The 257,154-nt window shown below is 43.0% G+C and overlaps 1 protein-coding gene and 1 pseudogene across 2 annotated transcripts; both read right to left on the bottom strand.

Annotated features, from left to right (window-relative positions):
• Positions 1 to 33,846: 33,846 nt before the first annotated feature.
• Positions 33,847 to 248,702, bottom strand: LOC126175200 (cytochrome P450 4C1-like). 2 transcript variants are annotated; one of them, XM_049921800.1, is made up of 6 exons: positions 248,635 to 248,702; positions 182,339 to 182,540; positions 148,463 to 148,690; positions 113,904 to 114,131; positions 85,712 to 85,912; positions 33,847 to 34,362 (listed from the first exon to the last, which is right to left on the bottom strand). In XM_049921800.1, the coding sequence occupies exons 2-6, from the start codon at positions 182,462 to 182,464 to the stop codon at positions 33,904 to 33,906; spliced, it is 1,242 nt and encodes a 413-aa protein (XP_049777757.1). In that variant the 5' UTR covers positions 182,465 to 182,540; positions 248,635 to 248,702; the 3' UTR covers positions 33,847 to 33,903. The 2 variants fall into 2 exon arrangements, with proteins under 2 accessions (XP_049777757.1, XP_049777758.1); XM_049921801.1 differs by having other exon boundaries at positions 33,847 to 34,359.
• Positions 123,224 to 123,341, bottom strand: LOC126177282 (5S ribosomal RNA; annotated as a pseudogene).
• Positions 248,703 to 257,154: the final 8,452 nt, after the last annotated feature.

The following is a 257,154-nucleotide window of genomic DNA, read 5'->3' as shown; positions in this document are numbered from 1 at the left end:
GACTATGGAGACAACCTCATGAATACACATGCACCCTGCATGTCAGCAGGGGACTGTTCAAACTGGTAGAGGCTTTGTAATGGTGCGGAGTGCGTGCAGTTGGAGTGATACGGGAACCCTGATACGTCTAGATACGGTGAATGATGACACGTACGTAAGAATCCTGTCGGATCACCTGCATCCATTCATGTCCCTTTTGCATTTCTAATGACTTGGACAATTCCAGGAGGACAATGAGATATCTCATTCGACCAGAATTGCTACAGAGTGACTCAAGGAACACTTTTCTGAGTTTAAAAACTTCCGCTGGCTACCAAACTCCCCAAACTCGAACATTATTGAGAACATCTGGGATACCTCGCAAAGTGCTGTTCAGAAGAGGCCTCCACCCCATCGTACTCTTGCGGATTTATGGGCAGCCCTGCACTCATCGTGTTAGTTCATTCCAGCACCCTTCAGACGTTTGTCGAATCCATGCCATGTCGTGTTTCTGCACTTCCGCATGCTCACGTGGGCACAGACGATATTAGACAAGTATACCAGTTTCTTTGGCGCTTTAGTTTATGTAGTCTGAAATAACAGGAAAGATAATCAGATTTATAAAATGGCTCTGAGCACTATGGGACTTAACATCTATGGTCATCAGTCCCCTAGAACTTAGAACTACTTAAACCTAACTAACCTAAGGACAACACACAACACCCAGTCATCACGAGGCAGAGAAAATCAGATTTATATCAATAGAGGATTTACAAGAGTCGTAAATCGTATTAACGAGGTTGGTTGGTTGGTTGTTTCGGGGAAGGAGACCAGACAGCGAGGTCATCGGTCTCATCAGATTAGGGAAGGACGGGGAAGGAAGTCGGCCGTGCCCTTTTGAAAGGTACCATCCCGGCATTTGCCTGGAGCGATTTAGGGAAATCACGGAAAACCTAAATCAGGATGGCCGGACGCGGGATTGAACCGTCGTCCTCCCGAATGCGAGTCCATATTAACGAGGTGATGCCTCTTAAGTGTGGACAGATTAATATCTTAATGAAGAGAAGGGAGTGTAACACGAGTGTACAACAATAAAAACGAGCAATGCAGATTGGCACTGCTCCTTAACTGAACGAAGTCACAGGATTCTGGGTCATATTGTTTCCATCAGTACCTAATCACAAAAATAACGAGAGAATGTGCTGCGATTCTCAGTGGGTCAATGGCCACCCGTTTAACAAGGCTGATAGTGCTGCACCCGGAGTGGCGTGTGTTACGTATTATGCTCTTCAGCTCCACTACAAGGTCCCCATCCAACTGTTCTTGTCGTGCTGTTAAGCCGACCAGGTGTGATGTCGCTGCAACCATAGCGGTGAGCGTACATGAAACAATTCCGAGAAATTGTCCAGAGATCCGGGTAAGTGCAAAACTGTTCCGCAATTACTCCTCATCACCCGCTACTGAGTACTGCGCCCTAATCGGGCACACGCTTAACGCGAGTGTCTCATTTCTACTAAAATCTAGTGCGGCTAGCTGCCCCGCTGCTCCGGCTGTCCAACCGAAACATTGCAACAAGTTTTTAACGTATGAACGCTACTTTCGCTCAACGGTGAGTGCGCGGGGAACACTGCTTACGTCACATCGATCTGACCAATTGCGGTCGCCTGTGGGAGTCACTGCTTATCCGAAAACTTTCCAGAAGTCTCCTTGGTGCCAGCGTCTAAATGGACACATTCCGCATCTCTGTCCCGCGCCAAAAACATATTTAGTCGATAATTTGCGGAGGTACATCCCTTGCTGGAAATGTCACTTGCAACTTTTTTATGAGTGCAGGACGACACGGCAGAAGGGGAAACAGCGTCTCCCAGTGTTATTCATTTTGGGGAGATATTGTGCTTGTCTTGCTGTGGTCTGCCGCAAACCTCGCCTGCTGTTGGGCCGCATCAAAGCCCTGCCGCTGGGGACTGGCCTGGTGGGGCCAGCACCTCTTCGGGTGCTGCAGATTATAAAATTCGACCTTCGGGCTAACGCGCTGACTGCTTCGCGCCACCGGCTCCTAGAGCTACTTAAACATCGATAAACTATCGATTAAGCGATAGTATCTGCACTGTCGTCTCTATCGGTAGTCGGGTTCAACTATCGATAGTCCTATCGTTTATAATATAATTCTTTTGTAAATGGCACCCGTAAAATTGTCGGTTCCAATTACCTCCATGGCGTTTGGAGTGCAAAGGGAAAATAGATCGTATGGCGATATTTAATCAACAGAAATAAGGTGGCGTCTTAAACCAGTCTATGTTGTTTATAAGCTAAATTGTTAATAGAGTGGTCGCTGTGGGGAGGGAGGGCGTGAGAGACGGAATTTTCTTGTTTGTCTTCCAGTGATGACAACTCACGGTCGTGCGCATCTCGTGCCGATCGGATGCTTATCGTGAAAACTACACACGTAAATAACATGGATTCGTGAATGCATATTTTACAGATTGTCATCTTCAAATGTGTGAGCTAACTTACTCGTAACAAGGAGTGCAAATGTAAACATAAGGTTGTTGTAATACAACGCAGTTGTTGTTGTTGTTGTGGTCTTCAGTCCTGAGACTGGTTTGATGCAGCTCTCCATGCTACTCTATCCTGTGCAAGCTTCTTCATCTCCCAGTACCTACCGCAATCTATATCCTTTTGAATCTGCTTAGTATATTCATCTCTTAGTCTCCCTCTAATATTTTTACCCTCCACCCTGCCCTCAAATTGGTGAGCCCTTGATGCCTCAGAACATGTCCTACCAACCGAACCCTTCTTCTAGTCAAGTTGTGCCACAAACTTCTCTTCTCCCCAATCCTATTCAATACTTCCTCATTAGTTATGTGATCTACCCATCTAATCTTCAGCATTCTTCTGTAGCACCACATTTCGAAAGCTTCTATTCTCTTCTTGTCCAAATTATTTATCGTCCATGTTTCACTTCCATACATGGCTACACTCCATACAAATACTTTCAGAAATGACTTCCTGACACTTAAATCTATATTCGATGTTAACAAATTTCTCTTCTTCAGAAACGCTTTCCTTGCCGTTGCCAGTCTACATTTGATATCCTCTCTACTTCGACCGTCATCACTTATTTTGCTCGGGCGCTGATAACCACGCAGTTGAGCGCCCCACAAACCAAACATCATCATCATCACACTTATTTTGCTCCCCAAATAGCAAAACTCCTTTACTACTTTAAGTGTCTCATTTCCTAATCTAATTCCCTCAGCATCACCCGACTTAATTCGACTACATTCCATTACCCTAGTTTTGCTTTTATTGATGTTCATCTTATATCCTCCTTTCAAGACACTATCCATTCCGTTCAACTGCTCTTCAAAGTCCTTTGCTGTCTCTGACAGAATTACAATGTCATCGTCGAACCTCAAATTTTTATTTCTTCTCCAGGGATTTTAATACCTACTCCGAATTTTTCTTTTGTTTCCTTCACTGCTTGCTCATTATACAGATTGAATAGCATCGGAGAGAGACTACAACCCTGTCTCACTCCCTTCCCAACCACTGCTTCCCTTTCATGTCCCTCGACTATTATAACTGCCATCTGGTTTCTGTACAAATTGTAAATAGCCTTTCGCTCCCTGTATTTTACCCCTGCCACCTTCAGAATTTGAAAGAGATTATTCCAATCAACATTGTCAAATGCTTTCTCTAAGTCTACAAATGCTAGAAACGTAGGTTTGCCCTTCCTCAATCTAGCTTCTAAGGTAAGTCGCAGGGTCAGTATTGCCTCACGTGTTCCACCATTTCTACGGAATCCAAACTGATCTACCCCGAGGTCAGCTTCTACTAGTTTTTCCATTCGTCTGTAAAGAATTCGCGTAAGTATTTTACAGCTGTGACTTATTAAACTGATAGTTCGGTAATTTTCACATCTGTCGACACCTCCTTTCTTTGGGATTGGAATTATTATATTCTTCTTGAAGTCTGAGGGTATTTCGCTTGTTTCATACATCTTGCTCACCAGATGGTAGAGTTTTGTCAGGACTGGCTCTCCCCAGGCCATCAGTTCTAATGGAATGTTGTCTACTCCGGGGGCCTTGTTTCGACTCAGGTCTTTCAGTGCTCTGTCAAACTCTTCACGCAGTATCGTATCTCCCATTTCATCTTCATCTACATCCTCTTTCATTTCCATAATATTGTCCTCAAGTACATCACCCTTGTATAGAGCCTTTATATACTCCTTCCACCTTTATGCTTTCCCTTCTTTGCTTAGAACTGGGTTTCCATCTGAGCTCTTGATGTTCATGCAAGTGGTTCTCTTATCTCCAAAGGTCTCTTTAATTTTTCTGTAGTCAGTATCTATCTTACCCCTAATGAGATAAGCCTCTACATCCTTACATTTGTCCTCTAGCCATCCCTGCTTAGCCATTTTGCACTTCCTGCCGATCTTGTTTTTGAGATGTTTGTATTCCTTTTTGCCTACTTCATTTACTGCATTTTTATATTTTCTCCTTTCATCAATTAAATTCAATATCTCTTCTGTTACCCAAGGATTTCTATTAGCCCTCGTCTTTTTACCTACTTGATCCTCTGCTGCCTTCACTACTTCATCCCTCAAAGCTACCCATTCTTCTTCTACTGTATTTCTTTCCCCCATTCCTGTCAATTGTTCCCTTATGCTCTCCCTGAAACTCTGTACAACCTCTGGTTTAGTCAGTTTATCCAGGTCCCATATTCTTAAATTCCCACCTTTTTGCAGTTTCTTAAGTTTTAATCTACAGGTAATAACCAATAGATTGTGGTCAGAGTCCACATCTGCCCCTGGAAATGTCTTACAATTTAAAACCTGGTTCCGAAATCTGCGTCTTACCATTATATAATCTATCTGAAACGTGTCAGTATCTCTAGGCTTCTTCCATGTATACAGCCTTCTTTTATGATTCTTGAACCAAGTATTAGCTATGATTAAGTTGTGCTCTGTGCAAAATTCTACCAGGCGGCTTCCTCTTTCATTTCTTAGCCCCAATCCCTCTTCACCTACTACGTTCCCTTCTCTCCCTTTTCCTGCTACCGATTTCCAGTCACCCATGACTGTTAAATTTTCGTCACCCTTCACTATCTGAATAATTTCTTTTATTTCATCATACATTTCTTCAATTTCTTCGTCATCTGCAGAGCTAATTGGCATATAAACTTGTACTACTGTAGTAGGCGTGGGCTTCGTATCTATCTTGGCCACAATAATGCGTTCACTATGCTGTTTGTAGTAGCTTACCCGCATTCCTAATTTTCCTATTCATTATTAAACCTACTCCTGCATTACCCCTATTTGATTTTGTGTTTATAACCCTTTAGACACCTGACCAGAAGTCTTGTTCCTCCTGCCACCGAGCTTCACTAATTCCCACTATATCTAACTTTAACCTATCCATTTCCCTTTTTAAATTTTCTAACCTACCTGCCCGATTAAGGGATCTGACATTCCACGCTCCAATCCGTAGAACGCCAGTTTTCTTTCTCCTGATAAGACATCCTCTTGAGTAGTCCCCGCCCGGAGATCCGAATGGGGGACTATTTTACCTCCGGAATATTTTACCCAAGAGGATGCCATCATCATTTAACCATACAGTAAACCTGCATGCCCTCGGGAAAAATTACGGCCGTAGTTTCCCCTTGCTTTCAGCCGTTCGCAGTACCAGCACAGCAAGGCCGTTTTGGTTAGTGTTACAAGGCCAGATCAGTCAATCATCCAGACTGTTGCCCTTGCAACTACTGAAAAGGCTGCTGCCCCTCTTCAGGAACCACACGTTTGTCTGGCCTCTCAACAGATATCCCTCCGTTGTGGTTGCACCTACGGTACGGCTGTCTGTATCGCTGAGGCACGCAAGCCTCCCCACCAACGGCAAGGTCCATGGTTGGGAGTTACAACGCAGTTAGTAGAGGAAAAAAATGATATTTTAAAGACTTGTTAAGTGTTTGCGATTGTACTGTTTAAGACATTTTAAAATAAATACAATTACTGTCGTTATTAATTAAACACACCTGCTACTGTCCATTTCTGTTTCTGAGTCCTCATTGTACTTACAAGTGTTTTCACTTGTACGTGTTAATGTGTAAAGTGATTCGAAAACACAAGACATTGACGCACTCCTAATGCCCCTGCGTCACTTCTAGTTTTGTAGAAGCACAAATATCATTCATAGGTTGGTTGCCCTTGTTGTGTTCGATTAGCGGAGCTTGTTCCTTCAAGGACACACCAGTTCCCGCAAAACTGAGTACGGTAAAAGCACGAGCCGTCGAGTGCCAAATTTTTTTATTTGTATCGTGGCTAGACATAATAATAAAAAATACAGCTGTATTGAATGCTATCTGCTCTCACAGTACTGCAGTGCATTTTCATAAGTAATTCACGCAAAATGCGAATGTTTCAGTGGATAGGAGACAAAACTAATCTCTTCTTGCGAAGAGTTGACGGTCAGTGTCCGGGAATGTTTTTGCAAAACTCCAAATCCTGTGGATATTTCTTAAACTCTTGCCGTTTAATGCTGAAACCCCTTGTTTGAAACATGTGCAGTGGGTGAATTAGCTCACCATTACTTTTATTTTTTTTTTCGAGTTTACAGCATTCTGCAACCTCATTAATAATTTTTCGAGCGTCACGAGGGAGAACGCTGCCTCTAAAGCTGCTAACTTATTGGAGTATCGTAGGAAGTGGCCTCAATGTGCACACAGTAGCTTCTTCGTCACTCATTTCGTTATTTGAACGCCACACAACGACAGGATTATTCTTCGTCAAGCAACTGTAGTGCCACACCTGTTGAATCGCTGTCATTGGCAGTAGTGAGACAAAGAGCGCAGTCGCCATGAAAGTGTTCCGAATGGTGCTGACGTGGAACGATCAGTAGTTTCCGCACGTCACCGATAGTCTCTCAGGGCCGAGGAAATTCCGCGCTTCCAAGAGTATTTTGTTTTGGAAAGAGGTGAGTAAAAATGGTTCAAATGGCTCTGAGCACTATGGGACTTAACATCTGTGGTTATCAGTCCCCTAGAACTTAGAACTACTTAAACCTAACTAACCTAAGGACATCACACACATCCTTGCCCGAGGCAGGATTCGAACCTGCGACCGTAGCAGTCGCGAGGTTCCGAGAGGTGAGTAATTAGAGATTTTTGTTATTGTTATGAAAATGAACCGTAAAAATCAATCATCTGTATGGAATTTTTTCAAGGAAGTGGGGATCACAGTCAGTCTCTAAAGCGTACCATCTGCATTAAAGATTATAAACATGATCAGAGACAAGGACTAATTTAAGAGACCACGAAAAACATAGCATGGGAAAAACTGGAGGACCACGGATTATTAATAGAATTGAAAGTTGAGGGATCAATATATGAGCTAGATCGAGAGCAAGAAGTGCAACCAAAAGAAGCGTGAAGCTCCATAAAAAATTATTGTAGGAGAAGTCACTTGCATGAGACCAGTTCATAGTAAAAAAGGAACTCGCTTCTTTATTCACAAAAAATTGCTGTCGATATGCTGCCGTACAGAAGTTCCGACCATCAAGGTCTGAAAAAAATTGTTTATGCCTTAGATATCAGGTATGAATTTCCAGATGAAACCACACTTAAATGTTTACTGACCTCAGAAGTATAGGAATAGAGAAAATGGCGGTAACATTAATGCGCATGTTTGCCAAAAAAATTAAACATATCAAGTTGTAAATATAGGCCGTACTAACCGAATCGGAACTTAATGGAAAACTCTCATCTATTGTGTAATGGAAGCCATTGTGCCGCCATTACACTGAAGCCGACGAAACGCTGTCAATCAGCTTCTGTAAAGTGCAAAGTTTGAGCGACGAGCATATATTACAGGAATACATCGGCATGATGGGTGAAGATGCCAGCACTGCTGTCTCTCGCCGAATCTTTCCTTATCCTTCATTAATACCATATTGTGCTCTTTATACCGCTCTGTGCCCTTCCCCCGACGAAAGGCGAAACACCCAACAAAAATTCTGCAAGCTACACACTTTATGTCGACTGCACTAACATCACAAATGTTGCCGATCTCAGCGATGTAGCAGATGTAGCACTGCAGTAGAGTGACGGCCCTTTTGTTTTGTACTGAGTGTTAACCCAACTGAGAAAAAACGTAATAAGTGAAGAAGCCACTGTTAGTCTCTTCAACGCACTTGCAATCTTGTCGTTCCCGTGTGCTGTTTATCCCATATTTACAGCAGTTCATCAGTAAGCATGCACACCTAAGGTAGCAGCATTGCATGGCAGACCAGTAAACATTTATCCCCTTGCGTCTCTATTCCTTACGGTGAACTTCATCTTCTTCTTCTTCTTATTCTTCTTCCTCTTCCTGCTTTCCCCATGCTTCTAAGACGCTGAAGCTCAACGTAACATAGATAAGTAATATATTGGCCCATTTTTATGAGAATTATTTTTTGTATATATGAAAGTAATTTTTCACCTAACAAGACGTTGAAAAAAAGAAATTTTTTGACAATATTATGCAAAATTTCGACCACAGTGTCAGGGTACTTAAACATAACATTTTTTTCAGGTCATCAATCAAATCTTACTACAATAAAATATTCGTGATAACAATAGTAGTGGTTACAGACAACGCTGAAGTTATGGAAAAGCTGCCTAAATCTTAAGGGTTCGACGTTCATTCTGTTTTGCCTGCTTCATCAACTTGACAGTACAAGAATGTTTTAAAGGAGAAACATTTTCAGGAATTTTATTGAAAACAAAGGCTATTATGACTTTCTTTCATAACTCTACACTAGGCAGTGGTAAACTTCGTAATGTTAAAACAGAGAAAACAAAAAAGAACTGAGACTGCTACAAGAAGTGCCGACTCGATGGAACAGCTCATGCCACACGCTCAAAAGTATTTTGGAAGTACGAAGTGAGCTTGAGATTGTGACAATGAAAGTTCAAAAGCACTGCCTACGCTCACAGTAGAAAATAATAAATCTTCTTGAATCTTTTGAAGTAGCAACAACAACGGTGTCAGGGGAATCATACCTTACTGCTTCCTTAATTATATCTCTAATGCGAGGTATTGTTGGAAAGTTTTAGATTTGGAAGGCACCGTAACAACTAGTGAAGGACGAAGTGTTCTGAATTCCTTGATTAAGTCAGTCAATGAAAGAGTGAAACCATTTAACACATTGCCTGTTAATATGCTTGTGACATTATTAGATGCTAGGTTTAAAAAACTTCTTTCAGGACATTTCAAGAGGCAAAGAACGCTGCACGAGTGCTACAGAAAGAGTATGCTGCTATCATCGCATCTACTACAAGACTAATACCTGAAACAGAAGCATCTACGAGCAGTGCTAATGCGTCTATTGATACGTCTAAGAGTTTCAAATCGGATGACCTAATTTTGTTTTTTGTCCAATTAGCAACAGCGTTACGTCGATGTCGTTACACGAGTCAGTCATTCCATAAATAACCTTCATCAATATTTTGAAAAACTTATAATAGACAAACAGGCTTGTGTGTTAGAATATTATTCAAAATATAATAGTATGTTGCGTATAATGGCTACAAAATGTTTGTGGTGTCCAGCGATTTCAGTATCTGCAGAAAGCGTTTTCTCCAAGGCTGGCTAAATAATTACTGAAAAACGCAGCGGACTAAAGGAGAAGAATTTAAACACTTTATTTATATCTTTTAATGTTGTATTTTAAACAACAGACTAAAAGACAAGGATTTAAATACCTTACTTTTTATAAAACAAAATCTGCATGTCCTGTATTAAACAATAAAAATTCTTAGAAAGCTATTTTTCATTTGATATAACTGCACAAAACAATCTATAGTTAATCGATACATCTATAGTTTTTAAAAATACTATCGGATGTATAAACTATCGATGTTTAAGTAACGCTATCGGCTCTCTGAGTAAAAATCTGCATGAAACACTGTCGGCAAAAATTATTTGCACTTAATGCAATGCAGTGCATTCTCATTGCTTATCTATTAGCCACCTCTGTTAACATAGCGCGATGAATCGCAAATTTGTTCACATCAGTGAATCTGCTTGTCAGTTTTGCCTTAACTAAGTATTTAAAAATGCAAAGTGGCGATTGATGTGGGCCTTTTACTTCCAGTGCACGGCCAATATAGGCTGCACCCTCGCAAAATGACTGATTATGTTTATTACTATAGGATAACCTTATCAGTACCATTGTGGGACAGTTAGGTTTGGAAATGCAAAGAAGGTCTGCATTTAACGCTATTGATATATTGATTCATAGATCGACATGAACACAGTGCAAATGATTGAAAGTGAAAGAACATTAATTCTCGTAAAATGTACAGGAAAGTGTGGCACACTAGAAGCTCAAATGCATTGTGGATATACTGCTAACACTTCGGAGAACATCCCATAACTAATGGGAAGGGTACTTGGAAAATGCTGTATGTTCTACTAATCTGTGCAACTCGCAGTTGCCAAGTAAACAGATTCAAGGTAAATGAAACAATACAATCGATGAGGTAATTCAAGTGATGTAGCCGATGACGCAAATCTCGAGCTACTCAGAAATCGGATAGCGCAGATGCAAATAGTGAAACTTACTCGAAAATTCAGAAAGTGAAACTGGACAGAAACTGAACCCATCTGTCTTTCCTTGTCTGGGAATATGCTCTCAAATCTTCAGTCCTCTCCTCTCTCAAAAAGAGCAGAGAGAATTTCGCTAAATTTGCATTAATACAGGGAACTCTACCGAAATTTCCCACTCATAGCTTATACAACCTGACGTAAAATGCAGAAAGTGACTTAAAATGCAAGAGGTTGGTTATAACTGGTAGCAATATCCCACTCATTTCTCGTGACCTTCGCATCATTGTCTGGAATGAAAAAACACCTAATTCTCTAACTGTGCACGGGATAGCTGTGCGCCGGCCGGAGTGGCCGAGCGGTTCTAGGCGCTTCAGTCTGGAACCGCGCGACCGCTACGGTCGCAGGTTCGAATCCTGCCTCGGGCATGGATGTGTGTGATGTCCTTAGGTTAGTCAGGTTTAAGTAGTTCTAAGTTCTAGGGGACTGATGACCTCAGCTATTAAGTTCCATAGTGCTCAGACCCATTTTTTGATAGCTGTGCCAGCACTTTCTTGCATGTGGCTACAGGAATTGGCTTCGTTCATGCTCAGTGATTCTCTAGGGACCCGCGGTGGCTTAGTACACTCTATAAAAGCGAACGCAGACTGTGCTGACAAAAACACGCAGCTGGCCTGGCCTCGCCGACTTCCGCAAACCGCAGTCCCTTGAGAAGCTAGTTTCCATACAAAGAGACTCTGTAACTATCCGCCAAGAGCAGAAATGCATGCTTGCATTTGCTCTTCTCCATCAGTACTGTCTGGAGCTTTATTCCTGAGCTAATACGCCACAAACTCTCCTCCAGCATAATTAAGAAAAATAAGGAGACGGAAAATGATTAAACATCCCATAGCGGTATGTGACTGTAACGTCGCAGCATCCCCCATTCGCTTTCTTTTTGAAAAGAATAAAGCAATCTTCAGCAGTTATTGATAAAAAACTTCAAACAAGAACTAGAAATCGAAGAACGAACTTTCTAAGTGTCTTCCATCATACGAAACGGAAATAGCAAGGCGTCACAGACTGTAAGCTCTACTAATCTGTGCAGCTTGCAGTTACCAAGTGAACAGATTCAAGGTCAATGAAACAATACGATCAATGAGGTAACTCAAGTGTTGTAGCCAACGACGCAAATTGCGAGCTGCTCAGAAACCGGTTTGTCCAAATGGACGTAGTGAAACTCACTCGGAAATTCACAAAGTGAAACTGGACCAGATATCTGTCTTCCCTTGTATGGGACTCTACTATCAAATCTTCAGTCATCTCCTCTCTCCCGAGAGAATCCTTGAGCATGACTAAAGTCTCTACCTCGTAACCAGATGTAAGAAAGTGCTGCCACAGCTATCCCGTGCTCATAGAATTAGATGTCTTTCATTCTAGACTGTTTGATTTAAATGTTTGAGTAAAAGAAAAAAAGGCCGACATCTACTAGAGTGTTTGTAATTTTACGCAACACAAACAACTTGTATAGTATTTTAACCAAACTGCAAGTGCGAAATGCAAACAAATATTGAGTTATAAACTGCCATTCTTTCATAAAAATAGAATATTGCAATTATTGTCCCTCACTGGATATTACATATGATTAAACATTTACAATAATGTGTCAGATGTCCCCAACGATAAGGGAGCATGCGTATTTCTCCACAAAATATTAATTAATACCAGTGTCACTATGACTTGATAGTGTGCAAAAAATGAAATAAAGTAATTTAACAGAAGAAATTACAAAACAATACACTCTAAGCCAAAAAACGACGCAGAATGAAGGAATTATTCAAATGAGGTGGAAATCTGTAGATCTGGTCTACAGGTACAAACAACCAAATGATTACAGCGTCAAAAAAGCGGCTGATTTATTCAAGAGAAATAGCTTCACAAATTGAGCAAGTGAACAATGCGTTGTTCCACTTCGGCCCGTATACTCGCAGTTATATGGCTTGGCATTGATTGATAGAGTTGTTGGATGTCCTCCTGGGAGATATCACGCCATTTATGTCCAAATCGCACGTTACGCCGTCAAAGTCCGAGCTCCATTGGGGAAAAATCCGACGTCAACGCTGGCCACCATGTGCTCTTCATGACATGCGGAAGTACCCTTTCCACATCTGGAATGACTCTTCCCGATATACAGACAAAGTGCACACTGGATTTCTTACCCTTCTTGGCAACCACATCCTTAAACGCTCCATTACGCTCCTAACGTTGGAGCTACTAGCCTCCAGTAATCCCACCCTGTGCGAATGCCCAGACTTTGCTGGCCAAGGGGCTTCTTGTGGGACAGGACGAGTGGCTTCATCTGGCTCAGGGCCTTCCTCAGCGACAGATGGTGCCAGAAACCTGTTCGTCAAATGAACCCTGATGTCCTTGTGTTAGCCCCACTGGTAAGCCTTTTGCTGCTTGCCTCTCCTCAGAGTGACCTCCCACTCGACCACATGTGAGGGGTAAACTACACTGTGGCAGTCCCTGGGGGAGGGGGGGGGGCCTTCCTTGTGGCATCTCGTCCTTCAAATACCTCTTTTTCGGACTGCGTCAACGTTTTTTCGGATTTTGGCTCCGGCTGCTGTTACCACTTCCTGCTACATTTCCAATCGCACGTTCATGATTCAATGAGCTTCCGCGTTGTTTTCCTTCGAACACAACACCACAACCTCCTCTTCTCACTTTAATCCAGATCGATTAAAATTAATGGGACTGCCGTTAAGTCATTAATCTCAAAATAAATGAGGAATCTCTTACGCTCTGTCACCATAATATTGATGAACAACTGGAGGAGATCTCCTCTGTTCGGCTATATGGACAATCAAGGTGTTGACTGCGCTTCGGAATTTTATCGGAGTGCATCGCTTATGATTGAAATGGTATTGCTGCAAGTGACGGAGCCTTTATCGTGCCCAGGTGCACTCTGTTTCGCTCAGAAAGAGACCAATATAATTTCATGATATCGGATTTATAGCTTACGCAGTTTCTCATTATTGACAATAGCTCTGCAATAACTTCACCTCTCATGTGGCTACTAATTAGTTCTAAATTTCTTCCGATTGTTTATGAATTCGGTAGGCTATCTCTGTATTGGGCTATCCATTTTTCACGTTTATAGCCCCACTTACCGTACAAGTCAGGAATTTTCTCAGAGAGAAAAATTGGTTATCATCAAATGTTCTATCATTTCCGAACACAGACCCCAATCTTGCACTCGTTCTACTTTCAGATACTGGCAATAGCTGTTTGAGCGTGACGATCTCTTCAGTTTCTGCAGATTGTGCAGGTTCAGTCATATCGGATACTGGTCGTTCCTGCAGATTCTGTAACCTTGGAAAGAGTGATAGATTAATACCTGCAACTGTTTTCACATTTTTTGAAGAACAGGTACTAATTTCCTCGACCTTCTCCCATTTAGATCCCGTCTCTATCATTCAGATTTTCACACAGTTTTCAGGACTTCCTCTACTTTCTCGTCAGCTGACTTAATTTTCGAGTAAATTTTGCTTTCTAGCTCCGTCATTTAATTCCAGACTAGCTATTTCTTTCCTCCCACTTCTTTTCTACCTTCTGCTTTCGCATCTTTTTCCTGAGAGTCTCTCCCATCTTGTTCAACTTTTATTCTATCTGCTTCAGGTGTTTTGTCTCTTTCCTGTGCTTCCACAAACATTTGTTTGAGTCACAGTGGAACACCCCTCGTAAGTTGTAGACTTGAACAGCTCTGCATGTCATTTATTTCTCTTTCGCAAGCAATGCTATTTCCTCTCTGCTCGGTTATCTATGCATTTTCCTGTGTCTCACGCAAAGTAACTGCCGCCTTCGGAAATTTAGCAATGAACTTCTCTGAATCTACTGAATTATTGTTTCTAGTGACCTTTCTAGCTTCTCTAGAATGCGCTCAACTACCTCTCTCCATTTTAATCAATCCGAATCGAGAACCTACTGCTCAGCAAACATTTGCAAATAAAAAATAAATTCATACAAATAAATACCGTAAACTAACAAAAAAGTACACGGCAAATAGTGACATAAAAGACACTTGCGCTGGCATGGCTGCAGTTGCTGAACAATGCGCAAGCAAGCAATACTGGACCGCAAATGGTCGCTGCCACAGATTTTGCTGTATGTTGCAACTTATAGCTCACGATGTCGTTATAACTTCGGAATGTCAGACAAGTAACAATAAGTATCGTGGATAAGAGTGCCAGTGATATGTTTGTACTTTGTGTCATGCTGTGATTCGCCATTTATACGCTGTCTGCTTACTACACTAACGAAATCAACACTGTGATGCTATATGAGCAAGTGCAATGCTTGTTAGACACCAAATAAACAAATTAATAAGAACAACTACAGATAAATCTGTTAACGAACTCAACACTGAGGTGCTGCATGAGTGAGTGAAATGCTCTTTAGACATTAATCAAACAAATTAATTTTAATCTCTGTTAGTAAATCTTAATGTTCCGAAGCGTGGACACCTGGTTTGCAATGGAAACACCCTAACTGTAAGGCAGCAAATGAGGTGTGCAGATGACTGACTTTATTTATTACTTAAGGGTTACCTAATCAGAATGAATCGTTAGACAATTAGGTACAAAAATTAAAAGAAACTCTATGTTAAAGAACATTAATTTATTGGTTAAAAGATCGTCTTGAAGCATGATGAAGATGACTGATAACCAGTTATTATTGAAACGAACTGTGACTGGCAATAAGGGCGTGTACCACGTTAGAGGACAGTCAGTTCCTGGAGGAGGGGCTGGGGAAAACTACTGAACATCATCCGTCATTAAGTAGGCCTTCCAAAAATTTATTAACCAACAAGAAATGTAAAACGAGAGTTTGAGTATCATATAAAATATTCCACTTTTTCCGCTAAAGAGCAATATATACTACTGGATACAAGAACTAAGTCACTGCCATTGATTAAAAGGGGATCCTCTTTCTTAAGTTCAACACAGAGGCAAGATGAACCCTAAACTTAAAACTGAGCACAGGCTGCAAGGCCTTAAAATCAAAATCACAAGAAAACAACAGTTTGAACTTTTACTTAAATCGGGTGCACGAAATTTTTAAAACAAATATACTCTAAACAGATAACCCAATTTCTATATGGAGAGAGTTGAGCACATGCCAGCGGCCTCTTCAAATTATCACAAATTAAATCCAAAATACGGCAGGCAGCACAACTGAAGTTGAAAACCAGGGGGAGGCAAGTGCCAAGCTGCTTCAAAAAAAAAAAAAAAACCTGCAGGCAACGTAGACAAGTTTCTGGCGAACATTAGAAATGACGCTCACCCATAAGTAGGAGGAGGCAGGTCGTGGCTCTGCCCTAGAGCGGAAAACCCAAAAATGTGTTGACCAGGTGTTCGGAAAAATTTCACGATGAAGGCGTTCAGAGGGACTAATGTAGCCCGGAGCATGCTCTGTAAGTTTTTCAAAATCGCACTGACTCCTGTAGAAGGAAGCTTGAAACCACGTGAAGTACCACAGCCAGGGCAGGGGCAGCCTCGCCAAACACTTCACATCAAAACTGCACCGTCCCTTGCAGTGAACACCAGCTCACGACGCAACCACCAGAAAATACGTGCGCCAGCAATGCTGCTCACCAAGAAGTACGACTGCTCCGTCGGACACCACTACCATCCACTACTTGCATCGACGACCTCCTCCGAACTTGCGCTTTCACTCTTTTCTTCCTATGACAGAGAGAGAGAGAGAGACCAAAGACATTCGAACGGGAAGAGAAAGTGCTCAACCAGCCGGGATTGAGCTATCGACTTCACAGCACGGCTCACGAACATGAATTCTCGTGCAATTTACAGCGAAGTTGACTGTCACAAGCTTTAGAACAGACCTAGATGGTCAGAGAAACATCATTGTTGCCATCATTTACTTTGAGTAGCTAATACAGATACATATTACATCAAATGTTGCATTTTGTCTCAGTTCACCCCATCGTATCACTTCACCCCGGATTACGGCACTGTACAATGCTCTTTCTGCTGTTCCACATTTTCTACCACATAACTCACAAAACGCAGTCTTACACCACAACAAACTACGAATGAGGAGTGGCAGTGAGATGCAACACCAATTTAAGAACAACTTTATGCAGTTCTTTCTTCGTAACGAACAAACGCGCTGATTTCCGAGTGCGAGAGAGAAGCTATTCCCTTTTGGGGGCGCAAAGCTTCTCTCTGGATTTCGCTAATTAACAATTAACAAGCAATGTAAAGAGCACTGGTGCAAGAACTTCGGTCGAGTAGACAAATTACTGAGTTATTGTCTGAGGTAAAATTACCTCATTGCTACAGTCAGCCATATAGATAATCCTTGATTTCAGGAAGTTTAATACAAGAAGAACATACGAAAATACAGCATTCCTTAGTTGTGAGTGGCTAAATTTGGTTTCCATTCTATGTGGTACCGCATATAAGAATCCCAAGGTGTTGCTTAATGGAATAGACTTTCGAAGCCGGCCGCTGTAGTCGAGCGGTTCTAGGTGATTCAGCCTGGAACCGAGCTGCTGCTCCGGTCGCAGGTTCGAATCCTGCCTCGCGCATGGAGTGTGTGATGTCCTTAGATTAGTTACGTTTAAGTAGTTCTAATTCTAGGGGACTGATGACCTCAGATGTTAAGTCCCATAGTGCTTAGAGCCATATGAACGAAGAATTTCGTAAGGGTGGTATTTGGTAGCAACCCAAGAGCATGCTTATAACTTTTCCGGGAGAACTTCATTCACTGCGAAAGTGTTTTCCTCCTTTTTAAGTTTTTTCTAGGCCAGAAAGTCATTGCATGAACAAATTCTGTATGGTGTATCACGAGCTTTCTATACTTCTAAGGTGCAGTCTACGATGAACTGACTAGCGAGACGTCGGGCAGCAGAAGATTATTTTTGCCGAGCTGCAGGATTCTTGATAGCAACTTTGAACACCAGACAAGAGTGCCACTTCACAAGCGTTCTGCTTCATACAATAATTTAGCACAAATGCCTTCCTGATTGCTCAATGAGTAGTTAAAACATTATCAGAATAATTCACCACATATCTGATTCTTTAATAATTCAGCACATCAGTCACATTCAGGTTTCACAATAAAAAGTAAAGAATAAAGTACATTTCATTTTCAGTCAGAACTATTTACAAATACAGAGTCTGAGCTATTCACAATACAGAGAGATTACCTTTGATATTTCAAGATCAGCAGTTCATTTAACTTAGAAATCACGACAATTATTTTTGTACAAACTGTTCAACACGTCTGTATGTCCTCCACTGAATCCATCTGGAAAACTGAGTAAGCATCACCCCTGATGAGTGAGATAGTGAGATGTTCAGCCCAGAAGAACAACACATTACTGTGATGAACTGTAGATCTTAGCACTTTCACATTGTGATTGTGTACTATGTGACAAGGTACTGCAGTTGCTCCATTAAAGCCTAAGCTGCCTTTAGTTGTGTACTATGAATTACTTGTATGTTTCAGTTGCCTTTTCAAACACATACTCTTTCTTCTCCTTGGGCAATACGTTACACAATTTTTATTTTCTAACAGAAAATCTGTTTTGAATGTTTTGTTTGTTTTCGGTAAATGCAAGCTCAAACTGGCTCTTTCTTCTTGATTACATATGGAAGTATATACTCAAAATCCAAGTCATTTTCAGCAAAAAACTGATGCAAACATGCCAGGAATTAATAGAGAAGGTAAGAAAACAAACAAGTGGATTTGCGAACAGAAAGGAGGGAAAGGAGTGACAATGTATTTCATAAATGTTGAAGTTCATTTTTAAGAAATAGGAGAATATTCATAAAACCAATTAATGTGAGGTGGACAGATGGGATTATAAATCTGGCAGAAGCAACTTGGCTGCATATACCTATAGAGCAGTGGTTCACAACCTGGGGGTAATTGCCACCTGAGGGGTAAAATGAAATTTTCTGATGGGTAAAAAATATGCTGTTCGATTATTAACTATTTTCAAAAGATCATTCTATTATTACAATTATGTAAGACTCTAACAATGATTACATAAGTTATTAATAAGTACTTTTTGTCAGTTAGTAGCGTCAATAGAATAGAGGTTGCAGGTTCCTCACGTAGTCCAGCCACTACACACATATCTCGTGCTTTCTCCCATTTGTCATTCCTGATAAAAGTGAGACATATATGTATCAAATGCTAAATATCTGAGGAAAACGTCTTCTCCAAGTTGCAGATAGAACCTGCAGTAGTCAAGAAATTCCTTCATTGCTCGCTTCCAAACAGACAATGAATTAATCGAAACCACACCCCACCAGTAACTACATAAGGGCCAGTATTGTGTTGTATATAGTATTATTGTTAGAGTGTTTAGACACAAACCATTAACAGCGTGAAGTCGTCCAGTTTCTGCAAGTTCAGAACAGTGCACCAACCAAGTGATTTACAAACAGTTAGTATAGTGCACACAACTGAACTTGTTTGACTTTAAATGGGGTTACAGTGTGCACGTCAAGCAAGTGCCGACGTCAAGAGGAGTAGTAAAGAATAGGCATGTTTTGTAAAAAGTGTCTACCCTCATTGTGCATAACTGGCTTTCTTATCTGAGAAGCAATTGTGGGTAGCACTTGCGATGCACCACGAATTCTTTCATTCTAACATATATACAAACTAAATATCATTCTCCTCTTATCATTTTAAAAACAAAAGTGTTCGAATAAAAGTCTTTGATTCTGCAGTTTAGTTAGGTGCTAAAGCTTCTAATAACGTGTAGAAGGTGGGGCAACAGACGGTTGAGGAAGGATGCATGGGGCTACTAGCACTCAGGGGTAATGGTCTAAGAAAAGTTGGGAACCACTGCTGCATAGTGTAATCCATAGAAAAATCTAGAACACAATTATATCCAGATGTAAATGTTAAATGTGTGATGATGAGAATGTTATTGGTTATAGTGAACATATCACTTTACTGTACATGTGTAGGGGAGACTGTGGCAGGTTGGACCACTTGACTTTTGTAGTTTGTATTTTAAATATTTCCTTGGTCATATTATGTGGAAACATTGGTGCACTGCTTCGGCCATTTACAAGTAAGTAATTAAGATTCGTCACTGTATGTCTTTTCACAAAAAAAATATTTGCTACCGTAGTTCCATGTGGACCAACATATCTCACACATGGGGTGAGTTGGCCCAGCAGTTTTGGAAAGTTGGTCTGTATGATTTTATCATTTTATTTAGTTAGGACATGGGTATTTAATTGAAAATATATCGACTATAACATTCACAGTTTATTGCAATAGAAGTTCCTTTTACTTTATGACAGATACTACAATGTTCAATTTGATTATCATTATTGTAATAACAGTTTGACAGAAAAGCATGTTCAGGATTTCTATCAGTCTTCGTCTGAATGGCCGATAGTATCTTCACAATTCATCCATAAAAAGGTTCTTTCACGTCATTTTTAATACATAAGAGATTTGCCCACTGCGTACAACTTGTGTATTGAATCCATTCATCACCTGGTCACAGGAAATACCCATACTTATCATCTCCACAGTGGAGAGTCTTCTTCCAAATGTCTACTTTTCTTCTGCGCGTTATCTGAGGAGTTTTATTGTGTAATTTAGCGTGACCATGGACACTTCTCTTTAGGAAAAAAATGTTTTTCTGCAGATCATTAGCGTGACCATGGACACTTCTCTTTAGGAAAAAAATGTTTTTCTGCAGATCATTCACAGTTTTCTTTAAAATGTTTTTGTTCTCTGCCTGTGGAGGCTTCTTGTTCACATTATACCACTGCTGATCTCATAGTTGTTTCAGGAACGTTGCCTCATTCAGTTTTCTTGTTATAATTTCGAGCCATTTGCAAAAGATAAAAGGTAGAATGGTAGGTGTATGTAGGTTTTCCCGGTGTATACTACTGATGAAATCTTCTCGGGCTTCCATTTGGGTAGCTGCGTAAAAAATCCGCGATGTTTCGATGAGTTTCATTCTCTTTATCTTCGCCAGACAATGATGAGAATGACAATCATCGAAACGTCGCGGATTTTCGACGCAGCTGCCCGGATGGAAGCCCGAGAAGACCTCATCAGGTAGAATGGTGATTTGTAAAAATATGACTACATTCGAGGAGTTTAACGTCCCGCCAACAACGGAGTCATTACAGTATTACATTCAAAGATTCGCGTATATTTTATAACTGAAAATGTATTTCCTTCAGTGCCCCATCAGTAATGATTTCAAATCTATATTACAACCGTTTAAGTTGAATATGTGAACACAAGTTTCCGATTTTGGAAGAAAAAGGAAATAAAAATCACATAGATGTTACCATTTTAAAATCTATGTAGGGCACAACTTTCCTGTGTAAAAATTGCGTTGGATATGATCCAGACTTCAACTACATTCTACACATTAAAGTTAATGAGATTACATGATCACAAAAAGGCAGCGGGGCCGTTTGCCTATGTGGGCCAACGTTCCCCTATTTGTTTGGGTCATTGTACCATACCGCCATATTGGAAATATTGTAGTTCTTATACGAAAACGTTTCGAACATTCATCACCTTATGCAGTGTTAAAATATTCCGTAATCTACGGACTTCAACATTTGAACTTACTTGTTTAGTAAGAGTCTTGGAGTACACAACAAAATATCTTCAACAAACAAAATTTACTTTCATTAACAAAAAAACATGCAATGCTTGTACACTTCTGACGTCATCAACGTGAGAGTGACAGGTATTGTATTGAGTACTGAATAAATGTTCAAATGCCAAGATCGCAAAAATCATTTGTTCATATAGATGACCAGTTTCGGCAATTCTCTATGTTTACATTATTAAATAGATCCGCAGATGGCAACAAAGAATTGTCAAAACAGTGATCTTGCCACTGAAAATTTATTCAGTATTCACAAACATACAATGCGCGTCCCTCCTTATTCGACAATGTAGGTGCACTGAAGCGTTTGTGAAATTACGACGATATTGTTGCCACCAGCCTCCACGGTGAATGGTGTATTCTAATAGCAGTTTAACGAATTATTAATACCAGTCGGCCATCGTGCCCCTACGGCCATTGTGCCTCGGTTCCCCTAAATAACGCCACCGTATATGTATTAACCGATGATACGCTATCACGTTTCGTAAATTATGCAAACATCCTTCGAAACTATTCACGATATTCAAGTTAAATATGGGCAGAAAATGAGGAAAATGCCGTATTTCTTTTACTTCACTTGGTGACAGAAACGATAACGACGGAGACTGCAAAAATAAATAGTTGTCGAGCTCGAGATTGACCTTACGTGGTTACGCTTGTATCAGACTGCACATGCTTGTGCTGGCATTAAAGGAACAAACCTATAAATGATCAGCGCTCGAACACAGTGTTTGTGTGTTCCTGCAGCCACGTCGGCCCACATGGGCAATCTGCCCCGCTGCATTTTTGCGACCAAGTAACCTAATTAACTTTAATAGGTGCAACATAGTTAAAGTCTGTATCATATCCAGCCATATCCGCTTCATTCGGGCGACAGCTAAGTAGCTCTCCTTCGTGCATCTTGTTGACCCTCACATCGTAAGCAAGAAGTTGTACTAGGACTTTTACGTAATAGTGGGAGACACTGCTCACTAGAGTTCTATAGCCGTTGGCGGCCTTGCCTCGTCTGTTACTTTCTCTGCTGCACTTGTTTCGAAACCCGCTAACAGTACGAGTCTGATTTTCCCACCTAACAATTCTACCTGGTACGACACAGACTCTCGACAGCTGCTGTAATGAGCATGTATTACTCATCCGGAATATGAAACTGCCCCCTTTCATTCTTAAGCTGCTACTGCACCGCACTACTCAGTCACTGTAGAAGTATGAACAATACTAACGTTTTTGGAAACTGCAGTACGAAAAAGGATACGTGCGGCTGAGGTAGGATCGATAAACAGAATATACGTAAAGGAGGCAGGCACGTTTTGTCAAGAGTTCGTGCAATATGTGCGGAAGCATCAGGAAGGTATTCATCGAATTCCAAAGGGAGACGCTGTTAGTTTTCCGACAGTGCACGTTCCTAGAAGATAACAGTAACAAATTGCTACATTTTACATACATATCGCAAAAACACCAAGAAGGTACAGAATCAGAGAAATTTGACCTCATACGGAGGCTTACCAACAGTAGTCTTCCAGCGCATCATTCCCAGGTGCGATGGAGTTGTATGCGAACCAAGCTGCGGTACACACCTTGAAGTGACTTGCCAAATGCAGATATAGTTGTAAACTATGATGTCAAACTGCCAGTTTTAGAATGTTCACTGGTATTTAGCTGGGTGGCGTCGTCCTATTGTTGGGATATTTCGGAAAACTGACCTGTTGCCATCTTCAGGGCATCCTGATGGCTGTCTTTCTCTGAGCGTTGTCTTATAAATCCCCGTCGTTGGCGCATGGAATTGTCTTAATGGGACGGAAATCAGTAGATATGACTTACGTGCAGAGACAAACAAACGATTACAATTTCAAAAAACCGTTGGCGCTGCCTGAATGTGACCTCCTCAGTGCCAACCAGCATGGATTTCGGAAACATCGATCATGTGAAATCCAACTCGGATTTTTCCCACCTGACATACTGCAAGCTTTGCATCAAGGCAACCAGGTAGATGCAGTGTTTCTTGATTTCTGTAAAGCATTTGACTCAGTACCGCACCTAAAAGTACTATCATATAAGGTATCAAGTAAAATATGACTGAATTGAGGACTTTTTGATAGGGAGGACACAGCATGTTATCTTGGATGGAGAGTCATAGTCTGATGTAGAAGTAACATCGGCTGTGCCCCATGGAAGTGTGTTTGGACCTTTGGTGTTCATATTGTATGTCAATGACCTTGCAGACAATATTAATAGCAAAATCAGGCTATTCGCAGGTGATGCAGTTATCTATTAAGAAGTTTTATCTGAGAGAAGCTGCATAAATACTCAGTAAGATCTTGATAAGATTTCAACGTGGTGCAGAGGTTGGTAACTTCCTGTAAATGTTCAGAAGTGTAAAATTATACACTTCACAAAACGAAAAAACGTAGTATCCTATGACTATAATATAAAACAGTCATTGTTGGAATCTGCCATTTCGTACAGGCACCTGAGTATGACACTATGTAGGGATATGAAATGGAATGATCACATAGGTTCAGTCGTAAGTAAAGCAAGTGGCAGACTTCGGTTTATTGGTAGAATACTAGGGAAGTACAATCGGTCTACAAAAGAGATTATTTACAAATCACTCGTGCGACCCATCCTAAAATATTGCTCAAGTGTGTGGGACCTGTACCTCATAGGACTGACAGGGGATATTGAACGTATGCAGTGAAGCACGACACCAATGGTCACAGGTTTGTTTAATCCATGGGAGAGTGTCACAGAGATACAAAGGAACTGAACTGGAAGACTCTTGCAAGCCAGATGTAAACTACCCCGAGAAAGTTTATTAACAAAGTTTCAATAACCAGCTTTAAATGATTACTCTAGGGATAAAATACAACCCCACGCGTATCGCTCACTTAGGGATCGAAAGGATAAGACTGAGCCGTGTGTGGCTAGCGTTCTTGCCATTTGTTCTTTGGCATTTTGTCACATCGAGTGGCGTCTTGTTTCTTCCTTACTTACTGACGTAACGAAGTTGCTGGCTTGCCTCCTTGAGTTGCAGCATCAGTGCTTGTCATTACTAGTACTGTCGTACTATCTTTGATGTGACTGCTAGTTTTTCAGGGTGGTGGTGGTGTGTTTGGTAGTCGGTTGGGACAGAGCAGCGAGGAACTCTCCGCGACTCGAGGCCAGGATGGGACTGCTGGTGACGCTAGCTGCGAGAGCGACAAAGCTTGTTGCCCACTGAACCTGGACGCTCAAGGTGAGTGATCAGTTAACCTGTTACGAAGCCTCAACTACTGTGACATCTCTTCGTTCATTTGTGGGTTGTTGCTCCCTGGGCCGTTCGGGCTAGCAGCAGCATATGATGTGTTGGGGTCGGCGAAATCTTGCAGAAGTCTTCCTATATTGCGATTAATTATTAAATTGACTGTTACTTACCAGTGAAGTGCACCAGCGGTATTTTCTACCCTGTGCCCGTTAACGCCCCAGCTACCTGCCCTGGTCGTTAGCGTACTTTTCCGGCAGTGTGCCTTTTCTCGTCGTGTTGATGCTGTCCAGCAAGGCGTGTAGTTCGACAGCCTTTTAAGTTGTTTGGTTCATATTTGCTTAGAGTGGTTATTGTTCCCTTGGCTGTTTTTAAACGCCAATTTCTGAAGACGTATTGCTGTTCGTATCCTCGTCCTCTGCCGATATTTTCCATTGTTGTGCCGTTAGTCGGACGGAGAGGGATTGGTTAAATTGTTGGTCGGTCCTTGGGCCATCCCTAGTTTGGATTGCCATCCGATTATTTAACTTCAGCTCTTGGCTGCCGGTCTCACCGCACCTTACGTTTGAGCTACCTTCTCAGGTCGAACCTTGGAACCCTTGAGCACCACTTGTTCTGTTTGTTTTAGATTGTGATTTTCATTTTAGTTTGAAGTAGTGAGCGAGGCCTTTAGCCATGTATTAATTCAGTCCCTTTTAAATTTTACATAAAGGTCTTCAGCCGTGTTAAATTAAAATTTTGCAGATTGATCTGCTCTACGCTTACATACTTAAATAGGAAAGAGTGGATACTGTCTCTTAAAAAGATGTCAACTTTATTTTCATCGGCTGTTTTGAATAAATGTATTTTGCGTTTGTTTTTGGTGGGTTCGGATGTTACAGTATTCACTCTCGCTACAACAACCTTGTGGTCACTAATCCCTGTATCCGTCACGATGCTGCCTATCTGATCAGGATTATTTGCTCCTAAGAGATCAAGTATGTTTTCGCAACCATTTACACTTCCAGTCAGCTCCTGAACTAAATGTTCTAAGTATTTTTGTGGGAAAGCATTGAGCACTATTTCGGACGACGATTCATGCCTACTACATCTATTTTCACCACTATATCGAAGGCAGATTAAAATCAACAGCAAGTATAGTTGCATAAGTGGCGTGCCTATTTGAAATGAGACTCAAGTTTTCTTTAAACTATTCAGCCACCGTATCGTCTGAGTCCAGGTGTCGGTAAAAGGAACCAATTATTAATTTATTCTGGTTGTTAAGTATAATCTCTACTCATATTAATTCACAGTAACTATCTACTTCACTTTCACTACAAGGTAAACCACTTCTGACAGCAATAAACACTCCAATGCCAACTGTATGTACCCTATTTCTGAACACGGTTAGGTCCTTTGTAATCATTCCGGCCAAACTTATTTCCGGCCTTAGCCAACTTCCCGTACCTACAGGATTTGAGATTCAGTGTTCTCTAAGAGGGTAATCCCAAAAGTAAGGTCTCCTATTTCTTTAAAAGTATAGAACTCTGTTTGTGTGGCAGTTGGTCACACTGTTATGAAGAGTGCTTCACGCGCTGAGGCGCTCAGTCTTGGCTTGGCCGCCGTTGAGTATGGAGCTCCCATTGGATGTTACCGCCAAGTGCGAATTGCGCGCAGTTATTCGGTTTTTGAACGCAAAGGGCACTGCGCCGATTGAAATCCATCGCCAATTGAAGGAAGTTAAGGTGAGTCGTGCATGGATGTCAAAAATGTTCGTAAGTGGTGTAGAGAGTTTGCAGCTGATCGGACCGAAATTCACGACGAATTAAGGAGCGGGAGACGGTCAAGTTCTGAAGAGATAGTATTGAAGGTTGAGCAAAGCATGTGTGAAGATCGGCGGATCACACCGGATGATCTCTGCACGTTGGTTCCTGAGGTTTCCCGAAGCACCGCTCACAGAATTTTAACGGAAACATTGAACTATCGGAAGGGGTGCGCAAGATGGGTATCATCCATGCTGACTGAGGACCGCATGTGGCAACGAACTGATGCTTCCCGCGCATTTCTTCACCGCCTCGCAGCCGAACAGGACAACTTTCTGCACGAAACCTGGGTATACCACTTTACACCTGAGACCAAGCAACAATCACGCCAGTGGCGGCATCCTTATTCGCCAAAGCCGCGGAAATTCAAACAAACATAGTCTGGCGATAAAGCCATGACAACAGTTTTTTTTGATCGGAAAGGGGTATTGTTGGTCGACTTTATGTCCACTGTGACCACAATTAACGCTGACAGGTACTGCTGTGAGACTCTGAAAAAACTCAAATGGGCAATTCAGAACCGGAGAAGACGAATGTTGAGCAAGGGCATTCTCCATGACAACGCTCGCCCACACACTGCTCGGCAAACCGTTGCTCTCCTGCAACAGTTTCAGTGGAACATAGTCACCCACCCACCCTATAGTCCTGACTTGGCTCCCAGTGACTATCACCTGTTCCCTAGGTTAAAAGAACATTTGGCCGGAAAGCGATTCAGCTCCGATGACGAGGTGAAAGAAGAGGTTAATAACTTTCTGCACAACATGGCGGTGAGCTAGTAAGACATGGGCATACAAAAACTGTCACAGTGTCTCCAAAAACGTATCGACAGAAATGGTGATTATGTTGAAAAATAGCAAAATGTTCAAGCTGTGAACTGATATAAACCATTATAGAAATAAACAGGTCTATGTACTTATAAAAAATGGGAGACCTTACTTTTGGGATTACCTCGTATTAGCGCTTGAAGCTCTGGTTCTTTCCCAACACAGCTATGGCAGTTTACAATTACAATACTGATTGTTGCTATGCCTACTCTCTGCCTGTGTTAGTCCTGCAGTCCTTGAAACTGAAGGCCTTTCTGCAGGTCCCCGAGACCCTGTAACTAAAAAACCACCCAGTCCCCTCTATGCAGTCCCCGTTACCCATGTAGCTGCTTTCTGTTTATAGTTGACCCCTGACTTATTTAGTGGAACCTTGAAACCCATCACCCTTTGGCGTAAGTAAAGAAATTTGCAACCTATATTGCTGCAGAACCATCTGAGCCTTTGATTCAGATTCTCCACTCGACTCTTTCCCAAAGGATCACAGTCCGTTCCGTCGCCGATGCTACAGATGGTGAACTCCACCTTCACCTTCCAAGGAAGACTTGTAGTTTCTATCACTTCAGCTAGCTGCCTGAAACCAGAGAGAATCTCTTCAAATCCAAAGCAACACAAACTGATAATACCAACATGGGCCACCACCTGCAGCTGACTGTACCCTGCGCTCTTCAAGGCATCCAGAATCATCTGTTTCACACATGGAAATATTTCTTCCAGTACGCACATAGAGTACACACTGGTTTCGTTCCCATCCTTCGCAGCTACATCCATAAGGGGCCCCATTATGTGCCTGACATTCCAGCTCCAGACTACCTGTAATTCCACCTTCTGCGAATGCCCAGGCCTTGCAGGTCCAGAAGCTTCCTCTGGAACAAGGCGAGCAACATCATCTGGCTCAAGGCCTTGGTCAGCCATAGATAGAGCCTAAAACCCATACATCATACGAAGCACGGAGGCCATCCTATCAGCCCCCCCAGAAAGTCTTTCGCTGCCACCACAGGTGTGGAGACAACCTCAGTATGGGCACTACCCGTGGCAGCTACAGTGGTGGACCGATCAGGGGACATGTGGATCGTACCGGAGATCTCTCTGAACGCCCTGACCAGCCTCCCACAGTGACGCCCTTTGGAAAAAGCCTTAAACTGCATGACTGAAGCCTACACCAACTGGAGCTGTGACTGAAGGGTCAGCATCTGAACACAGCAATCACAGTTCCTATCCATACTAAAGACAAAGTGATAAATACACAGGCATGCACGAAATATAGGAGTTGAAGCTAAAGAATTCTGAGGAGATTTAGGAGAAGTCTCTTCTTATGAGCAGCTGTGTCAATTCTGCTGTTATAACGAGAGACACTACTTGACTGATAGCATAATTGTTAGGGGAGAGATCAAGCATGAAAGAATACACGTGGTCAGCAGTATGTTAACCTAGTGGAAGGCTGTCGTAGTGTTTTCGATTACTACTACAGGTTCCATGGATGTACAGGCAAATGTCCCCCAAAGCATAATTTAGTCTCCACTGACCTATGTCCATGGCGCGATGCATCTTTCGTGCTGTCTTTCTCCTGGATGACGGCGTTTCAGGAGACGACCATCAAACTCGTGAAAAAAGGAAAGTGATTCATCTGACCAGGTGACACGGTTACATTCATTTACTGTGCAGGCTCGGTGGTCTTCTGCGCACTGCAGTCTTTAATTGACGAAGCAATCTGGTCAACATGGGAATAAATCAGGCTCGGTGATCTAGTGCCCACTGCAGTCGTTAATTGACGATGTAGTCGGATCAACATGGGAATAAGTGGGGTTCGTCTCCCACGGAGTGCCAGTTTCAACAATGTCCGCTGAACAGTGGACTCCGAAACACTTATGCCTGCACCAGCATTGTTCTCTATCGTCAAATCTGCCACAGATAACCACCTATCCCGCTTTACACAGTGGACAAGCCTTCAACATCCACATCCTCTGAAGAGACTGACCGTCCAACTCGTTGTCGCATTCTCTGGTTTCACCGACCTTCAACCACTGTCGAGAGATACTCATGGCATTAACACCTGAACAGTCCATCAGTTTCGTCGTTTCCGAGATGCTCGTTCCGAGCTGCCGAGCCATAACAATAAGTCCTTCGTCAAACTCGTTTACGCTATCAGATGTTCCCTATTGTAACCCATGTTGTCGTTAGATTGTTTCCTCACGTGTCTCTGCTTCATTTATAAACTTTCCTTACCGCGACACATGCCCGGAACGCCACCACACATCATTTAATCTTGCGTTAGGTACTGGTCATAATGTTTTGGTTCGTAAGGTAAGTGGTAGGCTCGTGTTCCTATACTGCTCAGCCCTCAAATTGCTGTCTATAGGAATGAGAGGTATCTGAAATCTGTACTTGATACTGCCCCAAAGTATGAGTGATCCACCTCCTTCGTGAACAATGTGGACATCCTGGAATCTCGAATAACATGCGACTGTGTGGAAGACGAGCTAACCAAGAAATGTATATCTGTATAACACAATATCGAATACCGTCGGAGACGAAGGACTATGTTCTTCGGTCACATCCGTAAAATGTATGAAAGGAGATTGGCACGTCTGATACTGCAGTTTCTTCTAAGGAAAAAAAACCATTAATGCTAGGCCAGTGACTAACAAATTGATTTGGAAGAAAGAATCAACAGCAGACACATCCTTAGAACACGGAACCTTAACATTTAAAATCGAGGGTGTCCAAGGTTCCCAGAATAGCAATGCACAAATTACGAAATCGTCATGGACAAAGGACTGAAGAAGGCCGCAACGTGTGACAGTGAAAGGATAAACACCGAAAGGAAAAACGATGATCCGTACTAACTTTGTCCACAAATATCCAACGTGAATAGTCTTTAACAATGACCGTGGATGAACTTGATTTATTCATTGGTGGTTTGAAATATGCAGTTGTCCACTAAAAATAAAGATATTAAACATCCCTATAAGTTATCGGTGCCGCATCATCGACATTAAAATACAAAATTTATATCTCATGCGCCGTAATGTTGTATGACCACTATTGCTGGAGCTAATTGCTTTGTTTACATGACAGTATGTGATTTTAACATTTCAGGCATTGCATAAACAAACTAGTTATAAAATCTGATGTAAAAATCACTTTGCTTAGAAAACTTTACGATTGTTTCGTTAAACAGTCTTAGCCTCTAAATGCTATAAAACCTTACTCCTTTAGGACTGCGTGAGTGTGAGGGATGAAAAATTAAGTAATCTCAGTAAAGCGGTTTTGTTATCAGTATTTAATTCACCTTAAGAAGTAAAAAGAAAATATGAAAACAGATACATGTATTGAGGCAAGCTGTCTAACATGTACAATGAAACAAATGACAGGAAATCACGAGCGGTGATAATGTTTTGTTGGTTATTTTCAATAAAAGTATCATTAAGTGCTGTATAGTTTTCTCATTCACTTTACCGTCTTCCGGGAGTGACATTTGTAATTTATTAACTGAAGAAAATGAAGAGAGAATCACCTAAAACTAGCACCGTAAATATTGCGGAAATGGAAAGTCCTACTGACGGACATATTTCAGAGAATGGTTTGGGAGTAAGGGGCTTTTATTGTCACAAAATCAAGATACTGTAATAACACGTAGAAAGTCTATTTTTGTGCAAACATACACTTTTCTAAATTGAACAAACCCTTTTGACGTTGATAAACTAAAAGTAGGGTAAATGAGAATATCAGCGGTGTTTGTTGCAGAATTCTAGTGTCAATCATTTACGAGATATCATATTTTCAACAGTTTCCACATCAACACTCAGCTGCGCTAGCCACCTGTGTAGTTCCTAGGTACGATGTTATATTTGCTTACAGTGTACTTGTGCATTGCAGCTTGCTAATCAGTTAGTGTGTGATAGTCCAAGTAGAAGTCGTGAGTGGACGTTGGGATTTACCAACGCAAAAAACTCGACATGCTTATAGCGCACGGAGGGCGTAAGGAGAATGCAGTTCGTTCTTGTAAGTTGTAGGTGGCAAGATATTCCACTAGAAGTCACCCATCCCGGAATTATTTAGCAACTTCTTCAACCAGTTATGTGAAAGTGGCAATGTAACACCTAGACAACGTAATAGAAGGAAACAAGTGACAACAGAAGATGGAGAAATTAATGTTATTGCTGCTGCTGCAGTTGATTAAAAGCTGCATGGGAACAGTTATGATAATCGTGTTAACTTCCGTAAATGGGCATTAAGAGAGAATAGTCCAGATGTGCCACATATCTTGTTTAGTGATGAAGCCACATTTCCCAATCATAGTCATGTAAACGGCCGAAACATACATTATTGGTCTGTTGACAATACCCATTGCCTTCGTCAGATGGAACATCAGTGCCAACAGAGTGTAAACGCGTGTTGGGAAATAGTGGCACATTAGCTAATATGCCCATTTTTCATGGACGGAGCACAGAAAGCGCACAGCTATCGCAGCCTCCCAACAGGCCGTCTTCCACAGATGCTAGAAAATGGATATTTGTGGTAAGGTCTTATGGGACCAAACGGCTGAGGTCATCGGTCCCTAAGCTTACACGCTACTTAATTTAACTTAAACTAACTTACGCTAATGACGGCACACACACCCATGCCCGAGGAAGGATTGGAACCTCCGACGGGGGAAGCAGCGCGGAACGTGACAAGACGCCTTAGACCGCTCGGCTACCCAGCACGGCCTCGGATACTAGAACATGTTCCTTTGCGGACTAGGAGCTACTTCCGGTACCAACATTATGGCTGCCCATCCATTAGTGCACGTGGTACTATAGCATGTCTTCACGAATTACTTCCAAATCGTTGTATTAGACGCAGAGAACTAGTGCCTTAGCCAGCCCGATCTCGGGATCTGTGAAGAAAACTGAAAGTTGCAATGTACCAACCACACCCGATGATATGCAACGACGTATTACTGCAACCTGCTCGGATATCTCTGTTGAAATGCTCGTGCAGCAGTCGTTCCATACTAAAGGGGAATCGTGTGTTGACACTGCCGGTGCTCATTTGTCATGATCAATTGTCTCGTTACTGATCAGAATTTTAGTGTGTGCTACCACAGCTATTGCACCAGAGTCAATGTGGGAACCTTCGAAATACGACATCTCGCAAACGATCCTGCAACAGACACCACCGACAGTCTGATTTGCCCTACTTTTAGTTTGTTTACTTTAACAGGCATTGTTCCGTCTAAACAAAATGTATTTTTGCATATACATAGTTATTCTAAGTACTATTAAAATCTGTTGACTGCCTAAAAATAAGAGCCTCTAACTACCAATCCATTCTATGAAAACCGCACATCAATAATACTTTCAATTCCCGCAATATTTATGAAGCAAGTTCCTGAAAGTGACCTATGTATAGGAATTTTTCTTAACAAGACGTATTATATGTGCCCTGAATGTCAATACAGGCGTATATGCTGTGTACAATGTTCGAAGAAGAATGACTAATGAATCAATTATGAAGTAAAATAACTAAACATTTTCGAAACGATTTAAAGGTATAGTAGATACTATAGCCTTATTTAAATTAGGTAGCATCTGAAGCTGGCGGCAGGAAGTTAGAGCGCTATCGCGACAATTACTATCTGCCTACTGTCATCAGTGTTCTCCGCTCTTTGCGCTGATCGAAAACTACTTTAAAATCTCCTACAAAAAACGCGTCAAAAATTTTAAAATTCACGTATGGTTCTCCATAGTGCGTCTAACCATGTCATAAATTTGTGTTTAGTGTCGATTAGGAAAAGGGGTAAATTACTTTTTTCGAAACGAATGAAATTTTACCGACCGGGAGACAATTTGAAACTTTCCAGGACGTACATGTAAAACTATTGAACTCACTGACTTACTTTGTTTTGATTGATTACCAACCTACCTCGTTCACCAACAGATTTTACGAAGTTGCGTAGCGTTTTCCATTTGCTATTTATAAGATTCGTGAAACAGTATTTATTTTTTTGCTTCTGTCAACTCAGGTAGGAAGTCTAAGCCTCGATGTCTTACAAAACTTACGTAAAAAGTCGCATATGGTATAGATCGTTATAGTGCCTCCAGGTATGTCAAAATCTGTTCTTAAGTTACTTATGGCCGGAGCTATATTTTAAAAAAATTAGATGTTATTTTCGTTTCCCAAAACGTTTCCTGCTTCAGTACTAGAAGACACAAGTCTTTGCGCATTTGAAGTGGCTGTGTAGTAGGAGCCTACCGTACCAGCCTCGTATCGGTGTATTACTGGCGGTAATAAAATGGCTCTGAGCACTATGGGACTTAGCTTCTGAGGTCATCAGTCCCCTAGAAACCTAACTAACCTAAGGACATCACACACATCCATACCCGAGGCAGGATTCGAACCTGCGACCGTAGTAGTCGCGCGGTTCCAGACTGTAGCGCCTAGAACCGCTCGACCACCCTGGACGGCGCTGGCGGTAACAGTCCAGTCCACCAGCTGTCAGATGCCAACTACTTTAAATCGGATTCCTTAATGCAGTGTGACAGAATTAGCTCATATCCCCACATCATAACCATTGTTATTATGAAATCTTCTCCGGTGATCAGTCGAGCGGTGGCGTCGCCTTCTCGCAACTTTTCGATGTGTTTCGTACCTATCATCTTCAAGCAAAGACGATGGTTACGAAACTTAGCGAAACGTTGCGATAAGACGACTCCACCACTAGAATGATCACCCGAGAAGATTTCACTATTAGATTATGCCGAGAAAGCCAGATATCACTTGTAATTATTGTTACTGTACACAGCATTCTGTATGACACAATGTCATGTATTTACAGCGTGTGGAACAGAATTCGCTGGTTGGTCGCTCCGGGGGATGCAGATGATACGGAACCCAGTGACTGGCGACCCACTTACGGAGAGCTCCACCTGTTCCAGCTCCTCCCTGCTGGAACCGGGAAATACCCGGAACCGACGGAGGACGGCCGCGAGCACTGTCTTCATTTCCAGGAAGGCATAGCGGCCGCCAACGCACTTGCGGGAGCCGGCGCCGAACGGCAGGTAGCTGCCGGGTGGTAGCGAGCGAGCGCTGCCCCCTTCGAGGAAGCGGCCCGGATCGAACTTGTCAGGATCGGGGAAGTTGTCCGGCCGGCGGTGGAGCAGGATGAGGGACACGAGCACGAGGCTGTCACGTGGTATCACGTACCCAGTTCCTGCCAGCTGGATGTCTTCCTCGGTGCTCACCGGCGGATTTGGTATTGCAGGATACAGACGCAGCGTCTCCTGGAGCAAATATCACATTCCTTACTTTATTAAAAACTACTTGGGCTTCCCGCAGCGTCAGGTGGTTAAAATCGTACGAGCTTTAGACCGACCTCGCCTTGGCCATTGTATAGTGGTAAACGATTTTCGCGTCGCCGTAGCCTCGCCGATATACACTTGTCAAAATATTATGACCAACTGCTTAATAGCTTGTTTGTACGTCTTTGGAACAAAATACATCACTGATTCTACGTGTAGGGGTACGACAGTTTGTTGGTAGGTTTGTAGAGATATGTGGCATTAGATGTCTACTCACAGGTCATGCAATTCGCATAAATAAAGGGTCACTGATCTGCGTATGCTGTGATCGCGCCTGATAGCGCCCCAGAAGGGTTTCATAGTATTTACGTCAGGCGAGTTTGGTCATCAAAACAGCAACGGGAGTTCAGTTTAATGCTCCTCCATTCACTGTAGCACGTTTCCGAGACACGGACAATTATGCTGCTGAAAGATAACATCCCCCTCGAGGCAGAGTCAAGCATGAAAGGATGCAGATGGTTCGCAGCTGTCGGCATATCTTCGATTACTACTACAGGTCACATGCATGCTCATGAGAATGTCTCACACAGTATAATATTTCTCCCAACAGCCTGCGTCAGTGGCGCGCTGAACATTTCGGGTCGCCTCGATGACGGCGTTTGTGACGACGACCAACTACCTAGTGTAGGGAAAATGCAGTTCACCCGAAGAGACAACAAGTTTCCACTGATCAACGGTCTAATTCCGATGATTCCGTACCCAACACAATCGTGATCGACAAATTCGTTGGATCAACATGTGAATACGTGTGGGTGGTCGGCTGCAGCGCTACATGTACAACAATGTACGATGGACGGTGTGCTCTGAAACACTCATGCGTGTACGAGCATTGTGTTCTTTCGGCAGAGATGCCTCACATCACCATTTATCTTACTTCACAGAGCAGACAAGCCTCCGATACCACTTTCTTGGAGACCGTGGATGTCCAGCCATTTAGCACCTAATAGTAGGTCCACTGTCCTTCTACATCTATCCGTAGATGCTCATGACAGTAGCACGTGAACATTCGACCCGTTTTCGAGATACTCGTTCACAGGATCTACGTAATAGTAATCTTCTCTTTGTCAAAGTCGCTTATCTCAATGAATTTCCATATTTTCAGCCCATATCTACGCTAGGCTGATCCCCCGATCGTGTCTCCTCCGCTTCGTTATCGCATCACGTGCCCGCAGCGCAACAAGGCGTTGCGGTGGGCAGTGGTCATAATGTTTTGGCAGATCGGTGTATTGCCACGTTCGCTCACTGTAGCGTTACTGTTGATCGCTTCTTCGACAAATATGGTAATGTTTTAGTTCCGCTTTCATCGTTCCCGCAGCAGAAATGACAAAAGAGAGCTCGGTCTGAAGGTCGTGGAATTTTAATCGCTGGAAGTCCAAGGAGATTTTTTAATTCACATCGTTGCTCACATTTTACTATACATCTCGCTACTCATAACTACCAGGCTGCTTACATCATCAGTGTTCAATTTTAAATGAAAAATGTGGTCTTCTTGCTAGCGAAGTCTTATTTGTACAGATCGTAATAAACAGAATTATAGACGATTAGTTTCAGCAATTTAAATTGGCATCTTCAGATCATCTACGTACATCAACCACTGTGCCACTCCGTATAGTACTATCATCCAGTCATGAACATATGAGGCAGCCATTCATCGAAGAGGACGCACCAGTGTAACGTCATATACAATAAAATCAAACATTTGGTGAACAATAACAAAAGTTTCTGATAAAATACATTTCGAAACTTCCTGGCAGATTAAACCTATGTGCCTGACCGAGACTAGAACTCGGGACCTTTTGCCAGCAAGCGCTCTACCAACTGAGGCACCCAAGCACGACTCACTACCCGTCCTTACAGCATTAATTCTGCTAGTACGTCGTCTCCTACCTTCCAAACTTCACCGAAGCTCTTCTGATAACCTTCCAGAACAAGCACTTCTGGAAAAAAAGGATATTGCGGGGACATGGCTTAGCGTAGTGAAAATATCATTCTGGCTAAAATACATTTCGTTCTCAGCGTATGGATTCGTATTTCTGCACTGACAGCTGATGGCACACTCGGTGTGTGCGTCTGCGGCCTGCTTCATGCTTCTGTGAGGAGAGAGGGGGTCCAGTCTAGCAGAGGAAAGGCGATGAGGCGCCAACGCTGCCATCCCCTGAGGGTAACTGAGTGTCACAAAAAATGGTTCAAATGGCTCTAAGCACTGTAGGACTTAACATCTGAGGTCATCAGTCTCCTAGAACTTAGAACTACTTAAACCTAACTAACCAGAGGACATCACACACATCCATGCCCGAGGCAGGATTCTAAACTGCTACCATAGCAGCAGCGCGGTTCCGGACTGAAGCGCCTACAACCGCTCGGTCAGAGCGGCCGGCTGAGTGTCACATTTCTGCCTTTCATGAAGGAACACCAAAGATAAAGACGCTGTGACTCCGCCAGTTCAGTGTGAGACAGGTGGTTGCTTTTGCTCATTTTGGTCATCCAATTTAAATGTATCACCATCCTCTGTGCTTGGTGTGAAGAGGCCGATCAATCGCGCACACACTGATTTAGCATTGCGGTTACTAATGAAAGAGGATAACTAGATCCCCTTGTCTCATACGGTGAAGCTTCTGCACGAAAATCGCCCACCAAAGTCTATATGACAGTAATGACTTGTCATTCACCTGAGTTGTATTTCATTCGTCATGGCAGGAGAGGTCAGTTTCTCAGGTGGACTGAGGGGAGGTCATGAAGATGAGCAAAGCGAGTAGTGGCATGTTTATTGTCCTAGAATTAGTTTTCCAGATGAACTAGGGCCATATTTCCGAACAGATTAGAGACAGTTTTTCGAGCGGACTGGAGTAAGTGCAATGAGTACAACGGCAAGTTCGTGGTTTTGGAGTCACCAGCGGGAGTCCTTGACTTGTGAAGCAGTTAAGACTGAAACTGTGTTTATATCAAAAAAACATTAGAGTACAGAGGCAGTGCTGTTGTGAAGACACCGACCTCATATTCGAGAAGAGAGAGCTTACTCTGTCCTTTCATGCCGACTCAGGTTTTTCGTGATTTTTCTCAGTCACTTGAGGCAAATGCCGGCAATGTTGCCTCATGAAAGATATACCGAGCACATATCTATCATCTTAAAGCACACTTTTATGTTCTGTGTGTATTACATGTTTAGCTATTTATTTTCATTGTTTCACAATGTGAAATCCTATATCATTGTAAGATGATCACTGGGTGGATGAATATGTAAATGAATAAAGGCAGAGCCGTATCCCAAAGTGATAATCAAAAGATTTGAAGATAACAGTAATCTTGAAATACAAACATATAAACCACTCTCGAAGAGCTAACCTGGCAAGAAGTCTACAACACTGACGCCTTCAACGACAATACTAACGCATTTATTCAAATGTTTATACAGGAATCTATCCCGTGACAGATAATACACGACTGACTCTACCTAATTTATTTGCTGGTACATTATTAGTGGCCCTTTGCCATTACAAAACACAAGTACATATGCAGTACTATTAAGCATATGTTTTGTATGACTAATGGCATTAGAATACGATGTAGGAGGGAACAGAAGTTCCATGACAATATAAAGGACAGACAGAATTCTACTACAGATATTATTGTAAATAAAAGTAATGTGTCATCAGACATACTAAACCAATACTAAGAGAACAGAAATTTCTCATACTAAAATTAAAACCATATTGTAAGTTGTGAAAGGACTGTCAGAGCAGAAAATAAGTGCCCTACATATTTCAGCTCTGTTTTGTGAGAATGGGACTGTTAGTGGTCCACTAGAGTTGTGCAAAATATTTAAGTCTTAGTTCCTGTCAATTGCCGACATGTTAAATCTACAGAATGCTCATGTTATAGGATATCTACATCACATGCTGCTACAGAGCCGCAAAAATGAAACTGAATCAAGTATTACATCATTAAAAAGTAAAGAATATGATGAAATTTCAAATATGAGTATAATTTCAGTGCACCATACATTGGTCCCACACTTAATTACCTTTGCTATGAGTCTTTCACGTGTTTCATGACAGACTGGAATACTACCTGTCACCGAAACCACTTTTCGAAATGTGTGGAACACAGTGTCGACACACTGCAACAGACTGTGAGGTTGCAAAAACATTTTTTGGAAATTTAGGGGCTCTTTGCATATTTTCACCACCTGTATTCGAAAATAATACTGAAACACATCTTATGCAAATCGCATATCTGCATTCATTGCCTGGATATACTTATACCACAGCGTCCACAGACACTAAATGCAGACGACAGTGAAGACAGAGATTCTGTGCATTACACAGATGACACTGATTTTGAAGTATGCACAGATGAGAACCTTCTTCTGTTCACTCAGCCATACCTAAATGATTTAGTCTGTGATCCAGGACTGACGAAGAATAAAGGCGAGCTCCTAGTGTTAAGACTGCATGAAAGACATTTTTGAGCAGCTGGTACGTTCGATGAAAATTAACAGAAAAAGAGACTTGATATTCACACCATATTTTGCTCGAAACGACTCGTTAGTATAATCCAATGATGTACAACGTTTGATACGTGAGTTAAACATTCCGTATGTGCCACATGACAGGAGATTGTTTATAGAATCATCTAAGAGAATCCTGAAGGAAGATCTGCTGCACAGTGGTGACATGTATGCCTCAATAACTGCACATGAAGAAAACGTATGACAACATGAAGGTGCTTCTTACTGATGTTCATTATGAGGATTACAACTGGTTGGTGCATGGTAATTTGGAGATGCTGGGTCCGTTTCTGCGACGTCAGGATATACCAAATTTCCCTACTTCATCTCGGACATTCGGTCTCGTAAGATAGAGTGGGAATAAAATCAATGCTTCATGCAGTGTCGCGGAATAGTAAAGAGTTGGAAACGTGGAATATTGTCAAAGTTTCGTTGCCTATGCCGAGAGCCAGAGGCAGTAGGTTAGCCAAGAGGTAAGAGGGTTTTACATGTATCAGAATGTGCCGTCACGCAGGAGCAATGGCCTGATTACACACAACAGGCGAGAGAGAATTGCTTAGCACGCGGGTTTGTGTTAGAGGGAGACTTTTGTAGTGTGTAAGACAGAGGTATAGCGTCAGCTGTAGTGCAGTTCATAACTTCGCGTTAGTCTGCCGTAACAGCACGTAACTCTGTCACAAGAACACACGACAGATGAATCAGCAGTATAAGTGGAACGAATGCGTTCATTACAAACGAGCATGACATCAGGACGTAGCTCGTGCTTCCTTTAAATATGCCAGCTTTGATATCAACACGGCACTCGCAGTTAGACTTGCAGTTAGATGTGTACTGGGTCGCTGCGTAGCGCTCAGCTCGGTGATCGACTGTTAATCTTTATTAAGGAGATGTTGCAGTAAGGGCGGCCCATCCAGCAGCAGACGTGAGGGGACAGTACCAGCTCTGGTCCTCTCTGCTGCCGCTGTCAATCATCAACCCAGGATTAGCAGACATTGCGGCAGACTCACTCGCCGCCAATGCTGACCACATCAGTGACCCGTCGTCGAGATCGTGCGGGGCCTAGGCCTTGTGCACCCGCCGTCACAACTGGGTGAGCCGACGACGCTGAGGGATTGCAGCCCGTTCCGCCCGTCCACCGCAGACGAGCCACCAGGAAGAGCAGGGAAGAAGACGGGGTGGGATAGAGTACACTCCGCACTACGAGAAAGCCTTTCGTGCCGACAGCGCCGGGACTCCAACCCGGAGCCTCCACGCGCAGCGGCTTGCTGTACGCAGCCGATCCGGCCGGCCAGCCTGACGCCGCCAGCCACGCACGGCCGAAGTAAGGGCATTCCGCCGCTACATCATAGCACGCGGCGCTGTGCTAGCAAGGCTGGTGCCGCCCAGAGCTGGTGTCATCGCTACAAGTCAGCGAGGACTCGGAGAAGGTCGATGACATCACCAAGTTCAGCCAGCCTGTGTTACATGGGCCACATTGTACTCGGCAGGAATAAAGGTGTCATGAATTAATAATATTTCTTTGGCGTTGCTTACGCATCCACAGTCATTTCCTAGCATCCTGACAACTAGAGAGGTCACCACTCGGCTTCCAGTTCACCATAGGCGACCGGGACCACCAGGGCGCCTACAGATTTGGTGTCAAAAGTCCTCGCGCCCACCGCCTACGGATTTGGTATCAGTAGTGTTCGAACCGCCCACTTCAGCTCTGGCCTGCAGATCAGGTATCTGGAGTCGTCGACACCGCCACTGCAGGACTGGCACCACAGAGTTGTTGGGAGTGCACTTTGTGAGACCTGCGGAAACAGCAGATTTATCTGAGTTTAAGGGAAACAGTTGGGAAACGTACTTGGTACCAGTCGGATGTACTGTGTGTAATTTAACGGGAGAAGGGGAGCCATGCACAAAGGTTCTAACAGTAGAATGCTCAATTTGTAGACGGTTCGGTCATGCAGAGCACAGTTGTAGAGAGTGTCACTGGGCAATAACAAGGTGGAAGGATTAATTTTGTTTAGTTGTTCATTGTGAGTCTTGTTTGTCTTCTTGTATGTGGTGCTCAACTGTGATAAAAGGGTTGAGTAGCTAGTGTAGTTATTGTTCTGAAGAGTAAATTCAGTATAGAGTAATTTGTTGGTAATTTGCACAAATCATGCCGAAAACAAGATCCGTTAGTACTGAAGTGAGTATAGCTGCTCTTACGGATCAAGTCTCAAAATTGTTAGAAGAGAATGAGCAACATAAGTTACGTCATGTAGAATTAATGACGCAAATGGAGACCTTGCGTTCGGCGCAAGAGTCGCAAACGGGTTCATGTGAGTGCAAGTTAGTAGCAATGTCCAACCTTGCAATATATCCTTCAATAGCTAACCTGATCACGCCTTTCTCGGGTAAAACAATAGAGGATGTCACAGCGTTAATTAACGATGTTTTGGCAACAATTGCAATGAGCAATTGGTTGGACGTAACTACGTTACGTATGGCAAATTTGCGACTTCCAGGGGAAGCCAAGACGTTCATGATGTACCATGAGACGCTTAGTAAGGCGAGCACGTTTGAAGAATTGGTAGATGGATTACGACAAAGATATCGTAAGCAGAATAGTGGAAGATTTTTTAGCGAGATGTTAGCTAATTTGACACAGAATCTCAATGAGAAAGAGGAGTCTTTTTCAGATAGGATACGGAAAATTAATTCGCAGACGTATGAATTATCGGGTAATCGTGGTGCGGATCGTGTATTACTACGAGAGGCAGAAAACAGAGCCCTCGATGTATTCCTCAGGGGAATTCCTGCAGAATTTTCTCGTAGGGTTAGGATGGAGAATCTTGGGGATTTACATTTACATCTACATTTACATCTATACTGCACAAGCTACCTGACGGTGTGTGGCGGAGGGTACCTTGAGTACCTCTATCGGTTCTCCCTTCTATTCCAGTCTCGCATTGTTCGTGGAAAGAAGGATTGCCGGTATGCCTCTGTGTGGGCTCTAATCTCTCTGATTTTATCCTCATGGTCTCTTCGCGAGATATACGTAGGAGGCAGCAATATACTGCTTGACTCCTCGGTGAAGGTATGTTCTCGAAACTTCAACAAAAGCCCATACCGAGCTACTGAGCGTCTCTCCTGCAGAGTCTTCCACTGGAGTTTATCTATCATCTCCGTAACGCTTTCACCATTACTAAATCATCCTGTAACGAAGCGCGCTGCTCTCCGTTATATCCTCTCTATCTCTTCTATCAACCCTATCTGGTACGGATCCCACACTGCTGAGCAGTATTCAAGCAGTATGCGATCAAGCGTACTGTAACCTACTTCCTTTGTTTTCGGACTGCATTTCCTTAGGATTCTTCCAATGAATCTCAGTCTGGCATCTGCTTTACCGACGATCAACTTCATGTGATCATTCCATTTTAAATCACTCCTAATGCGTACTCCCAGATAATTTATGGAATTAACTGCTTCCAGTTGCTGACCTGCTATATTGTAGCTAAATGATAAGGGATCTTTTTTTCTGTGTATTCGCAGCACATTACACTTGTCTACATTGAGATTAAATTGCCATTCCCTGCACCATGCGTCAATTCGCTGCAGATCCTCCTGCATTTCAGTACAATTTTCCATTGTCACAACCTCTCGATATACCACAGCATCATCCGCAAAAAGCCTCAGTGAACTTCCGATGTCATCCACAAGGTCATTTATGTATATTGTGAATAGCAACGGTCCTACGACACTCCCCTGCGGCACACCTGAAACCACTCTTACTTCGGAAGACTGCTCTCCATTGAGAATGACATGCTGCGTTCTGTTATCTAGGAACTCTTCAATCCAATCACACAATTGGTCTGACAGTCCATATGCTCCTACTTTGTTCATTAAACGACTGTGGGAAACTGTATCGAACGCTTTGTGAAAGTCAAGAAACACGGCACCTACCTATCGTCTTTTTCGAAACCCATGCTGATTCCTACAGAGTAGATTTCTAGTCTCCAGAAAAGTCATTATACTCGAACATAATACGTGTTCCAAAATTCTACAACTGATCGACGTTAGAGATATAGGTCTATAGTTCTGCAAATCTGTTCGACGTCCCTTATTGAAAACGGGGATGTCCTGTGCCCTTTTTCAATCCTTTGGAACGCTAACTTCTACAAAGAAGCCATGGATTACTCGAGGAATAGGGGTATCTTGTAAAACAAAACAAAAAAAAACTGTATCTGTCAATCCGAAACATTTCCTATGTTGATGCTATAGCACATTATAAGAAATACTGCAAAATATTAAAGACTGTAATACGGATGTCAAAGCAAATATATTACAAGGAAAAGATAGTCATATCAGATAACAAAATAAAGACAATATGGGATATAGTGAAGGAGGAGACATGTAGAACCAGACATGAAGAGGAACAAATAGCATTAAGAGTAAATGATACATTGGTGACAGATGTGTATAGTGTTGCAGAACTTTTTAACAAACATTTTATAACTGTTACTAAAAAGATGGGGTTGTCAGGTTCGGTAGATGCTGCTATGGATTACCTTAGACCAGACATTTCAAGTAACTTCCATAATATAAATTTGACCCTCACTACCCCAACAGAAATAATGTCCATCATAAATTCTTTAAAATCAAAAACATCTAGTGGGTATGATGAAATATCAACAAAGTTAATTAAAGAATGTGATTGTGAGCTAAGTAACATATTAAGCTATCTGTGTAACCAGTCGTTTATCAGTGGAATATTTCCTGAGTGGCTGAAATATGCTGAAGTTAAGCCACTGTTTAAGAAGGGAGATAAAGGAATAGCATCAAATTTCCGTCCAATTTCACTGTTGCCAGCATTCTCAAAAATTTTCGAAAAAGTAATGTACAGTCGTCTTTATAACCATCTTATCTCAAATAACATACTGTCAAAGTCACAGTTTGGATTTCTGAAAGTTTCTGATATTGAGAAGACTATCTACACTTACAGTGAAAATGTGCTTAATTCATTAGACAAAAAATTGCAGGCAACTGGTATATTTTGTGATCTGTCAAAGGCATTTGACTGTGTAAATCACAATATCCTTTTAAGTAAACTAGAATATTATAGTGTAACGGAAATGCTGCAAAATGGTTCAAATCTTATATCTCTGGTAGGAAACAAAGGGTGTTATTAGGAAAGAGACATGTATCAAGCTATCAGGCGTCATCCAACTGGGAACTAATTACATGTGGGGTCCCACAAGGTTCCATTTTGGGGCCCTTACTTTTTCTTGTGTATATCAATGACATTTCATCAGTAACATTACCAGATGCCAAGTTTGTTTTGTTTGCTGATGATACAAACATTGCAATAAATAGCAAATCAAGTCTAGTCTTAGAAAGATCAGCCAATAAAATACTTGTGGACATTAATCACTGGTTCCTAGCCAATTCTTTGTCACTAAACTTTGAGAAAACACACTACATGCAGTTCAGAACTTGTAAGGGGTGTCCCAAGAGTATATGTCTAACATATGATGACAAGAAGATAGAAGAAGTGGACAGTGTTAAATTCTTGGGATTACAGCTTGATAATAAATTCAACTGGGAGGAGCACACCACAGAACTGCTGAAGCGTCTTAACAAATCTCTGTTTGCAATGCGAATTTTGTCAGACATTGGGGATATAAAAATGAAAAAGCTGGCATACTATGCTTACTTTCATTCCATAATGTCATATGGGATTATTTTTTGGGGTAATTCATCAAGCCAAGCTAAATTTTTCCGGGTACAAAAACGTGCAATAAGAGTTATATGTGGTGTGAACTCAAGAACATACTGCAGAAGCCTGTTTAGGGAACTAGGGATACTAACTACTGCTTCCCAATATATTTATTCCTTAATGAAATTTGTCATTAAAAATATATCACTTTTTCAAACCAACAGCTCAATTCATGGAATCAATACTAGAAATAAGAATAATCTTCACAAGGATTTGAAAGTCACTTAGTCTTGTACAAAAAGGTGTGCATTATTCAGGAACACACATTTTCAATAACTTGCCAGCAGCCATAAAAAGCTTAACAACCAATTAAATTCAGTTTAAGAGAAGCCTAAAGGATTTATTGGTGGCCAACTCCTTCTACTCCATTGATGAATTTCTTAGTAAAACCAACTGATTTGTATATAAGTACAACATAACTTCTGGACAATTTCAGTGCAGTAATGTGTTCATTGAAAATTTGTGTGTGTGTGTGTGTGTGTGTGTGTTTGTGTGTGTGTGTGTGTGTGTGTGTGTGTGTGTGTGTGTCTGTAAGTATAATCTAACTTCTGCACCATTTCATTGCAGTAATGTGTTCATTGTAAATAAGTATTACAGTAGTTGTATTACATGTTTATTACCTTATAAATAAATAAAAAAAATTATTTTAAATTCAGTGCATTAGTATTTGTAAAATGACTCTTAGTGTTCATTAAAATATGACGATCATTCCACTTGGGACCTGTGGAATGGTACATTAGCTTACTTGTTTTAGTTGTAAATATTTGTCGTGTATTGTTGTTTTTCTGACATGTTCCACATCCTGGAGGACCTCCTCACTACGGATAAATTGGAATGAAAGTAACTCTAATGTAATCTAATCTACTCTCTTCTAGAGAGCTACGGTACACCGCTGCAAGAAGGGGGGCAAGTTCCTTCGCGTGCTCTGTGTAAAATCGAACTGGTATCCCATCAGGTCCAGCGGCCTTTCCTCTTTTGAGCGATTTTAATTGTTTCTCTATCCCTCTGTCGTCTATTTCGATATCTACCATTTTGTCATCTGTGCGACAATCTAGAGAAGGAGCTACAGTGCAGTCTTCTTCTGTGAAACAGCTTTGGAAAAAGACATTTAGTATTTCGGCCTTTAGTCTGTCATCCTCTGTTTCAGTACCATTTTGGTCACAGAGTGTCTGGACATTTTGTTTTGATCCACCTACCGCTTTGACATAAGACCAAAATTTCATAGGATTTTCTGCCAAGTCAGTACATAGAACTTTACTTTCGAATTCATTGAACACCTCTCGCATAGCCCTCCTAACACTACATTTCGCTTCGCGTAATTTTTGTTTGTCTGCAAGGCTTTGGCTATGTTTATTTTTGCTGTGAAGTTCCCTTTGCTTCCGCAGCAGTTTTCTAACTCGGTTGTTGTACCACGGTGGCTCTTTTCCATCTCTTACGATCTTTCTTGGCACATACTCATTTAACACATATTGTACGATGGTTTTGAACTTTGTCCACTGATCCTCAACACTATCTGTACTTGAGACAAAACATTTGTGTTGGGCCATCACGTACTCTGAAATCTGCTTCTTGTCACTTTTGCTAAACAGAAAAATCTTCCTACTTTTTTTAATATTTCTATTTACGGCTGAAATCATTGATGCAGTAAACACTGCGTATTGCAACGCATATGCAGGAGATATACATTGCAACAATGGTTCGAAATGATAAACGCATCTTTGCGTCGGAGAGGAATTGTTACCATTGTGGGAGGAAAGGTCACGTGAAGGCTCAATGCAGACAGCTGCAGTGCTATGCTTGTAAACGCTACGGTCACAAGGCAAATGAGTGTCGTAGTAAGCAGAATGGTAACGGGAATAAACAGGAAAAAGCGTTAAACAGGAACGGGAGTGTTTCGTCCGTCGGAAGACATTCCCGGTAAGCAGAAGTACGGTGAAAACTAGTACGGAGACGGATTGTTGCTTGATGGGTGTTGTAAGGAATAACAGAAGTAAGTTTTTGATTGATACAGGGGCACATGTATCTGTTGCTTGTCTAGACCTCGTGGGTAGGAGAAGACTAGGTACTCCTAGGTATAGATTACGTGGAGTAGGGAATAATGAGTTGCAATCATTGCGTACAACGCAGCTCGTTTTTAAGATTGGAACTGTGGAGTTCGGAGAGCAAATGGAAGTATTGCCAACTGTGGGACAAGGGTATTCTGTGATTAACGGACTGGACTTCCTCGATAAACACCATGCCAAAATTAGTCTTTCACAGCGTACAGTTGAACTTAGTGGAAATTGTTTTCAATGGGTACAACAGCTGTAAATGTTTCTACGTCGCAAGGTGCATCCGTTGCTAAGATGTCACCAATTGAAGCGCGTACAAGGGCATTAAAGATGATTACGCATGTCAAAGTGCCTTCGGGTACAGGGAAGTTAGTTTGGTTGTCAGTAGGTACCGATGTACCACAGCAGACACTATGTGTGGTAGAGCCAGTGCAGAGCAATGAAGCATTGGATGAAATGCATTGTTTTATTAGGAGAAGCGTTGCGCACGTAACGGATATAAATGGGGAACTGATGATTCCGGTCAGTGTAGATAATTTTGGGACAGATGAAGTGGATCCCCCAAAGAGTTTAGTGGTAGTAAGTTTGGAAATACTCAACGATGAGTATATAGGTGAATCCCAAGGTGATTATAACGTCAAGCAAACCGTCAAGGCATCTGTACTACGTGATAAGATTCGTCATTTGGAGAATGGTGATCGGAAAGCTATGGAAGCTTTGTTATTATAGTATTTAGATTCGTTTGGTTTAGGAGGTCCATTACCAGCAACTCCTATTACACAGCACCGTATACCGACTGGCGACAGTCCGCTGGTCTATAGAAAACCATACAGGATAGCGAAACACCTACAACCACTAGTGGAAGAATTTATTAATCAACAGCTAAGGGACGGTATTATAGAGAACAGTGAAAGCCCGTGGTCTGCCAACATAGTGGTAGTTCCTAAAAAGTCATTCGACGGTACTAAAAAGTATAGGTTTTGTTGTGGCTATCGTTTTACGAACGCATGAACTGTAACAGATGAGTATCCAATACCGAACATCACGGAAACATTGGACAACCTAGGACGGTGTCAATATTTTTCGACACTAGATCTAAAGAGTGGGTACCATCAGATAGAAGTAAGTCCCGAGGATAGATCGAAGATGCCCTTTACAACAAGCCTTGGTCACTTTCAGTATCACAGAATGCCATTTGGGTTGAAAAACGCTCCTGCTACTTTCCAGCGTCTGTTAGATGGTGTGCTTCGGGGACTGAAACCGAAGATTGCTATGGTATACCTCGATGATATTGTTACTTTTTCGCGTAATATAGAAGAGCATGTGGAACGACTGAACGAAATATTTAGTAGGCTAAGAGCTGCAAATCTTACGCTTCATGTCGAGAAATGTCAGTTTGCTCAGACGCAAGTGACTTACCTTGGGCATATTATCAGTCAGGATGGGGTAAGAACGGATCCTCGTCTAACGTCGGCTGTGCGTGGTTTTCTAGTACCACAGACCACTAAACAAGTTCAGCAATATGTCGGTTTATGTAATTACTACAGACGATATGTAAAGGGGTTCGCGGAAATTGCACATCCATTAACGAGATTGTTAAAGAAAGGTGTTAAGTTTGAATGGACAGCACAGTGTCAGGAGGCATTCGAGAAGCTCAAACAGATACTAACATCAGACCCAGTGTTGATACTTCCTGATTTCGAACAAGAGTTCATACTATCTTGTGATGCTAGTAATATTGCTGTGGGTTGTATTCTTTCTCAGGGGGTTAATGGACGGGAACATCCAGTGGTTTATGCTTCCAGGCAACTTAATGAGGCAGAGAAGAATTATTCAGCTACAGAGAAAGAAATGTTAGCAGTGATTTACGGTATCTCGTATTTTCGCTGTTATTTATATAGGTGTAAGTTCAAGGTGATTACAGATCACGCAGCATTAAAGTGGTTGTTGGGGTTGAAAGATCCTTCGACTCGTTTAACGAGATGGGCACTGAAACTAAGTGAATTTGACTACGATGTGATTCACAAACCAGGGGTAAAACATATGAATGCAGATGCGCTTAGTAGAAAAATAGCAGCTGTATAAGTTGTGGGCATAAGTGAGAAGGAGTGGATAAAGGCGCAAGCCACTGACAGAGAGTGTCACTTGTTCCGAACGCAACCGCAGTTTGAAATGGAGGATGGGTTGCTTTGCAGGAAGACGATGTGCGGACTATCCGTCGTCGTACCGGAGTCGCTGAGGGAAGAAGTGTTGAAACAAGCGCACGGCCATGTATTGTCGGGTCATGGTGGTAAAAGAACGACTGATAGACGGGTAGCTGAAAGGTTTTGGTGGAAGACACGTCGCAATGATGTAGAGCAGTATGTGCAAAATTGTATACCGTGTGCGCAGAGAGCAGGTTTAAGTCATCATAAAATTCAGTTACAGAGACTACCTGAAGCGGATCGTCCATTCGCATTCATCGGATTAGACGTAATCAGAGCATTTAACAAGACCCAAGCGGGTAATCGATACGTATTAACAATATTAGATCATTTTTCCCGATACCTGGTAATGGAAGCTGTTCCAGATCAAAAGGCAAGCGCTGTTGCGCAAGCCTTAGTAAATAAGTGGTTGCTGAAGCATGGTGTGCCTGATACTATATGTACAGATCAGGGTAGTAACTTTATGTCTGAGCTGATGAAGCAGTTATGCCGTTTATTGAAAGTTAAGAAATTGCGGACAAGCCCATTTCATCTTCAGTCGAATGGACGAACAGAACGGGTTCATAGGACGTTAGTTAAGATGATTAGTCATTACGTAAATTCAGAACACACGGATTGGGACGTGTATTTAAATCTGTTGACAAGCGCACATAACACGAAAGTTCATACAGGAACGGGGCTCTCTCCGTATGAGGTAATTTATGGTCGGAAAATGCCATCACCATTTGATGTGCTCAAACCTCAGGTAGGTTCACAGGATGAGTCAGTGAAGAATTTCGCCAAGAAATTGAGAGAGATTTGGCAAAGGGTACGGCGTGCTAATACTAAAGCTTTGGAGGAACAAGAGAGTATTGGGCAAAGAACAGGTAAACTGCCACAATACAGAATTTGTCAGTGGGTATTGTTGGCTAATCCTAATGTTCTGAAGGGTAAAACGAAGAAGTTTTTGACGAAATATTCTGGACCGTATCAGGTAAATGAAATAGTGTTTGTCTCCAGTGAACGTAAAGTTGCAGTTACCAGCCAAGTCGTCAGTAGGTCATGTGAGTAGGATTAAGCCGTTTAAGGGCGCAGTGGATGCGTTATCGCAGATTCCTCCAGCAGTAACAAAGGGTGTGAGGGTACCAAAGCTAAAACAACAGCAGAGGAACGTTCCTTACGCACTTAGGTCTAGGGATAAGTAGATTAAGTGTCCTCGGGGAGGAACATGTCGTATTTATTGTTATTAGGTAATAGGGTATGTGTAGTTCTTACTTGTCATTTGTGTGATTTAGACATGGTAAGGAAGGGAGCGATTGACATGGCTTCCTTTTCCTTCAGGTGCCGTGCCAGGATGTGGCCCGGGAAACTTTTCGTCAGTCTGGTACTGCTACACTGTTGCAGAGGAGAGGTGGTGCAGGTGCAACCACTAGATAAGGCAATTTTGTTTGCAAGACAATTAGATGTGGTATTGTCAAGCCGTAGGTGGACAATTGTGTTCACGTATAATATATGGGGAGTGAGGAATGATGTACAGACACTACAGGATAGGTTTACGGCACTACAGGCAGCCACGGAGAAGGAGAAGTTGTTTCAAGACAAACAGTACGAGTATCAGGAATTGAAGCTCTCATACAAAAAGCTGAGAAGGCAGCTGCAACAAGTAACGGAAGTGGTCCCGCAAACGCTCGTTCGCAGGAAACGAGGGTGGTTGGATGCAGGGTGAAAATAGCTGAAAACAGTGTTTGGAACTGCGGACGAGGAAGATATAAGGAGCTTAAATAGTACGGTGCGGGAGGTGCAGGAGTTGGCGGAGGAGACAAAGTCGAAAGTGGATTGGCACACGACACGTATAGGTAACATGGAGCAAGGGATATTGAATGTCACTAGAACAGTGCGGGAGTTGACGTCAGACGTGGAACGGTATGCAGCATATACCAGGAAAGTGTTGAATGGGGATATAGAGGCTATACAGACGAGATTGAGCCGAACAGACTGGAAAATACAAGTAGCAGCTTTATTGAGGGCATTAGCAGACAGGGTGGATGATGCGCGTGTCGAATTGGAAGAGTTATATGAAGCTATGCATCACGCAGTGCATGGGCAATTGAGTACCACTTTGTTTGGTCCAGATCAGATGCTGAAGGCGTTGCTGAAAGCGCAGAAAGAATTCTCGGAAGGAGTGCGTCATGTCGTGCCTCGGGCGAAGCGGAATTTACCGTTATTCTATCGCATGTCTAAAGTGAGAGTAATTACGAATCAGGCGAGTATACACGTAGAAGTGCAAATACCAGTGATGGGTATCAATTCGCGGTACCAGTGTTATACAGTACACCCGTATCCAATTGGATGGGGTGCACTTGGGAAGTGGGTGCAAGTGCAAACTCGGGAAGTGTTGTTAGTGTCAAGGCGGAGGAGTGCTCATGTGGTAATGTCTACGGAAGATTTGACAGATTGATTCAGGGGAAGTGTTTTTATTTGTCCAGCAAAGGAGGTGGCAACCCACAATCATTAGTGTGAGATGCAGTTGTTCTTGGGGAATATGGGAACCTTAGAATGAAAAAAGAAGGTGTTACTTCCGAGACCGAAATTTCAGAAAGTTGGGGAACATTGGATTTACTCTCTGTTCGAACTAGAGACTGTAGTAGCCACTTGTTACGGAAATGTTAGGTCGACAGATATATCAAAGCTTGAATTGCAGGGCAGTGGGTTATTGATTAATGGCACTGGATGTGAAATAGTGGGGAAGCATTTTCACCTACCAGCTACTTTCACGGGTACAACAATGATTAACGTGACACAGCCTATCTTGTATTATCCAGAGGAACCGCCACACATATTGCCTCTCCAGAAGCTAACATTTGTTAACGAGTCCTTGGATCCCACATTGCTACAATCTTTAGATAGCCTGATTATCTCAGAAAAGGAACAGATCTCAGTTAATCAACTACTGCAGCACGAGCAGCAATATCGGGAGAAACGTAGGCAAAACACAATTATATTTGGTGTGTCAACGACTAGCATAATCTTAATTCTAGTGTTTATTTGTGCAACTTACATTTGTATATGGAAAAAGATATCCCGTTCAGAAATAACAACCGTTCATCAAATACCTATGGGATGCATCGCGAATAGTGGAACGTAATATAAATAGATAATCAATGATAAGATTGGAATCAGTATTAAGTGTAAACAGGTTATTAGCAGGTAAGTAAACTTTGACAGTGTTGAAGGAGTAGTTGTAAGATACCTGTAGAGTATAAGGAAGTATGGCATGCACAACCAGTAAGTCCAGAATTGTAAAATTCGGGACGAATTTTCTTAAAGGAGGGGGATGCGTAGTGTCGCGGAAAACTAAAGAGTTGGAAATGTGGAATATTGTCAAAGTTTCGTTGCCTATGGCGAAGCCAGAGGCAGTAGGTTAGCCAAGAGGTAAGAGGATTTTACATGTATCGGAATGTGCAGTCACGCAGGGGCAATGGCCTGATTACACACAACAGGCGAGAGAGAATTATAGCAAGCGGGTTTGTGTTAGAGGGAGACTTTTGTAGAGTGTAAGACAGAGGTATAGCGTCAGCTGTAGTGCAGTTCATAACTTCGCGTTAGTCTGCCGTAACAGCACGTAACTCTGTCACAAGAACACCTAAGGGGCGAGTACGACAGATGAATCAGCAGTATAAGTGGAACGAATGCGTTCATTACAAACGAGCATGACATCAGGACGTAGCTCGTGCTTCCTTTAAATATGCCAGCTTTGATATCAACAAGGCACTCGCAGTTAGACTTGCAGTTAGATGTGTACTGCGTCGCTGCGAAGCGCTCACTTCTGTGATCGACATGTTAATCTTCATTAAGGAGATGTTGCAGTAAGGGCGGCCCATCCAGCAGCAGACGTGAGGAGACATTACCAGCTCTGGCCCTCTCTGCTGCCGCTGTCAATCATCAACCCAGGATTAGCAGACATCGCGGCAGACTCGCTCGCCGCCAATGCTGACCACATCAGTGACCCGTCGTCGAGATCGTGCGGGACCTAGGCCTTGTGCACCCGCCATCACAACTGGGTGAGCCGACGACGCTGAGGGATTGCAGCCCGTTGCGCCCGTCCACCGCAGACGAGCCACCAGGAGGAGCAGGGAAGAAGACGGGGTTGGATAGAGTACACTCCGCACTATGAGAACGCCTTTCGTGCCGACAGCGCCGGGACTCCAACCCGGAGCCTCCACGCGCAGCGGCTTGCTGTACGCAGCCGAGCCGGCCGGCCAGTCGGACGCCGCCAGCCACGCACGGCCGAAGTAAGGGCATTCCGCCGCTACATCACAGCACGCGGCGCTGCGCTAGCAAGACTGGTGCGGCCCGGAGCTGGTGTCATCGCTACAAGTCAGCGAGGACTCGGGGAAGGTCGTTGATATCTCCAAGTTCAGCCAGCCTGTGTTACATGGGCCACATTGTACTCGGCAGGAATAAAGATGTCATGAATTAATAATATTTCTTTGGCGTTGCTGACGCATCCACAGTCATTTCCTAGCATCCTGACAATTGGAGAGGTCACCACTTGGCTTCCAGTCCACCATAGGCGACCGGGACCGCCGGGGCGCCTACACTCCGAAGACTGGATTTGGTTCCAGAGAAAAAAATTATCTAGTGTGATATTCTAGGAGAAAGAGAAAGAAAACTCTTGCCACTTCTGCACATCAATCTGAGCCCAATGAAGCATTGTGTAAACGCCTTACCTATGAGTGACAGCTGCTTCAAATATCTATATTTCACAACTTGTTAGATGCTAAGTTGAAAGAGTGCGTGTTCACTGCTACCGATATTCGGAAACTAATGCTGGATAAAGATTTCATTCATTCAGTGAGTGCCGTGGCTGGAGAAGACTGGACTGCCTTTAAGTGTGGTGATTCAAAACTTCATGGAAAACAATCATAGCCTAGAGTGTATCGACATATTTGAGAACATGCAGACGAAATTCAAATTGCTGGGATGCTCATTGAGTTTGAAGTTACATTTTTTAAATTCGCACCTTGATTTTTTTGTCCAAACATGGGTGCTGCAAGTGAGGGACAGTGTTAAAGATTCCACCAGGATATCTAGGATATGGGACGACGATACGAGGGAACTTGGGATGCTCATATGTTGGGCGACTATTGCTGAAAGGAAGGCCCACGTCATGACAACGAAGAAAGCACGGGATGAATGAGGTTGGTGCATCTTTCGACCACATTCTTTGCATGCATCTGTTCACTGTGTGCCTGTTTCGGTATGTTCTGGTTTTAAACTTGAATTCTACTTAAGCAAGATCCGTCTCCCATAGGTATTTACTACTTCAATATGTGATATCAATATTGGCAAAGCATACGATTGGTGACAAAACAGTGGGAGATACGCTGTTTGTATATCATTCCTGAATTCAGGAAAAGAAATACGTAAGGAACTTATACGTTTTTGAAAAAGGCTTTTTCACAGTTTCGCTGAGTTACCAGCCAATTTCTTTGTTACCAGAGTTTTCAAATGTGTCTGTAAACCCGATGTATCAGAGAAGAGTTGCAAATCTTAGTACACTTAACTTACTTTCAGACTCTGTTTCCAGGAGTGGAGTATGCGTGAAAATGCTATTTATTCTTTTGTGTGGGGCACTAGCACGTCTTAAGGAGAGGTTAAGGACAATAGGTGTTATATTTGTTTTGACAAAAACATCTGATTGGATGGATCATACAATATTTTTGCATAAGTTATATCATTACAGGATCAGGCGAAAAACCGAATTATGGTTTACTTGGTGTATGTTTGGGATTTATGGGCGCTCAACAGCGAGGTTATCAGCGTGGTTCACTTCGTAACTGCAAAGTAGCAAGCTGAGAGTTGTCCACCAGTCTCCACCAACAGGGAAGTGTTTTGAATCTTACTGGGCTACTGTAAGAGAGAGGACAGGGGATTGGGGGGTTACAACACGGTTTCGTCTTGGGTCCACTACTTTTCTTGATATACAGAAGAGGTGGCAAAAGTCATGGGATACCTCCTAACACACACTGAGGTGACCAAAGTCATGGGGTACCTCCTAATACCGTGTCGGACCTCATTTTACCCAGCGCAGTGCAGCAACTCAACGTGGCATGGACTCATCAAGTTCCATTCCGGACTCAACAAGTCGTTGAAAGTTCCCAGCAGAAATACTGAGCCATGCTGTTCACTTGGTTGTCAATAATTGCGGAAGTGTTTGCCCATACAGGGTTCTGTGCACGAACCGACCTCCCAATTATGTACCATAAATGTTCGATGGGTCTCATCTCTGATAAACTGGGTGGCCAAATCATTCGCCAAATTGTCTGGAATGTTCTTCAAACCAATCCCAAGCAACGCTGGTCCAGTGACAAACAGTATTTTCATCCACAAAAATTCCATCATTGTTTGGGAACATGAAGTCCATGAGTGGCTGCAGATAGTCTCCAAGCAGCTGACCACAACCACCTCCAATCAATGATGGTTCAGGAGGTCTTGAGGACTCAATTAATTCCACGGGACACACATCCGACGCTATTATGGAGCCTGCAAAGTGAATCACTGAAAACTTGGGTACATGGCGTCGTGAGATATGAACCACACTTGAACACTAACATCAGCTCTTACCAAGTGAAGTCACAAGTCTTCTGACCAGCCCACGGTTTTCCAGTCATCTGGGGTCCAAGCGATTCGTCAGGAACACAGGAGAGACGCTGCAGGCGATCTCGTGCTGTTAGCAAAGTCACTCTCGTCGGTCATCTGCTGCCACAGCCCATTAACACCAAATTTCACCGCACTGTCCTTACCGATACGTTTGCCGTGTGCCCCCAATTGATTTCTGTGGTTATTACACGCAGGGCTTCCTGGCTGTTATCACTGACAATTTTAAGCAAACGCAGCTGCTCTCCGTCGTTAAGTGGAGACCTCTGCCACTGCGTTGTCTGCAGTGAAAGGTAATGCCTCAAATTTGTTATTCTAGGCCCACTCTTGACACTGTGGATCTCGGTAAATGGAATTCTCTTACGATTATCGAAATGGAATGTCCCATGCTTCGAGCTCCGTCTACCATCCCGCGCTCAAAGTCTTTTAATTTCCGTCACAACGGAAACGTTTTCACGTGAATCTCCTATGCACAAAAGGCAGCTCCGTCAATACACTGCCCTTTCATGCCTTGTGTACGCTATACTACCGCCATCTGCAAATCTACATATCACCACAGTATATATTACTGATGTGCGAGTGAACATTATACACTTAAACGACAAAGAAACTGGTATAAGTATGCTTATCCAAATACAGAGATATGTAAACAGGCAGAATACGACACTGCTGTCGGCGACGCTTACATAAGACAAGTGTCTGGCGCAGTTGTTAGATCGGTTACTGCTGCTACAATGGCAGGTTATCAAGATTTAAGTGAGTTTGAACGTGGTGTTATAGTTGGCGCACGAGCGATGGGACACAGGGTCTCCGAGTTAGGGATGAAATGGGAATTCTTCCGTGCGACTATTTCAGGAGTGTATCGTGAATATCGGGAATTCAAGAAATATCAAATCTCCCACATCACAGCAGGCAGAAAAAGATCTTGCAAGAACGGGACCAACGACGACTGAAGAGAATCCTTCAGCGTGACAGAAATGCAAATTGCTGAAGATTTCAGTGCTGGGCCATCAACAAGTGTCAGCGTGCGAACCATTCAACGAAACAAAATCGATATGGGCTATCGGAGCCGAATGCCCACTAGAGTACCCTTGATGACCTCACAACACAAAGATTTACGCCTCACCTGGGCCCGTCAACACCGACACTGGACTGATGATGACTGGAAACATGTTGCTGGTCGGACGAGTCTCGTTTCAAATTGTATCGAGTGTATGGACGTGTGCGGGTATGGAACCTAACGAATACATGAATCGTGCATGTCAGCAGGGGACTGTTCAAGCTGGCGAAGGCTCTGTAATGGTGTAGGGCGTGTGCGGTTGGACTGATATGGGACCCCTGATATATCTAGATACGACTCTGGCAGGTGACACGTACGTAGGCATCCTGCCTGATCACCTGCATCCATTCAAGTTCATTGTGCATTCCGATGGACTTGCGCAATTGCAGCAGGACAATGGGACAACCCACACGTTCAGAATTGCTACAGAGTGGCTCCAGCAACACTCTTCTGAGCTTAAACACTTCCGCTGGCCACCAGACTCCCGAGACATGAACATTATGGAGCATATTTGACATTCCTTGCAACGTTCTGTCCGGAAGAGATCTCCACCCTCTCGTACTCTAAGGATTTATGGACAGCCCTGCAGGATTCATGGAGTCAGTTTCCTGCTGTACTACTTCAAATATTAGTCGAGCCCATGCCACATGGTGTTTCGGCACTTATGCATGCACGCGTGAGCCCTACACGATATTAGGCGGGTGTACCAGTTTCTTTGGCTCTTCAATGTAGACGACACAAAAATGGTTGTCTTTGCAGATGATACAAATGCTACTGTGAAAGCCAGAGATCATAATATAAATTATGTAAGTAATAGGCTACACGGTAAAACCAGCAAGTATCATTTGCAAAACAGATTCACGCTTACCTCTCAGAAAACTCAATGCATATACTTTGTGACATGGAGCACGTTCAAGATGTGAAGAAACTGAATGTTGCTGTCTTCACTATAAGAATATTTTCCAATATCTCTAACACTGAAACACGAATATTTATTTTCTTAATACTGATCACACTCCATCATTGGCTGTCTAGAACACCAACCGTTAATGATATGTTTTGAATAAAGGCAGTCCCGGTTGCAAAATAGTTTTCATTAATATCAGTCATGAGTTTCGCCCTTGTCAGGCATTAGGAGATTATGCAAAAATGTACAACAAGAAACTCCACTCCTCAGTTGCCACAGCATAAAGTACGAAATAAAAACCATCTGGTTAAGGTATCCGCAAGTCAAAAGTCTTATCGGAACCCAAAAAAATACGTGTTAAGATCAGATCAGCTTGGTGTACATAGTGTAGAAACTAGCGTGCACGTATGATGCAAGGTTGAGAGCGTTCCGGTGAAACAGGTTCGAGAAATACTGTAGCAAAAACTGCTGTTGTAATATAGCAGTTTTTGCTGCAGTGCTTAGCCGACCCGTTTCACCGAAACGCTGTTCTATTTCTTTTATCTCTGATCACCGTTCTTTGCGCCAATGTCGTGGATTAAATCCCAAGGCTCTCTGGAGTGTCTCATGAAGTGAGGGCTTGTGACACTATTGATGGTGATTCGTGAGTCGGATGGGGACGTCAGGCTCGGCTGCCTGCTTCAATTGCTTCGAGACGAATAGGATATGTGTCGGCACCGGGTCTCACCCTCCACCTTTCCTCATCATCTCCAACACGAACGTGACACTACACTACACGCTCACCCATTACAGTTACCTACAGTAATAGATGTACTTTGGCACACAGCCCTCATATACTGCTAAGGACAACTGCCTGCGGGCGCGAACGATACTGAAGTCTTTCCAATTAGGCGGCATATCCTGCCATTCAGTGTCTCCCAGCCGTTCATGCCATATGACTTTACTTTAGTGATCACTACACGAAAGAACGTTATACACTTGGATAGTACAACCTTAAGCATTGTACGGAAAGGTGTGCACTTTTCAGCATGCTTTATCTCAAGTATCTAAATTCAAGTTGAAAGATTTCTTTGTGGGGTACTCTTTCTATATCATACCAAAGCAAAAAATATTTCAATCAGAACGCAATTTGAAATTATGAAAAATTTTTTCATAATGAGGTACACAAATTACTTCATAATGTCAATAGTAGGTACTGTTAAGAAACTGTATAGGTTGTCACCCAAGGCCCGTGTTATCAATGCTGCTAGAGAAGTTAATGCGCCTACCTATGCTAAACGTGTTGAGAATTTAAGTACTATCTGCTTCAACGATGCAGAAATTATTTTACTGGAAAAACTGTTCTTAACAAGAAAATTAAACAGCGCAATTTCATTTTATGTGAAAAAGAAAATCGCAATTAAAAATGAATTTTAAGGTTTCTACTTTGTTCTCTCAAGTCAAGATACACAGAGAAAATCAAAGGGTAGGGCCGATTGTAGATGGAAAATTTGCGCCTAATTATAAATTGAATAAATTTTTAAATAAAAACTCACAAAAATACTGTATTTTCGAAAACTCAGGAAATCACAATTATAGTCTAGAACTGGCATCATTTTTACTAAATACTGACATTCCTGTTAAGCACTGTATAGAGGTCATAACGAATAACTTACTAACTCATCAGAAATTAAGGCAGAATTTGTGGAAATGATGAAAGTCTTGGAATTTTCATTATTCTATAATTATTTTTTGTTCAATAATAAAATTTATCATCAAAAGGAGGGGATATCAATGGGTAATTGTCTCTCTGGCACAATGGCCGATATTTTTGTGAACAATCTCGAAAATAAATTTTTAATTCTAATAAACAACCCTAAAACCACAAACCAGTTTCGGTGTCATAATAGGAGGAGAGGTATACTCCTACGTGGCTAGTCCCAGGTGGTGGACAGGGGGGTCCTGACAAGTGTGCTGGCGGACTTGAGCGAAATAAAATAGCTCTCGCGGACCAAACATACGTCCCATCAATCTCATTTTTCACCATCCATAATTCACCCATGACCTTTCCAGATCACATCTGGATTTGTAAACCCTGATCTTGGTCAGACACTTGATCATTGATCAGATAACCAAACAAATATGAGGAGTCTTCTATTGAAAGAATCCATCGGTTTGGACAGTCACGACGAAGACACCATTCGGATATGGTGGGGTGTCACATAGAGGACAAAGGCGAGCCGGAGCGCCTAGTGATGCACTGAATGAACAAACAAACATGCAACATATTCCACATAAGAAGGTCCTAAAATTTAACAAACCAGGAAAATGTTCATATTTTCCTACAGTAAATATTAATTCTTTAAGGAAAGTTGGTAAATTGAAACATTTCACAGATGTCTTAGATCAACAGAGCATAGTTATCACAGCCCTTCAAGAGTTGCGCAATACTGACCAGGACACGATCGAATCAGGAGGATATCGACTTTATAAGGGACCACCAGGAGAAAGGGTAATAGAAAATCTTCCCCAATTCGGTGTGGGTTTCTTGGTACACAATACAATATTGGATTCCAATGAGGATTTTTCATCAAATTCCTCAAGAATGGCACTGTTAGCAGTTAAGGTGGAAAACAAAAGACACACACTGATAAATATTCATCCTCCAACTAATGTTAAAAATAGAACTGACAAGGATGGAACAGAAAAATTCTGCGATGAACTTGATCTACTAGTAAGGACCATACCGGAAACTAACATTAAAATTCTTCTTGGAGACTGTAATGCGAAGATAGGACGAGAGAAGAAATTTCGAGGTGTGGTGGGGCGATGGCCAGCGCATAAACTTACAAACAAGAATGGGGAACGATTAATTGAATTTTGTACTACAAATGGATTGGTTCTGAAGACAACCAGGTTTAAGAGAAGACCACATACGTTAATGACATGGAAATGTCCTAACGTCAAGCTAGGAAAGTTCCAGATAGATCATGTGGCCATAGATCAGAAATTCCAGAAGGAAATCTATAATGTTAAAGTGCTGCGTGGCGTCGAAGTTGATTCAGACCACTATATTTCAAAAATTAAAATCAAACTGACACCTAAAAGAAAAAACAAACCTCAAAAGTTAGATACAAAGAGAGCATACGACCCTAGTTATATTATTGATAATCAGATATATTACGGGAGATCAAGAATACCTTTAAGTGAAAATCTAGAAGCCACAGTCAATCGATTAAAAGCCTTGGCTGAAGAAGTAGCTCCTGTACGGAAACGCAAGAAACATGCTTGGTGGAATGAGGAATGTGATGTAGCGATTCAGTGTAGACATAAGGCCTGGTTAAATGACCAACAAAAGAAAACTGAAAGCTCCAGGGAGGAATTAATAAATGCTAGACGATCAACCGCGAAAGAAATTAGAAGGGTCAAAAGGCAATTTCATAAGGACACGCTAAAATCTATCGACGATGCCTTCAATCGCCACAAAACAAGAGATTACTATCAGACATTCAAACAGTACCAGTCGAAATACAATCCACCTACTCTTATGATGAAGGATACAAACGGAAAGGTAGCACATAAAAATTATGACAATTCAATGATACTAGCTAAATATTTCAAACAGTTTCTAAATAGCGCGGAACCTGAACATCATTTGGAATTTGACCCCTATCGCAGAAACAAAACGCATTTAGAAAATGTTATACCACCACAGCCAGATGAAGTACAAGCAGCGATTAACTCACTTCGGAATTATAAAGCAGCAGGTGAGAACTAACTAGTGGCAGAACTTTGGAAATATGCAAATGTGTAAATTATTCTGAACTTACACAAACATCTTATTGACATTTGGAATACTGAGAAGTTACCAGAGGAATGGAATGTAGCAATAATGCATCCGCTACACAAAAAAGGAGATAGATTAGATCCAAATAATTATAGGGATACATCCCTGCTGGATATTACTAATAAATTTTTGCCAAGGTTCTGTATTTCAGAATTCATGAACAGCTTGATGGTGAACTAGTCGAATATCAAGGAGGCTTTCGTCCAAGACGAAGCTGTCCTGACCAAATTATTAGTCTCAAATGGATAATGAAATATCAAAGGGTCAGGGACAAGAAACTAGTGATTACGTTTGTTGATTTTAAAAAAGCCTACGATAGTATCCATCGTGAATCTCTACTGTCAATTCTTAAAGAATTTGGATTACATCAGAAACTTGTCAACCTCGTTGCAGTCACCCTTCGAAATACTAAAGCTAGAGTACGGCTCAGAAATGAATACTCTGAACCTTTTGAGATTCATGCTGGCCTTCGATAAGGCGATGGATTGTCTCCATTACCGTTCAATTGTGTGTTGTAAAAAATCATGTGTGAATGGAACAAGCTATGCCCACCATCTGTTAAGATTGGAAGAAAGATCCAACTTAACTGCCTTGCATTTGCAGATGATTTGTCTCTGTTGGCAAACAATATTGATGAAGCAAAGGTTCAGATTGAACAATTAGAACGATTAGCGGCAAAGGTCGGATTGCAAATTTCGTTTGAGAAAACAGAAATGATGCCCAGCTTCTCAGTTGACACATCCCATATCATAATCCATAATGATCAAAAAATGAAGGTAGTAAAAAAGTTTAAATATCTTGGTGAGATTATTACCTAGAATGTTAATGAAAGAGCATCAATAGATAGAAGAACATTAAAACTTCAGAAGCGCAGAGAACCATGTGGCCAACCCACAAAAAACGATCTCTCTCAATAAATGCTAAATTTCGACATTACTCCTGCATCGATAAACCGGAAGCAATACATGCAAGTGAAACACTACTCAGACTAAATACTCAAGCAACAACTGACAAATTGCAGAAAGTTGTTAGAAGAGTACTCCGAACAATTATCAGTAAGAAATACCAATTTAATGAGCAGTGGAGACTTTTGCCCAATTCAGAAGTGTATAAAGAAAGTGAATCCATTATTGAAGGATTACATTTTTTGGCCACATATCTCGCCCACCAAATACTAGAATCCCGAGTCAGCTTTTTGACTACTTCTGGAACAATAAAACCAAAAACATTTGGTTTAAAGAAGTACAAAGTGATCTGGATGAACTGAATATCAGCACACACCAAATTTAACAAAGAGAAGAGAAACTGCTTCTGAAGAACAAATACACACGGCTGGCATTCAAACCATCAGAACAGAAGAAGTATGTCATATCTGCAGAAGAACGAGCAGCCAGATCACAGCGAATGAAGAAGTTTTAGGAAACGAATAAATTGCTGACTGCTAAGACTTAAATTTAATTACTTTAGACTCTGTTGTATTATGTTTGATTTTAGTGCTCCAATGTGGGCGTAAACTATGTAAATAAATAAATAAAAAACCTTAATGCTAGAACTGAGTATTACTGATGGTATGTAGATTTATCAGGAAAGATGAAAAGGATGTGTCAGAGTACCTAGAGGCTCAAAGTGGTTTACACAAGAATATTCTACTTACAGTCAAGTTACAGAAAGATGGAAGTTTCAATTATCTGGAGCTTACAATTTCAAAAAGTAATGGCAAACTCAAATTTAGTTTTTTTCGCAAACCTCCATATATAGATTCAATCACAAGAGCAGACTCTGTCACCTTCCGCGTTATAAACATGTGTTTTTCAACTCTATGGTTTACAGAATATTAAAATTGTCTCTGAATTCCGATAGTGTAGCAATCGAATTATGGACATTGAAACAGATCTCCATTAATAATGATTATAAAGTGCAAATAGTTCAGTATTTATATAATAAATTAAAAAAGAACCGAGTAACGATAATAGTAACATAATGCATAAGCCCAAGACTAAATATGTGCCCATGGTAAATAGGGGAAAAGATTCTGATAAAACTGAAAGACAGTTTCAAAATTTCTGATAAAATTGAGGGACAGTTTCGTAAATCCGATATCTCTATAGCTTTCCAAAATAATGATACTTTAGTATTTAAATTACGGCATATTATCAGAAATAACGATGACAAATACCAAAAATCGGGTGCATATAAATTCGAACGTGCGTAATGCAAAAGGTTTTATATAGGGCAAATTGGCCGGTTGTTTTTGATAAGATATATAGAGCATACTAGTACAAATAACAAAACTGCTTGTGGAGAACATCTTCGAGAATTTGAGCGTGACATTACTGGCGTTGCTCGCGATTTGAAGGTCTTACATAACGCCCCCTAAAGTCAAGAAACTTATTGTTTTAGGAAGTACGCAGATATGGTGTTACAGAAAATGATGTAAATAAAGTGTTCTTAACTATCAGTTACGTTTTGCTGATAACAATTTCTTCATAATATTTCATTATGTTCTACAAATTAGTGACTGTTCTCAGCTGGATTTTGTTACTTGTCTTAGTTCCAAATACCTGTACCAACTAATCATCAGATATAAAATTCTTTTTGTCCCTTGGAGCTTGAAGTTAGACCTCAGACTACATCTGTGCATTCAAATGTTTGTTTTCGGTAGGTTTGATGCTCTGCCTAATTAATTGGAGTTCAGTTATATTGATCTATATTTGATACCATTTTACTCAGTTTGCTCTTAATATTTTAGGTACTTTGACTTCCTGTGGTATAAGGCTTTCGGACAGACACCTTGAGTTATGTAGCACTGTTTATGACTTATATGTGTTGATATTCTTTACATGTAAATGTCAGACGAAGTTACGGGCTTCCACTTTGTTGTTAGTATCTTGTAAAATACAGATGCTAGGTGTCAGATTTTTTTAGTATTTAATATGGTTGCGGTCTCTGTGCTTCTAATGTAATGTTGCCACATATATACCTCGAGCTACGTTGCTGTATAAAATATATTTTAACGTAGTTTTTAAATATTGTAGTGGAAATTGCTCATACCTTAACCTTCGGTACTTACTGAATTATTGCTTGAACTTAGATCTTGGGCTATGCTGTTGTGTATATAAATATATTTTTGTATCATACGATTAGTGGACAGTAATATCCAGTTGTACACAGAAGCTAGGTTGTCACGTATTTCATATTTAAAGCGTCTGTTTAACATTTCCACTTAACGTTGTTGAATGTCAATATCGAGATGCATTGCTGTATAAATGACAGATTACTGAATACCTCTGAATATCTGTTTACGGCTCATTTTGCAGATAGAGGAAGGTAATTTCCTAATGTAAGCTGTTTCTATGCAGTCGGGTATCTCTTATCTCGTTATTACTCCTCCATTGTTTGTTGAACAATAATAATGATGTACGAGATGTTTTATACGAAGATATCTAGCAAAGTTTTGGCTGTCTACTCTTCAGACAGAGGACGTATTATCCTGTTGCATACAGGTGCTAGGCATCTAGTGTGGATTGAACATAGACCTCGAGCTATTTAGTGGTGCATATGTAGTGTAAGTGTTGATATATTTCATACATATATATCTATCAAACCTTCGGCCGTCTGTTTCTCAGACAGAGGATGGTATTCAGTTGTTAAGAAGTGGAAATAATTCAGATTATAACCTTTAATCTTTTAGGAATTGTTGGACAATGATCTGACATAGACTTCGAGCTACATTAGATTGTATATGGCGGTCTACTTTATATGTTTGGTTATGGTGGTCTACTTTATACCTTTCAGATAGAGTACTTTTACTTTGTTGTCCCTGTGTCTTAGATTTAATTTGTCTGTTCTGTAATAGTTCCAACTTTACGATGAGGGATATCGGCCTTGAATGCGCTGCTGTATGAACGTAAGATTGTTGAATTTCTCTTAATACCTTATTTTATCTCATTGTGTGGATGGAACATATGCTGTTGTTGAGGCAGTTGGATATGTCATATTTTGCTGATACACTTCGAGGTTTTTTTTTTCCAGTAGTTTGAAAGTAGTGAACTACTTACTGGTGTATAAATGTTGCGTGATATATACCTAGCAATTTTATATCCTTTATATCACATTGACTATTTATTTGGTGCACTAAATATGATGCGTGGCACTATAATGGTTTATTTTCAGATTCGTTGCACTAGCTGCAGATATTGCGTTGAACACCGCTTTATTTTGATTTTAATACTTTCCTGAAAAACTTTTTAGCATATGGTCTAACTTTAAAAGAGAAAATTTTATTTTTCCTTTGTAACTATGTTTGATAGCTACTTAGCGATACTGTAAAAAAAAAGGTACTGGCAGTTTCGGAAAGATATAAAGCCAGTTTCGTAAATATGGTGTATGGGGTTTCTTAACAGTATTCTATCATGAAGAAATCATCAAATAAGTTTTATAAATATTTCAGAATTGTTTATATATGTATGTTTGTAATCATGATTGTTTTTAAATTACGTATTCGACTTTTACTGCTAGAATCCATGTACTAGAGCGACACCTGTTGGCCTCTTGGTCAATTCGCCTCATTCATTGGCTATTGACAGGTAGACTTGTACCGTCCTTGTAGTCATGAAGTGTTATGTTATGGGAACAACGGATTTTGATGTACATATTAATTTTAATTTTGACGTGTCAAGGCATCGCTCGTTTTATGTTTTATGTACCTCGAAATTCAATGGAAAGGTTCTGTGTGTAGCTGGCACACGATATTTGTAATAAGCTTTATGGAGCTATGTTGTCATTTGGTTCTTCTATGGGTTACTGTTGCATCATTTGTATAATAGTCTGTAGCATTCTTGTAATTTTATTACAGATCTGAAGATGATAACTTAGTTCACCGAAACCGGTTATCTACAATAAAATTCTTATAGTGATCTCAGCTAAGAAATTCTTCTTGTGCTAAGCTGTACCACAGCTCCTGGTAGAAGCTGAGAAATCTTTTCTGTAATGTATGACTTATTTGTATACCCAATGTTCTTTCATGTTTTATTAGTTGTTTCATTCTTTGTTTACAAATTTTCTAATCAGAATCCTGTAAACTGACTCATTTCATGAGCAAATAGCTTTGGTTCACATGATCCCTGAGAAAGGGAGTAACAGAGCGTTTCCTATCAACCTATCGATTATTTTAATCATGATGTTCCATAAATATCTTCTCTCTGTCATTCGATTCTGTACCTCTCCATTAGTTACCCGAGCAATACACTTAATTTTCAGTGTTCTTCTGTGCCACTACCTTTCAAAAACTTCTCGTCTTGTCTGTTGTGTTTATCTTTCATGTTTGACTTCCTTTTAAGGTTTCACCCTGGAGGAGATGCCCCAACACTTAGATTTATTTTAGATGCCAAAATACTTCTCCTTTTCAGAAATGCTTCTCTTGATATTGCATGTCTGCATTCTATATCCTCTCTACTTCTGCTGTGTCATTTATATTACCCCTCAAATAGTGAAACTCGTCTACTACTTTCAGTAATTTCCTAATCTAATTCCTTCAGCATCACCTGATTTAATTCAATATGAAGATGCCATCTCCATATCGTTTAAGGCTACCCGGCTGATGACCTTCTTCAGTGCGGATGCACACGATTTGCCTGAACTCTTACAGGACTCGGTGGATTGTCTGCTGCGAGTAATGGGTATAATGTCAGGGGCACTACGAATGTAGTGTGTGGACTATAAGCTGAGAATGTGGGTCTCACGGGGAGCGTGGCGGCGATAAATCCCTGCAGTCGCACTATCCTCTGTGCCCTCGGTGGCTCAGATGGATAGAGCTTCTGCCATGTAAGCAGGAGATCCCGGGTTCGACTTCTGGTCGGGGCACACATTTTCAACTGTCCCCTTTGATGTATATCAACGCCCATCATCAGCTAATGGTATTGATTTCATTGTAATTTGATTGAATTCGATACATTCAATTATCTTTGTTTCACTTTCCTTATAATCCCTTTCCAACACTCTGTCCGTTTTGCTAAAGTGATTCTTCAAGTTGTTACAGCCTCTCTGATTTCACTTTTTTCTTTTATACTGTTTGCTCAGTTTAAGTATTGCTTTAATTACTACACAAATGTTGGTTATTGTGGAAAGTAATCAACAGAAGAGTGAGATGTTGGTTGAGTAGTATAGAATACAAATTCTATCCCCAATGACCTACAGAGATATAAAGCTCCCCATAAGATTGAGCGAATTTGACAGAAAGAAGGTCAAGCAATGGATAAGGCATATTAAATGAGAACTCCTTGGGGTGGGCCAATTAAGCATGAAGGTATGGGTAGCGCACCTCAGACAGAAATATTGATAATGAGATTCATCAAACTATGAAAGAAAACCAATGTTCACTATAAGAATCTGGTTTATTGCCAAAATACATCAGTGATGCTTTACTCACTGCTTCAAGAATACAAATTTTAGGAAAATGACAAGGAATTGCAAGTAGCTTTGGCATAGGTGGGTCTATACACGAAACAATGATATAAAGCTGCATCATAAATATGACCATTAATTGCGGACATGGTTAATGATTTAAAGAAACGTCCCAGGAGAGTATGAAATGAACACCAGTACTCTCGCCTAAGTGTGGGGCGGGTGCAACTAGCTGACTGTGAAAATTAGGTGAGCAAAACGGAACCCTGATGCAAATTAATTGACTTCACACTCCCCCCCCCCCCCCCCCCCCCCGTCTTGATGGACGCAAAGACGGCCCATGCTTACCACTCTACAGAAATGTGAGAGCAAACGGCAGCTGCAGTGATGACTCATAATTCTATGTTCAGCATGGCCTCTGTGTTCTGCTCTAAGTTGGAGAGATCTTGCCTGCAGTTACCTCTGATCATCTGTAGCAAGTTCTTCTGTAATTCCCTGAAGAGAAATGTTCACTAGGCCGTCATGATGAGAAGTGTTATCTTACTCTCAGCTACAAAACTTAGCTGCTTTCGAGAGCATCAAAAGTTCATAGGCCAATTGGAATAGGCCTCGCCAGTTCCAATAAATGATAATTTACCATTCCGGAATTTTCCTGAAGCGATTTAGGGAAATAACGGAAAACCTAAATCGAGATGGCTGGACGCAGGATTGAACGGTCGTCCTCCCGAATGCAAGTCCAGTGTGCTAACCATTGCGCCACCTCGTTCGGTCAAGAAATGTGAATTTGGCTGAGGTGAACAGGGCATGTCTAGGTAAAGTTCTTCTGGCTGTATTATATACATAAGCACTCTGATCTTGTAGGTTTCACTGCAAAGAAACACTGCCATTTTAACAGTGGTATCGCCGTTCTGTCCTTGAGACTTCGATAATGCATGGTGCCACTCCCTTCATCCAAAATAATGTGAACTCTTAAACGAAAATGTTTCATCATGTATCACTGCACTGTATAACATTCAGTCTTGTCATGAGATTCTAGGGAATACCAGTTTTGTGATATCTAACAAGCAAAAACCGCAATATTTGTATGTACTGCCAGACTTCTTAACGACATTTCGCTTTTAGTTTTCCTTTAATGAAAATGTTATTAAAATGTTTTTTTGCTCCATAGTATAGATCACTTGATATAAACATTATTTTAGCCTTTAAAAAGATGGGGGATTCGAACTTAACGTTATCCATTATTTCTAGGTACAACAATAGCTGAAGTAGTTAAACAGAAATTTAACATAAATTCTTCCAAATAACAAAATTTTCTTTCATATGTAATAATCTTTCGGAACTACTGGGTCCTTCTTCTAATTCTGCTAAATGTAGGACACGAGTCCTTTCATATCATTATCTCTCAAATTTCTGAGTAGGCTGAATTGGAAGATATGAAGAAGTTGTTCGAGAACAGTTTCTCGATGGAGATTTCATCCCGTCCTTAGAACATTCGTTACCAAGTATTGTTGGATGTAACACTCTCCATACCTCACGAAACAGTTACGGGAGTGATTTTCATTGAAACTTGGTAAGCAAACTGCTTATATGAACGAAAATGCTGACTTTCAGTCAAAATAATCGATGAAAGCTGTTTCTAATTATATGCCACCTGTAGCTTATTTGTAAACTGTTGGGAGTGTTACTTGGGTTATAGCCATTACTCACAAAACACCATTTCATTACTCTTCCACTAAGACAATATCTGGCACAAAAACCAACAAGAGTCTTGTCGTATGTGAGATATACCAAGAGTAAGCCGCAATCAACACCTTAACCTTACCTGCCGGGATAGCAATGGTAATGATGCTGAAAAGAAAACCAGAAAATAATAGTTACTAAAAATCGTATTCTGTAATTCTTTGAATAAAGGAGATGCAGTAACTATTTCAGTACTATAATTATGAGCAACTGCCACGTCTACTAATTTGATAAGATATCCTTGAAGTAGCGAAAGGAGCCTTCAGAATATTCTGATAAGATAGTTCCAGTTTCAGCAATGATATAGAATCATTCATTCGCTGAATGGTCCACACCCAGGCTCAGACGTTGCAAGGTTCACCATAACAGACGAGATAGGAAATAGAATTAATCCACTGAATTAGAGACCCATATCATTTACATGACATTGTATTAGGTTTTTGGAAATACATTTTGTTCCAGCCATTATGAAATGCCTCGATTAATACGATCTATTGTGACAAAACCAATACATATAAAAGCATATCGTTCTCGTGCCACACAAATGATAATTCATTCGTTATCGACAAAGAATCTCAAGGTGTTTCCATGTTCTACATTTACAGAAGGCTTTCAGCACCATTCCTCACAAGCTGCTTCTATTCAAATTGGAGTATTATCTCTGGTGTGCCTCTGGATTCGAATTTCCTGCCAAGAAGATGACACTTCGCAGAAACTGACAGCAAACGACCACATAGAAAACATTGTAGGGAAAGTGAACCAGAGATAGCATTTTATAGGCAGAATACTTAGAAGGGACTACAAATCTACAAGAGAGGCTGTCTAAACTATGGTTATCCGTCCTCATATGGAGTACTGCTATGCCTTATAGGAACCTCACCACAAAGGTCTGACGGAACACATGAAAAAATTAAGAGGATGGGCAATTGTTTTATATTATCATTAAATATAGGAGAGACTGTCACAGTTACATGAAGTGTGGAACAATCATTAAAATAAAGGCGCTTTTAGCTACTGCGAGATTGAAATTACAATTACCATCTTTGTCGTCAGAATGTCATAATCATTTTTTTACTCCTGTCTACAACGTGAGAAGTTAACCACCTTGATAAAAAGAATCCAGGCCTCACACAGAAAGATTTAAGGGGACTGCAAAAGGGCAAATGACCACGAGAGAAAGACTGAACATCCAACAAAAGAATAAGGTTCAACGAACCGGGGCGTGGAATGTCAGAAGCTTCAACGTGGAAGAGAAGCTAGAAAATCTGGAAAGGAAAGTGCAAAGGCTCAATCTAGATATAGTGAGGGTCAGTGACGTGAAACGGAATGAAGAGAAGCATTTATTGTCATATGAGTATAGGGTAACACCAACAGCAGCAGAAAATGGTGTAATCGGAGTAGGATTCGTTATGAACAGTTTAGTGATACGGTTGTTCTTACCAGAATCGACAGAAAACCGACACCGACAACGATAGATCAGGTGTACATGCCGACGTCGCAAGTTAAGTTGAACAGACAGAAAAAATGCAGGGTGTTTCAAAAATGACCGGTATATTTGAAACGGCAATAAAAACTAAACGAGCAGCGATAGAAATACACCGTTTGTTGCAATATGCTTGGGACAACAGTACATTTTCAGGCGGAAAAACTTTCGAAATTACAGTAGTTACAATTTTCAACAACAGATGGCGCTGCAAGTGATGTGAAAGATATAGAAGACAACGCAGTCTGTGGGTGCGCCATTCTGTACGTCGTCTTTCTGCTGTAAGCGTGTGCTGTTCACAATGTGCAAGTGTGCTGTAGACAACATGGTTTATTCCTTAGAACAGAGGATTTTTCTGGTGTTGGAATTCCACCGCCTAGAACAAATTGTTGTTGCAACAAGACGAAGTTTTCAACGGAGGTTTAATGTAACCAAAGGAGCGAAAAGCCATACAATAAAGGATCTGTTTGAAAAGTTTCAACGGACTGGGAACGTGATGGATGAACGTGCTGGAAAGGTAGGGCGACCGTGTACGGCAACCACAGAGGGCAACGCGCAGCTAGTGCAGCAGGTGATCCAACAGCGGCCTCGGGTTTCCGTTCGCCGTGTTGCAGCTGCGGCCCAAATGACGCCAACGTCCACGTATCGTCTCATGCGCCAGAGTTTACACCTCTATCCATACAAAATTCAAACACGGCAACCCCTCAGCGCCGCTACCATTGCTGCACGAGAGACATTCGCTAACGATATAGTGCACAGGATTGATGACGGCGATATGCATGTGGGCAGCATTTGGTTTACTGACGAAGCTTATTTTTACCTGGACGGCTTCGTCAATAAACAGAACTGGCGCATATGGGGAACCGAAAAGCCCCATGTTGCAGTCCCATCGTCCCTGCATCCTCAAAAAGTACTGGTCTGGGCCGCCATTTCTTCCAAAGGAATCATTGGCCCAGATCCGAAACGATTACTGCATCACGCTATCTGGACATTCTTCGTGAATTTGTGGCGGAACAAACTCCCTTAGACGACACTGCGAACACCTCGTGGTTTATGCAAGATGGTGCCCGGCCACATCGCACGGCCGACGTCTTTAATTTCCTGAATGAATATTTCGATGATCGTGTGATTGCTTTGGGCTATCCGAAACATACAGGAGGCGGCGTGGATTGGCCTCCCTATTCGCCAGACATGAACCCCTGTGACTTCTTTCTGTGGGGACAATTGAAAGACCAGGTGTACCGCCAGAATCCAGAAACAATTGAACAGCTGAAGCAGTACATCTCATCTGAATGTGAAGCCATTCCGCCAGACACGTTGTCAAAGGTTTCGGGTAATTTCATTCAGAGACTTCGCCATATTATTGCTACGCATAGTGGATATGTGGAAAATATCGTACTATAGAGTTTCCCAGACCGCAGCGCCATCTGTTGTTGAAAATTGTAACTACTGTAATTTCGAAAGTTTGTCTGACTGAAAATGTACTGTTGTCCCAAGCATATTGCAACAAACGGTGCATTTCTATCGCTGCTCGTTTAGTTTTTATTGCCGTTTCAAATATACCGGTCATTTTTGAAACACCCTGTATATGAGGCTCTTGAAAGGATAATACAGCACGTAAGGGGCATGAAAATCTAATAGTCATGGGGGACCGGGGTGCAGTTGTTGGGTAAGGGAACATGGGCTTGGGACAAGGAATGAGAGAGGAGAAAGACTGATTAAGTTCTGCAATAAATTTCAGCTGGTTCAAGAATCACAAGAGCAGGCGGTATACTAGTAAAATGGTCGGGTGATACGGAAGTTAGATTACATCAGCGTCAGACAGATATTCCGAAATCAGATACTGGATTGTAAGACGTACACAGGAGCAGATAGAGGTTCTTATCCAAATCTAGTAGTGATGAAGAGTAGGCTGAAGTTCAAAGAGATTAGTCTGGCAGAATCAATACGGAAAGACGTTGGATACGGAAGTATTGTGGAATGACGACACACGCTATAGATAAAGCAATAAGGAATAGTTCAGTAGACACTACAGTTGAAGAGGAATGGACATCTCTAAAAACGGCAGTCACAGAAATTGGAAGGAGAAACATAGGTAAAAGAAGCTAACTGCGAAGAAACCATGGGCAACAGAGGCAATACTTCAATTGATCGATGAAAGAAAGAAATACAAAAACATCCAAAGAAATTCAGGTATATAGAAATACAAGTCGCTGAGGAATGAAATGAACAGGAACTGCAGGGAAGCTAAACGAAGTTTCTGCATGAAAAATGTTAAGAAATCGAAAAAGAAATTATCGTCGCAAGTACTTACTCAGCAGACAGGAAAGCCAAAATAACCTGAGATGAAATTAAAAGCAAGATTGGTAGCATTAAGGGTGCAACGGAAATTCCACTCTTAAAATCAGAGGAGAGAGTGGACAGGTGGCAAGAGTACATTGGAGGCCGGTATGAGGGTTATGATTTGTCTAATGTGATAGAAGAAGAAACTGGAGTCGATTTAGAGGATACAGGGGATCCAATATCAGAATCATAATTTAATAGAGCTTCGGAGGGCTTAAGATAAAATAAGGCAGAAGGGACAGATAACATTCCGTCAGAATTTCTGAAGTTATTGGGGGAACTATACACGTTGTTGTGTAGAATGTATGAGTCTCGCGCCATACCATCTGACTTTGGAAAAAATTTCGAAGACTGCAAGAGCTGACAAGTGCGAGAATTACCGAACAATCAGCTTAACAGCTCATGCATCCAAGTTGCTGACAAGAATAATATACAGAAGAAAGGAAAAGAAAACTGAAGATTTGTTACATGACTATAAGTTAGGCTTCAGGAAAAGTAAAAGCACCAAAGAGAGATTCTATCGTTGCGGCTGATAATTGAAGCAAGACTAAAGGAAAAACCAGAAACGTTCATAGGATTTGTTGATCTGGAAGAAGCGTCCGACAATAAAATAGTGCAAGATGTTCGAAATTCTGAGAAAAATAGGGATAAGGTGCAGGGAGAGACGGGTAATTTACAATCTGTACAAGAGGCAAGAGGGGATAATAAGACTGGACGACCAAGACCAAAGCGTTCGGATAAAAAGGGTGTGAGACAGCAATATAGTCTTTCGCCCCTACTGTTCAGTCTGTACATCGAAAAAGCAATGATGGAAGTAGAAGAAAGGTTCGGGAATGGAATTAAAATTCAAGATGAAAGAACATCAGTGATACGATTCGCTGATGACAATGCTGTTATGAGTGAAAATTATTGACTGTTGGAATGGAAAGTCTAATGAGCATAGAATATGGATTGAGAGTAAATCGAAGAAAGACGACAGTAATGATGAGTAGTATGAGGAATGAGAACAGCGAGGAACTTAACATCAGGATAGACAGTCTCGAAGTAGATTAAGTTAAGGAATTCTACTACCTAAGCAGCAAAATAACCAATGACTGTTGAAGTAAGGAGGAAATCAAAAGCATACTAGCACTGGCAAAAAAGGCATTCTTGATCAAGAGAAGTATTAAGTATCAAACTTACGTCTTAATTTGAGGAAGAAATTTCTGTGAATGTACATTTGGAATACAGCATTGTTGGTAGTGAAAAATGAACTGTGGGAAAACCAGAATAGAAGAGAATCGAAGCATTGAAGATGTGATACTATAGACGAATGGCGAAAATTACGTGGACCGATAAAGGTAAGGAATGAGAAAGTTCTACGCAGAATCAGAAAGAAAAGGAAAACATGGAAAACACTGAAAAGGAGAAGAGACAGGACGATAGGGCATCTGCTAAGACATCACGGAATGACTTCCATGGTACTAGAGGGAGCTGTGGAGGGCAAAAACTGTGGAGGAAGACAGAGACTGGAATACATGCAGGAAATAAATGACGACGTATAGGTCGCAACCGCTACTCTGTGATGAAGAGGTTTGCATAGGAGTGGAGGAATTTTGCTGGGCTGCACCAAACCAGTCAGAAGGCTGAAAAAAAAAAAAAAAAGATTTCTTAGTGGCGCGTTCACAACAGTTACTTGGATTGTTCATGATGAAAAACTCCATTGCAGTTTTAATTACAAATTTCCTTTATTTGGACACATTTTTACATCATGCCTTTGTCCAAATAAAGAAACTTTAAAATTGCAACTGCAAAGGTTTTATTCACTAAAACCAATTTAAAGATTCGATTTTCCTGTGTACTGTCGGGAAAAAGACTTTTAGAAAAATAATCTGAAAGAGGTTTTATGAGTCCTCTGAAAAACACAAGATGAAATTTGGAGTATTCATGTAGACGTACCCCCCCAGAACCATGGACCTTGCCGTTGGTGGGGAGGCTTGCGTGCCTCAGCGATATACACTCCTGGAAATTGAAATAAAAACACCGTGAATTCATTGTCCCAGGAAGGGGAAACTTTATTGACACATTCCTGGGGTCAGATACATCACATGATCACACTGACAGAACCACAGGCACATAGACACAGGCAACAGAGCATGCACAATGTCGGCACTAGTACAGTGTATATCCACCTTTCGCAGCAATGCAGGCTGCTATTCTCCCATGGAGACGATCGTAGAGATGCTGGATGTAGTCCTGTGGAATGGCTTGCCATGCCATTTCCACCTGGCGCCTCAGTTGGACCAGCGTTCGTGCTGGACGTGCAGACCACGTGAGACGACGCTTCATCCAGTCCCAAACATGCTCAATGGGGGACAGATCCGGAGAGCTTGCTGGCCAGGGTAGTTGACTTACACCTTTTAGAGCACGTTGGGTGGCACGGGATACATGCGGACGTGCATTGTCCTGTTGGAACAGCAAGTTCCCTTGCCAGTCTAGGAATGGTAGAACGATGGGTTCGATGACGGTTTGGATGTACCGTGCACTATTCAGTGTCCCCTCGACGATCACCAGCGGTGTACGGCCATTGTAGGAGATCGCTCCCCACACCATGATGCCGGGTGTTGGCCCTGTGTGCCTCGGTCGTATGCAGTCCTGATTGTGGCGCTCACCTGCACGGCGCCAAACACGCATACGACCATCATTGGCACCAAGGCAGAAGCGACTCTCACCGCTGAAGACGACATGTCTCCATTCGTCCCTCCATTCACGCCTGTCGCGACACCACTGGAGGCGGGCTGCACGATGTTGGGGCGTGAGCGGAAGACGGCCTAACGGCGTGCGGGACCGTAGCCCAGCTTCATGGAGACGGTTGCGAATGGTCCTCGCCGATACCCCAGGAGCAACAGTGTCCCTAATTTGCTGGGAAGTGGCGGTGTGGTCCCCTACGGCACTGCGTAGGATCCTACGGTCTTGGCGTGCATCCGTGAGGCGCTGCGGTCCGGTCCCAGGTCGACGGGCACGCGCACCTTCCCCCGACCACTGGCGACAACATCGATGTACTGTGGAGACCTCACGCCCCACGTGTTGAGCAATTCGGCGGTACGTCCACCCGGCCTCCCGCATGCCCACTATACGCCCTCGCTCAAAGTCCGTCAACTGCACATACGGTTCACGTCCACGCTGTCGCGGCATGCTACCAGTGTTAAAGACTGCGATGGAGCTCCGTATGCCACGGCAAACTGGCTGACACTGACGGCGGCGGTGCACAAATGCTGCGCAGCTAGCGCCATTCGACGGCCAACACCGCGGTGTCTGGTGTGTCCGCTGTGCCGTGCGTGTGATCATTGCTTGTACAGCCCTCTCGCAGTGTCCGGAGCAAGTATGGTGGGTCTGACACACCGGTGTCTATGTGTTCTTTTTTCCATTTCCAGGAGTGTAGATAGCCGTACCGTAGGTGCAACCACAACGGAATGGTATCTGTTGAGAGGCCAGACAAAATTGTGGTTCCTGAACAGGGGCAGCAGCCTTTTCAGTAGTTGCAGGGGCAACAGTCTGGATGATTGACTTATCTGGCTTTGTTACACTAACCAAAACAGCCTTGCTGTGCTGGTACTGCGAACGGCTGAAAGCAAGGGGAAACTACGGCCGTAATTTTTCCTGAGGGCATGCAGCTTTACTGTATGATTAAATGATGATGGCGTCCTCTTGGGTAAAATATTCCGAAGGTAAAATAGTCCCCCATTCGGATCTCCGGGCGTGGACTACTCAAGAGGACGTCGTTATCAGGAGAAAGAAAACTGGCGTTCTACGATCGGAGCGTGAGATGTCAGATCCCTTAATCGGGCAGGTATGTTAGAAAATTTAAAAAGGGAAATGCATATGTTAAAGTTAAATATGTGGGAATTAGTGAAGTTCGGTAGCAGCAGGAACAAGACTTCTGGTCAGGTGAATACAGGGTTATAAATACAAAATCAAATAGGGGTAATGCAGGAGTCGGTTTAATAATGAATAAAAAATAGGATTGCGGGTAAGCTACTACAAACAGCACAGTGAACGCATTATTGTGGCCAAGATAGACACGAAGCCCTCGCCTACTACAGTAGTACAAGTTTATATGCCAACTAGCTCTGCAGATGACTAAGAAATTGAAGAAGTGTATGATGAAATAAAAGAAATTATTCAGATAGTGAAGGGAGACGAAAATTTAATGGTCATGAGTGGCTGGAATTCGGTAGTAGGAAAAGGGAGAGAAGGAAACGTAGTAGGTGAATATGGATTGAGGCTAAGAAATGAAAGAGGAAGCCGCCTGATAGAATTTTGCACAGAGCACAATTTAATCATAGCAAACACTTGGTTCAAGTACCATAGAAGAAGGTTGTATACATGGAAGAAGCCTGGAGATACTGACAGGTTTCAGATAGATTACATAATGGTAAGACAGAGATTTAGGAACCAGGTTTTAAATTGTAAGACATTTCCAGGGACAGATGTGGACTCTGATCACAATATATTGGTTATGAACTGTAGATTAAACTGAAGAAGCTGCAAAAAGGTGGGAATTTAAGGAGATGGGACCTGGATAAACTGAAAGAACCAGAGGTTGTACAGAGTTTCAGGGAGAGCCTAAGGGATCAATTGACAGGAATGGGGGAAAGAAATACAGTAGAAGAAGAATGGGTAGCTTTGAGAGATGAAGTAGTGAAGGCAGCAGAAGACCTAGTAGGTAGAAAGACGAGGGCTAGTAGAAATCCTTGGGTAACAGAAGAGATACTGAATTTAATTGATGAAAGGAGAAAATATAAAAATGCAGTAAATGAAGCAGGCAAAAAGGAATACAAACATCTCAAAAACAAGATCGACAGGAAGTGCAAAATGGCTAAGCAGGAATGGCTAGTGGACAAATGTAGGGATGTAGAGGGTTATCTCATTAGGGGTAAGATAGATACTGCCTACAGGAAAATTTAAGAGACCTTTGGAGAACAGAGAACCACTTGTATGAATATCAAGAGCTCAGAAGGAAATCCAGTTCTAAGCAAAGAAGGGAAAGTAGATAGGTGGAGGGAGTGTATAGAGGGCCTATACAAGGGCAATGTACTTGAGGACAATATTATAGAAGGGAAGAGGATGGAGATGAAGATGAAATGGGAGATACGATACTGCATGAAGAGTTTGACAGAGCACTGAAAGACCTGAGTCGAAACAAGGCCCCGGGAGTAGACAACATTCCATTAGAACTACTGACCGCCTTGGGAGAGCCATTCCTGACAAAACTCTACCATCTGGTGAGCAAGATGTATGAGACAGGCGAAATACACTCAGACTTCAAGAAGGATATAATAATTCCGATCCCAAAGAAAGCAGGTGTTGACAGATGTGAAAATTACCGAACAATCAGTTTAATAAGTCACGGATGCAAAATACTAACGCGTATTCTCTACAGACGAATGGAAAAACTGGTAGAAGCTGACCACGGGAAAGATCAGTTTGGTTCCGTAGAAATGTTGGAACACGTGAGGCAATACTGACCCTACGACCTATCTTAGAAGCTAGATTAAGGAAAGGCAAACCTACGTTTCTAGCAGTTGTAGACTTAGAGAAAGCTTTCGACAATGTTGACTGGAATACTCTCTTTCAAGTTCTGAAGGTGGCAGGGGTAAAATACAGGGAGCGAAAGGCTATTTACAATTTGTACAGAAACCATATGGCAGTTATAAGAGTCGGAGGATACGAAAGCGAAGCAGTGGTTGGGAAGGGAGTGAGACAGGGTTGTAGCCTCTCCCCGATGTTCTTCAATCTGTATATTGAGCAAGCAGTGAAGGAAACAAAAGAAAAATTCGGAGTCGGTATTAAAATCCATGGAGAAGAAATAAAAACTTTGAGGTTCGCCGATGACATTGTAATTCTGTCAGAGACAGCAAAGGACTTGGAAGAGTAGTTGAACGGAATGGACAGTGTCTTGAAAGGAGGATATAAGATGAACATCAACAAAAGCAAAACTAGGGTAATGGAATGTAGTCGAATTAAGTCGGGTGATGCTGAGGGAATTAGATTAGGAAATGAGACACTTAAAGTAGTAAAGGAGTTTTGCTATTTGGGGAGCAAAATAACTGATGATGGTCGAAGTAGAGAGGATATAAAATGTAGACTGGCAATGGCAAGGAAAGCGTTTCTGAAGAAGAGAAATTTGTTAACATCGAGTATAGATTTAAGTGACAGGAAGTCATTTCTGAAAGTATTTGTATGGAGTGTAGCCATGTATGGAAGTGAAACATGGACGATAAATAATTTGGACAAGAAGAGAATAGAAGCTTTTGATATGTGGTGCTGCAGAAGAATGCTGAAGATTAGATGGGTAGATCACATAACTAATGAGGAAATATTGAATAGGATTGGGGAGAAGAGAAGTTTGTATCACAACTTGACTAGAAGAAGGGATCGGTTGGTAGGACATGTTCTGAGGCATCAAGAGCTCACCAGTTTAGTATTGGAGGGCAGGGTGGAGGGTAGAAATCGTAGAGGGAGACCAAGAGATGGATACACTAAACAGATTCAGAAGGATGTAGGTTGCAGTAGGTACTGGGAGATGAAGAAGCTTGCACAGGATAGAGTAGCATGGAGAGCTGCATCAAACCAGTCTCAGGACTGAAGACCACAACAACAACAACAACTTGTGGTCGTAAGTGTAGATGGTCATCGATTCCCATCAGATAATTTTATGCATATTTTATGTAATGTTCACTTCATGCCATCAGACACAGAGGAATGTGTGCAATACACTGAAATTAAAAAGATGAACGTTTACTAATTGGCTATGAAATACGATGGCACATATTTGAAAAAGAGTTATTTGTGACAGAAGCTGGAGCCTCTACTATATTCGAATTATGAAAGTGTCCCTCACGTCCCTGACTCCACTAAAATGGTGTTTAGTATCCATTTTGAAACACAAGGCTATCTATGGTCATAATGGTTAATGAAACGTCACTAGTCTCAATAAAATCGAAGGCTGCAAAGCAGTAGTAGCGGACATTACGTCTTTCATTCTTGAGTCACGTACTGCTTGTATCAGTTGCATGCTACAGGGATATAAATTTCTGTATGTAGTAGTAAACGTACGTCTGAGATGATTTCGTATGTAAATGATTCTATTTGCATGTGACAGTATTCAAATTTGCTTATAAAGACTGTGTATGGGGCCGGCCGGAGCGACCGAGCGGTTCTAGGGGCTACAGTCTGGAACCGCGTTAGTTAGGTTTAAGTAGTTCTAAGTTCTAGGGGACTGATGACCTCAGAAGTTAAGTCCCATAGTGCTCAGAGACATTTGAAACATTTTTGAACTGTGTAAGGATCAGCAGACAGTGGATATGCATGGGAAAGGAAGACCACCTCTACTCAAGAAGGGTCTTCCTGGGAAAAATCCATTTGCTGATTGTTGGCTAAATACTTGGTATACATCTCTGAATCCTATTCCTGAGAACGTTTGCGGCAATTTGTGACAACGTCAAAGACGGCAGTGGAAGATAGCGTGTGGATGGGAACCTGGCCATTGTGGAAGGAACCTTTCCATCCCAGAACCACATGGCAGCCAGGCATCGAAATTACGATTATTAGATGTGTCAGGAGAAGTTTGTTGTTTAGATGAATAAAGTGGCACCAGGAAGACGTAATGCAAGTTATAAGTTTGTAACGCCATATCTCTACCTGGAGTGGGCGAACCAATAAGAGCAATCCGTAGGAAAAGAAGAGCAACGACAACACTACACTTTGCAAGCCAGTGGTGTTCGGTTGGAGTCTTGGAGCAAAACGCTTGAAAAACAGAATGAGTTCTGTTCTGTTGCAACCTTATTAGATTCACGATGCCCCAGTAGCCAGAAATTTTTCTGAGATGATACCGTATCCAAAGTCTGTCTCCGCTGCTTTGTCCACACTCTTCTGCTGACAGTATAATGGGTCTTCCAACACTAATGGCCTAATACTCATCACACTTATCAGGCACTGTCTCGGATGCCCCATATATCACCACCAACTGCATCTCCACAGAGAAAATTCACCACGACCCGTTGCATACAAGAACGGTATGCTATGACTCGTGTTTTTAGTGTTATCTACGTGGTCATTTTAAATATTTTGTCATGTTCTTTAGCTTAATGGTTCAACTTATCTCACGTCCTATATTTCTCCTCCAGTGCCAGATGCCCCGTAATTCTATATCATGTTCGTAAAATCCTGTCTTTCAAAATCAAACGCACGCTGTTGCCTGATTTAATTGGTTTGTAGTAATCATATCGGCGTACAGATCAATGAATTAGTAGAATCCCCGAAGCATAAACTAGCCAAATACTAAGCAATTACTAATTTCAGTCCTCAGAAGAAAATGTAAAATGTTTGTTAGTGAGGAAGAGCCTAAAGAGGCGCGTGAGCTTAGGATCAGATTCGCAGACATAACCTTTGTCGCCCACAAGCGCGGCGCCAACATAACACTCTTTATGGTAACTTAGTGATCATATTTGTTAAATTACAATGGCAAAGCAATATGATTTCATTTTCAACTTCTCGTGGCGTAATGAATAGTACATTATATTTCAGGCATGCAGCCGCGCAAACAAAATTTCCTCCACTGATATCACGGCCGCTTATCGTCCGGCCATGCTCAGAGTGAGTCACAAGACTAACGACAAGATGTTTTTTTTTCTTTATTGTGATTTTTATCACCTTACACAAGGCAGGCTGTCAGCAGCTGAGTACGCCGCTCTTCAGCCTTGAGGTTTACAATAAGTAATACATAGAGGGGACACAGAGAATACAATCAAAACGGCTGGCAAAACAATGGAGACACTAAAAAACAAAAAACATGGAGCCGTTCACGCTGGACGAGAAAACATCACTGACACTAGTTGACACGGCGCACAGAACATGGATGATGGCGACGGTACACGTGAACAGTGGCGGCGTGACGGCGAACAAACACTAAACACAAACGAAGGCACACATACGAGACACTGATGGCGATGGCCTCCGGCGCGCGAATGTTCACTGTGCGTGTGCGAGTCCGGCGACCTGCCAAGAGAGTAGGAGGAGGAAGGGGAGTGGGAGAGCGAGAGGGGAGAGCAGAGATGCCATGGGCAGGGGAGATAGGGGAAGCGAGGTAGGAGGAGGGGAAGCCCAGGGGAAGAGGGGTGGAGGGAGGGGACGGGGGAAAAGGAAAGAGAAGGGAAGGGAAGGGAAGGGAGGGAGGGTGCCGAAAGGAAAGGACACCGGAAGTGGGGGGTGCGGCAGGGTCAAAGTTGATAGGAGGGGTAGATGGAGGGGAGGAGGACATCATCAGGGAGGGGGAGCTGGTGGAAGCCACCTTGGGAGAGGGTAAGGAGGGTGGAGAGATGGAGACAGGGTGGGAAGCCACCTTGGGAGAGGGTAAGGAGGGTGGAGAGATGGAGACCGGGTGGGACGTGGGAATACAGGTGCAGCAGTGGGCGGGGGTGGGAGAGGATCAGGGAGACTAGCGGGTGACGAGGATCGAGTTTATGCGAGGTGTACAGGATCCATATCGTTTCAAGGAAAAGGAGGAGGTGGGGGAAGGGGATGAGATCGTACAGGATCCGCATGGGGGACGGGAGACGGATGCGATAGGCGAGGCGGAGAGCATGGCGTTCAAGGATTTGGAGGGATTTATAAAAGGTAGGGGGAGGGGGCGGAGATCCAAGCCGGATGGGCATAACAAAGGATAGGGCGGATGAGAGATTTATAGGTGTGGAGGATGGTGGAGGGATCCAGACCCCACGTACGGCCGGAGAGGAGCTTGAGGAGACTGAGTCGTGAGCGTGCCTTGGCTTGGAGACAAGATGCCATGCGCAGCCTTATATGCTCCACCGCGGTGGTGCTGCGCATGTGGGTCACAGATGCTGGTCGGCGGCAGAAGAATACGTTTACACATGCGCTGCCTGTGGCGAAGACGTACAGACATTCGATTCGCTTATCGATGTGTGATGGCGGCGGTGGCACCACGACGACTTCTCTGCAGTTTAATTACCCGAAGAGCCGAATTCCACGCTTTGTCCAAATTAAAACCATTATCTTTATTTATTAAATTATTAGCTAATCTGATCTCATAGCTTCCTTGAAGACAGATTCCCAAAATGAGGAGGTGGATGTTAAAATCTTCACATCATTATAATTCATGGAATGCCCTGTATCAATACAATGTTCGGCCACAGCTGACTTGTCTGGCTGTAATAAGCGTGTGTATCTTCGATGCTCCACATACCTCTCATGAACGGTGCGTGTTGTTTGACCTGTGTACGACTTCTCACAATTTCCTCAAGGAATCTGATACACACCCGGTTTAAGAAGCTGTAAATCGACTTTCACAGAGCCGAGTAAAGCTGCAATCTTCGTGGGGGGCCGGAAGATCACTTTGACACAGTGTTTCTCAAGAATATGGTCGATCTTCGAGGAAAGAGCACCCACATAGAACAAAACCGCACAAGATCTGAAGGAACTACTATCTTCTTCCCCACCACATACCTGCATTTTAGGTTTTGCATCGAATGCTCTACGAATTTGTTGCGAAGAAAATCCATTCGATTTAATCAACACACACAAATCTGTATCTTAATGCCAGTAGCTGCCATCACCCTTCACAGATCATAGGTGTCCTTAAACCTTAGTGCATCGGGCGCACTGTATATCCCATAAAGACAATTTGCAAGAAGAGCTCACATACCACAAGAGCATTTTTAAATGGATGGCCGGACGACACGCGGCCGAAATATCAGTGGAGGAAATTTTATTTGCGCGGCTGCATACCCGAAATTTAATGAACAATATAATTTAGTTTCTTTAAAGATCTTTAAACAAAATCGTTTCATACCTATCTATCTCCAATTTACACTGTACCTAATTCTCAGGATCATATTCAATGGGTTACGTCCAAGATCATTTGTAAGCGATATACATCGACAACACGATTAACACGGCGACAGATATCTATTTTGTTCATACATACCACCACTTGGGAGTGTTGCAGTAGCGTCTGCAAAAAAACTGCATGAGTTTTGGGACTGTTTCAGATAGATTTTCATTGGCAAATGAACGTCTAATTTCAGTTGTCTTATAAAGATGATATCCTGCGGACTTTTAATACTCTTGCAAGGCGTGAATTAATTCCAAGACTATGCACTGTTAAAAATTATTTACAGTACTGCTGGAAATACCGTCTGCTGACGACTGATGACATTAGGAATTGCGTCAATTCTAAGGGGGAGAAGTGTGTCGCCAAATGTCGCAAGAGAATGACGATAAGGAAATGAAACAGGGTTTCGATTCATGTAAATTAACCATTCAGCAGAGTAACATTTTGTTTTCTTGATGGATTAAGGAATATACACTAGGAAACACAGCTTCAGAAACTGGATTATCAACTAACGCTGTTTGCGACTATTACGGTTTTGCCGTGAGGTGTGGTATATAATTTTGACTAAAGATAGTGCTCCTGTAGGTGGCGAAAACAACACTGTGAAAATAGATGAATCTCTCATCCCATCTCGAAAATACCGGAAAGGACGATGTTTAAGAACGAAACAGAGCAACTATGGATGTCTGGAGGTATAGAAAAGGGAATCTCGAAAGTGTTTCCTCGTGAAAGTATATTATAGGAGTAAACTAACTTCAGTTCCTCTTATTAAGCACTCTATCTTGCTTGGAATTATAGTCATTACCGACGGCAGAAAATCGTGCAACACTTTGAATGAAGAAGTAATTGTCCATGAATTTATTATTTTTTAACTGTTTTGTGGAATTCGTGTCTATAGAAGATCTGTCGGTTCAGACGCTGAACATCGAGTGCTTGCGGAAGTCCTTGAAACCGTTCATAAAAAGATACGCCTGTCATAATACCTTGCCACACGTTGCTAACTCTGTTGACAGATGTATCTAGCTAGAGTGTATCCTGGTTATGGAAAGAAACGATTGCTACTGGCTGACTACGGCATCAGCGGAACTGCCCAGGCTGAAATATCGATGACGAATAAGGTAGGTTAAATTACATTTAACGTTTTGTTATTGGAGGATACTGAAGGTTTGCCGTTGTGGTTGCCAACTACGTAAAAAAATGTGTATCGTTCATCATTGTCGTCGCAGTTACCAGAGCAGTAAACAAAATCGTTATAAGGCGCCATGACCGTCGCGATTTCGAAACATATCTCATGCAAGCGACCCTGGAAATTGCCGTCAAGTAGAATTGCTGGCACAATATTGCACAAAACCAGCAGCATAACGAACTTACATTATTCAATCTTACATTCAAATGTTCACAACCTATTCCTTTTAATCGTATGCTCACGTAGTATATAGCTGATATACAAGTGTGATGGGAGTAACACTCACCTTAAGAACGGCATCCATTATTCTGAACTTGGAAAGATCGTTCTCGGTGCTCGCCCTCAGATAGGCACCTCCCCGCCTGAAGACATCGTCCACCTCCTTCCACACAGCCTCCTGCCACTCGGGGTGCAGACCCAGCAGGACGAGTGCGTTCCCCAGTGTGGTTGCTGCTGTCTCAGTGCCCGCAATGGCTAACGAGCGTGCCTGGAGAAAATGAGGAGTACTACCAGTATCCTGCAAGCTGCTTAAAAACTTTCCGTAATTCCTACCAGATACTGTAAAGTACATTGAATGTAACGCTAATGTGGATAGAAAGGGGAACCAGTCACTTAAATATATTATTTACGGTTAAATCCAATACTTTCAAAAGATTGCAATATTGTAAACCTCAGAAAAGGAAGAATGAAGAATGAAATCACCCAAACTGATATTGCGGAAATGGATAGGGTTAATGATGCGCGTTTTTCACATAATGGATTAAAGTCAGAAGCTTGTAATGTACTTTTTGTGCAAACACAATACCTACTGACTTTAACAAAGTAAAAGCAGGCTGAAATAGAGTGTCAGTGGCATTTATTGCAGGATTATAGTGTCTGTAGTTTATGAGGTGTCGTTTCCTGAAAACTTTCCGCATCGACACTTCTTTGTGCCACTCAACCTGTGTAGTTGCTAGGTACAATAATGTTGTGTTTCTTTACAGTGTGCTTGTGTTTTCCTTGAGTGCACTGCGACTTGCTAGTTACTTAGCTTGTGACAGTCCAAGCAATAAGTGGAGAGTGGACGCTAGGAATTATCAATGCAGAAAAAGCCAACATGCTCATGGTGTATGGAGAGTGTAGGAAGAATGTAGTTCGTTCTTGTACGGTTCATGCGGCAAGATATGCGGATAGAAGTCAACCAAGTCAAAAATTAATTATTCATCAGACTCTTCAACCACTTACCTGAAAGTGGTATTGTAACACCTAAACAAAGTAACAGAAGGAAACAAGTGATGAAAGAACAGGAGTAATTTATGTCCGTGCTGCTATTGCTGTTGTCCACATGTTATCTCCCTACAATCGCACTAGAAAGTCTAATGAGTCAGGTAAGTGTCCTACACATTGTCCATCGACATATGTTCCATTCAAACGGTTCAAATGGCTCTAAGCACTATGGGACGTAACATCTGAGGTCATCAGTCCCCTAGACTTAGAACTACGTAAACCTAACTAACCTAAGGACATCACACACATCCATGCCGAGGCAGGATTCGAACCTGGGACCGTAGCAGCCGCGTGGTTCCGGACTGAAGCGCCTAGGTTCCATTCCTGTCATATCGTTCTCCATCACGAGCTGCGTGGAGATGATTACGGCAATCGTGTTAACTTCTCTACTTGGGCATTAAGACCAGATAGTCCAGATATATATTGTTTAGTGATGAAGCCACATTTATCTGTTGTGACCAAGTAAACCGCCAAAAGACTCACTACTGTTCTGTTGACAATATCCGCTGGCTTTGTCAGGTAGGACTTCAGCGCCTGTGGAGTGCCAATGTGTGGTGTGGGGTCTTGAACCATCAGTTCATACACCCGTTTTCCATAGACAGAACACTGAACGCGCGCGAGAATCGTAACATCCTAACAGACAATCCACCACGGATGCTTGAAGACGTTCCTCTGCAGACCAGGAAGAATCTGTGGTACCAACATGAAGGCTGACCACCCATAGTGCACGAAGTACTGCAGCATGTCTGCAGGAACTGTTTCGAAATCGTTGGATTGGTCGCAGTGATCCTGTACCTTAACCGGCTGGTTTTCCTGATATGACGCATGTAGACTTTTACTGTGGGGAATACTGAAAGACGCTGTCTACAAAGACATATTAACTACGCCCGATAATATTCAAATACATATTACTGCAGCCCGCTCAAACATCTCCGATGAAATGCTAGCACGTGTGCAGTAGCAGTTCCATGCAAAACTGGAAGCGTGTATGCCGCTGAGGGCGGTCTTTTTGAAGACAGTCTGTGATGGTTAATTACCTTGTTATTAGTCGTAACCCACATAAAAAATGTATGCACTTTTGTTGTTCGTTAGTTGGGCTGTACAAATGTCTATGTAGGAACTTATCAAAATATGGATGCTCGTAAATGATTAGAACTATAATCCTGCAACAAACACCACTGACATTCTAATTTATTCCACCTTTAGTTTGTTAATGTCAATAGGTATTGTTCCATTTAAGAAAGTGATTATTTGCACAGAAATCACACTTTCTAAGAATTATTGCAAGCTGTTAGTTGGTTAACAATACGAGCCCCTTATTACCAATCCATTCTGTGAAAACCGCACATCTAAAGCACTTTCAATGTCTGCAGTATTTGGTGTGCAAATTTTAGGTGGTTCACGCTGTATAAAGATCACCTGAAAGAAAAGGCTAAAGAAAGATGATCACAATGTTTGTTTCTGTTTATTATTCACAGTAAACTGATTCATATTTGTAATAAAATAGTTGATTCGTCGTTTAGATCATTTCTTCCTTAATCTGTGTCTTATCTTACCGTTTTTGTAAATGTACTCTTACTTGATAAATTAAAATTATGTATTAAATGCTGGTAAGTGTTAATGTTCAACATCCACTCCTTCAAAAAAATCACTTTTTTAACATAATACATAGAGATAAATGACGTAAAGTGGTTACGTCTCTAAGTATTACATTGTATGAACGAAGCAGGCTCATAAACATATTGACTGCTTGATGCAGGTCTTGTAAATCTAGTGAAATTCAGAATATAGTTAAGGCTCTCAAAAGGAGAAAAACGATTCATGAGGTTGATAAAATTTTAATATAAATCTTAGATGTTCATTTGAAATGCTGCTGTAGTGCAGCTACATATACAATGGCTTATGTCACTTATTAAGGAAACCTAAAATATGTTACTTTAAGGGTTATCCAGAAACAAGTATAATAACCAATTTTGCTGTGTCTTAATAGGGGTATGTTCTGTGAAATTAATATTATACAATTTTTCAGGACACATTCCTGAGTGAAGTAGCTAACTTTGGTATGAGAATATGAGAATCAATGTAACGTTCTTGAATTTCACTGCAAAAATTAAAAAAGATAATTTGTAGACTAGCAGTACTGAATTACACTGTGAAATATTACTGTAATAGAACTGATGACATATCCGTTCATACATACTATACTACCACTATACATAATTAATAATAATTCCATAAGTATAACATACCAATTCCGTCCAGTGATCAGAATTTTACTTTAGTTAATTATGTGAACTTTTCATGTGAAGTGTTTTTTATTGCATCGCTTTTACAAAGTCTTTTTGCAGAGGTTACTCAAATTCGTATGCTGATATGTAATGGAGTAGCTCTTGATCGGTAGTGGTACAGGCTACACTGCATCACGCTATGATTACAAGGCATGATTAAGAAGCAGAGACACACATTTAAGGTTAAATACAAACATCAGCAAAGCAGCGGTGAATACATACACCGATGAAACAGAATCTATCAGTCTTTAGTGTTACATAATACTAGGAAATTCCCAAAGGAAAGAGTCAGCCAAGAAGATCCCATATCACCAAAAATATTCTGAGCAGTCCTAGAGAAACTTTTCAGATTCTTAAACTATGAAATTGAAGAAGGGTATCGTATGTGAGGAACGTACATTCACCAACATTTTTGGATATAATTCTGCTGTTTCCTTTCAGTGCAGATGCCGGCCGGTGTGGCCGTGCGGTTCTAGGCGCTTCAGCCAGGAACCGCGTGACCGCTACGGTCGCAGGTTCGAATCCTGCCTCGGGCATGGATGTGTGTGATGTCCTTAGGTTAGTTAAGTTCAATTAGTTCTAAGTTCTAGGCGACTGATGACCTCAGAAGTTAAGTCCCATAGTGCTCAGAGCCATTTGAACCATTTTTCAGTGCAGATAAATTGTGAACAATCAATAGAAGCACTTAATAGAGCAAGCTTGAAAATAGGCTCCAAATCAATTATTATTATATACAGTGTCCGTTCTTTCAGAAATGTCCACAAGGACAGATACTATTTTGATTCTACAGCCACGATAAATCAAGACACAAAAGAATTAAAGACATTAGCAGCCAGTGGCCATTGATTTGCATCAGTGAGGCATGTTAAAAATTAGTGCCAGTATGAGATTTGAACACAGGCTTCCTGCTTACAAGGCACATGAGCTTACCACTACATCATCCACACTCAGTGGTCACAGCAACCACATGGACTACCCACACATGCCTCCCATCGGACCCAAGTTCTCAACCTATACCATACACTACTGATGCATTATCCTGCTTCTTAGCCCCATTATGTATGGCACCTCGCCAAGTCCCATAAGAGTTCGAGCTTGGTTTCATCCACACTGAAAGCATCATTGGCTGTGTTCACCGAAAGTATGTGTATGTGGTGTCTTTTCTTTCAGACATATCCGAAGGCATCTGGGAGATGTGCCATGGTAATCAGTGTGGTTGTGGTAACCACTCTGCGTGGATGGTATAGTGGTCAGCGCATCTGCCTAGCAAGCAGGAGACACGAATTCTAATCCCATTCCGGCACATATTTTCAACTTGACCCATTTATGTAAATCAGTGCCCACAGGCAGCTAATGTCTTTAATTGATTTGTGTCTTGATTGATAGTGGATGCAGGATCAAAATGATGTCTGTTTTTTCTCTTTTTCTTTTTTTTTTTTTGGAGATGTTCGAAATATGTAAAACGTATAATTAAGGAGAACACAACCAATCACTCATCCAGTGCAGGTGCACACCAAGCTCTAACTCTTATGGGAATCAGAGAGACGGCATGAGTAATGATGCTAACGAACAAAGGCACTGCTTCAGTAAAGCGTGGTGTGAATTGAGAATTTGAGTATAATGGGAGCATGCTTGGGTAGTCAGTGCAATAGTGGTGACCATTGTGTTCGAATGGTGTCGTGGTTAGCATATCTGCCTAGTAAGCAGGAAACTTGGCTTCCAATCTCGATCCGGCACACATTTCCAATTTTCCAAATTGATACAAATCAATGGCCACTGGTAGCTACGGCCTTTAATTCCTCTGTGTCTTGAAGGAGTGTTTATTGTCCTGAAAAATAGTTTCCAGTTAGTTTCCAGTATTGACATATGGCATTAAAACGAGGACCCTGAATGCTATTAGAAACAATAACGAATCAGAACAGAAACAAGCTGAAGTGTAAGACATGCTTAAGGTCAATGAAAGTGAAATGAAAGTTATTTATTTATTTGCGCACGTAGGTATCAACTGAAACTGAATGGGACATGTCATCATAATATTGTACAACGAAAATAGATGTAAAACTTTTACCACTCCGTGACACTGGCTGGTAGAGCAATCATATCACCATTATTTTGAAGAAAACCAATGTTAGTAGCAACAACTATTGTTCAATAATGCGTTTCCTCTTTTTAGGACATCAACAGATTCTTCACAAACAGAGAGGAAAGAAAAAATAAGTAGCCAAAGTTTTGGTCCTGTCACCTACAGTTCGAATAAAAATGTCAAATCTTACATTTTCTGTTATGCTGTATAATACCAGAGTACTCCAAAATCGCGATAGACAGGGTGTATAGCTATACAAAGAATAGAAATTAATAAAAAAAAAAAGTTGATAGATGAGGGAGAATGAGATAGAGGAGGCAAAATGAAAGTGCAAAACTTACCTTCGATACATACATATTGGCAGTCAGGCCAGTATAGTGATACGATCGCACTTATGAAAGTGCGAACATGCGGCTTCATTTAAACGTAGCATAGTAAAAATTGTACTAATCACTCTTTAGAGCAAAGATCCGGAAACATCACAGGTGTGCACGAGTAAATTTGAAACAAAAGTCTCCTCAGTATATACACTACGACGATCCCAATGAGATAATAGATCGACCACGACTTCTTGTGGCATCAGCTGCTCATTTGAATGAGATTGCCTCAATAATTTCAGGGCATTAGAATGGAGACTGTAGTTGGAAACTGCACAAGCCACCACGCAAAACATATCCTCATAGGCCGATATGATTCAAGATTGGATGACTTACGGCAAGCTGATCCAGTAGATACGAGGGAATATTCACATGAGAATAATGGATTCAAATACACTCCTGGAAATGGAAAAAAGAACACATTGACACCGGTGTGTCAGACCCACCATACTTGCTCCGGACACTACGAGAGGGCTGTACAAGCAATGATCACACGCACGGCACAGCGGACACACCAGGAACCGCGGTGTTGGCCGTCGAATGGCGCTAGCTGCGCGGCATTTGTGCACCGCCGCCGTCAGTGTCAGCCAGTTTGCCGTGGCATACGGAGCTCCATCGCAGTCTTTAACACTGGTAGCATGCCGCGACAGCGTGGACGTGAACCGTATGTGCAGTTGACGGACTTTGAGCGAGGGCGTATAGTGGGCATGCGGGAGGCCGGGTGGACGTACCGCCGAATTGCTCAACACGTGGGGCGTGAGGTCTCCACAGTACATCGATGTTGTCGCCAGTGGTCGGCGGAAGGTGCACGTGCCCGTCGACCTGGGACCGGACCGCAGCGACGCACGGATGCACGCCAAGACCGTAGGATCCTACGCAGTGCCGTAGGGGACCGCACTGCCACTTTCCAGCAAATTAGGGACACTGTTGCTCCTGGGGTATCGGCGAGGACCATTCTCAACCGTCTCCATGAAGCTGGGCTACGGTCCCGCACACCGTTAGGCCGTCTTCCGCTCACGCCCCAACATCGTGCAGTCCGCCTCCAGTGGTGTCGCGACAGGCGTGAATGGAGGGACGAATGGAGACGTGTCGTCTTCAGCGATGAGAGTCGCTTCTGCCTTGGTGCCAATGATGGTCGTATGCGTGTTTGGCGCCGTGCAGGTGAGCGCCACAATCAGGACTGCATACGACCGAGGCACACAGGGCCAACACCCGGCATCATGGTGTGGGGAGCGATCTCCTACACTGGCCGTACACCACTGGTGATCGTCGAGGGGACACTGAATAGTGCACGGTACATCCAAACCGTCATCGAACCCATCGTTCTACCATTCCTAGACCGGCAAGGGAACTTGCTGTTCCAACAGCACAATGCACGTCTGCATGTATCCCGTGCCACCCAACGTACTCTAGAAGGTGTAAGTCAACTACCCTGGCCAGCAAGATCTCCGGATCTGTCCCCCATTGAGCATGTTTGGGACTGGATGAAGCGTCGTCTCACGCGGTCTGCACGTCCAGCACGAACGCTGGTCCAACTGAGGCGCCAGGTGGAAATGGCATGGCAAGCCGTTCCACAGGACTACATCCAGCATCTCTACGATCGTCTCCATGGGAGAATAGCAGCCTGCATTGCTGCGAAAGGTGGATATACACTGTACTAGTGCCGACATTGTGCATGCTCTGTTGCCTATGTCTATGTGCCTGTGGTTCTGTCAGTGTGATCATGTGATGTATCTGACCCCAGGAATGTGTCAATAAAGTTTCCCCTTCCTGGGACAATGAATTCACGGTGTTCTTATTTCAATTTCCAGGAGTGTATATTTGAATGGTTATTGACACATACTCCAAATTTACCTGGGCATTACACGTTAAAACAAAAATTGGGAGAAATGTTGTGTATGTGTTTGAGGGTTTGCTACAGACAGGGATGAACTGATGCCCTGATACTCTCCAAACCGATCACAGAGACAAGTTTTATAACAGGTATTTCAAGACCGTGATGCAGCACTATGAAATACATCACTACTCAACATTCACCCACCTGAAGGCGAGTATTGTGAAATGTCTGAAGGAACAATAAAAGGTCAAATGTGGATGCATTTTATTCTTCGTGACTCATACAAATAGACAGATATACTCCCAGAAATAATTGTACAGTGTAATTAAACAAAACATAGCATAATAAAAATGAGACCAGTCGATGTCTGTGATAATGGACCCATGGATACAGTGTACTATCATACTAAAATGCTGGATCAACGGAAACAGAAATTTAATTTAGTTGATTTGGTACATGTCTCAAAAAAAGTACAGCATTTGAGAAGTCATACCTCCTGAATTGGCTGGGTGCGATATTCACAGTGTCTAAAATGAAGAGAACAGAGCGCAGAACTTACATCATAAAGGATGTTTCGGTGCTTTAACACCAAGGAAATACAGAAGAACTCAGAACCACACGAATTTCTCATAGAGTGTGTCATAAGACGTCGAGACAATAGAGTACTACTTAAATAACATGGTTTTCCCGCGACAGAAAACTGCTTGATTGACGCTGGTGATTTGCTGTATAATGGGATTCACAGGGCACAATCAAACAGTAGCATAACGTGCGTGATAGCAGTCACATAATAGGAGGCGGTGGTATTCTGGACCAACTTCCTGTCAAATTGCACATTCCTTGGTATAATTACTGTGAAAGTGGTAAAAATCCTTAAAAAAGTTAGTCTCGTGGTGATTAGAGGATGAATCTATTTGACGAGGCGTGTTTGGAACAGGACGTTGCATACACAAAACACTAAGATCTCCCAGGACGTCACGTTGAAGATCGAATTTTAGCTGAAAAAGCCAAGGCAATACGTGCGAGAAAGGATGTTGGTATAGGACAGCGCACTGCGGCATTTGTAGTTGATAAAACGATGCGCGTTAAAATTAGGTTCGGTTTGTGGTAGATGAATTTCAGGCAAGTTATGAATGCTGCACGTCGTGTACTGAAAAAGAGGAAGAGCAAGAAGTCATAGATCAAGGAGAAGAAGGGGTGTTTAAATGGTTCAAATGGCTCTGAGCACTATAGGACTTAACATCTGTGGTCATCAGTCCCCTAGAACTTAGAACTACTTAAACCTAACTAACCTAAGGACATCACACATCCATGCCCGAGGCAGGATTCGAACCTGCGACCGTAGCGGTCACACAGTTCCGGACTGAGCGCCTAGAACCGCTAGACCACCACGGCCGGCAAGGGGTGTTTAAAAAAACTGTTTCCTGACAGCGATGTATGCAGCTAAAAGCGCACTGAAGCATAAAGGACCGCTTAAAGCACCCAGAGTTCTGCCGATAAACAAGACATCACGTGGAAGTGTATGCTTCTTATTTCCTGCCGTCACACGCCTCTCAGCGATGGGTTCATGAGCTAGCGGTGCTGCATGTATTTCCAGAACAGTGAAGAACGCACAGAACTCCCAGGGGCAGCTACAGGAAGCAAGGAGGCATAACCGCATGATGGAAGCAGCAGGCATCGGAATAGGACTGTACTTGAAACCGTACAAGAAAAATTTAGGTCCCTTCATAATCAAAAAAGCCCGTTACTTATCCTGCTGGACAGACGCCTTACAAATTCAGATCTACTCAAGTTCTCCTGGCAAAAACTCAGTATTCCCCATAGATTCCGTGATGTATTTATGCAGTATACATCACCGAAGACCATGTGGAAATCCGTAGAATGTGAAATTGTGAATTTAGACGTTCCTGGGGTATCGGGAACTCACTGAGTGCCATATGCTAAGAAAAATACAAATAACGTCTACTATTTGGACTCATTTGGAGACTTTTACCCGCCAGTAGAATTACAACAATACTTACCGGCAGAAGACGTCTGTTCTGCAATTCTCATCGCAACCAACACTTTGTACCTACTTATGTGGGCATCTGTGCGTAATGTTCCTCCTAACGCTTACAAAGCAGCATATATATAAAGAGATGCATTAGGCATCATCCCGACAGTCGAGGTTCAAATGCAATGTCGTACACTCCGATTTTAAAAGAATTATCATCAATATTACGTGCGAAATACTTCTCACAGATTGATTTAAGCAACAGGGAGCGGAGTACTGCCCTGATTGTATTGGAGACTTGCAACAGCAATCCGGATACCACAGAGGCTAACAGTGAACTTCATCTGGAAATTGTGCGTACGATATTGGCGATTTAAACGAAGTTTTAAAAAGGTCTGGAAAAGGAATACACTGCGTACAAACACCACTACACGTCAGTCTCAAATAAAGACAACAAGTGCAACGATTGACTTTAACCAAAAACTATCAGTTGTATGGTTACTGGATTTCACAAAAGGACAGGTTTTGAAGATGAATCCTAATAAATTTTACAGATCTGACCAGTCAGAGGATACACTCCCTGTCAGTACAATCCGTGTCGTGTGTAACATCGCAAGAAACTCTTATCTCAACGACAGATTGATTCATACTATTTACGCATTCTTCCCATCATTGGGAGCAGAGCATAAGATCGTTGAGATCCCTACCAACGCTCTTCACCTTTCAGTAACATTTCAGGCTCTGGACTATCTGCAGCTGCGTATAGTGGAACCAGGATAATCAACTTATCTATTTTCGAGGCTAGGAAGTCGTTGCACGGGTACAGCTACAGCGGAACCAGAAGTGATCTTGAACGTGAAGAGATCCAGAAGCAGTGGCAGCCTTCAACCAGCCGGGACCTTTTGCAGGCAGAATCGGCGGTCTTTAGCGTGCTGGACCGTAAGCGCTGTCGGAGACCTTCAACCAGTCAGAGGATCGCAGCAGCGGCGTATTGTCAACGAAGACAGGATGGCCGTAAGGTATAAAACCAAAGTGCACAACGTGCAGAGTGGCACTTCACAACAGAGTAGCAATGTGATAATGAGTGAAAACTACGAATTCCTTAAATCAGTGGCTCTGAAGCCGCGCTATGACGTCGTTCGATATAACTAGACCGGTGGAATACGACGATTGTATTATACGCCAGGAATACTTCTCGCGTACACCTTATGCATCAACCACATTCAACAAGGACGGTGAAATTACGATTGTTATCCAACACCAAGACGCTTTTGCCCTCCCATGCAAGAGTTTCATGTATGTTGATGGATCATTTACGAAAGGGGATGGTACGGCTACAGTGGCATCGAATCTTACACGTAATGCCTTAGCGTTCCTGTTTCATGAGATATTATAGCAACTAAATAGGCTCGAGATTGACCGTACACACAATGTAGGCATAACATCAACTTTTAAAACGTTTGTTTCTGCTTCTCCCTCGGATTTTAACGATTTAGAAAATAGTGGATGGTTCATTGACGAGCCAGTTGATGGAACAGTGGAAGAGTGCAAGAGATTTACCACGTGTATTTCTGTAAAATTGCTTATGTTACATTTTGAGGGCATGCAACGAATTGTGCTAATTGCTAAACAGGAACTTATTCTGGTACATTGGCGGAGCTCAAGAGGAGAACGAGATAATCATCAATAAAAAAAGTATAGAAAATGCGACACATCACAATATCGGATGAGCAGCGTTTGAAGCTTTTAAATTTTCTGAATGCTGATCAATTTCTACCGCTACCTTTCCACTCATGAGAGGTTTTCGAGTATCCAGTGCTACCGACCACAAACAAAATAATGTGGCCTATTGAAACCTCCTCTCAGCTAGAGATGCCCAGGTTCATCATACTTGCGTTTCAGACCAATAGAAGAGGGAATATAGAAAACAATTCCCCCGAATTCGATAATTTCAGGTCAGGCCAGAGTCTACCTGAAACCTGAATTGTACTTGTATGATAATATACGATATGTATGCGAGGTTCCGTGCTTCATACTGTCAAGAGAATGGATGCCTACTCAGTCCATGGGAATTCAAGGAGCTGACGCGAATCATCGTAATAGTCTGATCAAAACGGAAGGAAATAGTTAAATCTGGACCTATAGATGTACAATTTGAATTGTAATCTTCGGCAAATTTCGCAGAATACATTGCAGCGTATGCTAAGGTTGTACTCGACTGTGTAATTAACTACCGCCCACTTACTGGTTTTGTGCAACGGGTTGTATAAACGAATAGGTCCTGCGGGATACCCAAAGTATTCCACAATCATATTTCAAGGTATGAACATCACTGCAGATGGTCAAGGTTTTTTATGATGAAGAGCATAGACAGTTCATATTTGAAGACGTAGCATTCATAGTGTACACACAAGATGCCGATTAATAGAGACATTCTCAGGAAACGTTGCATCACCGAGGTCTTTCAAGTATGTGAAGTGTGCTAAAACAAAGGAAGAGTGCTAGTTGGTTAACACATTTCTACCATGGAATTCACTGGCATGATCCTGGCATACCCTAAAAAGTTATGGTGACATCGCATCGATGATTCGACCAAACGGACACCACCATCTACGTGAAGGGGAAGGAGAAAATCTCATGGATGCGTCGAATCTTCAAGTTTCCTGCCATTCAAGACCTGTAATTCTGCAGGTGTCATGTTCTCCATCGGCTCAGGAAGAGCATGTGTGAAAATAGCGTTGCTGTGTCTGTTTAGGAAAATGTAAAATTACTTTTAAGTGGGATGACAAATAAATGAATTTTTACCTGATTATACGTATGTACTTACCCCTTCCTTCCCCCCACCCACTGCTCATCCTTTCATAATATACAGTGCTGTCCACATACAAATTCTGTGGTTTTCTTCAAGCACAGGAGATATAATTTTAGACACGTCTGCTATATGTCTTTGGAAGCAGACACGATCATGTGCCAATAAGTGCTGCACTATAGGCGTAATCCCGTGAATCCATTATATATCTTTCGTTATCTTCCATCTTAAACCTCACTTCCTTAATAGCACTCATCTTCAGAAGAACTAACGTCGTTTGTGTCATGTGTATCCTTTATATACATAATGCAATAATGGATAAGTTTTTTGTAAATAACGACATCAAAGACATGTGATAAAGATTTTTCCCATTTATTCAATTCACATAGATACAATTTGATTTTTGAGATACATGTCAGTTCTTGAGATACAATTCAGTTTCTTAAGGTACATTTCAGTTCCTGAGATACAGTGTGACTCTGATATTTCATTGCACAGATACTTTTAACTTACACGCTACAGCAGTAATGCTGGTTGAGAATATTTTATACAATATTTTTCCTGTAGCACTGGATGAGAATGTTTTTACAATGTTTTCATAGGCCTACGATAAAAACTAATGCAGAGAAACTTTTTTTTACTAATCTATATTCCACAGTCCCAATAGCACAAGTTGAATAGTAATTCTGATAGATTGTGTACACTTAGAAACTAATCACTCTTGGAGAGCTAGTGGCAGGTAAAACTTAAAAAAAACTATTCTATTTACATGACACACATGGTCCATATTTAATGTAGATTGCAATTTTTCATGCAACAAATGAAGGGACCTGTACCGATATAAAGTAATTCAGGACCTGCAATATGAGTTATCGCAAACTCATAATTACAGCGGTATATGTAGAGTCTGGATGGCTCTAGTATGGACATCACCACATAAATAGTTTTTGTAAACTCCACTGCAGCCTTCACCATCTCCACAGCAACAATGTTATTGAATATGGTGACCTATCAAAAATTCTGTCCAGCGATGCATTTCTTACACTCCAATGGCCATCTCATTTGGTTCTAATTCAAATTTCGTTCCGTTCCCTCAAATTCTCCATTGCTTTGCCAAAACTTGAATTATTTGTTAATTTATAAAACTCTTTCTCAAAGCCACATGTCGCGGAAGCTCTCTGCCTCGTACATAAATCAATATGCTCCTTCAACCCTGGGGACTGCTTGAAGCAAATAGCCCAGAAGATTCTAACCAGCTCAATACCCAAGTTGAGACACTGCTTGGGATTATGATAATGAATAACCTATGTCAGCTTATTCTCCAGCGTTGTCATCAGTTCTAGGGTGGAGCCTCTTTGGAGAACAAGTTGCCCTGGATACAGCGGCAAATCGGTGTGCGCATCATGCAAACTAACAGGGGATGTGAGTTCTGCATCCACCACATATCCCACCTCAGAATTAGCAGCCTTATGCTCTTTGATTTTTCCACCCAATCTCTATCATTCGTCTTCCGGCAGCCATCGCAATTCACTAGTCACTAGTGATTGTTGCATGGCGTCCCCGTATAAGTTATTTACATCCAAATACATGATATAATTCGAATCAAAGGATGCGTTAAGCCTGTGAACCATCCATGGATTATTCGCCTTGGCATGTCTATGGACACATTGGCAAAGTCCCCCACGGATCCCTCGCTCAAAGAAAAGAAGCATATCTGCATCGGCCAATAATTCAATGCTGCACTTTGTTTTCTTGAGCACTGCAGCCCAAGACAACCCAGGCGCTTTGTAGAAAAAGGGGATCCAGGGAACATGTGGTCATGCATAGATTCCGTAATTTCTCGAAATCATCCGCAAGCAACCACTCGTCTGTGTCCGTGTAAAACTATGTGTACTCTCCTAATATGATGAAGTTGAGTTCCCTCCAGACATCCACGGCGTGATCATACACTGCATCCATTATGGCGTCGCCTGTAAGGTTGCTGGAGAATCCAGTTATGTCGGTTAGCCTGATTTCGTTGAGTTTTGTCATCCTATCCAGATACTCGAATGGCAAATTTTCGAAATTAGTAGTGAGGTCTTATGGGACCAAACTGCTGAGGTCATCGATCCCTAGGCTTACTCACAACTTAGTCTAACTTAAACTAACTTGTGCTGAGGACAACACACACACCCATGCCCGAGGTAGGACTCGAACCTCAGACGGGAAAAGCCGCGCGAACCGTACAAGACGCCCCAGACCGCGCGGCTACCCCACACGGTATACTCATTTGGGAAATCCCCCTTTCTAGTCACAAGCTTAAACTTTTCCTCGTCTGGAAATACAGGTTGAATGATATGTATATCCCCCCGAGGTAGGGTTTCAACAAATTTCTGGAGTCATGCCTACTTAAAACGTAGTGTGTCAAGGAAGCGGAGAGTAATTCTCAGCGTCATTCATTTGGACAATAAAATATATTTCTCCACACCCCCAGCTAGGACACTCACCTGATCTTTCTCCACGCTGAAACCAGGCAAGTTCTCAACAAGAAAGTGAGCGTCATACTTGCTTATGTTATGGAAGAAAACGTTTATGTGACTAGATAACCGCTAATTCTAATTGCACATATTGTGAGCTGCGCCACGGAACTTCCCCCTAAGATGACAGTGGTCCCTACGAGGAGTTTGCTTTTTCCAATCTAACGGGAACCCACAAATATAATATTTAACGGAGTTATTGTACAAATCTTCATTCTCCTTCGATTTTGCCATGCGAACGTAGTTGCTGTAAGCCTTATCAGTCTCCAATGATAATTTTTCGAGCTCAATGAGCAAAACCGCAGAATTATCCGCGACATAAGACTTCTAGCGGTTAAGACTTGAATTATAGGACAATACAATTTGGTACACTGCCACATGTGGTACGCGTTTTTCTGTAAAGAATGGCTCTGAGCACTATGGGACTTAACTTCTGAGGTCATCAGTCCCGTAGAACTTAGAACTACTTAAACTTAACTAACCTAAGGACATCACACACATACATGCCCGAGGCAGGATTCGAACCTGCGACCGTAGCGGTCGCGGGGTTCCAGACTGTAGTGCCTAGAACCGCTCGGCCACTCCGGCCGGCTTTTCTGTAAAGGTAGTATGTGAGGCCATAGAGGGTTATAGGAGCAAGGGGGCATTCAAAGTTGGCATACGCTATTAACGGTCTTCGCTCCTGATGGTTAACATTTTTAAAGTTTATGAATACTTTTTCTCAGTAGGCATAATAACACATACCACGTCCTTGGAAATGCAATCTACTAGATGCGCTGCTAATAACTATTCTAAGGAAAAGGCATTTAGACCCGTTATGAAATATCCTTTTTACACTTGTGGTTAATCAGTTCAGGGAATAGGAATCGGGATATGCTTTTGATCCAAACATAATGACAGTTGTCTTCCTCCTTATTTTTCTCACTGAAGAATAAGAGCATGTTTACATGTATCTTACAATCACCGGCAAATTTTGAGAACTGGAGCGAGCTGCTCATCTGTCCAGCTTTTCTTCGCCGGGCCATAAACATGAACCCACATTCCGGTATTCTGCTCCTCAAATTTAGATATGTCTTGGATCTTGACGGGGATCTCGATACCATCGAAGTTACACTACTTATGAGTATCAAGATATCTACCGTATTGAGATGCAGCCCTACGCTGTGGATTTTTCTCGTAATTTCTTTCACAAGCTGGGATTGACCACTCGAAACCTGGGTCTCATTTTGGACATTAACGCTTGCCTTCTTGGATGCTACATCTGTAGGAAGCTCTATATAGGTAGACCCACCATTCACCGGATCATAGTCATGTATATGGATGTTAACGTGTCGTATCTGGCTGAGTACTTAGGCTGACCCTCTCGCAAAATCGGATCAGTATAGCTCTCAACGTGGATTACGAAATCACTCGGTGATTGATGTGCTCCACTTTATCACGCAATTTTACCCCCAAAAGATAATGAAGACTTGTCTCTTCCAATACCAGAGGCCACTTGAGGCGGAGATGCCTGCTGGGCTGAGGGGTATGCGCCAAGGCACATAAACCTTTCGTTGCCAGCGAGAGCAAACAGTGGGACGGGGAGTAAGAGGGGGTGGCGGCGGTAAGGTGCAGTGGAAGCACCCAGGTTGATGCTGCTGCTGCTGTTGCATGCTGGAGCCTTCACCACCACTAACGTGGTGGTTGGGAGATCGTTGCTCTTCTTCTTCTTCTTCCGAATGAACCACCCATGGACCCCAGAGGGTATTCGATGGTACAGCTAGTTCTGTTGCCACATCTCGTGCAGCCTCAAGTGGTGCTTTGCATGGTGATGCATGTCCCTCAGGCGCGTGTTTCATTCCTGCTTCCACAACCATTGCTCTAGGCACTCTTGCCACAGTTAGCTTTTGTGGTGAATGTGGTGCTTGTATAACATACGAATGACGAAAAAATTAAATACAAGACTCAAGATTTTCTAAAAATATAATTTTTAAATAAATAACAACATTTCAAAATAATAATGTGCTGTAATGACAACAGATACATCACAATCACCTTTTCCATTCTGGGTCCAAGTATTGAGCAGTTCATTCGGGCTTGCCGATAGTTTTGCCACCCAATCCAGTATTTAAACCTCCTCATCCAAAAGGTCCAGATGGAACTGCCTTTCAGCTCCCTCAGCAACTGCCATCTCATGTATCCACTCCGGTATTTCACCTTCATCTTGAATCCGTCTATCTTGCTCACTGACGCTGTCTACAACAATAGGATATTGAACACATGTACTTCTTGACAATATTAGATACATACACATAGAAAATTATGCTGACAATCGCATTCTTTAGTTCAGTGAAACATAAACCGAAACTCGTGTTCTTTAGTTATCTGAAATATAAACAGAAGACCGTGGCCTCTGTTTCACCGAAATTAGTTCTGTATGAAACACACACACTGAATTTGAAAATCTTATTCTACTACTTACAGAACTAAAATCGATGGCTCCTGGCTCTCAGCTTCGATACATACCCCTACGTCTCCTCCCTCGTCAATAGAAACGCCTGGAAAAACAAAGAATGTGTCTCAAACAACCGAATACAACATGTTACGAAGAGTAAAAGTATATACATTCCCCATCCCTCATCATTAGAATCTAAGTACCTTACGTGAACACACACAAAAAGAACATTTTCTCTGAGAGCTACAGGCTAGAAAAAATATGCACTTACATTCTTGCTGATGTTCTGGATGGATTATTATTGCTGTACGCTGTTACTGCAATAGTCTCCTGGCCTACAGGTGCGGATCAAGATCAGCCAACACCTCAGGGATGACTGCTGCAGTGACAAGAAACAAAACGAAGAACTCTAATACCCATTACGGAATAAAAATTGTCACATACCAAAATTACAGCAGCAAAACGTTCAAAAGCTCGGTAGTACTGACGTATGCCTCTATCGGCTACGACCTAAACAATTGCTATTAGGGATACTAAAATTACGGGGCACACAGGTACACTGAATGAATAGAACAATTAACTTACATGGCAGGCTGCCCAGGCGAAGGCGTTTGCTGCTTCTACTGCTGCAGATTCTGTTGATGGAAATTGTGCACTTAATTTCTTCCCCGAACAAAAATTAATGCAGGAACACACAAGCAACTACACAGGTGAACAGACGATGGCAGGATGAGAGCGACTGCACCAGGATGCGGGTTTATATGGCCTCTACCCCATCCACCCGCTATTTCGTCCATGGATTCAATAGAACTCTAACACACCTCGGCACCTGCTGATGAATGCTGATCTGAGCGTGCAGCACAAGTTGAGACTGGTCTGCCGGCCACGGATTTCGCGCGCTTTCGTGCGCACGTTTTGGCACACTTTGGAAATGACCCCTTGTTCCACTAATCCGTCCTTTGTGATGGACGCGTACGTTGATCCGGCCGGTCGCTGGTTCACTCTGTGGAAAACTGCAGCCGCTGACAGACGCGTCGCTTTACGGGTCCCGGGTTATGACAGTGTCTCCTGTAACGAACTACTGTGTTGGTGTATTTAACAACATTTTTAAGTGATGCAAGAACGTCTTCATAGTTCTGACATGGTGTATATGCTCTCATTTATTTTAGTTTCAGTCTATAAACAATATTTCCGCGCGATGTACTTTCGAGTGTATTTGCATTCATTTCTTTTTATGCGATGTATTTCCGTTCCACTAGTACCTGGGAGAACCGCTATGCTCCCGAGCGTCGACGGAGGTGGGCAGCAGAACTAAACACTTGAAAGGCCCGCCACGCATTCCAAACTCCCTGCCTGCCTTCCAGCACTGGTTACAACACTTTCCAATTACTGTGCGGTGTTTTGCGTGCGAGTATTTGAATCAAATTGTTTAAAACAACATTCATAAGTGTATCGATGCCTCTAACTCTTTACCTAATTTGTTTATGTGCGCAAATGGACGGCTGGCTGTGCGGCAGTCAACAGCGGTCGCGGGAATACGCGAAACAGTCGGCCCAGCGAAGCGGATGGCGCGTGCTTCATGATCGAAAGATTTTTTAACAGTGTCATTACGTGCGGTGAGTTATGTCGACGGTATTCCTTGCACGATTGGAATTAAAAAACCGATCGACTTAATCAATTCTTTTCGGTGTATTTTACAATATCTGCATCTTCCCAAAAGGCAGAGAAGGATCAACAAGCGGCATCCAACCCACGCAAATTGAATTTTTTTTTACGTAAAGAATATACCCTCTGCTACGTAATTGAATTTCCTTGGTGTCTAATTCCCTTGGGATCCGTGTTTGGATAAATGAAAGCATCGATCGTAAATATTGAAATCCTTTATTTCACAGACCGATTCAAAAAAAGGGACTGTTTGCACAAAAACTATTCTTCGTAAGTATTATTACAATCAATCGGTTGGTTAAAAATACGAGCTCCTGACCACTAATCCGTTCTGTGAAAACTGCACATGAACAGCACTTTCCATTTACGCAATATTAGAGGTTCTAATTTTAGGTTATTCACCCTCTATGTGTCTCAAGTTCAGCCAGTAACTTCATTTAACTGGTGTCATTCAGTCGTCCGGTGCAGTCTCGGGTCCGTCGTCAGTTGTATGTGTGTCTACATAGCTACAGATCCATGGAGCAACACAATCATCTATGCACAACTGCCAGTCTACGAGCCGCCAGGTAGTCCTGATGGCTTCACGTTTCTAAATAGTACCAAGACGAGGCCCTTTCATTAGATTCCATTTGCAACTCTCTAGCCAGCCTTAGAGAGTCGTGAATTCGATGTCAGGGTCCGTACAACACTGCCATTTTCCTTGGGCCACCAGCAGCTTACACAAGCGCAGCCATGAGCAAAATGTGTCGCGGAGCTTACACGCACCTTTCATTTTTTTATGTTTTTAAACCAACCACTTTACCCTTTTTTTGTGGGAAATGGATTAGGTATTGGGGTGGCGGAGGCAAGGCGGGCAGGGGTCGCAACCCGAGGCATGGCCACGATGTCTCCTCCCTCCCATCCTGGGGATGTGATACAAAAGATGCATTGGCTATATTATTGTGAATTTTTTTCTTGTTATTTTATTTATTTATTTTTAATTTTTTAATTTTTATTTTTTTAACAGTAAGTCACTCAAACTAGTAAGTACACACGTTGCGTTGAGTTGGGGACGCACATAACTAAAAACATGCTTATAGTTGCAGCAAAGGACATAAGAAAAGAGAGGAAAGTGTGGGTCTAAGGAAGCCATGAAACAAAACCTAAGGGTAGAATCCATACCACCATTAACCGGTGCTACATCGTGCACGGGATGGGAAACAAAAACTGCAGAGACGTTTTCGCACCGGGGACAAAAAGAGGAAATGGGGCAAATACTGTTATAGAGTGCGATTCGTGGGATCGCGACGAAACTCTCCATCTGCTGTATTGTCCAGGTATGACTTCTCGTAATGACCAAGGTAGAGCCCACGTTGTACCGTGTAGTGTTGTATCATCTTCTTGTAATTTTAGCTTCTCTTAAACGTGATGTTCCAGCTACGTGAAGGGTCGTGGAACGCACTCCACAAATAATTGGAAAAATATTGTTGATACTTTGGGTTACGGAGGATCTTGCAATCGTTGCTGCAAATAGTTCCAAAAGTTTAAAGCGTCCTTAGTGCCGTCTTGAAACAAATAATGCGCTGTATGTCCACGAAGCCACGTCATGGGTTTAGTTTCCGTGCGTGGGTAATACGTCTCATCCGGGAATAAAATAGTCTTGGGTTCGATATGATTCGGCGTCACTCGAAGGAAGTATGCTGACATTTGCTTCACTAAGTGCCACACTGCCGTAGACTCGCCACAGCTAAGACGGTGTTCATCGTTATCTTGAACGCCACAGCTCGTGCACGTGGGTGAGTCTACCATATGGATCGCATGTAGCCTTGATCCAGTCACCTGCTTACCGTTGCCAGTGATATACCTCATTGCGTGGCGTCAGGGTCCAGTGTTACGTGGTGAATTGTCCTCTACACTACTCGCCAGTTGACGTTTGGGTGCTTCCTCTCCACGACGTTATCGGGTCGTCCACGTTGCAGGACCCGATAAACCGTCTTTGCCGTCGCCACTTGAGTAGCTGGTAAGGAAAGTCGAACATAACTGAGTTCGAGGTAAAAGACACCGATGTAGAAGAGCGAGGGGGGGGGGGGGGGAGGGACGTGGTGTATCGGCACAGGTGGCAACAGGGAGGGCGGTGCTAGTTCTTCTATTAACAAACTCGTCAGACCGTCCGGACGGCGGTGCCATAGTTTCATAACGTGCTCACAAATAGGGCGACTGTTCTGTTATGAACGTCATAAGGGCCAAGCATCTATGATCCGGTGGAAGGGTGAGAGTCTCATATTTGATCTTGAAAAGCATTCCTGAACTCTCGAAGGACCCAAAAGCCGCCAGTATACGGCGAGCTAACATCACCGGTATTGTTAATATCTGGGCGATGCGCGAAATGCGTGACGCTAAATGTGTGTTGACATACTGGGTCCGTTGGACGATCTGCAGGGCTCGTAGGCGGTTGTTGGCTATCCCAGTCCGAACATTTCGTAAAAATGTCGAAAGTTGTGAGCAGCGGTTCGTCGTATATCGTCTGTAAAATCAATGCAGAGACATTTCAAAGTATCCCTGAGCTGTAAGGTGGTGAGGCTGCCCTCAGACAATCCGACCCCGATGTTCATCGCCACCGATTTTGCGACGCTAATGCAATTACCAGTGGCCATGCTATATGTCGCTATCCAATTCAGTGCGCTAGTGGTGTCGTCACCGTTGAGGATGACAATCATCAGGTCGTCAGCGTACACTTTACATCGGAAAGTGTGGCCTTGTAACGTCATACCCGTTAGTCGTTGGCGCAGGCCGTATAGGAGTGGTTCCATGGCCACAGCGTAAAGTAAAGTGCACAGAGGGCAGCCTTGGCGTATCGATCGTGAAATGGTGAAGGGCTGCGTATGTAGGCCGTTGACGATCACCTTGTATGTCGCGTCACGGAGCAGTCGCATGCCGACAGTGAGCCGGCCGGCGTGGCCGAGTGGTTCTAGGCGCTACAGTCTGGAACCGCGCGACCGCTGCGGTCGCAGATTCGAATCCTGCCTCGGGCATGGATGTGTGTGATGTCCTTAGGATAGTTAGGTTTAAGTAGTTCTAAGTTCTAGGGGACTGATAACCTCAGAAGTTAAGTCCTATAGTGCTCAGAGCCATTTGAACCATTACTGTCGCCTCCTAGTGACGTTTGATAGGGTGACATGACGTTTCGTAAGGTCTGGTGTATCCGTGCAGCCAACAGTAGAGAAAATATCTTAAAGTCGCATTTCAATAGCGTCAACGGGTGGTAGTCCTGCAGCCGTGAACCACTGGACGGTTTGTGAATAGGAATAATCATCCCTTCCACAGGGGCCGCAGGGAACGGCACTTCCGGGGATAGTTGTTCGCGACAGATGTCCGTCCATCGGGTAGCTAATAAATATTGAGAAGTCCGGTAAAATTCCAAGGGGAGGCCATTAGGACCCGGAGACTTGTTGACAGCTCCTTTTCTAATGGCGTCGACCACTTCTTCTTCCATAATTTCTTCCATCAAGGCCGCTCCCATTGCTGGGGTGAAGCTGCCGTAAATCGTCTGAGAGACATTTTCCAGTGTTGTCGGATCAGGGGTCTGAGTGGAATAGAGCTGGGAATAATGATCGTAGAACGCTGTGTTTATGTCTTGTTGCGTGGTGAGGCGACGACCGTCCTCCGTGTCGATGAAGCGTATCAGCGCTCGTTGGCGTCGTTTACGTTCACGAAGTACATGAAACATCGACGGGCGTTCGCTCGGTATCCGATCCTGCGTCCTCGAGCGGATTACCACTCCCTCTAGGTGGCGTCGCATATTGGCGGTGATCTGAGCCTTAGCACGGTGGACCGCCGTTTGTCGTTCCGGAGACTGCGCCATAGCATCGCAGTCGCGCAGTACCCTGAAGTAAAAATCGAGTGTATGTCTACGTCAAGCAGAATGGTCGCGACCCTAGGTTATCAACGTTCACCTCAGTGCCGGTTTGGCGCAGTCCAACCACCAGCGGATCGTTGTGGGATATGCACACGAATGCCATATTTCCTCAATGTCTTGGCGGCAGTCCGGGTACGACAGTTGAGCGATGTTTAATTTCCACGGGCTGCGGCTTCTCCACATTTGTTGCCGCCGTAGGGTGACGGCACAAATGTAAGCTGAGTGGTCCGAGAAAGCTGCAGGCCCCAGTTCCGCATCCTGTGTTCCAGAGGCAAGAGAGCGTGAGACATACATCCGGTCGATGCGACTGGAAGAGTGACTCGTGAAGTGTGTGAATTCCGGTCGGTGGCCGTGAAAATTTTCCCAAGTGTCCACCATGTGCAGGTCTCGAATTAGCGTCTCAAGTTCCGGGCACGAATTATGTCGTGGGAGTTGGTCTCTGGGCGCCAGTACACAGAGTCACCTCCAAACACCAGATGGTCGTGGCGGCCTTGGAAGAGCGGGGCTACGTCTTCCGCAAAGAATCGTGAACGTTCGCGGCGTTTGTCCGTCCCGGAAGGTGCGTAGATATTGATATGGCAGACACCTAGTACTGTGAGTGTCATTCCTCTTGCCCCAGGCAGAAAGAGGATATCGTCCGCCACTATCCCTTCCCGAAGAAGTACAGCTACACCGCTGCCTGTGGGGGAAGCTGGAGAGACGCAAGCATCGTAACCGTACATGCCTGGGAAGTCATCGACGTACACTTCCTGGAGAAGGGCTATATCGACGGAAGCAAAATTCAACATATCTTGAAGCAAGGATAGCTCAGCACGCGTCCCTATAGTGTTGATATTTATAGTCGCAATGCGATAAGTTAAAGGTTTATCCATAGCACCCGTGTTGGCCATCAGTACCCTTCTAAGGCTGTCTCGTCGCTGTATCTGATGGCGGGAAAGGATCAACACTGGTGGGGTAAATTCCCCCGCGTGTCGTCCGACACGATGGGCAAGGAGTTTTCCTCACGATCGTCCGCCCAGCCGCCATGAAATACCATCGGCTGTTGGTGGCTGTTTGTGGCTGCTGCGCCACTTGGCGCTGACTCCATCGGCCCTACTGGCTTGGAATCGGCAGCGGCTGTCTGCTTGTGATCCTGCTGTTCTGTGGGGTCTGACGGACTGAAGCCGTCACCATGGCGATCATTTCGGTGGGATGTTACTGCGGCCTCTGTACTGCCGGTACCGTCATCGGAGTGTCCACAGTCCATGTCAGACGATCGCTGCAAACACTCGTCCGATGGAGCACGTCGCCGTTTCTTGTGTTTCCGCGGGGAACGCTGTTTACGAACGTGTGTTTCAGTATACGAATGTGGGTGCATTTCTTCAGCTGCTCCAGTGTATGGAAGAAAAGCCGCTGTCGGCACAACCCGTGGGTCAATGTCCATCCTGGCATCCATGCTTTTTTGCAACGTCGGTAGGTGATTATCTTCAGGTGGGGGCGCCGTTATAGAGGCCGGACCCATGTCAGACGATCGCTGCAAACACTCGTCCGATGGAGCACGTCGCCGTTTCTTGTGTTTCCGCGGGGAACGCTGTTTACGAACGTGTGTTTCAGTATACGAATGTGGGTGCATTTCTTCAGCTGCTCCAGTGTATGGAAGAAAAGCCGCTGTCGGCACAACCCGTGGGTCAATGTCCATCCTGGCATCCATGCTTTTTTGCAACGTCGGTAGGTGATTATCTTCAGGTGGGGGCGCCGTTATAGAGGCCGGACCCAGTACTGCAGAAGCCATCATGGTCCCTATATCGGAGGCGGCTATCGGACGAATGTGGTCAGCATTGGAAAGGGTCGCTGCCCGTGCAACCTCAGCATAATTGAGAGGAAGGGTCGTCACCGTAGAAGGAGGCATAGATTCACCTGTCGGGATTTGAGTAAGCCGTCGACGGAGACAATCCGACCGGACGTGCCATTCTTGGCCACAACCGGAGCAAGTGCGTGGCTGACCGTCATACATATTATCTCCCTACATCCGCCGATGAAAAGATAGGATGGTACATGTTTGGTCAGTTCAATTTTGATCTGTCGTACCCCGTTAAGAACCGGGTACGTTGTAAAGGTGGTCCATTTTTCCCATTTTTCGGCCATGTGGCTGACCACTCTGCCTGAAGCTGGAAAGCCGCGGTGACTACGTCCGGTGGTACTTCGAAAGGGAGTTCGAAGACGCGTATCGTACGGAGGCCAAGCCCCGCGTGATCGATAGAGACCGCCCCAATATGGCCATCAGAGTGTTTGAATTTAAGATCGTTCGCATGTGCGCGCACGATTCTGTTGCACACCCCAGTCACTTACTAACTTGACGTAGACAACCCTGCTCGTGATAGAGAGATGGATACCAGTTATGTCCCGCGGATCAATTTTAACGTCGTCACGTAGAAAACGTTCCACTTCAAAAGCTCGCGGTCGTGCATGTTCGGATTGAAAACTGATCTTGATGGTGGTTTGTCTGTATGAATGTGGCATTTTGCGTCGGTAGTGATTGACTCTAAACTAGCGACGACGAAGTAGTAAACAACTACGGGCACACGCCGCAGCGCTGCGGAAAGCAGACTGAGCATTACGAAAGCCGCCGTCGCTGCCAGACGCTGTTTTGCTGCCTCAGCATTCCACTGACTCGGAGGACTTACTCACTGTCAGTATTTGGGTAGCAGCTGAAGACCTACTGCATGGGAACTAATCGCAGCTCTGATTACATATATCAATTGATGAAAACCGCATCAGCTGCATCATAATGACTTAGTAGTTTCATCTTTAAATAACAAACTGCTGACCTAAAGATGTTACAGTATCGCAATTAAATTGAATTGAAATAGAACTAGCTGCATTAATATAATGTCGATTAGCAAGTGAGATGTACGGACCTTTCCATACATAATGTGCTTAAAATCTTCGTAAGGGTAAACAAGAGACACCCCCTACCTTGCTCAACAAAAATGGCGTTGTTAAGTACGCAGCCATCACGAGTAAATAGAGAAAAACGTGACCCTACAAAAAAAATTATTGAATAAGAACCGGCATCGTAAGTCGTGAACTAGAACGTCCATCGTAAACGAGCTTACCAGACATACGTGGTATGCCTTCTCAGGTACAGCAGCTGGCATGACCAGTGCAACACAGACTAAAGGAGCAGGCTCCATACTACACATAGACCATGGCAGCGCATGCGCAGAACCATTGGAAGTGACATAGCGGGTTGGTTGGTTGATTGATTTGGGGGAGGGGACCAAACAATGAGGCCATCGGTCCCATAGGATTAGGGAAGGTAGTCGGCGTGCCTTTTCAAACGAACCAACCTGGCATTTGCCAGCACCAGTTTAGGGATATCACGGAAAACTTCAATAGGACGACCGGACGCAGGTTTGAACCGTCGTTCTCCAGAATGAGAGTCCAGTATGCTAATCACAACGCCACCTCGCTCGGCGACATAGCGGGCCGCAGGCCACAGACGAGTGTGAAAAGCAACTGCAAAGTGTCCAACTAAGATAATGTATAAATGCAGGTAACCCCACTGAAATATGATGGTCAACTGGGGAGAAGCTTTAATGTTAAATTTAAAGAACGTTTTGAGAAGACGAACTCGAAAACCGCACTCATTGTCGACCTATGTTCTGGGGGAACACTGCGTTATTAATGTCTTCAAAACTCTAATACTTTTCCAGACAGAACCTAAGGGCCATTTTCTTAACATTTCAGAAGAGGTGAAAACAATGAGATGTCTTACAACTATCCCTGAATTTACTTCTAATGGGCAGATGGAATTACATCACCATTCCTTTTTGCAAAATTTTGGTTGGTTACAGAAAACACACGAGTGACAAGGGAGGGGGGCGGGACGTGACACAAAACAAATAAGATATTCTTTTCCTATACTTATCGTGGTATCGTTTCCAAGTTGTTGTGATAATGTATTACGTTATCGTGATATCTTCTTGTTAGTTGTAAACCTCTTAAGATCTGCTATTGTGTTTTCCCTATACTCCCATGCTTACCCGCACTTGTACATTGGATTAGTTTGGAACTTTCCCGTTGCTTTTCTCGTTTGTTTGTGGCCTATTGGCCTCTATTTCATTTACCCTGACTCTGCACAAATCCTGCTGTGTGTAATGCCTAGTACGGGTCCTGCTTACTCAGCCTGTGTTGTACTAGTGGTGCTGTCCACTGTACCTGAGGAGGCGTACCACATATGTCCGTTAAACTCGTTTAGGTTTTGCGTCCTTTCCAACGTTTTATGATGCCGGATTTTATTCAATAATTTTTGTTTGTAGGCTCACGTCTTTCTTTAGTTTCACTGGCTATTTTCTTCATGACGGTTGCTTACTTGATGAAGCCAACTTTGTGCAGAAATTAAGGGGGCATATCTTATATACCTGTATGCAGATTTTAAGGACTCATGATAATAGTCATGATTAATAAATTATTATGGTGCAGCTGTTCCAGTTCTCATCATTTCAAACGTATGGCAACAGCCGAATAACAAAGATTTTTTTTAATTAGGCATATTCCTTGACACCAGCTCGCGACGCTTCTAGAAGATCCCATCCCCACAGCAGAAATGGCCATCCTGCAACGCTGGGGTCAGCGACGCGGTCAATACAAACACGACACCAATGCAACAGATGACGAAGAATGTAGCCCATGAATAGGTGTAGACGCGGAATTTTTCCAGCAATTGATGTGAAGTAGCTCATAATTGGATTATCATGATGATAAGAGCAAATTTAAGACGGTGAAAATGTATCACTCTTTTTTTGTCTCCACTCTCTGAGGGAGTATTAAATGGATTATATGTATCTTGGTTGCACAAATAAATCGTTGGACGATATGTAAAACTACCAACTGCAACAGAGAAATCAAGACAAATCATAGAAAATGAGGGCTGTGTATTGTCAGTCCTTTCTAAATAGCATTTGCACGTACATGTCGTATTCGGACTGACGCGTCGCTGGAAGAAGGTTTTGTACTGTGCTACTAAATAAAACTAATTATATTCTTAATATGTAACAGCTAAATGCTAACACTATTTCAATCAATCAACGACTACAAACATTTCAATAAAATTCTTCATGTCTTTAATTTTACACATAATAATTTAAGTAACCAAGGAAAAGAAATTCAGGTGAACAGCATTCGTTTGGCATTATACGTTCTCTTTCCAATTATGAGTTGATGATACATCTGAACAATTAAAATTTCAGAAAAAGGCATTAAAATAAAAATTATGATATAAAAATAGTGATAACCAGCAGAAGTGGTAGGGGTTTGGTTCTGGAAGTACTCACCTCGTCACTGACTTCCTTTTCAGGTAAGAGAAAATTTCCTTCTGAATCTGTCATAACATCTAAGAAACTCTTTCTCGCTCTACCTTGTGCAATATTTCTCTTCTTCAGGGCGTCAATTGCTTTCTGTACTGTGCGGTTGACAATACTTGTCTGCCGTCTGAGTTCCTTTCCATCGGGCAGCATTGAAAGGATCCACTCATTATGGAGCCATGGTTGGTAGATCCTCTTCTATTGTAACAAAAAACTTATTCTGTAAAGTTTCTGATCATGTTAGAGACAGTTATTTTATTAATTGTTTTTCTGTAATGCAGATATCTCATATGATAAGGACTACACTTGCACTATATTCAACACAAAACACTGTCTTAAAATATGTCAGATAACGTTATGTGTATAAAAATTAATAAAATATAAATAAATTTCATGTATTATATTCTGAGAGGATGTTCGGAAATAATAAATACTGAAAAAATAGTCATGAGGAAAACTCTACATGATAGGAGTGTGAATCGTGAGGAATATCGCCAGAAATATAGTATCTTAAATGTGTGATCTGAATATCCCAAAATAAAAAGATAAATTAGAATCAATAGAACACTGATATCGAAGAAAAATATTAATAACCAATATTGCTCATAAAGTAAGGAATAAAATATCATAATATATGGAATGGTAATAGTGAGTCTGGTGTGTCTGTAAAGAAGCAAGCTGTTGACTTTTGAATAGTCGTATTATGAAAAGAAAGTTCGGAAATTAGTGTAATTATCGGCATATTATCTTTTTAGTTGAAGCAACTGCAAATATATCCACAGTAAGTGAAAGATACAAAAAAGAACGTCTCTTAAAAACGTTTTCGTGTTGGAAACCAAATCATCGAGAAAGACACTATAGTCATTATAGGTACTTGCTGCAAATTATCTCCTGATCAAACGTATAATTTCGATTTTGTCCTTGACAGTATCATTCTGCTGGTTCAGCTTAAAGGCATCGAATGAAATAGTTGATGATTAGCGTTTTTATAATCCAGTTAACACAATACAGCTTTCTGCATATTGTATGTTCGATATGTACAATGTTGACTTGAATACCCTCTTTCAAATTCTGAAGGTGGCAGGGGTAAAATACAGGGAGCGAAAGGCTATTTACAATTTGTACACAAACCAGATGGCAGTTATAAGAGTGGAGGGGCATGAAAGGGAAGCAGTTGTTGGGAAAGGAGTGAGACAGGGTTGCAGCCTATCCCTGATGTTATTCAATTTGTATATTGAGCAAGCAGTAAAGGAAACAAAAGGAAAACTCGGGGTAGGTACTAAAACCCATGTAGAAGAAATAAAAACTTTGAGGTTCGCCGATGACATTGTACTTCTGTCAGAGACAGCAAAGTACTTGGAAGAGCAGTTCAACGGAATCGACAGTGTCTTGAAAAGAGGATATAACATGAACATCAACAAAAGAAAAACGAGGATAATGGAATGTAGTCGAATTAAGTAGGGTGTTGCTGAGGGAATTAGATTAGGAAATGAGACGCTTAAAGTACTAAATGAGTTTTGCTATTTGGGGAGCAAAATAACTGATGATGGTCGAAGTAGAGCCGATATAAAATGTAGACTGAAATGGCAAGGAAAGTGTTTCTGAAGAAGAGAAATTTGTTAAGATCGAGAATAGATTTAAGTGTCAGGAAGTTGTTTCTGAAAGTATTTGTAAGGAATGTAGTCATGTATGGAAGTGAAACATGGACGATAAATAGTTTAGACAAGGAGAAAATAGAAGCTTTCGAAATGCGTTGCTACAGAAGGATGCTGAAGATTAGATGGGTAGATCACTTAGAATTGGGGAGAAGAGAAATTTGTGGCACAATTTGACTACAAGAAGGGATCGGTTGGTTCAAATGGCTCTGAGCACTATGGGACTTAACATCTATGGTTATCAGTCCCCTAGAACTTAGAACTGCTTAAACCTAACTAACCTAAGGACATCACACAACACCCAGTCATCACGAGGCAGAGAAAATCCCTGACCCCGCCGGGATATCGAACCCGGGAATCCGGGCGTGGGAAGCGAGAACGCTACCGCACGACCACGAGCTGCGGACTGGGATCGGTTGGTAGGACGCGTTATGAGGCATCAAGGGATCACCAATTATATATCGGAGAGAAGCGTGGAGGGTAAAAATCGTAGATGGAGATCAAGAGAAGGATGTAGGTTATAGTAGATACTGGGAGATGAAGCAGCATGCACAGGATAGAGTAGTATGGAGAGCTGCATTAAATCAGTCTCTGGACTGAAGACCACAACAACAACAACATGTACGTATTATACAGGGTCAACCAGAACGCCCCGCGCCCGGATTCCCGGGTTCGATTCCCGGCGGGGTCAGGGATTTTCTCTGCCTCGTGATGACTGGGTGTTGCATGATGTCCTTAGGTTAGTTAGGTTTAAGTAGTTCTAAGTTCTAGGGGACTGATAACCATAGATGTTAAGTCCCATAGTGCTCAGAGCCATTTTAACCAACCAGAACGCCATCAATAATTCGTTAATGAGCCAAAATAAGTAAGTCGGGAGCAAGCGTCGTCCGCTCGCTTAAGGACTGGTAGCAACGGATATCGCATACAACCTGGTAGGCAAGTTCCCAGTCTACTCTGCAAGCTTAAATTCTGTGGTACCTCGAAGACCGCCTGTACGGACTAGAGGCAATAACACCCGGTCTGGAATTCTGCAAGTCACGGCTCCTTCACACCTTAGTATAGCTAAACGTTGTTTTCTTTTTAGGCACTTGCAAAGCCATGTCTTGCATTATGTGAAATTGGACCTGTTATATCAACACGCCTACAAGTGCTTGTGTGTATGATCATCAGTCAGTGTAACTGATCGCAGTTTGTTTCCAGGCCATATTCCGTACAAGTGTAAGAGTATTCTCTGTTATAAATCGAATGACCGAAATTAAATTTGTAACATAATCTGTCGGAGGCAAAGCACCCTTTGTAGAAGAGTATGCCTGAATTATTACATCAGCAGAATCTGATAATTCGCTCCAAAGTAACAAGTAATTTTAAGGAGTATTAAGCTTGCATATGTAGTCGCTTTTATGATTAGTTGAGATTTTCTATGTCTTAGGCATTCTTGTCTGTAGCCTTATTTGCGCATATTACTGTTCCCTTTCGATGTGTGTCGGCAGGGATGCTTTGGCAGCAGACGACGCGTTCCTGTTCCCTGGGCTCGGAGCAGAGATGTCTTTGCTTTCTGCTTCTGGGTTGGCCGGCAATCTGGTGCCTCTACCAGCCGCTTCGTGGTGGCTCAAGTTAAGTAAAATTTATCGTCTGATGCGTGCCACGTCAGAGTGTCGCCGATTAATCGGGAACCTATTTTGAAACGTGCTCTGCAACACCGAAGTTTCTCCTCGCTATAACTGCTATTTAACTACTCGTTTAAACCTTGCACCCTTATTGCTACTTCTGAGCGCGTTAAGTTTAAGGCCTTTAACTAATCAATATAAACTGTTGAGCCTTTCCTTCATTCACAGTCATTGGCTAACCCCACTCATTGTGAAACTTGCCTTCTTGTTCCTTGTTGGCTGTGATGGCCGTCTACTTTATTTCTCAGTTTACCTTGAGTTTTGGGCAATTCTATATTCATTAAAGGTCCTTGTCAACGTTTCCGCTGTTTTGTACCAGTTGGGAGTCACATTTGTATTGCATGTCCTCCCAGCTTATCGTGTATTTTGGGCAACTGCATTAATTTAAGGGTCATTGTCAACATTTCTGTTGGTGTGCACATGTTGAGAGTCAAATTTAAATTGTATCCCTTCCCAGCTTTGTCTGTGTTTTGGGGGATTGTGCATTTTATTGCTTAAGGTTTTTTTTATTAGGGCTTATACATTGTTAAGAGCTCTCCAACGGCCACAACCAGTGGTGTGACTGGTTACCCTTTCTACACTGGAACGCCGAAAAAACTGGTATGGGCATGCGTATTCAAATACAGCGATATGTAAACAGGCAGAATACGGCGCTGCAGTCTGCAACGCCTATGGGATGGATCTGAGCACTATGGGACTTAACATCTATGGTCATCAGTCCCCTAGAACTTAGAACTACTTAAACCTAACTAACCTAAGGACAGCACACAACACCCAGTCATCCCTGACCCCGCCGGGAATTGAACCCGGGAACTCGAGCGCGTGAAGCGAGAACGCTACCGCACGACCACGAGCTGCGGACGGCAAAGCCTATATAAGACAACAAGTGTCTGGTGCAGTTGTTAGATCGGTTACTGCTGCTACAATGGCAGGTTATCAAGATTTAAGTGAGTTTGAACATAGTATTATAGTCGGTGCTCAAGCGATGGGACACAGCATCCCCGAGATAGTAGTGAAGTGGGGATTTTCCCTTTCGACCATTTTACGAGTGTAGCGTGAATATCAGGAATACGGGAAAAAATAAAATCTCTTACATCGCTGCAGCCGGAAAAAGATCCTGCAAGAACGGGCTCAACGATGACTGAAGAGAATCTTTCAACGTGACAGAAGTGCAATCGTTCCGAAAATTTCTGCAGATTTCAATGATTACAAGTGTCAGCATGGGAAATTGGACTGCTGATGACTGGAAACCTATTGCGTGGTCGGACGAGTCTCGTTTCAGATTGTATCAGCGAATGTACATGTACAGATACAGAGACAGCCTCATGACTCCATGGAACCTGCATGTCAGCAAGGGACTGTTCAAGCTGGTGGAGCCTCTGTATTGGTGTGAGACGTGTGCAGTTCGAGAGATGTGGGACCCCTGATACGTCTAGATACGACTCTGATCGATTACAAGTACGACAGCATCCTGTCTGGTCACCTGCATCCATTCATGTCCATTGTGCATTCCGACGGACGTGGGAAATTCCAGCAGCACAATACGACATCCCAAAGTCCAGAATCGCTACAAAGTGGCTCCAGGAACACTTTTCTGAGTTTAAACACTTCCGCTGGCCTCCAAATACATGAATGTTAGTGAGCATATCTGGGATGGCTTGCAACGTGCTGTTTAGAAGAGATCTCCATCCCCTCGTAGTCTTACGGATTTATGGACAGTCTCGCACGATTCATGGTGCTTGTTCGCTGGGGTCCTACACGATATTAGGCAGGTGTACCAGTTTCTTTTGCTCTTCAGTGTATAATTCGGATGGGCGTTATCCATTTGTGTAACGTGTTACCCTAGCTTGGAAACTGTTAGTACTCGTACACTCAGTGGCTGTCACTGTAAATCATTTTGCTGATCAAATGGTTTGTTGAAGCTACTTCCAGCCGCGCCTAGTTGTTGTGACTTCTCTCTTGTTTTGGGGACTGTATACGTCCAGTTTCAATCCCTGCTCTTAATGGTATAAACTGTTAAAATTTGTTTTTAATGAATTGAGACTGGTGAAGTTTTTTTAAAGATTGTGATACTTTTTAGAAGATTTTCTTTAAATTTTAGTTAGAATATTGTTGTTAAGCAACAAATTGTATCCCATGAAACAGTAAATGACGAAATATGTGGGTCCACCTTCCCTTAAAGTTATCCCTACCCTAGTTGTGAGATATCAGCAGTGGTGGTGGGAATTTGACTCCTTCAGCATTAAGGACTTTGTTTTGTTTAAATTTTCCAAACCAAGTGCCAGTGGAGGCGATAGTCCACCTTCCGTGTTTCTAGTAATTGTAACTGTAAGGGCGCTACCTTACATCAAGCTGTTATGGCACTTTATTGTCTCAGCTCGCACTCAGCTCCTTTGGTAAATTCATGTGGTTTCTGTAATGGTAAAAGAAAACTGGGGCGGAGCTAGAGCCTTATCTTAAGTTATGTGTACTTATTTTTAGATGCAATTGTATGTTGTTAATGTTGCTGCTGTTCAGTTTTATAGCTTTAAAACCTAATTGTATTCTACCCATATGAAATTTGTGCTACAGACTCTAGCATTAAAATAATACATGATGCTGTTTCTTATTTGCCTCTCTGAACCACTATGCGTTACTGGAGTTTTTAGAATAACTTTCAATACATAGCCTGTCTCTTTTTCGGCTCATTTAAGAAATTCTTGGGTATTGTTCCTTACTGGCGCCTTTATAACATTTTGATTTCGGGTGCATTACTGCACAGTAATTGTATTATTTTATTAAACGGACACCGGTTACAAGTTTGTTCTTGATGTAAGTTAGTTGCACTCAAAGTTATTTCACTACCGAATCTGGCCTCAGTTGTTTGCTACCACCGGATCTCCGCATCCTACTCCATTTCAGTGACTCATACTCTCCTACCACTGAAACGGTATAGGATGCAGCGGCCTGGGAGTGGTAAACGACTGAGCCCAGATTCTGCTCGAACATTAAACAGTTTTATTACAGTACAACAACTTTACATCAAGCACACACTGGTAACCTGAACACACTTATTACTGCATGGTAGTGCACACAAAATCAAAATATTACGAAGGTGCCAGTAAGGAACAATATTAGCCAGAAGAGGGAATTTTCGTGCCATGTGCAGGCTGTCACTAACATTACAATACAAATAACTGCGTCTGGTATGGTTCTGTGGCAGAGAAGCAATGACATCTGACGAATGGTGTCACATTGATTTCAGTGATGAATTATGCTTTTGCACTACCTTTGATGACCATGATGATCATTGTCGGCAAGTATGGCGGATCCCTGTAGAGAGGTCTCATTCATCCAATGTTTGGAGAAGCAGAGCGGTCTTAACTACTGTTATCATCATTCTGGGATCAAACGCATGTGACTTCTGGTACAATACATGATGATACAATGGTATGTGGCTGACATCCTATGTCCTCATAAGTGCTACCGCTCTCGCACCAATATTGTAGTGCCATTGTTCAACATGACAATGCACGTCCATCCACGATTCATGTCTCTATGAACTTCGTGCATTATGCTGAAGTGCTGTCTGGCCAGCAACATCCAGAGGTCCCTGTGCCAATACTCAGGATATCAATGGTCAAGTACAACACTTGCAGGACAGCTTGCATCAGGAGAGGATGCAACCGAATCAGTGCATACATCCAAAGAAAGAGCACAACGTCATACTGATAAGTGGGCTCATTCATCCTAGTTCTTTGTAAATTAGACTCGATATTGTAATCACTGAAATAACGTTATATCCCGTCCCAGTCCAAATAGTTTCATTTCGTTTCTTCCTCTTAAATGCTTCACTTCTTTTATCGGGAAGAGCACATATACTCACTGAAAATACATAACAGAACATCCAGACATGCAACAGAAAAACTAAATTCACCAGAAAAGTTGTAGTAAGAAGGCGAGCTCATTGAAACGCGAAACATGATTCTAGACCGAATATTTTATAGGTTCTTATTTACATTAGATTACAAAAGTAACAACAGATCACTCACTTAATACTGTTGAGGTGTGCAAAGATGAATGCCTTCGAATTCTTAAACAACAAATGAAGTGTCTCTAAGGTCAGTCAAGAAACAGAAAACCTGAGAGACAAATTCAAACAGATCCTTTTCAAATAATTATATAAACTCTTTTACCGTTGTATTTACTACTTTATTTCAGACAAAGAAACTACCAAATTTTTGTACTGCTGTGAACCACACTTGGCCGACCGGTGTGGCCGTGCGGTTCTAGGCGCTTCAGTCTGGAACCGCGTGACCGCTACGGTCGCAGGTTCGAATCCTGCCTCGGGCATGGATGTGTGTGATGTCCATAGGTTAGTTAGGTTTAAGTAGTTCTAAGTTCTAGGGGACTGATGACCACAGATGTCCCATAGTGCTCGGAGCCATTTTTTTTAACCACACTTGGATCTAAATTTTTAAAGACCAATGAGGATGTTTCTTTTTAGGGGCAACCAAGTGGTGGAGGAGACTGGGTTGTCTGCGACAGAAGCAGGCAGAAGGTTGCCAGACATGGAGGCTCACCCCTCTTTGTGGTAGAGATACGTGATGGCAGTTGCCACGGTCCGCTGGAGAAGGATGGAGTTCCTAATTCTTCTCGATGCTGCTATCGCAGACCAACCGCTAAAGTTTTGGAGACGCCGTCCAGAATTATGGACTAATTCAGTTCATAAATCCTAGCTGAAAAGATAGTTGAAACAGTGGTTTATTATTTCCATAAGTCATTGTAAATTACTGGTTCTGTCCCACTGTAAGCCTTCTTCCAGAAAATTTAGCATGGAATAATATCAGAGCGGGCAGGAAGGTACTTAGCAACATCTCACAAAAATCTGTGCATTCCCAAAGCATCGGCTGCACACCGACCACCGTAGTGCCGCGAAAAGGTCATGAAGAAGACGCTGACCAGATCGCCAATGGAAAGAGTGGCCAGCGACACGCCTGCACCTCCAGGAAGACAGGAGTTCAGCGCCTCCTGTCAACTCTGATTTAACCAGCTGCCATCGCTGGTCGGCCTAGTTCGGTCATAGTCATCGAGAGCATCGGTACTATTAGGAAGACGACACTTAGGCTGCATTCTTCGAGCAGAAGTAGTGTACAGTAATTGCTTGTAGGATGCACAAGCAGCACCTCAAATTAAGTTGTAATTATTTTTTTTTTATAAATAGAGAGTTACATTAATCTTCAAGTGGTTTATACCATGAATTGGATTCCTGCTACCGGCCATCGCAACTTCTGTCCTTCCTTGTTTGTGCCGGTTCTCACTCCCACAGAGTAGCCGACACAACAGAATCAGAGCCGTGGAGACATCGCAAGCAAGTGTATTTGCTGATCATGTACTTCCTGATTACACGGAACTGTGACCTGTCTAATACCAAACGATAGACAACAGACGAGAGTCGCCTCTCGGTGTTGTTGGTCAAAGCGCTTGAGCACAGGTTAGTGTGAAGCAGTTGCATGAGGGTAGCAAGTTTTTCATTGCAGTATGCCAGTTTCGCCGAATGTGAAGAAGAGCAGAAGACACTGATGAGACTGAAAGTGTTGAGGTTGTACCCCGACATGTTGCCAGAGGCAAAGAGTTTTCTTCTCAGCATATACGACCCCAGCACAGTGGGATCCAGGTTGCCGACTTTCAACAGGGAACGCTCTTCTCTGTCAGCACTAACTTTTGCTGTGATTATGGCACAATATGTATTGACTCAAAAGCATAGCTAAGACGATAACCGATTAACAAAAAACTAAACTCCTCGCGAACAGGCTCTGAAGACCCAACGGTACCGACCGGCCGCCGTGTCATCCTCAACCATAGGCGTCATTGGATGCGGACATGGAGGATGCTCTCCCAGCCGTATGTCAGTTTCCGAGACCGGAGATGCTACTTCCCAATCAAGTAGCTCCTCAGTTTGCCTCACAAGGACTGAGTGCGCCCCACTTACCAACAGCGCTCGGCCGACCGGATGGTCACCCATCCAAGTGCGAGCCCAGCCCGACAGCGCTTAACTTCGGTGATCTGATGGGAACCGGTGTTACCTCTGCGGCAAGGCCGTTGGCCGATAACCGATACCCATAAAAAATTGCGACCTGAAGGAAAAGATATTGCTAGTGACAACTAGTGCTTGGTACTTTGTAGGTGGCGATATAAATTTTCTAAGCATTTCATTATACTGAATCCACTGCCCATACGATCTGCTGGTATAATGCAGCCATGTCCGTTATACAAATGATTCACCTTTCTCAAAGTCCAAAAGATGGCAATGAACAGCACGTGCACGTTTGTGGCTAAGTTGTGTGGCGATCTTCGCCTGAAAAGTTACACACTAGACACGTGCAATAGTCATCATACGCTCACATTATTCTTCATCAGTACGACTAGTTTTCCTCTGGGCCAAAAATGAGCTTGCACCGGGATGGAGTAAACAGCATATTCCATGGGCACGAAAATAATAGAGTATCAGTTTGCAGTCTGTCAAGGTGTTCATGAAGTAAAATTTTCTCTTACCATCAGTACATATACATGGTGCACACACATTAGTGTGATGGTTGTTTTTTCTCTGCGACGAACAGTCCACAAACACGTCACAAACTTTACGACCCGATGTTTTCTGCATAGGTCTACTTCGCCATGGAGTGAATGACGCCAGGCATTATATACTAACCGTTCGGCGTCCATATGTGGACACTTCGACAGCTGACCTGCTGCCCAGGGGAAATAAGCATTAACAGCTTCCTCTTGCCACACATTCCTGAAGGTACGAACGAGCCTAAAAACGTACTACTCCTAACGATATAATTATTAGACCGTAAATGAAGTAAGTACTGATGTCCACTGTCATCTGTCACCAACAGAAATATCTCACTTAATCACGTTACACCATGAATATACTGGCAGAAACTGAAAGTGTTCATTTTGAGCGGAATAACGTTAATAGTAAAGCTTGTAAACTCTTTTTAGTTTGACAATAATTGAATAGTATTACATTTGTGTATTTATATCAAACGTTTTTTAACTTGGTACAAAGAGGAAAAATGAAGAATCAGTAAAAATGTGTGAAATAGAACAAACTATTGCAGTTGCCCTTATTTTCGTTTTCATAGGTTTCAAGAGTTAATTTGCAAGTGCTTCGTCTTGTTTACTACAATTATGATGCACTCCTGGAAATTGAAATAAGAACACCGTGAATTCATTGTCCCAGGAAGTGGAAACTTTATTGACACATTCCTGGTGTCAGATACATCACATGATCACACTGACAGAACCACAGGCACATAGACACAGGCAACAGAGCATGCACAATGTCGGCACTAGTACAGTGTATATCCACCTTTCGCAGCAATGCAGGCTGCTATTCTCCCATGGAGACGATCGTAGAGATGCTGGATGTAGTCCTGTGGAACGGCTTGCCATGCCATTTCCACCTGGCGCCTCAGTTGGACCAGCGTTCGTGCTGGACGTGCAGACCGCGTGAGACAACGCTTCATCCAGTCCCAAACATGCTCAATGGGGGACAGATCCGGAGATCTTGCTGGCCATGGTAGTTGACTTACACCTTCTAGAGCACGTTGGGTGGCACGGGATACATGCGGACGTGCATTGTCCTGTTGGAACAGCAAGTTCCCTTGCCGGTCTAGGAATGGTAGAACGATGGGTTCGATGACAGTTTGGATGTACCGTGCACTATTCAGTGTCCCCTCGACGATCACCAGTGTTGTACGGCCAGTGTAGGAGATCGCTCCCCACACCATGATGCCGGGTGTTGGCCCTGTGTGCCTCGGTCGTATGCAGTCCTGATTGTGGCGCTCACCTGCACGGCGCCAAACACGCATACGACCATCATTGGCACCAAGGCAGAAGCGACTCTCATCGCTGAAGACGACACGTCTCCATTCGTCCCTCCATTCACGCCTGTCGCGACACCACTGGAGGCGGGCTGCACGATGTTGGGGCGTGAGCGGAAGACGGCCTAACGGTGTGCGGGACCGTAGCCCAGCTTCATGGAGACGGTTGCGAATGGTCCTCGCCGATACCCCAGGAGCAACAGTGTCCCTAATTTGCTGGGAAGTGGCGGTGCGGTCCCCTACGGCACTGCGTAGGATCCTACGGTCTTGGCGTGCATCCGTGCGTCGCTGCGGTCCGGTCCCAGGTCGACGGGCACGTGCACCTCCCGCCGACCACTGGCGACAACATCGATGTACTGTGGAGACCTCACGCCCCACGTGTTGAGCAATTCGGCGGTACGTCCACCCGGCCTACCGCATGCCCACTATACGCCCTCGCTCAAAGTCCGTCAACTGCACATACGGTTCACGTCCACGCTGTCGCGGCATGCTACCAGTGTTAAAGACTGCGATGGAGCTCCGTATGCCACGGCAAACTGGCTGACACTGACGGCGGCGGTGCACAAATGCTGCGCAGCTAGCGCCATTCGACGGCCAACACCGCGGTTCCTGGTGTGTCCGCTGTGCCGTGCGTGTGATCATTGCTTGTACAGCCCTCTCGCAGTGTCCGGAGCAAGTATGGTGGGTCTGACACACCGGTGTCAATGTGTTCTTTTTTCCATTTCCAGGAGTGTAGTTGATGTATTTTGCAACTCCATGGTTTTTCAGCTCGTGTGTCTGTGTACATATTAGGCAAATATAGTACTTATTCATTTAACTGCTAATAATGGCGCATGACGTCACCTATGCACTGATTCTGGCACACATCTAATTAAGTGTATTGGTTGAAAACAGCCTTCATGGTCTAAACTGAGAAATCGCCTGATGTCATTAAACTTTCTAATTTTTGAAACAAGCTACTGGTGTATTCTGTGATACATCGAAGGCAACTGACTATCTTAAACACAGTTTTTAAACAATAATAAAATCCTGACGAATTAATGATTTTCATCTTTAACAAATTAATATTACCTTGGGAACACAATGTAACAAAACTGATATTAAATCTTCCTGGCAGATTAAAACTGTGTGCCGAACTGAGGCTTGTACTCGGGACCTTTTCCTTTCGAGGGCAAGTGCTATGCCAAGAAGTTTCAAATCAGCGCACACTCTGCTACAAAGTGAAAATTTCATTCTGGAAACATTCCCCAGGCTGTGGCAAAGCCAAGTCTCCGCAATATCCTTTCTTCCAGGAGTGCTAGATCTGCAAGGTTCGCAGGTGAGCTTCTGTGAAGTTTGGAAGATAAGCAGTGCGGACCGCGATCGGCCGTCCACGTCGCGGCGAGTGCGGAGTGTTGTTTACTTTCCCGTCACCGTGCTTCTCAGTCGAACAAGCTATAATTGCCAACTCTCACAGGCTAAAATGTCTCTAAGCACTATGGGACTTAAAATCTGAGGTAATCAGTCCCCTAGACTCAGAACTACGTAAACCTAACTAACCTAAGGACATCATTCGCATCCATGCCCGAGGCAGGATTCGAACCTGCGACCGTAGCAGCCGCGTGGTTCCGGACTGAAGCGCCTAGAACCACTCGACCACAGCTGCCGGCACTCATACAGGAAGAACGCTCTTAGGTTCACCTTCTCAAATGAATACGCCCGACCCAAAGCACTGGCCGTCGAATGCTTCCTACGCGAAAATGGAAAGATCCCCCGTGACGATCTCATTGGCATACACCTATCAATCATTAGCAGCGTTGCTTATGTTAAGATGACTTCCGGCGCTACCTGTAACGAGATTATTCAACGGGCGCGACATGGACTAAAATTTCGACACTCCGACGGCAACGTCGGGCCTGTGAATGTCGACCATGCAGGACTTGGCCTTCGACGATCCGTGTATTCGCACTGCCTTTCGAGGTGAATGAAGATGAAGTCATCGCCACGCAAAGCCCGTACATAAAAAGTCCAGAGTGACGTAGCCGAGATATGGGCACAGTTTACGACGTAGCCGGTGCTTAATGGTGTGAGACAAGTCCGAATAGATCTCAAACGGCACATCCCATCGTACATTTATATCGGCGGGTGTCATACGGTAGTCATTTCCGACGGACAACCTCGAACATGTTCTGATTGTGGCAAAGATGGGTACGTCAGTAATGAATACTTGCAACGCCGCATCACACAACTAGGGCACAAGCGCCCTTCCAATCACCTATGCAGCGACACTTCACGTCCAGCCCTCACAAGATGCAGTTCACGAGAGTCTCTCTGGACCGATATACCCGAAGGCGTCCCAGCACCTTGTCACTTGCAATGCCGCCCGCGAACGTGTCTTACAGCCGGACACACCCACGTCAGAAGATCACAAGGATACCAGTGAGAGTGTTATAGAGACTGAAGACCGCATCATAGCACCCGCGGCTTTTGCACCGGAACGACGTGAATCTCTCCCTTCAAATGGTTCAAATGGCTCTGAGCACTATGGGACTCAACTGCTGTGGTCATAAGTCCCCTAGAACTTAGAACTACTTAAACCTAACTAACCTAAGGACATCACACACATCCATGCCCGAGGCAGGATTCGAACCTGCGACCGTAGCGGTCGTGCGGTTCCAGACTGTAGAGCCTTTAACCGCTCGGCCACTTCGGCCGGCCAATCTCTCCCTTCGTCAGACACCGAAACACATTGCCTGAAGCAAAAGTCGCCCACACTAAGAAGAAAACGCCGCAAGACAACAGAATCGACCATTGAGTCCCCTCCGCAGGACCAAGAGATGGCACATAGCTCTAACGAAGTACACGATAACTCTTTCTCCTCTGCCACGGAGACGCGTCATCCACAAGACGGTGAGCCGCCCAACAAAGATAGTGAGTAAGCCTCGCGCCCAGAAGCCATGGAACATAGCACGCCCATCGTCAGCGACGCAAATGCGCCGACTCAGCTAGCGCTGCCACTTGTCACCAATGTTAAAAGTGACGGACATTTTTCATGGGTGGATGACATGGATCTCCCACCTGCACCTGAAGCGGAAATGAGATCTGTTCCTCGGTTAGACCAACTCTAAAATGGGGGATGTTTCTACGACGACTCCTGCGACTTCTATAACAGCGACGCAAATGCGCCGACTCAGCTAGCGCTGCCACTTGTCACCAATGTTAAAACTGACGGACATTTTTCATGGGTGGATGACATGGATCTCCCACCTGCACCTGAAGCGGAAATGAGATCTGTTCCTCGGTTAGACCAACTCTAAAATGGGGGATGTTTCTACGACGACTCCTGCAACTTCTATAACAGCGACGCAAATGCGCCGACTCAGCTAGCGCTGCCACTTGTCACCAATGTTAAAACTGACGGACATTTTTCATGGGTGGATGACATGGATCTCCCACCTGCACCTGAAGCGGAAATGAGATCTGTTCCTCGGTTAGACCAACTCTAAAATGGGGGATGTTTCTACGACGACTCCTGCGACTTGTATGGACTTCCAGAATTCCACCACGACAATCTTCATCAGCTACGAAACTATTTACAGCACTGATCTCCCATCAGGCATACCGAATAGGTACTACAATTACTAATAATATCGGCTCCCACGTTAAACTTCAACTGCCACGGACACGCTAAGGGCAGCGGACATCAACATCGCCCTGTTACAAGAACTGAGGACAGGAACTTGGTCCGGATGATATGGATACGACACGCACGCCGCCGCGGCGGCTATGGAACAAACAGGCACAGCCACCCTCCTCCGAGAAGGGATTGCAGTTTCCGATGTCGCATATCTCCCAACGGCGCGAAGGGTGGCCATAACAGTTGAAGGAATCAAAATCATAAATCTCCACGCCCCATCGGGCACTGAGAAACGGAGGGATCAAAAATGGTTCAAATGGCCCTGAGCACTATGGGACTTAACATCAATGGTCATCAGTCCCATAGAACAACTAAATCCTAACTAACCTAAGGACAGCACACAACACCCAGTCATCACGAGGCAGAGAAAATCCCTGACCCCGCCGGGAATCGAACCCGGGAACCCGGGCGTGGGAAGCGAGAACGCTACCGCACGACCACGAGCTGCGGACCCGGAGGGATCGCTCCCAGTTCTACACAGAGGATATCACGCCTTTATTCCTCGGCAGATACGATAATCTCATTGTAAGTGGAGATTTCAACTGTGTTCTCAAGCGTACAGACCAATACCCTCATTTCACCACATGTCCGAAACTTCGCTTCCTCGTCCGCCGCCTTCCTCTCCTCGACACTTGGCGAGTGGTACACGACGACTGCCAGGCATATACACATCACGGGCCACTCCGCCAGCCGACTCGATAGAATATAGGGGAAGGCGGGGCAAGATGGGGAAACTAACTTTAAACCCTTACAAAAGGGACAAAAATAAACAAATTCAAGTAGGTTTGATTATCACTTGTTCACTTAACCATTGAATTACAATAGCATGCAAAGAAACCTGCAAACTTGCTACATTTCGTTAGAAATATCTCGATTTGAAGTATAAACTACCAATTCCCCGTCTTGCCCCATAGGCGGGGTAAGATGGAGAACTAGCATGAATTCATCTCTAAAGCTTAAATAAGAACTGGAATAACGAAATAATGTGACGATAAGATTTCGAAACATGGTTCTGCGAATTTTAGAATCAGGTATCCCTTTTTTTGTAGGCCTCTTACTTTACATATTACAAAAGTGTGGACAGCCTCGTCATCACCACTTTCTATCCCTGCACAAGTGTCGTGGGCCCAGCGTCCGCAGCTAATACACCGTATCCAGCCTCCTTCAGAGAAGTCATAGCAGCATAAACATTCTTCACTCTCTTCCTCGTTGTCAGTCGACCTCAGTTTATTATCCCTTGAGCGTGAAGGGGTGGTTAACACGTCAGTAACGTTCGTCACTTTTTCGTTGTCATTATGTCCTTTTCGTGGCATCCCAGGTTTATTAAACGTCTTTGAGAAGAGTTTTCGTTTACATGCAGCTCGTTTTGGGACTCCTTTTCGTTTAATTTCTTCAGATTGTTCACTCCTATAAGGAGATTCTGTTAAAACAACGGGTTTTCCACGCCTGTTAGATGGTTTCCTTTTGCTTTTTTATCCACCTTTGGAATAGCAAACACCATTTCAGGGCTGGTAACCTGAAAGTTAGACGAAACAGAGGCTTGATCGTCAGTTGTTAATTGTTCAGGTGTTTCACGTCTTGACAACATCTCAGGTATTTGGTCTTCCGTTTCTGTAACTTCAGATGTTTGAGCTTGTAGAATGTCTGTAGTTGAACATTGAAGGTAATCACTTTCTTGAAACACATTTATGTTTACAGGCCAAATGCCTGTTTTCCGAAACCCGTTCACTGCTGTGGACATTGTAGCTGAATGAATTAAGGTTTTGCCGAATAAACTTGCGGTCTGATGCAGCGTAACAACTTTTCCAGGATGGGTGCGAAGCCACGATCTTACTTAATCTTCGTAAAATTTACTGAGAGGTTTCATAAATGCCACGTCCAATGGTTGAAGACGATGTGAGCAGTGTGGTGGCAAACACAGCAAGACAACCCCATTTTCGCGGGCCACATCTATCAGTTCTAAATTCTTGGTGTGCGTTTTGTGGCCGTCCAATATGATAAGTATTGGTCTTTCCTTTGACGCTCCAGTAAATGCAATAAACTTCTTAAACCAAGTCAAAAATAGCTCTTTCGTCATCCAACCAGTTTCTTGGACTTCTGCCCAGGCACCAGGGAGCAGGCCAGTCTCAAACGCGTGTTGCATTCGTTTTCGAGGATAAATTAACATATGTGGTACGTAGCACCCCGACGCTGAAACACAGATTTCTGCAGTCGCAGTCTGGCCTCTTTCTGCTGAAGTAACTGCTCCCACCTGTCTGCGCCATTTCAAAGCAACCACCTTTGTGTGACCTTTTGGAATGACTGTAAAACCAGTCTCATCGCAATTGAATATCTGTCTCCCGTAAACTTGAATGTGTCTAATTGACTTTCTAACAGATCGAAAAACCGATCTACAGCAACTCGATTACACCCTATTGCTCGTGCGATTGATGTGACCTCTGCTTTTCGTATTGTTAAGGTAGGATTTCGTGGAAGAAACCCATTGACATATTTAATTTTACCCTCGTGAACGGAATATACCCCACTGCATGGAAATGAAGCATAATTCGACCCATCCCTAAGATCGAAAACCCGCAACTGCCTAGTGATTACCGACCAATTAGCATACTGCCCGCTGTTTCCAAAGCACTTGAATATATTGTTCATGACCAAATCACTGAACACTTGGATGAATTCAGCCTATATGACAAATTTCAATCCGGTTTCCGTAAACATCAAAGCACAAACACTGTTCTAATTAAAGTAACTGATGACCTGAAATGTGCCATCGACAATCGAAAGGCAACAACATTGACGCTACTGGACTTCAGCAAAGCTTTTGACACTGATAACTTTGATATATTGCTCAGAAAAATGCAACAGCTTAATTTCTCTGATAGTGCAATGAGATGGTTTGAAAGCTACTTAAAAGACAGACAGCAATGTGTTGTCTGCGTAAATGAAAAATCTTCCTGGAAACATGTTTCCTTGGGAGTGCCACAAGGATCAGTCTTAGGACCACTTTTGTTTTCTTTATATGTCAACGATATTTCGTCGGTTCTGTCCACCTGTAAATATCATTTCTATGCTGACGACCTCCAGCTCTACCTAAGCGTCAGGCCTGAAGACGTAAACACTGCAATCGCTCAGATGAATGATGATCTGTCTTCAGTAGTGACATGGGCGAAAAGCCTGGGGCTTAAACTAAATGCAAAAAAGACACAAGTAATCTTAATAGCCCATCAGAAATTAATAAGTTCAGATTTCCGCGAACGGCTACCTCCTATTCTGCTCGACGGTACTCCAATACCATATCAGAAAACAGTGAAGAACTTGGGTGTAACTTTGGATGAGCATCTCAACTGGGCGGAGAATACAGTCGCAGTGTGCCGAAAGACGTCTGCTTGTCTCTATGCTCTCAAAAAGTTTCGGAAAATATTTCCACAGGACTTGAAACGCCAGCTCGTGCAAGCACTCGTTCTACCGAACCTCCACTATTGTGATGTGATTCAACAAGGCACGAGTAGTGAAAACAAAAGACGGCTAGAGCTAACCATGAACGCCTGTGTGCGTTACACCTGCAACATTCGCCGATATGATCATGTTAGTGCTTCATACTCCGAGCTAGGGTGGCTGCGGCCGGACAAATTGCGTGACTACCACACTCTATGTCTACTTCACAGACTCCTCGTCGCGCAAGCACCCCAGTACCTTGCTTCAGAGATTAAAAACATGTCATGCCATCATAATCGAAACACGAGGTCACTCTTATTTGGTATCCTAACTGTGCCCACTCACAAAACAAAAACTTTTGCAAACTCCTTCTCAGTCGCTGCTGTCCGCCTCTGGAACAAACTGCCCCTTACCTTGCGCAAAATTCAATCTCCTGCTGCTTTTAAGAAGAAGTTGAAGCATTTCCTACTATCATCCTCATAAAGTTCTCCATAAAATTAATGTACCAGGCCAATCCTCTCATCTGTCAAATAGCAAAGCTAGCGTATCCTATCTTGCTCCTGAGATGCCTTCTTCTTCATCTATCTCTATTAGCCAGGCAATCTTCTTTTCCTTTATATTTCCTTAATTATGTTTCTCATGTCTCTCTATTCTTCTCCTCCCTTCACCACGAGTCTCCCTCATACTCCCTGCTGCCAGCACTCCTATCTAAAATTTGTCTCTTCAATAATGTCTAATTATAACAGTACTTATGATCTACGAATATAAACTCTATATGTATGTATTTTTCCAGGTGTACCTTTCTAATTGTTTATTTCACTTTTTGTACTAGATGTAGTTTAACATGCCTACTAAAACGTATGAATGTAAAATAAGTAGAATACCTGGTTACATGTAAGAGAGGGCCTGATGACCCTAATCTTGCCAGGTTAAATAAATCAATAAATAAATAAATTTAACCAATCTCTTCCAGCACATTTGGCTGCAGTATTAAATGGATGTTTGATGTTGTTTCGTTCAGCTAGCTGAAAAGCAAGTTCACAAAGTTCTTTAAGTGTTAGGCCAAAATACTATCATTCCATCTGTGTTAAGTAGCCTTTAAGTTCTGCCTCTTGTTGTGGGGTAAACACACTAGTGATCGGTCCTAACCTTTTCACAACTGTGTAGCCAGGATTAGCATGTTTCTTGGCCACATGTCGTTCAGTCGTTGTCTATCGCACGTTGAACTGTCGAGTAGCTCTGAAGGAACCCATATGACCTTCTATAACAGCATTTACAGCGCCTTCCATTGACTCCAATGACCAATCTTGCATAGACCTATGTCGCCGATACTTGCGAACCATTTGAAATAAAACACGTGGAACGTACTATTGAGTCAGATCATTCCCGGTAATCTATATTACATAGTAAATACCATATTTCCAATAGTCAGTCGTTAAAGCATAGCAAAAATACTGACTTTGCACGTTTTGTGTATTTGTATTCACCATATAGCCTAAGGCATCCTTTGTAATTAATTAGGAAACGTTGGAATAACGAATACCATTCTATTTACAATTATATTCAACGTATAATGTACGTGTTCAAAACCTGCAGCGAGGTAAACACATGAGACGATAAGAACGTAATGGTTGGACAAATAGTAGGGGCAAGACGGGTAAACTCCCCATCTTGCCCCACCCCGTCTTGCCCCCTACCATGCTGTCAGGTTATGTTACGCCTACATGAACACTATTTAATGAACATTTACTACTGACACAGCAGTTTACTGTTAATAAGACGTACTATTCAGTGCTATATATACAGTCTGGACAAATGTTCACGAAACACACGTTTTAGGACCTCGAAATGGTTCAAATGGCTCTGAGCACTATGGGACTCAACTGCTGTGGTCATCAGTCCCCTAGAACTTAGAACTACTTAAACCTAACTAACCTAAGGACATCACACACACCCATGCCCGAGGCAGGATTCGAACCTGCGACCGTAGCAGCAGCGCGGCTCCGGACGGACCTCGAAAGATGTAAAGCATTGTAAATCAGTTTAACAATTGTACCTACCCTACAAAGCTCACAGAAACCGCCGCGAAACTAAGGTTCAGCAATGTCAACACACTGCGACCTGTGTATTGATGATGTTGATGTAGCTATCCACAGATGGCAGCACTTTTTAACTGTAGCTTATAGCCCTTCCCCGTCTTACCCCACCTCCCCGTCTTTCCCCGCCTTCCCCTACATCTCTAACGCTCTAAAATCCGTTCTCCTCGACGCGGAACGTTGGCCGTCTGCCTTTTCGCATCATGACATCTACATCTGTGCCATGAAGCTACTTAGGCAATCTATATGGCGCAGTGCAGGACCTTGGAAACTCAACGTCACGCTACTGCGAGACCCTTATGTCGACAACACGTCACCGACACGTGGCGCACTTGTGTTCAACGCACCATGCGTTACGAGACCACACTGCAGTGGTGGTTACTGTGCTCCAAACCTTCCATCCGACACAGGTTGACACACTATGGCAGAACCAAAGCCAGGTGGAATCACCAAACAACAGATTTCTACTATAGCGCTCTATGAGAGCTCATGGATCACCCTACATCGCCGGATCGTCTAAAAGAAACTCAGCCCTTCAAGGCAAAGATTTTAACCTTAACCAGGTGCCGTCTAGTGGGAGCCATTGTACGAGCACGCAGCCAGATAGGATTAACAGTGAAGAAGAACCTTCTGTGCATTATATTGTTCAAAATGTTCGTCGACGCCGATGGGCCTTAATGACAACTTTTGACCTACCTACGGCTGACTTCGCAAGCTACCATTGCGGATGCCTTCACAAGCACTACAGACTTTTCTATCAAGAAGTACCTTCCGGTGCAGAGGCCATTGCTGAGGTTACCCAGGAGATACATTGTACACTAAACGCCGCGACTGCAACCCTCCTGACTGCGGAGTGACCACCGACGACGTCCATGGCACTGTGGCAAAGGATCACTGAATCGATCTCCCGGCCCGGATGGTTTACTTTTCGAATTTTACAGAACCTTTCAAGATTTGATGTTGCCCCACTGGAGAGATATGTACTGGAAACTTTTGTCCGGCGTGGCAATCCCGCCACCATTGTTCATGGAAGGCTTACTCGTACCATTCCGAAAACCTGTGGGAGAAACACGACTCGACAGTTATCAGCCAATCACGTTACTCAGTTCCGACTTCAAGATTTTCACACGCCTTCTAACAGTGCGACTCAAACACGTCTTACGAGACATTGTTTCCCACGAACAAACATCCTAAGGCGGTGATCGTAATATACAGACAGCCCTCAGTGAATATCGAGATGTGATCGCCGTGGCAACACACTCGCGACTGCCAGGCGCTTTAATCTCCATCGACTTCAAACAAGCGTTTGACCGCATCAGTAATGCATTCCTCAACGCAGTGATGGACCGGATGGTGATTCCCTCGACGTTCACACAATTGATTATGCGGCTCCTTCGTGGGGCAGACTTACAGAACTGCACGGATTGAACGCTCAGTACGGCAGGGTTTCCCTCTGTCGACGGTGCTTTATGCCATTGCGATGGAACCACTCATTTGCGGATTACGGCGACGCTTGACAGGTATTCCACTCCGGGATCATATGTTCCGCTGCCGAGCCTACGCGGACGACTTGGCCCTTGTCGTACGTCCAGCGGCAGACGTAAAAGCTGCGATGCAGTGGATTACCCTTTACAGTGCACTATGAACGTCGCAAAATCATGCGCCATGAAGATCGGCCGCGGCCTTCCCGCAGACAGCGTAGTCCCCTTTCAACTGGTGGACACTCTTAGCTGTCTCGGGTTGGTGTATACAGGAGACATTCGCCACACCTCGGCTATCAGTTTACGGGCGAAACTCCAACGCATCTTGGCCAACATACCAAATCACCTACTACGCCCGCTGAAAATAGGTGCCAGAGAGTCACATTGGTCAATACCCATCTGGCAGCCCGGATACCCCATATCGCTCAGATTCTACCCATCACTGTGACAATGGCAGCCAGACTACAGGCGGCTTTCGGGTATTTTATATGTTCTGGACACATCTTCAGAGTCCAGTATTAAACTCTCACCTTAAGGAAGAGGGATGGTGGCCTCGATCTGGTTAATGTGAGAGCCAGGACTACGGCACTTTACACCAATACTATGCTCCGGTTATGAAAAAGTCAAAATGCTAGTTTTACTGGAATGTTGAGCACAAAGCTCGCACCTGTTTCGGGACGCCCACCGACGTATTTGGCACACATCCCACCTCCGATGTCGCACATCGGCCGTTTCCTTTTGGAATACAGTTACACATGCACCGAGCTCCCCAGGACCAGGAAGACGCCCACCCGCGACATCTACCGCCTTCTCCGAAAGTCCCCACGCCGAAACCCCGTCGAAGCACGTCACTCCCAGGTTTCATGGCCTACAATTTGGAAAACGATCCACCAACCACACCATACCACTGACACCACCGCAACATATACCTTCTCGTCAACGGCAAATATACTACAAGACAGAAACTGCATCTCATCGTCATGGTTGACTCATTCCTGTGCCTCAAGTGCAATGTCGAAGATACAGATTTACATCGTTTTGAGTGTGAGTTAGCAGCAGATGTCTGGACCCTCGTACAGACGACTGTGGCTTTCTGCCTCTGAGTACCACCACATCACGTTTCTCCTACCATGTTGATATATCCCGACAGGACCTGCTTTCCATTGTCTAATTGGCACGCCATCACATGGATCAGTGGCATGGCTATCAACTATCTCTTCCTGGATGACATCGTTGATCCGGTGGACTTTTAGACACACCTCCAAGTACGTAACCACACCCTTCGCCGACATCGACACTATCGGGCCACTTCCGCGAATTGTTTACAGAGTATTTTCGCCTACCCGCCTCGGAGGTGGAATCTCAACGTAACGTGCCGGCGTAGACTGGACGATCCCACGTTCGCCTTCTAATAGTCAACGACAGAATGGATGTTGTTCTGATGGGGCGCCAAAGTGGAGGAAGCCGCGGAAAGTATTCCTAATTTCTTTCACTTCTCCTTTTTCCTCCTCTTCTAAGTTTTTTTCCTTTGCACATGTTTATCCTTTTCACGTATTGTCTCTATCTGCAGCCTATTTGTTTTCTTTCTCCTGTGCTCCCCTATGAAAATAAAATTTAAAAAAGTCGGGTTGCTGCTGCTGGTGAGACTGTATGCTTATTTCCCTTCTCAAAAAAAAAATAAATAAATAAATAAATAAATAAATAAAATAAAAGTAGGATGTTACGAAAATATACCTATTTATGTTTTCCGTTTTCAAGGAATACTGTGTTACCTTATGAAGAACGTCTTTTGTTTTCATACAGTAGAGGCGTTTATTTGTTTTTCTCATTACCTGCAACTTTTTGCTCATGTTGTAGGTGTTTGTTCCTTTTGTTATCAAAATAAAAAATAAAAATAGAAACTAAAAACATAGAAGGAGAATAAAGAAGGTGGTAGAGCACTTGCCCACGGAAAAAAAGGTGGTAGAGCACTTTCCACATAAAAAAAAGAAAACAAAGTTGGTAGAGTACTTGCCCGCAAAAGGCAAAGGTCCCGAGTTCGAGTCGTCTCGGTCCAGCACACAGTTTTAATCTGCCAGGAAGTTTCATATCAGCGCACACTCTACTGCAGAGCGAAAATTTCGTTCCGAAAACTGATATTTCACTACATACATGTTTATTACACACACATGTTATTCTAAAGGTACATTTCTGTGTAAACATGCAGTTTAGCAAGTTATTTACAGTTATTGCTGTTCTTACAACCCCCATGCTTTTTTTTATTTAGAAGTTTAAGTACTCGTTTGTATATGCCTTTTACCAGTTATTTTTGCCTGATAACCACATACATTCAAGGATATTCCGCTCCTTAATATCTAATATTGTGATGTTTGCTTTGATGTTGAAGTTTCCCTAGCTGCGAAAACAGACATTTATGTTAACATGTTCACGTTTATTCAGTTTTTGTGTTTTAATGCTCCTTATAACGTGTCGCAATAACAGGAGTCAGCCAAACATCATTCCAGATAATACTGGATATGTAAATATGAAAGTATGTTATTGAACCTTGAGATGCGTTTTACAAAATTAATACCTTACACTGTTATTATAGTGTAGAACGGGTTGTTTTCGTACCATTAGCTATACTAGCATTTCTCACTCATAGCTCACTGATTTCCTGGATATATCAAACATCTCAACTAGTAATTATTTTCGTAAGCAGGAAGTTTGAGCTTCTACAGATCAAATGAACAATTAAGGAATGAAACAAAATTGTTGTAGTATGGTGTAGATGCTTGAAAATTCCCTCTAATGTTTGACTGAGGGAAACTTCATTTTTCCAAATAATTTATAGACCGACAGCCGCAGGTCTGAGACAGCCACACACTATGTGTGGTGCAGCTAAGGGTTGGTGAGCGAGAATGGCTGCCTTGGATAGCTGGGACTGCGACACCTGTGGCCAGGATTTTCTCAGTCGCTGTCTAAAAGCGATTTCCCCGGTTTCTGGTGAACTTACGAACGTACAAAGCTGTCAGAATAACCATTTGTTGGTAAGAGAAAAATCAGGTTACCCATTATCAAATAATTCTACAGAAATTCCAGATACACAGATCAAATCAATGAAGGGTATTCATTGCCGCCTGATTAATGTTTGCAAAATATATGTAAGCAAATTAATGGAAAGAAAGAGATAAATAACAGCTGACAGTCTCAATTATTACTATCGATTAATCTGCATCACAATCTCAGATACAGTCAATATTATCTCATAGTACAATAATGCTTAATTATGCAAATGTGCCATAAAATGGACAGCTTCACACACACATACACACACACACACACACACACACACACACACACACACACACACACACACACACGTAATATGAATACATCATTGTGTTTCATTAGCTAATCCACTTCTCTCAATGCATCATATGTCTATATTTTATATAACTGCAGCAGCTGATTAAATACTTATTCATTTGACTGCTAATAATGAGGCGTGGTGCCATCTATGCAAATTCTAACTCACCCCTCCCCCCTTTTGGAGAGCGTAAGCAAGCTATGTAATAGTTGGTTACACATATGCCCAACCCACCTCATTTGATTCCTGGTTGCTCTCGTTTGCAAACGGTATCTCAGAGGCAAGCGTTGGATGAGGAACTTACGTACTAGAAATTCCGAGTAAAGATATTTGTCGGTTTAAATTAAATTCCATTTTTTAAATCATACAAGGTGAGTCACACTAATAAGTAATGCCCCTTACATTTCGTGAACGGCTTTAGGTGTCGAAACGAGGTTTTCTGCAAATGATGGTACGCTAAGGACCACGTACTTTGGTACGCAGTAAAGAATGTTAACTTTTGTATTGATCAAGATAATGAAATAAGTATAATTTTTAAATAGAATTATATATTTTAACGGCATCCCAAAGCGTTTGAAAATACTCGTACAGTGATATAATCCTTGTTAATCTTGAGGTAGAAACTCTTCACAAAGGAATCCCAGAATTATTCTAAAATTGACAAACAAGTCACTGAAATCGGTGTTTTGTGTTGTAAACACTCTCAGGCCAGGCTACATCGTTGTATCACGCCTTTCAACTGTTTAATTGTCTGACTATAAAACTAGTAGTAATTGTGTTGTCTATCCGTAGATCTTTACTGCGGCGACATTTCTTGCATGCAGACATGCTCACCGATGATGAGAAGTTAGACATGCTAAATTTATACGTCGAATGTCAAACAAATACTATGGAAATGGTAATGAAAACTCACTGACAAAACGTAGTTGTTTCCAAAATAATCTGGAAACGTACACACATTTCAAATAGTTTGCTTGATCCCCATCGGATGCGCCGAAAGGCAGCATATGTCCCAGTTCCAAATACAAAAATCATAGTGACCCTTTATCTACGTTGTACAGAAAATGAAGTTTTGTCTTACAAGGAGAGACCAAGACGTTGGTATCAGGAATTTACCCCAAATTTGGTACCCTTTTAGTAGGCCATTGAAATAACACTGAAGTGATATCAGGTGTTCCCCAGGGAAGCGTTCTGGGACCTCTAATGTTCCTGATCTATATAAATTACCTGGGTGACAATCTGAACAGTTCTCTTAGGTTGTTTGCAGATGATGCTGTAATTTACCGTCTAGTAAGGTCATCCGAAGACCAGTATCAGTTGCAAAGCGATTTAGAAAAGATTGCTGTATGGTGTGGCAGGTGGCAGTTGACGCTAAATAACGAAAAGTGTGAGGTGATCCACATGAGTTCCAAAAGAAATCCGTTGGAATTCGATTACTCGATAAATAGTACAATTCTCAAGGCTGTCAATTCAACTAAGTACCTGGGTGTTAAAATTACGAACAGCTTCAGTTGGAAAGACCACATAGATAATATTGTGGGGAAGGCGAGCCAAAGATTGCGTTTCATTGGGAGGACACTTAGAAGATGCAACAAGTCCACTAAAGAGACAGCTTACACTACACTCGTTCGTCCTCTGTTAGAATATTGCTGCGCGGAGTGGGATCCTTACCAGGTGGGATTGACGGAGGACATCGAAAGGGTGCAAAAAAGGGCAGCTCGTTTTGTATTATCACGTAATAGGGGAGAGAGTGTGGCAAATATGATTCGCGAATTGGGATGGAAGTTATTAAAGTAAAGACGTTTTTCGTCGCGGCGAGATCTATTTACGAAATTTCTGTCACCAACATTCTCTTCCGAAAGCGAAAATATTTTGTTGAGCCCAAACTACATACGTAGGAATGATCATCAAAATAAAATAAGAGAAATCAGAGCTCGAACAGAAAGGTTTAGGTGTTCGTTTTCCCCCGGCGCGCTGTTCGGGAGTGGAATGGTAGAGAGATAGTATGATTGTGGTTCGATGAGCCCTCTGCCAAGTACTTAAATGTGAATTGCAGAGTAGTCATGTAGATGTAGATGTAACATAATTCCCAAGTAGTAAAGTGCGCTATCCTGGCTATTCCGAGAAAATTGCAAGAGAAGTTTCACTCGTCTATTATGTAACTAATGTACCGATTGCGAGAAGTCGTTGTGGGCGAGTGGATACCGTTCCCACTCTGCCAGAAGGTCATGGATGAGATGATGGTTTCAGTACAGTTGGCACGGTAGCTCAGCGTGTTCGGTCCGAGGGGTGCGTGCTCTCTATAATAAAAAAGGTAGAGCCAAGGGATCAACGATCAACTTGAACGGATGTCTTGTGACGTCCGCCCAGACCAAACGCAACGAACTATATCGATCAAAAAATAGAAAAAAGGACTGATTGCTATCTGTAATTAAAAAAATGAGCAAAAGAATCAACAATCAACTTGAATCGATGTCATGTGACGTCCGGCTCGACCAAACTCAACGAACGATAGCGAACAAAATGAAGGAAAAAACAAATCCCGCTAAAAATTATTTTTTACCCTGTATTTTAGTTTTTGATCACCCGTCACATTATTTAACTTTTATGTTCAAGAGATAATATATTGAAAAAACCCTTCGCGAATTTTCGTGCAGTTGTGGTGAATTTCTTATGTTATTTACTATTTTTAATTAAATTTTCAAGGACGACGGACAGGCTTGGAAAGCCCAAGTCAAACTTCGATAAATAATGATGCGAATCACGTTATTCACAATCACTAATATAGCAAGTCACAATGTGCCAGACCACAATATTAATGTACACTTACTCTCTGGATGTGCGCTCGACATCACACGTTGCGAGGTGGTATCTGTCATACACACATGGAAAATATAAATTGAATTGGCATCTACTTCATCGAATGAATGAAATTTTCCTGCATTTACAAGGAATATTTAGAGTTTCTGAGAGGAAATACGCCTCACTGAGATTCTGAAAATTAAATTAATACGGAAAGTGATGAAAAAATAGAATAATAATTAAGTTTGAGCGAGAGTCGAACCGTCGTCTTACACACGTTCGTATCACAATGCCCGACTGCTAATCACTTGACCACCATGAACTCTAATGCCCAGAATCTACGCAAAGATGCGTAAGCCCCATAATAAAGGCTTAAAACATCTGTTGCGATTTTCTCGGAATTGCCAGAGTAGTGGCCTACTAAAAGAGTAAAAATTTTAAAGTAAATCTGTGATACCATCGTCGTGGCCTTCCCTTGTTAGTAGCCAGACCTGCCTTTCTGCACATATCGAAGCAGTCTGCCACATGAGTTCTGCGTGGCGGTATTTACACCACAATAACCGACTTTGGCCACATTGTTTTCTAATTTTTGTGCGTTTCTCTGACTACTTTGCGAAAGGTCTCCAACGTCAATACTAACAAGCGCTATATCACTTAATTGCCTTTACAAGAGCTACTGAATGCAGTTATGAATTGTGTATGGTTCCATTAAAAATCATACTTGTTGAAGTATCTCGGTTGATACCAGAGTTCAGTGCATTATCCATACAAAACTTTACGTGCTCCTCAGGTACTATAAAATGCAGTAAACCTCGTTTCGATATCTGGAATCGTTAAAGACTCACCTTATATATGATCCTTGTGTACAAATATTTATAGGCTTTCTACTTCCCATAGTTATTTTGTTGTTACATGATCACAGCGTCGAGAACACGGTGTACAAATAATTTAATTTCCTACTACAAGAGAAGAAATGAAAGGCTTTCTGAGCGTAGTAGATATGAGTAGTCACGAAAACACTTACTACAATAAGCAGTTAATTGCTAAATCTGTTACCTATAAAAATTTGTAATCAAAACTTATTATTTGTTTTTATTAGTCATGAATTTTATACTAACAAAGGAGAAAAAATTTTAGTCGGCTAAAATTTGGAACTGAAGGAACTTGTTTTGCATTACTGCAACAAAACTATTTTTCGGATTTTTCAGTTTCGGTCGAGAGTTAATTACTTTCCGTAACCACTGATCAGCTCAGAGATGAGGAAAGTTATGACAATATTATCGAATCGCGGTAAGAAATCCAAAAACTTTTCAGACAGAAAAAGCAAATTTGGAACTTCAGTAAGTGATTGCGTTTCCTCCGATTGCAGCAATTATGATTTCATGGTTGCCTAGACCACTATACACCTTAAACAGTTCTGTTCCGCTATTTCCTACAGAAAAATTGGTAAAGTAAATCTGGTACACCCTGCATTCGTTTGTGTCTTCCCTTTCGGCTTTCTTCCGAGAACATCTTTACACTGTACAACCGTACTTCTACGGATCTCTCTCGGTCTGGCGCCGCCGGCTGCCATAATGGCTGTGAAAAGCCTTAAGATGGACTGAGGAAAGGGTTCTAACAAATAAAAAATTTAAAAAATTTGAAAACGAGAGAGATAATGTTTTTATTTGAATTTTGTAATTTAAACTGATCGCTGTGTTCCAGTCACAGAATGCTTTCTAAAATTTTAGTTTCCGTATTTAATGGATTGGCATAGGGACGTGGGTAGAAAAGTTCAAACAAGAGAGAAAGGCATAATGCTGATTTTATTATTAGCAGCTGCTTGCACAATTAGTTGAATTTGAGCTCAGGAGGCACCGACGAGAAACTGAGTCGTTAAAACGACGTGATCAGCATTTCCGTGGCATCTGAGCAACGTGCTCCTGTATATTTGCCTTGCCTTGAGATCAGGTAAAGACCGAACGTGTCCCTAGTAAAAGCGTTCCTATTTCTTCTTTTTTTTTAGACGTTAAAGAGCGACCAAAAGTTAGGGCAGGTGACGTTACATTAAGCAACCACCTTCATCCCTTCAAAGAGGAAGGGGTCGAAAATTAAAATAAATCTAGTTGTGAATAAACACCACAGACACATATGGAGATATAAATGGCTATTCGTGCACAACACACAGTTTAACAGTACGCCAAATTTGGAAGATCTGTATATTCACTGCATTCTGTGGAGCAAAATGTGCCTCGTACTTCCATAGAACTGCTTGGCCATGTCTCATCAATTTCGATCCGAGCCAGAAACCGAAGAGCTAATTCAGGACCTTGCTGCAGATCATGAGGTTTCAGTTGCTGTGTCGTCTTGATCTTGTACGGGCACCAGTGTAAAATAGACCGCAAAACCTTCTGTACTATTGACCACGGGATGGACAATTCTAGTGACACTGCACGAGCGCTAGCACTACCCAGAGCACGAGCTACCTGGTCAGTTCTAGCAACAGCAACTCCGTCAATAAGGACTCCTGCCTTTTACGGATGTCACACTAAGCTCACCCGTGTTTTCGACTGTCATTATGATCTTAAACCATTTAATGACATCGGACCTCTGGTCAAGCCTTTCAATCTGAGATACTCTCTCAATGCAGCACTGTAATTGCTGCCGCTCACATTAAACCGTTTCACTAACACTACTCGGTCTCCTTTCTCGATACACATATAGTTCACTCACGCAATAGCTCGTCAAATGGCATACTGAATCTCATAGCGTCATGTAAACAGTGTACAGCGCCAGATTTGCATCTGGTAGCCACACTTTGAACTAATTTTTTACCAGCGTAAATGGATTCCTCATTAACGGATTAGGATATTTAACAAGTTTCGCTGCTGTACGATAATTACAGCCCACGTTGTACCTCTATGAGTAGTTGCACTTTACTGATAATCACCCGTTACATTGCACAACAAGTCATGAAATCTCAGGAGAACTCAGTATCTTAGCTGTGAACAAGATACATAATGAAGATAAGAATAAATATTCAGACTTACTTCAATAATGTCTTGAAGGATAAACTGAAGATAGCCACTCACATCTGGAACTGTCATCCAGCGACGCCACGGAGAGTTCGAGTTACATGGGTGAATTGTAAAGCTAACGTCTCTGCTCTCACTTCGCTTATGATCTCTGTAGTACTGCTGTGGCAGCGGTGGACGCCATAGACACCACCAGACGGCCTGAATACTGTCCGGTCCATTGCAACGGGTTGGGAATGCGGTCTGTCAGTTTGCTGCCCAAGAGCTGGCCTAGAGGCTGCCGTTTCCCCCATAACTTCGACGCTCTTTAGTGTCGATGGATGACGTTTAAAGATATACACTGAAACGCCTAAAAAACTGGTGTAGGCATGCGTATTCAAATACAGAGGTACGTAAGCAGGCAGAATACGGGGCTGCGGTCGGCAACGCCTTTATAAGACGAGTGGCTGGTTCAGTCGTTAGGTCGGTTACTGCTGCTACAATGGCAACTTATCAAGATTTAAGTGAGTTTGAATGTGGTGATATAGTCGTCGCACGAGCGATGGGACACAGCATCTCCAAGGTAGCGATGAAGTGGCGATTTTCCCTTATGACCATTTCAAGAATGTGCCGTGAATATCAGGAATCCGGTAAAACAACAATCTCCCACATCGCTGTAGCCGGAAAAAGATCGTGCAAGAACGGGACCAACGACGACTGAAGAGAATCGTGCAACGCGATAGAACCTTCCGAAAACTGCTGTAGATTTCAGTACTGGGCCATCAACAAGTGTTAGCGTGCGAACCATTCAACGAAACATTATCGATGTGGCCTTTCGGAGCCGAAGGTCCACTCCTGTAACCTTGATGACTGCACGACACAAAGCTTTACACCTCGACTAGGTCCGTCAACACCGACACTGGACTGTTGATGACTGGTCGGACAATGACATGTTGCCTGGTCGGACGAGTCTCATTTCAAATTGTATCGAGCGGATGCACGTGGTTGGGTATGGAGACAACCTCATGAATCCATGGAGCCTGCATTTCACCTGGGGACTGTTAAAGCTGGTGGAGGCTGTGTAATGGTGTAGGACGTGTGTAGTTGGAGTGATGGGATCCCTGACACGTCAACATGCGACTTTGACAGGCTACACGTACGTAAGCATCCTGTCTGATCACCTGCATCCATTCATGTCCATTGTACATTCCGACAGACTTGGACAGTTACAGTAGAACAAAGTGACACCCCATAAACCCAGAACTGCTACATAGTGGCTCCAGGAACACTTTTCTGAGTTTAGACACTTCCGCTGGCCACCAGCTCCCCAGACATGGACATTATTGAGCATATCTGTGATACCTTGCAACGTGCTGTTGAGACAAGATCTCCACCCCTGGTACTCATGGACTTATGGACAGCCGTGGAAGATTCATGGTGTCAGTTCTCTACAGCACTACTTCAGACATTATTCGAGTCCATGCCACGTCCTGATGCGGCTCTTCTGCGAGGTTGAGGGGGCCCTACACGATATTAGGCAGGTGTACCAGTTTCTTTGGCTCTTCAGTGTATGTTCCTATCCTTAGTTTTTTCCTCATAACACCCTCAGCAATCTCTCGAAGTCTGTCGATATGTTTTCTTTTTTTTTTTTTTTTTTTTTTTGCTGTTCCCTATACACCATTCTCATTAGAAGTACAACGAATCTTTTGAGGAAGATATAATCAAATTACAAATGAACAATTGTTTTCAAACAGGAACATATTGCAATAACAATAAAAATAATGTAGTAACGTATTACCTCCCATTCTTTGCTGTCACGGTGTATCAAAATACTCTCTATACAACATAATACACTATCTGATAAAAAAGTCCCCTGAGGTAATGCGGCATTCACCACTAAATGTCACGAGAGGCGTTCACGCCTGTATGAAAGGTGACGTGGAATAGTCATTGGATGTCATCTGAGCAACAAATCCGTCAGTAGTATTTCAATCATCCTAATGCAGCCCAAATTGACTGCTGGTCAAGTGAGTGTGAAGCGTATATCGAAGAAACAGCTACAACTAAACCAAGATCAGGCAGCATCTTGTACTCACGGACAGAGATTGTCGAGCATTCCGGAGGGTGGTTGTAACTAAACGCATGAAATCATGGTAAGGAATCATTCATGATTTCCTAAGTGCTACCAGCAGTCCACCAATTAGAATGACTGTGCATATGGACTTAAAGACAATGAGGTACAATAGTCGAGGCGCTCTTCATACGTTGCACTAAGTGACGATTGAGGTTGTGTAAAGGGAGACACCAGTGAACAAACGATGACTGAAAACGAATTATTTAAAGTGATGAATCACGTTATATCCGTCCGGGACTTTTCAGCCCTTCTATAGATGCCCATGTCGGCTGCTGGTGATGCGATTGTGAAGTGGATAAGCTGAGGAAGAACCACAGCTAAACCGAGCGCAGGCTGACGATGAAAGCGTTTTCGTTTAGCGAATGGCAGGAGAATGTTAAGTGTCATCATTTGTAGTGCCGACAGTGAACTATGGAGGAGGTGGAAATTGGAAATGAGCGTTTGGCGTCTTTGGCCGGGAGGCCCCATACGGGGCAGGTCCGGCCGCGTTGGTGCAGGTCTTATTACATTCGACGTCACATTGGGCGACCTGTGATGGTGATGAAATGATGATGAAGACAACACAACACCCAGTCCTTGAGCTGAGAAAATCCCTGACTCAGCTGGGAATCGAACCCCGGGCCCTTAGGACAGCACTCCCTCATGCTGACCATTCAGCTATCGGGGCGGACAGTGGAGGAGGTAATGATACAGTATTGGTTTGTTTTTCGTGGTAAGGATGTGGTCCTCTGATTTTGCTCAAGAAAACAATAAATGCATAAGGCTGTGAACAAATTTTACCACAGTGTACTGCGTAGTACTAGAGGAACAATTCGGAGACGATGATTGTTTGTACCTGTATAGCAATGCACCCTGTCATAAAGCAGCATCTGCGAGGTAATGGTTGGTGCATGCACAGTGACATTCCTGAAATGGGCAGGCTTTTGCAGAGTTCCGAACTGGACCCAACTGAAAATCCTGTGGATGAGCTGAAACATCGACTCCGCTCCAGATACCAGCATCAAATATCACTACCTTCTCGGGTTTCAGCCCTTGGGGAAGAACATGCTCCCATTCCTCCACTGACATTTAGATACCTCACTGAAAATGTCACCACCAGAGTTCAAGCCGTTATAACAGCGAAGAGTGGAAATACCCCATATTAATGTTCATTAACAGGTGTCTGGCTTCATTTGATCAGATAGTATACGAATACCTTATAGTAAGACATCATAATACTGTAGACGAAACAAATGTTTACAAATAGAAATACATTTAATAACAACAAAAGTAATGCAGTTCTGTAAACAGTACCAATGTTATACACCACTTTTCGTTGCCTCAGGGTATCAATGAAATAACGCTACACGCAAAGCCATATTTTACACCCTTACCTGCATTAGCTTTAAGGCTTCGATAAAGACATCAGCAACCTCAGCTTGCTTGTTCACATCAGGCTCGATTTCATCCATCTTTTTGCCGAAAATGGAAGCGGTGACAACAGCCAGTGTAGCGTGGATGAGCATCCTCGTGATATCGTATTCAGTGCCTGCCGCTGCTGCCAGATTTTTGCACACGAACTCTGCACCCTCGTTGAACTGTTGCATGAAGTCTTTCATTAACTGGAAAATCGAAAAATGACTGACATCATGAGCCGGAAGCACTGGTTTTCATTATCTTTTAATCACGAGCCTATTTAAAGTGAGCAGCACTCATATAGTTACTAAAATTGAATCGGTAAGTTGGGGAAGAGGTCATGTCCCAGAAAGTAAATTTCTTCAGCAGATGCAAAAAACAGTTTTACTACACAAGGTCTTAAACGTGGTGTCGTGGATTTGCCATGTAGCAACTGGCTCCACGGTGAAACAATATCCACGATTACAACATACTTTAGCCATCGACTGTGGTCACTAATAGAGTTTGAATGTACTTAAGATGACACCTTTTCGAGACTGACGATGTTGATGAGGTAATTAGCATTCTACCTGCAGCGGAATGACTGTGTTATACGCGTTTATAGCAACAAAGGACTGTGTTAGGAGCATACGGTTTTATTCATAATGTACCTAAAATACAACCAAAAGCAAAATACAGCAAAACAGGCAATGGTAAATATGCTTCATCTTCATCTTGTTAATGTTTCGCGGGCAACTGGTAGATACTGTTATAAACTGGTTTTTGCTTATTACTTATGTATTTTAGAATACTCTGTAAATCGTCTAGTTTGTTCTTTTTTTTTATTGGAACAGGTCCGCTATACGCTCGTTAACTTAATGTTTTTTTAACGAGTACTTCTGCTGGTGGGACATGCCCCCAGTTATATTAAACGAAGCATATAGATACAAAGATCAGTTATCTCCGGTAAACGTAAAGTGTACATGACCCCCTTCTCCAATCGAGTGCTTCCATTACAGTGATGGAGATGTCTTCAGTGTCACTTACAGCGGTTGTTCGGTTTTTGATTCACTTTCCTCTTTCTCGATTAAACTTATTGGCACTAATACAGTATTCACACTTCGTAATAACTCACTAGCAAAGGCGTGATTGTCCAGAGGCATATTTCATAAATTTACCACATGAACATTGGAGGGAACAGGGCAAATACTATATTTCCTCCATAAGGAGGGTTGTGGGGCTGTAGAAATTTCTTTACAGGGGAAGGAGCCTACGAGACGTTCAAGTTGCCTATTCTAGAGTACTGATCATTCATATCAGTTTGAAGGACATCATCTTTACGCCAGTGACGGTTATAAGTTTTTATTACACACTACTGCAATTTCAGCCTTAGGCCATTATCAAGTGATATTACGGCTTTAAGCCATATCAACGTAATGTAAGCTGACACATTTGTATGTCGTTGTCAATCCTGTTAAATACATAAAAACTTATAACAGTCACTGGCGTAAAGATGATGTCCTTCAAAAAGTGTTTTATAACTGTGAATCCCAGCTACAAAAAGTGTATTCAATATCAGTTCGCACTGCTGAAAGATACTGAGAAACATGTAAGTACAAGATATAGAAGCGCATTTTATTTTTATTCTTTAAGCACACAGGTTCTCTAAATTTTTAGAGAAGTTCTTCACCTATTGCTTGGTGCTCTTCTTGCAAACCCATCAGAGCTTTCTAGAGTACAGAAATCTAAATAAATGACTCAGTGACCGCGAGATACGAAATCAACTAAAATCGCTCAACAGAGGAGAGACGATCGAAATAGTTCCAATACGGTTCTCCATAGACAGAGAGAAATAGCTTCATTCTCTCCAAGTACCAGCCTATGTAGGTCGCTGCAGGAGTAAAGCATTTCTAGTGATCGAAAAAAATGCAAAGTTCATTCACGTTTTAAAGAATAGTAGTCGAACAGACGCAAACAACGACAGACCAAAATCACTGACGTCTGCCTGCCGAAGAATATTAGAACACCTTTTATCCTTTGCTGAGTATGACCTTTCTGGAGACCGAAAAATGCCTCTGGAGGAACCAACATGTATTCCAAAAACTCACCTCGCTCTGTCGTCCTCGAGACCCAGAAGGATGTAGCTATCGGTAGCATGGCCGTTCTCTGGAAGGTTTTCGAGGTAGATCCGCAGTGTCATTTAACGAACTAAATGCGAGTGTAATGAATAATAGGCTATCTTCGTAACTGGTTTGAAGAGTTTCCAGCACATAATGCAACACAGCATGTCGTTTCCAAATGAGAGTAATCCTTAGTCGTAAAAGTTAATCCAGCCTATCCAAGGGCATATTGTAGGGCAAAAACTGTTCATAATTTCTGGAAATTGTCTAGTATGTAACGTCGGGAAATCTGAAGTTCTTCGTGGGTGACGTTGTTGAATCCAGAGAAGATGCAACACTAGAAAACTGTAAGGAATTGGAGGAAGACCTACAGCCGAATAGCACTTGATGTCAGAATTGGCATTCGAGCCTCAACAGAAAACAGTGTAACGTATAGTCCGTAAAAAGGCGAGAAAACGCTTCATTGTACGAATACACGATCGCTGAACAGTCGCGGAAAGCAGTCACATCTATTCAATGTCGGGCAGTTCTCGCACTGAGCGATTTAAAATTGAACGACTACATGAAAGGTGGCAGACTGAGATTCACTTGCAGAGTGCTAATGAAACATTGTTCACCTACGAAGCAGACAGCTTACAACGCCGTCGTTTGACCAATACTTGAGTATTGTTCGTCAGTCTGGGACCCTTACCAGGTAAGATTGACAGAGGAAATAAATCGTATCCAAAGAAGAGAAGTCTCTTTTACCACGTAGATGTGTAGTAAGAGGCAACCGTAATGAGTTGCTCATGCAACTCCAGTAGCAGACGCTACGACAGAAGCGTTCTGCAACACAGTTTTGTCTGCAGTTAACTGTCTGAGGGGTTACGTTGGTAGAAGAACATTTCATATTTCGTCAAGACATTGTCATGCAAAAATTAGAGTTTCGAGCTGCTACGGACATTCGCCAAAAATCGTTTGTCCCGCGCACTACTAACTACTGGAACAGGAAATGGGAAGACACGCTCTATAATGAGAACTGTGGTGTGTCGAAAAAGATGTAGATGTAGACTGCGCAACACATTTAACGGATGACATTTTCGAAGCCCTGTAATTGTATCCACTGCAACACAGAAGAGAGGAATTTGGCTCAAGTGTGCCTACAATAATCTTCTGTAACAATGCTAAACCGTGGCGTCTTGCGGCGTCACACTCGGCGTCGCCTCAAACAGCAAGGTGCTGGCACATGCGGGAAAAGCTGAAAGCTCAGACGAGCAAGCTGAGTTTATGATGTCACAGTGGCACTAAATTTCAGCACATTTCTGCCCGAGGCCACCGTGGACGCGTCACACTATGGGAAGGTCGTCACATCCTCTCTTACCCAAATCCCTCCCTTCTTCAGAGGCCTCTCCCTTAGAGGTCAGAACCACGACGCACGTAGATGAAATCATGGCGTTTTCTTATGTTTGGCGGAGGGAAACGTTTCAGACAAACCGTCAAAAGAGTGGCACGGAAGGGTGTCATTAACACCACCCCGTCTTTTGGGGCGTTGATTCTCATACATTTTGCGAGCGAAAACGACAGTCCACAGTGTGACGAGCAACAGGACGACATTCTTGAAGACATTTGACACTGCTGACACCTCCCGGATGATTCAACCCTACTCTAAGGACATCGTGGGCCTGCAACACCGTTGACCGTGATCGCATTCCTTTGGGGTGTACAGCCACAGCAACTTCTGTACCGGTGTACAGGGTAGAACCGCAACGGACCGTTCAGAAATATACGACAATATCTGAACGCCATCCGAAACAGCAAAGGGTATTTATGCTTTTTCAGCCTTCCTGTTTCGCACCCTTCTGCGGCGTAATGATGCGGGAAGGGGAGCGATGGCCATACCACATTGACACATACGTGAATAAAACGGCAAAACTCCGTCTAAGAGCCACTAGTGCGGCAGCACCCTTGGTGCTTCCCACACACATTTGTTGCGCTCTTTAAAAATGTCCGCCCCGGTAGGTGAGTGGTCAGCGCAACAGACTGTCAATCCTAAGGGCCCAGGTTCGATTTCCGGCTGCGTCGGTGATTTTCTCCGCTCAGGGACTGGGTGTTGTGTTTTCCTAATCATCATAATGTCATCCCCATCGACGCGCAAGTCGCCGATGTGGCGTCAAATCGAAAGACTTGCACCCAGCGAACGGTCTACCCGACGGAAGGCGCTAGTCACACAACACACTTTCACACTTTAAAAATGTCCCTGTTTAGAGAGAGCCATTCATTGATTCCTAGGCGCCGGTGTGACAAGCGCCTCTTAAATTCCACATGCGGCAGGTGCCAACTCAAAGACATAGTGCCACTCACCTGAAGTGTGTCGAAATGGTTGCCTATTGCGCTGGCGCCTAGGAATCAGTGATTAGCTGTCTTTGTATAGAGACATTTTTAAAGTGCACAACAAAGCTGCGCAGGTAGCACCGGGGGTGTTGCCGAACTGGTAGCCCTTAGAGGGAGTCTTTGCCGTTTCATTTTCGCAAATCTATGTAGCAATCCTACCCCCCTCCCCGCCCCGCGTGATCACTCCACAGAAGGGCGCGAAGCGGGCGGGCTGATAAAGCATCGACACCCATTTTCTAACTCAGATGACGTTCAAATTTTGTCGAATATTTCTAAAGATCTCTTGTTTTCCCGCCCTCTACTTAAGGGTAAAGGCCAAACCCTCCAGCCCTTTCGTATCAATTCTGAGCAGTGGTGTACCTGAAACGTTTCCCTCGGTTAGCCGCAAGAAAGCGACGCTGAGCGTCGTGGTTCTGAAATACACAGAGGGGTCAAAAGAAGGGGAGAAATGTGAATAAGAGGGGCCCTGTCGTGTGACACGTCCATCCTGGCCCTGGGCAGAACTGTGGTGAATTTCGTCTCAGTGTGACATCATTAACCAAACTTAAACTTCACATGTAGGTACTTCTGAGCTCTGGTCTTTTCTCGCTTGTGTCGACACCCTGCTGTCTGAAGCATCTCTGAGACCGAGAGTAAAATCTGAGGGTGCCACGCTTTCGCACCATTGCAGAGGACGGTCGTAAACATGTATGTGCCAAATTTCAGATTTCTATATCGAAGTGGGCAACACTTACGGGGTTTCGAAAAGTGCCCCTTCAATTGTGTTACGAGTGTAGTTTGTGTCATGTGCTAATTCGTGTTAAAATGTGTTGTACAAATGAATTATTCCGATGGCATGTAATATCAGGAAGCCCTGGGAGAAATATAGCACCCGTCCAGTATCGTGTGTCTGGTGGCAGCCGGGCTACAATACTCCAGCTCCTATGGAGCGTCCAACGTCAATGTTGCTATGAAGTCCTGATAATAATGAAAAACTTCGTCAGTCTTTGTTGTGCGTAACTGAATAGCAGTCGTTACGCTATATGTTGGGACAGGTCAAGCATCTTATTGTATTGAATCTTGAAGAAAAATGAATCATTTAAAAAAAATGGCTCTGAGCACTATGGGACTTAACTGCTGAGGTCATCAGTCCCCCAGAACTTAGAACTACTTAAACCTAACTAACCTAAGGGCATCACACACATCCATGCCCGAGGCAGGATTCGAACCTGCGACCGTAGCGGTCACGCGGTTCCAGACTGTAGCGCCTAGAACAGCTCGGCCACTCCGGCCGGCGAATCATTTAAAACATTGGTAGGGAAATACGAGGGGCAGTAATATATTTGAAATAAAATGATACGTAAGTAACATTGTAGACTTGAACTGTCACGAATCAGTTAACTGACGGAAATGTAAGAAACAACCCACGCGTAGTGACAGCATCATGTTAGACAAAATATAGAACCGCTATCGTCTGGTAATAAAACCATGAATAATGCACCTGAAAATACTGAATTAACCAGCAGCTCAAGGTGGCAATATGATACTTTTCAAACATATAAGAGCTGTGTGGCATCACCTCTTGAAAATGTATCAAGTAACTTTTGTCTGAAAATATGTTTAAAATCTGAGACAGCAGTTTAGCTTCGTTTCTGCTAGTAGCTTCAAGACGTCTGGATGATGGTATTGCATTGTGATTACTGAACTGAAGTTTAATATGCCCAACTGTTTTCCTTTAATGTGGAAAAAAAATTACGAGAAGCGCCAAAATACTTATTCTTAGGAAGAGGCTTAATCTCCGAGAGAAAGCTGATCTTTGCGTTAGCTTAGTCAAGAAGTGCTTTTGAAAGTAATACAGATACAGAGCATATCAGTGAATATTTCAGCTTAATAATCTATTGTGCAAATTCCAGGTACTTAAATATTAGGCCCCTGATGCGGATAGTTTCACCTGAGTTGAAGAAATGAATAACTTTACAGCCAATCAGGATTTATAGTGTGTGAGCAGATAGGTTTTTTAATATTCCTGCACACCTCCCGATATGAGAAAGGCCATGCTGGTGACCTTACCGTCACGATTATATTGGCAGTCGACAGATTTTTTGGAGAATCTCGAGTCGTAGTAGGGAAGCTAGGGCGAAATGGCTGCATGAAAAATGTGAAGAAATCGAAAAAGAACTGATTGTCGGAAAGTCTGATGCAGCGTATAGAAAAGTAAAAACAACCTTCTATGATATCAGAAGCAAGGGCGGTAACACTAAGAGCGCAATGGGAATTCCATTGTTAAATGCTCAAGAGTGAACTGACAGGTGAGAGGAATACATCGAAGATCTCTATAAGAGGCAGGACTTGTCTGATGGCATGACAGAAGAAGAAACAGGAGTCACTTCAGTACAGATGGGAGTCCAGTATTAGAATCAGAATTTTAATGAGCTTTGGAAGACTTAAGATCAAATAAGGCAGAAGGGATAGTAACATTCTACCAGAATTTCCAAAACCTTGGGGGAAGTAACAGCAAAATGCCTATTAGCGTTGGTGTGTAAAACATATGGTTCTGGCGATATACCATCTGACTTTCGGAAAAACATCATCGACGCAATCCTGAAGACTGAAAGAACTGACAACTGCGGGAATTAATCACACATTCAGCTTAACAGCTCCTGCAACCAAGTCACGGTTAAAAATAATATATAGAACAATGGAAAAAACTGACGACTACGTAGATGACGATCAGTTTGGCTTTAGGAAAGGTAAATACTAAAGCAGAGACGCAGTTCTGTCGTTACGGTAAATAATGGAAACAACACTGAAGAAAAATCAGTACACGCTCATTGGATTTGAAGAGCTGGAAAAGGTGTTGGACATCGGTAAATGTGAAAAATGTAGATAAGGTATAGAGAAAGACGGTAATACACAACCTGTAAAAGAGCAAAAAGGGAATAATAATAGTGAAAGGCAAAAACGATGTGCTCCGACTAAAAAGGGTGTAAGACAGGAATATAGTCTTTCGCCCCTACTCTTAAGACGATGAAGCAAAGACGGAAATAAACGAAAGATTCAAGAAGTGGATTAGAATTCAAGATTAAAGAACATCAACGACAAGATTCACTGATTATATTCTTATCATCAGTGAAAGTGAAGAAGAGTTACATCTGTTGACATGAATGAACAATCTAATGGATACAGAATATGGATTGACAGTAAACCGAAGGAGAGACGAAAATAATAAGAAGTAGCAGCAACGACAACAGAGAGAAGCTTGTAAGTAGGCTGTTTATGTTTTCTTATTGGTAACGCCACGTAGCGCTCTGTATGAAAATCACTGGCTGTGCTGTGTGCAGTCTGTGGCTGGTTTGCATTGTTGTCTGCCATTGTAGTGTTGGGCAGCTGGATGTGAACAGCGCGTAGCGTTGCGCAGTTGGAGGTGAGCCGCCTGCAGTGGTGAATGTGGGGAGAGAAATGGCGGAGTTTTGAAATTTGTAAGACTGGATGTCATGAACTGCTATATACACACTCCTGGAAATTGAAATAAGAACACCGTGAATTCATTGTCCCAGGAAGGGGAAACTTTATTGACACATTCCTGGGGTCAGATACATCACATGATCACACTGACAGAACCACAGGCACATAGACACAGGCAACAGAGCATGCACAATGTCGGCACTAGTACAGTGTATATCCACCTTTCGCAGCAATGCAGGCTGCTATTCTCCCATGGAGACGATCGTAGAGATGCTGGATGTAGTCCTGTGGAACGGCTTGCCATGCCATTTCCACATGGCGCCTCAGTTGGACCAGCGTTCGTGCTGGACGTGCAGACCGCGTGAGACGATGCTTCATCCAGTCCCAAACATGCTCAATGGGGGACAGATCCGGAGATCTTGCTGGCCAGGGTAGTTGACTTACACCTTCTAGAGCACGTTGGGTGGCACGGGATACATGCGGACGTGCATTGTCCTGTTGGAACAGCAAGTTCCCTTGCCGGTCTAGGAATGGTAGAACGATGGGTTCGATGACGGTTTGGATGTACCGTGCACTATTCAGTGTCCCCTCGACGATCACCAGTGGTGTACGGCCAGTGTAGGAGATCGCTCCCCACACCATGGCCCTGTGTGCCTCGGTCGTATGCAGTCCTGATTGTGGCGCTCACCTGCACGGCGCCAAACACGCATACGACCATCATTGGCACCAAGGCAGAAGCGACTCTCATCGCTGAAGACGACACGTCTCCATTCGTCCCTCCATTCACGCCTGTCGCGACACCACTGGAGGCGGGCTGCACGATGTTGGGGCGTGAGCGGAAGACGGCCTAACGGTGTGCGGGACCGTAGCCCAGCTTCATGGAGACGGTTGCGAATGATCCTCGCCGATACCCCAGGAGCAACAGTGTCCCTAATTTGCTGGGAAGTGGCGGTGCGGTCCCCTACGGCACTGCGTAGGATCCTACGGTCTTGGCGTGCATCCGTGCGTCGCTGCCGTCCGGTCCCAGGTCGACGGGCACGTGCACCTTCCACCGACCACTGGCGACAACATCGATGTACTGTGGAGACCTCACGCCCCACGTGTTGAGCAATTCGGCGGTACGTCCACCCGGCCTCCCGCATGCCCACTATATGCCCTCGCTCAAAGTCCGTCAACTGCACATACGGTTCACGTCCACGCTGTCGCGGCATGCTACCAGTGTTAAAGACTGCGATGGAGCTCCGTATGCCACAGCAAACTGGCTGACACTGACGGCGGCGGTGCACAAATGCTGCGCAGCTAGCGCCATTCGGGGGCCAACACCGCGGTTCCTGGTGTGTCCGCTGTGCCGTGCGTGTGATCATTGCTTCTACAGCCCTCTCGCAGTGTCCGGAGCAAGTATGGTGGGTCTGACACACTGGTGTCAATGTGTTCTTTTTTCCATTTCCAGGAGTGTATTATGACTTTTGAACACTAGTAAGGTAAATACATTGTTTGTTCTCTATCAAAATCTTTCATTTGCTAACTATGCCTATTAGTAGTTAGTGCCTTCCGTAGTTTGAATCTTTTATTTAGCTGGCAGTAGTGGCGCTCGCTGTATTGCAGTAGTTCGAGTAACCAAGATTTTTGTGAGGTAAGTGATTTGTGAAACGTATAGGTTAATGTTAGTCAGGGCCATTCTTTTGTAGAGATTTTTGAAAGTCAGATTGCGTTGCGCTAAAAAAAAATATTGTGTGTCAATTTAAGCACAGTAATTCATAAATTTTCCTAAGGGGACGTTTCATATGTCGTGCCTTAGCCGAGGATACCTCACTGGAATCTTCTGATTTTTTCTTGTAGTTTGTGTAATTATTGTAGATTTTGTTTATTGCTAGCGCGTAATTGTAGAGAGAATCTCCTTTGTAGTTGCAGTCTTTCATTGTTGTACAGTAAAACAATTGTGGCATGCATGTAGATTTGCACCAAGTATTTCGCAACTGCGCTTGCGATTAACTAGATATTATTTTCAATGCTATGTTAATGTGTTGTGACAATAATGGCGTGTGAAAAACGTAATACTAGGCCCCAAAGTAAACTGAGAAATGACAGTGAAGACGTAAGCAGTGTGTTAGCACCACCGTGCAATGAATTAACTAATGTTCAAAGTAGTAATTTGGTAATTGTGCATAAGGAAATGGAGGGGGCTGCAAATAATGGTGTAGGCAGTGAAACAATTAGTGAACAGGGAAGCATTATCGATCGATCGGTCGGCAACAGCTCGCCTCAGGAATCCGAAATGACAGGACACAATCTCGCAAATACTGTAGATTCAGGTTTTGGGTCCTCACCGTTTTCTCAAATAAGTCAAGACACATTTTCTGCTTGTCAAAATGTGAATGTTGCCGGTGCAAATTCACTGCCGAAAAGCACTGAGGAACATGTTTCAGACACCAGTGCATTGTTATTACAATTAATACAACAAATGGGACAAACACAGCAAAAGCTTCAAAAGTTAGACACAATGGAACAAAATCTTCAGAAGTTAGACACAATGGAACAAAATCTTCAAAAGTTAGACACAATGGAACAACACCAGAGACAAATACAGCAACAGTTAGACGCAATGGAACAAAATCTTCACACCACGCTTGAACAAACACGTGAAGATTTAACTACTGAGATACATAAAATAGAATCGAAATGTCAAAAAGTCTGTAATGACGTAAAAACACAAATTTATGAGCATTTCCGACCTATTTTTTCGCGTAATGAAAATGCATTACAGAATCACGAAGCAGCCATAAAAGAACTGCAATCTATTGTTCATGAAAATTACGACACCTTGCAAGCTATAATTGACTCAGTTGCATCACCCGATTCGGTTACGCAACTTGCAAAAACTCTGGAAAACTTAAAGGACACAATAGATACGATTTCAACACAAATGGACACTCTGAAACTTGGTTCAGAAAAACACACAGAGGAAATAATTTCACTATCGGATAAAGTAGCTGAACTTTCAGATCAGTTCACTAACTTATCTACAAAGGTAGATGATGATCTGAATGACACAAGACCTGTAGCCTTCACGGACACTGAATGAACAAATCAGAAAATTCAAACAAAATCAAAATCAAATCAATACACAGTACAAAAGAGAAATCCGGGAAGTACAAGATCAGTTGGCACAAGCAATACAAGAATTACGTATTTCAGAGGACACTCGCGCTCCAGTACGGGAAGAGGGACATAGAAATACGGAACAACCACAAAATAATAACTCAGGGCACTTCGGAAATTATGAAAGAAATTGGCAAGGTATACCGAATTTTGAGATGGAACCGCCGAAACGACGTAACAATGACCGACATGTGACTCGCCGACATGATGATTTTGACTATAAGCTGTTCATTACTACACGTAAATTTAAAACATTTAAGAATTCTGGCAACGACATTCATCCACAAGCGTGGCTCCATCAGTTCTCTCATTGTTTTCCTCCCAACTAGTCATTAGAGCACAGATTAGAATTTAAGTGTGGCTATTTAGAGAATGAACCAGCTGTAAGAATGCGACCGGTCATTCACGATTGTCACAGTGAAGGAGAATTTTATCATTCCTTCCTCTCAGCGTATTGGTCTCAAGCCACACAAGACCGAGTAAAACAAGGCATCATAATGATGAAACATTTCGAACAATCTGAATTTTCCAGTCTTGTGAAATATTTTGAAGACATGTTGCACAAGAATCAGTACCTGTCAAACCCATACAGCCCCTCAGAACTCATCCGCATTTGCTTAATCAAATTGCCTGAACATTTACGACATATTATTTTGGCAGGACGTTGCAAAGACGACATTGAAGTTTTTCATGGAGTCTTACAAGAATTAGAAATTGACGCTATCAATCGCAGAACGCGAAAACAGGAACACAACAATTACGGGTCACATCCGTCGCAATTCCGTGATGAAAGAAATAATAACTGGACACGACAAGGCTATTCTCACAACACAAATCGTGATCAAAACAGACACCACCCGTATGATAACCGTTGGCAGAGTAGTAATAATTACAGGGAAAGATCACCTCTCCGCAGTAGTGACTATCACAGAGACAATCAGAGAAACAGACAATTTGGGAACCAAAATAATTATAATCAAGGACAACACAATAACTTTAGATGCAACGGTCCAGCGCGCAGTTACGATTCAGGGAGAAATTCTCCACCACGTGACCGACAAGAAAGAAACTATGGAATCTACCAACATGACGACAGACGATATGATCGTAACGACAGAGCTGAATTGCATCAGAACTGGCGGGATTTAAACAGCGCAGGGCCCTATCGACAAGGTGAATTTGTAGAAGTTAGGTTTCCAAATCCCAATAACGATGTGCGGCAACAAAGACACAATAGGCAATGACTCATACCACTGGCAGCCACAAAACGTACTTATGAAACTGACGACGCAGCTGCCGTAGCTAGTAATTACGTAAAAATGGAAGACATTAGGGACATCTTACTCCAGTAACACGACGTAAAACATAACAACATTGCATATCCTGTGATTCATATTACAGTACATGACGTAAAATTTATGGCAGTACTTGATTCTGGCAGTCCCATTTCAGTAATTTGTGAAACAGCTTTTAACAAATGCAACAAATCGAACGATTGCCCCACACTTCCGTTATGCAAGATTAAATTGCAAGGTGCAATCGTTAGAAAAAGTGTAGATGTACGCCAACAAACCAACTTAGAATTATTTTGACAAAGCCACAGCTTCTCTATGAACTTTCTTATTGTTCCCTTATTGTCGACGGAAATTATATTGGGAGTAGACTTTTTGAATGAATACAAAGCAATCTTAAACTTTCACGATGCTGAAATAAGTTTAGAGAAAGAAGGTAAGTCAATAGCTTTGAAATTTGAAGATTGGCTCTCAAACCATGACGAGGAAATTAATCGGCTTTACCTTCTGCTAGACAACAGTTCGGAATTTTCGATGAAACTTTACACTAACAATCACTCTGCAAGTACTGACAGGGATGATATCGATGGCGTATTTGATACTGATGAGTTAATTCAGAATAAAATTCAAACAATTGAGAACTGTAATGACATTGATAGGCAGAACCTTTTTGAGATTTTACAAGCACATTCCACAGTTTTTACTCACAAAACAGGAACAATCAAGGGATTTCAATACCAATTTCGTGTTCGTGAGCATACTAAATTTTGTGTTAGACCATACGTAATTCCAGCACATTATAGGGACCGTGTTAGATCAGAAATACGATCTATGCTTGACGAGGGCATTATTGAGCCTGCAGTAAGCTCATACAACAATCCATTACATGTTGCTGAGAATAAAAATGGATCGATCAGGCTTTTCTTAGATTCGAGACAAATCAATACTATCATTATTCCTGAAACAGACAGGCCGCAAACGTTGGAAGAACTTCTTCAAAATTTTAATGGTGTAAAAGTGTTGTCTTCCATTGATCTCAGATCCAGCTTTTATCAGATCGAACTTCATCCAGAATGTAGAAAATACACAGCTTTCCTTTTTTCGGCGTTTGTTATCAGTTTCGGAAACTTCCTTTTGGTTTGAACATTTCTTCAGCAGCATTCATTCGCGGGCTAAATTCCATGTTACCTGAGTTCTTAAAATGTCGCATCACCTTATATGTGGACGATATTCTGATAGAAGAAGCCACATGGGAACAACACAATCGCATCCTCAACAGCGTGTTACATATTTTTGCAGAATCTGGAATTACAGTTAACTTGGACAAGTCTGAATTCGGTAGGTCAAAGGTGAGGTTTTTGGGACATATTATTTCTTCTGAAGGCATTCAGCCGGATCCTGAAAAGTTAGAAGCAATCAAAGCCATTCCAGTTCCATCCACAAAAAAACCAAGTCCGCAGTTTTCTAGGTCTCGTAAATTTTTACCGTTGTTTTCTGAATATGCAAATTCTTGTTACACCAAAACTTTCTTCTCTCACTGGAAAAAATACTATTTGGAACTGGGACGAAGAAGCACAGTTGGAATTCAATTCTTTGACAGAATTGCTACTTATCGCGCCAATACTAGCTCATCCAGATCTGTCACAAGATTTCTGCGTTAGCACGGATTCTTCTAAAGTCGGTCTTGGTGCCCATTTATTTCAAGAAGCCATAGAAAATGACACTACCGTTCAGAAAACCATTGCTTTTGCTAGCCGAGTGCTAACAAAATCTGAAAAAAATTATTCCGTTACTGAATTAGAAGCTTTAGCTATCATTTGGGCATTTAACAAATTCCGTTTCTTTCACTCTGGTAAGCACGTAAAAGTATACAGTTATCATCGCGCATTACAATTTCTTATGTCTTCAAAATTAAATCATGACAGGTTAAAACCATGGGCATTGTTTCTGCGAGAATTCCACTTCACAATAGTCTACATACCCGGCAAGGATAACATTGTTGCGGACGCACTGTCACGCGTACCGGCTGGGCTTGAGAAAAGTAACACAGAAGGCAACCTCGAGAAAAATTTCAGTATTCTTTACATTCAGAAAATCGCCTTTGAAAACTTCATCACCACATCTTTAAATGACATTGCTCATGAACAAGATAAAGATCCGATTTGGAAAGACATTAAGAGCAAATGGCATGAAAAGACACACACACATTTTCGGCATTATTACCTGGTTAGAAACAACATACTCTTCAAACGCTGCGCTGTTGATGACAAGCTATGGGTACTTTGCATTCCAGACGATTTTGTTAATAAGCTCATTTGGTACATTCATTTCAGCTACGCACATTTTGGTCCACGAAAATGTTATCATATTCTTCGAACGACTTGTTATTTTAACAATATGGAAAAGAAAATTCGAAGAGTCTTGTCTATTTGTAAACTTTGTCAAATGGCGAAACCATCTACTATCTCACATCGTGCTCCGTTGTTTCCTATTATTCCTTCTAAATTAAAAGAATTTGCTGCTGTTGATCTCTTGGGACCCCTTGTCAGAACATCGAATGGATTCTCGTACGTTCTAGCCGCTGTTGAACTTACTTCAAAATTTGTTTCTTTCACACCGTTACGTAAAGCCACTGGACGGTCTGTATCCAACGCCTTTTTTAAAAATTTCTTACGTGAAGTTGGACACGTTGGTAAAGTCATTTCAGATAACGGACCGCAATTCAGATCTGCTGTTTGGTCATGCATGCTTCAGAATCATAAAATCAAACCTGTTTTTATTTCATTGTACTCACCACATTGTAACCTGTCTGAACGGATTATGAAAGAAATCAATAAGCTTTGCAGGCTTTATTGTCACAGAAAGCATCAGCATTGGGACAGATATTTACACTTATTTCAAAATGTGCTGAATGAAATGCCTCATGACTCCACTGCTTTACCACCTACTCTTGTACTGAAGAATGAAGATCCACCGAACAGAATCAGAGAGCTTGTACCTTTCCCGAATACACGTAAACTTCGACACAAAGACATAATTGATTTGGCTATTAAAAATATAAAATCTGCCGCAGACAAAAGGAGAAAACTACACGGTAAAGCAAATGCAAAGAAATTATATATTGGTCAGAAAGTTCTGATTAAAGCTCATTCATTGTCACATAAGAAGGAACACTTGAGTCACAAATTCTTTCTAGTTTACAATGGACCTTACAGAATCCGACGTATACCACATGATAATTGCGTTGAAGTTGAAACTCTGCGTACTACGAAGAGTAAAGGTTTACACCACATTTCAAATGTAAAACCGTTTATTGAAAGATAATCTGCTTTTTAACTTTGTCTTTGCCATATAACTTTTCACTTTACATTACCAGTATGCTTTGTCAGACTTAGAATCTGTTAACATGCAACAATGCTTGAAGTTAAATATGCAGTCAAGAACCAAGAGAACTTATTTAAACAGAAATTACGAAAGCATTGTTATAGTGAACAGACGACACAGTGTTGTTATTTGCACATTCTTGCTTGTTAGTTGCACGATCACGTAACGACTATAAGGCTCACATACTTAGAACATATACCGGCACTGCTAATGAGATTTTCATGCAACATTTTGGATTACTTGAAAAGACATTCTTTATTTGAAGTACTTTCAAAAAATGGCTCTGAGCACTATGGGACTTAACTTCTAAGGTCATCAGCCCCTAGAACTTAGAACTACTTAAACCTAACGAACCTAAGGACTTCACACACATCCATGCCCGAGACAGGATTCGAACCTGCTACCGTAGCGGCCACGTGGGTCCAGACTGTAGCGCCTTTAACCGCTTGGCCACACCGGCCGGCGAAGTACTTTCTGTGGGATTAAAGATGACTTAGCACTTGGTTTCTTTGACAGCTACACAATTATATCACGACGCTACTAATGTGTGACACAATTTACATTGTTGCTTTTGTGCTGTATCTGCTTTATATCTGCACAGTTTTTCTGAATTCTTCTGGAAAGTAAAACATGTTTAATAGTAACTTTGTGGTATAGCTACAATAAGACAGCCTTTTTTTTGTTTTGTAGCACAACAATACGTTAGAGTGTAGTACTTTCTTGATCACGGCACTGTACGTAATAACTACGATATCTATACGCAAAGCATTTCACTTTTGTTTATCATGAGGTAAGTACATTGGCTTCTGCAGAACTTAGCTTTCGGAGGACAATAACTACGACACTTCCACAGAGATTATCTTACAGCAAGACGCACATTTAGCGCTACAGGACACGTATTTGAATGATTAATTTTGTACTTAAATCATTTATTTTTAAAGATATTTGAAGTACAATGATACAAAGGTTTTCCGTGATACATTTCATTCCATTGTTGTAATCTGTAACACCTGAGGGTATAATTTCATTAATCCTCAGGGGGGTACACGCTTATTTTGTGCACCATGTGTGTGGCAAGCACAAGGTGCCCTAGCTAATATGGTATTTGCTTATACAACTTTACACATCGGTACCATATTCCTCTAACACACAAATTACACAGCTATCTGATCATTTAACTGAGAGATACACATTTTTTTAATTACATCAGTGACAAATGTTTACGTAATTACACAGCTGGATAACTTCACACTAATGAAACTGTATTTTGTCTGTACTTTGTGAACTGTTCCTATTTTTTCAGAACCATTGTGACACTATGAGAGCTTTGAATGATGTATTTGGTATGAGATCATGATTTTTAAAGTACGTTTGAGGTAGATGACACTACTGAAATGAGCAGAGAATTTTTTTTAGGTTTTGAAATTATTGCAGAAAGCTACGACGATTTTGAGATTTGACTGAGGTGTTATGATGTTATTTTTACGACGACGATGTGTATTATGCTGTTGAGGTATGTTTATGATCAATAAGCTGATGTTATATGAAGAATTTGATTATGCTACATATTTACTATAACGAAATATTGAAGAAGTGTCGACAAATATGTACACTCCTGGAAATGGAAAAAAGAACACATTGACACCGGTGTGTCAGACCCACCATACTTGCTCCGGACACTGCGAGAGAGCTGTACAAGTAATGATCACACGCACGGCACAGCGGACAAACCAGGAACCGCGGTGTTGGCCCCCGAATGGCGCTAGCTGCGCAGCATTTGTGCACCGCCGCCGTCAGTGTCAGCCAGTTTGCCGTGGCATACGGAGCTCCATCGCAGTCTTTAACACTGGTAGCATGCCGCGACAGCGTGGACGTGAACCGTATGTGCAGTTGACGGACTTTGAGCGAGGGCGTATAGTGGGCATGCGGGAGGCCGGGTGGACGTACCGCCGAATTGCTCAACACGTGGGGCGTGAGGTCTCCACAGTACATCGATGTTGTCGCCAGTGGTCGGCGGAAGGTGCACGTGCCCGTCGACCTGGGACCGGACCGCAGCGACGCACGGATGCACGCCAAGACCGTAGGATCCTACGCAGTGCCGTAGGGGACCGCACCGCCACTTCCCAGCAAATTAGGGACACTGTTGCTCCTGGGGTATCGGCGAGGACCATTCGCAACCGTCTCCATGAAGCTGGGCTACGGTCCCGCACACCGTTAGGCTGTCTTCCGCTCACGCCCCAACATCGTGCAGCCTGCCTCCAGTGGTGTCGCGACAGGCGTGAATGGAGGGACGAATGGAGACGTGTCGTCTTCAGCGATGAGAGTCGCTTCTGCCTTGGTGCCAATGATGGTCGTATGCGTGTTTGGCCCCGTGCAGGTGAGCGCCACAATCAGGACTGCATACGACCGAGGCACACAGGGCCAACACCCGGCATCATGGTGTGGGGAGCGATCTCCTACACTGGCCGTGCACCACTGGTGATCGTCGAGGGGACACTGAATAGTGCACAGTACATCCAAACCATCATCGAACCCATCGTTCTGCCATTCCTAGACCGGCAAGGGAACTTGCTGTTCCAACAGGACAATGCACGTCCGCATGTATCCCGTGCCACCCAACGTGCTCTAGAAGGTGTAAGTCAACTACCCTGGCCAGCAAGATCTCCGGATCTGTCCCCCATTGAGCATGTTTGGGACTGGATGAAGCATCGTCTCACGCGGTCTGCACGTCCAGCACGAACGCTGGTCCAACTGAGGCGCCATGTGGAAATGGCATGGCAAGCCGTTCCTCAGGACTACATCCAGCATCTCTACGATCGTCTCCATGGGAGAATAGCAGCCTGCATTGCTGCGAAAGGTGGATATACACTGTACTAGTGCCGACATTGTGCATGCTCTGTTGCCTGTGTCTATGTGCCTGTGGTTCTGTCAGTGTGATCATGTGATGTATCTGACCCCAGGAATGTGTCAATAAAGTTTCCCCTTCCTGGGACAATGAATTCACAGTGTTCTTATTTCAATTTCCAGGAGTGTATGATGGATTGGAAAAATGCATTGAGAAGCTATAAGAAAATGGTTTGGCCAAAAAAAGTAGTGTACAGCGGAGAAAAACTATTTTTGAAAAAGGATGTGAACAGAATACAGAGAGCGTGCTTGGAAAGGATTTTTTTTTTTTTTGTTTTTGTTGGACAATATGTCAGAAGTAGGGACTGATAGTGTTTGCACGTGTGTTAATAATTCAGCAAGGGACTGGATAACAGCATTGCTGGTTTGAAGGACATTTCAAAAAAAATTTTGTGAGTGCACAAGTGGTGGTTCATGGACTTGCTATATTATCCGCAAGACTCTTCAATGGTGATTGTGCACCTGCACAGTCACAACAGATGGCTGCTGGCCATCTCTACAAGGACTACACTGGGTCTGCATCTTTGATGACCCACCAGTACCATTATTTCTACAAGGACTGCAGTGGGTCTACACCTTTGGTGGCCCACCAGTACCGTAATCTCTCCCAGGACTACAGTGGGTCTGCTCTGTGATGACCTACCTACCAATATTCTTCAAAACGTCGAATGACTCTGCTGTGGGTTTGCTCTGTTGTGGCCCATTACCTGTCAGCATGTCAAGAGTCAGAGACTGCTTGGAAATCCACTACTTCCGTGTGCATTGTCTTTTACTGCTCAGACTTTGATAAAAACGGCAGTTTTACTGTGATGCATGATCAGGACTGTCTTTATGGACTGTGAGAAAATTTTAGCTTTTGACCAACATTGTATTAATAAGTGTGTGCATTTGATATTTTTCTTACTGTAATTGTGAAAATTTTTTTCAAATCTGTATTGCCCAGGGCCCAAAACAATTTGTAAAATTTTTTGTGGGGAGCGTGGGGGCTATGTAAGTAGGCTGTTTATGTTTTCTTATTGGTAACGCCACGTAGCGCTCTGTATGAAAATCACTGGCTGTGCTGTGTGCAGTCTGTGGCTGGTTTGCATTGTTGTCTGCCATTGTAGTGTTGGGCAGCTGGATGTCAACAGCGCGTAGCGTTGCGCAGTTGGAGGTGAGCCGCCAGCAGTGGTGAATGTGGGGAGAGAAATGGCGGAGTTTTGAAATTTGTAAGACTGGATGTCATGAACTGCTATATATATTATGACTTTTGAACACTAGTAAGGTAAATACATTGTTTGTTCTCTATCAAAATCTTTCATTTGCTAACTATGCCTATTAGTAGTTAGTGCCTTCCATAGTTTGAATCTTTTATTTAGCTGGCAGTAGTGGCGCTCGCTGTATTGCAGTAGTTCGAGTAATCAAGATTTTTGTGAGGTAAGTGATTTGTGAAAAGTATAGGTTAATGTTAGTCAGGGCCATTCTTTTGTAGAGATTTTTGAAAGTCAGATTGCGTTGCGCTAAAAAATATTGTGTGTCAGTTTAAACACAGTCATTTATAAATTTTCCTAAGGGACGTTTCAAGCTTAACATCAGAACTAGTAATCAAGAAGCTGACAAAGTTAAGGAATTCTGACATCTAGGCACAAAAATAACCCAGACTGAAATGAACAAAGGGGATATAAAAAGTTGAACAGCAGTAGCAAAAATGGCATTTGTGGTCGGGACTAGTCTGCTAGTATAAAACATAGTCTCAGTTTGAGGGAAAAAGTCTGAGAATGTTGTTTAGAGTACAGCACTATATGGTACTGAAACATGGACTGTGTGGAAACTGGAAAAGAAGAGATTGGTTCAGATGGCTCTGAGCACTATGGTACTTAACTTCTAAGGTCATAAGTCCCCTAGAACTTAGAACTACTTAAACCTAATGGACATCACACACATCTATGCCCGAGGCAGGATTCGAACCTGCGACCGTAGCGATCGCGCGTTTCCAGACTGTAGCGCCTAGAACCGCTCGGCCACCCCGGCTGACAAAAGAAGAGAATCGAAGCATATCAGACGTGGTGCTGCAGAAGAATGATGAAAATCATTTGGTCTCATAAGATAAGGAATGAGGAGGTTGACCGCAGAATCGGCGAGGAAAGCTGTACATGGAAAATACTGACAAGCAGAAGGGTCAGGATGGCAGGACATTTTTAAGACATCAGGGAGTAACTTCTAATGTACTAGAGGGAGTAGTAGGGGGTGAACATTGTAGAGGAAGATGGAGATTGGAACACATCCAGCAAATAATTAAGGACGTAGGTTGCAAGTTCTACTCTGAGATGTAGAGGTCGGCACAGGAGAGGAATTCGTGGCGGGCCGCATCAAACCAGTCAGAAGACTGATGACTGAGCCAAGTCTTTGTTGTGTTCTAAACCCCGTTCCCACCACCCTCCGTGGTAAGCACTTCTATGTGTGATAAATCTTTCTGTGATTTCTATTTGTGGTAATGAAAAAGAAATGGAGGCGAGTATATGATCGGTGGCACAACGTTTCAGATTCTACATGCTTCTCAACTCATCTCTGCGCGACTAACGCTGTGGCACTTGGCGATTTTGGGATGGGCACCTCGACGCTGGGTGTTTAGACTGAGGTCTAAGGTTCGACAGCGCAGTCTTCATTGCCATTCAACTGCTATGCTCGTAAAGCGGGTGACGAGCAGATTAGCTCCCTCTCTTACTATGGCAGTATGAGCGAGTTCGTGCTATATCCAGAACGTATTAGGAGTGAAAAGGTCGTCGACACGCTTCACTCGCGGCGGCAGCGAGCAGCGGATCCCTCTTAACAAGGTGCTTTATGGTGGCCGCTGAAGCAGCCTGCACATAGCGGGTGTTTGTCGGCAGCGGACAAGAGCGTTAGTAGCTCATCGGCACAGCAGCTTCTCTACAACGTAAACGTTTGCAGCCTACATCCTTACTACTTTCACTGTCTTCCTCTACAGTTTTTACCCTCTGCAGCTCCCTCTAGTACCACAGAAATTAATCCCTGATGTCTTAACAGACGTTAAAATAATCGGTGTCCCTTCTTCTTGTCGCTGTTTTCTATATATTCCTTTCCTCACCGTTTCTCCGCACAACCTCCCCAATCCTTATCAGACCGCCGGATTTTCAATATTCGTCTGTAGCACCACGTCTAAAATGCTTCGATTCTCTTCTTTTCCGGTATTCCCACTGTCCATGTTTCAGTATAATATAGTGCTGTGCTCCAAACGTACATTCTCAGGTTTTTTATCCTCAGATTGAGACCTATGTTTGATACTAGCAGACTGCTCCCGACCACAAATGCCATTTTTGCTACTGCTATTCAGCTTTTTATATCCTCTTTGCTCAGTTCACTCTGGCTTATTTTGTCTCCTATATAGCATAATTCCTTAACTTTGTCAGCTTCTTGATTTCCACTTCTGATGTTAAGCTTCTCGTTGCTGTCATTTCTGTTACTTCTCATTACTTTCGTCTTCCTTCTTTTGTGGCGGCGTTCGTAGCGACAAACACTTCGCTGTAGAAACGGCTTACGAAGTCACCGCCACACTTTTAATAGCGGGCCGACCGGTCCACTGGAACAGTGAACAGAAAGATGAAAACCCAAACACTCTGATTAAATAAAAGTCGGTACTTATCTTTATTAACGAAGATACAGAAACATAGTAGTGAACTCCGTGTCTACAGAAATCTGTCTAGTTCGAGTCGGAGCGGCTAGGTCAGCGTCGGCTGACGACAAACAACAACTCTGCTGCGATGAACACACAACTGACTAGCAAGTACACAAATCGGTGGCGAGTATACAACTGAGCGGCGAATACAGAACTGTCCTAGCGCTCGCGACTCTAGCGCTTAAGAAGCCAGAAGCCAGCGGTGGCGCGCGCAGACTTGCGGCGATTTCCTGTATCGCTGGCGCTGCTTATGCGGACGGCGTCCGGACTTTGATGCCGCCAACCTTTTGGCAGCGGGCTCGGTTGGCATTACTGGCTAGGATATAACACCTTCGGTTTACTCTCAACCCATATTCTGTATCCATTAGACTGTTCATTCCATTCAACAGATGTAATTCTTCTTTACCTTCACTGAGGATAACAATATCGTCAACGAATCGTCTCATTGATACCCTTTCACCTTGAATTTTAATCCCAATCTTGAAACTTTCTTTTATTTCCGTCATTGCTTCTTCGACTGAACAGAAGGAGTGAAAGACTATATCCCTTCCTTCACCCTTTTTAATCCGAGCACATCGTTCTTGCTCTTCGACCCTTATTGTACATATTGTATATTTCCCGTCTTTCTCTATAACTTATCCCCCTTTTGCCTCTCTGCTGCCATTATCTTTCGTAAAGCCAAACCGATTGTCATCTAATATATCCTCAATGTTTATTCGGTTATTCTACATATTATTCGTGTCAGCAGTTAAGATAATATTGTATTAATTCACACACTTCTTGGCTCTTACAGTCTTTAGAATTGTGTGGATGATGTTTTCTCCGGAAGTTTGATGGTATAGCTCTAGTCGCAGCAACGTGAATAGTCGTTCTGTTGGTACTTCCCCAAATGATTTTAGAACTTAAGATGGAATGTTATCTACCCTTCCACCGTATTTGATTATTCGATCCCCTGTCTTTTCCCTCCGGCCGGTGTGGCCGAGCAGTTGTAGGCGCTTCAGTCTGGAACAGAGCGACCGCTACGGTCGCAGGTTCGAATACTGCCTCGGGCATGGATGTGTGTGATGTCCTTAGGTTAGTTAGGTTTAAGTAGTTCTAAGTTCTAGGGGACTGATGACCTCAGATGTTAAGTCCCATAGTGCTGAGAACCATTTGCCTTTTCCCTATCGCCTCCTTTTTTTTTCTATCGCGTCATCAGACAAGTCATTCATTGCACTCTTTGCTCTGCATTTAACAGTGAAATTCCCATTGCGTACTTAAAGTTAATGTCCTTGCTTTTAATTTCACCGAAGGTTTTGACTTTTGTATGTACTGATTCACTCCTTCTGACAATCATTTCTTTTTCTATTTCTTCACACTTTCAAGCAACCATTTAGCTTTAGCTTCACAGCACTTCTTATTTACACTACTGGCCATTAAAATTGCTACACCACGAAGATGATGTGCTACAGCTGCGAAATTTAACCGACAGGAAGAAGATGCTGTGATATGCAAATGATTAGCTTTTCAGAGCATTCACACAAGGTTGGCGCCGGTGGCGACACCTACAACGTGCTGACATGAGAAAAGTTTCCAACCGATTTCTCATACACAAACAGCAGTTGACCGGCGTTTCCTGGTGAAACGTTGTTGTGATGCCTCGTGTAAGGAAGGGAAATGCGTACCATCACGTTTCCGACTCTGATAAAGGTCGGATTGTAGCCTATCGCGATTGCGGTTTCTCGTATCGCGACATTGCTGCTCGCGTTGGTTGACATCCGATGACTGTTATCAGAATATGGAATCGGTAGGTTCAGGAGGATAATACGGAACGCCGTGCTTGATCCCAATGGCCTCGTATCACTAGCAGTCGAGATGACAGGCATCTTATCCGCATGGCTGTAACGGATCGTGCAGCCACGTCTCGATCCATGAGTCAACAGATGGGGACGTTTGCAAGACAACAACCAGCTGCACGAACAGTTCGACGACGTTTGCAGCAGCATGGACTATCAGCTCGGAGACCATGGCCGCGGTTACCCTTGACGCTGCATCACAGACAGGAGCGCCTGCGATCGAGTACTCAACGATGAACCTGGGTGCACGAATGGCAAAACGTCATTTTTTCGGATGAATCCATGTTCTTTATACAGCATCATGATGGTCGCATCCGTGTTTGGCGACATCGCGGTGAACGCACATTGGAAGCTTGTATTCGTCATCGCCATACTGGCGTATTACCCGGCGTAATGATATGGGGGCCATTGATTATACGTCTCGGTCACATCTTGTTCGCATTGACGGCAATTTGAACAGTGGACGTTATATTTCAGATGTGTTACGACCCGTAGCTCTACCCTTCATTCGATCCCTGCGAATCCCTACATTTCAGCAGGATAATGCACGACCGCATGTTGCAGGTCCTGTACGTGCCTTTCTGGATACAGAAAATGTTCGACTGCTGCCCTGGACAGCACATTCTCCAGATCTCTGACCAACTGAAAACGTCTGGTCAATGGTGGCCGAGCAACTGGCTCGTCACAATACGCCAGTCACTACTCTTGATGAACTGTGGTATCGTGTTGAAGCTGCATGGGCTGCTGTACCTGTACACGCCATCCAAGTTCTGTTCGACACAATGCCCAGACGTATCAAGGCCGTTATTACGGCCAGAGGTGGTTGTTCTGGGTACTGATTCTCAGGATCTATGCATCCAAATTGCGTGAAAATGTAATCACATGTTAGTTGTAGTATAATATATTTGTCCAATGAATACCCGTTTATCATGTGCATTTCTTCTTGGTTTAGCAGTTTTAATGGTCAGTAGTGTATTTTATTCGTAAGTGACTTTTACTTCTGTACTCTCGTAATTCCCTGAACGTTTTCGTACTTCTTTCCTTCGTCGATAAACTGATCTATTTCTTCTGTTACCATGGTTTCTTCGTAGTTACCTTCTTTGTATTTAGGTCTTATTTTTTCAACTCCCATGATTGCTCTTTTCTGAGATGTCCATTCTTCTTCAACTAAAATGCCTGCGGACCGGTAGCTATAGCCTCAGAGAACTTCTGTAGTATTCCTTCTTTTCTTATCATACCCATAACCCACTTCTTTGCGTATTGATTCTTCCTGGCTAGTCTCTTGAATTTAAGCCTACTCTTTATCATTACTAAATTGTGATCTGGGAGTATATCTGTTCCTAGGTACACCTTACAAAGCAGTATGTGATTTCGGAATCTCTACCTGTCCATGAAGTAATCAATTAAATCCTCCCGTATCTCCCAGCTTTTTCCAAGTACACCTCCTCCTCTTGCGACTCTTGAACGGAGTATTCGCTATTGCAAGCTGAAATTATTTGCTGAACTCAACTAGTCTTTCGCCTTTTTCATTCCTGTCACCAATTCCATATCCTCCTGTAACCCTCTCTTCTGCTCCTTACCATACAACCTCTTTCCAGTCCACCATTACTATTTGAGTTTCATCTCCCTTGAAGTACTGAACACCTGTTCAATATTCTCATATACTTTCTATGTCTGCTTGCGACCGACAAATATACCTGAACTATTGTCGCTGTTGGTTTGTTGTCGATTGAGATGAGACCAGCCCTATCACTGAACTATTCACAGTGCCTCAACCTCTGCCATATCTACCTATTAATAAGAATCCTTCTTCCGTTATACTCTTTTCTGCTGCTGACGACATTACCCTGTATTAATCTAGAAATCCTTCCGTTCTTTCCATGTCACTTTACTGACTCCCACTGTACCTAGACTGTGCCTTAGTATTTCCCTTTGCGGGTTCTCTTAGCTACTCTACCACTTTCAATCTTCTGACATTCGACTAGAACGTTATCCTTTCGTTGGTTATTCAGTCTTTTTGTCATATTAATAAGGAACTGAAATCTGCTTTAGGAAATTCAAAAATTTAAGAGCTCATGTAGAAATGAATCTGTTAAATGTTGAGAGAAAACAGTCAAATAGTAAAGAAAATTCAGGATGCTAGGAGGCAACAGATGGCAAACAACTGTCAACGAAACCTCAAAGATTGGGCACCTGGAAGTGAAACAGTAGTACGTAAGCACCAGAATTTAGGTCACAAGTAAGAATCATTTGTTTTTTACAATCGCAGAGCTTTAGAGGGTTAGTGGTGCACCACAGTCAGTAGAAGCAACACATCTGAAGGATGTATCTGCTAGATACAGGGTGTTTCAAAAATGACCGGTATATTTGAAACGGCAATAAAAACTAAACGAGCAGCGATAGAAATACACCGTTTGTTGCAATATGCTTGGGACAACAGTACATTTTCAGGCGGACAAACTTTCGAAATTACAGTAGTTACAATTTTCAACAACAGATGGCGCTGCGGTCTGGGAAACTCTATAGTACGATATTTTCCACATATCCACCATGCGTAGCAATAATATGGCGTAGTCTCTGAATGAAATTACCCGAAACCTTTGACAACGTGTCTGGCGGAATGGCTTCACATGCAGATGAGATGTACTGCTTCAGCTGTTCAATTGTTTCTGGATTCTGGCGGTACACCTGGTCTTTCAAGTGTCCCCACAGAAAGAAGTCACAGGGGTTAATGTCTAGCGAATAGGGAGGCCAATCCACGCCGCCTTCTGTATGTTTCGGATAGCCCAAAGCAATCACACGATCATCGAAATATTCATTCAGGAAATTAAAGACGTCGGCCGTGCGATGTGGCTGGGCACCATCTTGCATAAACCACGAGGTGTTCGCAGTGTCGTCTAAGGCAGTTTGTACCGCCACAAATTCACGAAGAATGTCCAGATAGCGTGATGCAGTAATCGTTTCGGATCTGAAAAATGGGCCAATGATTCCTTTGAAAGAAATGGCGGCCCAGACCAGTACTTTTTGAGGATGCAGGGACGATGGACTGCAACATGGGGCTTTTCGGTTTCCCATATGGGCCAGTTCTGTTTATTGACGAAGCCGTCCAGGTAAAAATAAGCTTCGTCAGTAAACCAAATGCTGCCCACATGCATATCGCCGTCATCAATCCTGTGCACTATATCGTTAGCGAATGTCTCTCGTGCAGCAATGGTAGCGGCGCTGAGGGGTTGCCGCGTTTGAATTTTGTATGGATAGAGGTGCAAACTCTGGCGCATGAGACGATACATGGACGTTGGCGTCATTTGGACCGCAGCTGCAACACGGCGAACAGAAACCCAAGGCCGCTGTTGGATCACCTGCTGCACTAGCTGCGCGTTGCCCTCTGTGGTTGCCGTACACAGTCGCCCTACCTTTCCAGCACGTTCATCCGTCACGTTCCCAGTCCGTTGAAATTTTTCAAACAGATCCTTTATTGTATCGCTTTTCGGTCCTTTGGTTACATTAAACCTCCATTGAAAACTTCGTATTGTTGCAACAACACTGTGTTCTAGGCGGTGGAATTCCAACACCAGAAAAATCCTCTGTTCTAAGGAATAAACCATGTTGTCTACAGCACACTTGCACGTTGTGAACAGCACACGCTTACAGCAGAAAGACGACGTACAGAATGGAGCACCCACGGACTGCGTTGTCTTCTATATCTTTCACATCACTTGCAGCGCCATCTGTTGTTGAAAATTGTAACTACTGTAATTTCGAAAGTTTGTCCGCCTGAAAATGTACTGTTGTCCAAAGCATATTGCAACAAACGGTGTATTTCTATCGCTGCTCGTTTAGTTTTTATTGCCATTTCAAATATACCGGTCATTTTTGAAACACCCTGTATAAAAAAGTAAATGTTTCATGGATTGTTTTAAATTCTGAAACACCTTAAGAAGGAGACTATAGTTATGTTTCGATGACAACTGGTGTGTGTTCAACATTTCATTATACTAGATTACATAGGAGAACGTTATCAATGATGTCAGTAAACGAATTAGGTCCTAAAGCGGGGCTTCACAACACACGTGCTTGTGGAGCAAGCTGTGAGCAGCAAGGCGCGAGCATGGAGCAGCGCGAGCACGCTACCCCCACTACCGGACCAGAGTGGAGAGTGGGGAAAGTCACGTGGGGCACACAACAGCTGCCGCCAGTCAATGCAAAATCCGCGGCCACCTGCAGGGATATCACTCACGAATTATTACTGCGACAAATGAAACAAATAAAGGAGAATGTACACATGCCACATAATTTTATTAGCTTAGTGTGTGCCTCTACATTCGCATTAATTTGTGAACTGTTACACAATAGAAGGTGTCACTGAGTTGTGGGATTCTCGGTTATCTTGTACTTTTTTCCTTTTAGAATTGCGTCTATGTTCGGAGTAATTGTTCTTGTGCATTTTAGGCGCAGCGTGCAGTTTAAATTTCGATCAGACAATGCGTTTCTCAGGTGCGTCTTGTTACATTTCATTGCAGAGAACAGTTGTTCACAAACATTCGTGGAACCGAACATTGTTATTATTGTAGCCGCCAGTTTGTGCAAACGAGGAAATCTGTCCTGAGGGAAGTGTCTGTAGAATTCCAAAATGTTTTTCTTGTTCTGAAATTTGTCTCTGTATTCTCTGTCGCACTGCACGTCAATAATTTCCTGCTGCAGCTCAGGACGAATCTCTTAAATATTCGCTGAATATGGAGAGAACAGATCAAAATCACTGTCTAGTGCTGTCAGATCTTGAAAGCGCTGATCAACTTAACTATGTGAATAACGTTCACAGTCTTTGTGAACATCTTGCATGGATGATAATTTAGGAAAATGAGCTAGGTTTCCTGTTTCCAGTTGACTCACGCAAAGTGTCAATTTCATTTTAAAAGCTCGTATTCGATCTATGAAATGAGTAATTAGCAGATCTTTACCTTGTAGTAAAATGTTCAAAGCATTCAGATGGCTAGTTAAATCTGCTAAGAACGCGAGATCACATTCAAACGTGCGCGCGCATTTCCCCTCCCTCCCTACTCCGCGACCTTGCACCTGCTCGCGACACGTGCCTGAGCAGACGCGAGTACTCGCGCTCAGAACCGGGCAGTTGTTAAGCCCTGTCCTAAAGTATTTAAAAAAAGTTAGACCTGTGGTTAATAAAGGGATAGTGAGAAACAGCGTCACGTAGATTGATCACCTACGATCCGGTGGGCAATACAAATCCAGTTGTATTTTCTAAATGGCTTGAGGGAATATTTTCTAAATTTTAAACACCTGTTAACAGAATTACAATCATTGTTGATCATTTACGATATGAAGCTGCTGAATAGAGCCCGTTGCCACTATCTCTTTTTCGCTTGTTGCCTGCTGTCTTTCTCTTCAACCATCATTGCCTCCTCGCCAATATGTCCTTGGGGATGGTTTTCTCGGCGTTTTTGACCCCTAGACCGGGAAACATTAACACGTGGGTATGGCAGATGCAGGAAAGTGGGCAAATTTTTTAGTGGTAAAATTCGCCGATCTGGAGTGGGGATCGAGACACCAAAAGCATAGGTATTGTCTCCATTCATTTTTTCGTTTCTGCTGTCTCTTATCTCTTTTGCTCTCATACTACTGTCTCCATTAATCTGTCTTGCACTGCCACTTTCTGTCTCCTATCATCACTGTGTCCTCTCTCTTCCTCTCCCATTGGCACTATCTCCTCTCTCTTCCACCGTTGATATCTGCTACTCCCTTTCAACAAAAAAAAGCGTGAATATGTTCGCAAACGGAAACTGTTGTTGAGGAAGGCGGAATGAAAATAGAGGCAGTTGGTTTTTCATTTTTCTGTCAGAGTATTTTAAACAGCAACAATTCTTTTTGTGCTCCGACAGGAGTATTTTTCGCTGCTCCCTTTCTGTTACCTGACACAGCATGGTGTAATGCTTATATAAAACTAATTCCGTAGGCCAGTCAGGTTTTGACAGCTTCGACACATTTGCATTCTTTGACTCAAATAATAATACAATATTAACACAAAATCATCTCCCATCGAACGCAAGCTCACCTTATACTTTACATAAAAATGGACAACAGTTTTAGGCTACACCTACAGTATACAAAAAAATGCGGTGTTTGATTTGTAAGTACGAAAAATTTTGTATGACCAAATAATTTTTGGACTTCATTACGCTGTCAGGTGGCATCATAGATTAATTTCCAAGTTACTACAGCCTGGATAGACGTGAAGTGTCCGTTACAAAGAGCGTCACATAGTTTTATTAGCAAAAATGGCAATTAAAAACATAGCTAGGTGGCCTCAGAACCCTTGCGATCACCCCAGCCAGAACCATGTGTTCACTACATCAGCGAAAACAGCATTTACTTCTCATCCAGAAAAGTACGTGCGTATTTTGCGTGCACAAGTAGTGTAATGTTCAACCACTGTATCTCGATAAGGGATAATGATAGTAATGAATAATGATATTTAAAAAAATCGAAGTTCCCCGGAGAACATCATCTTAAGAATGTATGGCAAAAATTTTGACGATTTCGCATGAATATGTAGAAGTGGTCTTCCCACAGATGGTACTTTCGGAATTAAAAGAAATCACGTTTTTTGCGTGTATCTTGATAATGGACAAAGATTTTCAAAAACGGGAAAATGGCGTTTCGAGTTAAATTTCTGAAGGTAGTAAAATTAAAATTTGAGGCATTTGCTGTGTTTATTTATTTAGATAAGTGCAGCCCATGGTACAAAAGCAGCTAGAAACCAACTTTTGCGGTTCTCTTTGAACCTCTGGATCTCGGTAACGGATAGTGATACCGACAAAGGTTTAGAAGCTCCTAGAAAACATCATTTTAAGGACATATAGTAAAAATTTTGATCGTTTGTCTTGAATAGACATTATAGAATGGTCATCACCACAATTGGTATTTATAGTAACCAAAAATCAGGGTTTTTCGGGGTTTTCCCAAGACCCCCTCATGGATAACTGATACATAAGCGCCTAAACCTATCCTGTGGATGACTGGGTGTTGTGTGCTGTCCTTAGGTTAGTTAGGTTTAAGTAGTTCTAAGTTCTAAGCGACTGATGACATTAGATGTTAAGTCCCATAGTGCTCAGAGCCATTTGAACTTATCCTGTACCATACGTAATGCAAAAGCACCAACCGATTTGTTTAGTTTTCCTGTATTGTAGGATCGCTACAGTATTGTCGATCTTCCGATGGATACAAAAATGGTCACAAGGTTAAGGACTGACCAAAACACTTGATTCCTTGGGTCTTTGATCAATATATTACCCCTGAAAATCTCAGTTTCGCACGCGGATGTGTGGAACGAATTGATACCGTGCGCTTTTGTGCACGGACCGATACCTAATACAGCGGATATCAAGGAATTCGCAGGCAGCTAATTAATTTCGAAGTGTTTTGTATAGCTCTGGATCGTCAACGGTGTCTGTTCTTTCAGACATGCATGTAAAAAAACTTTGTGCTTTGTGTTCTACCTTACGGCAGGTCTTGTCACGGGGGAAGCCCCGTCAGAGAAGCATGAGCTTCTAGGGAAGTGATTGCAGTGGTTGTTTCCCGTTGCCTTCTACTGATGATGATGAAATGACAATGAGGACAACACAACACCCAGTCCCTGAGCGGAAAAAAATCTCGGGCCCAGCCGGGAATCGAACCCGGCCCCCTTGACGTGACGAACCGCCTCGCTGACCACTCATCTATAGGGGCGGACAAACATGCACCTAAGTTTCAAAGTTTTATTAACTTCTCTAAGGTAACGTAGCTTTAGCTCTTCAGTTATTTATTTACTGTTCAAAGAAGATGAATGATTTCGAAAGAAATTAAATATACGCATTCCACGAAATTTTGTTAGTCTTTAACTGTGTTTTAACTGCTGCAGCATAAACGTAGTTGTTATAACTAGATCTTTGGTCTAGGACAGCAGTGATAAAGCATCATTTTAAGCAAAATTCTTGCAGACAGATTTTGAAAAGCAGTATGATAAATTCGTCGTTGCTTTGATGAATGTGTATAATAAAGGAGAATGTCTCCTCTATTGTGGAACTGTTTAGTAAATCAAAGTGGCACGAAACTTTCGAAATGTTGGAACAGCAAAGTAATTAAATACTAACGGTAAATACGAGAAAAGATGGATTGGCATGAAAGATGATCTCTGCATTTTGTAAGAAGCTTGTTGCCTTAAGAGTAAACCGTCTATTATGTCTAAAGACAATCTAAATGAAATTATATTAGCACACTTAAATTCATGTAGTGGAAGCTTTATTTCCACTACCACGGTCTGAAATGAATTACACAATGGAGGAGTGATAAATGATAATGCATAATTAAGAAAAAAGTGTCTTATGTAATGGAATTATATATTCAGAACAGATGATTTATTCCCATTCTCGTAATATGGTATCGCGATGTAAGATGAAGATATTTACTGGTTAGATCAGTAGTATAGGCATTGCATAATGAGTACAGATTAATCAGATAGTATCTGGAAGAAAAGAAGTGATGTATGTTTTCCATACAGCTAATTTTATTCTGTACTGAGATTAAGAGAACATGTTAGGAAACTGTAGAGTGGGCAAGTAAGAACAGTGGTATCGAAAGTATATAATGAAGCCGAGTATATTTATGGTGATTGTCCTTCAGATCAAGAAATAATTGAAGTTATTATATATTATGATTATGAACGTAAGGGTCGGCCGGAATGGCCGAGCGGTTCTAAGCCTACAGTCTTGGAACCGCCCGACCTCTACGGTCGCAAGTTCGAATCCTGCCTCGGGCATGGATGTGTGTGATGTCCTTAGGTTAGTTATGTTTAAGTAATTCTAAGTTCTAGGGGACTGATGACCACAGCATTTAAGTTCCATAGTGCTCAGAGCCATTTTTTTATGAACGTAAAGTGTGTGTAAAATGAGAATTAGGGCAATGAGGCATACAAAACCCCATCTCAGTCACGTTTGTAGAGCCTTAAACAGATACCGCAGTCACTGGTTGGACAAGCTTAAAAAAATAGCGCTGTGACGCTGATAGGGCTGTTAAGGTGAAAACTGCTGTTAGCAGGCGGGATCGTTAAATTACTTGGCTGTCAAATAAGTGGCGCAGTTAAATAAATCTTGCGTCCACTGTTGTGGGAGTGGTTGAAGAAGTATGTATTTATTTATTGCATTTAAAGCACAGTGGATGCAATTAAAATGGAAGAGTTCTTGTAAAGACGGAAATATTTAGAATGATAATGTGCTTTATTATTTATGATAATTCATAGTAATAAAAAGCTATTACAAAAATTCAAGTCGACACTCACTCTTAAGGAATACTTACACCTATTTATATGCGCAAGGAGAATTTTTTGGAATGAATATAATTAATAATATTAAGAACACTTTTTTTCTATATATGTAAAAGCTGTGACCCACAAAGATCTGACTCAACAATTGTAATATTGAAAAAAATACTTTTATTGGTATGTGATCTTTCCATTCAAAAGACGAAGTTATCTTTGACCCAATTTTTGGCTTGTTTGACCGAAGCAACAATTTAGACAGTGTGTGCAGTGCACAACTCAGAAAATAAACTTTCGTTGCATAGTATCTCAATAACTGTCCTCCTTACCATTGTACATAAATTACCTTTCTCTGCCTTTAGTCACCGTTAAGTTCTTTATGCTTACCTCAGAGTGGAACGTTGGCTCAATGAGTCTGCGGTGTTCCTTCCAGATGTTTCCCTTACTGGTGATAAGTCCGTTTCCTGTGAAAGGGAGCAGAGGAGTAACAGCGTAAGCGTCCCTGCCACGCATCTTGACTCCTACCAGGAGCCTCTTGGCATCTTCTGGCCTTGTCACCACAACAATAAGTTTGGGACCGGCATAGAACCTGCGAAAGAAGCTGCGATTACCCAGTATTCTTTGCGTTAACCGGTTATACAAGTCGCTCTGCATAAATGTTTACCTTTTATAACGTAATGTTCTCTGCGGCTTATTCAAGTGAATCACCTCAATTCGTAACCACAATTCATCACAAACTCCTTGAGATGAGAACAGTTTTCAGAAATTTAAAAATATTGGACATCAGATTCAGATATAAAGAAAGCAACAGAACTACAACCCTATATCATGTTTGTTGATTTATGGGTTTACAGGCGCTAAACGTCGAGGTTATCAGCGTCCTCACAAATATTAAAAGAAACTTACGAGGATAAAAGGGCTGTAAACGTTATCATACTGACTAACTCACTCCAACCTCACTCGGGTCGATCCACACAATCACTCCATATCACACGCCGTAAAACAAAGGAAAATTAGTGAAAGGCTCTACACCTGGGGTGAAAACATAATAACTGGTCTAACCCTCAGAAAAAAAGGGTTAGGCCAGTCACGCTGTTAACATTAAGAACATATCCCTAAGACAATAAATTCCCGGGGCGATTGGAGCTTGAGGATACGATTAAGGGAAGCAACAGAGCAACAAACGAAGTCCTTCTGTTTGAAGTCATCGGTAAAGACAGCTGCAGAGTTGTGGTGCTCGGTTAATATGTCATAAAATAAAGTATTAAAAACATATGCAGGAGTGCGATCTCATCTGTAGTGCTCTACATCGAAAATTGCTCTAGACCTCTGCAGTAACCTTGGTGGCAGGTGGTTAAAGCCCTGGATTTGGGGCTATACTCATTTCACACGAAATGATCCCAGTGCACACTGCAGATGGGGTCCCAAACGGCACTGTTGCTCGTGGATGACTGGAGATAAAGCATTCCAGTAGCGGGCGAGTAATAGCGTGGTATGCAGGTCGAGTCGGAACTACGAGGAACTTACAAGCCTGGCGCACAATAAGGAGCTGCCGCCTGAAGGTGAGCGGCTGTTCCCCAGCCTCAGCACACAGACAGGGTATAGGACTAGTCCTGTAAGCATCCATGTCTAGCCTAATCCCCTCATGGTGGATAGCATCAAGTATCTTCAGCTAAGAAGACCTACCGTATCTACTCCTCAAGATCTATGGCTAAGTACACTACTGGCCATTAAAATTGCTACACCAAAAAGAAATACAAATGATAAACGGGTATTCGTTGGACAAACATGTGATTCCATTTTCACGCAATTTGGGAGCATAGATCCTGAGAAATCACAACCCAGAACAACCACCTCTGGCCATAATAACGGCTTTGATACACCTGGGCGTTGAGTCAAACAGAGCTTGGATGGCGTGTACAGGTACAGCTGCCCATGCAGCTTCAACACTAAACCACAATTCATCAGGAGTAGTGACTGGTGTATTATGATGAGCCAGCTGCTCGGCCACCATTGACCAGACGTTTCCAATTGGTGAGAGATCTGGAGAATGTGCTGGCCAGGGTAGCAGTCGAACATTTTCTGTATCCAGAAAGGCCCGCACAGGACCTGCAACATGCGGTCGTGCATTATCTTGCTGAACTGTAGGGATCGAATGAAGGGTAGAGCCACGGGTCGTAACACATCTGAAATGTAACGTCCACTGTTCAAAATGCCGTCAATGCGAACAAGAGGTGACCGAGACGTGTAACCAATGGCACGCCATACCATCAAGCCGGGTGATACGCCAGTATGGCGATGACAAATAGACGCTTCCAATGTGCGTTCACCGCGATGCGACCATCATGATGCTGTATACAGAATCTGGAAACATCTGAAAATTATGTTTTGCCATTCGTGCACCCAGGTTCGTCGTTGAGTACACCATCGCAGGCGCTCCTGTCTGTGATGCAGTGCCAAGGGTAATCGCAGCCATGGTCTCGGAGCTGATAGTCCATACTGCTGCAAACGTCGTCGAACTGTTCGTACAGATGGTTGTTGTCTTGCAAACGTCCCCATCTGTTGACTCAGGGATCGAGACGTGGCTGCACGATGCGGATAATACGCCTGTCATCTCGACTGCTAGTCATACAAGGCCATTGGGATCCAGTACGGCATTCCGTATTATCCTCCTGAACCCACCGATTCCATATCCTGCTAACAGTCATTGGATCTCGACCAACACGAACAGCAATGTCGCGATACGATAAATCGCAATCGCGATAGGCTACAATCCGACCTTTATCAAAGTCGGAAACGTGATGGTACGCATTTCTCCTCCTTACACTAGGCATCACAACAACGTTTCACCAGGCAACGCCGGCCAACTGCTGTTTGTGTATGAGAAATCGGTTGGAAACTTTCCTCGTGTCAGCACGTTGTAGGTGTCGCCACCGGCGCCAACCTTGTGTGAATGCTCTGAAAAGCTAATCATTTGCATATCACAGCATCTTCTTCCTGTCGGTTAAATTTCGCGTCTGTAGCATATCATCTTCGTAGTGTAGCACTTTTAATGAGCAGTAGTGTACTTTATAATATTCAGTGCCTTCTGGATACAGCTTTTATGTCTCCCAGGTGTGGTGACCATGACAATTCGGAGCCGAAAATCAGGTCCACAAATCTCACTGACTCTTTAAAACGTAGAACTATATCCCTCATATGCAAGTCAGATAAATTTAAAATATGACGAGAGCGATCTAATCGAACACAGACTCACTTATCAGCAAAAAACTGAAATCCCTCTTTTCAGCCCACTCCTCTAACCTCTGCACTGTAAGCTGCAGCTGAAGAGTGGCTGTCGCAACACTTAAAGAAGGACAGGAAACAGCAAAATTGTCCACAAATAAGGAGCACTGCACAGGACTCTTTACCGTTATATGATGCTGTTTATAGCTACGGGAAAACACTACCCTGAGTGACAACTCTCTCTTACTCAAAACGATTCGACAGCTTGTCACCAGATATCAAAGAATACACCGAGACAGTGATGCTTACATAAGAAAGCCTGCTGAATAGCCCCCCTTAGTAGCGTCACGTTCTCGGCAGTGGACAGAAATCTCCGGAATCCACACTGTGAGCGATCGTTAAGGCGATGCTCCGGTAACTACTGCGACATGTGCTGTCCTTTCTTGGTTTAAGGAGAGATCTCAAAATTGCCCGTCTCCACTAGTTGGGAAAATGACCTGCCTACCATATCCAATTCAAACATTCAAGGAGGATTTCCTCTGACACTGCTGGTAAATGTCGATGTATGCAGTATAGGATTCGGTAGTGACTGGGTGCAGTATCGCGAGTCTGCCGATTCCAGCTCCCACCTGAAGAAAGGATCGCTGTAAGAGTCGGTCAGATTTGTTGGGTCTGAAATCCAACTGAACACTCTTGACAGTCGCCCGTAGTGGCGAAACGCCAGGTCCTGGATGTCATTGGCAATAGTCATTGCAAAATGCTCTGTCATCGTCTGGGAGATGTACCTAGATGTTAAAAGTTCCTGGCAGATTAAAACTGTGTGCCGGACCGAGACTCGAACTCGGGACCTTTACCTTTCGCGGGCAAGTGCTCTACCAACTGAGCTACCCAAGTACGACTCACGGCCCGTCCTCACAGCTTTATTTCTGCCAGTACCTCGTCTCCTACCTTCCAAACTTTACAGAAGCTCTCCTGCGAACCTTGCAGAACTAGCACTCCTGAAAGAAAGGATATTGCGGAGACATGGCTTAGCCACAGCCTTGGGGATGTTTCCAGAGTGAGATTTTCACTCTGCAGCGGAGTGTGCGCTGATGTGAAACTTCCTGGCAGATTAAAACTGTGTGCCGGACCGAGACTCGAACTCGGGACCTTTACCTTTCGCGGGCAAGTGCTCTACCAACTGAGCTACCCAAGTACGACTCACGGCCCGTCCTCACAGCTTTATTTCTGCCAGTACCTCGTCTCCTACCTTCCAAACTTTACAGAAGCTCTCCTGCGAACCTTGCAGAACTAGCACTCCTGAAAGAAAGGATATTGCGGAGACATGGCTTAGCCACAGCCTTGGGGATGTTTCCAGAGTGAGATTTTCACTCTGCAGCGGAGTGTGCGCTGATGTGAAACTTCCTGGCAGATTAAAACTGTGTGCCGGACCGAGACTCGAACTCGGGACCTTAACCTTTCGCGGACAAGTGCTCTACCAACTGAGCTACCCAAGTACGACTCACGCCCCGTCCTCACAGCTTTACTTCTGCCAGTACCTCGTGTCCTACCTTCCAAACTTTACAGAAGCTCTCCTGCGAACCTTGCAGAACTAGCACTCCTGAAAGAAAGGATATTGCGGAGACATGGCTTAGCCACAGCCTTGGGGATGTTTCCAGAGTGAGATTTTCACTCTGCAGCGGAGTGTGCGCTGATGTGAAACTTCCTGGCAGATTAAAACTGTGTGCCGGACCGAGACTCGAACTCGGGACCTTTACCTTTCGCGGGCAAGTGCTCTACCAACTGAGCTACCCAAGTACGACTCACGGCCCGTCCTCACAGCTTTATTTCTGCCAGTACCTCGTCTCCTACCTTCCAAACTTTACAGAAGCTCTCCTGCGAACCTTGCAGAACTAGCACTCCTGAAAGAAAGGATATTGCGGAGACATGGCTTAGCCACAGCCTTGGGGATGTTTCCAGAGTGAGATTTTCACTCTGCAGCGGAGTGTGCGCTGATGTGAAACTTCCTGGCAGATTAAAACTGTGTGCCGGACCGAGACTCGAACTCGGGACCTTAACCTTTCGCGGACAAGTGCTCTACCAACTGAGCTACCCAAGTACGACTCACGCCCCGTCCTCACAGCTTTACTTCTGCCAGTACCTCGTGTCCTACCTTCCAAACTTTACAGAAGCTCTCCTGCGAACCTTGCAGAACTAGCACTCCTGAAAGAAAGGATATTGCGGAGACATGGCTTAGCCACAGCCTTGGGGATGTTTCCAGAGTGAGATTTTCACTCTGCAGCGGAGTGTGCGCTGATGTGAAACTTCCTGGCAGATTAAAACTGTGTGCCGGACCGAGACTCGAACTCGGGACCTTTACCTTTCGCGGGCAAGTGCTCTACCAACTGAGCTACCCAAGTACGACTCACGGCCCGTCCTCACAGCTTTATTTCTGCCAGTACCTCGTGTCCTACCTTCCAAACTTTACAGAAGCTCTCCTGCGAACCTTGCAGAACTAGCACTCCTGAAAGAAAGGATATTGCGGAGACATGGCTTAGCCACAGCCTTGGGGATGTTTCCAGAGTGAGATTTTCACTCTGCAGCGGAGTGTGCGCTGATGTGAAACTTCCTGGCAGATTAAAACTGTGTGCCGGACCGAGACTCGAACTCGGGACCTTAACCTTTCGCGGACAAGTGCTCTACCAACTGAGCTACCCAAGTACGACTCACGCCCCGTCCTCACAGCTTTACTTCTGCCAGTACCTCGTGTCCTACCTTCCAAACTTTACAGAAGCTCTCCTGCGAACCTTGCAGAACTAGCACTCCTGAAAGAAAGGATATTGCGGAGACATGGCTTAGCCACAGCCTTGGGGATGTTTCCAGAGTGAGATTTTCACTCTGCAGCGGAGTGTGCGCTGATGTGAAACTTCCTGGCAGATTAAAACTGTGTGCCGGACCGAGACTCGAACTCGGGACCTTTACCTTTCGCGGGCAAGTGCTCTACCAACTGAGCTACCCAAGTACGACTCACGGCCCGTCCTCACAGCTTTATTTCTGCCAGTACCTCGTCTCCTACCTTCCAAACTTTACAGAAGCTCTCCTGCGAACCTTGCAGAACTAGCACTCCTGAAAGAAAGGATATTGCGGAGACATGGCTTAGCCACAGCCTTGGGGATGTTTCCAGAGTGAGATTTTCACTCTGCAGCGGAGTGTGCGCTGATGTGAAACTTCCTGGCAGATTAAAACTGTGTGCCGGACCGAGACTCGAACTCGGGACCTTAACCTTTCGCGGACAAGTGCTCTACCAACTGAGCTACCCAAGTACGACTCACGCCCCGTCCTCACAGCTTTACTTCTGCCAGTACCTCGTGTCCTACCTTCCAAACTTTACAGAAGCTCTCCTGCGAACCTTGCAGAACTAGCACTCCTGAAAGAAAGGATATTGCGGAGACATGGCTTAGCCACAGCCTTGGGGATGTTTCCAGAGTGAGATTTTCACTCTGCAGCGGAGTGTGCGCTGATGTGAAACTTCCTGGCAGATTAAAACTGTGTGCCGGACCGAGACTCGAACTCGGGACCTTTACCTTTCGCGGGCAAGTGCTCTACCAACTGAGCTACCCAAGTACGACTCACGGCCCGTCCTCACAGCTTTATTTCTGCCAGTACCTCGTCTCCTACCTTCCAAACTTTACAGAAGCTCTCCTGCGAACCTTGCAGAACTAGCACTCCTGAAAGAAAGGATATTGCGGAGACATGGCTTAGCCACAGCCTTGGGGATGTTTCCAGAGTGAGATTTTCACTCTGCAGCGGAGTGTGCGCTGATGTGAAACTTCCTGGCAGATTAAAACTGTGTGCCGGACCGAGACTCGAACTCGGGACCTTAACCTTTCGCGGACAAGTGCTCTACCAACTGAGCTACCCAAGTGCGACTCACGCCCCGTCCTCACAGCTTTACTTCAGCCAGTACCTCGTCTCCTACCTTCCAAACTTTACAGAAGCTCTCCTGCGAACCTTGCAGAACTAGCACTCCTGAAAGAAAGGATATTGCGGAGACGTAGCTTAGCCACAGTTTGGGAGATGTTTCCAGAATGATATTTTCCAGAATGAGATTTTCACTCTTCTACCTAGATGTTGTTTGGAGACACCACTCTTTCAGCACTGCTGCTGTTGGTAAATGACCGTGTTTACCCTAAATCCTCCTCAGGACCTCCCAAACGTTTGTAGAACAAGTGGAATGGTTGATAGGATCCAGGAACGCTTGTATGATCTTTTTTGTTCACCTTATTTACGTGTCGTGCTTTGGTTCTTCCAACTCGAAAGGTTGTGGGGTTGTCTGGCGTTGGTCAGTATCTAAACTGTCGGAGAGCTGTTCACCTTTCCCGAATTGCTGAGCGACACTCAACGGTCCGTCAAGGTACAGGTTGCCTCCTAAGATTACCTGAAGGATTTGGGATGGATAAGTTACCGTCATGATGGATCACTCGTGTGACTCTGGACACAGTTTCAGTGTTCAAATAGAGCCATCTGGATGAACAGCATCCAGTTAGTTCTGCTGACCATCGATTTCGGTGGCATGGGTGGTGATGTTGTGTAGTAAAACCTGTGAGAGCCGCAGAGTCTATCGCATCCTTTTGCACAAAAACTGCAATGACTATTGCTTGCTGGTCAGTAACCAAGGAAAGAGCAGAAGAGTGGTGTGTGTTATCAACAAACAGAGCAATCCCTTCCTTGGCTCTTTCCTCAGTCAGGTCATCCTTTGGGTGGAGGGCATAGTCCCATAACACAGGGGTGTCAGTGGCCTTAAGATACATTTCCTGCCAACACAAGCACAGAGGTGTGTGCCTGTGCCCAGTTTCAGTTTCTGCACATGTGTTCTGAACCCATTTATGTTCCCCTGTAGTGTAGGAACCATTTGTCACGAAGGTTGCGCTTTCACCATGTCTTTCCGCCGTGGTGAGGAGAAAGATGGCTGCCTTGAGTAGACATCGCATTCCATTGGCTCTGTAGCAGAAGCAGTAGAATCGTCATGTCGAACGACATCGACATAGTCTGATAATCTACCGCCTGTTTTCGCAGTGGTGGAAGCTTTCCATTTGCTTTTTGTCTTTGGAGGTGTCGGCAGATCCGCAATGGTGTTACTGTAACTTTATCTGATGTTTTTGGGATGGCTGTGAGCTTTGAAACAAATGCAGCTTGACAAATGCTCTGACAAACGCAGGTACTAGAGCTGACACTAGAAACTTCTGTTTTTCTAGAAGCACTGGCTCTGGAAATAGGCTTTTTAAGAGCTGAAAAAAAATAATGTAGTGAATGTGGAAAGCTGCATGGTCTTATAGATCTCATGGTGTCACCACGCGCCTACACCGTGCGTTTCGATGTTTCAATCTTGAGGAGAGGAGCAACCGTCTCCGTCATGGGCGGCTTTGGCATGTTTGCCGAAAGTGGTTTCGCCGTTGTAACCTAAGGTGATGTGCCCAAACCGCTGGCATTTAAAACAGCGCATTCGGTTGGAACATAGGGCCGTATGATTAGGCGAAGGAAACCTGCCATGGTATGCCCTGGGATTTTCATGCTATTGAAGGTAAAGTTAAGGAGTCAGATTATACTACATAGCCTTTTATTTTTTTTATTTAGGTTCTTTTTGTGATCAGTCTTCTGATTGGTTTGATGTGGCCCGCCATGAATTCCTCTACTGCACTTGCAACCTGTGTCCTGTATCCTCTGTTGTTTTCTGGATGCATTCTGATCTCTGCGTTCCCCTACAATTTTTAACCGCTACAACTTCCTGAAGTACCAAGAAAGTTATTCCCTGGTGTCTTTACACATGTCCCATCATACTGTGCCTTCTTCTTCCCAGTGTTTTCTACGTATTCCTTTCCCCACCTCATTCTATACGTTTTCAGTCCACCTAATTTTCAAGATTCTTCTGTAGCAACACATCTTAAATGCTTCGATTCTATTCTTTTCCAGTTTTCCCACTGTTTCATTACCATACAGTGCTGTGCTCAAAACTTACATTCCCAGAATTTTTTCCTCAAATTAAGACCTATGTTTGATGCTAGTAGACTTGTCTTATAGGAATGCCCTTTTTTTCAGTGCTAGACTGCTTTTTATGTCCTTCTTGCTCCGTTGGCCTTGGGTTACTTTCGTGCTTTCGTGCCAGGTATCAGAGTCCCTTAAGTTCATCTACTTCGTGATCCCCAGTCCTGATGTGAAGTTCCTCACTGTTCTCATTTCTGCTACTTCTCTTTACTTTCGTCTTATTCGATTCACTCTCAATCCATGTTCTGTCGTCATTAGACTGCTCATTTCGTTCGGCATGAGCTTGATTTCTTCTTTATTTTCACTGAGTATAGTAATATCACAAGCGAATCGTATCACTGATTTCCTTTCAGCTTGAATTTCCATCCCACTCTTGGACCTTCCTTTTATTCCCGTCATTGTTCCCTTGATGTGTAGCTTGAACAGTGTGAACGAAGGACCGGATCCCCTGTCTCTTCTGAATCGACTCCTGTTTTCTCTTCTGTCACATCAGACAAACCTTCCCCTTCCAACAAATCTGCCATCTCCTCTGCATTTAATACTGGAATTCCCGTTGCATCCGTAGTTTTATCACCTTTGCTTTCAATTTCACCGAAGGCTGTTCTGACTTTACTGTATACTGAGCCAGTCCTTCCAACAACCATTTCTTTTTCGATTTCTTCACTTTCTAGAAGTAGCCATTTCGTCCAATATCTGATTTCGAAATCTCAGCCTGACAATGATGTAATCTAACCGAAATCTTTCCGCATCTCCCGTCCTTTTCCAATTATACCTCCTCCTCGGACAATTCTTGAAACGAGTATTGGTTATTACTAGCTGAAATTTATTGCAGAACTCAATTAGTCTTTCTGCTCTCTCGTTCCTAACACCAAACCCATATTCTCTCGTAACCCTTTCTTCTACTCTTTCCCCTACGGCTGCATTCTAGTCCCCTTGATTATTAGATTTTCATCTCCATTTATGTTCTGAGTTACCCGTTCAATATCCTCATATGCTTTCTCTATCTCTTCATCTTCGGCTTCCGACGTCGACATGTATAGCTGAACTATAGTTTTCGGTGTAGGTTTGCTGTCGATTCTGACGAGAATATCCTATTACTGAAATGCTTACAGTAACTCACCCTCCGCCCTACCTTTCTATTCATAACGAATCCTACTTTCGTTATGTCATTTTCTCCTGCTGATGATATTACACTATACTCGTTTGACCAGAATTCCTTGTCTTCTTTCCATTTCACTGCACTGACCCCCACTGTATCTAGAGCCTTAGTATTTCCCTTTACAGATTTTTCTATCTTCTCTACGACGTTCAAACTTTTGACATTCGATGCACCATCTCGTGGAACGTAATCCATTCGTTGGTTATTCAGTCTTTGTCTCATAGTCACCTCCCCTTTGACAATCCCTTCCCGCAGATCCGAATGGAGAACTCGTAGAGAATCTTTTGCCAAACGAGAGATCATCACGACACTTCTTCAATTAGAGGCCACATGTCGTGCGGATATACTTTATGTGTCTTTAATTCATTACTTTTCTCATACCGTTGATCATCGCTGATTCTTCCGCCTTTATGTGCATTTTCCCACCCCAAGGGCAATAGAGTGCACTGAACCTCTGTCCGCTTTTCGGCACCCTTTGACAAGGCCTTTGGTTGAATGAGTGTGACTTCTTATGCCCGAAGTCTTCGGCCGCCATTGATGTTGATTTTTATTCGAAATTTAAAAACGGTACCGAGGTTCGAACCCGGGAATGAGGTCGTTTCAATAACTAATAAAAGGGGCAACCCTTTTTTTTATAGGGAATTATTTTTGAGCTTCATCAGACTGAGCATTTTCGGAGACAATCGAAAGACAATTTAAATAAATGAAATGTAGTGAATTCGTACCCGCGAATTGGTTGCCACATTGTGCGACGTTTGCCACTTTTTTTAGACTACCGACATTCCTCTTTTTTTTTTTACAGTTTATCAATACTTAAAGTAAAGAAAACATCTTTCATTTTAATTAATTTTTCCGTTCTTTAGTTTTTATTGGTTTATTTATTTTGTACTTTCGTTTTATTAGCGCCACAGTCAGCTACAGGTGGAAGGAGACAGGATAAACAGGGGTCGAATCCAGAAGCCTGGCCACAGTGCATCACAAATGTTCAAATGTATGTAAATTGCTAAGGGACCTGCCAGCCGGAGTGGCCGTGCGGTTCTAGGCGCTACAGTCTGGAACCGAGCGACCGCTGCGGTGGCAGGTTCGAATCCTGCCTCGGCCATGGATGTGTGTGATGTCCTTAGGTTAGTTAGGTTTAAGTAGTTCTAAGTTCTAGGCGACTGATGACCTCAGAAGTTAAGTCGCATAGTGCTCAGAGCCATTTGCTAAGGGACCAAACTGCTGGGGTCATTGGTCCCTAGACTTACACAATAGTTGCTGAACAGTTCAGATAAAATATGAGTCTCGTAACAAATAAATACCCCACTCATAAGGTTATAGTTGGTGGGGACTTCAACATTCCCTCGATGTGTTGACAAAAATACTTGTTCAAAACCGGTAGTAGGCAGAAAACATCTTCCGAGATTGTCCTAAATGCTTTCTCCGAAAATTATTTCGTGCAGTTAGTCCACGAACCCACGCGAATTGTAAATGGTTGCGAAAACACACTTGACCTCTTAGCCGCAAACAATCCAGAGCTGATAGAGAGCATCATGACTGATACTCAGTGTTGTCGTAACTGCCGTCTGCTTCACGTCTGCTGTGCAGCGAGCTACCTTAATTTAAGTATTAACTGTATTTTTCTTACTTGTCACTTCTTCCGTGTGTATTTGCTTTCAGGAAGCTTTAATTGTCTGGTGCTATTAATAGTGTTCCATAGATTTCGTGTTTGTTTTGAATACAGTCAGAGAGAGTCCCTTTAGTCAGCCATAGTCAGTGTCAGTGTCGTCGTAACTGCCGTCTGCTTCACGTCTGCTGTGCAGCGAGCTACCTTAATTTAAGTATTAACTGTATTTTTCTTACTTGTCACTTCTTCTTCCGTGTGTATTTGCTTTTAGGAAGCTTTAATTGTCTGGTGCTATTAATAGTGTTCAATAGATTTCGTGTTTGTTTTGAATATAGTCAGAGAGAGTCCCTTTAGTCAACCATAGTGCCAGTAGTGCTAGTGTTTGTTTTCAATACAGTCCAGAGACAGGTACTGCAATTTTCATTGTTTTCTACAAGAAGTGGCTAGCAACCCCAGTTTAGTGAATAAACAGCCGCCTTTAGTGAATTATCAGTCTAGTTAAAGGTTGATTAACTCTCTTCAGTAAATTGATTCCTTAGGATGGATAGGATGTGTGACTGCTGTGTACGGACGCAGGAGGAGCTGGCCACTGTTCGCGAACAGCTGAGCGTGTTGATGGCCGCGGTCAGCCGTCTTCAGGCTGCTGCCTCGGAGTGTAGCGGCAGTGGGGAGTCTGGTGCGTCGCAGGGTACACCCCAGGTGTTACATGCTTCACACACTGTCCCTGCTGTCGAGACATCTTCGCGGGTACCGGGCGCGGTTGGGCCACCCTCTCCCCAAGGGGAGTGGCGGGTTCAGCGGCGTTCGCGGCGCACGAGGCGGAGGGTCAATGTGGAGGCTGGCCGTGTGGCATCGCCCGCTCTGCCTATGAGTGGACATGTGGCTGCTCCTTCAGCAAGGTCCGAGCAGGCACACGGGGGGAGGGGTTTATTAGTTATTGGGAGCTCCAACGTTAGGCGGGTGATGGAGCCCCTTAGGGAAATAGCGGGAAGGTCGGGGAAGAAGGCCAGTGTTCACTCTGTCTGCTTGCCGGGGGGCCTCATCCGAGATGTGGAGGAGGCCCTACCGGCGGCGATAGAGAGCACTGGGTGCACCCGACTGCAAATTGTTGCTATTGTCGGCACCAATGACTCCTGCCGTCTGGGTTCAGAGGTCATCCTCAGTTCGTACGGGCGGTTGGCGGAATTGGTGAAGGCGGAAAGCCTCGCTCGCGGGGTGGAATCAGAGCTAACAATTTGTAGTATCGTTCCCAGAACCGATCGCGGTCCTCTGGTTTGGAGCCGAGTGGAAGGCTTAAACCAGAGACTCAGACGATTCTGCGGAGATCTGGGGTGCAAATTTCTCGACCTCCGCTATCGGGTGGAGAAATGTAGGGTCCCCCTGAATAGGTCAGGCGTGCACTACACGCCGGAAGCGGCTACAAGGGTAGCGGAGTACGTGTGGAGTGCACATGGGGGTTTTTTAGGTTAGAGAATCCCCTCCCTAGGCCCGACAAGACGCCTCCTGAGACGCGGCAAGGTAGGAGTAGGCAAAATGCAACAGGGAATAACAATATTAATGTGCTAATAGTAAACTGCAGGAGCGTCTATAGAAAGGTCCCAGAACTGCTCTCATTAATAAACGGTCACAATGCCCATATAGTACTAGGGACAGAAAGTTGGCTGAAACCAGACGTAAACAGTAATGAAATCCTAAACTCAGATTGGAATGTATACCGTAGAGACAGGCTGAACAGTGAAGGGGGAGGCGTGTTTATAGCGATAAGAAGTGCAATAGTATCGAAGGAAATTGACGGAGATCCGAAATGTGAAATGATTTGGGTGAAGGTCACGGTTAAAGCAGGCTCAGACATGGTAATTAGATGTCTCTATAGGCCCCCTGGCTCAACAGCTCTTGTGGCTGAGCACCTGAAGGATAATTTGGAAAATATTTCGAGTAGATTTCCCCACCATGTTATAGTTCTGGGTGGAGATTTTAATTTGCCAGATATAGACTGGGAGACTCAAACGTTCATAACGGGTGGCAGGGACAAAGAATCCTGTGAAATTTTTTTAAGTGCTTTATCTGAAAACTACCTTGAGCAGTTAAACAGAGAACCGACTCGTGGGGATAACATATTAGACTTTCTGGTGACAAACAGAACCGAACTATTTGAAAAAGTTAACGCAGAACAGGGAATCAGCGATCATAAAGCGGTTACGGCATCGATGATTTCAGCCGTAAATAGGAATATTAAAAAGGGTAGGAAGATTTTTCTGTTTAGAAAAAGTGACAAAAAGCAGATTTCCGAGTACCTGTTGGCTCAACACAAAAGTTTTGTCTCAAGTACAGATAGTGTTGAGGATCAGTGGACAAAGTTCAAAACCGTCGTACATTATGCGTTAGATGAGTATGTGCCAAGCAAGATCGTAAGAGATGGAAAAGAGCCACCGTGGTACAACAACCGAGTTAGAAAACTGCTGCGGAAGCAAAGGGAACTTCACAGCAAACATAAACATAGCCAAAGCCTTGCAGACAAATAAAAATTACGCGAAGCGAAATGTAGTGTGAGGAGGGCTATGCGAGAGGCGTTCAATGAATTCGAAAGTAAAGTTCTATGTACTGACTTGGCAGAAAATCCTAAGAAATTTTGGTCTTATGTCAAAGCGGTAGGTGGATCAAAACAAAATGTCCAGACACTCTGTGACCAAAATGGTACTGAAACAGAGGATGACAGACTAAATGCCGAAATACTAAATGTCTTTTTCCAAAGTTGTTTCACAGAGGAAGATTGCACTGTAGTTCCTTATCTAGATTGTCGCACAGATGACAAAATGATAGATATCGAAATAGACGACAGAGGGATAGAGAAACAATTAAAATCGCTCAAAAGAGGAAAGGCCTCTGGACCTGATGGGATACCAGTTCAATTTTACACAGAGTACGCGAAGGAACTTGCCCCCCTTCTTGCAGCGGTGTACCGTAGGTCTCTAGAAGAGCGTAGCGTTCCAAAGGATTGGAAAAGGGCACAGGTCATCCCCGTTTTCAAGAAGGGACGTCGAACAGATGTGCAGAACTATAGACCTATATCTCTAACGTCGATCAGTTGCAGAATTTTGGAACACGTATTGTGTTCGAGTATAATGACTTTTCTGGAGACTAGAAATCTACTCTGTAGGAATCAGCATGGGTTTCGAAAAAGACGGTCATGTGAAACCCAGCTCGCGCTATTCGTCCACGAGACTCAGAGGGCCACAGACACGGGTTCACAGGTAGATGCCGTGTTTCTTGACTTCCGCAAGGCGTTCGATACAGTTCCCCACAGTCGTTTAATGAACAAAGTAAGAGCATATGGACTATCAGACCAATTGTGTGATTGGATTGAGGAGTTCCTAGATAACAGGACGCAGCATGTTATTCTCAATGGAGAGAAGTCTTCCGAAGTAAGAGTGATTTCAGGTGTGCCGCAGGGGAGTGTCATAGGACCGTTGCTATTCACAATATACATAAATGACCTGGTGGATGACATCGGAAGTTCACTGAGGCTTTTTGCAGATGATGCTGTGGTGTACCGAGAGGTTGTAATAATGGAAAATTGTACTGAAATGCAGGAGGATCTGCAGCGAATTGACGCATGGTGCAGGGAATGGCAATTGAATCTCAATGTAGACAAGTGTAATGTGCTGCGAATATACAGAAAGATAGATCCTTTATCATTTAGCTACAAAATAGCAGGTCAGCAACTGGAAGCAGTTAATACCATAAATTATCTGGGAGTACGCATTAGGAGTGATTTAAAATGGAATGATCATATAATGTTGATCGTCGGTAAAGCAGACGCCAGACTGAGATTCATTGGAAGAATCCTAAGGAAATGCAATCCGAAAACAAAGGAAGTAGGTTACAGTACGCTTGTTCGCCCACTGCTTGAATACTGCTCAGCAGTGTGGGATCCGTACCAGATAGGGTTGATAGAAGAGATAGAGAAGATCCAACGGAGAGCAGCGCGCTTCGTTACAGGATCATTTAGTAACCGCGAAAGCGTTACGGAGATGATAGATAAACTGCAGTGGAAGACTCTGCAGGAGAGACGCTCAGTAGCTCGGTACGGGCTTTTATTGAAGTTTCGAGAACATACCTTCACCGAAGAGTCAAGCAGTATATTGCTCCCTCCTACGTATATCTCACGAAGAGACCATGAGAATAAAATCAGAGAGATTAGAGCCCACACAGAGGCATACCGACAATCCTTCTTTCCACGAACAATACGAGACTGGAATAGAAGGGAGAACCGATAGAGGTACTGAAGGTACCCTCCGCCACACACCGTCAGCTGGCTTGCGGAGTATGGATGTAGATGTAGATGTAGATACTGGGATTAGTGATCACAAGGTCGTTGTAGCTAGGCTCAATGCCGTTTCTTCCAAATCCGCCAGAAACAAACGCAAAATAATTTTATTTAAAAAAGCGGATAAAGTGTCACTAGAAGCCTTCCTAAGAGACAATCTCCATTCCTTCCGAACTGACTATGCAAATGTAGACGAGATGTGGGTCAAATTCAAAGATATAGTAGTAACAGCAATTGAGAGATTCATTCCTCATAAATTGGTAAGAGATGGAACTGATTCCCCATGGTACACAAAATAGGTCCGAACGCTGTTGCAGAGGCAACGGAAAAAGCATGCGAAGTTCAGAAGAACGCGAAATCCCGAAGATTGGCTAAAATTTATAGACGCGCGAAATTTGGCACGGACTTCAATGCGAGATCCCCTTAATAGGTTCCACAACGAAAAATTGTCTCGAAATTTGGTAAAAAATCCGAAGAAATTCTGGTCGTATGTAAAGTACATAAGCGGCAAGACGCAGTCAATACCTTCGCTGCGCAGTGCCGATGGTACTGTTACCGACGACTGTGCCGCTAAAGCGGAGTTATTGAACGCAGTTTTCCGAAATTCCTTCACCAGGGAAGACGAATGGAATATTCCAGAATTTGAAACACGAACAGCTGCTAGCATGAGTTTCTTAGAAGTAGATACCTTATGGGTTGCGAAGTAACTCAAATCGCTTGATACGGGCAAGTCTTCAGGTCCAGATTGTATACCGATTAGGTTCCTTTCAGATTACGCTGATACAATAGCTCCCCACTTAGCAATCATATACAACCACTCGATCACCGATAAATCTGTACCTACAGATTGGAAAATAGCGCAGGTCGCACCAGAGTTTAAGAAGGGTAGTAGGAGTAATCCATCGAACTACAGACCTATATCATTGACGTCGGTTTGCAGTAGGATTCTGGAGCATAAACTGTATTCAGACATTATGAATCACCTCGAAGGGAACGATCTATTGATACGTAATCAGCATGGTTTCAGAAAACATCGTTCTTGTGCAACGCAACTAGCTCTTTATTCACACGAAGTAATGGCCGCTATCGACAGGGGATCTCAGGTTGATTCCGGATTTCTGGATTTCCGGAAAGCTTTTGACACCGTTCCTCACAAGCGACTTCTAATCCAAGCTGCGGGCCTCTGGGGTATCGTCTCAGTTGTGCGACTGGATTCGTGATTTCCTGTCAGGAAGGTCGCAGTTGGTAATAATAGACGGCAAATCATCGAGTAAAACTGAAGTGATTTCAGGTGTTCCTCAGGGAAGCGTCCCAGGACCTCCGCTGTTCCTGATCTATATAAATGACCTGGGTGACAATCTGAGCAGTTCTCTTAGGTTGTTCGCAGATGATGCTGTAATTTACCGTGTAGTAAGGTCATCCGAAGACCTGTATCAGTTGCAAAGCGATTTAGAAAAGGTTGCTGTATGGTGTGGCAGGCGGCAGTTGACGCTAAATAACGAAAAGTGTGAGGTGATCCACATGAGTTCCAAAACAAATCCGTTGGAATTCGATTACTCGATAAATAGCACAATTCTCAAGGGTGTCAATTCAACTAAGTACCTGTGTGTTAAAATTACGAACAACTTCAGATGGAAAGAACACATAGATGATATTGTGGGGAACGCGAGCCAAAGGTTGCGTTTCATTGGCAGGACACTTAGAAGATGCAACAAGTCCACTAAAGAGACAGCTTACACTACACTCGTTCGTCCTCTGTTAGAATAATGCTGCGCGGTGTGGGATCCTTAACAGTTGAGATTGACGGAGGACATCGAAAGGGTGCAAAAAAGGGCAGCTCGTTTTGTATTACCACGTAATAGGGGAGAGAGTGTGGCAGATATGATACGCGAGTTGGGATGGAAGTCATTAAAGCAAAGACGTTTTTCGTCACAGCGAGATCTATTTACGAAATTTCAGTCACCAACTTTCTCTTCCGAATGCGAAAATATTTTGTTGAGCCCACCCTACATAGGTAGGAATGATCATCAAAATAAAATAAGAGAAATTAGAGCTCGAACACAAAGGTTTAGGTGTTCGTTTTTCCCGCGCGCTGTTCGGGAGTGGAATGGTAGAGAGATAGTATGATTGTGGTTCGATGAACCCTCAGCCAAGCACTTAAATGTGAATTGCAGAGTAGTCATGTAGATGTAGAAATACTTAAACTAACTCATGCTAAGAACAACACATAGAGCCATGCCCGAGAGAGGACTCGAACCTCCGGCGGGAGGGGCCGCGCAATCCGTGACATGGCACCTCAAATTGGACAGCCACTCAGCGAGGCAATGCATCCCATCTCCCGCCGTCGTGCTCCACCCTTACACTCATATTAATTTCACTTATTTATCTATTTAATTTTTTGTGCACATATATAACACATTAAAACCAATCCACCCAGCTGTAACGCTTGAAATCCCGCCAAGTGATGAAGGATGGTAGGCGGGCCGAATCCAAGCTGTAGGCACGACATGATTTATTCCGTATCGGATGGGTACCTGCCGCGCCGGGAACACGCCAACTTAGTGGAAGAGTGGTAAAAATGCTGTTCAGATCAGATAATTGGCAAGATATGCGTGGTAACGTGAACTGCGCGCAATCTCCGCATGTGGAGTCTACAAGTATTACCAAAAAATCAAAGAGCAAGTTATGAGTATTTCCGTAGAGATATAGCAAAGTCCTGCTGTTTATCCAGAGAACCTCCCGAGACTTTGTCGAAATAAAATATTCCACCACTGGTTACAGAAAGGACTCGGGGTTAATAACATGCGTTGACACTCGTAAAAAACACGCGAACATTTGCCCTTCCAAGAGCGAGACATCCGCAACAGATACACAGTTGAATCGGTAGTGATCATCGTCGACACTACGACAGATGGCGCAGAGGGAGAGTCCGCCAACCCTAAGCTATGGACCCGCTGTTTATTTCGATACTTTCCCCAGGTCGCATAATATCAAGTTCATCAGATATGCGTCGGAAAGGAGCTTTTATGAATCTGCCGATAAATCACAGTCCACCACAACAATGAGAAGTTGCGATCTACTACACGGGTGACACTAAGCGGCCGGCGCTTTCGTGGAAGTTCGGCGCGAGCATAACTGAGTTGCACAAAGAAGGCCACTGTGTGTGCCAATGCAGGCCTGATACTAACGACTGGGACCATTGGGGAGAGGGATACTGGCACAAGAACGGCAAGTAAATCATGCGTAAAGGTGGCCTCGACATTGTGCCGTTGTTTATGCATCGTGGCCATGTAAAGTGCTGCCGCACGATAATGGACGTTCGTAAGACCAAGTCCTCCTGCACGAAGGGGATGAGTAAGAGTGTTATTGCGTAGTTTGAAGATGGGCCCAGCCTTGAGAAAATACCCTAATGCCGCTTGAATATAACGCCCTGTCTTACTCGGCAGTGGTAGAATTTGTGTAATATCAACCAATCTAGATGCCGCATAGGCTTTCAGTTAGGCAACACGCTACAAAGTACCGAGGAGGCGTAGGGAACTGTGTCTGATCACCATAGGGATAATTCTCAACGCTTGACGAAAGCTGACCGCCGCTGTATGGCGCCTTGACGACGTAAGGGTGTTCCCAAGGTAGCCAAGATAGCTTAGACGATGGACATTGGGCAGGGGCGCCAGATTTTCCGGGAGTAGCCCGCGACCAATAGACAGTGCCGTGGATTTGCGCACATTCATCACAATTCCACCCTCTCTTCCATTACCTGCAATGGTGTCGAGGATTCATGAGACCTCCTCCCGAGAACGAACCAGCAGCATGCTTGAGATCGGAATGTGTAACCGCGAACCGCGTAAGGAGAGTCCAGACAACTGCGTTGTCAGCAGGCTTATGAGCGGCTCCGTCACCACTACGTAAAGGTACATGGACCGAGCGTTGAATCTGTACCGGACTCGCCACACGCCCATTGACCTGGACCAATGAACGCACGCTGCTAAAGAGCCGCCGAAGAACGCTATTGAAGCGAGTGGGGAAGCCAACCCGTTCTAAGGCAGAATACAGGATGACATGTAGAACCCTGTCATACTCGCTGTCAAACTCTACAGCTTATCTAGGCACGAAGTCTGCCCGTCTCAGCCAGCCGAATCACTTCACGACAGTCTTCATTTCCTGTCTGAGCGTTAACTGTGCCATCGGGCTTCGTTTGCGTGGTGGAGGGAACAGGTGGCAAGAGGGGTCTGCAGCGCGCCGCCAACATCGACGCAAAAATCTTGTAATCATTATTTAATAAGGTGATAGGGTGGTAGTGGCTCATAGTAATTTCATGCGTCGGCTTATAAACGGAAGCACTAATACCCTCGAAAATGCTGGCGCAATAGAAGTTGCAGGCGTGATTAGTTCATTATACTTCTTCGTCCATCGTGTAGACTCGAGGGTGCCCGTCGATGCCAGTGACTTGAACAGTGCACCCCCGAAGATAGCGGTAGTGACCTCCTCGGAGGTGGAATATTCCATTAACCTAACCCTCTCCTCAAGCGTCAGGTTGCGCGGAACGCCCACGGCGATAGGATCGTAGTCCAGGACGGCCCCATCATCGCGATAACGTTCGACAAAGCTATCGACGATGTCCGCTTGGCAGGTGACCCACTGCGCACGGTGGTCTACGAGTTCGGTGACTAACTTTCATTTGCAGTGTCTGTGATCATGGACAATATGATGCATGGAGAGGTTCTTCTGCCTCACCTCAATGGGTCTGCGGTCTCGCCCCACAACTCCATGTAGTTTCCGGCGAGTAATCGCTAGTAGCTTCGCCTTAATCATGCTGCATTCAGTTTTCACTTCTGGGGAAGGTGACTGGCCGTCAAGGTAACGGAGGGCGCTGAAGTAGAGGTCTGTAGTGTGCCTGTGCCAAGCGGCTACCTTCATGCTGTAAGTGCAGAATATGCGCCGGAGCATCAGTTTGGCACATTTCAGCCACCACTCCCTCATGGATGCGTGAGGATCTGAGACTCCGTCCGCATCATCTCCACGCCTCCGTGATACGTTGGCGACAATCAGGATCCTGCAGTTGCTGAGACAAGTTTCCATGGTGCTCGACACCTCCAAACCTCCTGGCGGGAAAGGAGCAACGTACGCATGACGCGCAGTAATAAGAGAACACCAAAGGCCAGCGTTCGACAGTGAGCACAACATCAAGCAGTCTACGGCAGACATAAATGCGGTCTAACCGACTTGCCGAATGACTTGTAGGAAATGTGAATCCCGGGTCGTCTGCGCGCCGTACCTCCCACGTATCCCTTAGGGGATACCCGGCACGGTGTAAAATTCCGGTATTGATCTTCCCTGCCGAGAACCAGCTTAAAGTCCCCTCCAAGGAGAAGATGTTCATGACGGCTTAAGAACAGTGTGGCAATCTCCTCCGCATAAAATGGTGCTGTTTCACGCCGACGCCCGGTACCGGAAGATGCATAAACACTGTAAGGGGTTCATTAGGGGTTCGTTACTATTCGCTAGCGCACTTGAGCAGACGTATTTTCGATGGATTGCTCACGCGCTGCCTGCGATATGGAATATCTGTGCTACAATAGAAGCGCAGTCAGAGCAGTGTTGGCAGTAAGTCGAGTTTAGTAGCTCGCAGAGAGCAGTCGCGTTTTGTAGCTCGCACAGAGCACTTGAGTTCTGGAGTTCGGACAGGGCAGTGCAGCGATACGGTGTGCATGGAGTTGTGCTCTAACCAGGGTGGGAGGCTGCAGGTCTCTGCCATGAAGATGCGCGGGAACCCGGCGGCAGGTGCTACTGGTACCCCTCACATGGCAGAAGTCGACATCAGCAAGCCGGAATCTGCTGTTCCTTCAAAATCCTGGCTCCACGTCCGGGTGAATCCGTCGCCATGGTATCCATATGTTCAAGGGCTACCGACACTGCCAGATCGGCTGGTAGCTTTCCTCCTTCGGTGGGTGCTTGAGAGGAAGGAACATCCCGCTCCGTCGATACGAGAGCCACTGAGGACCGCCGTTTCAAAGACGCACTGACGACGCCGTCGTCCACGGTCTCAGACACTGAAACGCTGATTTCCTCAACAGTTAGTGTATCATCTGGACAGGACGAAGAGACCCGTTCCGACGTCGTACGGCGCCCACTATTGCATCGTTTATGGGAGCGTTGTTAACGTAATCGTCCTCCCGTAACCGAAGGCGGGGGAAGTCGCGCCGCTCAGGTGGAAGGGCCGCCGTCGGGACAATCAGAGTCGACAGTGGAATCACCTTCTACATCAGCGTCGGCCACGGGCGCAGCCGGAGGAACCACCTGAACTGAGGACTTGGCTAAAGTCACATTGTCAGTCACTTTGTCCGCAATCGGTTCAGGAGGGATCGGAACAGTATCCATGAGATGTTCATGTGACTCCGGGAGCCGCCATCGCATGTGTGATCGAAAGTACCGTAACGACGGAGGAAATACCAGTCCTGCAGTTGGTAGCTGTATCCTTCCCTGCAATCATTAAGATCTGATGTGTCCCTCTTTTTCATACCCAGAACAAATAAGCGGCTGTCCGTCGTACATCATTATACATCATTACGGCCCGACATCCGCTAATGGTCAGAATGGCTGCGTAGATCAATTGTGGTCTGACGCACCCCGTTAAGAACAGTTTATGTGCGTAAATGGGTCCAGTGTTCTGCCTTACGATCGTGAACAGCGCCATATGGCGGGAAAGCCGCTATGACGTCCTCTGCAGATACCTCGAATAGCGGTTCGAATATGCGAATAGTTCTAACACCGAGTCCCGGATGTTCGACATCGATCATGCCGACGTTACCGTCAGCGTGACGGTAACGGAGTCCCTGTTTGGTCGCTTTCAAAACGCGCTCGCACGCAGCGCCATTGATTATTTTAGCGTAAACGGTGTTGCTAAGAATCGAGAGGTGGATACCCAGAAGTTGTGATGGCAGGATCTTCGCCTCCTCGCGGAGGAAACGTTCCACATCTAAGGCTTTCCGTCTTTCATATTCTGGGAAAAGGTTGAAACGGTATGTTGATTTCCTGAACTTATTTACCATGCTCTCAATGCGCGCAGGCTGAGTCACGACGTGAACAAACACGAGCTCACACGCTTCGCAGGCGGAAGTACGGCACGCCCACACTGGGCGGCCGCTAAAGCAGACTGACCTTACACCACGGGTTCTACTCCTAGATCCCCATCGACCTTTTTCATTACATTTTGCACGTCGGCCATCCTTCCTTGAGGTCACTCGTCTTTCAATTCCTCCTTAAGAGTGTCGACCAGATCTCTACATGACACTAATCCTCTGCAACAATTCATGAAGCTGTTTATCTTCGTTTGTATTGCACGTTCTTCAAGGCATTTATTCTTCCGGAGGTTTGTCATTTGTTGGGAACTAGCAGTTTCAACCAAGAGTGTTCCATTACACAGTAGCATTAATGGTTTTAGTCTACCTGCGATGCCCTCTAAATTTTTTAATGTAAAAAGATGAAAACTTCTCACTGTTTCTCTCTTTCCGTTTCACAATCGAAAACAGATTTTGACCGCAGCTTTAGGTGTTATTCCATCGAGAGCCCAGTGTAATCCCCGAGGCCGAAAAACTGGCTACATGAGCCCTCTTGTCTGATTGAGCGCTAGTACTTACCAGCTGCCCATTCATACTGCTCAGAGGAGAAGAATTTCGACGTTTCTATCTCGGTTCCACGAGCAACTGGTGAAATATAGGTCCACCTAGACAGAGCCCCGCGTTCCTAGGTAAGCCTCATTCGACTGAGCTTCTGCAGTTTCCCAGAGTTTGCCTGTTAATGACTGTTCCAAGTCAACAGCCATGCATCTCATCGGAGCGCAGGTCATCTTCAGATGAGGGTTTCTTTTATAGAGAGTTTTAGCAGTCTCACGATCTAGATGGTCTAGCGAAGATCTCCGTTCATTGCGACACCCAACGTTCCACCGCCGCGCGATACAGTACTGAAGAATGCCCAGAGCTTACGGTGACAGAAAAGTGCCAGCACCTCCCAGTTTGCAGCTCATGAACCGTGGGCTCACCAAGCTCATATCCTGCAAACGAATACTGAGCTCCTGAGGCCAACGCTGGATCACTGACCTTCGTAGTTCTGTGACACTTCCTCACTTCAAATATAACAAATTTGGAACCAAATTAAGTTTTTAGTGCCTATCAACATGAATTCTGACACAAACAATACACGTGTAAAGTATTTTTCATATGTGATCTAATAGTCATATCCGCGGATGACCAGGTGGATTAGGTATTTCTAGATTTTCGAAAAGTAACTGGTTGTATACCACATAGACGTCTAGCAAAGGAACCCGTTCGTGTAAGATTTTGTGACAGTTTTTTCCACTCAATTGAGTACTTTGACCAATATGACTCTGCACATAATACTGGATGCAGAATCTTTCATAGAAGTAGTTTTCAGGATACAAGAGGTAATCGCTTATGTGCATGTCTCTTATTTAATGACCTCGCTAGTGTTCTTACTTGTGAGCTGTCGATTTTCGCAGATGTTGTTGTTGCAAGAAAGATTTCATTAATGCAGGATTATCGGCCCATAGCTAGTCCAAATATTAGCAATCCCTTCTTAATAAGCTGTAAAAACAGGCTTTTTTCCCCTTAAATACTGTAACTCGGGTAAGCTTTCAGCACACACCTCTGATGGAGTGCATTCTTGCATAGTACTGCCGCTAGTGATGGTAGCCAGAAGTACACATGATACCAAGCCATTTTGTTTTCAGATGAAATAACTTTGTTTGTAAATTTTTTGGAAAATACTTTTTTTAATACACGGACGGAAAAAAATCACAAGAGCAAAAAGTTGTGCGACGTAAAAAAAGTTGGTAGACGTGTTTCTACATATGAAACGTGATGTCTATTGAGCTTTATCGCCAGTCGCATATGAGTGGAGCTTGTAGCGTCAGTATGAGGTTTAAAATCTGGTTTGCAGTAAATACATGCTGTAACGGACGTGTTTTTTACTGTTGAGACTAGACATGGTGAGTTCATGCTAGTCAAGAATACCTTTAAGGCCACAAAGACGCCTTTACCAACATCTCATTAAGTTTGAGCGACGTCATGTAATAGTTCTACAGGAAGCTGGATGTTCCTTTCGCAACGTTACAGAAAGACTTAGCAGGAATATAGCCATTGTACATGATTGTTGGTAACGATGGTCACGAGAAAGGGAAGTCCATAGTGTCCGGAGTATCGCTCTGGCGCATCGTACTACTTGTGCAGCAGCAAGCTGCGCACCAGTTGAGACTACAGTGACACAACGATCTATTACAAATAGGTTATTTCAAGGACAGCTCCGAGACAGACCCCCCTGTATTGTGCATTCCACTAACTTTCTGACGAAAGCTGCTTCTGTCTCGGTGCCAGTGATGGTCGTGTGTTGGTTAGAAGGAGGCGAGGCGAGGGCATGTAACCAACTTGTCTGTGGCCTAGACACACTATACCTATACCTTGAGCTATGATCTGGAATGCGAATTCGTATAACAACAGGAGCGCTCTTGTGGTTACCCAAGACACTCTGACTGACTGTTGTGCTGCCATTCATGAACAGCATTCCAGGGGGTGTTCTCCAACAGGATAACGTTCGCCCACGTACCTCTGTTGTAACGCAACATGCTCTAAAATGTGTCAACGTGTTGCCTTGGCCTGGTCGATCACCAGACCTGTCTTCAATCTAGCACATACGGGACATCATGAGACGACAACTCCAGCGTCATCCACGAACACCATTAAACGTCCCAGTATAGACCGACCAAACGCAACAAGGTTGCAACTCCAGCCCACAAGCTGACTTCCGGCACCTGTGCAACACAAATCAAATGGTTCAAATGGCTCTGAGCACTATGGGACTTAACATCTGTGGTCATCAGTCCCCTAGAACTTAGAACTACTTAAACCTAACTAACCTAAGGACATCACACACATCCATGCCCGAGACAGGATTCGAACCTGCGACCGTAGCGGTCACGCGGTTCCAGACTGAAGCGCCTAGAACCGCACAGCCACACCGGCCGGCTTGTGCAACACAGCGCATGGATTTTTTCATGGTTGCATTCAACATTCTGAAGGTTATATCGGTTATTAAAGTAACAGCATTTCATATTTGCAATGGATTATCTGTCGCTTATTTTAACCAGTGATCTTGCGAATTAATCATTTACATATGTAAATTAATTACTCTCCATTAATTACTTTTTGTTGTTGCGATCTTTTTCCGTCAGTGTATAACACACAGTTACTCAGAGTATTGTATCAAATAGGCCATGACTTGTTTTCTCTCTTACCACTTAACTTGTAAGTAAATGTCTAAATGCTTCAACTAATTACTGTTATTAAAGGACATAGTATTAAATTAAATTTTTGTTTCCTGTTTTTTTTCCTCGTTTAGTTCTGTTGAATCTTTTGTGTAATCAAATGGGTAAAAGCTTTGGTTCGTTACCTTGTTTAATGCCGTTTAGTTTGTTATTAATTCTTGTTAGTAGCAGTGATGTTGAGGATGGATCTATAATTATTTGACTTTTGAGAATATTAGAAAAATAAATCTTACAAGATTTTTGCAAAATCTGTGACAAATATTTTTCTGTGTATGTACAGAACTCATAAAACTTGCCAAATCTGCAACAAATTTGTACCTGTGTGTCAAAGAAACACTAAGTCATCCAATTTTTCTTAACAGAGGAGTTTATCTTCACGTTCCCGGTCTTACAATTTATGCCACAATGCTGTCCTGAGCTTGGAGTAACTGTGTGGCAATTAATATTCCATAAACTGAACATCTCACTGGACAAAATTAATTCATTACTGACAAAATTAAAGGATAGATATTATAAAATTCTGTTTATTTTTAAATTAAGTGCTGCAGTACGTATTTGTATAAGGTCATATTACGAAGAGTACTAAAAGGGGCAAAAAGTAACTTAGTTTTGCTCCAGTGAAATAAAATCTGTCCACTTAAAGAAATGTAAAATTTTGTAGCCAATGACTAAGAGTCTTATGAAGCATAATCATAATCAGCCGGTTACATAAATAACTGGCAGTAACTATGCTCGGGAAAATGAAGTTGACAATAAAATCGGCTCCATTTTAAAGGACGTCCAACGTATTACATCAAACGTATTGGCAGTAGCGAATATGGCAACCATCAGCTGTTGAATGGAATGACCACGAGGGAAATTTTTGCCGGATTTCCCGTTTATCACGAGCGGTCGCTTTACCATTTGGCTATCCGTGCACGACTCATGGCCACATCCAAACTACCATATGTCGTGAACCATGTGTCTGCAACCTGTATTCGTACAGCCATTATGTATATTCCCCTATGTGAGTCGTGCGGAATTTGGAATCTTATAAAAAGTGACCAACACTTTCGAGTACAAAGTTGCTATGAGATTTCAGGTTAGTGGAACATAATACGCAGTTTCAGATTGGTCGAAATGGCAGTTTTAGCGGGTTCACATCACGGAGGAGCGAAGAGCAAAGTATCAGCCACACTTCTCTGCCAGGAGCCATAGTACACAGACATTGTCGTCGAGAAGAGCAGATGACACTTGGTCACAGAGGAGTAGAGAACAGACTTCGTCACTGCGAGTGGAACAGGATTCACGAGCAGACCGGCCGCGCCATGCCAGCGGCTGTCCCCGCCTGCGACCTCACAACGCCTCGTCTCCCACAAATAATGTAAGTGTCGCAGAAATGGCGTACGAAGTTCGTGCGAGATGATAGGTGCGATGGTTCCGATTAATAAATCACTCACTGTTTGGTGACTTTTCGGCCATGATTTTACTCTCAGAGGTTCTATCTCTATCAACACTTCAATTTCGTGATTAGCAGGCAGTTAACACAATTTCTTGTTTGTTCACTCTGCTTTATCAGAGCTTTTCCGGTCCTTACCCTCTGAAAATCCAAAATTATCATATGTTCATGTTTGTATACTCTCGATGAGTATTTGATCCTTGGTTGCTATTAGCAATCATTGAATTTACAACCAACAAATGTACGTAACTTGCAACGTTTGTTTCATTAAAGTAGCTGATAGTCCCCATCACTACCTAGTAATTGTTGTTGTTGTTGTGGTCTTCAGTCCTGAGACTGGTTTGATGCAGCTCTCCATGCTACTCTATCCTGTGCAAGCTTCTTCATCTCCCAGTACCTACTGCAACCTACATCCTTCTGAATCTGCTTAGTGTATTGATCTCTTGGTCTCCCTCTACGATTTTTACCCTCCACGCTGCCCTCGAATGCTAAATTTGTGATCCCTCGCTGCCTCAGAACATGTCCTACCAACCGATCCCTTCTTCTAGTCAAGTTGTGCCACAAACTTCTCTTCTCCCCAATCCTGTTCAATACCTCCTCATTAGTTACGTGATCTACCCATCTTATCTTCAGCATTCTTCTGTAGCACCACATTTCGAAAGCTTCTATTCTCTTCTTGTCCAAACTAGTTATCGTCCATGTCTCACTTCCATACATGGCTACACTCCATACAAATACTTTCAGAAACGACTTCCTGACACCTAAATCTATACTCGATGTTAACAAATTTCTCTTCTTGAGAAACGCTTTCCTTGCCATTGCCAGTCTACATTTTATATCCTCTCTACTTCGACCATCATCGGTTATTTTACTCCCTAAATAGCAAAACTCCTTTACTACTTTAAGTGTGTCATTTCCTAATCTAATTCCCTCAGCATCACCCAACTTAATTCGACTACATTCCATTATCCTCGTTTTGCTTTTGTTGATGTTCATCTTATATTCTCCTTTCAAGACACTGTCCATTCCGTTCAACTGCTCTTCCAAGTCCTTTGCTGTCTCTGACAGAATTACAATGTCATCGGCGAACCTCAAAGTTTTTACTTCTTCTCCATGAATTTTAATACCTACTCCGAATTTTTCTTTTGTTTCCTTTACTGCTTGCTCAATATACAGATTGAATAACATCGGGGAGAGGCTACAACCCTGTCTCACTCCTTTCCCAACCACTGCTTCCCTTTCATGCCCCTCGACTCTTATAACTGCCATCTGGTTTCTGTACAAATTGTAAATAGCCTTTCGCTCCCTGTATTTTACCCCTGCCACCTTCAGAATTTGAAAGAGAGTATTCCAGTCAACATTGTCAAAAGCTTTCTCTAAGTCTACAAATGCTACCTAGTAATTATGAAAGTTTAATCAGGGCACACAACTACAGTCCACGTGTAAGGTCCAACAATTTCCTTCCGTTTCCGTGCACACTGTTTCTTTACGTACTACAAGTGGACCTTGGTAGAGGACTTGCACCTTGGGAGGGAATACTCATTGCGTATCAGTAGCAAAACAGATCGACTAGGGCCTCACCCCAGTGGCGCCTTGCACCATCTACTGAACTCTTAGAATCTCACCATTGTTCGTTTTATTACATGGCATCAACGAAAACCTGAATGGAGCGATTTTGTGGACATATAGATGTGGTAACATAAATTACATAAATGCCTCTGTTGGTATGAAGTGAGGCCTTCACTGAGAGTCCATAAGCGTTGTCTAAAAGTACTGTGACCTATGTTTTGTTTTGTTTCGTTTTGTAGTTTCTCAACGATTATCAGACACGCAATGATGTATGACAGGAAACGTCGTCATTGGGAAGAGTTAAATCTTTAACAGTCACAGTGTCACGGTTGGAGTGGTTACTGTCTCCCGCTACGAGGAAACGAACTGCGTGCAAGAAAGCGGAAAGTCCTCTGTCCACGAGTGCGTGTTCGGTAGAAGATATATAAGCGTATTCTACTCCAGCTGAGTTTGGCGAACACCTCCACAAGCATTGGTCTTAGTACCTGAGACCGCATCAGTCTTCCAAACTATGTACAAGAAAATAATATCGTTAACATGGTGGGATATCCGTAAATAGATGTTCTACACTTATTGCTTACGTCATGTGGTGTTAGTGATTCGAGGCTCTAACAAAGATATAACGTTTAGATAATAACGTAGACTTAACGCTTTAACGCTTTGCAGTGTAACAATGAAATACATCTCAGTGTGCATGCTATGGGAACCACAGTGAATACACCTACTCAGTTTATAATGTTTACAGTTGGGTATGAGATGGTGAATATTTAACCAATGAATCAAGAGGAAAACAGTTATACATGGTAATTCCAATTGTTTATCAGTGGTATATAAAGTACACTACCAGTGTCACTTACAGAAGAGGAACCAACACGCACGTATGCTTATCGGAAAAAAAGGACGCTACGATTCAGTAGAATAAAACAGAATTGAAACTCATGCAAGATGAATTATGCTAACAAAACTCTCGTCATCATATTCTCATACTGTGGTCCGTATCAGACTGCACGAGTTATAGTGCAAAATACCCCACGATTCGTTACAACTTTATTTAGTTAGAACGACTTAGAGTGAAACATACTATTAGACTTTGCATGACGAAAAATTTTCCTTCAAAACGTGCGATATCCCTCCATCCCTGAGGAGGAGAAGTATATATGACTCTCTCCTAGTACCTACCGCGTAATTACCATGACAGTATAATTAGTTTTACAGTCGGCCGGAGGATAACGACAGTTGCTTTTGCTCTACGAGATCAACGAGATTTCACCACTACAAATTCAGTATTCTTTTTAGGTTAAAATCTTATCGCCGGACGTTGTTTGGTGAAGACTGAATGGCATATGCCATGTTTGTAAGACTGTGGAGGTACAGTAAGAACAGTAATTCGTGCTCTAGTAAAAAAGAGAGTTTTTGCTTATTCACGACACAAGCGTAGAGCAGTAGACACAGACGCTGGTGGATTTCTATTATCTTCAAGTTATAATATATAAAGATGTATAGTATACAAACAATAGTTGTTTTCTTTTCACCATTAATTGCATCTTCAGTACAGTATATCCGCACACACAACAGCAATATAGAGAAACACAGTAAGGGATATACTGTAACGTTCTACGGACAAAAAACGGAGCACATGTGGAAGGGTATCCATGAAAAACTTTATGAGTTAAGCTATCATTTGCAACAAACCGCTTACCACTATCTAGAATAGTTTCTAAAAATAATTTTGTGGCCAGAGAAAGAATTTATGCTCATTCTTTACTGTCTCAATTCGCCTTTGTATCTTAATGGACAGCGTGTCTGGCTATTATACGGAAGATACGTGTTCGATTCCCGGTACAGCCAGAGGTTTTTCCTTGGTAGGAAGACTGGAACGGGGTGAATTCAGCCTCGTGGGACCATAAAGGAGTGAGAAATAGCGCCTGCGAGGTCAAGAAACCCAACAATAGCAGGGAGATCTCTGAGCTGAGCACACGCCCCCCCCATACCGCATCCAGTGACGCCACTGGCAGAGAATGACACGGGGGTTGGTCGAATCCGATTGACTAGCCGGTTCAGAACGCACAATTGTATTGTCTCGCTGCTTACTACTCAACGATCATGTGGGTCTATGGACTACACTAGGGGCGGCCAAAAATTTGGCTAGCTGGCTGTGCCTCGGCACGAGTGCCATAGCGATCTGCCTGTCGGGCCCGTTTCCCCCACGGTCACGCTTCGCTGTCTCAATGTGAGGAGAGGGAAACTGGGTACGTGCTGCATTTGAATAGCAATGAAATCACACTGCCTACGACTTGGTTTTAAATTTCACATTTCTCAACAACAAAGATTAAAAACGAAATTTCCAGTATTATTTAATTATTTTTCGCGTGCTGAAGTCATATAATTTTTATCTGGTACAAACTGTCGCCATATGGACAGACGCAGAGAATTTCACAAATTATCTCACATGGGTTGCCACGTGTTCGTGACATTTTTAGTTTCATAACCTATAAAAACGTCTTTCACACACATATGTCGGTCTAAATATTGTAGCACTACTACAACCCCGTTATGAAGACGTGGAAACTCTACCTGACAAAAGCAGTGCAGACGTCCAGGACAGTTTTAGCATTATAGGGATTTGTCTCCAAAAAACCAATTGCCTTGCCCATCAGTCAGTTACATATGTACATGCACAGGGGTTCTTTCAACTGAAACAGCAAGCGGTCTCGAAAACAAATGAAGAAGTGGGAGGGTCCTCGAAACGTTTAGGTAACTATCCTTGCAATACTTTGAAGGTCACAATGAATTCTTCAAAGCTCCGGCTTTTCTTAAGGCCAGTTATCTTAGGTAACTGGACTGTGTGTCAGATTGTGTCCCTTCTACAAACCCATTTTCTTTTCAAATGCATCCCCATCAAATCAGAAAGTTGTTTATCTGCTTGCGATGTGTTACTGTGGGCAGTGTACAGACAAGTCCACTTAAAACGAGACATCTTCAATGTGCTAATGTTCGTTCCCACACTCCTGTTTCCTTGATAACAGTATCGTCTTTGGAATCGAAAAATCGTTTCAGGCATGCCCTTTGACTTAACCAACGTGCTTTGCAGTAATGTATGAAATCTCCATACTCATCGTTCAGTTCCATCGAAATCTGTTGTATCTGACAGCAGAATAATCCGTGCGGTGTCAGGAATTTTACTATTCGTACCACCAGTTCCTACACGTTTTCCATGCCTGCAAATTTAGCACAGAGTGCTTCTTGAGGGCTAGAACAATGAATGTCGTCTGTTAAATAATTGTAATTTTTTCTCTTTCGTTGGCAGCTATATCGTTAAATTTTTCTCCGTGCTATCGTAATGTACAGTGAATGAAGGCTTTCACGACCGAATGACATAGCTGCTGGGATGTGAGGTCGTGCTCCAAGATACTCTTCTATTCCTAATGTTTCGTCCAGGACTGTGCTGGACATCCTCAGAGGCGCTCCTGCTCTGAGTCTTGCAGACTGACCGGTCGATCGTCCGTGAGTAACATAAATACTGCTGAAAATGGAGCGTGGTCAAAGTAACACGTGATGAGCAGAGATAATCTTTCTCAGAGATAAAACTTAACTATCGATTGTCATCTTGTCAAAGATAAAACTGTGTAGCGATTCTGTAGAGCTACGGTCCATATGTCGCTAAATTTCATTGCCTCCTCTTTCCTGTTAAAATTATCCTGATGCTTATAAAGTTCAATGGCTTCTCTAGATAGTGGTGGATAATAATTTGACGTTGTAGATAAAATTTCTGTTTCAGAAAATTTCACTTCGTTGTTTCATGTCTGATGAGCATGCTATGCTACAGCTGATTTCTCTATTTTTTCTAGTATTTATGTCGCTCTCGGACGTCCGACCGGTCAGTCGGAAAGACTCAGCGGAGGAGCGCCTCTGAGGATGTGCAACGCAGTCCTAGACGAAACGTTAGGAACAGAAGAGTTTCTTGGACCACGACCTCGCATCCCGAAAGCTTTAACAACAGCTACATCGTAATGTGGTTTCATACCAAATTCGCAGTAACCGTCGCTTAAATTGAGAATTTTCACCCCTCTCTTCTGTCAGTCCCACTCATTTTTAAAGGCTTGTGACGACAGATCGCTAGCCTGCCTCTTTTTTGTGCAAACGGCCATTGGATCTGTAAACGTTCCCTATAACACGAATAGCCAAGGGTGAACAACGCAGACATCGAACTGAAGAGAGTCGTGCCGATCGAAAAATATCATAGCACAATACTCAGTGAAATGTCGCGCCATTCCGGGGGTACTTCCGAGGAGGACCGAGCAGAGTCGAAAGAGGCCGGACTTTGGTGCGCCCGCGGCCCGCACACCGTGCACGCGTGAATTTTGTCACGCGTGGCCGGCCCTGGACTACACATACGACATTAACTAATTACCTCTGCAAGGCATCTGACCACATTAGCCGCGTGATCGATTCCTTAAAGTATTCTTCTTATATCCTACACCATTTTGGAGCAGAAAAAGAGCGGAAAGAAACAGCTCAAAAACGTCACTTCTACCGACGTCATGTTCTTAGAGTCACAACTCGTTAGACTTGACACACCTGAATACGTCTCCATAGCGGCGGTGCAGTTCTTGGAAGTGCTCCAGCAGCACAGGCAACTTCCGGAAGTACAGGACGTTGCCGAGCAGCGGCAGCGGATGCGGGCCCGGGATGTCGGTGCGCGGGCGGTTCACCCAGAGCCAGGCGCAGAAGGCCAGCAGGCCGGCCAGCGCGTAGCCCACCGCCGCACAGCAAGCGACCAACACGCCCATCTCTGTCCAGGGAGACTGGAGGGCGGCAGGGAGCCCGAGCGCCTATAACAGTGCGTACTCTGGAGTTGCGCAACGGCGGGCCCACGCTCTGGAGTCGGGACAGGAGGGCACGAGAGAAGGACATCCAGCGACTGGCTCCAGCCGCTAGCTCACAGTGGAGAGGTTGCCTTTAGACTCAATACGGCCTTCCGAATGACGTACCTTTGAGGGATCGCAATGCATGCTTTTTATTACCGTCTTACATCCAGTTTTTCTTTAATTTTTCTGCAATCGAAGACTCATATAAGTTGTTCGTTTCGATTTGCAGACAAAACATGAAAGTTGTCTTCAACATAATTTATTGTCTGTCTCAGAACAGTCGGATACAGAATTAGTTAACATCCATACTAAAAACTCAACTTATATCACCCCACTGAAATACGGAATCAGATTTCAAACAGATGTCACAAATATCTCAAAACATCTATATCTCGCTGGTAAACATGCAACTGTTCGTTTTTCCTGCGTTCTGTTCGAGATTGGAACGGTAGAGAAGTATCATGTAAACTGCTGACTAATCATGTAGATGTAGATGCAGATCCAGATGCTGCCGGATGAGCCTGGTGTCGCTTAGCTTCTGATGGACTTCGCACACACTGCGTCTGTCAAACAAACTCTTCTGCAGGCTGAAATGGAAGTATTTATACTCCTATCTGTAAGGTATCTTATGACAGGAAGTAAGCTGCCATCATGTAATCGAGTGCGGTAACGTTGCGTTGTGCTAAACCAACTAGCAGCCCAGTCAACCACCGGCGGCAAAACACTGTGTTGGGTGTGCTGCACAACCACTATTACAGCGCCCATTTAAAGAATTACATTGTTGCCCGGCTTGCACATCCCTTGCGTGGTAGCAACCATCCGCCTGAAGATCCTGCCGCATCAAGGAGTACTGTACAGTAAGGTCCGAAACTCCTGTCTCCCCCCCCCCCCCCCCCCCATATCTTGGTCATGTCGTATATTTGAACCTCATATATCTCTCATTTATTTTCAGCTGGCAACAAAAACACCTACAGGGGGGGGGGGGGGGAGGGGGGAAGAACGAGTTCTGGCAAGTGCATCGGTTCATGATTGTGCACATTCCGAGAAAACCATAAGAGATGTGCAACGGGATTTTGTCGCACGATTCCATAAAGAAGCTCCACAAAAGCGAATGATGGAAACAGAAACTCTTCAGAAATTTATTCCTTTTGTATGGAAAGAGAACGAATCGGCAATGAACAAGACAACAAACATGTGCAGAAGTGACGGTATCTGTGACGAGATCTCCTATAGAATTATTGCGGAAAAGATCTGCTCAATCGGTAATTCCAAAAACGACTGCGCTGACATACATGGAAAAAGATGTGTAATTAAAATCTTTTTTGGCCAGCATTCGTAAAATAGTTGCGTGATGAGCACATGCGGCGAAGACACGAAGCTTCCTCAAGATTACTCAATGTGTTTATGACGCTCCCACAGCGGGGCAAAGTTTTATTTTCAGACGATTGTGCAATTTATCGACTTGTCGGAATAAGGGTATTTTTTATGAAGCAAGAACAACCCATGTTCTTCTTCTTCATTTGTTTCACCCTCTTTGGGGTACGCTGGATCAATCATTTTTTTGTGCGTTGTTCTTTTCTTAGGATCCAGTATTTCTTCATTCTTTCTGATCTTCTTTTCCTCTCTTCTTCCGAGATGAAGGGTTTGGACTTTTGTGTAGATTTGTCTTGGAGCTTTATGTTTTCATCTTTAGTAATTAATTTAGCTGTTCGATCGATAAGTGAACTTTCTGAATCTTTAATTCTACTAGATCTTTCTCAGTTTCTTTAAACAAGTTGGGTTTCGTTTTGTGGTTACGGAAAAAGTCAAAGGTTTTTTTTGGTTAATATGTTGGAATTCATTCTGAGAAGATGACCCATAAAAATTTATCCTCCTTTTTCTCATAGTATCTGAAAGTTTTCCAATTTTCTTGTGGAGAATTTCGTTTTTGATGTATATAATCTTATTGTCTTGAAATTTTGGTCCTATGATTTTTCTTAAATTTTTTCTTTCCTTTAGCTCAAGTTTCTCCATTTGGCCTTTGAAATTCATGTTCCTGCTGCATACAGTGCTCCTGGCTTAATCACGGTCTTGTAATGTGTAACTTTGGACCGACATGAAAGGGATTTTTTGTTGTATGTATTTTTTTTAGTTGGAAGCCCAATTCAAGGTTATTTTTTCTGGATTCCATTGATTTGCTTTTCCCATCATTCCAACTAAACCATTGTCCAAGATATTTCAATTCTTTCACTATTTCAATGTTTTGTTCTTGAACTTTGAGGTATTTACATGAGTGCTTGATGTTTGTCAATATATTAGTTTTTTCAAAGGAGATGTGAAGACCTATTATAGCTGCTTCTCTCTTTAGATCAAGAGTTTCCTCTCGTGCTTCTTCCATTGTTTCAGAAAACAGGGCCATATCATCTGCAAAACCAATGCAATTTACTTTAATGTTCTTCTTTTTGCAACCCAGTCTTATACCACTCTTAATATTTGTGTTCCATTCTCTGACTACTTTCTCAAGTGCACAATTGAACAGCAACGGTGAGAGCCCATCCCCCTGTCGCACTTCCGATGTTATTTCAAAGGGTTCCGATAATTCCCCCATAAATTTAACTTTCCAAAATGTATTTGTAAGGGTCGCTTTTGGAGATTAGTTGCATTCTTATCCCGACCCATTTCTTCCAGATAATAGAGCTTCTCTAGCAATAGAATCGTATGCTTTTTTTAAATCAATGAAGGAGATTACGTATGTCTTTGCCCTTGATTTTTGGTATGCCATGATGTTATTTATTATGAAAAGTTAAAGAATAATGCTCCACATTTTCTGATCTGGGCTGCATTGTCAGTAGACACTTCACGTTTTTCGACGCTGCAGTGAATCAACATTATTCCAGAATGAGATTTTCACTCTGCAGCAGAGTGTGCGCTGATATGAAACTTCCTGGCAGATTAAAACTGTGTGTCGGACCAAGACTCGAACTCGGGACTTTTGCCTTTCGCGGGCAAGTGCTCTACCAACTGAGCTACCCAAGCACGACTCACGCCCCGTCCTCACAGCTTTACTTCCGCCAGTACCTCGCCTCCTACCTTCCAAACTTTACAGAAGCTCTCCTGCGTACCTTGCAGAACTAGAGCACTTGCCCGCGAAAGGCAAAGGTCCCGAGTTCGAGTCTCGGTCGGGCACACAGCTTTAATCTGCCAGGAAGTTTCATATCAGCGCAAACTCCGCTGCAGAGTGAAAATCTCATTCTGGAAACATCCCCCAGGCTGTGGCTAAGCCATATCTCCGCAGTATCCTTTCTTTCAGGAGTGCTAGTTCTGCAAGGTTCGCAGGAGAGCTTCTGTAAAGTTTGGAAGGTAGGAGACGAGATACTGGCAGAAGTAAAGCTGTGAGGACCGGGCGTGAGTCGTGCTTCGGTAGCTCAGTCCGCCTTTAGCCGCGGAACAGCTCGGACTTGTTTACGTCCCGGCTGCGAACGTTCGCGGAAGAAGCGGTGTTTACACCGTCGTCACTCGCGTGTGTTATTATTTGAATCGCACGCAATGGCACACAATTTCCGAAAAACCACGATACAGTTCACGTTCTGTAACGAGTATGCACGACCGAAGGCTTTCGAAATCGAACGTTTCTTGAGGGACGAAGTGCAACTTAATTACACGGAGATTATTGGAATTCATTTATCAATCGTGAGCAGCACTCTTTACGTAAAGATGATTGACGCCGCAGCATGCGATAGGATCATTGAAGCCGCCAAACGAGGATTTCAGTTCCGACACTCCGATGGTCATATTGGCGAAGTTTTAGTCGCTCATTCGGGCCTGGGCGTGCGTACGATTCGAGTCTTCGAGCTGCCTTTCGAGGTACCAGAATCCTTGGTCACTGAATCGCTCCAGCCATATGGCAGAGTTATCAGTCATACGGCGGAACGTTGGGCAAGTTTTAGTACGTATCCAGTGCTAAATGGTGTCCGACAGGTGCGAATTGCGCTCACGAAACATGTGCCATCGTACATCAACATCGGCGGCTGTCGAGCTATTGTCATCTATGATGGACAGCCCCGGACATGCTCCGGGTGTGGTGGTGAAGGACATCTTCGATCTGCGTGTATGCAGAGGAGACTCGTGCAACTCCCCAGCGGAGACCTCCAGAATCCGACTACACGAACGTCACTGCCGATGACTTACGTGGCGGCGCTTCGCGGGGAGGTGACGCCGAGATCGGAGCGCACTATCGAACCGACGCCGCATTTGATTGAGGCGCCTTCGGACCCCACTGAAGAAGGAATGGCTCCGACCAACCTCCAATCCCAGACATTACAGGTAGTGCAGAAAGACGATGACAGCATCACAACAGGCGTGGAAGCTGAAGTGGAACGGCCCCAGGGCGTTGTGGCGGCGGCGAGAGCGCAGGTGATGCAAGATTCGCCAACACCAGAAGCCGAGGTTAGGGCCCGCAAACAACGCTCGCCAAAGCGCCGCAAGAAGCGCCGACTAAACTCTGCGGAGACGCTCCCTTCTCTTCTTGGGAGCCCAGATGAGTCTAACACTATGGACCTGTCTGACTTGGAACCACAAGCTTCGGATGTCGCAGACCATATGAATTCGGACAGTGAAATGATGTCATATCGCTCAGAAGACGCATCCGCTCAGGGGCCTTCTACCCTTTCTGCGGTGGAGTCTCAAGCTGCGAAAGAACAACAGATGTCACACATCAATGCCGCACAGGAAAATTTGGAGCACCCCAATAATATCAGCTGGTATGAGCAGGACGACGAAATCACCGATGCGGACCAGTCTACTGGTGGGGACTCGCATCCGTCCGCATCTCAAGAAACCTAATGTCACAGGGACACGTCCGTCGGGCGACCCTCTGCGGATGTGCAAAGGGACTATCGATACGGTGAAACTTTGTCATTTTAACATCATGTGGAGATGACGGCTACTCGACCCCAGGCATACAGAATAGGGACAGTGAATGTAAATACCATTAGATCGCCCGTGAAACAGCAGTTGTTTAGGGACATGATATACGCGTCGGATGTGGATATACTGATGGTGCAGGAAATTTACATTCCTGAGTTCCAGGAAGTCCATGGATACATCTCCTACACCTCGCCGCACTCGAACAACGACAGTGGAACGGCGATATTGGTCCGGGACGGGATTCCGGTTCGAGACCTGGCTTATCTACCTTCGGCACGAGGACTGGCGATACTGTTAATGGAATTCGCATTCTCAATGTTTATGCCCCTTCCGGCACAGACAACAGACGGGCGCGTGCGAGATATTATTCGGAAGAGATTGTGCCCTTATTTACCGGCCGATTCGATCATTTCATTATAGGTGGTGACTTCAATTGTGTTTTAGGCCAAAAAGACCAGACTCCACATTACAATACCTGTCGTGAATTGCATGTGCTCTACCGGGATCTGGAGTTACGCGACACCTGGGACATGATTCATAGGAACCGTGAGGGATATACTTTTTATACCAGTCACTTGGCGAGCAGACTCGATCGCATATATGTTTCGATTGGCCTGCAGGATAAAGTGGTCGACGCGGAACGATGGCCTGCGGCATTTACTGATCATCTGGCTTACATTTGTACCATATCACTCCCTAGGCAAAGTGTGTGGAGAAGCCGCGGGACATGGAAGCTCAATTCGTCACTTTTGGCGGACCTCGAATGTCGTCAGAGAGTCGAGGAGGTATGGGCCACATGTCAACGCCGTCTACCAACATATACCTCCGTGCTTCAATGGTGGCTCGAGTGTACTAAGCCGGCAATAAGAAGAGCTCTCATACAGTATGGTCGCGATAAGACGAGATGGCAAAGAGACACTCTTGATTATTATTACACCATGCTTCGTGAGCTGTCCTTCCAGGTGCCGTCGGCAGAACATCATGCGGAAGTTCATCGTGTCAAGGCACAAATCCTATCGATCACTCGACGACGACTGGATGGCATCCCAATACGGGCAAGATGTCTCGACACCATCACTGGGGAACGTACCTCGATGCACCATGTGTCGCGGGAACATAAACGTTACCGCCGGGCATTGCTAACAGTGCTCCACGGTTTAGATGGCCGTCAACTGACAACACAACAGGACATTGCAAATGAATTTTTAGAGCCTTTACGCCGCCTCTATGCCGGTACACCGACGGACCGTCTGGTGGGGGAAGAGATACTGCAACATCTGCAAACGACACTGACAGAGACGGATAAGGCAGCGCTTATGGAGCCACTCACAGAAGACGATATAAAGGTGGCACTCACAAAAGGAGCGGCCCATAAATCACCAGGGCCAGATGGGATTACGCTAGAGTTTTATCGAGAATTTGTGGACATGATGATGCCACAGTTGGTGTCGATGTACAATGAGGCGATGCGTCCGGACATGCGCCTACCGTCGGATTTTGTGACGGGCTTTCTTCTTCCCATCCCGAAGATGGCGGGGAGTCGCAGTGTTAATCAATATCGGCCTCTCACTATGCTAAACACCGACTATAAAATCTTTGCACGACTACTAGCGTCTCGTCTCAAGCTGGCGATATACAGGACAATATCCCCTGATCAGGCTTGTCAAGGGGTGCGAAGCAACATCTCCTCGGCGTTAAGAGAATACCGTGACGTTATCGCCCTAGCGGAAACGTGTAAAATGCGAGCAGCGATGATATCTGTGGACTTCGATAGTGCATTCGACAGGATAAACCATGACTTCTTGGCGTCAGTCATGAGCCGAATGGCGATTCCACCTGTTTTCATCTCCATCGTTATGAGGCTAATACGAGGGGCTACATCGAAGGTGATTGTAAACGGTCGGGAAGCAGGCTCGATTCCTATTAACAGCTCAGTCCGACAAGGGTGCCCACTCTCCATGATGCTGTTTGCGATAGCGCTTGAGCCCCTGATGTGTGTTATGAGGCGCTCACTTATTGGGATAGCGCTTAATGAGAACTCTTTCGTTTGTCGCGCATATGCGGACGACCTGATCCTTCTTGTCAGATCAGGACATGAAGTGCGTCAGGCTGTTGAACATCTAGACTCTTACGGGACGGCGGCAGGCAGTGTCGTTAACATGACGAAATCCAAAATTATGCACATTGGACGGGGTCTGGAAGACGTACCGGGACCGTTTCAGACGGTGGAATCGCTGAGATGTCTGGGGATTACATTTACCCGTTCACTAGGGCGGTCAGCGGCGGCGAGTTCTCGGCGGCTTCTGCAGAATGTTCGTCTGACGATACGCAACAACTCACTGAGAGCCTTTGACATGACCCAACGTGTGGCATACACCAACGTTCACATAGCGTCACGACTGCCCCATTTAGCGCAGATCCTACCAATACCGAAGGGTATCGCAGACCGCCTCATGGCTGCTTTTGGTTACTATGTTAGTACTGTGATGTTATTTAAGATCAAATATGATACGTTAACGCTACAGTTCCGGAACGGTGGCCTCAACCTCACAAACGTGCGAAACAAAGCTCTGGCGCTTTACATGCGAGCGATGATACGAAATTGGCAACAAAGAAAGCATACCATAACGTCAGCTCTGATAGAAGTACTTGTTCCGCCTTCGTACGAACCCCCTATTGCGGTGGGCAATATTTCGCCTTCTCTTGCACACATTGCCTCATTTCTTGTTGATTACAGTTATGTTCGTCTGAAAGTACCTTCGACGAGAATACCCACGACTCGGGAGATCTATAGATGCTTGATGGATCACCATGGCCGCAACATAATGGAATTCAAATACCCGTCGAGAACGTGGAACCACATTTGGTGTGCAGTACATACTCCATTACTGTCAACAGCAGCGAGATCTATGTGGTACATTCTTATAAACCGTAAACTTGTGACCAGGAGTCGATTACATACAATTCATATGGTCGATTCTCCTCTTTGCACAAACTGTGGACTGTTAGCAACGGAAGAACATGGTTTAGTGTGTGGCGCAGCAAGGAACGTCTGGATGCTGACGCGTCGAATACTGGCCTTCCTTCGGCGCACTAACTACACAGAAATCACATCGCATGTATTTTTTCTACCGGACAAGACCTTTTTTCCCAAACAAAAGACGTATGCGGTCAATTGGATCGCTGGACATGCGACGAAATATTTGTATTCGTACGATATTAAGTCCGTGATGGATTATTGGATGTATTTACAAGAAAAACACGAGCTCATACTGAGTCATACGAAATACAGGACTTACTTTTCCAATTTTTTAGGAAGTGTTTTTCACAATCCGCCCGACAGCTGGGGTGTCCCAGAACTGGGAAGACTCCTGCAGCAGAACGACTAGAGACAGTACTGCGCGATTCAACTATATTGGCATATAGCACACTGAGAAGAAAACTGGCCCCTACCTGTTGGCGCCAGTTATGACTGCATTATGTTGACGCGGAAAAAAAATCACACACACACACAACGATGGTAAACACCGAAACCGCCTCAGCTAATGGTCCTTCGAATGGTCGACGCAGGAGAATTAAATACCGCCCACACTGGCAGAAATGGTCAAGATTATATGGCTTTCTGCCAGGTTTATGATGCGACACCGCGTGCTGCAGGGATTGTGATGCAGATGATAACTTCATTTTCACTACCGCCCGTGACTAGGATTGTCATTTACTTTATTCCTGTTACAAAAAAAAAAAAAGAAAAAAAAAAGAGGGCGGCCTTTGCGTTCATTTTATGGTTTCCAAATTGTTTTTGCTGTCTCGATACTTTTCTTATCCCCAGGACAGCACAATTGCACGAATAAAGATTGTTTGTTTACCCTGCCTTCCTGTTCCCCCCCCCCAAAAAAAAAAAGATAAGTGGTTGCATCGTTGGACAATAAAGCGGAGGAACCGCGTTTTTATTTTTATTTTATTTAAAAAAAATAAAAACAGAAAAATAAGAAAAAAAGAAGAAAAAAACAAAAAAGAAAAGAAAAAAAATATGGTAGAGCACTTGCCCGCGAAAGGCAAAGGTCCCGAGTTCGAGTCTCGGTCCGGCACACAGTTTTAATCTGGCAGGAAGTTTCAATCAATATTATTACTTGCAAATGTTGCGTGAATAGTTTATTCCAGAGTGCCAGAGACTGAAAATTCCTGCTGATAGTTGAATTCAATCAGAGGGAGCTCCTACCCACTACGCTCTTCGTGTTCCAGAATTCTTGGATCAAATATTACCTCAGAGGTGGATAGTGAGAGAATCAGCCTATCGGGTGGCCTCTAAGGAGTCCATTTCTGACATCACATGACAGTTCCAGGTGAGGAATAATTAAGCACCATGTCAAGGAGCAACGATACCAGATAATTGACGAACTGAAGCAAGCTGTTAGGGAGGCATTCAAGTACATCAGACTTCCTGTGCTTCAGAAAATTTAACGCAAGACCTAGAGCCGCATCATTTTGTGCCGCGACAGCGATGGTGCCCATACTGATGTTCTAGATCATCAAACAAATTGGAACGTAAAGTATCGACGTTTGTCACACATCTGTTGTGACACATCCAAATAAAGAAAGAAATCAGTAAAATAAATAAATAAATACACATCATGATCAAACAAGATGGGCGTGACGGGACTTTCGGACCAGACTATATATATATATACACCTTTTATTGGAAGTAAGTCCATGTCATGAGACAGACTTCCGTTTCTTAGAGTATACGATATGTCAGACTCGAGGAGTCAGTCATGATTTAATAGCAAAGGAGTTGCAATATTATCGTTTCCTGTGCATTTTCCAAGTACAACACCAAAAATTCTTGCCAGATTATGCATCTCTAAAGGGTACCACAGTTTTTCATACTACGATGGTTGTAATATCATTCGGTTCAGTCACTTTCCCAAGACGGTCTTATCAGACCCAGAAGGCAGTATCCAGTCCGCGGGTCATTCAAACAAAACAGAAACGTATCATTACCTCACGTAGGAAGAAGCCACAGAAAACTTCGTCACACAAAGAAGCGCCTGGCAGGGAACAGGGTAAAGAACACAACAAAGAGTTGTTTCGGTCACTTGTCTCCTAACTGATTTGATGCAGCCTGCCACTAGTTCCCCTCCTGTGCCAACCTTTTCATCTCGAAGTATCACATGCAGCCTACGTCCTCAATTATTTCCTGGGTGTATTCCAGTCTCTATCTTCTTCTTCGCTTTTTACCCTGTACTGTTCCCAATAGTAACAGGGAGGTCATTCCCTGCGTCTTAACACTTGTCCTATCATCCTGTCCGTTCTTCCTGCCAACGTTTTCCATCCATTCCTTCCCACGCCGATTCTACGGAGGACCTACTCATTCCTTACTTTGTCAGTCCACGTTAGAACCACATCCCAAATGCCTCAATTCTATTCTGTTCCGGTATTCCCACAGTCAATATTTCAGTACTATACAGTGCTGTGTTACAAACGTACATCCTCAGGAATTTCTCCCTCAAATTAAAGTCTATATCTAATCTTTATAGACGAGTCTGGACCAGGAATGCTCTCTTTGCCAGTGCTAGTCATCATTTTATGTCCTCCTTGGTCTGCCCATTATGTGTTGTTTGGCTTCCTAGGTAGCAGAATTCCTTAACTTCGACTACTTCGTGATCCCCAATTCTGATGTAAAGTTTCTCGCTGTTCTCATTTCTGCTGCTTCTCATTACTTTTTTCTTTCCTCGATATACTCTCAATCCATATCTTGTATTCAGTAGACTGTTCATTCCATTCTTGCAGCTCTTCTTCACTTTCACTGCGGATAGCAATGTCATCAACGAATCTTATCATTAATTCACCCTGATTTCCAGTCCCACTCTTTAACTTTCCTTTTATTTCCGTCATTGCTACTGCGATGTACAGATTGAATAGAAGACGCGAAAGACTACATCCCTACCTTATATTCTTTTTAATACAAGCACTTTATTCTTGGTCTTCCAATCTTACTGCTTCCTCTTGGTTCTTGTACATATTGCGTATTACACGCCTTTTCTTATAGCATACCCTATTTTTCTCAGAATTTCCAACATCTTGCATCATTTTACAATGACGAACGCTTTTTCCAAGCCAACAAATCTTACGAACGTGCCTTGATTTTTCTACAGTCCTGCTTCCGTTAAAAAACGCAATGTCAGAACAGCCTCTCTCGTGCCATTACTTTTCATGGAATCAAACTGATCATCAACTAACAGATCTTCAGTTTTCTTTTCTATTCTTCTGTATATTATTCTTCTCAACAACATGTATGCATGAGCTGTTAAACTGATTGTGTGATAATTCTCGCATTTATCGGCTCTTGAAATCTTCACAGTTGTGTGAATGACGTTTTTTTTCCGAAAGTCTGATGGTATATCACCTATATCATACTGTTGTATGAGACTTCATACACAGTGGTAATGGGAGGTGGGCTACAGACTGGTGTAGCCACTTTCGCCGTAGGAAAGCTGTATAGGTGTGTGCGTGACCGCAAACAAGTTGACACAATATACAGAAGATTTGCTTAACTTGTATTTCTCCAAGTTGTCGACGAATCATTACAATTAATGGAGGCGGCATTCTGAGCTAAAGCAAGAACGGTGGTGTCGAAGCCACGACTAGGTGGCGTCTGTATAGCATCACATAGCGAAGTGGATCCGAGTGAGAATGGCTGTGTTGCTGTCGCCGACCGTCCAATATCGCGGCAGTAGAGGGCGCTCGTGGTACAGAATTGCTAGAGACTTGACTCGGTGGGCGCGCTACATTGAGTCTGCTAGACCCTGCACGATGGCTATGGACATCTGGCGGAAACTTGTAATTCCGCTGCCAGCTTTGACGCCCATGTTGTGGTATTGGTACTTAATATTAGACATACATTCTACGCGCCAATGAATATTCATTTTGTCGCCACTTCCCCAACTGATTTTAGAAATTCCTGTGGGATGTTATCTATCCGTTCTGTCCTATTTTATGTTAATCTTCCAAAGCTCTTTTAAATTCTAATTCTAATTCTAATACTGGAACTAATATATCTTCCCCATCGACCCCTGTTTCTTCTTCTTTCGTGGCGTAAGATGAGTCCTCCCCTCATAAAGGTCTTAAATGTTCTCTTTCAACCTATTCGCTCTCTTCTCTCATTGGAAATCCCGTTGCACTCTCAATGTTACCGCCCTTGCTTTTAATTTCACCGAAGGCAGTTTTGACTTTACTATTTGCTGGGTACATTCTTCCGACCATCATTTCTTTTTCGATTTCTTCAAATTTTTCATGCCATTTCGTCTTAGCTCCACAGCACTTTCTGTTTACTTCAGTCCTATGTGACTTGCATGTCTGTATTCCTGTATTTCCCCGAAAAGTTTTGCACTTCCTTCTCTCACTCTTTAGATGAAGTATTTCTTCTGTTGACCACAGTTTCTTTGCTGTTACCTTCTCAGTACATATGTTTTTCTTCCCAGCATCTGTCATTGTGCTTTTTAGAGTTGTCCATTCCTCTTCAACTGAACTGCCTCCTCAAAGAACTTCAAGTGTATTCCTTCATTCCTAGTACCTCTGTATTCCATTTCTTTGCACATTGATTCTTGCTGACTAGTCTCTTTATCTTAAGCCTACCCTTCATTATTACTAAATTGTATTCTAAGTCTGTATCTGATCCTGGATACGCCTTACAATCCAGTATCTGGTTTTGGAATCTCTGCCTGAGCATGATATAATCTAACTGGAATCTCTGCGTATATCCCTTGCTTTTGCAAGTATAATTCCTCCTCTTGTGATTCTTGAACAGTGTATTCCCAAGTACTAGCTGAAATTTATGGCAGAGCTCAGTTAACCTTTCTCGTTTCCCGTTCCCACTACCAAGCGCATATTCTCCCGTAACCCTTTCCTCTACTCCTTCCCTAAAACCGCATTCTAGTCCTCCAAGACTATTAGATTTTCACCTCCATTTACGTACTGAATTACCTGCTCCTCAAATACTTTCTCTCTCTCTTCATCTTATGCTTGTGACGTTGGCATGCATACCTTAACTATCGTTGTTCGTGATGTTTTAGTGTCGATTTTGATGAGAACAACCACTATCACTGCATCGTTCACAGTAACTAATTCTCCGCTCTACCTCGCCATTCATAACCAATCCCAGTCCAGTTATATCATTTTATGCTGATGTTAATATTACCATATACACATGTTGTCTTCTTTAAATTTCACCTGACTCATCCTTACTGTATCTAGATTGAGCCTTAGCATTTCCTTTTTCATATTTTCTACCTTTCCTACCACGTTCAAACTTTTGACATTCCACTCATCGACTCACAGAACGTTACCCTTTCGTTGGTTATTCTTTCTTTTCCTCATGGTCACTTCCCCTTGGCAGTCACCTCCCAGAGATCTGAATGGCGGCCAAGTCTGGAATCTTTTGCCAGTGGAGACATCATCATGACACTTTTTCAGTTAAAGAGCACACGACCAGTGGATGCACATTACGCGTTTTTAATGCAGTGGTTGTCTGCCCCCAGTAGCTTAGTGGTCAGCCCGACGGACTGTCGATCCTAAAGGCCCGGGTTCGATTTCCGGCTGGGTCGGAGATTTTCTACACTTAGGGACTGGATGTTGTGTTGTCCTAATCATCGCCATTTCATCCCCATCGACGCGCAAGTCGCCGAAGTGGCGTGAAATCGAAAGACTTGCACCCGGCGAACGGTCTACCCGCCGGAGGCCCTAGTCACACGACATTTATATTTAATGCAGTGGCTTCCTTTGCCTTCTGCATCCTCATGCCGTTGATCATTGATGGTTCTTCCGCCTTTGAGGAACAGTTTCCCACCCGAAGGGCAAGAGAGTGCTCTGAATACCTGTCCGCTCCTTCGTCCTCTTTAACAAGCACGTTGCCACAATGAAGGTGACTTCTTACGTTGGACGTCATCGGCCGCCACTGCTGACGATTCTTCTTCAAAACTTACAAATATCTGGATACTCACACACACTCACATCATATTTCCTCTGTGGATAAACATAGGTTATCATTACTAATAGAATAGAATAGAAGCTACATGCAATGACAAACGTAACGATAAAGGTATTCAAAACACATTCTCGGACTTCTTGCCGCATCATTTCAGAGTAAATCCTGGAGCTCCTGAAGAATTCTCGTCTACCAAAGGACGTGATCAAAAATCTTAGAGCACGAGCTCCCGACCTCCTAGGTTGCACGGATCCACAAAGAAGGTATTCCGTTGAGGTCAATTGTTAGAGCCACTGTGACTCCTGCCTACAGGCTAGCCAACTGTTTAACTAAGTTGATGACTCTGAGAGCTGGCCGCTGTGAACAGCACAAAGTTGCCCCAAACAATATTTTAGTCAGTGAGGACGTGGTCTCACTATTTACAATAGGGCACGTTGAAACTGTTGGCAGAGAATTTTCCTCCTGAAACGATAAAGTTGTTCGTACATGTTATGACAACCACCTACTTCTTGTACGACGGTAAATTTTACGAAATAATGGACGGAATGGCTGTGGGTTCTCCGATGTCTCCAGAAATGGCCTTCATTTTTCTTGGAATATTTTGAATGACATGCATTAAATTCGGCTCCCATTCGACTATCTTCATTATATCTTAATGTTGACGACACATTTATGGTCTGGCCACATGGCGTAGACGCCTTCGAGCACTTCCAGGAACATATGAATAACTTGCACCCAAACAACCAGTTCAACGACCAGGCAGAGAAAGGGAGAAGGCTGCCGTTTTTAGAAGTTTTGGCGCAACAAATGTCGGATGGGCGTCTCGGCCACTCAGTGTACCGCAAGCCGACGCACCCTGATTTATAACTTATCGCTCAGAGTTTTCACCTTAAATACACTGGTAGATAGAGCAAAACCCATTTCTGACAATGACCACTTGGATAACGTAATCGATCTTCCGAAGTATGTGCTCCGAAAGAACGGCTGTGGGTCACGTGATATAATGCCAGCGTTCTTCAACAGAAGAAAACTTGAACGTTTACGTAATGAGTCAGTTATTGCACTTCTTCCCTTCTGCGGAGTTACATTCAGAAAAACAAGCAGAATCCTCCTACTAAGATAAAGCAGATGCTACTCCCCGTTAGAGAGAGTCTCGGTCTCAGGATTCCTGGGATTTACAACATCCCATGTGAGTGCGGAAGCAAATACATCGGTAGGTCCATCCGTACCGTTTCCGACCGCTCTGCAGAACATCAACGCCATTTCAAAATCGACAAGTGGAGAAAGCTGCAGTTGCTGAGCACAGCCTTACAAACGAACATAAAATACTGTTTGACGAATAAAAGTTATGTTCCAGGCTCCTACATATTGGGACTCTATAATTAAAGAGGCTGTAGAAATAAGGACGTGTGAGAAAACCTTCAACCGTGAGCGGATATAATGTTAGTGGTACGTGGAACCGAGCTATGGGTACAGAGAAGAGCCAGAGATATTCGTCGCAATGTTTATGGCTACGGCGGAAGCTACCGACCAATCCGATGCCGTCTTTGAGCTTTATAAGACCACCACAGCGACGATTTTGACAGTCGGTTGCTCCTGTAGAAGACGATAGTGGAATTCGTCAAAACCTAGAGGTTTAACCCTGAACTGATGTGGCAAGAGGTGCAAGAATGTTTTGTAGGATAGTGCCGTGCCGGAAGACTTCATTCTCGTATTCAAAACACACCCGAGGTTAACGAACAATGAATGTAAGAGATGACCCAAAAAGTAACAAACCGATAAGTTAACAAAGGGTCCGACTGACCGAATCTCATACGAAAATTTTTGACGTCGTTTCCGCAGTTGATCTTTCCTAGAAAATATGCAGTAAATAAAGGTAAAAGAAACGAGGTACTCTGCGGAAAAGATGGTTCTGATCTTACTGCTGAAGGCAGTAAACGGAAGATCACTCACCTAGTCCAGCTAGTCATGCACACTCAAGTATGACAGAGTTGACAATCATTCAATTCGGTATTTTGTGTTTGATAATAACGTCCTGTATCACAAGATATGAGCGATATGAACATTATCTCTCCGATGTAGTCGCTATTTCAGTTGCTTCTGAGAGTCATTCTACGAAGGAATAACTCCTCCTCTAGAACGAAAGAACGCCTGATGATAATGCGTACAGTAAACTGCAAATATAACGCGAGAAAGCACTGCACCCTGGAACTAACATATGGCTTTGAACTATCGTTTTCAAATGTTTATCTGTAAAAATTTGATCGACTGTAACCGCCTAACAAATTTTAGTTGCTTATTTATTGAACAAGCTACTCCGTTCCTTTCTCTACTGCAACCATGTGGAAAATAACTAACATGTTCACTGTATTTCCCTGTCCTCGGTAACTGAAAGATCGCAACACACTTACGTAACATAAAAGTCGCAGTTAATGCTGAAATTAATGTTCATGTTAATTTCAAGCAACTCGGAACATTGATTTGAGTCGGAAACGTGTTTAACATCCAGTTCGCTGACCTTAAAATAAAATTTTCTGTCGTTCACCTCGTCTGATGTACGGTTCAAACCGTTTGATATGTTTCTGCGAAGTTTGACCTAGTCCAAAGATATCACTTATGACAAACACGACCTTGGCGTTGCCACTTCTTGATTCCGTTTAATCATACAGCTGCAGCTTAAAGCACTGCGCCAGTTATCGGACCAGTAATAAAAGCAATTACGCAGTCCTTTTTCACTCAAAGATAAGTATAATAGCATCAAGCTCTCCAATGACTTCTTTTGCAAACCTTCTTGGAGATTGAAAGCCGAAGCTGAACAAATTCGACTCAGTCTCAGATTGATACACGTTTCTTACAAAATTATTCGTTATGGCCCCGCCGCCTTCTTTATCGACAAATATAAAGTGAAAAAACGACATCATTGATACGAAACAGCATATCAAATGAACAAATAACAGCGATGATTAATTTTATTTAGGGCAAAGCGACTAGTTGTTAAGTAGGTTGTTGGTCTTACGTGTGGTCCTTCCCAGTGTTAGCACTATAATAGTTCTTCGTACTACAATGGCGTGCTTAAGTTAAGGACGAAAGTAGCTTGCACTTGAGTTATCACCGACAAGCAACGTAGGTCGACGAAACTTGGACCACATACAGAAACAACAGATAGAACTACAGTATAATGCAGAAGGTAAATGAAAGAAATATTCAATGAGACGAACAGAAACGACAGTTTCATTCAAAGGCTTTAAAATCAATGAAGTAACCGCGCTTTTTGATGGTCCCCTGGACAGTACAAAAGGCAAGACATGGTTCTTAATAGATTATGTGCTCACCATGGACTGCAGTGCTTGCTCTTCAAGTGCTATCATGCTGTCCACAAGGTTGATAAGGAGTTTCGGTGTTAGGTCGTTCTATCCCTCCACCAGCACGATTGACTACTCCTAAATGGTCGATGGTACAAGTGGACGCTTCCCATACGTACTCCATTGGATTTCAGTCGGGGAAATGGGCAGGCCAGTTCATTAGCCGAATATTCTCTCGTTCCAAGAGGTCGCTCATTGTTATCCATAAAAATTAAGTCAAGGCCGAGTACCCCCCTGAAAAGATTTGTTTGTGTGTGTGTGTGTGTGTGTGTGTGTGTGTGTTTGTGTGTGTGTGTGTGTGCAAGTGAGGGGAGTGGTGGAAGGGGGGGAGGCAAGGGATCGTTAGCCGTCTGGTGTGATGTGCCCATTATGACTTCCACTCCTCTGCCAACCTCCTCATCTCAGAGTAACACTTAAACCGTGCATCCTGCTATTTGTGGATGTATTTAAAGCTAGTTTTTACCCTCTACACCTCCCTCCACTACCATGGAGGGTATTCCCTGATGCCTTAACACATGTCATATCATCCTGCCACTTCTTCTTGTCAATGTTTCCCGCATAATTCTATCCTTGACGATCCAAATCTCAAACCCTTCGATTCTCTTCTACTCAGCCTGCCTCACAGTCCATCATTCACTTCCATACCATGCTGTGTTCCATATGTACATTCTCAGAAATATCTTCCTCAAATTAAGGCCAATTTTTCAGACTAGTAGGCAGATATTCGCTAGGAAATTCCTCTTCGTCTGGACTATCCTGCTTTTCGTTACCTCCTTGCTTTGTTCGCTATTCATTATTTGTTTCCAGGGTAGTACAATTCCTTCACTTCGTCTACTTCGTAGTAGCCAGCCTTAATGTTAATTTTATCACTAATCTCATTTTCGCTGCTTCTTATCACTTTCGTCTTTCTTCGGTTTACTCACAGACCATATTATACGCTCAGCAGGCTGTTCATTTCGTTCAGGATGTCCTGTAACTCCTCGCGCTCACTGAGGGTAGCAATGTTATCAGCAAATTTAATTGTTGATATTCTTCCACCATGAATTTTAATCCCACGTCTGAACTTATGTTCTGTTTGCATAGTTGCTTCTTCGTCTTCGGTACACAAAATAAAAAGTAGGTGAGAAAGTATACATCCTCATCTTACACCTTCCTATCTTAAATTTATGAAATTTCTTCTTCGCTCTTATACGTATTGTATATTATTCGTCTTCCTCTATAGCTTACAATTACTTTTCTGAGAATTTTGCATTGAGTGCTTTTTCTAGCTCTAGAAATCATTTGACGGTATGTGGATATTCCTGAATTCTTGCTTCAATTATTATGCGAAAAAAAGGAAACTTACGAAGTAGGTTCCTCATTCACAAATCTCATTTGAATGTGGTTTTCTTCTGATAAGATAGTGTTATGCCTCATATAGGAAGAAGAAACATTTATCAGCACGTATTACACACATCAAAAAAGTTCTGCATCACCTCAGCTCTGAGGGTTCCGGAACCTGTACTGAAAATTGGAATAGAGATCAACATAAAGGTCATTTCCGCCATTTTTATTCCTCATGAAAATCACACATTGCATGTTGTACCACCAGTGAGAGGTTCAGAGGTGGTGTTTCAGATTGCTGTTCACACCCGTACCTCTAATACCCAGTAGCACGTCCTCTTTCATTGATGCATACCTGTATTCATCGTGGCATACTGTCCACAAGTTCCTCAAGGCACTGTTGGTCCAGATTATCCCACTCCTTAACGAAGATTCGGCTTAGATCCCTCAGAGTGGTTGGTGGATCACGTCGTCCATAAGTAGCCTTTTTCAATCCATCCCAGGCATGTTCGCTAAGGTTCATGTCTGGAGAACATGCTGGGCACTCTAGTCGAGCAATGTCGTTACCCTGAAGGAAATCATTCAAAAGATGTGCATGATGCGGGCGCGAATTTTCGTCCATCAAGACGAATGCCTCGCCAATATGCGGCCGATAGGGTTGTACTATCGGTCGGAGGATGGCATTCACGTATCGTACAGCCGTTACGGCGCCTTCCATGACGACTAGCAGCGTATGTCGGCCCCACATAATGCCACCCCAAAACAGCATGGAACCTCCACCTTGCTACATTCACTGGACAGTGTGTCTAAGGCGTTCAGCCTGACCTGGATGCCTCCAAACACGTCTTCGACGATTGTCTGGTTGAAGGCATATGCGACACTCATCGGTGAAGCAAACGTGATGCCAGTCCTAAGCGGTCCATTCGGCATGTTATCTGTACCGCTCTGCATGGTGTCGTAGTTGCAAAGATGGACATCCCCATGGACGTCGGGAGTGAAGTTGCGCATCATGCAGCCTATTGCGCACAGTTTGAGTCGTAAGACGACTTCCTTTGGCTGCACGAAAAGCGTTATTCAACACGGTGGCGTTGCTGTCAGGTTTCCCCCGAGCCATAATCCGTAGGTAGCGGTCATCCAATGCAGTAGTAGCCCTTGGGTGGCCTGAGCGAGACATGACATCGACAGTTCCTGTCCCTCTGTATCTCCTCCATGTCCGAACAACATCGCTTTGCTTCACTCTGAGACACCTGTACACTTCCCTTGTTGAGAGCCCTTCCTGGCACAAAGTAACAATGCGGAGGCTATCGAACGGCGGTATTGACCATCTAGGCATGGTTGAACTACAAACAACACAAGCCGTGTACCTCCTTCATGGTGGAATGACTGGAACTGATCGGCTGACGGATCCCCTCCGTCTAATAAGCGCTGCTCATGCGTGGTTGTTCACATCGTTGGGCGCGTTTAGTTACATCTCTGAACAGTCAAAGGGACCTTATCTGTGATACAATATCCACAGTCAATGTCTATCTTCAGGAGTTCTGGGAACTTGGGGGGGGGGGGGGGATGCAAAACTTTTTTTGATATGTGTAGTATTCGACAGCGACAGGAGCGCAGCATGTTGAGATCGAAATCGTTGCATACAAGAGGGCTACATTCAGTCCAAATAGAATCTCAACCGCCACTCTTTAAAAAGCCCTAAAGCACACTCACATTGTTTCTTTCGGCCATGCTGGTTCGTACAACCACGTCAGTATCTTGAGTCAACATTGGGCACTCACATATTATGCTCTTGGCCGTGCAGGATTTCGCAACCAAGTCAGATACTCGATCCGAAGTTGAACTTGTATGCAACTGAGCCATGGCGGCTTCTGTGAGAGTACGCGCGCGATCCTCTGACGCCACTTGCGCGCGCGTTCCATCGATTCGGGTCCTTGTCGTATCATCTTTGCTTGGTTATGCGTTCCCTCTGGGGATGTGTGGTAAGTATTGATGTGTGGGAGACGGAGCTGCACGGACATGCCTGAGTACTCGGCGTCCTGTCGATTGCAGCGAGTGGAAACCATCGACCGTTGGGCCATGGGGGTCCACGTTTTCCTGCAACGTTGACCGTTGCTACCGGCGAAATTAGTGGGCAAGTAGCGGCTCTCGTCGCGTGCGACCTGGTTACGAAGTGCATCAGTTAACTGTGAAGTGCTAAATACGCCGAGATGTGTTGAACAACCTGTTATCAGCTACGAGCAGGACGCAGTATTATTTGGTGCCTACCTGGAGTCCTGGAGCTATTGACCACCTTGGTATTTATTTGAAATTATGTACCAAGACTTTTCAGTAAGTACAGTACTTAAAGATAATTAATTCCGCCAAGGTGTGAGCTGCTCCGGAATCCGGTTCCTGTATGCCTTTCGGTGACCCCCTTTGGGACTGTGTGTGTCAATCAGGAGGTCTTCATTACATCATGATATAATACAAACATAAACATAAATAATGCTAATGATGGGATATTACAACGCTAACCTAAAAAGCTTATAGTGACAGCTTTTCCAAGATCAAGGTTTTTAAATTCAGTTAAATTGTCTTGGCATGGATATTGTTGTTTACTGCTTTGTACATAAAGGTAAGGGGAGGTGAGCTACAGAGTGGTGCAGCAGTTGTCGTAGTATGAAAGCTGGACAGTAGCAGAAATGATGAGCGAACAAGGAAACACAGTAAACAGAAGATATACTTAACTTGTATTTCTCCAAGTGCATGAAGACTCATTACAAATAATGCAGCAAGAAACAGAGTCCAGCTCTCCATGTCAACAAGGAACTGAGAATACGTTCAAGGGTACTGCAGCAAACCGAAGTTAGGGATAATTGTCTGTGATTTTGCGAGTACGTTCTTTTACCCTTCTTGTTTACTGAGACACCTAAGCTTTTTTCCTGTCGCCTGGGCGATTGTGCTGGGCGAGAGATTCGTGACAAATACAGGCTAGGGAAGGGGTCAATGACGTAGCGTACTCCTTGTAAAACCAAATTGGGATTCCATCAGGATCTGATGATTTATTTGCTTTCAAATCTTCCAGTTGTTTCTCTACGCCAGGGATACTTATTACTATGTCGTCCATACGAGAGTCTGTCAGATAGTCAAAGGACGCTATGTTTGTACGATTCTCCTGTGTGAAGATTTCTTGAACGTGAAATTTAAAACTTCGGTTTTCGTTTTGCTATCTTCAGTTGCCACATCAGAGTGGTCAACAAGGAACTGAATGGAAGCCTTGGACCCGATAAGCGATTTTACATAGAACCAGAATTTCCTCTGCTTCTCGGCCAGATCTTTCGCTAAGGTGTGACGGTTGCAGCTGTTGTATGCTACATACACACGTCTTTTCACAGACGCACAAATCTCTACCAACTTTTACTTGTCGTCAGTTGTGCGTTCTCTTTTAAACCGGGAGTTCAGCAGCCTCTGCTTCCTCAGAGTCTTCTGAATTTCGTTATTAAATCATGTAGAGTGTTTTCCATCTTTTATACACTCATTAGGCACATAACTTTTCAGACCAAGATCTGTTTAAACTTTGCCCAAAATTCCTCTGGGTCTATCTTATTGGAACTAAGTGAAGTCAATTCACTGTCTAAGTGAGATGCTAACAACTGATTATAATCTGTGTCTGTCAGAAGCACTGTCCTAGCCATCTTGAGTGCTTTATTAACACAAGCTAGAAGGTAGCGAATATACGCAATAGGTTCCAGTTTTAATGGCCACCAATTAACCAGCGTATTCTTTTGTTCTCTAACTTCCACTTTTGTCATCAATGATGAGTATAAGTAGTAATTATCACTGAAATTCGCCAACAGCCATGTAATTCAGACGTTATTTCATTTTGCTTTGGCTGCCAGTTTCGGCATCCCGCTATGCCATCTTTAGGTCCATGCATAATAAAAGAGTATACTTGTAACGTACATCAGAGTGTACAAAGCAAGCTATACAGAAAGTGATGGGTAATCATAAAAGCACTTAAAGCTACAAAATGATAGTAGTGGCTTTAAAACAAATCTCTGTGTACATCCAGCACAATACAATAAAACATTTGAACATATTTGTTAATCATGAAACTATTTAATATCACGAAATTGCAACATTGTATGCAAAATACTAAAAAGATCAGAACTGGAGAGTATGCAATCAGGAGCTCTTCCAAACAAAGCTTGTCAGTTTCTTTTTCTTCCTTTTTTTAATATAAAATCTTATTTAATTATTATAGATGAGGAAACCCCTAGTACATAAGAATATCTATCCTCATTTAAAGTAAAATGTCACACTGTAGCCTACGAAGTACGACAGTGTGCATATATACGGCCTAGGTATTATCAAAACTGGTGATATAATTAGTTGTCACGGCATCAAACATGTAACTTGACTCAAAACCCAACGGCAGACGACATATTAAGAGATAAACGGAAATCAGAGAGCACGCTAAGAATATTCACAAGTAACTCGTGAGCCTATGCTATACAACAAATCGAAATAAAAAGATATGATTTGGTGTCCTTGATATCGCTTAACAGGTTGGCACTACCGCACTGAAGTAAATCAACAAGGATATCAAATATTACTTAACTAGGGAGATTCCTCCACGTTCTCAGCAGACAATGTCATACTATTTCCCTGTGAGTATAAGGCATTACCCTAATGATCTATCTATTAAATGACGAACCCATCTAAATAGTAACAGAGACATAGCAGGTTGTGTCGCGATAGGTAATGAGGGTACGGAGAAACCTAAAAAATAACTGGGTGTGCGAAGACCAACATAACATCAAAGTTTAATCCAGTAAACAAGAAATGTACTTGCGCACCAAAGAGACACCGATTGTTCTCACACAACATTTTTACATCTGCAACATCTAAGTTCTTTGACCACAGGCCACATGTTTGTATGTAAACATCGTGTATTTCACGAGTGCACATCATAATAGTGTAATATGGAGCTATACTTGGTAAAACTGATATATGGACGTGAAAATGACCATAAATGTGTAACTAAGTGCCAAAACTATCACCACAGCATAACTGTAATAATGGTGCTTCGTCTTTTTGTAAGTACAGATATATTTTCGTCAAATGCTGCCTTACCACCTACAATTGTCCCACTTGTATCTGTGTAGTCATTAGCAAATAATTTTTTTGTATTTATACAGTGATCTCCAACAGTACAAACGTGTACATGAATGTATAAACACCCAAGATGGGCGCAAGCCCGAAACCGGTCGTGTGACGACCTTTTATTGTGACAGGTAGCGGATATTTTTCTACAACCCCATAAAGGAACAGTCACGGAGTTCGACAGCATCCACTATGGATAAAATTCATAGCAAAATATCTTGTTCTTTTCTCCTAAAACGGGCCAAACATTGCTCTGATATGTGTATCTATTCTCATGCATTTTTTATCCAAAATCAAGAGTCGCAGCACCCATCTTGCAGATAATTTTTTTCACTTCTAATTCTTCAGTTAAAATGTGATACACCCTCTCAGATGACATCTAGCAAGCTTGAGCAATTTCATACACGTTCAACCGGTGAGCCTCCATGACCGTTTTGTGCACTTTTGCAATGATTTCTGGAGTAGTGACACATCTTGACAGACCACTGCCCGGATCATCGCCCGACCAAATTTAAATTCATTTATCTACTTGGCAACAGTTGAATATGAAGGAGCAGAGTCCCCCAGTGTGTTCTTGAAATCGGCATCAACGTCCTTTGCTTTCATACCTTTCTTTACGAAGTACTTAATCACTGCTCGAGTCTCGATTTTTTCCATCTTCGCAAATTACTACGCGGGAACAACAACAGAGTCACGTCACCGCCACAGCTCTCTCCCAAGGGCACTGACGTGGCACGTGTTTACAAGCAACAATTCAGTGAATATCACGTGAACAATTCGTTGCGCTAGCGTTGACCTCTCGTGGTGATTCCGAGTACTTTTCAAACCACACTCGTATAAAGTTTCATCTCCGACTAAGGTATATATCTTTGGAAGAAAACAACAGCTGCATCAAGGGTTCTAGGGGCTCTGAACTTATAGAACTGCGTAAAGGGCATCACAATTCCTTGTATCTTGTCTGTTACCTGATTATGTAATATAAGCCTCGTGCCATCATTCTCGATTATTTTATCTAACTTAACACTTGCATCTCTTCTGTTGAAATTATTATGGTGTTGATAAATATTTATGGCCTCTCTATATGTGTGTTTCTTTGCCAAAACATTCGTCCCAGAGAACTTTATTTCGTTAGATCCACCTCGGTAAATAAGTATTGCTAGCGCCAATTTGTTTGTATTACCAGAAGGCAGTTTCTGACGTGTTCCGCCAAAAGAACTGTTAACAAGTCCCTTCGTGGTTACAATGTATACTTGTTCACAGCTACAAAGAATTTTATACATCCCAGGAGTTGTTAGTGAATCCCGTATATATTTTGTAGTTTTGAAGCATTCTTCTATAATCTCGGAGGGCTACAGATGGATTCAACACCATGCTTGCCCAGCACTTTCCAAATACGATCTGCAACCTTGTTAACTAACGGGAGGAAAACTTTTCAATCCAGCGGTCGTTGTTTCTCGTTAGTGCTGACTTTCTCTCTTCTTAGACGAAGTACTCATTTTTCTCGAAAGCCGATCGTTGGTGATTAAGCGCAACTTATAAATAAACTGGCTCACCAATTTTATTAGCCCTGTCTACTTAGATGTTAATGACGACCATTTTTCGTCTTTGGTGACTGTTGTAATCCTTATGGGGATACCGATCAGTGCGTGTAGCTTTGCTGTACGCCTTATGGCTCAAAGTCCGTCCACTCGTACAATTACGGACACATCTAGAAAATGATGTTGCACATTGCTCTCGTTTTCCATATTAAATTTACTTTTTTTGTTGATACTACTGAAGTGTACCAATAATTCCAACTCATCTTTGTCGTGTGCCCATATTAGTAAACTACCATCCATATAGCCGAACGATCTCGCATGTCCTTCGTTGGCTATCTGCTGAAACCATTGTTCGAAAATTTCGATAACTAGATTGGCAATAGCTGGACTAAGAGGGCTGCCCGTTGCCACCCCGTCAATTTTCTTATAAAATTCATCATTGTGATTGGAAATACATTTTAATGAGACATTTTAAATAAAACTTATGTATCGGTCGGGAAAACTTCTGGTATATATGAAACAGCTTAGTTCACAGGATTCATCGTAAATAAGGAAACAATATCAAAGCTGATAACAATAGCAGTCGTGGTCCATGTTTTTCTCCCTTAGTTACTCATAAATGCGGCGGGTTTTAAAATAACTATAGGTATTACAAAAGTTCGGTTGCAGCACTGAGACTATACTGTATCGGATATCTGGTCATCTCGCAGGTTGGACAATATAGCATTCACAACATGTCTCAAAGAAACATATGCTATGTACTTTTTGTATTCCATACAGCCTGGGTTGGTAAACATCCGCCCTGCAGAGTTGCATCTTATCGTCCACAGAGAAACATGACGATTTTATCAGCTGATTGGTATTTCTTAAAACATTCGCTGCAGGCTACTTCTCAAGCTTCAGATGTTGCTAGTAGATACCGTTCATCTTTCGCATTTCTCAAGCATTCTTTTGTTTTCTCAGTGGGTCTAAAGAGAGCATCAACCACATATTTGGCCAACATTTCTCAATGCGGCCTGTAACCTAGATAACAAACGATAAGGGAACAGTCCCGTTTGGTGGTCGTTGTTCCTCTTAAGTTTTGGCTTTTTCTCTTCTTGGATTAAGTGTTCGATCCACTTCCTAACGGGAATACTCATTTTTCTTGAAAGCCAACCGTAAGGGATTAAGTCATCTTGTATATAAGAAAAAAGAAAAATAAACAGTTGGCAAATTTAATTATCCACTACACTATCTGTCAGTGTAAGTAGCTGTCCTGTACACCTTATGATGCAAAGTCCCGTCCATTTGTTTGATTACACATTCAGGAAATTAAGCAGCACATTCCTCTCTCATATGCCATCGAAAATTAATTTTTTTGTTTCATACTACTGACATGCACCAATAAGGCACCAACTAAGGAGACGACAGCTTTGCGATATGAACACACGACGCTTGTCCTTTGTCTGTCTGTAGTGCTCGTTGTTCAAAAACCTCGACAACGAATTGGCAGCGGCTGCATTAAGAGGGCTGCTCATAGCCACCCTGTCAAATTTCTCATAAAATTCATTGTTTTACTGGAAATAGGTTGTAGTGAGACAGTATCTGAATAAAGTTGATATATTGACCGCAACACTATCTGCTGTCTGTGAAATAGTTTCGTTCACAGGACTCACCGAAAATAAGGACACAGTACCAAAGTTGATAAGAATATTAATCGAAGCCACGTTCCTCTCCTAGTTGTTCAATAAAAGGCGCTGAGTTTTAATATGGCTGTCAATGCTACTATTACACAGCTGCAACAACGAAGCAAGATATCTGGACACCTCGTGGCCGGGGAACCCTGTAGCATTCAGAGCATAACTCAGAGAACCCTCTGGCTTGTGTACATTTGCTACTGCGTACTACGGTCAAAGATGTATGGCAGCCCCTAACGAAATCTGTGGTGTATAAAATTCATTGCAGATGTGGGCAGGTCTACACTGGATCCACGAAAAGGAGAGTGATCACAAATGGAACTGTCATTTTAGACATAAGGGCAAATCGGCCGTAACAAAACATGTTTTAAAAGAGGGCAGTTACAAAATAAAAATCAGTGAGACGAACGATTTAGTAAATACAACGCGTTATTACAGAGAGGCCATTGAGACTTACAAACACCACAATTATTTCAACTTAAAAGAAGAAGGTGCTAAGTTAGATAAAATATGAATGTTGACTTCGCTCTAATAGAATGACGTTCGATTACTTTTATTCGACTACGATGGCGCCAGCCATAGATAACCACACAGTCGACATCACGTGTCGTATGACGCTGTCCTTTATGCAGTTCCATAAATTCGGCTCACCCTCGAGTCTTTGACAAGGTTGCCTTTTTACCGCCAAAGGCGTCTACACAGTCGGAGACGGAACGTTAGGCAATAGTCTCATACAAGGCCATGGTCTCTCAGCTCAGAAATTGCAAATGAAGCGTAGACTGGCAGTGTAAGCCTACATTGTATGATTTCCTAAGCTAGTCCTAAATTCGGAATTAACGACAGTAGAATGGTTAGCTATATCAGCCAGACCACAATGCAATCGAAATTATGATTGGTGGGGAGCATTATTGCTAAGGAACTTGTAGAAAACTTCACTGATTTCATATTCCACTTCTGAGCTGCCAGTGGAACAGAACCTCATCTAGACCCGAAATCGAAACTAATGAAAGTTGAATAAAATGCAGTATTAGAAAACAATGCCATTTACATTTTTATACTTGGTGAATGACCAAGAAGTTGCACTGCAAATATTACACAAATGGAAAGTTCTATTGATGTGCGATTTTCACAGGGTGAATTAGTAGTTAGGGGCTCGTACTGTTAGCCAATCAACAGACTGTAATAAAACTTAGCAGAAGGCACTTTTTTTTAAATGGAACAATGCCTACTAACGTTAACAAACTAAAAATAGGGTAAATAAAATGTAAGTGGTGTTCCTTACAGTGTGCTTGTGTATTCTTTTACTGCATTACGACATGTTAGACAGTTAGTGTGTGACAGTCCTGGCGGTATGTCGTGAATGGACTATTGAATTTATAAATGCAGAAAAAGCCAACACGCTCGTGGTGAATGGAGACTGTAGGAAGAATGCAGTTCGTTCTTGTATGGTGTACGTGGCAAGATATCCCAATAGACGTCAATCATGTCGGCAGTTATTCATCAGCCTCTTCTACTAGTTAGTTGAAAGTGGTAGTGCAGCACCCAGTCAACGTAACAGAAGGAAACGAGCGTCGAAAGGAGAGGGGGAAATTAATATTCCTGCTGCTGTTGCAGTTGATCCACACGTTAATTCCCACGCAGTCGCATGAGGAATTGGCACGCATGAGGCAAGTATCCTACGCATTCTCCATGGACATAGGTTCAATCCATTCATATCTCGCTCCATCAAGAGCTGTGTGTAAACGATTAATGAGAATCGTGTTAATTTTTGTGCATGGGCATTAGGAAAGGATATTCCAGATGTATCTTGTTTAGTGACAAAGTCACAGTTACCAATCGTGGTCAGATAAACCGCCAAAACATGCGCTATTGGTCTGCTGACAATCCCCGTTGGCTTCGTCAGCGTTCATGGGGTGTAAACGTGTGGTGCAGTATAGTGAACCGTCACCTCATAGGACCGTTTTTCGTAGACGGAACAGTGAACAAGCACAAGCATTGCATATTCCTAATAGACCATCTTCCACGGATGCTAGAAGAAGTTTCCCTGCAGACTAGGAGGACCCTTCGGTACAAACCTGATAGCTGTCCAGTCCTTATGTACGAAGTACTACAACATGTCTTCAAGAATCGCTTCCAAGTCCTCGAATTGGACGCAGTGGACATGTACCTTGGCCAGCTTATTCCCCGGATCTCACGCCCGTGGACCTTTTTTGTGGGGAAAGCTGAAAGACGCTGTCTACAGGACATACCAACTAAACCCAATGATATGCAACGACGTATTACTGCAGCCTCCTCGTATATCTCTACCGACATCTGGCTGCCGTTCCATACCAGACAGGAGCGTGTATTGCCACTGCTGGTGGGCATTTTGGACATAACCTGTGATAGTGCATGCACTTGTATTATTCTTTAGTCCCTGTGCTATTGCAGGTATTGTACAAGTGCCAGGGTGGAAACTTCTCAGAATACAATACCTCGTAAATTATTGGCGCTAGAATCCTGCAACAAACACCACTGACATTCTAATTTACTCTGCTTTTAGTAAATGTCAATAGGCACTGTTCCATTTAAAAAAGTGTATGTTTGCACAAAAACTTCACTTTTAAATATTACTACAATCTGTTGATTGGCTAACAGTACGAGCCGCTGACTACCAGTCCCTTTTTACTGGAAAGACGTATCACTGCATCATCATCATTATCATTGTTATTATATTCCTTTCTCAGACGTTATGTCTGGATAAAAATGGAAAGTGACGCGGACCTTGATCAAGCGTGACTTCCTTTTAACTGTGTGGTATATGTTACATTGCATTTAGGAACTTTCGGGTAATTGAACATGTATCAATAATTACAGATTTCTGTATTTGAATGTATAAGTTTGGATGTAGCTGTATTGCGTTGATGTACTGGTGGATGTTGTGTGGTATGACTCCTGTAGTTGACAGTATAATTAGTACAATGTCAACTTTATCCTGATGCCACATGTCCTTGACTTCCTCAGCCAGTTGGCTGTATTGTTCAATTTTTTCTCCTGTTTTCTTCTGTATATATGTTGTATTGGGTATGGATATTTCGATTAGTTGTGTTCGTTTCTTCTTTTTATTGGTGAGTGTGATGTCAGGTTTGGTATGTGGTGTTGTTTTATCTGTTATAATGGTTCTGTTCCAGTATAATTTGCATTCATCATTCTCCAGTACATTTTGTGGTGCATACCTGTATGTGGGAACGTGTTGTTTTATTAGTTTATGTTGTATGGCAAGTTGTTGATGTATTATTTTTGCTACATTGTCTTGTCTTCTGGGGTATTCTGTATTTTCTAGTATTTTACATCCGCTTGTGATGTGATCTACTGTTTCTATTTGTTGTTTGCAAAGTCTGCATTTACCTGTTGTGGTATTGGGATCATTAATGATATGCTTGCTGTAATATCTGGTGTTTATTGTTTGATCCTGTATTGCAAACATGAATCCTTCCGTCTTACTGTATATATTGCCTTTTCTTAGCCATGTGTTGGATGCGTCTTGATCGATGTGTGGCTGTGTTAGATGATACGGGTGCTTGCCATGTAGTGTTTTCTTTTTCCAGTTTACTTTCTTCGTATCTGTTTATGTTATGTGATCTAAAGGGTTGTAGAAGTGGTTATGAAATTTCAGTCGTGTAGCAGATGTATTTATATGAATGACTGCTTTGTGTATTTTGCTAGTTTCTGCTCGTTCTATAAAGAATTGTTTTAAATTGTCTACCTGTCCATAATGTAGGTTTTTTATGTCGATAAATCCCCTTCCTCCTTCCTTTCTGCTTAATGTGAATCTTTCTGTTGCTGAATGTATGTGATGTATTCTATATTTGTGGCATTGTGATCGTGTAAGTGTATTGAGTGCTTCTAGGTCTGTGTTATTGTTATTATTAATTATTATTATTATTGCAATGAACGACTGTCAGATGCTTCGTTCTCGAAAGCAGTTAGGCACACCTCCATTACATACCGCTGTGTGTTTGCATATGCGCCTGTGTGTGTGTGTGTGTGTGTGTGTGTGTGTGTGTGTGTGTGTGCTGACATGAATCCCATCGGCTTTCCTTTCCCTCCCCTTCGCCACCCTCCTCGCCCTGGTCAGTGTGCGCTGTCATGGGGACGTTGACTAGCATGGATGCATATGTACACAATCTACGCTTTCCCTAGTCTAGAAGCCTCGTTGACATACTACTGTTACCGGTTTCTTTCAGTACAGAATCAGTCCCAGTTGCAGTTTGACCAGCCAGTTCCAAGTGCTGCAGATGGCGTCGGATTATCTCAGCATTTTAAACTGACCAGGCAGCGTGCAACTGCGACTGACGTGAAAAGTTTCTGTATGGAACGAAACCGGTGATCACCACGAAAATTAGTGCGGCAGCAGACATCATTGTCGGGTATTGCATTACATTAAGCAAATGTCTTGACCAATTCACATATCAGCAAAATTGCTAAGGATGCTGCGTATCAGGGACGGATAATAGGTTTAAGCTGTGAAAAATAAGTAAAGATTTCTTTGGGGAATATCGTATCACTCTTCCAGCATACGTACAACATTTTTACTGATATTACTCATTAAAAAAGTTTCGAAAGAAACCTTGTCACTTCTAGTAAATAAGCAAACGAAAGAATTATTAACAGAACCGAGTAACTCCGTAGCTGCAAAGACCAGTCCCAAAGTTGGGGAGTGATCGTGTAAGAATGCCACCACGAGATATCTCTCACTGTCACCAGTCGAATTATTGCAATTTTGTTAGTTGACACGGCTGTCGTTCCCTTCCTCTAGTAGCATTCACATGAATCAAAGCACGACATCTCAGCAACCACCCCAAGTCCTGATTTCAAATGATTCAGTTTCTGCACATCAGCACCACCTCGGACATTTAGCTGAGAGCGACAGAGCTTCTCAGTATCTTCTTGTCTCAGGCAAACTAACTTTTTCGGTAAGATTACCAGTAGTACATCATTGAAAACTAACAAGTTTAAGCAACTTACGGACAGTGAACAAATTTAGGTTTCATTTCACACACCAACAATGTTCGCTTCTAAAATTTAAATTCAGGTATCTACGAGATACATAAATGTAAACAAGCTGCAAGAATCAAATGGGACTATCAATGCATTTTCACAGAGAAAAACGCTTAAATATTCAACAAAGTAAGCTCACCTGATCATAGTTCCATAAATTACCTGTTTGACGACGCCTAGGGAATCTGTGCGTTGTGTTTCAAGATAGTGGTGGAAACAGTGCCTCTCCGATGACTCAGTAGTGCCCGTCATCACCATGGTCGTCTGACATTGTTTTTTTTATTTCAGATTAAACTCGTGGTGTTATCGGAAAGGACGTCAGTAGGTCACGTACGCCTGTAGAGCAGACAGCCAGCAAAGCCCGCCTATACGTGCAGGGACGTCGCAGCACGAGCTTCGGAGATGGTCCTGGCTGTCTGCGAACGACGAAGTGTTCCACACGGCCAATGAGCTCCATCCTCAGGGTATGCCTAATACGGGTAACGAAATGTAGGTCATGTGCCGCATAGAACCACATCGTTTCCACTGTCTCTGATTTACTTGTTAGTGTAGCTAGCGACACAGAGATGATGGAAAATTAACGGCTACCTCCCCCCCCCCCCCCCCCCTGTTCATAAGACGAGCAAATATGAATATAAAATTTTCTTACAAATATATTGCATTGCAATCGATTTCAGAGTTACTTCTATATTATGGTACCCTTCCTTACTACACGAAATTCATTACTGCATTGTTAGACGAATTTATTTTCATTGCAATTGGCCATTGGCTTCACAAGCCTTCATCCGTTTATTTATTTTTATCGATAAACTTGTGAGAGCTCTAAAAATAATTACTTAACTGTAAGTAATCACCCTGAAATACATCTCTTCCTGAAGAAGGTATAACACTAACGTTTATCACTCTAACGTGAAACACGCTAATGTTACCCTCTGAGAGGATGTCGAATTTTTACCGCGCGCGTGTCTAGTGGACAAAGGTATCGGACCATAATTTTGAATATTGTGAAATTAACAGAAAAACTAAACGGACTTTCACCATGGGAGTTAATGAAAACGGTAAAATCGTAAGTGAATGAAAAAAAAATGAACGGTCGCCAGTCAAATTAGGCACATTAATTTGGAAAGACATGTTTAATAAAATTTAATATTGATTATTGAAATTACTTTCGTTGATATTTCCCTTTGAATAGCACACAGGATACATACCGACACAATGCACTCTGAACTGTGTGTAGCAGCATTTACCAATAATGCACACACCAGTGAATTGTAGGAAGCAAATTTGCGCCAAACTCATACTAATGACAGCCACACTCAAGATCATTACTTAGTCAAATACTAAAATGTTACTGCATAAAGCGCACGACTAAATATGGACATGAGGGGCTTTCATCTTAACTGACATGAAAAAAAAATGAAGATGAATAATATCATAAACACACTGTTTAAACTCCTCTACATATATCAGTTTTCCTTAGCACCAGTAATAGTTCAATTTTCTTTCTAATAGGTGGAGAATATGATGGGAACCCATAAACAAGTTTAGTTTCACTAGTCAATGCTCTCTGATTATTACAGTAGAAAAGACCAATTCAAAAAATTAATCATTCACTTCACTTGAAGCAGTTCATAATTTACTTTGCAAGATAACAAAATACAATGCTGGGCTTAATTATTTTCAAAAAAGGAACTATTCATGACAGAAATCAAAAACACACTATTTTCAAAATGAGTTACTTACTTGCCTTTTTATCACCTGTGAAGCAGATATTCTAGACAATAATATTTACACACTCTTGCACTGTAATCCTACAAAACTGTATTCTGTAATAAACTAAGGATACTTTAGTAAAAGCCTGTCCAACTTCAATTTTGTGGTTTTAACTTTAACTTTTACTACTCTTTTTATACTAGACAAAAATCACTTTTAAACACTTGAATGCAAGAAATGTTTATTTAAATCAGGATACTCGGTTTTAGAAGCACTGAGGTGAGATCCCTTCATAGGTTCGTGATGAGGACTGAAAATATGGTTCTGGACACGGATTTATACTGTTGTGGTTATTATTAAAACCACACAAATTAACTGGTCCATTCCCATGTAAATTACTAACAGTATGAAGTTAGTGAAGCAGTGGCGAAGATTGGTGGCAGCGACATGGCGGCCAACTGTACTCACAGCTCTTGATCTTCGAATGTTGTATAAAATCTCTTCTTGCCGTCGGATTTTCAACATATTAGAGCCATTCCTTTATGCCAAGAATACAAAATTATAGCCAGATCTACATCCACAGCAAATCCTCTGTAAAGCAGCTTCCAATGGCCTCTCTTAACACTGTCAAAGTATACTGTGCTACGGCTAGCAATATACTGCATACCGTTCACACAAAAGAGCCGCTCAGTTCTACCACCAAAACCACATTTTACATCTCGCCATTCCACTTCTGTTGTGAGGGGACTTTCTTACAGCTTTTATGTGTTACAATTACAAGTTCCCCAAGCATGAACCAGCTTTCAATAAAAATTCTCTTTTAATGAACGTACACATATTGTAACAATGTATCGTTTTAACACATCCTTTCGCTTTTTTCATATGTACATTACAAAAATCTAATTTTCTTGACACATGTCAAGGAGTTTAAATAGATCAGAAGACACACTCCATAATTGCAGATACACAGTTACATAAAATATACCCACTTGTAATCGTGTTACAAAAGCAAGTAGGGAATGTCACTGATAAGGACGAAATGCAAGTAAAAATTAAAGATGTAATTTTAATGTAGTTGATTTGTAGATACTAACTGCCAGTAGTGTTATGTTAATTGTGTATAGGCTATATACATCTGCATATAACTGGGTGTATAGAGTGTCTGTTTTTATATGCGTGTCTTGCCTTACTGTGTTGAGGAATTTTCTGTGGCCTGAAATAAATATCTATTTGCACTTAGATGTAGCATTTATAAGGTATATATTGTAATAATGTTTATCATGTGTATAAGAACAAACATTATACATTGCATTTATAAGCTACAACAGCACTATATACAAAGCAACTGTGCTACATTTAATTAAATATGATCAAGTATTTCCAGACACTGAAGATGTTTCAGTAAAGCAAGGCGAAATGTGCCAGTCAAAACTGAAACTTCATTCATTCAGCTGCTCTTGGTCTGAAATAGCCTGAAAAATCACTAACGCAATAGAACTAAACTAAGTATTATCATATGATATAGGGAAGAAAGTGATGACCATATACCACTCAGACTTACAAGTGATATTTGACTCCTAATAGAGTAAAAATATGTGTAAGCTTAGAAAGGAAAGCAAACAGCAAATACTGATTATCTTTATTAATACCAGGATAGTGAGGTGCAATAATTTAATTAAGCAATCAGTTTAGTATTTTAGAACGTGGATCTTAATTTTAAAAGAACACGCAAAAGATATTTTCATACTTACAAAGCGTACAAAACTAAAGTGAAGCAAGGTGCATGGAAATGACTTTGAAAATCACATCAACTTATTATATGGATGTTACGACAAGACACACCTGATTAATCATTTATCTTTGCTCAGTGACGAAGGCAAGTTTACAAATATAGAAATAGTACATGTATGTTTAGTCTGTAGTTTGTTGTTGTTGTGGTCTTCAGTCCAGAGACTGGTTTGATGCAGCTCTCCATGCCACTCTATCCAGTACAAGATTCTTCATCTCCCAATACCTACTGCAACATACATCCTTCTGAATCTGTTTAGTCTATTTATCTCTTGATCTCCCTCTACGGTACTTACCCTCCACGCTACCCTCCAATACTAAATTGGTAACAACTTGATGACTCAGAACATGTCCTACCAACCGATCCCTTCTTATAGTCAAGTTGTGCCACAAATTTCTCTTCTCCCCAATTCTATTCAATACCTCCTCATTAGTAATGTGATCTACCCATCTAATCTTCATCATTCTTCTACAGCACCACATTTAGAAATCTTCTATTCCCTTCTAGTACAAACTATTTATCGTCATGTTTCAGTTCCGTATGAGGCTACACTCCATAGAAAAACTATCAGAAACGACTTCCTGACACTTAAATCTATAATCGACGCTAACAAATTCCTCTTCTTGAGAAATGCTTTCCTTGCCATTGCAAGTCTACATTTTATATCCTCTCTACTTCGACCATCATCAGTTATTTTGCTCCCCAAATAGCAAAACTCATCTACTACTTTAAGTGTCTCATTTCCTAATCTAATTCCTTCAGCATCACCTGACTTAATTCGACTACATTCCATTATCCTCGTTTTGCTTTTGTTGATGTTCATTTTATATCCTCCATTCAAGACACTTTCCATTCCGTTAAACTGCTCTTCCAGATCCTTTTGCTGTCTCTGACAGAATTACAATGTCATCGGCGAACCTCAAAGTTTTTATTTCTTCACCATGGATTATAATTCCTACTCCGAACATTTCTTTTGTTTCCTTTACTGCTTGCTCAATATACAGATTGAATAACATCGTGGAGAGGCTACAATCCTGCCTCACACCCTTCCTAACCACTGCTTCCCTATCATGTCCCTCGACTCTTATAACTGCCATCTGGTTTCTGTACAAATTGTAAACAGCCTTTCGTCCCTGTATTTTACCCTTGCCTACTTCAGAAATTGAAAGAGAGTATTCCAGTCAACCTTGTCAAAAGCTTTCTCTAAGTCTACAAATGCTAGAAACGTACGTTTGTCTTTCCTTAACCTATCTTCTAACATAAGTCGTAGAGTCAGTATTGCCTCACGTGTTCCAACATTTCTACGGAATCCAAACTGATCTTCCCCAAGGTCGGCTTCTACCAGTTTTTTCATTCGTCTGCAAATAATTCGCGTTATTATTTTGCAGCTCAGACTTATTCAACGGACAGTTCGGTAATTTTCAGATCCGTCAACACCTGCTTTCTTTGGGATTGGAATTATTATACTCTTCTTGAAGTCTGAGAGTTTTTCGCCTGTCTCATACGTCTTGCTCACCAGATGGTAGAGTTTTGTCAGGACTGGCTCTCCCAAGGCTGTTAGTAGTTCTAAGGATCTAAGGGGATGTTGTCTATTCCCGGGCCTTGTTTCGACTCAGGTCTTTCAGTGTTCTGTCAAACTCTTCACGCAGTATCGTATCTCCCATTTCATCTTCACCTACATCCTCTTCCATTTCCATAATTTTGCCCTCAAGTACATCGCCCCTGTATAGACCCTCTATATACTCCTTCCACCTTTCTGCTTTTCCTTCTTTGCTTAGAACTAGATTTCCGTCTGAGCTCTTGATATTCATACAAGTGGTTACCTTTTCTCCAAAGGTCTCTTTAATTTTCCTGTAGGCAGTATCTATCTTACCCCTAGTGAGATAAGCCTCTACATCATTACATTTGTCCTCTAGCCACCCCTGCTTAGCCATTTTGCACTTACTGTCAATCTCATTTTTGAGATGTTTGTATTCCTTTTTGCCTGCTTCATTTACTGCATTTTTATGTTTTCTCCTTTCGTCAATTAAATTCAATATTTTTTCTGTTACCCAAGTATTTCTACTAGCCCTCGTCTTTTTACTTACTTGATCCGCTGCTGCCTTCACTGTTTCATCCCTCAAAGCTATCCATTCTTCTTCTACTGTATCTCTTTCCCCCATTCCTGTCAATCGTCCCCTAATGCTATGATTGAAACTCTGCACAACCTCTGGTTCTGTCCGTTTATCCAGCTCCTATGTCCTTAAACTCTCACCTTTTTGCAGTTTCTTCAGCTTTAATCTACAGTTCATAACCAATAGATTGTGGTCAGAGTCCACATCTGCCCCTGAAAATGTCTTACAATTTGAAACCCGGCTCCTAAATCTCTGTCTTACCATTACACAATCTACCTGACACCTTCCAGTATCTCCAGGCCTCTTCCATGTATACAACCTTCTTTCATGATTCTTTAACCAAATGTTAGCTGTGATTAAGTTATGCTCTGTGCAAAATTATACTAGGTGGCTTCCTCTTTCATTTCTTAGCCCCATTCCATATTCACCTACTATGTTTCCTTCTCTCCCTTTTCCTACTATCGAATTCTAGTCACCCATGACTATTTTTCATCAATCTCCTCGTCATATGCGGAACAAACTGACATATAAACTTGTACTAATGTGGTAGGCATGGGCTTTTTGTCTATCTTGGACACAATAATGCGTTCACTACGCTGTCTGGAGTAACTTACCTACACTCCTACTTTTTTATTCATTATTAAACCTACTCCTGCATTACCCCTGTTTGATTTCGTATTTATAACCCTGTATTCACCTGACCAGAAGTCTTGTTCCTCCTGCCACCGAACTTCACTAATTCCCACTATATCTAACTTTAACCTATCCATTTCCCTTCTTAAATTTTCTAATCTATCTAAGGGATCTGACATTCCACTGTCCGATCCATAGAACGCCAGTTTTTCTTCTCCTGATAACTACGTCCTCCTGAGTAGTCCCCACCAGGAGATCCGAATGGGGGCTATTTTACCTCCGAAATACTTTACCCAAGAGGTCGCCATCATCATTTAACCATACAGTAAAGCTGCATGCCTTCGGGAAAAATTACAGCTTTAGTTCCCACTTGCTTTCAGCCGTTTGCAGTACCAGCACAGCACGGCCGTTTTGGTTAGTGTTACAAGGCCAGATCTGTCAATCATCCAGACTGTTGTCCCTGCAACTACTGAAAAGGCTGCTGCCCCTCTTCAGGAAACACACGTTTGTCTAGCCTCTCAACAGATACCCCTCCATTGTGGTTGCACCTATGGTACGGCTATCTGTATCTCAGTTACTGCGTTTGATCTGGCCCCATCCCATGATCAAAAAATTCCAGTATGTAGTTGCAGCAACAATGGAAGACAAATTTACAAAATATTTTTATCCATGACAGCAAATGTATGATACTGTATAAGTAGCCCCTTACCACTGGCACACAATGATCACGCTCGCTTCCTATGTAGGTGTGCCAAATACTAAAATTAGAGGTTAATTTTGAGTTTTAAATAGAAGTCACTTGCAGTCAGCAGTGATAATAGTATAATGAGTTGCATTTCTTTTACTTCTTAAAAGGAATCAGTATAGGGGATATCTACAAAATATCATAAAATATTATACTAAGAAATTGCATGATAAAATAGTCCCCACCGTAGCACAACATTAAAGGTAAAAAAGCTAATTTATTTAGTCAAGTTTACATTGACCGTTTTCCCACTATATACATCACTATAAAACTTCGATCTGACTGAAGTTTATTTCAAGCAGAGCACTATATATAATGAACAGAAAATTATTATTATTGAAAGAAATGGATCTGGTAGGCTATGTATTACTCTGAAACCGTCAGCTGACGACCTTTGACTTCAACTCCAACTTCATGTCTATCCAAGCACCGCGCACTTTGTTATTGTGGCCATGGCTGGTCGATGAGCTGCGACATGACGTGACGCGTATGATGCAGCACCTCCGAGAGTCCCAGAGTAGTCACAATCATTGCCTGCATAAAAATGATATTGCACATGTGGCCGGAGATCGTCAGCTGACAGTTACAGAGTAATACATAGCCCTAATGCTACACTATTCACTCAGGATGCTACGGTTTCCTTCAGCACAAATAACTTCCTGTTTTTCTTTTTTTTTTTATAGAAGGTGTTTCAAAATTACACCGATAAATTTCGAGGGGATGTGGAGGGTTCCTTGAGGAACAAAATAAGAATAGGAACCCGTATCCGGAAACGTCATTCAACAACACTACAGAGTTTCGAAGTTATAGGTGCCGGCGCCTTTTAAGGATTTTAAGAACTTTCATGGATGATGAATAAAGATAAGTGAACCAAACTGAAATAAGGGGCGCTGGTTCGGAAACAACCGAGTCGAAAGTTATAAGTGAACATCGTTCTGATACCTCTGACAGTGGAATACACATAACGGTACTGCTTTTGCTAAAATGTAGGGTAGGTAAGTTTCAAAAGTGATAGTATGGACCAAAACAAAAAAAAAGTTCTGCAAACCCGGGTTCTAAAATGCATACCAAGGAGCTTTGAGCACTTGTTCATCTTCGCTACTGTGAAACACATCTCTGTTGAACAAGTGTTCATAGCTCTTCGGGCACGCATTTTGGAGCCTATGTTTACAGCATATTTTTTCGTGTTTGGTCCATACTACCACCTTTGAAAGTTGCCTACCATATATACGATCTTACCAACAACAGTACGAGTACCTGTATTCCACAGTCAGAGGTATCAGCATATTTTCCCCTTACAACTTTCGATTCGTTCGTTCGCAGTACAGGGTCCTTTTCCACAGATTTATAATGTAACCTTACCCATCATTCCTGAAACTCCATAACGTCATCATGGAATCACCCTTTATGTACTTAATACAGAGGCGTCGACTTCGATGCTCTGTAGCACCGTTGGATGACGTTTCAGGACACAGGTTCCTATCCTCATTTTCTTCCTCAAGACATCCCATCTGTCTGTGTTATTTGGAAATAACCTGTATAATGCTATTATCATGATGACACTTGCATGATGAAAAGATTGATGGTCAGATCGAAGTTTTCATTGATCATTTGCTTATGATTTATATTACTACAAACCTGGATAAATTGATTTGCTATTTTTCTTTTAATGTTGTCTTACTGTAGGG

The sequence above is a fragment of the Schistocerca cancellata genome, chromosome 3, assembly GCF_023864275.1.
Source record: "Schistocerca cancellata isolate TAMUIC-IGC-003103 chromosome 3, iqSchCanc2.1, whole genome shotgun sequence".
Taxonomy (NCBI): domain Eukaryota; kingdom Metazoa; phylum Arthropoda; class Insecta; order Orthoptera; family Acrididae; genus Schistocerca; species Schistocerca cancellata.
The sequence above is the reverse complement of the archived record's forward strand: the minus strand, read 5'-3'. Positions and strand labels throughout refer to the sequence as shown.

Coding starts and splice junctions, on each gene's coding strand:
- LOC126175200 (XM_049921800.1), bottom strand. CDS start 182,464: ATGCGTGGCAGGGACGCTTACGCTGTTACTCCTCTGCTCCCTTTCACA. Junction 114,132..148,462: donor AAGCCTTAAAGCTAATGCAG/GTAAGGGTGTAA, acceptor TTGTTACAATAG/AAGAGGATCTACCAACCATG. Junction 85,913..113,903: donor AAAAGGAAGTCAGTGACGAG/GTGAGTACTTCC, acceptor CATTTTCTCCAG/GCACGCTCGTTAGCCATTGC.